The sequence below is a fragment of the Phyllobates terribilis genome, unplaced genomic scaffold (genome assembly GCF_046119375.1).
Source record: "Phyllobates terribilis strain yellow unplaced genomic scaffold, ASM4611937v1 Scaffold_5__5_contigs__length_657084704, whole genome shotgun sequence".
NCBI classification, from domain to species: domain Eukaryota; kingdom Metazoa; phylum Chordata; class Amphibia; order Anura; family Dendrobatidae; genus Phyllobates; species Phyllobates terribilis.
Window position 1 is genome coordinate 656,470,677 of NW_027362765.1, and position 288,358 is coordinate 656,759,034.

A 288,358-nucleotide genomic window follows, 5' to 3' on the forward strand; every position below is an offset into this window, starting at 1 on the left:
GAGTTCCAAATGTGTGTGGGTAGAATATATATCCCACGGGGGTAAAATTGAAAAAAGCTGAAAAAAATGTTTTTTGGACTTAGTCATTTTTACATCATTTTTCAGACTTTCGGAGAGGGGAAAATGTCAGTGAGTATTCCGATTTCAGTTCCAGAGCGATTCGCCCGATGAGTCCTTGATATTTAGTCGTTTTCAGCCAATTTTCTGACTTTTTGAAAACTACACTTTTTGGTGAAAATATCCATTAAATGAGGAAATAATATGTGTGAGGGTACCCCAGGAGAGTTCCAAATGTGTGTGGGTAGAATATATATCCCATGGGGGTAAAATTGAAAAAAGTTTAAAAAAAATTTTTTTGGACTTACTCATTTTTCCATCATTTTTCAGACTTTCGAAGAGGGAAAAATGTCAGTGAGCATTCCGATTTCAGTTCCAGAGCGATTCGCCCGATGAGTCCTTGATATAAAGACGTTTTCAGCCAATTTTGACTTTTTGAAAACTTCACTTTTTGGTGAATATATCCATTAAATGAGGGAATAATATGTGTGAGGGTACCCCAGGAGAGTTCCAAATGTGTGTGGGTAGAATATATATCCCATGGGGGTAAAATTGAAAAAAGTTTAAAACATTTTTTTAGGGACTTAGTCATTTTTCCATCATTTTTCAGACTTTTGGAGAGGGGAAAATGTCACTGAGCATTCCGATTTCAGTTCCAGAGTATTTCGCACGATGTGTCCTTGATATTAAGTCGTTTTCAGCCAATTTTCTGACTTTTTGAAAACTTCACTTTTTGGTGAAAATATCCATTAAATGAGGGAATAATATGTGCGAGGGTACCCCAGGAGAGTTCCAAATGTGTGTGGGTAGAATATATATCCCACGGGTGTAAAATTGAAAAAAGCTGAAAAAAATGTTTTTTGGACTTAGTCATTTTTCCATCATTTTTCTGACTTTGGAGAGGGGAATATGTCAGTGAGCATTCCGATTTCAGTTCCAGAGTGATTCGCACGATGAGTCCTTGATATTAAGTCGTTTTCAGCTAATTTTCTGACTTTTTGAAAACTTCACTTTTTGGTGAAAATATCCATTAAATGAGGGAATAATATATGCGAGGGTACCCCAGGACAGTTCCAAATGTGTGTGGGTAGAATATATATCCCGCGGGGGTAAAATTGAAAAAAGTTGAAAAAAAGATTTTTTTGGACTTAGTCATTTTTCCATCATTTTTCAGACTTTCGGAGAGGGGAAAATGTCACTGAGTATTCCGATTTCAGTTCCAGAGCGATTCGTCCGATGAGTCCTTGATATTTAGTCGTTTTCAGCCAATTTTCTGACTTTTTGAAAACTTCACTTTTTGGTGAAAATATCCATTAAATGAGGGAATAATATGTGTGAGGGTACCCCAGGAGAGTTCCAAATGTGTGTGGGTAGAATATATATCCCATGGGGGTAAAATTGAAAAAAGTTTAAAAAAAATTTTTTTGGAATAACTCATTTTTCCATCATTTTTCAGACTTTCGAAGAGGGAAAAATGTCAGTGAGCATTCTGATTTCAGTTCCAGAGCGATTCGCCCGATGAGTCCTTGATATTAAGTCGTTTATAGCCAATTTTGACTTTTTGAAAACTTCACTTTTTGGTGAAAATATCCATTAAATGAGGGAATAATATGTGTGAGGGTACCCCAGGAGAGTTCCAAATGTGTGTGGGTAGAATATATATCCCATGGGGGTAAAATTGAAAAAAGTTTAAAAACAATTTTTTGGACTTAGTCATTTTTCCATCATTTTTCAGACTTTTGGAGAGGGGAAAATGTCACTGAGCATTCCGATTTCAGTTCCAGAGTATTTCGCACGATGTGTCCTTGATAATAAGTCGTTTTCAGCCAATTTTCTGACTTTTTGAAAACTTCACTTTTTGGTGAAAATATCCATTAAATGAGTGAATAATATGTGCGAGGGTACCCCAGGAGAGTTCCAAATGTGTGTGGGTAGAATATATATCCCACGGGGGTAAAATTGAAAAAAGTTGAAAAAAATGTTTTTTGGACTTAGTCATTTTTCCATCATTTTTCAGACTTTCGGAGAGGGGAAAATGTCAGTGAGCATTCCGATTTCAGTTCCAGAGCGATTCGCCCGATGAGTCCTTGATATTAAGTCGTTTTCAGCCAATTTTCTGACTTTTTGAAAACTTCACTTTTTGGTGAAAATATCCATTAAATGAGGGAATAATATGTGTGCGGGTACCCCAGGAGAGTTCCAAATGTGTGTGGGTAGAATATATATCCCATGGGGGTAAAATTGAAAAAAGTTTAAAAAATTTTTTTAGGGACTTAGTCATTTTTCCATCATTTTTCAGACTTTTGGAGAGGGGAAAATGTCACTGAGCATTCCGATTTCAGTTCCAGAGTATTTCGCACGATGTGTCCTTGATATTAAGTCGTTTTCAGCCAATTTTCTGACTTTTTGAAAACTTCACTTTTTGGTGAAAATATCCATTAAATGAGGGAATAATATGTGCGAGGGTACCCCAGGAGAGTTCCAAATGTGTGTGGGTAGAATATATATCCCACGGGTGTAAAATTGAAAAAAGCTGAAAAAAATGTTTTTTGGACTTAGTCATTTTTCCATCATTTTTCTGACTTTGGAGAGGGGAATTTGTCAGTGAGCATTCCGATTTCAGTTCCAGAGTGATTCGCCCGATGAGTCCTTGATATTAAGTCGTTTTCAGCTAATTTTCTGACTTTTTGAAAACTTCACTTTTTGGTGAAATAGTCCATTAAGTGAGGGAATAATATATGCGAGGGTACCCCAGGACAGTTCCAAATGTGTGTGGGTAGAATATATATCCCGCGGGGGTAAAATTGAAAAAAGTTGAAAAAAAGATTTTTTTGGACTTAGTCATTTTTCCATCATTTTTCAGACTTTCGGAGAGAGGAAAATGTCACTGAGTATTCCGATTTCAGTTCCAGAGCGATTCGTCCGATGAGTCCTTGATATTTAGTCATTTTCAGCCAATTTTCTGACTTTTTGAAAACTTCACTTTTTGGTGAAAATATCCATTAAATGAGGGAATAATATGTGCGAGGGTACCCCAGGAGAGTTCCAAATGTGTGTGGGTAGAATATATATCCCACGGGGGTAAAATTGAAAAAAGCTGAAAAAAATGTTTTTTGGACTTAGTCATTTTTCCATCATTTTTCAGACTTTCGGAGAGGAGAAAATGTCAGTGAGCATTCAGATTTCAGTTCCAGAGCGATTCGCCCGATGAGTCCTTGATATTAAGTCGTTTATAGCCAATTTTGACTTTTTGAAAACTTCACTTTTTGGTGAAAATATCCATTAAATGAGGGAATAATATGTGTGAGGGTACCCCAGGAGAGTTCCAAATGTGTGTGGGTAGAATATATATCCCATGGGGGTAAAATTGAAAAAAGTTTAAAAAAATTTTTTTGGGACTTAGTCATTTTTCCATCATTTTTCAGACTTTTGGAGAGGGGAAAATGTCACTGAGCATTCCGATTTCAGTTCCAGAGTATTTCGCACGATGTGTACTTGATATTAAGTCGTTTTCAGCCAATTTTCTGACTTTTTGAAAACTTCACTTTTTGGTGAAAATATCCATTAAATGAGGGAATAATATATGCGAGGGTACCCCAGGAGAGTTCCAAATGTGTGTGGGTAGAATATATATCCCATGGGGGTAAAATTGAAAAACGTTTAAAAAAAATTTTTTGGGACTTAGTCATTTTTCCATCATTTTTCAGACTTTCGAAGAGGGAAAGATGTCAGTGAGCATTCCGATTTCAGTTCCAGAGCGATTCGCCCGATGAGTCCTTTGATATTAAGGCTGTGTGCCCACGTAGCGTTTTTTAAGCGTATATGCTGTGGAATTTCCGCAGCGTAAACACTTGAAAAACGCATGTATATTCGCACCCCATGGTCCCCAATGGCATTCCGCAATGTCAATGCCCATGCTGCGGATTTTTCCGCAGCGTATATGCTGCGGTCAAAAATCCACAGCATGTTCATTAATTTTGCGGAAGCGCAGCGGAATCAATGTGCGGATGGTACCCAAGTCTGGAGGAGAGGAGACTCTCCTCCAGACTTGGGTACCAAAGAACCTGTAAAAAAAAGAAAAAATAAAGTTTATACTTATCTTCTGATGTTTTTCCTCCGTCGCGCTGTTGTCTGAAGGACCTGCCACGTCATTGAGTCATGTGACCCACCACATGACTCAATGACGTCACCGCAGGTCCTGCACACAACAGCGTGAGCCGCTCAAGCCTCCGGACGGGGCAGAGAATGCATCAGAAGGTGAGTATAAAGTTTATTTTTTTATTTTTTACCATTCTGAACGAGTTGTCAAGCACTTTTCCAAGTGATGCTTGGAGAAGTGCTTGATAACCAGCATGCGGAAATGCATGCAAAGACGCCTCACAAACGCTTCTACCTGACGGGAAAACCGCATGTAATATCCGCATGCGATTTTCCCGCCAGGGAGAAGCGTAAAATATATGCTTCAGGTACGCAACGTGGGCACATAGCCTAAGTCGTTTTCAGCCAATTTTCTAACTTTGTGAAAACTTCATTTTTTGGTGAAAATATCCATTAAATGAGGGAATAATATGTGTGAGGGTAACCCAGGAGAGTTCCAAATGTGTGTGGGTAGAATATATATCCCATGGGGGATAAATTGAAAAAAGTTCAAAAAAATGTTTTTTGGACTTAGTCATTTTTCCATCATTTTTCAGACTTTCGGAGAGGGGAAAATGTCAGTGAGTATTCCGATTTCAGTTCCAGAGTGATTCACCCGATGAGTCCTTGATATTAAGTCGTTTTCAGCCAATTTTCTGACTTTTTGAAAACTTCACTTTTTGGTGAAAATATCCATTAAATGAGGGAATAATATGTGTGAGAGTACCCCAGGAGAGTTCCAAATGTGTGTGGGTAGAATATGTATCACACGGGGGTAAAATTGAAAAAAGTTGAAAAAAATGTTTTCTGGACTTAGTCATTTTTCCATCATTTTTCAGACTTTCGGAGAGGGGAAAATGTCAGTGAGTATTCCGATTTCAGTTCCAGAATGTTTCGCCCGATGAGTCCTTGATATTAAGTCGTTTTCAGCCAATTTTCTGACTTTTTGAAAACTTCACTTTTTGGTGAAAATATCCATTAAATGAGGGAATAATATGTGCGAGGGTACCCCAGGAGAGTTCCAAATGTGTGTGGGTAGAATATATATCCCACGGGGTAAAATTGAAAAAAGTTGAAAAAAATGTTTTTTGGACTTAGTCATTTTTCCATCATTTTTCAAACTTTCGGAGAGGGGAAAATGTCAGTGAGCATTCCGATTTCAGTTCCAGAGCGATTCGCCCGATGAGTCCTTGATATTAGGTCGTTTATAGCCAATTTTGACTTTTTGAAAACTTCACTTTTTGGTGAAAATATCCATTAAATGAGGGAATAATATGTGTGAGGGTACCACAGGAGAGTTCCAAATGTGTGTGGGTAGAATATATATCCCGCGGGGGTAAAATTGAAAAAAGTTGAAAAAAATGTTTTTTGGACTTAGTCATTTTTCCATCATTTTTCAGACTTTCGGAGAGGGGAAAATGTCAGTGAGTATTCCAATTTCAGTTCCAGAGTGATTCGCCCGATGAGTCCTTCATATTAAGTCGTTTTCAGCCAATTTTCTGACTTTTTGAAAACTTCACTTTTGGTGAAAATATCCATTAAATGAGGGAATAATATGTGTGAGGGTACCCCAGGAGAGAACCAAATGTGTGTGGGTAGAATGTATATCCCACAGGGGTAAAATTGAAAAAAGTAAAAAAAAAAAATTTTTGGGACTTAGTCATTTTTACATCATTTTTCAGACTTTCGGAGAGGGGAAAATGTCAGTGAGTATTCCGATTTCAGTTCCAGAGTGATTCGCCCGATGAGACCTTGATGTTAAGTCGCTTTCAGCCAATTTTCTGACTTTTTGAAAACTTCACTTTTTGGTGAAAATATCCATTAAATGAGGGAATAATATGTGTGAGGGTACCCCAGGAGAGATCCAAATGTGTGTGGGTAGAAAATATATCCCATGGGGGTAAAATTGAAAAAAGTTTAAAAAAAATTTTTTTGGACTTAGTCATTTTTCCATCATTTTTCAGACTTTCGGAGAGGGAAAAATGTCAGTGAGCATTCAGATTTCAGTTCCAGAACGATTCGCCCGATGAGTCCTTGATATTAAGTCGTTTTCAGCCAATTTTCTGACTTTTTGAAAACTTCACTTTTTGGTGAAAATATCCATTAAATGAGGGAATAATATGTGTGAGGGTACCACAGGAGAGTTCCAAATGTGTGTGGGTAGAATATATATCCCACGGGGGTAAAATTGAAAAAAGTTGAAAAAAATGTTTTTTGGACTTAGTCATTTTTCCATAATTTTTCAGACTTTCGGAGAGGGGAAAATGTCAGTGAGCATTCCGATTTCAGTTCCAGAGCGATTCACCCGATGAGTCCTTGATGTTAAGTCGCTTTCAGCCAATTTTCTGACTTTTTGAAAACTTCACTTTTTGGTGAAAATATCCATTAAATGAGGGAATAATATGTGTGAGGGTACCCCAGGAGAGTTCCAAATGTGTGTGGGTAGAATGTATATCCCACAGGGGTAAAATTGAAAAAAGTTTCAAAAAAATATTTTTGGACTTAGTCATTTTTCCATCATTTTTCAGTCTTTCGGAGAGGGGAAAATGTCAGTGAGTATTCCAATTTCAGTTCCAGAGTGATTCGCCCGATGAGTCCTTGATATTAAGTCGTTTTCAGCCAATTTTCTGACTTTTTGAAAACTTCACTTTTGGTGAAAATATCCATTAAATGAGGGAATAATATGTGTGAGGGTACCCCAGGAGAGAACCAAATGTGTGTGGGTAGAATGTATATCCCACAGGGGTAAAATTGAAAAAAGTAAAAAAAAAAATTTTGGGGACTTAGTCATTTTTCCATCATTTTTCAGACTTTCGAAGGGGGGAAAATGTCAGTGAGCATTCCGATTTCAGTTCCAGAGAGATTCACCCGATGAGTCCTTGATGTTGAGTCGCTTTCAGCCAATTTTCTGACTTTTTGAAAACTTCACTTTTTGGTGAAAATATCCATTAAATGAGGGAATAATATGTTTGAGGGTACCCCAGGAGAGTTCCAAATGTGTGTGGGTAGAATGTATATCCCACGGGGGTAAAATTGAAAAAAGTTGAAAAAAAATTTTTTTGGACTTAGTCATTTTTCCATCATTTTTCAGACTTTCGGAGAGGGGAAAATGTCAGTGAGTATTCCGATTTCAGTTCCAGAGTGATTCGCCCGATGAGTCCTTGATATTAAGTCGTTTTCAGCCAATTTTATGACTTTTTGAAAACTTCACTTTTTGGTGAAAATATCCATTAAATGAGGGAATAATATGTGTGAGGGTACCCCAGGAGAGTTCCAAATGTGTGTGGGTAGAATATATATCCCATGGGGGTAAAATTGAAAAAACTTGAAAAAAAATTTTTTTGGACTGACTCATTTTTCCATCATTTTTCAGAATTTCGAAGAGGGGAAAATGTCAGTGAGTATTACGATTTCAGTTTCAGAGTGATTCGCCCGATGAGTCCTTGATATTAAGTCATTTTCAGCCAATTTTCTGACTTTTTGAAAACTTCACTTTTTGGTGAAAATATCCATTAAATGAGAGCATAATATATGCGAGGGTACCCCAGGAGAGTTCCAAATGTGTGTCGGTAGAATATATATCCCACGGGGGTAAAATTGAAAAAAGTTGAAAAAAATGTTTTTTGGACTTAGTCATTTTTCCATCATTTTTCAGACTTTCGGAGAGGGGAAAATGTCAGTGAGTATTCCCATTTCAGTTCCAGAGTGATTCGCCCGATGAGTCCCTGATATTAAGTCGTTTTCAGCCAATTTTCTGACTTTTTGAAAACTTCACTTTTTGGTGAAAATATCCATTAAATGAGGGAATAATATGTGTGAGGGTACCCCAGGAGAGTTCCAAATGTGTGTGGGTAGAATATATATCCCATGGGGGTAAAATTGAAAAAAGTTTAAAAAAATTTTTTTTGGACTTAGTCATTTTTGCATCATTTTTCAGACTTTTGGAGAGGGGAAAATGTCAGTGAGCATTCCGATTTCAGTTCCAGAGTGATTCGCCCGATGAGTCCTTGATGTTAAGTCGTTTTCAGCCAATTTTCTGACTTTTTGAAAACTTCACTTTTTGGTGAAAATATCAATTAAATGAGGGAATAATATGTGCGAGGGTACCCCAGGAGAGTTCCAAATGTGTGTGGGTAGAATACATATCCCACGGGGGTAAAATTGAAAAAACTTAAAAAAAATTTTTTTTGGGGCTTACTCATTTTTCCATCATTTTTCCGACTTTCGAAGAGGGGAAAATGTCAGTGAGTATTCCGATTTCAGTTCCAGAGTGATTCGCCCAATGAGTCCTTGATATTAATTCGTTTTCAGCTAATTTTCTGACTTTTTGAAAACTTCACTTTTTGGTGAAAATATCCATTAAATGAGGGAATAATATGTGCGTGGGTACCACAGGAGAGTTCCAAATGTGTGTGGGTAGAATATATATCACACGGGGGTAAAATTGAAAAAAGTTGAAAAAAATGTTCTTTGGACTTAGTCATTTTTCCATCATTTTTCAGACTTTCGGAGAGGGAAAAATGTCAGTGAGCATTCCGATTTCAGTTACAGAGCGATTCGCCCGATGAGTCCTTGATATTAGGTCTTTTATAGCCAATTTTGACTTTTTGAAAACTTCATTTTTTGGTGAAAATATCCATTAAATGAGGGAATAATATGTGTGAGGGTACCCCAGGAGAGTTCCAAATGTGTGTGGGTAGAATATATATCCCACGGGGGTAAAATTGAAAAAAGTTTTCAAAAATTTTTTTGGACTTAGTCATTTTTCCATCATTTTTCAGACTTTCGGAGAGGGAAAAATGTCAGTGAGCATTCCGATTTCAGTTCCAGAGCGATTCGCCCGATGAGTCCTTGATATTAAGTCGTTTTCAGCCAATTTTCTAACTTTTTGAAAACTTCACTTTTTGGTGAAAATATCCATTAAATGAGGGAATAATATGTGTGAGGGTACCCCAGGAGAGTTCCAAATGTGTGTGGGTAGAATATATATCCCATGGGGGTAAAATTGAAAAAACTTGAAAAAAATTTTTTTTGGACTGACTCATTTTTCCATCATTTTTCAGACTTTCGAAGAGGGAAAAATGTCAGTGAGCATTCTGATTTCAGTTCCAGAGCGATTCGCCCGATGAGTCCTTGATATTAAGTCGTTTATAGCCAATTTTGACTTTTTGAAAACTTCACTTTTTGGTGAAAATATCCATTAAATGAGGGAATAATATGTGTGAGGGTACCCCAGGAGAGTTCCAAATGTGTGTGGGTAGAATATATATCCCATGGGGGTAAAATTGAAAAAAGTTTAAAAACAATTTTTTGGACTTAGTCATTTTTCCATCATTTTTCAGACTTTTGGAGAGGGGAAAATGTCACTGAGCATTCCGATTTCAGTTCCAGAGTATTTCGCACGATGTGTCCTTGATAATAAGTCGTTTTCAGCCAATTTTCTGACTTTTTGAAAACTTCACTTTTTGGTGAAAATATCCATTAAATGAGTGAATAATATGTGCGAGGGTACACCAGGAGAGGTCCAAATGTGTGTGGGTAGAATATATATCCCACGGGGGTAAAATTGAAAAAAGTTGAAAAAAATGTTTTTTGGACTTAGTCATTTTTCCATCATTTTTCAGACTTTCGGAGAGGGGAAAATGTCAGTGAGCATTCCGATTTCAGTTCCAGAGCGATTCGCCCGATGAGTCCTTGATATTAAGTCGTTTTCAGCCAATTTTCTGACTTTTTGAAAACTTCACTTTTTGGTGAAAATATCCATTAAATGAGGGAATAATATGTGTGCGGGTACCCCAGGAGAGTTCCAAATGTGTGTGGGTAGAATATATATCCCATGGGGGTAAAATTGAAAAAAGTTTAAAAAATTTTTTTAGGGACTTAGTCATTTTTCCATCATTTTTCAGACTTTTGGAGAGGGGAAAATGTCACTGAGCATTCCGATTTCAGTTCCAGAGTATTTCGCACGATGTGTCCTTGATATTAAGTCGTTTTCAGCCAATTTTCTGACTTTTTGAAAACTTCACTTTTTGGTGAAAATATCCATTAAATGAGGGAATAATATGTGCGAGGGTACCCCAGGAGAGTTCCAAATGTGTGTGGGTAGAATATATATCCCACGGGTGTAAAATTGAAAAAAGCTGAAAAAAATGTTTTTTGGACTTAGTCATTTTTCCATCATTTTTCTGACTTTGGAGAGGGGAATTTGTCAGTGAGCATTCCGATTTCAGTTCCAGAGTGATTCGCCCGATGAGTCCTTGATATTAAGTCGTTTTCAGCTAATTTTCTGACTTTTTGAAAACTTCACTTTTTGGTGAAATAGTCCATTAAGTGAGGGAATAATATATGCGAGGGTACCCCAGGACAGTTCCAAATGTGTGTGGGTAGAATATATATCCCGCGGGGGTAAAATTGAAAAAAGTTGAAAAAAAGATTTTTTTGGACTTAGTCATTTTTCCATCATTTTTCAGACTTTCGGAGAGAGGAAAATGTCACTGAGTATTCCGATTTCAGTTCCAGAGCGATTCGTCCGATGAGTCCTTGATATTTAGTCATTTTCAGCCAATTTTCTGACTTTTTGAAAACTTCACTTTTTGGTGAAAATATCCATTAAATGAGGGAATAATATGTGCGAGGGTACCCCAGGAGAGTTCCAAATGTGTGTGGGTAGAATATATATCCCACGGGGGTAAAATTGAAAAAAGCTGAAAAAAATGTTTTTTGGACTTAGTCATTTTTCCATCATTTTTCAGACTTTCGGAGAGGAGAAAATGTCAGTGAGCATTCAGATTTCAGTTCCAGAGCGATTCGCCCGATGAGTCCTTGATATTAAGTCGTTTATAGCCAATTTTGACTTTTTGAAAACTTCACTTTTTGGTGAAAATATCCATTAAATGAGGGAATAATATGTGTGAGGGTACCCCAGGAGAGTTCCAAATGTGTGTGGGTAGAATATATATCCCATGGGGGTAAAATTGAAAAAAGTTTAAAAAAATTTTTTTGGGACTTAGTCATTTTTCCATCATTTTTCAGACTTTTGGAGAGGGGAAAATGTCACTGAGCATTCCGATTTCAGTTCCAGAGTATTTCGCACGATGTGTACTTGATATTAAGTCGTTTTCAGCCAATTTTCTGACTTTTTGAAAACTTCACTTTTTGGTGAAAATATCCATTAAATGAGGGAATAATATATGCGAGGGTACCCCAGGAGAGTTCCAAATGTGTGTGGGTAGAATATATATCCCATGGGGGTAAAATTGAAAAACGTTTAAAAAAAATTTTTTGGGACTTAGTCATTTTTCCATCATTTTTCAGACTTTCGAAGAGGGAAAGATGTCAGTGAGCATTCCGATTTCAGTTCCAGAGCGATTCGCCCGATGAGTCCTTTGATATTAAGGCTGTGTGCCCACGTAGCGTTTTTTAAGCGTATATGCTGTGGAATTTCCGCAGCGTAAACACTTGAAAAACGCATGTATATTCGCACCCCATGGTCCCCAATGGCATTCCGCAATGTCAATGCCCATGCTGCGGATTTTTCCGCAGCGTATATGCTGCGGTCAAAAATCCACAGCATGTTCATTAATTTTGCGGAAGCGCAGCGGAATCAATGTGCGGATGGTACCCAAGTCTGGAGGAGAGGAGACTCTCCTCCAGACTTGGGTACCAAAGAACCTGTAAAAAAAAGAAAAAATAAAGTTTATACTTATCTTCTGATGTTTTTCCTCCGTCGCGCTGTTGTCTGAAGGACCTGCCACGTCATTGAGTCATGTGACCCACCACATGACTCAATGACGTCACCGCAGGTCCTGCACACAACAGCGTGAGCCGCTCAAGCCTCCGGACGGGGCAGAGAATGCATCAGAAGGTGAGTATAAAGTTTATTTTTTTATTTTTTACCATTCTGAACGAGTTGTCAAGCACTTTTCCAAGTGATGCTTGGAGAAGTGCTTGATAACCAGCATGCGGAAATGCATGCAAAGACGCCTCACAAACGCTTCTACCTGACGGGAAAACCGCATGTAATATCCGCATGCGATTTTCCCGCCAGGGAGAAGCGTAAAATATATGCTTCAGGTACGCAACGTGGGCACATAGCCTAAGTCGTTTTCAGCCAATTTTCTAACTTTGTGAAAACTTCATTTTTTGGTGAAAATATCCATTAAATGAGGGAATAATATGTGTGAGGGTAACCCAGGAGAGTTCCAAATGTGTGTGGGTAGAATATATATCCCATGGGGGATAAATTGAAAAAAGTTCAAAAAAATGTTTTTTGGACTTAGTCATTTTTCCATCATTTTTCAGACTTTCGGAGAGGGGAAAATGTCAGTGAGTATTCCGATTTCAGTTCCAGAGTGATTCACCCGATGAGTCCTTGATATTAAGTCGTTTTCAGCCAATTTTCTGACTTTTTGAAAACTTCACTTTTTGGTGAAAATATCCATTAAATGAGGGAATAATATGTGTGAGAGTACCCCAGGAGAGTTCCAAATGTGTGTGGGTAGAATATGTATCACACGGGGGTAAAATTGAAAAAAGTTGAAAAAAATGTTTTCTGGACTTAGTCATTTTTCCATCATTTTTCAGACTTTCGGAGAGGGGAAAATGTCAGTGAGTATTCCGATTTCAGTTCCAGAATGTTTCGCCCGATGAGTCCTTGATATTAAGTCGTTTTCAGCCAATTTTCTGACTTTTTGAAAACTTCACTTTTTGGTGAAAATATCCATTAAATGAGGGAATAATATGTGCGAGGGTACCCCAGGAGAGTTCCAAATGTGTGTGGGTAGAATATATATCCCACGGGGTAAAATTGAAAAAAGTTGAAAAAAATGTTTTTTGGACTTAGTCATTTTTCCATCATTTTTCAGACTTTCGGAGAGGGGAAAATGTCAGTGAGCATTCCGATTTCAGTTCCAGAGCGATTCGCCCGATGAGTCCTTGATATTAGGTCGTTTATAGCCAATTTTGACTTTTTGAAAACTTCACTTTTTGGTGAAAATATCCATTAAATGAGGGAATAATATGTGTGAGGGTACCACAGGAGAGTTCCAAATGTGTGTGGGTAGAATATATATCCCGCGGGGGTAAAATTGAAAAAAGTTGAAAAAAATGTTTTTTGGACTTAGTCATTTTTCCATCATTTTTCAGACTTTCGGAGAGGGGAAAATGTCAGTGAGTATTCCAATTTCAGTTCCAGAGTGATTCGCCCGATGAGTCCTTCATATTAAGTCGTTTTCAGCCAATTTTCTGACTTTTTGAAAACTTCACTTTTGGTGAAAATATCCATTAAATGAGGGAATAATATGTGTGAGGGTACCCCAGGAGAGAACCAAATGTGTGTGGGTAGAATGTATATCCCACAGGGGTAAAATTGAAAAAAGTAAAAAAAAAAAATTTTTGGGACTTAGTCATTTTTACATCATTTTTCAGACTTTCGGAGAGGGGAAAATGTCAGTGAGTATTCCGATTTCAGTTCCAGAGTGATTCGCCCGATGAGACCTTGATGTTAAGTCGCTTTCAGCCAATTTTCTGACTTTTTGAAAACTTCACTTTTTGGTGAAAATATCCATTAAATGAGGGAATAATATGTGTGAGGGTACCCCAGGAGAGATCCAAATGTGTGTGGGTAGAAAATATATCCCATGGGGGTAAAATTGAAAAAAGTTTAAAAAAAATTTTTTTGGACTTAGTCATTTTTCCATCATTTTTCAGACTTTCGGAGAGGGAAAAATGTCAGTGAGCATTCAGATTTCAGTTCCAGAACGATTCGCCCGATGAGTCCTTGATATTAAGTCGTTTTCAGCCAATTTTCTGACTTTTTGAAAACTTCACTTTTTGGTGAAAATATCCATTAAATGAGGGAATAATATGTGTGAGGGTACCACAGGAGAGTTCCAAATGTGTGTGGGTAGAATATATATCCCACGGGGGTAAAATTGAAAAAAGTTGAAAAAAATGTTTTTTGGACTTAGTCATTTTTCCATAATTTTTCAGACTTTCGGAGAGGGGAAAATGTCAGTGAGCATTCCGATTTCAGTTCCAGAGCGATTCACCCGATGAGTCCTTGATGTTAAGTCGCTTTCAGCCAATTTTCTGACTTTTTGAAAACTTCACTTTTTGGTGAAAATATCCATTAAATGAGGGAATAATATGTGTGAGGGTACCCCAGGAGAGTTCCAAATGTGTGTGGGTAGAATGTATATCCCACAGGGGTAAAATTGAAAAAAGTTTCAAAAAAATATTTTTGGACTTAGTCATTTTTCCATCATTTTTCAGTCTTTCGGAGAGGGGAAAATGTCAGTGAGTATTCCAATTTCAGTTCCAGAGTGATTCGCCCGATGAGTCCTTGATATTAAGTCGTTTTCAGCCAATTTTCTGACTTTTTGAAAACTTCACTTTTGGTGAAAATATCCATTAAATGAGGGAATAATATGTGTGAGGGTACCCCAGGAGAGAACCAAATGTGTGTGGGTAGAATGTATATCCCACAGGGGTAAAATTGAAAAAAGTAAAAAAAAAAATTTTGGGGACTTAGTCATTTTTCCATCATTTTTCAGACTTTCGAAGGGGGGAAAATGTCAGTGAGCATTCCGATTTCAGTTCCAGAGAGATTCACCCGATGAGTCCTTGATGTTGAGTCGCTTTCAGCCAATTTTCTGACTTTTTGAAAACTTCACTTTTTGGTGAAAATATCCATTAAATGAGGGAATAATATGTTTGAGGGTACCCCAGGAGAGTTCCAAATGTGTGTGGGTAGAATGTATATCCCACGGGGGTAAAATTGAAAAAAGTTGAAAAAAAATTTTTTTGGACTTAGTCATTTTTCCATCATTTTTCAGACTTTCGGAGAGGGGAAAATGTCAGTGAGTATTCCGATTTCAGTTCCAGAGTGATTCGCCCGATGAGTCCTTGATATTAAGTCGTTTTCAGCCAATTTTATGACTTTTTGAAAACTTCACTTTTTGGTGAAAATATCCATTAAATGAGGGAATAATATGTGTGAGGGTACCCCAGGAGAGTTCCAAATGTGTGTGGGTAGAATATATATCCCATGGGGGTAAAATTGAAAAAACTTGAAAAAAAATTTTTTTGGACTGACTCATTTTTCCATCATTTTTCAGAATTTCGAAGAGGGGAAAATGTCAGTGAGTATTACGATTTCAGTTTCAGAGTGATTCGCCCGATGAGTCCTTGATATTAAGTCATTTTCAGCCAATTTTCTGACTTTTTGAAAACTTCACTTTTTGGTGAAAATATCCATTAAATGAGAGCATAATATATGCGAGGGTACCCCAGGAGAGTTCCAAATGTGTGTCGGTAGAATATATATCCCACGGGGGTAAAATTGAAAAAAGTTGAAAAAAATGTTTTTTGGACTTAGTCATTTTTCCATCATTTTTCAGACTTTCGGAGAGGGGAAAATGTCAGTGAGTATTCCCATTTCAGTTCCAGAGTGATTCGCCCGATGAGTCCCTGATATTAAGTCGTTTTCAGCCAATTTTCTGACTTTTTGAAAACTTCACTTTTTGGTGAAAATATCCATTAAATGAGGGAATAATATGTGTGAGGGTACCCCAGGAGAGTTCCAAATGTGTGTGGGTAGAATATATATCCCATGGGGGTAAAATTGAAAAAAGTTTAAAAAAATTTTTTTTGGACTTAGTCATTTTTGCATCATTTTTCAGACTTTTGGAGAGGGGAAAATGTCAGTGAGCATTCCGATTTCAGTTCCAGAGTGATTCGCCCGATGAGTCCTTGATGTTAAGTCGTTTTCAGCCAATTTTCTGACTTTTTGAAAACTTCACTTTTTGGTGAAAATATCAATTAAATGAGGGAATAATATGTGCGAGGGTACCCCAGGAGAGTTCCAAATGTGTGTGGGTAGAATACATATCCCACGGGGGTAAAATTGAAAAAACTTAAAAAAAATTTTTTTTGGGGCTTACTCATTTTTCCATCATTTTTCCGACTTTCGAAGAGGGGAAAATGTCAGTGAGTATTCCGATTTCAGTTCCAGAGTGATTCGCCCAATGAGTCCTTGATATTAATTCGTTTTCAGCTAATTTTCTGACTTTTTGAAAACTTCACTTTTTGGTGAAAATATCCATTAAATGAGGGAATAATATGTGCGTGGGTACCACAGGAGAGTTCCAAATGTGTGTGGGTAGAATATATATCACACGGGGGTAAAATTGAAAAAAGTTGAAAAAAATGTTCTTTGGACTTAGTCATTTTTCCATCATTTTTCAGACTTTCGGAGAGGGAAAAATGTCAGTGAGCATTCCGATTTCAGTTACAGAGCGATTCGCCCGATGAGTCCTTGATATTAGGTCTTTTATAGCCAATTTTGACTTTTTGAAAACTTCATTTTTTGGTGAAAATATCCATTAAATGAGGGAATAATATGTGTGAGGGTACCCCAGGAGAGTTCCAAATGTGTGTGGGTAGAATATATATCCCACGGGGGTAAAATTGAAAAAAGTTTTCAAAAATTTTTTTGGACTTAGTCATTTTTCCATCATTTTTCAGACTTTCGGAGAGGGAAAAATGTCAGTGAGCATTCCGATTTCAGTTCCAGAGCGATTCGCCCGATGAGTCCTTGATATTAAGTCGTTTTCAGCCAATTTTCTAACTTTTTGAAAACTTCACTTTTTGGTGAAAATATCCATTAAATGAGGGAATAATATGTGTGAGGGTACCCCAGGAGAGTTCCAAATGTGTGTGGGTAGAATATATATCCCATGGGGGTAAAATTGAAAAAACTTGAAAAAAATTTTTTTTGGACTGACTCATTTTTCCATCATTTTTCAGACTTTCGGAGAGGGGAAAATGTCAGTGAGTATTCCGATTTCAGTTCCAGAGTGATTCGCCCGATGAGTCCTTGATATTAAGTCATTTTCAGCCAATTTTCAGACTTTTTGAAAACTTCACTTTTTGGTGAAAATATCCATTAAATGAGGGCATAATATATGCGAGGGTACCCCAGGAGAGTTCCAAATGTGTGTGGGTAGAATATATATCCCACGGGGGTAAAATTGAAAAAAGTTGAAAAAAATGTTTTTTGGACTTAGTCATTTTTCCATCATTTTTCAGACTTTCGGAGAGGGGAAAATGTCAGTGAGTATTCCGATTTCAGTTCCAGAGTGATTCGCCCGATGAGTCCTAGATATTAAGTCGTTTTCAGCCAATTTTCTGACTTTTTGAAAACTTCACTTTTTGGTGAAAATATCCATTAAATGAGGGAATAATATGTGTGAGGTTACCCCAGGAGAGTTCCAAATGTGTGTGGGTAGAATATATATCCCACGGGGGTAAAATTGAAAAAAGTTTTAAAAATTTTTTTTTGGACTTAGTCATTTTTCCATCATTTTTCAGACTTTCGGAGAGGGAAAAATGTCAGTGAGCATTCCGATTTCAGTTCCAGAGCCATTCGCCCGATGAGTCCTAGATATTAAGTCGTTTTCAGCCAATTTTCTGACTTTTTGAAAACTTCACTTTTTGGTGAAAATATCCATTAAATGAGGGAATAATATGTGTGAGGGTACCCCAGGAGAGTTCCAAATGTGTGTGGGTAGAATATATATCCCATGGGGGTAAAATTGAAAAAACTTGAAAAAAATTTTTTTGGGGCTTACTCATTTTTCCATCATTTTTCCGACTTTCGAAGAGGGGAAAATGTCAGTGAGTATTCCGATTTCAGTTCCAGAGTGATTCGCCCAATGAGTCCTTGATATTAGGTCTTTTATAGCCAATTTTGACTTTTTGAAAACTTCATTTTTTGGTGAAAATATCCATTAAATGAGGGAATAATATGTGTGAGGGTACCCCAGGAGAGTTCCAAATGTGTGTGGGTAGAATATATATCCCATGGGGGTAAAATTGAAAAAAGTTTAAAAAAAATTTTTTTGGACTTAGACATTTTTCCAGCATTTTTCAGACTTTCGGAGAGGGAAAAATGTCAGTGAGCATTCCGATTTCAGTTCCAGAGCGATTCGCCCGATGGGTCCTTGATATTAAGTCGTTTATAGCCAATTTTGACTTTTTGAAAACTTCACTTTTTGGTGAAAATGACCATTAAATGAGGGAATAATATGTGTGAGGGTACCCCAGGAGAGTTTCAAATGTGTGTGGGTAGAATATATATCCCATTGGGGTAAAATTGAAAAAAGTTAAAGAAAATTTTTTTTGGACTTAGTCATTTTTCCATCATTTTTCAGACTTTCGGAGAGGGGAAAATGTCAGTGAGCATTCCGATTTCAGTTCCAGAGCGATTCAACCGATGAGTCCTTGATATTAAGTGGTTTTCAGCCAATTTTCTGACTTTTTGAAAACTTCACTTTTTGGTGAAAATATCCATTAAATGAGGGAATAATATGTGCGTGGGTACCACAGGAGAGTTCCAAATGTGTGTGGGTAGAACATATATCCCACAGGGGTAAAATTGAAAAAAGTTGAAAAAAATTTTTTTTGGACTTAGTCATTTTTCCATCATTTTTCAGACTTTTGGAGAGGGGAAAATGTCAGTGAGCATTCCGATTTCAGTTCCAGAGTGATTCGCCCGATGAGTCCTTGATATTAAGTCGTTTTCAGTTAATTTTCTGACTTTTTGAAAACTTCACTTTTTGGTGAAAATATCCATTAAATGAGGGAATAATATGTGCGTGGGTACCACAGGAGAGTTCCAAATGTGTGTGGGTAGAACATATATCCCACAGGGGTAAAATTGAAAAAAGTTGAAAAAAATTTTTTTTGGACTTAGTCATTTTTCCATCATTTTTCAGACTTTCGGAGAGGGAAAATTGTCAGTGAGCATTCCGATTTCAGTTACAGAGCGATTCGCCCGATGAGTCCTTGATATTAGGTCGTTTATAGCCAATTTAAACTTTTTGAAAACTTCACTTTTTGGTGAAAATATCCATTAAATGAGGGAATAATATGTGTGAGGGTACCCCAGGAGAGTTCCAAATGTGTGTGGGTAGAATATATATCACACGGGGGTAAAATTGGAAAAAGTTGAAAAAAATGTTCTTTGGACTAAGTCATTTTTCCATCATTTTTCAGACTTTCGGAGAGGGGAAAATATCAGTGAGTATTCCGATTTCAGTTCCAGAGTGTTTTGCCCGATGAGTCCTTGATATTAAGTCGTTTTCAGCCGATTTTCTGACTTTTTGAAAACTTCACTTTTTGGTGAAAATATCCATTAAATGAGGGAATAATATCTGTGAGGGTACCCCAGGAGAGATCCAAATGTGTGTGGGTAGAATGTATATCCCACAAGGGTAAAATTGAAAAAAGTAAAAAAAAAATTTTTTTGGACTTAGTCATTTTTCCATCATTTTTCAGACTTTCGGAGAGGGAAAAATGTCAGTGAGCATTCCGATTTCAGTTCCAGAGCGATTCGCCCGATGAGTCCTTGATATTAAGTCGTTTTCAGCCAATTTTCTGACTTTTTGAAAACTTCACTTTTTGGTGAAAATATCCATTAAATGAGGGAATAATATGTGTGAGGGCACCCCAGTAGAGATAAAAATGTGTGTGGGTAGAATGTATATCCCACAGGGGTAAAATTGAAAAAAGTTAAATAAAAAATTTTTTGGACTTAGTCATTTTTCCATCATTTTTCAGACTTTCGGAGAGGGGAAAATGTCAGTGAGCATTCCGATTTCAGTTCCAGAGCGATTCGCCCGATGAGTCCTTGATATTAAGTCGTTTTCAGCCAATTTTCTGACTTTTTGAAAACTTCACTTTTTGGTGAAAATATCCATTAAATGAGGGAATAATATGTGTGAGGGTACCCCAGGAGAGTTCCAAATGTGTGTGGGTAGAATATATATCCCATGGGGGTAAAATTGAAAAAAGTTGAAAAAAAATTTTTTTGGACTTAGTCATTTTTCCAGCATTTTTCAGACTTTCGGAGAGGGAAAAATGTCAGTGAGCATTCCGATTTCAGTTCCAGAGCGATTCGCCCGATGAGTCCTTGATATTAAGTCGTTTTCAGCCAATTTTCTGACTTTTTGAAAACTTCACTTTTTGGTGAAAATATCCATTAAATGAGGGAATAATATGTGTGAGGGTACCCCAGGAGAGATCCAAATGTGTGTGGGTAGAATGTATATCCCACAAGGGTAAAATTGAAAAAAGTAAAAAAAAAATTTTTTTGGACTTAGTCATTTTTCCATCATTTTTCAGACTTTCGGAGAGGGAAAAATGTCAGTGAGCATTCCGATTTCAGTTCCAGAGCGATTCGCCCGATGAGTCCTTGATATTAAGTCGTTTTCAGCCAATTTTCTGACTTTTTGAAAACTTCACTTTTTGGTGAAAATATCCATTAAATGAGGGAATAATATGTGTGAGGGCACCCCAGTAGAGATAAAAATGTGTGTGGGTAGAATGTATATCCCACAGGGGTAAAATTGAAAAAAGTTAAATAAAAAATTTTTTGGACTTAGTCATTTTTCCAGCATTTTTCAGACTTTCGGAGAGGGAAAAATGTCAGTGAGCATTCCGATTTCAGTTCCAGAGCGATTCGCCCGATGAGTCCTTGATATTAAGTCGTTTTCAGCCAATTTTCTGACTTTTTGAAAACTTCACTTTTTGGTGAAAATATCCATTAAATGAGGGAATAATATGTGTGAGGGTTCCCCAGGAGAGTTCCAAATGTGTGTGGGTAGAATATATATCCCATGGGGGTAAAATTGGAAATAGTTTAAAAAAAATTTTTTTGGACTTAGTCATTTTTCCATCATTTTTCAGACTTTCGGAGAGGGAAAAATGTCAGTGAGCATTCCGATTTCAGTTCCAGAGCGATTCGCCCGATGAGTCCTTGATATTAAGTCGTTTTCAGCCAATTTTCTGACTTTTTGAAAACTTCACTTTTTGGTGAAAATATCCATTAAATGAGGGAATAATATGTGTGGGGTGCCCCAGGAGAGATCAAAATGTGTGTGGGTAGAATATATATCCCATGGGGGTAAAATTGAAAAAAGTTGAAAAAAATTTTTTTGTACTTAGTCATTTTTCCATCATTTTTCAGACTTTCGGAGAGGGGAAAATGTCAGTGAGCATTCCGATTTCAGTTCCAGAGCGATTCGCCCGATGAGTCCTTGATATTAAGTCGTTTTCAGCCAATTTTCTGACTTTTTGAAAACTTCACTTTTTGGTGAAAATATCCATTAAATGAGGGAATAATATGTGTGAGGGTACCCCAGGAGAGTTCCAAATGTGTGTGGGTAGAATATATATCCCATGGGGGTAAAATTGAAAAAAGTTGAAAAAAAATTTTTTTGGACTTAGTCATTTTTCCAGCATTTTTCAGACTTTCGGAGAGGGAAAAATGTCAGTGAGCATTCCGATTTCAGTTATAGAGCGATTCGCCCGATGAGTCCTTGATATTAGGTCGTTTATAGCCAATTTTGACTTTTTGAAAACTTCATTTTTTGGTGAAAATATCCATTAAATGAGGGAATAATATGTGTGAGGGTACCCCAGGAGAGTTCCAAATGTTTGTGGGTAGAATATATATCACACGGGGGTAAAATTGAAAAAAGTTGAAAAAAATGTTTTTTGGACTTAGTCATTTTTCCATCATTTTTCAGACTTTCGGAGAGGGGAAAATGTCAGTGAGTATTCCGATTTCAGTTCCAGAGTGTTTCGCCCGATGAGTCCTTGATATTAAGTCGTTTTCAGCCAATTTTCTGACTTTTTGAAAACTTCACTTTTTGGTGAAAATATCCATTAAATGAGGGAATAATATGTGCGTGGGTACCACAGGAGAGTTCCAAATGTGTGTGGGTAGAACATATATCCCACAGGGGTAAAATTGAAAAAAGTTGAAAAAAATTTTTTTTGGACTTAGTCATTTTTCCATCATTTTTCAGACTTTCGGAGAGGGGAAAATATCAGTGAGTATTCCGATTTCAGTTCCAGAGTGTTTCGCCCGATGAGTCCTTGATATTAAGTCGTTTTCAGGCAATTTTCTGACTTTTTGAAAACTTCACTTTTTGGTGAAAATATCCATTAAATGAGGGAATAATATGTGTGAGGGTACCCCAGGAGAGTTCCAAATGTGTGTGGGTAGAATATATATCCCATGGGGGTAAAATTGAAAAAAGTTTAAAAAAAATTTTTTTGGACTTAGTCATTTTTCCAGCATTTTTCAGACTTTCGGAGAGGGAAAAATGTCAGTGAGCATTCCGATTTCAGTTACAGAGCGATTCGCCCGATGAGTCCTTGATATTAGTTCGTTTATAGCCAATTTTGACTTTTTGAAAACTTCATTTTTTGGTGAAAATATCCATTAAATGAGGGAATAATATGTGTGAGGGTACCCCAGGAGAGTTCCAAATGTGTGTGGGTAGAATATATATCACACGGGGGTAAAATTGAAAAAAGTTGAAAAAAATGTTTTTTGGACTTAGTCATTTTTCCATCATTTTTCAGACTTTCGGAGAGGGGAAAATGTCAGTGAGTATTCCGATTTCAGTTCCAGAGTGTTTCGCCCGATGAGTCCTTGATATTAAGTCGTTTTCAGCCAATTTTCTGACTTTTTGAAAACTTCACTTTTTGGTGAAAATATCCATTAAATGAGGGAATAATATGTGTGACGGTACCCCAGGAGAGATCCAAATGTGTGTGGGTAGAACATATATCCCATGGGGGTAAAATTAAAAAAAGTTAAAAAAAAAATTTTTTGGACTTAGTCATTTTTCCATCATTTTTCAGACCTTCGGAGAGGGGAAAATGTCAGTGAGTATTCCGATTTCAGTTCCAGAGTGATTCACCCGATGAGTCCTTGATATTAAGTCGTTTTCAGCCAATTTTCTGACTTTTTGAAAACTTCACTTTTTGGTGAAAATATCCATTAAATGAGGGAATAATATGTGTGAGGGTACCCCAGGAGAGTTCCAAATGTGTGGGGGTAGAATATGTATCCCATGGGGGTAAAATTGAAAAAAGTTAAAAAAAAACTTTTTTTTGGACTTAGTCATTTTTCCATCATTTTTCAGACTTTTGGAGAGGGAAAAATGTCAGTGAGCATTCCGATTTCAGTTCCAGAGCGATTCGAACGATGAGTCCTTGATATTAAGTCGTTTTCAGCCAATTTTCTGACTTTTTGAAAACTTCACTTTTTGGTGAAAATATCCATTAAATGAGGGAATAATATGTGTGAGGGTACCCCAGGAGAGTTCCAAATGTGTGTGGGTAGAATATATATCCCATGGGGGTAAAATTGAAAAAAGTTTAAAAAAAATTTTTTTGGACTTAGTCATTTTTCCAGCATTTTTCAGACTTTCGGAGAGGGAAAAATGTCAGTGAGCATTCCGATTTCAGTTCCAGAGCGATTCGCCCGATGGGTCCTTGATATTAAGTCGTTTATAGCCAATTTTGACTTTTTGAAAACTTCACTTTTTGGTGAAAATGACCATTAAATGAGGGAATAATGTGTGTGAGGGTACCCCAGGAGAGTTCCAAATGTGTGTGGGTAGAATATATATCCCATGGAGGTAAAATTGAAAAAAGTTGAAAAAAATGTTTTTTGGACTTAGTCATTTTTCCATCATTTTTCAGACTTTCGGAGAGGGAAAAATGTCAGGGAGCATTCCGATTTCAGTTCCAGAGCGATTCGCCCGATGAGTCCTTGATATTTAGTCGTTTTCAGCCAATTTTCTGACTTTTTGAAAACTTCACTTTTTGGTGAAAATATCCATTAAATGAGGGAATAATATGTGTGACGGTACCCCAGGAGAGATCCAAATGTGTGTGGGTAGAACATATATCCCATGGAGGTAAAATTGAAAAAAGTTGAAAAAAAAGTTTTTTTGGACTTAGTCATTTTTCCATCATTTTTCAGTCTTTCGGAGAGGGGAAAATGTCACTGAGCATTCTGATTTCAGTTCCAGAGTGATTCGCACAATGAGTCCTTGATATTAAGTCGTTTTCAGCCAGTTTTCTGACTTTTTGAAAACTTCACTTTTTGGTGAAAATATCCATTAAATGAGGGAATAATATGTGTGAGGGTACCCCAGGAGAGTTCCAAATGTGTGTGGGTAGAATATATATCCCATGGGGGTAAAATTGAAAAAAGTTTAAAAAAATTTTTTTTGGACTTAGTCATTTTTCCATCATTTTTCAGACTTTTGGAGAGGGAAAAATGTCAGTGAGCATTCCGATTTCAGTTCCAGAGCGATTCGCACAATGAGTCCTTGATATTAAGTAGTTTTCAGCCAATTTTCTGACTTTTTGAAAACTTCACTTTTTGGTGAAAATATCCATTAAATGAGGGAATAATATGTGTGAGGGTACCCCAGGAGAGTTCCAAATGTGGGTGGGTAGAATATATATCCCATGGGGGTAAAATTGAAAAAAGTTAAAAAAAAAATTTTTTGGACTTAGTCATTTTTCCATCATTTTTCAGACTTTCGGAGAGGGGAAAATGTCAGTGAGTATTCCGATTTCAGTTCCAGAGTGATTCACCCGATGAGTCCTTGATATTAAGTCGTTTTCAGCCAATTTTCTGACTTTTTGAAAACTTCACTTTTTGGTGAAAATATCCATTAAATGAGGGAATAATATGTGTGAGGGTACCCCAGGAGAGTTCCAAATGTGTGTGGGTAGAATATATATCCCATGGGGGTAAAATTGAAAAAAGTTTAAAAAAAATTTTTTTGGACTTAGTCATTTTTCCAGCATTTTTCAGACTTTCGGAGAGGGAAAAATGTCAGTGAGCATTCCGATTTCAGTTCCAGAGCGATTCGCCCGATGGGTCGTTGATATTAAGTCGTTTATAGCCAATTTTGACTTTTTGAAAACTTCACTTTTTGGTGAAAATGACCATTAAATGAGGGAATAATGTGTGTGAGGGTACCCCAGGAGAGTTCCAAATGTGTGTGGGTAGAATATATATCCCATGGAGGTAAAATTGAAAAAAGTTGAAAAAAATGTTTTTTGGACTTAGTCATTTTTCCATCATTTTTCAGACTTTCGGAGAGGGGAAAATGTCAGTGAGCGTTCCGATTTCAGTTCCAGAGCGATTCGCCCGATGAGTCCTTGATATTAAGTCATTTTCAGCCAATTTTCTGACTTTTTGAAAACTTCACTTTTTGGTGAAAATATCCATTAAATGAGGGAATAATATGTGTGACGGTACCCCAGGAGAGATCCAAATGTGTGTGGGTAGAACATATATCCCACGGGGGTAAAATTGAAAAAAGTTGAAAAAAATTTTTTTTGGACTTAGTCATTTTTCCATCATTTTTCAGACTTTCGGAGAGGGCAAAATGTCAGTGAGCGTTCCGATTTCAGTTCCAGAGCGATTCGCCCGATGAGTCCTTGATATTAAGTCATTTTCAGCCAATTTTCTGACTTTTTGAAAACTTCACTCTTTGGTGAAAATATCCATTAAATGAGGGAATAATATGTGTGAGGGTACCCCAGGAGAGATCCAAATGTGTGTGGGTAGAAAGTATATCCCACAGGGGCAAAACTGAAAAAAGTTAAATAAAAATTTTTTTGGACTTAGTCATTTTTCCATCATTTTTCAGACTTTCGGAGAGGGGAAAATGTCAGTGAGCATTCCGATTTCAGTTCCAGAGCGATTCACCCGATGAGTCCTTGATATTAAGTCGTTTTCAGCCAATTTTCTGACTTTTTGAAAACTTCACTTTTTGGTGAAAATATCCATTAAATGAGGGAATGATATGTGTGAGGGTACCCCAGGAGAGTTCCAAATGTGTGTGGGTAGAATATATATCCCATGGGGGTAAAGTTGAAAAAAGTTTAAAAAAAATTTTTTTGGACTTAGTCATTTTTCCTGCATTTTTCAGACTTTTGGAGAGGGGAAAATGTCACTGAGCATTCTGACTTCAGTTCCAGAGTGATTCGCACGATGAGTCCTTGATATTAAGTCGTTTTCAGCCAATTTTCTGACTTTTTGAAAACTTCACTTTTTGGTGAAAATATCCATTAAATGAGGGAATAATATGTGCGAGGGTACCCCAGGAGAGTTCCAAAAGTGTGTGGGTAGAATATATATCCCACGGGGGTAAAATTGGAAAAATTTGAAGAAAATGTTTTTTGGACTTAGTCATTTTTCCATCATTTTTCAGACTTTCGGAGAGGGGAAAATGTCAGTGAGCATTCCGATTTCAGTTTCAGAGCGATTCGCCCGATGAGTCCTTGATATTAAGTCGTTTTCAGCCAATTTTCTGACTTTTTGAAAACTTCACTTTTTGGTGAAAATGACCATTAAATGAGGGAATAATATGTGTGAGGGTACCACAGGAGAGTTCCAAATGTGTGTGGGTAGAATATATATCCCATGGGGGTAAAATTGAAAAAAGTTTAAAAAAAATTTTTTTGGACTTAGTCATTTTTCCATCATTTTTCAGACTTTCGGAGAGGGGAAAATGTCAGTGAGTATTCCGATGTCAGTTCCAGAGTGATTCGCCCGATGAGTCCTTGATATTAAGTCGTTTTCAGCCAATTTTCTGACTTTTTGAAAATTTCACTTTTTGGTGAAAATATCCATTAAATGAGGGAATAATATGTGCGAGGGTACCCCAGGAGAGATCCAAATGTGTGTGGGTAGAAAGTATATCCCAAAGGGGCAAAACTGAAAAAAGTTAAATAAAAATTTTTTTGGACTTAGTCATTTTTCCATCATTTTTCAGACTTTCGGAGAGGGGAAAATGTCAGTGAGCATTCCGATTTCAGTTCCAGAGTGATTCGCCCGATGAGTCCTTAATATTAAGTCGTTGATAGCCAATTTTGACTTTTTGAAAACTTCACTTTTTGGTGAAAATATCCATTAAATGAGGGAATAATATGTGTGAGGGTACTCCAGGACAGTTTCAAATGTGTGTGGGTAGAATATATATCCCATGGAGGTAAAATTGAAAAAAGTTGAAAAAAAATTTTTTTGGACTTAGTCATTTTTCCATCATTTTTCAGACTTTCGGAGAGGGAAAAATGTCAGTGAGCGTTCCGATTTCAGTTCCAGAGCGATTCGCCCGATGAGTCCTTGATATTAAGTCATTTTCAGCCAATTTTCTGACTTTTTGAAAACTTCACTTTTTGGTGAAAATATCCATTAAATGAGGGAATAATATGTGTGAGGGTACCCCAGGAGAGATCCAAATGTGTGTGGGTAGAAAGTATATCCCACAGGGGCAAAACTGAAAAAAGTTAAATAAAAATTTTTTTAGACTTAGTCATTTTTCCATCATTTTTCAGACTTTCGGAGAGGGGAAAATGTCAGTGAGCATTCCGATTTCAGTTCCAGAGCGATTCACCCGATGAGTCCTTGATATTAAGTCGTTTTCAGCCAATTTTCTGACTTTTTGAAAACTTCACTTTTTGGTGAAAATATCCATTAAATGAGGGAATAATATGTGTGAGGGTACCCCAGGAGAGTTCCAAATGTGTGTGGGTAGAATATATATCCCATGGGGGTAAAATTGAAAAAAGTTGAAAAAAATGTTTTTTGGACATAGTCATTTTTCCATCATTTTTCAGACTTTCGGAGAGGGGAAAATGTCAGTGAGTATTCCGATGTCAGTTCCAGAGTGATTCGCCCGATGAGTCCTTGATATTTAGTCGTTTTCAGCCAATTTTCTGACTTTTTGAAAATTTCACTTTTTGGTGAAAATATCCATTAAATGAGGGAATAATATGTGCGAGGGTACCCCAGGAGAGTTCCAAATGTGTGTGGGTAGAATATATATCCCACGGGGGTAAAATTGGAAAAAGTTGAAGAAAATGTTTTTTGGACTTAGTCATTTTTCCATCATTTTTCAGACTTTCGGAGAGGGGAAAATGTCAGTGAGCGTTCCGATTTCATTTCCAGAGCGATTCGCCCGATGAGTCCTTGATATTAAGTCATTTTCAGCCAATTTTCTGACTTTTTGAAAACTTCACTTTTTGGTGAAAATATCCATTAAATGAGGGAATAATATGTGTGAGGGTACTCCAGGACAGTTTCAAATGTGTGTGGGTAGAATATATATCCCATGGAGGTAAAATTGAAAAAAGTTGAAAAAAAATTTTTTTGGACTTAGTCATTTTTCCATCATTTTTCAGACTTTCGGAGAGGGAAAAATGTCAGTGAGCGTTCCGATTTCAGTTCCAGAGCGATTCGCCCGATGAGTCCTTGATATTAAGTCATTTTCAGCCAATTTTCTGACTTTTTGAAAACTTCACTTTTTGGTGAAAATATCCATTAAATGAGGGAATAATATGTGTGAGGGTACCCCAGGAGAGATCCAAATGTGTGTGGGTAGAAAGTATATCCCACAGGGGCAAAACTGAAAAAAGTTAAATAAAAATTTTTTTAGACTTAGTCATTTTTCCATCATTTTTCAGACTTTCGGAAAGGGGAAAATGTCAGTGAGCATTCCGATTTCAGTTCCAGAGCGATTCACCCGATGAGTCCTTGATATTAAGTCGTTTTCAGCCAATTTTCTGACTTTTTGAAAACTTCACTTTTTGGTGAAAATATCCACTAAATGAGGGAATAATATGTGTGAGGGTACCCCAGGAGAGTTCCAAATGTGTGTGGGTAGAATATATATCCCATGGGGGTAAAGTTGAAAAAAGTTTAAAAAAAATTTTTTTGGACTTAGTCATTTTTCCTGCATTTTTCAGACTTTTGGAGAGGGGAAAATGTCACTGAGCATTCTGATTTCAGTTCCAGAGTGATTCGCATGATGAGTCCTTGATATTATGTCATTTTCAGCCAATTTTCTGACTTTTTGAAAACTTCACTTTTTGGTGAAAATATCCATTAAATGAGGGAATAATATGTGCGAGGGTACCCCAGGAAAGTTCCAAATGTGTGTGGGTAGAATATATATCCCACGGGGGTAAAATTGGAAAAAGTTGAAGAAAATGTTTATTGGACTTAGTCATTTTTCCATCATTTTTCAGACTTTCGGAGAGGGGAAAATGTCAGTGAGCATTCCGATTTCAGTTCCAGAGCGATTCGCCCGATGAGTCCTTGATATTAAGTCGTTTTCAGCCAATTTTCTGACTTTTTGAAAACTTCACTTTTTGGTGAAAATATCCATTAAATGAGGGAATAATATGTGTGAGGGTACTCCAGGACAGTTCCAAATGTGTGTGGGTAGAATATATATCCCATGGAGGTAAAATTGAAAAAAGTTGAAAAAAAATTTTTTTGGACTTAGTCATTTTTCCATCATTTTTCAGACTTTCGGAGAGGGAAAAATGTCAGTGAGCATTCCGATTTCAGTTCCAGAGCGATTCGCCCGATGAGTCCTTGATATTAAGTCGTTTTCAGCCAATTTTCTGACTTTTTGAAAACTTCACTTTTTGGTGAAAATATCCATTAAATGAGGGAATAATATGGGTGACGGTACCCCAGGAGAGATCCAAATGTGTGTGGGTAGAACATATATCCCACGGGGGTAAAATTGAAAAAAGTTGAAAAAAATTTTTTTTGGACTTAGTCATTTTTCCATCATTTTTCAGACTTTCGGAGAGGGAAAAATGTCAGTGAGCGTTCCGATTTCAGTTCCAGAGCGATTCGCCCGATGAGTCCTTGATATTAAGTCATTTTCAGCCAATTTTCTGACTTTTTGAAAACTTCACTTTTTGGTGAAAATATCCATTAAATGAGGGAATAATATGTGTGAGGGTACCCCAGGAGAGATCCAAATGTGTGTGGGTAGAAAGTATATCCCACAGGGGCAAAACTGAAAAAAGTTAAATAAAAATTTTTTTAGACTTAGTCATTTTTCCATCATTTTTCAGACTTTCGGAGAGGGGAAAATGTCAGTGAGCATTCCGATTTCAGTTCCAGAGCGATTCACCCGATGAGTCCTTGATATTAAGTCGTTTTCAGCCAATTTTCTGACTTTTTGAAAACTTCACTTTTTGGTGAAAATATCCATTAAATGAGGGAATAATATGTGTGAGGGTACCCCAGGAGAGTTCCAAATGTGTGTGGGTAGAATATATATCCCATGGGGGTAAAATTGAAAAAAGTTGAAAAAAATGTTTTTTGGACATAGTCATTTTTCCATCATTTTTCAGACTTTCGGAGAGGGGAAAATGTCAGTGAGTATTCCGATGTCAGTTCCAGAGTGATTCGCCCGATGAGTCCTTGATATTAAGTCGTTTTCAGCCAATTTTCTGACTTTTTGAAAACTTCACTTTTTGGTGAAAATATCCATTAAATGAGGGAATAATATGTGTGAGGGTACTCCAGGACAGTTCCAAATGTGTGTGGGTAGAATATATATCCCATGGAGGTAAAATTGAAAAAAGTTGAAAAAAATTTTTTTGGACTTAGTCATTTTTCCATCATTTTTCAGACTTTCGGAGATTGAAAAATGTCAGGGAGCATTCCGATTTCAGTTCCAGAGTGATTCGCCCGATGAGTCCTTGATATTAAGTCGTTGATAGCCAATTTTGACTTTTTGAAAACTTCACTTTTTGGTGAAAATATCCATTAAATGAGGGAATAATATGTGTGAGGGTACTCCAGGACAGTTTCAAATGTGTGTGGGTAGAATATATATCCCATGGAGGTAAAATTGAAAAAAGTTGAAAAAAAATTTTTTTGGACTTAGTCATTTTTCCATCATTTTTCAGACTTTCGGAGAGGGAAAAATGTCAGTGAGCGTTCCGATTTCAGTTCCAGAGCGATTCGCCCGATGAGTCCTTGATATTAAGTCATTTTCAGCCAATTTTCTGACTTTTTGAAAACTTCACTTTTTGGTGAAAATATCCATTAAATGAGGGAATAATATGTGTGAGGGTACCCCAGGAGAGATCCAAATGTGTGTGGGTAGAAAGTATATCCCACAGGGGCAAAACTGAAAAAAGTTAAATAAAAATTTTTTTAGACTTAGTCATTTTTCCATCATTTTTCAGACTTTCGGAAAGGGGAAAATGTCAGTGAGCATTCCGATTTCAGTTCCAGAGCGATTCACCCGATGAGTCCTTGATATTAAGTCGTTTTCAGCCAATTTTCTGACTTTTTGAAAACTTCACTTTTTGGTGAAAATATCCACTAAATGAGGGAATAATATGTGTGAGGGTACCCCAGGAGAGTTCCAAATGTGTGTGGGTAGAATATATATCCCATGGGGGTAAAGTTGAAAAAAGTTTAAAAAAAATTTTTTTGGACTTAGTCATTTTTCCTGCATTTTTCAGACTTTTGGAGAGGGGAAAATGTCACTGAGCATTCTGATTTCAGTTCCAGAGTGATTCGCACGATGAGTCCTTGATATTATGTCATTTTCAGCCAATTTTCTGACTTTTTGAAAACTTCACTTTTTGGTGAAAATATCCATTAAATGAGGGAATAATATGTGCGAGGGTACCCCAGGAAAGTTCCAAATGTGTGTGGGTAGAATATATATCCCACGGGGGTAAAATTGGAAAAAGTTGAAGAAAATGTTTATTGGACTTAGTCATTTTTCCATCATTTTTCAGACTTTCGGAGAGGGGAAAATGTCAGTGAGCATTCCGATTTCAGTTCCAGAGCGATTCGCCCGATGAGTCCTTGATATTAAGTCGTTTTCAGCCAATTTTCTGACTTTTTGAAAACTTCACTTTTTGGTGAAAATATCCATTAAATGAGGGAATAATATGTGTGAGGGTACTCCAGGACAGTTCCAAATGTGTGTGGGTAGAATATATATCCCATGGAGGTAAAATTGAAAAAAGTTGAAAAAAAATTTTTTTGGACTTAGTCATTTTTCCATCATTTTTCAGACTTTCGGAGAGGGAAAAATGTCAGTGAGCATTCCGATTTCAGTTCCAGAGCGATTCGCCCGATGAGTCCTTGATATTAAGTCGTTTTCAGCCAATTTTCTGACTTTTTGAAAACTTCACTTTTTGGTGAAAATATCCATTAAATGAGGGAATAATATGGGTGACGGTACCCCAGGAGAGATCCAAATGTGTGTGGGTAGAACATATATCCCACGGGGGTAAAATTGAAAAAAGTTGAAAAAAATTTTTTTTGGACTTAGTCATTTTTCCATCATTTTTCAGACTTTCGGAGAGGGAAAAATGTCAGTGAGCATTCCGATTTCAGTTCCAGAGCGATTCGCCCGATGAGTCCTTGATATTAAGTCATTTTCAGCCAATTTTCTGACTTTTTGAAAACTTCACTTTTTGGTGAAAATATCCATTAAATGAGGGAATAATATGTGTGAGGGTACCCCAGGAGAGATCCAAATGTGTGTGGGTAGAAAGTATATCCCACAGGGGCAAAACTGAAAAAAGTTAAATAAAAATTTTTTTAGACTTAGTCATTTTTCCATCATTTTTCAGACTTTCGGAAAGGGGAAAATGTCAGTGAGCATTCCGATTTCAGTTCCAGAGCGATTCACCCGATGAGTCCTTGATATTAAGTCGTTTTCAGCCAATTTTCTGACTTTTTGAAAACTTCACTTTTTGGTGAAAATATCCATTAAATGAGGGAATAATATGTGCGAGGGTACCCCAGGAGAGTTCCAAATGTGTGTGGGTAGAATATATATCCCACGGGGGTAAAATTGGAAAAAGTTGAAAAAAATGTTTTTTGGACTTAGTCATTTTTCCATCATTTTTCAGACTTTCGGAGAGGGGAAAATGTCAGTGAGCATTCCGATTTCAGTTCCAGAGCGATTCGCGCGATGAGTCCTTGATATTAAGTCGTTTTCAGCCAATTTTCTGACTTTTTGAAAACTTCACTTTTTGGTGAAAATATCCATTAAATGAGGGAATAATATGTGTGAGGGTACTCCAGGACAGTTCCAAATGTGTGTGGGTAGAATATATATCCCATGGAGGTAAAATTGAAAAAAGTTGAAAAAAAATTTTTTTGGACTTAGTCATTTTTCCATCATTTTTCAGACTTTCGGAGAGGGAAAAATGTCAGTGAGCATTCCGATTTCAGTTCCAGAGCGATTCGCCCGATGAGTCCTTGATATTAAGTCGTTTTCAGCCAATTTTCTGACTTTTTGAAAACTTCACTTTTTGGTGAAAATATCCATTAAATGAGGGAATAATATGTGTGAGGGTACCCCAGGAGAGATCCAAATGTGTGTGGGTAGAAAGTATATCCCACAGGGGCAAAACTGAAAAAAGTTAAATAAAAATTTTTTTGGACTTAGTCATTTTTCCATCATTTTTCAGACTTTCGGAGAGGGGAAAATGTCAGTGAGCATTCCGATTTCAGATCCAGAGCGATTCACCCGATGAGTCCTTGATATTAAGTCGTTTTCAGCCAATTTTCTGACTTTTTGAAAACTTCACTTTTTGGTGAAAATATCCATTAAATGAGGGAATAATATGTGTGAGGGTACCCCAGGAGAGTTCCAAATGTGTGTGGGTAGATTATATATCCCATGGAGGTAAAATTGAAAAAAGTTGAAAAAAAATTTTTTTGGACTTAGTCATTTTTCCATCATTTTTCAGACTTTCGGAGAGGGAAAAATGTCAGGGAGCATTCTGATTTCAGTTCCAGAGTGATTCGCACGATGAGTCCTTGATATTATGTCGTTTTCAGCCAATTTTCTGACTTTTTGAAAACTTCACTTTTTGGTGAAAATATCCATTAAACGAGGGAATAATATGTGCGAGGGTACCCCAGGAGAGTTCCAAATGTGTGTGGGTAGAATATATATCCCATGGAGGTAAAATTGAAAAAAGTTGAAAAAAAATTTTTTTGGACTTAGTCATTTTTCCATCATTTTTCAGACTTTCGGAGAGGGGAAAATGTCAGTGAGTATTCCGATTTCAGTTTCAGAGTGATTCGCCCGATGAGTCCTTGATGTTAAGTCGCTTTCAGCCAATTTTCTGACTTTTTGAAAACTTCACTTTTTAGTGAAAATATACATTAAATGAGGGAATAATATGTGTGAGGGTGCCCCAGGAGAGTTCCAAATGTGTGTGGGTAGAATGTATATCCCACAGGGGTAAAATTGAAAAAAGTTTTAAAAAAAATTTTTTTGGACTTAGTCATTTTTCCATCATTTTTCAGACTTTCGGAGAGGGAAAAATGTCAGTGAGCATTCCGATTTCAGTTCCAGAGCGATTCGCCCGATGAGACCTTGATATTAGGTCGTTTATAGCCAATTTTGACATTTTGAAAACTTCACTTTTTGGTGAAAATATCCATTAAATGAGGGCATAATATATGCGAGGGTACCCCAGGAGAGATCCAAATGTGTGTGGGTAGAATATATAATCCACGGGGGTAAAATTGAAAAAAGTTGAAAAAATGTTTTTTGGACTTAGTCATTTTTCCATCATTTTTCAGACTTTCGGAGAGGGGAAAATGTCAGTGAGCATTCCGATTTCAGATCCAGAGCGATTCGCCCGATGAGTTCTTGATATTAAGTCGTTTTCAGCCAATTTTCTGACTTTTTGAAAACTTCATTTTTTGGTGAAAATATCCATTAAATGAGGGAATAATATGTGTGAGGGTACCCCATGAGAGTTCCAAATGTGTGTGGGTAGAATATTTATCCCATGGGGGTAAAATTGAAAAAAGTTTCAAAAAATTTTTTTATGGACTTAGTCATTTTTCCATCATTTTTCAGACTTTCGGAGAGGGAAAAATGTCAGTGAGCATTCCGATTTCAGTTCCAGAGCGATTCGCCCGATGAGTCCTTGATATTAAGTCGTTTTCAGCCAATTTTCTGACTTTTTGAAAACTTCACTTTTTGGTGAAAATATCCATTAAATGAGGGAATAATATGTGTGAGGGTACCCCAGGAGAGTTCCAAATGTGTGTGGGTAGAATATATATCCCATGAGGGTAAAATTGAAAAAAGTTAAAAAAATTTTTTTTGGACTTAGTCATTTTTCCATCATTTTTCAGACTTTTGGAGAGGGAAAAATGTCAGTGAGCATTCCGATTTCAGTTCCAGAGCGATTCGCCCGATGAGTCCTTGATGTTAAGTCGCTTTCAGCCAATTTTCTGACTTTTTGAAAACTTCACTTTTTGGTGAAAATATCCATTAAATGAGGGAATAATATGTGTGAGGGTACCCCAGGAGAGTTCCAAATGTGTGTGGGTAGAATGTATATCCCACAGGGGTAAAATTGAAAAAAGTTTTAAAAAAATTTTTTTTGGACTTAGTCATTTTTCCAGCATTTTTCAGACTTTCGGAGAGGGAAAAATGTCAGTGAGCATTCCGATTTCAGTTCCAGAGCGATTCGCCCGAGGAGTCCTTGATATTAGGTCGTTTATAGCCAATTTTGACATTTTGAAAACTTCACTTTTTGGTGAAAATATCCATTAAATGAGGGCATAATATATGCGAGGGTACCCCAGGAGAGTTCCAAATGTGTGTGGGTAGAATACATATCCCACGGGGGTAAAATTGAAAAAAGTTGAAAAAAATGTTTTTTGGACTTAGTCATTTTTCCATCATTTTTCAGACTTTCGGAGAGGGGAAAATGTCAGTGAGTATTCCGATTTCAGTTTCAGAGTGATTCGCCCGATGAGTCCTTGATGTTAAGTCGCTTTCAGCCAATTTTCTGACTTTTTGAAAACTTCACTTTTTAGTGAAAATATACATTAAATGAGGGAATAATATGTGTGAGGGTACCCCAGGAGAGTTCCAAATGTGTGTGGGTAGAATGTATATCCCACAGGGGTAAAATTGAAAAAAGTTTTAAAAAAAATTTTTTTGGACTTAGTCATTTTTCCATCATTTTTCAGACTTTCGGAGAGGGAAAAATGTCAGTGAGCATTCCGATTTCAGTTCCAGAGCGATTCGCCCGATGAGTCCTTGATATTAGGTCGTTTATAGCCAATTTTGACATTTTGAAAACTTCACTTTTCAGTGAAAATATCCATTAAATGAGGGCATAATATATGCGAGGGTACCCCAGGAGAGTTCCAAATGTGTGTGGGTTGAATATATATCCCATGGGGGTAAAATTGAAAAAAGTTTTAAAAAAATTTTTTTTGGACTTAGTCATTTTTCCATCATTTTTCAGACTTTCGGAGAGGGGAAAATGTCAGTGAGCATTCCGATTTAAGTTCCAGAGCGATTCACCCGATGAGTCCTTGATATTAAGTCATTTTCAGCCAATTTTCTGACTTTTTGAAACTTCACTTTTTGGTGAAAATATCCATTAAATGAGGGAATAATATGTGTGAGGGTACCCCAGGAGAGTTCCAAATGTGTGTGGGTAGAATATATATCCCATAGGGGTAAAATTGAAAAAAGTTTAAAAAAAATTTTTTTGGACTTAGTCATTTTTCCATCATTTTTCAGACTTTCGGAGAGGGAAAAATGTCAGTGAGCATTCCGATTTCAGTTCCAGAGCGATTCGCCCGAGGAGTCCTTGATATTAGGTCGTTTATAGCCAATTTTGACATTTTGAAAACTTCACTTTTTGGTGAAAATATCCATTAAATGAGGGAATAATATGTGCGAGGGTACCCCAGGAGAGTTCCAAATGTGTGTGGGTAGAAAATATATCCTACTGGGGTAAAATTGAAAAAAGTTGAAAAAAATGTATTTTGGACTTAGTCATTTTTCCATCATTTTTCAGACTTTCGGAGAGGGGAAAATGTCAGTGAGTATTCCGATTTCAGTTCCAGAGTGATTCGCCCGATGAGTCCTTGATATTAAGTCGTTTTCAGCCAATTTTCTGACTATTTGAAAACTTCACTTTTTGGTGAAAATATCCATTAAATGAGGAAATAATATGTGTGAGGGTACCCCAGGAGAGATCCAAATGTGTGTTGGTAGAATATATAATCCACGGGGGTAAAATTGAAAAAAGTTGAAAAAAATGTTTTTTGGACTTAGTCATTTTTCCATCATTTTTCAGACTTTCGGAGAGGGAAAAATGTCAGTGAGCATTCCGATTTCAGTTCCAGAGCGATTCGCCCGATGAGTCCTTGATATTAGGTCGTTTATAGCCAATTTTGACATTTTGAAAACTTCACTTTTTGGTGAAAATATCCATTAAATGAGGGCATAATATATGCGAGGATACCCCAGGAGAGTTCCAAATGTGTGTGGGTTGAATATATATCCCATGGGGGTAAAATTGAAAAAAGTTTTAAAAAAATTTTTTTTGGACTTAGTCATTTTTCCATCATTTTTCAGACTTTTGGAGAGGGAAAAATGTCAGTGAGCATTCCGATTTCAGTTCCAGAGCGATTCGCCCGATCAGTCCTTGATATTAAGTCGTTTTCAGCCAATTTTCTGACTTTTTGAAAACTTCACTTTTTGGTGAAAATATCCATTAAATGAGGGAATAATATGTGCGAGGGTACCCCAGGAGAGTTCCAAATGTGTGTGGGTAGAATATATATCCCACGGGGGTAAAATTGAAAAAAGTTGAAAAAAATGTTTTTTGGACTTAGTCATTTTTCCATCATTTTTCAGACTTTCGGAGAGGGGAAAATGTCAGTGAGCATTCCGATTTCAGTTCCAGAGCGATTCACCCGATGAGTCCTTGATATTAAGTCGTTTTCAGCCAATTTTCTGACTTTTTGAAAACTTCACTTTTTGGTGAAAATATCCAATAAATGAGGGAATAATATGTGTGAGGGTACCCCAGGAGAGTTCCAAATGTGTGTGGGTAGAATATATATCCCATGGGGGTAAAATTGAAAAAAGTTGAAAAAAATGTTTTTTGGACATAGTCATTTTTCCATCATTTTTCAGACTTTCGGAGAGGGGAAAATGTCAGTGAGTATTCCGATGTCAGTTCCAGAGTGATTCGCCCGATGAGTCCTTGATATTAAGTCGTTTTCAGCCAATTTTCTGACTTTTTGAAAATTTCACTTTTTGGTGAAAATATCCATTAAATGAGGGAATAATATGTGCGAGGGTACCCCAGGAGAGTTCCAAATGTGTGTGGGTAGAATATATATCCCACGGGGGTAAAATTGGAAAAAGTTGAAGAAAATGTTTTTTGGACTTAGTCATTTTTCCATCATTTTTCAGACTTTCGGAGAGGGGAAAATGTCAGTGAGCGTTCCGATTTCAGTTCCAGAGCGATTCGCCCGATGAGTCCTTGATATTAAGTCATTTTCAGCCAATTTTCTGACTTTTTGAAAACTTCACTTTTTGGTGAAAATATCCATTAAATGAGGGAATAATATGTGTGAGGGTACCCCAGGAGAGTTCCAAATGTGTGTGGGTAGAATATATATCCCATGGGGGTAAAGTTGAAAAAAGTTTAAAAAAAATTTTTTTGGACTTAGTCATTTTTCCTGCATTTTTCAGACTTTTGGAGAGGGGAAAATGTCACTGAGCATTCTGACTTCAGTTCCAGAGTGATTCGCACGATGAGTCCTTGATATTAAGTCGTTTTCAGCCAATTTTCTGACTTTTTGAAAACTTCACTTTTTGGTGAAAATATCCATTAAATGAGGGAATAATATGTGCGAGGGTACCCCAGGAGAGTTCCAAAAGTGTGTGGGTAGAATATATATCCCACGGGGGTAAAATTGGAAAAAGTTGAAGAAAATGTTTTTTGGACTTAGTCATTTTTCCATCATTTTTCAGACTTTCGGAGAGGGGAAAATGTCAGTGAGCATTCCGATTTCAGTTTCAGAGCGATTCGCCCGATGAGTCCTTGATATTAAGTCGTTTTCAGCCAATTTTCTGACTTTTTGAAAACTTCACTTTTTGGTGAAAATATCCATTAAATGAGGGAATAATATGTGTGAGGGTACTCCAGGACAGTTCCAAATGTGTGTGGGTAGAATATATATCCCATGGAGGTAAAATTGAAAAAAGTTGAAAAAAAATTTTTTTGGACTTAGTCATTTTTCCATCATTTTTCAGACTTTCGGAGAGGGGAAAATGTCAGTGAGCATTCCGATTTCAGTTCCAGAGCGATTCACCCGATGAGTCCTTGATATTAAGTCGTTTTCAGCCAATTTTCTGACTTTTTGAAAACTTCACTTTTTGGTGAAAATATCCATTAAATGAGGGAATAATATGTGTGAGGGTACCCCAGGAGAGTTCCAAATGTGTGTGGGTAGAATATATATCCCATGGAGGTAAAATTGAAAAAAGTTGAAAAAAAATTTTTTTGGACTTAGTCATTTTTCCATCATTTTTCAGACTTTCGGAGAGGGAAAAATGTCAGGGAGCATTCCGATTTCAGTTCCAGAGTGATTCGCCCGATGAGTCCTTGATATTAAGTCGTTGATAGCCAATTTTGACATTTTGAAAACTTCACTTTTTGGTGAAAATGACCATTAAATGAGGGAATAATATGTGTGAGGGTACCACAGGAGAGTTCCAAATGTGTGTGGGTAGAATATATATCCCATGGGGGTAAAATTGAAAAAAGTTGAAAAAAATTTTTTTTGGACTTAGTCATTTTTCCATCATTTTTCAGACTTTCGGAGAGGGCAAAATGTCAGTGAGCGTTCCGATTTCAGTTCCAGAGCGATTCGCCCGATGAGTCCTTGATATTAAGTCATTTTCAGCCAATTTTCTGACTTTTTGAAAACTTCACTTTTTGGTGAAAATATCCATTAAATGAGGGAATAATATGTGTGAGGGTACCCCAGGAGAGATCCAAATGTGTGTGGGTAGAAAGTATATCCCACAGGGGCAAAACTGAAAAAAGTTAAATAAAAATTTTTTTGGACTTAGTCATTTTTCCATCATTTTTCAGACTTTCGGAGAGGGGAGAATGTCAGTGAGCATTCCGATTTCAGTTCCAGAGCGATTCACCCGATGAGTCCTTGATATTAAGTCGTTTTCAGCCAATTTTCTGACTTTTTGAAAACTTCACTTTTTGGTGAAAATATCCATTAAATGAGGGAATAATATGTGTGAGGGTACCCCAGGAGAGTTCCAAATGTGTGTGGGTAGAATATATATCCCATGGAGGTAAAATTGAAAAAAGTTGAAAAAAAATTTTTTTAGACTTAGTCATTTTTCCATCATTTTTCAGACTTTCGGAGAGGGGAAAATGTCAGTGAGTATTCCGATGTCAGTTCCAGAGTGATTCGCCCGATGAGTCCTTGATATTAAGTCGTTTTCAGCCAATTTTCTGACTTTTTGAAAATTTCACTTTTTGGTGAAAATATCCATTAAATGAGGGAATAATATGTGCGAGGGTACCCCAGGAGAGTTCCAAATGTGTGTGGGTAGAATATATATCCCACGGGGGTAAAATTGGAAAAAGTTGAAGAAAATGTTTTTTGGACTTAGTCATTTTTCCATCATTTTTCAGACTTTCGGAGAGGGGAAAATGTCAGTGAGCATTCCGATTTCAGTTCCAGAGCGATTCACCCGATGAGTCCTTGATATTAAGTCGTTTTCAGCCAATTTTCTGACTTTTTGAAAACTTCACTTTTTGGTGAAAATATCCATTAAATGAGGGAATAATATGTGTGAGGGTACCCCAGGAGAGTTCCAAATGTGTGTGGGTAGAATATATATCCCATGGGGGTAAAGTTGAAAAAAGTTTAAAAAAAATTTTTTTGGACTTAGTCATTTTTCCTGCATTTTTCAGACTTTTGGAGAGGGGAAAATGTCACTGAGCATTCTGATTTCAGTTCCAGAGTGATTCGCACGATGAGTCCTTGATATTAAGTCGTTTTCAGCCAATTTTCTGACTTTTTGAAAACTTCACTTTTTGGTGAAAATATCCATTAAATGAGGGAATAATATGTGCGAGGGTACCCCAGGAGAGTTCCAAAAGTGTGTGGGTAGAATATATATCCCACGGGGGTAAAATTGGAAAAAGTTGAAGAAAATGTTTTTTGGACTTAGTCATTTTTCCATCATTTTTCAGACTTTCGGAGAGGGGAAAATGTCAGTGAGCATTCCGATTTCAGTTTCAGAGCGATTCGCCCGATGAGTCCTTGATATTAAGTCGTTTTCAGCCAATTTTCTGACTTTTTGAAAACTTCACTTTTTGGTGAAAATATCCATTAAATGAGGGAATAATATGTGTGAGGGTACTCCAGTACAGTTCCAAATGTGTGTGGGTAGAATATATATCCCATGGAGGTAAAATTGAAAAAAGTTGAAAAAAAATTTTTTTGGACTTAGTCATTTTTCCATCATTTTTCAGACTTTCGGAGAGGGAAAAATGTCAGGGAGCATTCCGATTTCAGTTCCAGAGTGATTCGCCCGATGAGTCCTTGATATTAAGTCGTTGATAGCCAATTTTGACTTTTTGAAAACTTAACTTTTTGGTGAAAATATCCATTAGATGAGGGAATAATATGTGTGAGGGTACTCCAGGACAGTTTCAAATGTGTGTGGGTAGAATATATATCCCATGGAGGTAAAATTGAAAAAAGTTGAAAAAAAATTTTTTTGGACTTAGTCATTTTTCCATCATTTTTCAGACTTTCGGAGAGGGAAAAATGTCAGTGAGCGTTCCGATTTCAGTTCCAGAGCGATTCGCCCGATGAGTCCTTGATATTAAGTCATTTTCAGCCAATTTTCTGACTTTTTGAAAACTTCACTTTTTGGTGAAAATATCCATTAAATGAGGGAATAATATGTGTGAGGGTACCCCAGGAGAGATCCAAATGTGTGTGGGTAGAAAGTATATCCCACAGGGGCAAAACTGAAAAAAGTTAAATAAAAATTTTTTTAGACTTAGTCATTTTTCCATCATTTTTCAGACTTTCGGAGAGGGGAAAATGTCAGTGAGCATTCCGATTTCAGTTCCAGAGCGATTCACCCGATGAGTCCTTGATATTAAGTCGTTTTCAGCCAATTTTCTGACTTTTTGAAAACTTCACTTTTTGGTGAAAATATCCATTAAATGAGGGAATAATATGTGTGAGGGTACTCTAGGACAGTTCCAAATGTGTGTGGGTAGAATATATATCCCATGGAGGTAAAATTGAAAAAAGTTGAAAAAAAATTTTTTTGGACTTAGTCATTTTTCCATCATTTTTCAGACTTTCGGAGAGGGCAAAATGTCAGTGAGCGTTCCGATTTCAGTTCCAGAGCGATTCGCCCGATGAGTCCTTGATATTAAGTCATTTTCAGCCAATTTTCTGACTTTTTGAAAACTTCACTTTTTGGTGAAAATATCCATTAAATGAGGGAATAATATGTGTGAGGGTACCCCAGGAGAGATCCAAATGTGTGTGGGTAGAAAGTATATCCCACAGGGGCAAAACTGAAAAAAGTTAAAAAAAAATTTTTTTGGACTTAGTCATTTTTCCATCATTTTTCAGACTTTCGGAGAGGGGAAAATGTCAGTGAGCATACCGATTTCAGTTCCAGAGCGATTCGCCCGATGAGTTCTTGATATTAAGACGTTTTCAGCCAATTTTCTGACTTTTTGAAAACTTCACATTTTGGTGAAAATATCCATTAAATGAGGGAATAATATGTGTGAGGGTACCCCAGGAGAGTTCCAAATGTGTGTGGGTAGAATATATATCCCATGGGGGTAAAATTGAAAAAAGTTGAAAAAAATTTTTTTGGACTTAGTCATTTTTCCATCATTTTTCAGACTTTCGGAGAGGGAAAAATGTCAGTGAGCATTCCGATTTCAGTTCCAGAGCGATTTGCCCGATGAGTCCTTGATATTAAGTCGTTTTCAGCCAATTTTCTGACTTTTTGAAAACTTCACTTTTTGGTGAAAATATCCATTAAATGAGGGAATAATATGGGTGACGGTACCCCAGGAGAGATCCAAATGTGTGTGGGTAGAACATATATCCCACGGGGGTAAAATTAAAAAAAGTTGAAAAAAATTTTTTTTGGACTTAGTCATTTTTCCATCATTTTTCAGACTTTCGGAGAGGGCAAAATGTCAGTGAGCATTCCGATTTCAGTTCCAGAGCGATTCGCCCGATGAGTCCTTGATATTAAGTCGTTTTCAGCCAATTTTCTGACTTTTTGAAAACTTCACGTTTTGGTGAAAATATCCATTAAATGAGGGAATAATATGTGTGAGGGTACTCCAGGACAGTTTCAAATGTGTGTGGGTAGAATATATATCCCATGGAGGTAAAATTGAAAAAAGTTGAAAAAAAATTTTTTGGGACTTAGTCATTTTTCCATCATTTTTCAGACTTTCGGAGAGAGAAAAATGTCAGTGAGCGTTCCGATTTCAGTTCCAGAGCGATTCGCCCGATGAGTCCTTGATATTAAGTCATTTTCAGCCAATTTTCTGACTTTTTGAAAACTTCACTTTTTGGTGAAAATATCCATTAAATGAGGGAATAATATGTGTGAGGGTACCCCAGGAGAGATCCAAATGTGTGTGGGTAGAAAGTATATCCCACAGGGGCAAAACTGAAAAAAGTTAAATAAAAATTTTTTTAGACTTAGTCATTTTTCCATCATTTTTCAGACTTTCGGAGAGGGCAAAATGTCAGTGAGCGTTCCGATTTCAGTTCCAGAGTGATTCGCCCGATGAGTCCTTGATATTAAGTCATTTTCAGCCAATTTTCTGACTTTTTGAAAACTTCACTTTTTGGTGAAAATATCCATTAAATGAGGGAATAATATGTGTGAGGGTACCCCAGGAGAGATCCAAATGTGTGTGGGTAGAAAGTATATCCCACAGGGGCAAAACTGAAAAAAGTTAAATAAAAATTTTTTTGGACTTAGTCATTTTTCCATCATTTTTCAGACTTTCGGAGAGGGGAAAATGTCAGTGAGCATTCTGATTTCAGTTCCAGAGCGATTCACCCGATGAGTCCTTGATATTAAGTCGTTTTCAGCCAATTTTCTGACTTTTTGAAAACTTCACTTTTTGGTGAAAATATCCATTAAATGAGGGAATAATATGTGTGAGGGTACCCCAGGAGAGTTCCAAATGTGTGTGGGTTGAATATATATCCCATGGGGGTAAAATTGAAAAAAGTTTTAAAAAAATTTTTTTTGGATTTAGTAATTTTTCCATCATTTTTCAGACTTTTGGAGAGGGGAAAATGTCAGTGAGCATTCCGATTTCAGTTCCAGAGCGATTCGTCCGATGAGTTCTTGACATTAAGTCGTTTTCAGCCAATTTTCTGACTTTTTGAAAACTTCACTTTTTGGTGAAAATATCCATTAAATGAGGGAATACAATGTGTGAGGGTACCCCAGGAGAGTTCCAAATGTGTGTGGGTAGAATATATATCCCATGGGGGTAAAATTGAAAAAAGTTGAAAAAAATGTTTTTTTGACTTAGTCATTTTTCCATCATTTTTCAGACTTTCGGAGAGGGGAAAATGTCAGTGAGCATTGCTATTTCAGTTCCAGAGCGATTCACCCGATGAGTCCTTGATATTAAGTCGTTTTCAGCCAATTTTCTGACATTTTGAAAACTTCACTTTTTGGTGAAAATATCCATTAAATGAGGGAATAATATGTGTGAGGGTACCCCAGGAGAGTTCCAAATGTGTGTGGGTAGAATATATATCCCATGGGGGTAAAATTGGAAATAGTTTAAAAAAATTTTTTATGGACTTAGTCATTTTTCCATCATTTTTCAGACTTTCGGAGAGGGAAAAATGTCAGTGAGTATTCCGATTTCAGTTCCAGAGCGATTTGCCCGATGAGTCCTTGATATTAAGTCGTTCTCAGCCAATTTTCTGACTTTTTGAGAAACTTCACTTTTTGGTGAAAATATCCATTAAATGAGGGAATAATATGTGCGAGGGTACCCCAGGAGAGATCCAAATGTGTGTGGGTAGAATATATAATCCACGGGGGTAAAATTGAAAAAAGTTGAAAAAATGTTTTTTGGACTTAGTCATTTTTCCATCATTTTTCAGACTTTCGGAGAGGGGAAAATGTCAGTGAGCATTCCGATTTCAGATCCAGAGCGATTCGCCCGATGAGTTCTTGATATTAAGTCGTTTTCAGCCAATTTTCTGACTTTTTGAAAACTTCACTTTTTGGTGAAAATATCCATTAAATGAGGGAATAATATGTGTGAGGGTACCCCAGGACAGATCCAAATGTGTGTGGGTAGAATATATATCCCACAGGGGTAAAATTGAAAAAAGTTAAAAAAAAATTTTTTTTGGACTTAGTCATTTTTCCATCATTTTTCAGACTTTCGGAGAGGGGAAAATGCCAGTGAGTATTCCGATTTCAGTTCCAGAGTGATTCGCCCGATGAGTCCTTGATGTTAAGTCGCTTTCAGCCAATTTTCTGACTTTTTGAAAACTTCACTTTTTGGTGAAAATATACATTAAATGAGGGAATAATATGTGTTAGAGTACCCCAGGAGAGTTCCAAATGTGTGTGGGTAGAATGTATATCCCACAGGGGTAAAATTGAAAAAAGTTTTAAAAAAATTTTTTTTGGACTTAGTCATTTTTCCATCATTTTTCAGACTTTCGGAGAGGGAAAAATGTCAGTGAGCATTCCGATTTCAGTTCCAGAGCGATTCGCCCGAGGAGTCCTTGATATTAGGTCGTTTATAGCCAATTTTGACATTTTGAAAACTTCACTTTTTGGTGAAAATATCCATTAAATGAGGGCATAATATATGCGAGGGTACCCCAGGAGAGTTCCAAATGTGTGTGGGTAGAATACATATCCCACGGGGGTAAAATTGAAAAAAGTTGAAAAAAATGTTTTTTGGACTTAGTCATTTTTCCATCATTTTTCAGACTTTCGGAGAGGGGAAAATGTCAGTGAGTATTCCAATTTCAGTTTCAGAGTGATTCGACCGATGAGTCCTTGATGTTAAGTCGCTTTCAGCCAATTTTCTGACTTTTTGAAAACTTCACTTTTTAGTGAAAATATACATTAAATGAGGGAATAATATGTGTGAGGGTACCCCAGGAGAGTTCCAAATGTGTGTGGGTAGAATGTATATCCCACAGGGGTAAAATTGAAAAAAGTTTTAAAAAAAATTTTTTTGGACTTAGTCATTTTTCCATCATTTTTCAGACTTTCGGAGAGGGAAAAATGTCAGTGAGCATTCCGATTTCAGTTCCAGAGCGATTCGCCCGATGAGTCCTTGATATTAGGTCGTTTATAGCCAATTTTGACATTTTGAAAACTTCACTTTTTAGTGAAAATATCCATTAAATGAGGGCATAATATATGCGAGGGTACCCCAGGAGAGTTCCAAATGTGTGTGGGTTGAATATATATCCCATGGGGGTAAAATTGAAAAAAGTTTTAAAAAAATTTTTTTTGGACTTAGTCATTTTTCCATCATTTTTCAGACTTTCGGAGAGGGGAAAATGTCAGTGAGCATTCCGATTTAAGTTCCAGAGTGATTCACCCGATGAGGCCTTGATATTAAGTCATTTTCAGCCAATTTTCTGACTTTTTGAAACTTCACTTTTTGGTGAAAATATCCATTAAATGAGGGAATAATATGTGTGAGGGTACCCCAGGAGAGTTCCAAATGTGTGTGGGTAGAATATATATCCCATAGGGGTAAAATTGAAAAAAGTTTAAAAAAAATTTTTTTGGACTTAGTCATTTTTCCATCATTTTTCAGACTTTCGGAGAGGGAAAAATGTCAGTGAGCATTCCGATTTCAGTTCCAGAGTGATTCGCCCGATGAGTCCTTGATATTAAGTCGTTTTCAGCCAATTTTCTGACTTTTTGAAAACTTCACTTTTTGGTGAAAATATCCATTAAATGAGGGAATAATATGTGCGAGGGTACCCCAGGAGAGTTCCAAATGTGTGTGGGTAGAAAATATATCCTACGGGGGTAAAATTGAAAAAAGTTGAAAAAAATGTTTTTTGGACTTAGTCATTTTTCCATCATTTTTCAGACTTTCGGAGAGGGGAAAATGTCAGTGAGTATTCCGATTTCAGTTCCAGAGTGATTCGCCCGATGAGTCCTTGATATTAAGTCGTTTTCAGCCAATTTTCTGACTATTTGAAAACTTCACTTTTTGGTGAAAATATCCATTAAATGAGGAAATAATATGTGTGAGGGTACCCCAGGAGAGATCCAAATGTGTGTGGGTAGAATGTATATCCCACAGGGGTAAAATTGAAAAAAGTTGAAAAAAATTTTTTTTTGACTTAGTCATTTTTCCAGCATTTTTCAGACTTTCGGAGAGGGGAAAATGTCAGTGAGCATTCCGATTTCAGTTCCAGAGCGATTTGCCCCGATGAGTCCTTGATATTAAGTCGTTTTCAACTAATTTTCTGACTTTTTGAAAACTTCACTTTTTGGTGAAAATATTCATTAAATGAGGGAATAATATGTGCGAGGGTACGCCAGGAGATTTCCAAATGTGTGTGGGTAGAATATATAATACACGGGGGTAAAATTGAAAAAAGTTGAAAAAAATGTTTTTTGGACTTAGTCATTTTTCCATCATTTTTCAGACTTTCGGAGAGGGAAAAATGTCAGTGAGCATTCCGATTTCAGTTCCAGAGCGATTCGCCCGATCAGTCCTTGATATTAAGTCGTTTTCAGCCAATTTTCTGACTTTTTGAAAACTTCACTTTTTGGTGAAAATATCCATTAAATGAGGGAATAATATGTGTGAGGTACCCCAGGAGAGATCCAAATGTGTGTGGGTAGAATATATATCCCACAGGGGCAAAATTGAAAAAAGTTAAAAAAAAAATTTTTTGGACTTAGTCATTTTTCCATCATTTTTCAGACTTTCGGAGAGGGGAAAATGTCAGTGAGCATTCCGATTTCAGTTCCAGAGCGATTTGCCCCGATGAGTCCTTGATATTAAGTCGTTTTCAGCCAATTTTCTGACTTTTTGAAAACTTCACTTTTTGGTGAAAATATCCATTAAATGAGGGAATAATATGTGCGAGGGTACCCCAGGAGAGTTCCAAATGTGTGTGGGTAGAATGTATATCCCACAGGGGCAAAATTGAAAAAAGTTAAAAAAAAATTTTTTTGGACTTAGTCATTTTTCCATCATTTTTCAGACTTTCGGAGAGGGGAAAATGTCTGTGAGCATTCCGATTTCAGTTCCAGAGCGATTTGCCCCGCTGAGTCCTTGATATTAAGTCGTTTTCAACTAATTTTCTGACTTTGAAAACTTCACTTTTTGGTGAAAATATTCATTAAATGAGGGAATAATATGTGCGAGGGTACGCCAGGAGATTTCCAAATGTGTGTGGGTAGAATATATAATACACGGGGGTAAAATTGAAAAAAGTTGAAAAAAATGTTTTTTGGACTTAGTCATTTTTCCATCATTTTTCAGACTTTCGGAGAGGGAAAAATGTCAGTGAGCATTCCGATTTCAGTTCCAGAGCGATTCGCCCGATCAGTCCTTGATATTAAGTCGTTTTCAGCCAATTTTCTGACTTTTTGAAAACTTCACTTTTTGGTGAAAATATCCATTAAATGAGGGAATAATATGTGTGAGGGTACCCCAGGAGAGTTCCAAATGTGTGTGGGTAGAATATATATCCCACGGGGGAAAAATTGAAAAAAGTTGAAAAAAATGTTTTTTGCACTTAGTCATTTTTCCATCATTTTTCAGACTTTCGGAGAGGGGAAAATGTCAGTGAGTATTCCGTTTTCAGTTCCAGAGTGATTCGCCCGATGAGTACTTGATATTAAGTCGTTTTCAGCCAATTTTCTGACTTTTTGAAAACTTCACTTTTTGGTGAAAATATCCATTAAATGAGGGAATAATATGTGTGAGGGTACCCCAGGAGAGATCCAAATGTGTGTGGGTAGAATGTATATCCCACAGGTGTAAAATTGAAAAAAGGTAAAAAAAAAATTTTTTCTACTTAGTCATCTTTCCATCATTTTTCAGACTTTCGGAGAGGGGAAAATGTCAGTGAGCATACCGATTTCAGTTCCAGAGCGATTCGCCCGATGAGTTCTTGATATTAAGACTTTTTCAGCCAATTTTCTGACTTTTTGAAAACTTCACTTTTTAGTGAAAATATACATTAAATGAGGGAATAATATGTGTGAGGGTACCCCAGGAGAGTTCCAAATGTGTGTGGGTAGAATGTATATCCCACAGGGGTAAAATTGAAAAAAGTTTTAAAAAAAATTTTTTTGGACTTAGTCATTTTTCCATCATTTTTCAGACTTTCGGAGAGGGAAAAATGTCAGTGAGCATTCCGATTTCAGTTCCAGAGCGATTCGCCCGATGAGTCCTTGATATTAGGTCGTTTATAGCCAATTTTGACATTTTGAAAACTTCACTTTTTGGTGAAAATATCCATTAAATGAGGGCATAATATATGCGAGGATACCCCAGGAGAGTTCCAAATGTGTGTGGGTTGAATATATATCCCATGGGGGTAAAATTGAAAAAAGTTTTAAAAAAATTTTTTTTGGACTTAGTCATTTTTCCATCATTTTTCAGACTTTTGGAGAGGGAAAAATGTCAGTGAGCATTCCGATTTCAGTTCCAGAGCGATTCGCCCGATCAGTCCTTGATATTAAGTCGTTTTCAGCCAATTTTCTGACTTTTTGAAAACTTCACTTTTTGGTGAAAATATCCATTAAATGAGGGAATAATATGTGTGAGGTACCCCAGGAGAGATCCAAATGTGTGTGGGTAGAATATATATCCCACAGGGGCAAAATTGAAAAAAGTTAAAAAAAATTTTTTTGGACTTAGTCATTTTTCCATCATTTTTCAGACTTTCGGAGAGGGGAATATGTCAGTGAGCATTCCGATTTCAGTTCCAGAGCGATTTGCCCCGATGAGTCCTTGATATTAAGTCGTTTTCAACTAATTTTCTGACTTTTTGAAAACTTCACTTTTTGGTGAAAATGACCATTAAATGAGGGAATAATATGTGTGAGGGTACCACAGGAGAGTTCCAAATGTGTGTGGGTAGAATATATATCCCATGGGGGTAAAATTGAAAAAAGTTGAAAAAAATTTTTTTTGGACTTAGTCATTTTTCCATCATTTTTCAGACTTTCGGAGAGGGCAAAATGTCAGTGAGCGTTCCGATTTCAGTTCCAGAGCGATTCGCCCGATGAGTCCTTGATATTAAGTCATTTTCAGCCAATTTTCTGACTTTTTGAAAACTTCACTTTTTGGTGAAAATATCCATTAAATGAGGGAATAATATGTGTGAGGGTACCCCAGGAGAGATCCAAATGTGTGTGGGTAGAAAGTATATCCCACAGGGGCAAAACTGAAAAAAGTTAAAAAAAAATTTTTTTGGACTTAGTCATTTTTCCATCATTTTTCAGACTTTCGGAGAGGGGAAAATGTCAGTGAGCATACCGATTTCAGTTCCAGAGCGATTCGCCCGATGAGTTCTTGATATTAAGACGTTTTCAGCCAATTTTCTGACTTTTTGAAAACTTCACATTTTGGTGAAAATATCCATTAAATGAGGGAATAATATGTGTGAGGGTACCCCAGGAGAGTTCCAAATGTGTGTGGGTAGAATATATATCCCATGGGGGTAAAATTGAAAAAAGTTGAAAAAAATTTTTTTGGACTTAGTCATTTTTCCATCATTTTTCAGACTTTCGGAGAGGGAAAAATGTCAGTGAGCATTCCGATTTCAGTTCCAGAGCGATTCGCCCGATGAGTCCTTGATATTAAGTCGTTTTCAGCCAATTTTCTGACTTTTTGAAAACTTCACTTTTTGGTGAAAATATCCATTAAATGAGGGAATAATATGGGTGACGGTACCCCAGGAGAGATCCAAATGTGAGTGGGTAGAACATATATCCCACGGGGGTAAAATTAAAAAAAGTTGAAAAAAATTTTTTTTGGACTTAGTCATTTTTCCATCATTTTTCAGACTTTCGGAGAGGGCAAAATGTCAGTGAGCGTTCCGATTTCAGTTCCAGAGCGATTCGCCCGATGAGTCCTTGATATTAAGTCATTTTCAGCCAATTTTCTGACTTTTTGAAAACTTCACTTTTTGGTGAAAATATCCATTAAATGAGGGAATAATATGTGTGAGGGTACCCCAGGAGAGATCCAAATGTGTGTGGGTAGAAAGTATATCCCACAGGGGCAAAACTGAAAAAAGTTAAAAAAAAATTTTTTTGGACTTAGTCATTTTTCCATCATTTTTCAGACTTTCGGAGAGGGGAAAATGTCAGTGAGCATTCCGATTTCAGTTCCAGAGCGATTCACCCGATGAGTCCTTGATATTAAGTCGTTTTCAGCCAATTTTCTGACTTTTTGAAAACTTCACTTTTTGGTGAAAATATCCATTAAATGAGGGAATAATATGTGTGAGGGTACTCCAGGACAGTTTCAAATGTGTGTGGGTAGAATATATATCCCATGGGGGTAAAGTTGAAAAAAGTTTAAAAAAAATTTTTTTGGACTTAGTCATTTTTCCTGCATTTTTCAGACTTTTGGAGAGGGGAAAATGTCACTGAGCATTCTGATTTCAGTTCCAGAGTGATTCGCACGATGAGTCCTTGATATTATGTCGTTTTCAGCCAATTTTCTGACTTTTTGAAAACTTCACTTTTTGGTGAAAATATCCATTAAATGAGGGAATAATATGTGCGAGGGTACCCCAGGAGATTTCCAAATGTGTGTGGGTAGAATATATATCCCACGGGGGTAAAATTGGAAAAAGTTGAAGAAAATGTTTTTTGGACTTAGTCATTTTTCCATCATTTTTCAGACTTTCGGAGAGGGGAAAATGTCAGTGAGCATTCCGATTTCAGTTCCAGAGCGATTCGCCCGATGAGTCCTTGATATTAAGTCGTTTTCAGCCAATTTTCTGACTTTTTGAAAACTTCACGTTTTGGTGAAAATATCCATTAAATGAGGGAATAATATGTGTGAGGGTACTCCAGGACAGTTTCAAATGTGTGTAGGTAGAATATATATCCCATGGAGGTAAAATTGAAAAAAGTTGAAAAAAAATTTTTTGGGACTTAGTCATTTTTCCATCATTTTTCAGACTTTCGGAGAGAGAAAAATGTCAGTGAGCGTTCCGATTTCAGTTCCAGAGCGATTCGCCCGATGAGTCCTTGATATTAAGTCATTTTCAGCCAATTTTCTGACTTTTTGAAAACTTCACTTTTTGGTGAAAATATCCATTAAATGAGGGAATAATATGTGTGAGGGTACCCCAGGAGAGATCCAAATGTGTGTGGGTAGAAAGTATATCCCACAGGGGCAAAACTGAAAAAAGTTAAATAAAAATTTTTTTAGACTTAGTCATTTTTCCATCATTTTTCAGACTTTCGGAGAGGGCAAAATGTCAGTGAGCGTTCCGATTTCAGTTCCAGAGTGATTCGCCCGATGAGTCCTTGATATTAAGTCATTTTCAGCCAATTTTCTGACTTTTTGAAAACTTCACTTTTTGGTGAAAATATCCATTAAATGAGGGAATAATATGTGTGAGGGTACCCCAGGAGAGATCCAAATGTGTGTGGGTAGAAAGTATATCCCACAGGGGCAAAACTGAAAAAAGTTAAATAAAAATTTTTTTGGACTTAGTCATTTTTCCATCATTTTTCAGACTTTCGGAGAGGGGAAAATGTCAGTGAGCATTCTGACTTCAGTTCCAGAGCGATTCACCCGATGAGTCCTTGATATTAAGTCGTTTTCAGCCAATTTTCTGACTTTTTGAAAACTTCACTTTTTGGTGAAAATATCCATTAAATGAGGGAATAATATGTGTGAGGGTACCCCAGGAGAGTTCCAAATGTGTGTGGGTTGAATATATATCCCATGGGGGTAAAATTGAAAAAAGTTTTAAAAAAATTTTTTTTGGATTTAGTAATTTTTCCATCATTTTTCAGACTTTTGGAGAGGGGAAAATGTCAGTGAGCATTCCGATTTCAGTTCCAGAGCGATTCACCCGATGAGTCCTTGATATTAAGTCGTTTTCAGCCAATTTTCTGACATTTTGAAAACTTCACTTTTTGGTGAAAATATCCATTAAATGAGGGAATAATATGTGTGAGGGTACCCCAGGAGAGTTCCAAATGTGTGTGGGTAGAATATATATCCCATGGGGGTAAAATTGGAAATAGTTTAAAAAAAATTTTTATGGACTTAGTCATTTTTCCATCATTTTTCAGACTTTCGGAGAGGGAAAAATGTCAGTGAGTATTCCGATTTCAGTTCCAGAGCGATTTGCCCGATGAGTCCTTGATATTAAGTCGTTCTCAGCCAATTTTCTGACTTTTTGAGAAACTTCACTTTTTGGTGAAAATATCCATTAAATGAGGGAATAATATGTGCGAGGGTACCCCAGGAGAGATCCAAATGTGTGTGGGTAGAATATATAATCCACGGGGGTAAAATTGAAAAAAGTTGAAAAAATGTTTTTTGGACTTAGTCATTTTTCCATCATTTTTCAGACTTTCGGAGAGGGAAAAATGTCAGTGAGCATTCCGATTTCAGTTCCAGAGCGATTCGCCCGATGAGTCCTTGATATTAGGTCGTTTATAGCCAATTTTGACATTTTGAAAACTTCACTTTTTGGTGAAAATATCCATTAAATGAGGGCATAATATATGCGAGGATACCCCAGGAGAGTTCCAAATGTGTGTGGGTTGAATATATATCCCATGGGGGTAAAATTGAAAAAAGTTTTAAAAAAATTTTTTTTGGACTTAGTCATTTTTCCATCATTTTTCAGACTTTTGGAGAGGGAAAAATGTCAGTGAGCATTCCGATTTCAGTTCCAGAGCGATTCGCCCGATCAGTCCTTGATATTAAGTCGTTTTCAGCCAATTTTCTGACTTTTTGAAAACTTCACTTTTTGGTGAAAATATCCATTAAATGAGGGAATAATATGTGTGAGGTACCCCAGGAGAGATCCAAATGTGTGTGGGTAGAATATATATCCCACAGGGGCAAAATTGAAAAAAGTTAAAAAAAATTTTTTTGGACTTAGTCATTTTTCCATCATTTTTCAGACTTTCGGAGAGGGGAATATGTCAGTGAGCATTCCGATTTCAGTTCCAGAGCGATTTGCCCCGATGAGTCCTTGATATTAAGTCGTTTTCAACTAATTTTCTGACTTTTTGAAAACTTCACTTTTTGGTGAAAATGACCATTAAATGAGGGAATAATATGTGTGAGGGTACCACAGGAGAGTTCCAAATGTGTGTGGGTAGAATATATATCCCATGGGGGTAAAATTGAAAAAAGTTGAAAAAAATTTTTTTTGGACTTAGTCATTTTTCCATCATTTTTCAGACTTTCGGAGAGGGCAAAATGTCAGTGAGCGTTCCGATTTCAGTTCCAGAGCGATTCGCCCGATGAGTCCTTGATATTAAGTCATTTTCAGCCAATTTTCTGACTTTTTGAAAACTTCACTTTTTGGTGAAAATATCCATTAAATGAGGGAATAATATGTGTGAGGGTACCCCAGGAGAGATCCAAATGTGTGTGGGTAGAAAGTATATCCCACAGGGGCAAAACTGAAAAAAGTTAAAAAAAAATTTTTTTGGACTTAGTCATTTTTCCATCATTTTTCAGACTTTCGGAGAGGGGAAAATGTCAGTGAGCATACCGATTTCAGTTCCAGAGCGATTCGCCCGATGAGTTCTTGATATTAAGACGTTTTCAGCCAATTTTCTGACTTTTTGAAAACTTCACATTTTGGTGAAAATATCCATTAAATGAGGGAATAATATGTGTGAGGGTACCCCAGGAGAGTTCCAAATGTGTGTGGGTAGAATATATATCCCATGGGGGTAAAATTGAAAAAAGTTGAAAAAAATTTTTTTGGACTTAGTCATTTTTCCATCATTTTTCAGACTTTCGGAGAGGGAAAAATGTCAGTGAGCATTCCGATTTCAGTTCCAGAGCGATTCGCCCGATGAGTCCTTGATATTAAGTCGTTTTCAGCCAATTTTCTGACTTTTTGAAAACTTCACTTTTTGGTGAAAATATCCATTAAATGAGGGAATAATATGGGTGACGGTACCCCAGGAGAGATCCAAATGTGAGTGGGTAGAACATATATCCCACGGGGGTAAAATTAAAAAAAGTTGAAAAAAATTTTTTTTGGACTTAGTCATTTTTCCATCATTTTTCAGACTTTCGGAGAGGGCAAAATGTCAGTGAGCGTTCCGATTTCAGTTCCAGAGCGATTCGCCCGATGAGTCCTTGATATTAAGTCATTTTCAGCCAATTTTCTGACTTTTTGAAAACTTCACTTTTTGGTGAAAATATCCATTAAATGAGGGAATAATATGTGTGAGGGTACCCCAGGAGAGATCCAAATGTGTGTGGGTAGAAAGTATATCCCACAGGGGCAAAACTGAAAAAAGTTAAAAAAAAATTTTTTTGGACTTAGTCATTTTTCCATCATTTTTCAGACTTTCGGAGAGGGGAAAATGTCAGTGAGCATTCCGATTTCAGTTCCAGAGCGATTCACCCGATGAGTCCTTGATATTAAGTCGTTTTCAGCCAATTTTCTGACTTTTTGAAAACTTCACTTTTTGGTGAAAATATCCATTAAATGAGGGAATAATATGTGTGAGGGTACTCCAGGACAGTTTCAAATGTGTGTGGGTAGAATATATATCCCATGGGGGTAAAGTTGAAAAAAGTTTAAAAAAAATTTTTTTGGACTTAGTCATTTTTCCTGCATTTTTCAGACTTTTGGAGAGGGGAAAATGTCACTGAGCATTCTGATTTCAGTTCCAGAGTGATTCGCACGATGAGTCCTTGATATTATGTCGTTTTCAGCCAATTTTCTGACTTTTTGAAAACTTCACTTTTTGGTGAAAATATCCATTAAATGAGGGAATAATATGTGCGAGGGTACCCCAGGAGATTTCCAAATGTGTGTGGGTAGAATATATATCCCACGGGGGTAAAATTGGAAAAAGTTGAAGAAAATGTTTTTTGGACTTAGTCATTTTTCCATCATTTTTCAGACTTTCGGAGAGGGGAAAATGTCAGTGAGCATTCCGATTTCAGTTCCAGAGCGATTCGCCCGATGAGTCCTTGATATTAAGTCGTTTTCAGCCAATTTTCTGACTTTTTGAAAACTTCACGTTTTGGTGAAAATATCCATTAAATGAGGGAATAATATGTGTGAGGGTACTCCAGGACAGTTTCAAATGTGTGTGGGTAGAATATATATCCCATGGAGGTAAAATTGAAAAAAGTTGAAAAAAAATTTTTTGGGACTTAGTCATTTTTCCATCATTTTTCAGACTTTCGGAGAGAGAAAAATGTCAGTGAGCGTTCCGATTTCAGTTCCAGAGCGATTCGCCCGATGAGTCCTTGATATTAAGTCATTTTCAGCCAATTTTCTGACTTTTTGAAAACTTCACTTTTTGGTGAAAATATCCATTAAATGAGGGAATAATATGTGTGAGGGTACCCCAGGAGAGATCCAAATGTGTGTGGGTAGAAAGTATATCCCACAGGGGCAAAACTGAAAAAAGTTAAATAAAAATTTTTTTAGACTTAGTCATTTTTCCATCATTTTTCAGACTTTCGGAGAGGGCAAAATGTCAGTGAGCGTTCCGATTTCAGTTCCAGAGTGATTCGCCCGATGAGTCCTTGATATTAAGTCATTTTCAGCCAATTTTCTGACTTTTTGAAAACTTCACTTTTTGGTGAAAATATCCATTAAATGAGGGAATAATATGTGTGAGGGTACCCCAGGAGAGATCCAAATGTGTGTGGGTAGAAAGTATATCCCACAGGGGCAAAACTGAAAAAAGTTAAATAAAAATTTTTTTGGACTTAGTCATTTTTCCATCATTTTTCAGACTTTCGGAGAGGGGAAAATGTCAGTGAGCATTCTGACTTCAGTTCCAGAGCGATTCACCCGATGAGTCCTTGATATTAAGTCGTTTTCAGCCAATTTTCTGACTTTTTGAAAACTTCACTTTTTGGTGAAAATATCCATTAAATGAGGGAATAATATGTGTGAGGGTACCCCAGGAGAGTTCCAAATGTGTGTGGGTTGAATATATATCCCATGGGGGTAAAATTGAAAAAAGTTTTAAAAAAATTTTTTTTGGATTTAGTAATTTTTCCATCATTTTTCAGACTTTTGGAGAGGGGAAAATGTCAGTGAGTATTCCGATTTCAGTTCCAGAGCGATTTGCCCGATGAGTCCTTGATATTAAGTCGTTCTCAGCCAATTTTCTGACTTTTTGAGAAACTTCACTTTTTGGTGAAAATATCCATTAAATGAGGGAATAATATGTGCGAGGGTACCCCAGGAGAGATCCAAATGTGTGTGGGTAGAATATATAATCCACGGGGGTAAAATTGAAAAAAGTTGAAAAAATGTTTTTTGGACTTAGTCATTTTTCCATCATTTTTCAGACTTTCGGAGAGGGGAAAATGTCAGTGAGCATTCCGATTTCAGATCCAGAGCGATTCGCCCGATGAGTTCTTGATATTAAGTCGTTTTCAGCCAATTTTCTGACTTTTTGAAAACTTCACTTTTTGGTGAAAATATCCATTAAATGAGGGAATAATATGTGTGAGGGTACCCCAGGACAGATCCAAATGTGTGTGGGTAGAATATATATCCCACAGGGGTAAAATTGAAAAAAGTTAAAAAAAAATTTTTTTTGGACTTAGTCATTTTTCCATCATTTTTCAGACTTTCGGAGAGGGGAAAATGCCAGTGAGTATTCCGATTTCAGTTCCAGAGTGATTCGCCCGATGAGTCCTTGATGTTAAGTCGCTTTCAGCCAATTTTCTGACTTTTTGAAAACTTCACTTTTTGGTGAAAATATACATTAAATGAGGGAATAATATGTGTTAGAGTACCCCAGGAGAGTTCCAAATGTGTGTGGGTAGAATGTATATCCCACAGGGGTAAAATTGAAAAAAGTTTAAAAAAAATTTTTTTTGGACTTAGTCATTTTTCCATCATTTTTCAGACTTTCGGAGAGGGAAAAATGTCAGTGAGCATTCCGATTTCAGTTCCAGAGCGATTCGCCCGAGGAGTCCTTGATATTAGGTCGTTTATAGCCAATTTTGACATTTTGAAAACTTCACTTTTTAGTGAAAATATCCATTAAATGAGGGCATAATATATGCGAGGGTACCCCAGGAGAGTTCCAAATGTGTGTGGGTTGAATATATATCCCATGGGGGTAAAATTGAAAAAAGTTTTAAAAAATTTTTTTTTGGACTTAGTCATTTTTCCATCATTTTTCAGACTTTCGGAGAGGGGAAAATGTCAGTGAGCATTCCGATTTAAGTTCCAGAGCGATTCACCCGATGAGGCCTTGATATTAAGTCATTTTCAGCCAATTTTCTGACTTTTTGAAACTTCACTTTTTGGTGAAAATATCCATTAAATGAGGGAATAATATGTGTGAGGGTACCCCAGGAGAGTTCCAAATGTGTGTGGGTAGAAAATATATCCTACGGGGGTAAAATTGAAAAAAGTTGAAAAAAATGTTTTTTGGACTTAGTCATTTTTCCATCATTTTTCAGACTTTCGGAGAGGGGAAAATGTCAGTGATTATTCCGATTTCAGTTCCAGAGTGATTCGCCCGATCAGTCCTTGATATTAAGTCGTTTTCAGCCAATTTTCTGACTTTTTGAAAACTTCACTTTTTGGTGAAAATATCCATTAAATGAGGGAATAATATGTGTGAGGTACCCCAGGAGAGATCCAAATGTGTGTGGGTAGAATATATATCCCACAGGGGCAAAATTGAAAAAAGTTAAAAAAAAAATTTTTTGGACTTAGTCATTTTTCCATCATTTTTCAGACTTTCGGAGAGGGGAAAATGTCTGTGAGCATTCCGATTTCAGTTCCAGAGCGATTTGCCCCGCTGAGTCCTTGATATTAAGTCGTTTTCAACTAATTTTCTGACTTTGAAAACTTCACTTTTTGGTGAAAATATTCATTAAATGAGGGAATAATATGTGCGAGGGTACGCCAGGAGATTTCCAAATGTGTGTGGGTAGAATATATAATACACGGGGGTAAAATTGAAAAAAGTTGAAAAAAATGTTTTTTGGACTTAGTCATTTTTCCATCATTTTTCAGACTTTCGGAGAGGGAAAAATGTCAGTGAGCATTCCGATTTCAGTTCCAGAGCGATTCGCCCGATCAGTCCTTGATATTAAGTCGTTTTCAGCCAATTTTCTGACTTTTTGAAAACTTCACTTTTTGGTGAAAATATCCATTAAATGAGGGAATAATATGTGTGAGGGTACCCCAGGAGAGTTCCAAATGTGTGTGGGTAGAATATATATCCCACGGGGGTAAAATTGAAAAAAGTTGAAAAAAATGTTTTTTGCACTTAGTCATTTTTCCATCATTTTTCAGACTTTCGGAGAGGGGAAAATGTCAGTGAGTATTCCGATTTCAGTTCCAGAGTGATTCGCCCGATGAGTACTTGATATTAAGTCGTTTTCAGCCAATTTTCTGACTTTTTGAAAACTTCACTTTTTGGTGAAAATATCCATTAAATGAGGGAATAATATGTGTGAGGGTACCCCAGGAGAGATCCAAATGTGTGTGGGTAGAATGTATATCCCACAGGTGTAAAATTGAAAAAAGGTAAAAAAAAAATTTTTTCTACTTAGTCATCTTTCCATCATTTTTCAGACTTTCGGAGAGGGGAAAATGTCAGTGAGCATACCGATTTCAGTTCCAGAGCGATTCGCCCGATGAGTTCTTGATATTAAGACTTTTTCAGCCAATTTTCTGACTTTTTGAAAACTTCACTTTTTAGTGAAAATATACATTAAATGAGGGAATAATATGTGTGAGGGTACCCCAGGAGAGTTCCAAATGTGTGTGGGTAGAATGTATATCCCACAGGGGTAAAATTGAAAAAAGTTTTAAAAAAAATTTTTTTGGACTTAGTCATTTTTCCATCATTTTTCAGACTTTCGGAGAGGGAAAAATGTCAGTGAGCATTCCGATTTCAGTTCCAGAGCGATTCGCCCGATGAGTCCTTGATATTAGGTCGTTTATAGCCAATTTTGACATTTTGAAAACTTCACTTTTTGGTGAAAATATCCATTAAATGAGGGCATAATATATGCGAGGATACCCCAGGAGAGTTCCAAATGTGTGTGGGTTGAATATATATCCCATGGGGGTAAAATTGAAAAAAGTTTTAAAAAAATTTTTTTTGGACTTAGTCATTTTTCCATCATTTTTCAGACTTTTGGAGAGGGAAAAATGTCAGTGAGCATTCCGATTTCAGTTCCAGAGCGATTCGCCCGATCAGTCCTTGATATTAAGTCGTTTTCAGCCAATTTTCTGACTTTTTGAAAACTTCACTTTTTGGTGAAAATATCCATTAAATGAGGGAATAATATGTGTGAGGTACCCCAGGAGAGATCCAAATGTGTGTGGGTAGAATATATATCCCACAGGGGCAAAATTGAAAAAAGTTAAAAAAAATTTTTTTGGACTTAGTCATTTTTCCATCATTTTTCAGACTTTCGGAGAGGGGAAAATGTCAGTGAGCATTCCGATTTCAGTTCCAGAGCGATTTGCCCCGATGAGTCCTTGATATTAAGTCGTTTTCAACTAATTTTCTGACTTTTTGAAAACTTCACTTTTTGGTGAAAATATCCATTAAATGAGGGCATAATGTATGTGAGGGTACCCCAGGAGAGTTCCAAATGTGTGTGGGTAGAATATATATCCCACGGGGGTAAAATTGAAAAAAGTTGAAAAAAATGTTTTTTGGACTTAGTCATTTTTCCATCATTTTTCAGACTTTCGGAGAGGGGAAAATGTCAGTGAGTATTCCGATTTCAGTTCCAGAGTGATTCGCCCGATGAGTCCTTGATATTAAGTCGTTTTCAGCCAATTTTCTGACTTTTTGAAACCTTCACTTTTTGGTGAAAATATCCATTAAATGAGGAAATAATATGTGTGAGGGTACCCCAGGAGAGATCCAAATGTGTGTGGGTAGAATGTATATCCCACAGGGGTAAAATTGAAAAAAGTTGAAAAAAATTTTTTTTGGACTTAGTCATTTTTCCAGCATTTTTCAGACTTTCGGAGAGGTGAAAATGTCAGTGAGTATTCCGATTTCAGTTCCAGAGTGATTCGCCCGATGAGTCCTTGATATTAAGTCGTTTTCAGCCAATTTTCTGACTTTTTGAAAACTTCACTTTTTGGTGATAATATCCATTAAATGAGGGAATAATATGTGTGAGGGTACCCCAGGAGAGATCCAAATGTGTGTGGGTAGAATGTATATCCCACAGGGGCAAAATTGAAAAAAGTTAAAAAAAAATTTTTTTGGACTTAGTCATTTTTCCATCATTTTTCAGACTTTCGGAGAGGGGAAAATGTCAGTGAGCATTCCGATTTCAGTTCCAGAGCGATTCGCCCGATGAGTCCTTGATATTAAGTCGTTTTCAGCCAATTTTCGGACTTTTTGAAATCTTCACTTTTTGGTGAAAATATCCATTAAATGAGGGAATAATATGTGTGAGGGTACCCCAGGACAGATCCAAATGTGTGTGGGTAGAATATATATCCCACAGGGGTAAAATTGAAAAAAGTTAAAAAAAAAATTTTTTTGGACTTAGTCATTTTTCCATCATTTTTCAGACTTTCGGAGAGGGGAAAATGTCAGTGAGTATTCCGATTTCAGTTCCAGAGTGATTCGCCCGATGAGTCCTTGATATTAAGTCGTTTTCAGCCAATTTTCTGACTTTTTGAAAACTTCACTTTTTGGTGAAAATATCCATTAAATGAGGGAATAATATGTGTGAGGGTACCCCAGGAGAGATCCAAATGTGTGTGGGTAGAATGTATATCCCACAGGGGCAAAATTGAAAAAAGTAAAAAAAAAATGTTTTTTGGACTTAGTCATTTTTCCATCATTTTTCAGACTTTCGGAGAGGGGAAAATGTCAGTGAGTATTCCGATTTCAGTTCCAGAGTGATTCGCCCGATGAGTCCTTGATGTTAAGTCGCTTTCAGCCAATTTTATGACTTTTTGAAAACTTCACTTTTTAGTGAAAATATACATTAAATGAGGGAATAATATGTGTGAGGGTACCCCAGGAGAGTTCCAAATGTGTGTGGGTAGAATGTATATCCCACAGGGGTAAAATTGAAAAAAGTTTTAAAAAAAATTTTTTTGGACTTAGTCATTTTTCCATCATTTTTCAGACTTTCGGAGAGGGGAAAATGTCAGTGAGCATTCCGATTTCAGTTCCAGAGCGATTTGCCCCGATGAGTCCTTGATATTAAGTCGTTTTCAACTAATTTTCTGACTTTTTGAAAACTTCACTTTTTGGTGAAAATATTCATTAAATGAGGGAATAATATGTGTGAGGGTACCCCAGGAGAGATCCAAATGTGTGTGGGTAGAATGTATATCCCACGGGGGTAAAATTGAAAAAAGTTGAAAAAAATGTTTTTTGGACTTAGTCATTTTTCCATCATTTTTCAGACTTTCGGAGAGGGGAAAATGTCAGTGAGCATTCCGATTTCAGTTCCAGAGTGATTCGCCCGATGAGTCCTTGATATTAAGTCGTTTTCAGCCAATTTTCTGACTTTTTGAAAATTTCACTTTTTGGTGAAAATATCCATTAAATGAGGGAATAATATGTGTGAGGGTACCCCAGGAGAAATCCAAATGTGTGTGGGTAGAATGTATATCCCACAGGTGTAAAATTGAAAAAAGTTAAAAAAAAATTTTTTTGGACTTAGTCATTTTTCCATCGTTTTTCAGACTTTCGGAGAGGGGAAAATGTCAGTGAGCATACCGATTTCAGTTCCAGAGCGATTCGCCCGATGAGTTCTTGATATTAAGATGTTTTCAGCCAATTTTCTGACTTTTTGAAAACTTCACATTTTGGTGAAAATATCCATTAAATGAGGGAATAATATGTGTGAGGGTACCCCAGGAGAGTTCCAAATGTGTGTGGGTAGAATATATATCCCATGGGGGTAAAATTGAAAAAAGTTGAAAAAAATTTTTTTGGACTTTGTCATTTTTCCATCATTTTTCAGACTTTCGGAGAGGGGAAAATGTCAGTGAGCATTCCGATTTCAGTTCCAGAGCGATTCACCCGATTAGTCCTTGATATTAAGTCGTTTTCAGCCAATTTTCTGACTTTTTGAAAACTTCACTTTTTGGTGAAAATATCCATTAAATGAGGGAATAATATGTGTGAGGGTACTCCAGGACAGTTTCAAATGTGTGTCGGTAGAATATATATCCCATGGGGGTAAAGTTGAAAAAAGTTTAAAAAAAATTTTTTTGGACTTAGTCATTTTTCCTGCATTTTTCAGACTTTTGGAGAGGGGAAAATGTCACTGAGCATTCTGATTTCAGTTCCAGAGTGATTCGCCCGATGAGTCCTTGATATTAAGTCGTTTTCAGCAAATTTTCTGACTTTTTGAAAACTTCACTTTTTGGTGAAAATATCCATTAAATGAGGGAATAATATGTGTGAGGGTACCCCAGGAGAGATCCAAATGTGTGTGGGTAGAAAGTATATCCCACAGGGGCAAAACTGAAAAAAGTTAAATAAAAATTTTTTTGGACTTAGTCATTTTTCCATCATTTTTCAGACTTTCGGAGAGGGAAAAATGTCAGTGAGCATTCCGATTTCAGTTCCAGAGCGATTCGCCCGATGAGTCCTTGATATTAGGTCGTTTATAGCCAATTTTGACATTTTGAAAACTTCACTTTTTGGTGAAAATATCCATTAAATGAGGGCATAATATATGCGAGGGTACCCCAGGAGAGTTCCAAATGTGTGTGGGTTGAATATATATCCCATGGGGGTAAAATTGAAAAAAGTGTTAAAAAAATTTTTTTTGGATTTAGTAATTTTTCCATTATTTTTCAGACTTTTGGAGAGGGGAAAATGTCAGTGAGCATTCCGATTTCAGTTCCAGAGCGATTCGCCCGATGAGTTCTTGACATTAAGTCGTTTTCAGCCAATTTTCTGACTTTTTGAAAACTTCACTTTTTGGTGAATATATCCATTAAATGAGGGAATACAATGTGTGAGGGTACCCCAGGAGAGTTCCAAATGTGTGTGGGTAGAATATATATCCCATGGGGGTAAAATTGAAAAAAGTTGAAAAAAATGTTTTTTTGACTTAGTCATTTTTCCATCATTTTTCAGACTTTCGGAGAGGGGAAAATGTCAGTGAGCATTGCTATTTCAGTTCCAGAGCGATTCACCCGATGAGTCCTTGATATTAAGTCGTTTTCAGCCAATTTTCTGACATTTTGAAAACTTCACTTTTTGGTGAAAATATCCATTAAATGAGGGAATAATATGTGTGAGGGTACCCCAGGAGAGTTCCAAATGTGTGTGGGTAGAATATATATCCCATGGGGGTAAAATTGGAAATAGTTTAAAAAAAATTTTTATGGACTTAGTCATTTTTCCATCATTTTTCAGACTTTCGGAGAGGGAAAAATGTCAGTGAGCATTCCGATTTCAGTTCCAGAGCGATTTGCCCGATGAGTCCTTGATATTAAGTCGTTCTCAGCCAATTTTCTGACTTTTTGAGAAACTTCACTTTTTGGTGAAAATATCCATTAAATGAGGGAATAATATGTGCGAGGGTACCCCAGGAGAGATCCAAATGTGTGTGGGTAGAATATATAATCCACGGGGGTAAAATTGAAAAAAGTTGAAAAAATGTTTTTTGGACTTAGTCATTTTTCCATCATTTTTCAGACTTTCGGAGAGGGGAAAATGTCAGTGAGCATTCCGATTTCAGATCCAGAGCGATTCGCCCGATGAGTTCTTGATATTAAGTCGTTTTCAGCCAATTTTCTGACTTTTTGAAAACTTCATTTTTTGGTGAAAATATCCATTAAATGAGGGAATAATATGTGTGAGGGTACCCCAGGAGAGATCCAAATGTGTATGGGTAGAATGTATATCCCACAGGGGCAAAATTGAAAAAAGTAAAAAAAAAATGTTTTTTGGACTTAGTCATTTTTCCATCATTTTTCAGACTTTCGGAGAGGGGAAAATGTCAGTGAGTATTCCGATTTCAGTTCCAGAGTGATTCGCCCGATGAGTCCTTGATGTTAAGTCGCTTTCAGCCAATTTTATGACTTTTTGAAAACTTCACTTTTTAGTGAAAATATACATTAAATGAGGGAATAATATGTGTGAGGGTACCCCAGGAGAGTTCCAAATGTGTGTGGGTAGAATGTATATCCCACAGGGGTAAAATTGAAAAAAGTTTTAAAAAAAATTTTTTTGGACTTAGTCATTTTTCCATCATTTTTCAGACTTTCGGAGAGGGGAAAATGTCAGTGAGCATTCCGATTTCAGTTCCAGAGCGATTTGCCCCGATGAGTCCTTGATATTAAGTCGTTTTCAACTAATTTTCTGACTTTTTGAAAACTTCACTTTTTGGTGAAAATATTCATTAAATGAGGGAATAATATGTGCGAGGGTACGCCAGGAGATTTCCAAATGTGTGTGGGTAGAATATATAATACACGGGGGTAAAATTGAAAAAAGTTGAAAAAAATATTTTTTGGAATTAGTCATTTTTCCATCATTTTTCAGACTTTCGGAGAGGGAAAAATGTCAGTGAGCATTCCGATTTCAGTTCCAGAGCGATTCGCCCGATCAGTCCTTGATATTAAGTCGTTTTCAGCCAATTTTCTGACTTTTTGAAAACTTCACTTTTTGGTGAAAATATCCATTAAATGAGGGAATAATATGTGTGAGGGTACCCCAGGAGAGATCCAAATGTGTGTGGGTAGAATGTATATCCCACGGGGGTAAAATTGAAAAAAGTTGAAAAAAATGTTTTTTGGACTTAGTCATTTTTCCATCATTTTTCAGACTTTCGGAGAGGGGAAAATGTCAGTGAGCATTCCGATTTCAGTTCCAGAGTGATTCGCCCGATGAGTCCTTGATATTAAGTCGTTTTCAGCCAATTTTCTGACTTTTTGAAAATTTCACTTTTTGGTGAAAATATCCATTAAATGAGGGAATAATATGTGTGAGGGTACCCCAGAAGAAATCCAAATGTGTGTGGGTAGAATGTATATCCCACAGGTGTAAAATTGAAAAAAGTTAAAAAAAAATTTTTTTGGACTTAGTCATTTTTCCATCGTTTTTCAGACTTTCGGAGAGGGGAAAATGTCAGTGAGCATAATGATTTCAGTTCCAGAGCGATTCGCCCGATGAGTTCTTGATATTAAGACGTTTTCAGCCAATTTTCTGACTTTTTGAAAACTTCACATTTTGGTGAAAATATCCATTAAATGAGGGAATAATATGTGTGAGGGTACCCCAGGAGAGTTCCAAATGTGTGTGGGTAGAATATATATCCCATGGGGGTAAAATTGAAAAAAGTTGAAAAAAATTTTTTTGGACTTAGTCATTTTTCCATCATTTTTCAGACTTTCGGAGAGAGAAAAATGTCAGTGAGCGTTCCGATTTCAGTTCCAGAGCGATTCGCCCGATGAGTCCTTGATATTAAGTCATTTTCAGCCAATTTTCTGACTTTTTGAAAACTTCACTTTTTGGTGAAAATATCCATTAAATGAGGGAATAATATGTGTGAGGGTACCCCAGGAGAGATCCAAATGTGTGTGGGTAGAAAGTATATCCCACAGGGGCAAAACTGAAAAAAGTTAAATAAAAATTTTTTTAGACTTAGTCATTTTTCCATCATTTTTCAGACTTTTGGAGAGGGCAAAATGTCAGTGAGCGTTCCGATTTCAGTTCCAGAGTGATTCGCCCGATGAGTCCTTGATATTAAGTCATTTTCAGCCAATTTTCTGACTTTTTGAAAACTTCACTTTTTGGTGAAAATATCCATTAAATGAGGGAATAATATGTGTGAGGGTACCCCAGGAGAGATCCAAATGTGTGTGGGTAGAAAGTATATCCCACAGGGGCAAAACTGAAAAAAGTTAAATAAAAATTTTTTTGGACTTAGTCATTTTTCCATCATTTTTCAGACTTTCGGAGAGGGAAAAATGTCAGTGAGCATTCCGATTTCAGTTCCAGAGCGATTCGCCCGATGAGTCCTTGATATTAGGTCGTTTATAGCCAGTTTTGACATTTTGAAAACTTCACTTTTTGGTGAAAATATCCATTAAATGAGGGCATAATATATGCGAGGGTACCCCAGGAGAGTTCCAAATGTGTGTGGGTTGAATATATATCCCATGGGGGTAAAATTGAAAAAAGTGTTAAAAAAATTTTTTTTGGATTTAGTAATTTTTCCATTATTTTTCAGACTTTTGGAGAGGGGAAAATGTCAGTGAGCATTCCGATTTCAGTTCCAGAGCGATTCGCCCGATGAGTTCTTGACATTAAGTCGTTTTCAGCCAATTTTCTGACTTTTTGAAAACTTCACTTTTTGGTGAATATATCCATTAAATGAGGGAATACAATGTGTGAGGGTACCCCAGGAGAGTTCCAAATGTGTGTGGGTAGAATATATATCCCATGGGGGTAAAATTGAAAAAAGTTGAAAAAAATGTTTTTTTGACTTAGTCATTTTTCCATCATTTTTCAGACTTTCGGAGAGGGGAAAATGTCAGTGAGCATTGCTATTTCAGTTCCAGAGCGATTCACCCGATGAGTCCTTGATATTAAGTCGTTTTCAGCCAATTTTCTGACATTTTGAAAACTTCACTTTTTGGTGAAAATATCCATTAAATGAGGGAATAATATGTGTGAGGGTACCCCAGGAGAGTTCCAAATGTGTGTGGGTAGAATATATATCCCATGGGGGTAAAATTGGAAATAGTTTAAAAAAAATTTTTATGGACTTAGTCATTTTTCCATCATTTTTCAGACTTTCGGAGAGGGAAAAATGTCAGTGAGCATTCCGATTTCAGATCCAGAGCGATTTGCCCGATGAGTCCTTGATATTAAGTCGTTCTCAGCCAATTTTCTGACTTTTTGAGAAACTTCACTTTTTGGTGAAAATATCCATTAAATGAGGGAATAATATGTGCGAGGGTACCCCAGGAGAGATCCAAATGTGTGTGGGTAGAATATATAATCCACGGGGGTAAAATTGAAAAAAGTTGAAAAAATGTTTTTTGGACTTAGTCATTTTTCCATCATTTTTCAGACTTTCGGAGAGGGGAAAATGTCAGTGAGCATACCGATTTCAGTTCCAGAGCGATTCGCCCGATGAGTTCTTGATATTAAGTCATTTTCAGCCAATTTTTTGACTTTTTGAAAACTTCACTTTTTGGTGAAAATATCTATTAAATGAGGGAATAATATGTGTGAGGGTACCCCAGGAGGGTTCCAAATGTGTGTGGGTAGAATATATATCCCATGGGGGTAAAATTGAAAAAAGTAAAAAAAAATTTTTTTGGACTTAGTCATTTTTCCATCATTTTTCAGACTTTCGGAGAGGGGAAAATGTCAGTGAGTATTCCGATTTCAGTTCCAGAGTGATTCGCCCGATGAGTACTTGATATTAAGTCGTTTTCAGCCAATTTTCTGACTTTTTGAAAACTTCACTTTTTGGTGAAAATATCCATTAAATGAGGGAATAATATGTGTGAGGGTACCCCAGGAGAGATCCAAATGTGTGTGGGTAGAATGTATATCCCACAGGTGTAAAATTGAAAAAAGGTAAAAAAAAAATTTTTTCTACTTAGTCATCTTTCCATCATTTTTCAGACTTTCGGAGAGGGGAAAATGTCAGTGAGCATACCGATTTCAGTTCCAGAGCGATTCGCCCGATGAGTTCTTGATATTAAGACTTTTTCAGCCAATTTTCTGACTTTTTGAAAACTTCACTTTCTGGTGAAAATATCCATTAAATGAGGGAATAATGTGTGAGGGTACCCCAGGACAGATCCAAATGTGTGTGGGTAGAATGTATATCCCACAGGGGCAAAATTGAAAAAAGTAAAAAAAAAATGTTTTTTGGACTTAGTCATTTTTCCATCATTTTTCAGACTTTCGGAGAGGGGAAAATGTCAGTGAGTATTCCGATTTCAGTTCCAGAGTGATTCGCCCGATGAGTCCTTGATGTTAAGTCGCTTTCAGGCAATTTTATGACTTTTTGAAAACTTCACTTTTTAGTGAAAATATACATTAAATGAGGGAATAATATGTGTGAGGGTACCCCAGGAGAGTTCCAAATGTGTGTGGGTAGAATGTATATCCCACAGGGGTAAAATTGAAAAAAGTTTTAAAAAAAATTTTTTTGGACTTAGTCATTTTTCCATCATTTTTCAGACTTTCGGAGAGGGAAAAATGTGAGTGAGCATTCCGATTTCAGTTCCAGAGCGATTCACCCGATGAGTCCTTGATATTAGGTCGTTTATAGCCAATTTTGACATTTTGAAAACTTCACTTTTTGGTGAAAATATCCATTAAATGAGGGCATAATATATGCGAGGATACCCCAGGAGAGTTCCAAATGTGTGTGGGTTGAATATATATCCCATGGGGGTAAAATTGAAAAAAGTTTTAAAAAAATTTTTTTTGGACTTAGTCATTTTTCCATCATTTTTCAGACTTTTGGAGAGGGGAAAATGTCAGTGAGCATTCCGATTTCAGTTCCAGAGTGATTCGCGCGATGAGTCCTTGATATTAAGTCGTTTTCAGCCAATTTTCTGACTTTTTGAAAACTTCACTTTTTGGTGAAAATATCCATTAAATGAGGGAATAATATGTGCGAGGGTACCCCAGGAGAGTTCCAAATGTGTGTGGGTAGAATATATATCCCACGGGGGTAAAATTAAAAAAAGTTGAAAAAAATGTTTTTTGGACTTAGTCATTTTTCCATCATTTTTCAGACTTTCGGAGAGGGTAAAATGTCAGTGAGCATTCCGATTTCAGTTCCAGAGTGATTCGCCAGATGAGTCCTTGATATTAAGTCGTTTTCAGCCAATTTTCTGACTTTTTGAAAACTTCACTTTTTGGTGAAAATATCCATTAAATGAGGGAATAATATGTGTGAGGGTACCCCAGGAGAGATCCAAATGTGTGTGCGTAGAATGTATATCCCACAGGGGCAAAATTGAAAAAAGTTAAAAAAAAATTTTTTTGGACTTAGTCATTTTTCCATCATTTTTCAGACTTTCGGAGAGGGGAAAATGTCAGTGAGCATTCCGATTTCAGTTCCAGAGCGATTTGCCCCGATGAGTCCTTGATATTAAGTCGTTTTCAGCCAATTTTCTGACTTTTTGAAAACTTCACTTTTTGGTGAAAATATCCATTAAATGAGGGAATAATATGTGCGAGGGTACCCCAGGAGAGTTCCAAATGTGTGTGGGTAGAATATATATCTCACGGGGGTAAAATTGAAAAAAGTTGAAAAAAATGTTTTTTGGACTTAGTCATTTTTCCATCATTTTTCAGACTTTCGGAGAGGGGAAAATGTCAGTGAGCATTCCGATTTCAGTTCCAGAGCGATTTGCCCCGATGAGTCCTTGATATTAAGTCGTTTTCAACTAATTTTCTGACTTTTTGAAAACTTCACTTTTTGGTGAAAATATCCATTAAATGAGGGCATAATATATGTGAGGGTACCCCAGGAGAGTTCCAAATGTGTGTGGGTAGAATTTATATCCCACGGGGGTAAAATTGAAAAAAGTTGAAAAAAATGTTTTTTGGACTTAGTCATTTTTCCATCATTTTTCAGACTTTCGGAGAGGTGAAAATGTCAGTGAGTATTCCGATTTCAGTTCCAGAGTGATTCGCCCGATGAGTCCTTGATATTAAGTCGTTTTCAGCCAATTTTCTGACTTTTTGAAAACTTCACTTTTTGGTGAAAATATCCATTAAATGAGGGAATAATATGTGTGAGGGTACCCCAGGAGAGATCCAAATGTGTGTGGGTAGAATGTATATCCCACAGGGGCAAAATTGAAAAAAGTTAAAAAAAAATTTTTTTGGACTTAGTCATTTTTCCATCATTTTTCAGACTTTCGGAGAGGGGAAAATGTCAGTGAGCATTCCGATTTCAGTTCCAGAGCGATTTGCCCCGATGAGTCCATAATATTAAGTCGTTTTCAACTAATTTTCTGACTTTTTGAAACCTTCACTTTTTGGTGAAAATATCCATTAAATGAGGGAATAATATGTGCGAGGGTACGCCAGGAGATTTCCAAATGTGTGTGGGTAGAATATATAATACACGGGGGTAAAATTGAAAAAAGTTGAAAAAAATGTTTTTTGGACTTAGTCATTTTTCCATCATTTTTCAGACTTTCGGAGAGGGAAAAATGTCAGTGAGCATTCCGATTTGAGTTCCAGAGCGATTCGCCCGATCAGTCCTTGATATTAAGTTGTTTTCAGCCAATTTTCTGACTTTTTGAAAACTTCACTTTTTGGTGAAAATAACCATTAAATGAGGGAATAATATGTGTGAGGGTACCCCAGGAGAGATCCAAATGTGTGTGGGTAGAATGTATATCCCACAGGGGCAAAATTGAAAAAAGTTAAAAAAAAATTTTTTTGCACTTAGTCATTTTTCCATCATTTTTCAGACTTTCGGAGAGGGGAAAATGTCAGTGAGCATTCCGATTTCAGTTCCAGAGCGATTTGCCCCGATGAGTCCTTGATATTAAGTCGTTTTCAGCCAATTTTCTGACTTTTTGAAAACTTCACTTTTTGGTGAAAATATCCATTAAATGAGGGAATAATATGTGCGAGGGTACCCCAGGAGAGTTCCAAATGTGTGTGGGTAGAATATATATCCCACGGGGGTAAAATTGAAAAAAGTTGAAAAAAATGTTTTTTGGACTTAGTCATTTTTCCATCATTTTTCAGACTTTCGGAGAGGGGAAAATGTCAGTGAGCATTCCGATTTCAGTTCCAGAGCGATTCGCCCGATGAGTCCTTGATATTAAGTCGTTTTCAGCCAATTTTCGGACTTTTTGAAAACTTCACTTTTTGGTGAAAATATCCATTAAATGAGGGAATAATATGTGTGAGGGTACCCCAGGACAGATCCAAATGTGTGTGGGTAGAATATATATCCCACAGGGGTAAAATTGAAAAAAGTTAAAAAAAAATTTTTTTTGGACTTAGTCATTTTTCCATCATTTTTCAGACTTTCGGAGAGGGGAAAATGTCAGTGAGTATTCCGATTTCAGTTCCAGAGTGATTCGCCCGATGAGTCCTTGATGTTAAGTCGCTTTCAGCCAATTTTATGACTTTTTGAAAACTTCACTTTTTAGTGAAAATATACATTAAATGAGGGAATAATATGTGTGAGGGTACCCCAGGAGAGTTCCAAATGTGTGTGGGTAGAATGTATATCCCACAGGGGTAAAATTGAAAAAAGTTTTAAAAAAAATTTTTTTGGACTTAGTCATTTTTCCATCATTTTTCAGACTTTCGGAGAGGGAAAAATGTCAGTGAGCATTCCGATTTCAGTTCCAGAGCGATTCGCCCGATGAGTCCTTGATATTAGGTCGTTTATAGCCAATTTTGACATTTTGAAAACTTCACTCTTTGGTGAAAATATCCATTAAATGAGGGAATAATATATGCGAGGATACCCCAGGAGAGTTCCAAATGTGTGTGGGTTGAATATATATCCCATGGGGGTAAAATTGAAAAAAGTTTTAAAAAAATTTTTTTTGGACTTAGTCATTTTTCCATCATTTTTCAGACTTTTGGAGAGGGGAAAATGTCAGTGAGCATTCCGATTTCAGTTCCAGAGTGATTCGCGCGATGAGTCCTTGATATTAAGTCGTTTTCAGCCAATTTTCTGACTTTTTGAAAACTTCACTTTTTGGTGAAAATATCCATTAAATGAGGGAATAATATGTGCGAGGGTACCCCAGGAGAGTTCCAAATGTGTGTGGGTAGAATATATATCCCACGGGGGTAAAATTAAAAAAAGTTGAAAAAAATGTTTTTTGGACTTAGTCATTTTTCCATCATTTTTCAGACTTTCGGAGAGGGTAAAATGTCAGTGAGCATTCCGATTTCAGTTCCAGAGTGATTCGCCAGATGAGTCCTTGATATTAAGTCGTTTTCAGCCAATTTTCTGACTTTTTGAAAACTTCACTTTTTGGTGAAAATATCCATTAAATGAGGGAATAATATGTGTGAGGGTACCCCAGGAGAGATCCAAATGTGTGTGGGTAGAATGTATATCCCACAGGGGCAAAATTGAAAAAAGTTAAAAAAAAATTTTTTTGGACTTAGTCATTTTTCCATCATTTTTCAGACTTTCGGAGAGGGGAAAATGTCAGTGAGCATTCCGATTTCAGTTCCAGAGCGATTTGCCCCGATGAGTCCATAATATTAAGTCGTTTTCAACTAATTTTCTGACTTTTTGAAACCTTCACTTTTTGGTGAAAATATCCATTAAATGAGGGAATAATATGTGCGAGGGTTCGCCAGGAGATTTCCAAATGTGTGTGGGTAGAATATATAATACACGGGGGTAAAATTGAAAAAAGTTGAAAAAAATGTTTTTTGGACTTAGTCATTTTTCCATCATTTTTCAGACTTTCGGAGAGGGAAAAATGTCAGTGAGCATTCCGATTTGAGTTCCAGAGCGATTCGCCCGATCAGTCCTTGATATTAAGTTGTTTTCAGCCAATTTTCTGACTTTTTGAAAACTTCACTTTTTGGTGAAAATATCCATTAAATGAGGGAATAATATGTGTGAGGGTACCCCAGGAGAGATCCAAATGTGTGTGGGTAGAATGTATATCCCACAGGGGCAAAATTGAAAAAAGTTAAAAAAAAATTTTTTTGCACTTAGTCATTTTTCCATCATTTTTCAGACTTTCGGAGAGGGGAAAATGTCAGTGAGCATTCCGATTTCAGTTCCAGAGCGATTTGCCCCGATGAGTCCTTGATATTAAGTCGTTTTCAGCCAATTTTCTGACTTTTTGAAAACTTCACTTTTTGGTGAAAATATCCATTAAATGAGGGAATAATATGTGTGAGGGTACCCCAGGAGAGTTCCAAATGTGTGTGGGTAGAATATATATCCCACGGGGGTAAAATTGAAAAAAGTTGAAAAAAATGTTTTTTGGACTTAGTCATTTTTCCATCATTTTTCAGACTTTCGGAGAGGGGAAAATGTCAGTGAGCATTCCGATTTAAGTTCCAGAGCGATTCACCCGATGAGTCCTTGATATTAAGTCGTTTTCAGCCAATTTTCTGACTTTTTGAAACTTCACTTTTTGGTGAAAATATCCATTAAATGAGGGAATAATATGTGTGAGGGTACCCCAGGAGAGTTCCAAATGTGTGTGGGTAGAATATATATCCCACGGGGGTAAAATTGAAAAAAGTTGAAAAAAATGTTTTTTGGACTTAGTCATTTTTCCATCATTTTTCAGACTTTCGGAGAGGGGAAAATGTCAGTGAGTATTCCGATTTCAGTTCCAGAGTGATTCGCCCGATGAGTCCTTGATATTAAGTCGTTTTCAGCCAATTTTCTGACTTTTTGAAAACTTCACTTTTTGGTGAAAATATCCATTAAATGAGGAAATAATATGTGTGAGGGTACCCCAGGAGAGATCCAAATGTGTGTGGGTAGAATGTATATCCCACAGGGGTAAAATTGAAAAAAGTTGAAAAAAATTTTTTTTGGACTTAGTCATTTTTCCAGCATTTTTCAGACTTTCGGAGAGGTGAAAATGTCAGTGAGTATTCTGATTTCAGTTCCAGAGTGATTCGCCAGATGAGTCCTTGATATTAAGTCGTTTTCAGCCAATTTTCTGACTTTTTGAAAACTTCACTTTTTGGTGAAAATATCCATTAAATGAGGGAATAATATGTGTGAGGGTACCCCAGGAGAGATCCAAATGTGTGTGCGTAGAATGTATATCCCACAGGGGCAAAATTGAAAAAAGTTAAAAAAAAATTTTTTTTGGACTTAGTCATTTTTCCATCATTTTTCAGACTTTCGGAGAGGGGAAAATGTCAGTGAGCATTCCGATTTCAGTTCCAGAGCGATTTGCCCCGATGAGTCCTTAATATTAAGTCGTTTTCAACTAATTTTCTGACTTTTTGAAACCTTCACTTTTTGGTGAAAATATCCATTAAATGAGGGAATAATATGTGCGAGGGTACGCCAGGAGATTTCCAAATGTGTGTGGGTAGAATATATAATACACGGGGGTAAAATTGAAAAAAGTTGAAAAAAATGTTTTTTGGACTTAGTCATTTTTCCATCATTTTTCAGACTTTCGGAGAGGGAAAAATGTCAGTGAGCATTCCGATTTCAGTTCCAGAGCGATTCGCCCGATCAGTCCTTGATATTAAGTTGTTTTCAGCCAATTTTCTGACTTTTTGAAAACTTCACTTTTTGGTGAAAATATCCATTAAATGAGGGAATAATATGTGTGAGGGTACCCCAGGAGAGATCCAAATGTGTGTGGGTAGAATGTATATCCCACAGGGGCAAAATTGAAAAAAGTTAAAAAAAAATTTTTTTCCACTTAGTCATTTTTCCATCATTTTTCAGACTTTCGGAGAGGGGAAAATGTCAGTGAGCATTCCGATTTCAGTTCCAGAGCGATTTGCCCCGATGAGTCCTTGATATTAAGTCGTTTTCAGCCAATTTTCTGACTTTTTGAAACTTCACTTTTTGGTGAAAATATCCATTAAATGAGGGAATAATATGTGTGAGGGTACCCCAGGAGAGTTCCAAATGTGTGTGGGTAGAATATATATCCCATGGGGGTAAAATTGAAAAAAGTTTAAAAAAAATTTTTTTGGACTTAGTCATTTTTCCATCATTTTTCAGACTTTCGGAGAGGGAAAAATGTCAGTGAGCATAACGATTTCAGTTCCAGAGTGATTCGCCCGATGAGTCCTTGATATTAAGTCGTTTTCAGCCAATTTTCTGACTTTTTGAAAACTTCACTTTTTGGTGAAAATATCCATTAAATGAGGAAATAATATGTGTGAGGGTACCCCAGGAGAGATCCAAATGTGTGTGGGTAGAATGTATATCCCACAGGGGTAAAATTGAAAAAAGTTTAAAAAATTTTTTTTTGGACTTAGTCATTTTTCCAGCATTTTTCAGACTTTCGGAGAGGTGAAAATGTCAGTGAGTATTCCGATTTCAGTTCCAGAGTGATTCGCCAGATGAGTCCTTGATATTAAGTCGTTTTCAGCCAATTTTCTGACTTTTTGAAAACTTCACTTTTTGGTGAAAATATCCATTAAATGAGGGAATAATATGTGTGAGGGTACCCCAGGAGAGATCCAAATGTGTGTGGGTAGAATGTATATCCCACAGGGGTAAAATTGAAAAAAGTTGGAAAAAATGTTTTTTGGACTTAGTCATTTTTCCATCATTTTTCAGACTTTCGGAGAGGGGAAAATGTCAGTGAGTATTCCGATTTCAGTTCCAGAGTGATTCGCCCGATGAGTCCTTGATATTAAGTCGTTTTCAGCCAATTTTCTGACTTTTTGAAAACTTCACTTTTTGGTGAAAATATCCATTAAATGAGGGAATAATATGTGCGAGGGTACCCCAGGAGAGTTCCAAATGTGTGTGGGTAGAATATATATCCCACGGGGGTAAAATTGAAAAAAGTTGAAAAAAATGTTTTTTGGACTTAGTCATTTTTCCATCATTTTTCAGACTTTCGGAGAGGGGAAAATGTCAGTGAGTATTCCGATTTCAGTTCCAGAGTGATTCGCCCGATGAGTCCTTGATATTAAGTCGTTTTCAGCCAATTTTCTGACTTTTTGAAAACTTCACTTTTTGGTGAAAATATCCATTAAATGAGGGAATAATATGTGCAAGGGTACCCCAGGAGAGATCCAAATGTGTGTGGGTAGAATGTATATCCCACAGGGGTAAAATTGAAAAAAGTAAAAAAAAAATTTTTTTGGACTTAGTCATTTTTCCATCATTTTTCAGACTTTCGGAGAGGGGAAAATGTCAGTGAGTATTCCGATTTCAGTTGCAGAGTGATTCGCCCGATGAGTTCTTGATATTAAGTCGTTTTCAGCCAATTTTCTGACTTTTTGAAAACTTAACTTTTTGGTGAAAATATCCATTAAATGAGGGAATAATATGTGTGAGGGTACCCCAGGAGAGATCCAAATGTGTGTGGGTAGAATGTATATCCCACAGGGGCAAAATTGAAAAAAGTAAAAAAAAAATTTTTTTGGACTTAGTCATTTTTCCATCATTTTTCAGACTTTCGGAGAGGGGAAAATCTCAGTGAGCATTCCGATTGCAGTTCCAGAGTGATTTGCCCCGATGAGTCCTTGATATTAAGTCGTTTTCAACTAATTTTCTGACTTTTTGAAAACTTCACTTTTTGGTGAAAATATCCATTAAATGAGGGAATAATATGTGCGAGGGTACGCCAGGAGATTTCCAAATGTGTGTGGGTAGAATATATAATACACGGGGGTAAAATTGAAAAAAGTTGAAAAAAATGTTTTTTGGACTTAGTCATTTTTCCATCATTTTTCAGACTTTTGGAGAGGGAAAAATGTCAGTGAGCATTCCGATTTCAGTTCCAGAGCGATTCGCCCGATCAGTCCTTGATATTAAGTCGTTTTCAGCCAATTTTCTGACTTTTTGAAAACTTCACTTTTTGGTGAAAATATCCATTAAATGAGGGAATAATATGTGTGAGGGTACCCCAGGAGAGATCCAAATGTGTGTGGGTAGAATATATATCCCACGGGGGTAAAATTGAAAAAAGTTGAAAAAAATGTTTTTTGGACTTAGTCATTTTTCCATCCTTTTTCAGACTTTCGGAGAGGGGAAAATATCAGTGAGTATTCCGATTTCAGTTCCAGAGTGTTTCGCCCGATGAGTCCTTGATATTAAGTCGTTTTCAGCCAATTTTCTGACTTTTTGAAAACTTCACTTTTTGGTGAAAATATCCATTAAATGAGGAAATAATATGTGTGAGGGTACCCCAGGAGAGATCCAAATGTGTGTGGGTAGAATGTATATCCCACAGGGGTAAAATTGAAAAAAGTAAAAAAAAAATTTTTTCGGACTTAGTCATTTTTCCATCATTTTTCAGACTTTCGGAGAGGGGAAAATGTCAGTGAGTATTCTGATTTCAGTTCCAGAGTGATTCGCCCGATGAGTCCTTGATATTAAGTCGTTTTCAGCCAATTTTCTGACTTTTTGAAAACTTCACTTTTTGGTGAAAATATCCATTAAATGAGGAAATAATATGTGTGAGGGTACCCCAGGAGAGATCCAAATGTGTGTGGGTAGAATGTATATCCCACAGGGGTAAAATTGAAAAAAGTTGAAAAAATTTTTTTTTGGACTTAGTCATTTTTCCAGCATTTTTCAGACTTTCGGAGAGGTGAAAATGTCAGTGAGTATTCCGATTTCAGTTCCAGAGTGATTCGCCAGATGAGTCCTTGATATTAAGTCGTTTTCAGCCAATTTTCTGACTTTTTGAAAACTTCACTTTTTGGTGAAAATATCCATTAAATGAGGGAATAATATGTGTGAGGGTACCCCAGGAGAGATGCAAATGTGTGTGGGTAGAATGTATATCCCACAGGGGTAAAATTGAAAAAAGTTGAAAAAAATGTTTTTTGGACTTAGTCATTTTTCCATCATTTTTCAGACTTTCGGAGAGGGGAAAATGTCAGTGAGTATTCCGATTTCAGTTCCAGAGTGATTCGCCCGATGAGTCCTTGATATTAAGTCGTTTTCAGCCAATTTTCTGACTTTTTGAAAACTTCACTTTTTGGTGAAAATATCCATTAAATGAGGAAATAATATGTGTGAGGGTACCCCAGGAGAGATCCAAATGTGTGTGGGTAGAATGTATATCCCACAGGGGTAAAATTGAAAAAAGTAAAAAAAAAATTTTTTTGGACTTAGTCATTTTTCCATCATTTTTCAGACTTTTTGAGAGGGGAAAATGTCAGTGAGCATTCCGATTTCAGTTCCAGAGTGATTCGCGCGATGAGTCCTTGATATTAAGTCGTTTTCAGCCAATTTTCTGACTTTTTGAAAACTTCACTTTTTGGTGAAAATATCCATTAAATGAGGGAATAATATGTGCAAGGGTACCCCAGGAGAGTTCCAAATGTGTGTGGGTAGAATATATATCCCGCGGGGGAAAAATTGAAAAAAGTTGAAAAAAAATGTTTTTTGGACTTAGTCATTTTTCCATCATTTTTCAGACTTTCGGAGAGGGGAAAATGTCAGTGAGTATTCCGATTTCAGTTCCAGAGTGATTCGCCCGATGAGTTCTTGATATTAAGTCGTTTTCAGCCAATTTTCTGACTTTTTGAAAACTTCACTTTTTGGTGAAAATATCCATTAAATGAGGGAATAATATGTGTGAGGGTACCCCAGGAGAGATCCAAATGTGTGTGGGTAGAATGTATATCCCACAGGGGCAAAATTGAAAAAAGTAAAAAAAAAATTTTTTTGGACTTAGTCATTTTTCCATCATTTTTCAGACTTTCGGAGAGGGGAAAATCTCAGTGAGCATTCCGATTGCAGTTCCAGAGTGATTTGCCCCGATGAGTCCTTGATATTAAGTCGTTTTCAACTAATTTTCTGACTTTTTGAAAACTTCACTTTTTGGTGAAAATATCCATTAAATGAGGGAATAATATGTGCGAGGGTACACCAGGAGATTTCCAAATGTGTGTGTGTAGAATATATAATACACGGGGGTAAAATTGAAAAAAGTTGAAAAAAATGTTTTTTGGACTTAGTCATTTTTCCATCATTTTTCAGACTTTCGGAGAGGGAAAAATGTCAGTGAGCATTCCGATTTCAGTTCCAGAGCGATTCGCCCGATCAGTCCTTGATATTAAGTCGTTTTCAGCCAATTTTCTGACTTTTTGAAAACTTCACTTTTTGGTGAAAATATCCATTAAATGAGGGAATAATATGTGTGAGGGTACCCCAGGAGAGATCCAAATGTGTGTGGATAGAATGTATATCCCACAGGGGCAAAATTGAAAAAAGTTAAAAAAAAATTTTTTTGGACTTAGTCATTTTTCCATCATTTTTCAGACTTTCGGAGAGGGGAAAATGTCAGTGAGCATTCCGATTTCAGTTCCAGAGCGATTTGCCCCGATGAGTCCTTGATATTAAGTTGTTTTCAGCCAATTTTCTGACTTTTTGAAAACTTCACTTTTTGGTGAAAATATCCATTAAATGAGGGAATAATATGTGCGAGGGTACCCCAGGAGAGTTCCAAATGTGTGTGGGTAGAATATATATCCCACGGGGGTAAAATTGAAAAAAGTTGAAAAAAATGTTTTTTGGACTTAGTCATTTTTCCATCCTTTTTCAGACTTTCGGAGAGGGGAAAATATCAGTGAGTATTCCGATTTCAGTTCCAGAGTGTTTCGCCCGATGAGTCCTTGATATTAAGTCGTTTTCAGCCAATTTTCTGACTTTTTGAAAACTTCACTTTTTGGTGAAAATATCCATTAAATGAGGAAATAATATGTGTGAGGGTACCCCAGGAGAGTTCCAAATGTGTGTGGGTAGAATATATATCCCGCGGGGGAAAAATTGAAAAAAGTTGAAAAAAAATGTTTTTTGGACTTAGTCATTTTTCCATCATTTTTCAGACTTTCGGAGAGGGGAAAATGTCAGTGAGTATTCCGATTTCAGTTCCAGAGTGATTCGCCCGATGAGTTCTTGATATTAAGTCGTTTTCAGCCAATTTTCTGACTTTTTGAAAACTTCACTTTTTGGTGAAAATATCCATTAAATGAGGGAATAATATGTGTGAGGGTACCCCAGGAGAGATCCAAATGTGTGTGGGTAGAATGTATATCCCACAGGGGCAAAATTGAAAAAAGTTAAAAAAAAATTTTTTTTGGACTTAGTGATTTTTCCATCATTTTTCAGACTTTTGGAGAGGGAAAAATGTCAGTGAGCATTCCGATTTCAGTTCCAGAGCGATTCGCACCGATGAGTCCTTGATATTAGGTCGTTTATAGCATATTTTGACTTTTTGAAAACTTCACTTTTTGGTGAAAATATCCATTAAATTAGGGCATAATATATGCGAGGGTACCCCAGGAGAGTTCCAAACGTGTGTGGGTAGAATATATATCCCACGGGGGTAAAATGGAAAAAAATGTTTTTTGGACTTAGTCATTTTTTCATCATTTTTCAGACTTTCGGAGAGGGGAAAATATCAGTGAGTATTCCGATTTCAGTTCCAGAGTGTTTCGCCCGATGAGTCCTTGATATTAAGTCGTTTTCAGCCAATTTTCTGACTTTTTGAAAACTTCACTTTCTGGTGAAAATATCCATTAAATGAGGGAATAATATGTGCGAGGGTACCCCAGGAGAGTTCCAAATGTGTGTTGTTAGAATATATATCCCACGGGGGTAAAATTGAAAAAAGTAAAAAAAAAATTTTTTTGGACTTAGTCATTTTTCCATCATTTTTCAGACTTTCGAGAGGGGAAAATGTCAGTGAGCATTCCGATTTCAGTTCCAGAGCGATTTGCCCCGATGAGTCCTTGATATTAAGTCGTTTTCAACTAATTTTCTGACTTTTTGAAAACTTCACTTTTTGGTGAAAATATCCATTAAATGAGGGAATAATATGTGAGAGGGTACGCCAGGAGATTTCCAAATGTGTGTGGGTAGAATATATAATTTAAGGGGGTAAAATTGAAAAAAGTTGAAAAAAATGTTTTTTGGACTTAGTCATTTTTCCATCATTTTTCAGACTTTCGGAGAGGGGAAAATGTCAGTGAGCATTCCGATTTCAGTTCCAGAGCGTTTTGCCCCGATGAGTCCTTGATATTAAGTCGTTTTCAACTAATTTTCTGACTTTTTGAAAACTTCACTTTTTGGTGAAAATATCCATTAAATGAGGGAATAATATGTGCGAGGGTACGCCAGGAGATTTCCAAATGTGTGTGAGTAGAATATATAATCCACGGGGGTAAAATTGAAAAAAGTTGAAAAAAAATTTTTTGGACTTAGTCATTTTTCCATCATTTTTCAGACTTTCGGAGAGGGAAAAATGTTGGTGAGCATTCCGATTTCAGTTCCAGAGCGATTCGCCCGATCAGTCCTTGATATTAAGTCGTTTTCAGCCAATTTTCTGACTTTTTGAAAACTTCACTTTTTGGTGAAAATATCCATTAAATGAGGGAATAATATGTGTGAGTGTACCCCAGGAGAGTTCCAAATGTGTGTGGGTAGAATATATATCCCACGGGGGTAAAATTGAAATAAGTTGAAAAAAATGTTTTTTGGACTTAGGCATTTTTCCATCATTTTTCAGACTTTCGGAGAGGGGAAAATGTCAGTGAGTATTCCGATTTCAGTTCCAGAGTGATTCTCCCGATGAGTCCTTGATGTTAAGTCGCTTTCAGCCAATTTTCTGACTTTTTGAAAACTTCACTTTTTGGTGAAAATATACATTAAATGAGGGAATAATATGTGTGAGGGTACCCCAGGAGAGTTCATAATGTGTGTGGGTAGAATGTATATCCCACGGGGGTAAAATTGAAAAAAGTTGAAAAAAATGTTTTTTGGACTTAGTCATTTTTCCATCATTTTTCAGACTTTCAGAGAGGGGAAAATGTCAGTGAGCATTCCGATTTCAGTTCCAGAGCGATTTGCCCCTATGAGTCCTTGATATTAAGTCGTTTTCAACTAATTTTCTGACTTTTTGAAAACTTCACTTTTTGGTGAAAATATCCATTAAATGAGGGAATAATATGTGCGAGGGTATGCCAGGAGATTTCCAAATTTGTGTGGGTAGAATATATAATCCACGGGGGTAAAATTGCAAAAAGTTGAAAAAAATGTTTTTTGGACTTAGTCATTTTTCCATCATTTTTCAGACTTTCGGAGAGGGAAAAATGTCAGTGAGTATTCCGATTTCAGTTCCAGAGTGATTCTCCCGATGAGTCCTTGATGTTAAGTCGCTTTCAGCCAATTTTCTGACTTTTTGAAAACTTCACTTTTTGGTGAAAATATACATTAAATGAGGGAATAATATGTGTGAGGGTACCCCAGGAGAGTTCATAATGTGTGTGGGTAGAATGTATATCCCACGGGGGTAAAATTGAAAAAAGTTTTAAAAAAATTTTTTTTGGACTTAGTGATTTTTCCATCATTTTTCAGACTTTTGGAGAGGGAAAAATGTCAGTGAGCATTCCGATTTCAGTTCCAGAGCGATTCGCCCCGATGAGTCCTTGATATTAGGTCGTTTATAGCATATTTTGACTTTTTGAAAACTTCACTTTTTGGTGAAAATATCCATTAAATTAGGGCATAATATATGCGAGGGTACCCCAGGAGAGTTCCAAACGTGTGTGGGTAGAATATATATCCCACGGGGGTAAAATTGAAAAAAATGTTTTTTGGACTTAGTCATTTTTCCATCATTTTTCAGACTTTCGGAGAGGGGAAAATATCAGTGAGTATTCCGATTTCAGTTCCAGAGTGTTTCGCCCGATGAGTCCTTGATATTAAGTCGTTTTCAGCCAATTTTCTGACTTTTTGAAAACTTCACTTTCTGGTGAAAATATCCATTAAATGAGGAAATAATATGTGTGAGGGTACCCCAGGAGAGATCCAAATGTGTGTGGGTAGAATATATATCCCATGGGGGTAAAATTGAAAAAAGTTTAAAAAATTTTTTTTGGACTTAGTCATTTTTCCATCATTTTTCAGACTTTCGGAGAGGGGAAAATGTCAGTGAGCATTCCGATTTCAGTTCCAGAGCGATTTGCCCCGATGAGTCCTTGATATTAAGTCGTTTTCAACTAATTTTCTGACTTTTTGAAAACTTCACTTTTTGGTGAAAATATCCATTAAATGAGGGAATAATATGTGTGAGGGTACCCCAGGAGAGATCCAAATGTGTGTGGGTAGAATGTATATCCCACAGGGGCAAAATTGAAAAAAGTTAAAAAAAAATTTTTTTGGACTTAGTCATTTTTCCATCATTTTTCAGACTTTCGAGAGGGGAAAATGTCAGTGAGCATTCCGATTTCAGTTCCAGAGCGATTTGCCCCGATGAGTCCTTGATATTAAGTCGTTTTCAACTAATTTTCTGACTTTTTGAAAACTTCACTTTTTGGTGAAAATATCCATTAAATGAGGGAATAATATGTGAGAGGGTACGCCAGGAGATTTCCAAATGTGTGTGGGTAGAATATATAATTTAAGGGGGTAAAATTGAAAAAAGTTGAAAAAAATGTTTTTTGGACTTAGTCATTTTTCCATCATTTTTCAGACTTTCGGAGAGGGGAAAATGTCAGTGAGCATTCCGATTTCAGTTCCAGAGCGTTTTGCCCCGATGAGTCCTTGATATTAAGTCGTTTTCAACTAATTTTCTGACTTTTTGAAAACTTCACTTTTTGGTGAAAATATCCATTAAATGAGGGAATAATATGTGCGAGGGTACGCCAGGAGATTTCCAAATGTGTGTGAGTAGAATATATAATCCACGGGGGTAAAATTGAAAAAAGTTGAAAAAAAATTTTTTGGACTTAGTCATTTTTCCATCATTTTTCAGACTTTCGGAGAGGGAAAAATGTCGGTGAGCATTCCGATTTCAGTTCCAGAGCGATTCGCCCGATCAGTCCTTGATATTAAGTCGTTTTCAGCCAATTTTCTGACTTTTTGAAAACTTCACTTTTTGGTGAAAATATCCATTAAATGAGGGAATAATATGTGTGAGTGTACCCCAGGAGAGTTCCAAATGTGTGTGGGTAGAATATATATCCCACGGGGGTAAAATTGAAATAAGTTGAAAAAAATGTTTTTTGGACTTAGGCATTTTTCCATCATTTTTCAGACTTTCGGAGAGGGGAAAATGTCAGTGAGTATTCCGATTTCAGTTCCAGAGTGATTCTCCCGATTAGTCCTTGATGTTAAGTCGCTTTCAGCCAATTTTCTGACTTTTTGAAAACTTCACTTTTTGGTGAAAATATACATTAAATGAGGGAATAATATGTGTGAGGGTACCCAAGGAGAGATCCAAATGTGTGTGGGTAGAATGTATATCCCACAGGGGTAAAATTGAAAAAAGTAAAAAAAAAATTTTTTTGGACTTAGTCATTTTTCCATCATTTTTCAGACTTTCGGAGAGGGGAAAATGTCAGTGAGCATTCCGATTTCAGTTCCAGAGCGATTCACCCGATGAGTCCTTGATATTAAGTCGTTTTCAGCCAATTTTCTGACTTTTTGAAACTTCACTTTTTGGTGAAAATATCCATTAAATGAGGGTATAATATGTGTGAGGGTACCCCAGGAGAGTTCCAAATGTGTGTGGGTAGAATATATATCCCATGGGGGTAAAATTGAAAAAAGTTTTAAAAATTTTTTTTGGACAAAGTCATTTTTCCATCATTTTTCAGACTTTTGGAGAGGGGAAAATGTCAGTGAGCATTCCGATTTCAGTTACAGAGTGATTCGCCCGATGAGTCCTTGATATTAAGTCGTTTTTAGCCAATTTTCTGACTTTTTGAAAACTTCACTTTTTGGTGAAAATATCCATTAAATGAGGGAATAATATGTGCGAGGGTACCCCAGGAGAGTTCCAAATGTGTGTGGGTAGAATATATATCCCACGGGGGTAAAATTGAAAAAAGTTGAAAAAAATTTTTTTTGGACTTAGTCATTTTTCCATCATTTTTCAGACTTTCGGAGAGGGAAAAATGTCAGTGAGCATTCCGATTTCAGTTCCAGAGCGATTTGCCCGATCAGTCCATGATATTAAGTCGTTTTCAGCCAATTTTCTGACTTTTTGAAAACTTCACTTTTTGGTGAAAATATCCATTAAATGAGGGAATAATATGTGTGAGGGTACCCCAGGAGAGATCCAAATGTGTGTGGGTAGAATGTATATCCCACAGGGGCAAAATTGAAAAAAGTTAAAAAAAAATTTTTTTGGACTTAGTCATTTTTCCATCATTTTTCAGACTTTCGGAGAGGGGAAAATGTCAGTGAGCATTCCGATTTCAGTTCCAGAGTGATTCTCCCTATGAGTCCTTGATGTTAAGTCGCTTTCAGCCAATTTTCTGACTTTTTGAAAACTTCACTTTTTGGTGAAAATATACATTAAATGAGGGAATAATATGTGTGAGGGTACCCCAGGAGAGTTCATAATGTGTGTGGGTAGAATGTATATCCCACGGGGGTAAAATTGAAAAAAGTTTTAAAAAATTTTTTTTGGACTTAGTCATTTTTCCATCATTTTTCAGACTTTCGGAGAGGGTAAAATGTCAGAGAGTATTCTGATTTCAGTTCCAGAGTGTTTCGCCCGATGAGTCCTTGATATTAAGTCGTTTTCAGCCAATTTTCTGACTTTTTGAAAACTTCACTTTTTGGTGAAAATATCCATTAAATGAGGGAATAATATGTGCGAGGGTACCCCAGGAGATTTCCAAATGTGTGTGGGTAGAATATATAATTCAAGGGGGTAAAATTGAAAAAAGTTGAAAAAAATGTTTTTTGGACTTAGTCATTTTTCCATCATTTTTCAGACTTTCGGAGAGGGAAAAATGTCAGTGAACATTCCGATTTCAGTTCCAGAGCGATTCACCCGATCAGTCCTTGATATTAAATCGTTTTCAGCCAATTTTCTGACTTTTTGAAAACTTCACTTTTTGGTGAAAATATCCATTAAATGAGGGAATAATATGTGTGAGGGTACCCCAGGAGAGATCCAAATGTGTGTGGGTAGAATATATATCCCATGGGGGTAAAATTGAAAAAAGTTTAAAAAAATGTTTTTTGGACTTAGTCATTTTTCCATCATTTTTCAGACTTTCGGAGAGGGGAAAATGCCAGTGAGTATTCCGATTTCAGTTCCAGAGTGATTCGCCCGATGAGTCCTTGATATTGTCGTTTTCAGCCAATTTTCTGACTTTTTGAAAACTTCACTTTTTGGTGAAAATATCCATTAAATGAGGGAATAATATGTGTGAGGGTACCCCAGGAGAGTTCCAAATATGTGTGGGTAGAATATATATCCCATGGGGGTAAAATTGAAAAAAGTTGAAAAAAATGTTTTTTGGTCTTAGTCATTTTTCCAACATTTTTCAGACTTTCGGAGAGGGGAAAATGTCAGTGAGTATTCCGATTTCAGTTCCAGAGTGATTCGCTCGATGAGTCCTTGATATTAAGTCGTTTTCAGCCAATTTTCTGACTTTTTGAAAACTTCACTTTTTGGTGAAAATATCCATTAAATGAGGGAATAATATGTGTGAGGGTACCCCAGGAGAGATCCAAATGTGTGTGGGTAGAATATATATCCCATGGGGGTAAAATTGAAAAAAGTTTAAAAAAATGTTTTTTGGACTTAGTCATTTTTCCATCATTTTTCAGACTTTCGGAGAGGGGAAAATGTCAGTGAGTATTCCGATTTCAGTTCCAGAGTGATTCGCCCGATGAGTCCTTGATATTAAGTCGTTTTCAGCCAATTTTCTGACTTTTTGAAAACTTCACTTTTTGGTGAAAATATCCATTAAATGAGGGAATAATATGTGTGAGGGTACCCCAGGAGAGATCCAAATGTGTGTGGGTAGAATGTATATCCCACAGGGGTAAAATTGAAAAAAGTTAAAAAAAAAATTTTTTGAACTTAGTCATTTTTCCAGCATTTTTCAGACTTTCAGAGAGGGGAAAATGTCAGTGAGCATTCCGATTTCAGTTCCAGAGCGATTCGCCCGATGAGTCCTTGATATTAAGTCGTTTTCAGCCAATTTTCTGACTTTTTGAAAACTTCACTTTTTGGTGAAAATATCCATTAAATGAGGGAATAATATGTGTGAGGGTACCCCAGGAGAGTTCCAAATGTGTGCGGGTAGAATATATATCCCATGGGGGAAAAATTGAAAAAAGTTTAAAAAAAAATTTTTTGGACTTAGTCATTTTTCCATTATTTTTCAGACTTTCGGAGAGGGAAAAATGTGAGTGAGCATTCCGATTTCAGTTCCAGAGCGATTCGCCCGATGAGTCCTTGATATTAAGTCGTTTTCAGCCAATTTTCTGATTTTTTGAAAACTTCATTTTTTTGGTGAAAATATCCATTAAATGAGTGAATAATATGTGTGAGGGTACCCCAGGAGAGTTCCAAATGTGTGTGGGTAGAATATATATCCCATGGGGGAAAAATTGAAAAAAGTTTAAAAAAAATTTTTTTGGACTTAGTCATTTTTCCATCATTTTTCAGACTTTCGGAGAGGGGAAAATGTCAGTGAGCATTCCGATTTCAGTTCCAGAGTGATTCGCTCGATGAGTCCTTGATGCTAAGTCGTTTTCAGCCAATTTTCTGACTTTTTGAAAACTTCACTTTTTGGTGAAAATATCCATTAAATGAGGGCATAATATGTGTGAGGGTACCCCAGGAGAGATCCAAATGTGTGTGGGAAGAATGTATATCCCACAGGGGTAAAATTGAAATAAGTTAAAAAAAAATTTTTTTGGACTTAGTCATTTTTCCAGCATTTTTCAGACTTTCAGAGAGGGGAAAATGTCAGTGAGCATTCCGATTTCAGTTCCAGAGTGGTTCGCATGATGAGTCCTTGATATTAAGTCGTTTTCAGCCAATTTTCTGACGTTTTGAAAACTTCACTTTTTGGTGAAAATAACCATTAAATGAGGGAATAATATGTGTGAGGGTACCCCAGGAGAGTTCCAAATGTGTGTGGGTAGAATATATATCCCATGGGGGAAAAATTGAAAAAAGTTTAAAAAAAATTTTTTTGGACTTAGTCATTTTTCCATCATTTTTCAGACTTTCGGAGAGGGGAAAATGTCAGTGAGCATTCCGATTTCAGTTCCAGAGCGATTCGCACGATGAGTCCTTGATATTAAGTCGTTTTCAGCCAATTTTCTGACTTTTTGAAACTTCACTTTTTGGTGAAAATATCCATTAAATGAGGGCATAATATGTGTGAGGGTACCCCAGGAGAGATCCAAATGTGTGTGGGAAGAATGTATATATCCCACAGGGGTAAAATTGAAATAAGTTAAAAAAAAATTTTTTTGGACTTAGTCATTTTTCCAGCATTTTTCAGACTTTCAGAGAGGGGAAAATGTCAGTGAGCATTCCGATTTCAGTTCCAGAGTGATTCGCACGATGAGTCCTTGATATTAAGTCGTTTTCAGCCAATTTTCTGACTTTTTGAAAACTTCACTTTTTGGTGAAAATATCCATTAAATGAGGGAATAATATGTGTGAGGGTACCCCAGGAGAGTTCCAAATGTGTGTGGGTAGAATGTATATCCCACAGGGGTAAAATTGAAAAAAGTTTAAAAAAAATTTTTTTGGACTTAGTCATTTTTCCATCATTTTTCAGACTTTCGGAGAGGGGAAAATGTCAGTGAGCATTCCGATTTCAGTTCCAGAGTGATTCGCACGATGAGTCCTTGATATTAAGTCGTTTTCAGCCAATTTTCTGACTTTTTGAAAACTTCACTTTTTGGTGAAAATAACCATTAAATGAGGGAATAATATGTGTGAGGGTACCCCAGGAGAGTTCCAAATGTGTGTGGGTAGAATATATATCCCATGGGGGTAAAATTGAAAAAAGTTGAAAAAAATGTTTTTTGGACTTAGTCATTTTTCCATCATTTTTCAGACTTTCGGAGAGGGGAAACTGTCAGTGAGCATTCAGATTTCAGTTCCAGAGCGATTCGCCCGATGAGTCCTTGATATTAAGTCGTTTTCAGCCAATTTTCTGACTTTTTGAAAACTTCACTTTTTGGTGAAAATATCCATTAAATGAGGGAATAATATGTGTGAGGGTACCCCAGGAGAGTTCCAAATGTGTGTGGGTAGAATGTATATCCCACAGGGGTAAAATTGAAAAAAGTTTAAAAAAAATTTTTTTGGACTTAGTCATTTTTCCATCATTTTTCAGACTTTCGGAGAGGGGAAAATGTCAGTGAGCATTCCGATTTCAGTTCCAGAGTGATTCGCACGATGAGTCCTTGATGTTAAGTCGTTTTCAGCCAATTTTCTGACTTTTTGAAAACTTCACTTTTTGGTGAAAATAACCATTAAATGAGGGAATAATATGTGTGAGGGTACCCCAGGAGAGTTCCAAATGTGTGTGGGTATAATATATATCCCATGGGGGTAAAATTGAAAAAAGTTGAAAAAAATGTTTTTTGACTTAGTCATTTTTCCATTATTTTTCAGACTTTCGGAGAGGGAAAAATGTCAGTGAGCATTCCGATTTCAGTTCCAGAGCGATTCGCCCGATGAGTCCTTGATATTAAGTCGTTTTCAGCCAATTTTCTGACTTTTTGAAAACTTCATTTTTTGGTGAAAATATCCATTAAATGAGGGAATAATATGTGTGAGGGTACCCCAGGAGAGTTCCAAATGTGTGTGGGTAGAATATATATCCCACAGGGGTAAAATTGAAAAAAGTTAAAAAAAAATTTTTTGGGACTTAGTCATTTTTCCAGCATTTTTCAGACTTTCAGAGAGGGGAAAATGTCAGTGAGCATTCCGATTTCAGTTCCAGAGTGATTCGCACGATGAGTCCTTGATATTAAGTCGTTTTCAGCCAATTTTCTGACTTTTTGAAAACTTCACTTTTTGGTGAAAATATCCATTAAATGAGTGAATAATATGTGTGAGGGTACCCCAGGAGAGTTCCAAATGTGTGTGGGTAGAATATATATCCCATGGGGGAAAAATTGAAAAAAGTTTAAAAAAAATTTTTTTGGACTTAGTCATTTTTCCATCATTTTTCAGACTTTCGGAGAGGGGAAAATGTCAGTGAGCATTCCGATTTCAGTTCCAGAGTGATTCGCTCGATGAGTCCTTGATGCTAAGTCGTTTTCAGCCAATTTTCTGACTTTTTGAAAACTTCACTTTTTGGTGAAAATATCCATTAAATGAGGGCATAATATGTGTGAGGGTACCCCAGGAGAGATCCAAATGTGTGTGGGAAGAATGTATATCCCACAGGGGTAAAATTGAAATAAGTTAAAAAAAAATTTTTTTGGACTTAGTCATTTTTCCAGCATTTTTCAGACTTTCAGAGAGGGGAAAATGTCAGTGAGCATTCCGATTTCAGTTCCAGAGTGATTCGCATGATGAGTCCTTGATATTAAGTCGTTTTCAGCCAATTTTCTGACGTTTTGAAAACTTCACTTTTTGGTGAAAATAACCATTAAATGAGGGAATAATATGTGTGAGGGTACCCCAGGAGAGTTCCAAATGTGTGTGGGTAGAATATATATCCCATGGGGGAAAAATTGAAAAAAGTTTAAAAAAAATTTTTTTGGACTTAGTCATTTTTCCATCATTTTTCAGACTTTCGGAGAGGGGAAAATGTCAGTGAGCATTCCGATTTCAGTTCCAGAGCGATTCGCACGATGAGTCCTTGATATTAAGTCGTTTTCAGCCAATTTTCTGACTTTTTGAAAACTTCACTTTTTGGTGAAAATATCCATTAAATGAGGGAATAATATGTGTGAGGGTACCCCAGGAGAGTTCCAAATGTGTGTGGGTAGAATGTATATCCCACAGGGGTAAAATTGAAAAAAGTTTAAAAAAAATTTTTTTGGACTTAGTCATTTTTCCATCATTTTTCAGACTTTCGGAGAGGGGAAAATGTCAGTGAGCATTCCGATTTCAGTTCCAGAGTGATTCGCACGATGAGTCCTTGATATTAAGTCGTTTTCAGCCAATTTTCTGACTTTTTGAAAACTTCACTTTTTGGTGAAAATAACCATTAAATGAGGGAATAATATGTGTGAGGGTACCCCAGGAGAGTTCCAAATGTGTGTGGGTAGAATATATATCCCATGGGGGTAAAATTGAAAAAAGTTGAAAAAAATGTTTTTTGGACTTAGTCATTTTTCCATCATTTTTCAGACTTTCGGAGAGGGGAAACTGTCAGTGAGCATTCAGATTTCAGTTCCAGAGCGATTCGCCCGATGAGTCCTTGATATTAAGTCGTTTTCAGCCAATTTTCTGACTTTTTGAAAACTTCATTTTTTGGTGAAAATATCCATTAAATGAGGGAATAATATGTGTGAGGGTACCCCAGGAGAGTTCCAAATGTGTGTGGGTAGAATATATATCCCACAGGGGTAAAATTGAAAAAAGTTAAAAAAAAATTTTTTGGGACTTAGTCATTTTTCCAGCATTTTTCAGACTTTCAGAGAGGGGAAAATGTCAGTGAGCATTCCGATTTCAGTTCCAGAGCGATTCGCCCGATGAGTCCTTGATATTAAGTCGTTTTCAGCCAATTTTCTGACTTTTTGAAAACTTCACTTTTTGGTGAAAATAACCATTAAATGAGGGAATAATATGTGTGAGGGTACCCCAGGAGAGTTCCAAATGTGTGTGGGTAGAATATATATCCCATGGGGGTAAAATTGAAAAAAGTTGAAAAAAATGTTTTTTGGTCTTAGTCATTTTTCCATCATTTTTCAGACTTTCGGAGAGGGGAAAATGTCAGTGAGTATTCCGATTTCAGTTCCAGAGTGATTCGCCCGATGAGTCCTTGATATTAAGTCGTTTTCAGCCAATTTTCTGACTTTTTGAAAACTTCACTTTTTGTTGAAAATATCCATTAAATGAGGGCATAATATGTGTGAGGGTACCCCAGGAGAGATCCAAATGTGTGTGGGAAGAATGTATATCCCACAGGGGTAAAATTGAAATAAGTTTAAAAAAAATTTTTTTGGACTTAGTCATTTTTCCAGCATTTTTCAGACTTTCAGAGAGGGGAAAATGTCAGTGAGCATTCCGATTTCAGTTCCAGAGTGATTCGCACGATGAGTCCTTGATATTAAGTCGTTTTCAGCCAATTTTCTGACTTTTTGAAAACTTCACTTTTTGGTGAAAATATCCATTAAATGAGGGAATAATATGTGTGAGGGTACCCCAGGAGAGTTCCAAATGTGTGTGGGTAGAATGTATATCCCACAGGGGTAAAATTGAAAAAAGTTTAAAAAAAATTTTTTTGGACTTAGTCATTTTTCCAGCATTTTTCAGACTTTCAGAGAGGGGAAAATGTCAGTGAGCATTCCGATTTCAGTTCCAGAGTGATGAGCACGATGAGTCCTTGATATTAAGTCGTTTTCAGCCAATTTTCTGACTTTTTGAAAACTTCACTTTTTGGTGAAAATATCCATTAAATGAGGGAATAATATGTGTGAGGGTACCCCAGGAGAGTTCCAAATGTGTGTGGGTAGAATGTATATCCCACAGGGGTAAAATTGAAAAAAGTTTAAAAAAAATTTTTTTGGACTTAGTCATTTTTCCATCATTTTTCAGACTTTCGGAGAGGGGAAAATGTCAGTGAGCATTCCGATTTCAGTTCCAGAGTGATTCGCACGATGAGTCCTTGATGTTAAGTCGTTTTCAGCCAATTTTCTGACTTTTTGAAAACTTCACTTTTTGGTGAAAATATCCATTAAATGAGGGAATAATATGTGTGAGGGTACCCCAGGAGAGATCCAAATGTGTTTGGGTAGATTGTATATCCCACAGGGGTAAAATTGAAAAAAGTAAAAAAAAAAATTTTTTTGGACTTAGTCATTTTTCCATCATTTTTCAGACTTTCAGAGAGGGGAAAATGTCAGTGACTATTCCGATTTCAGTTCCAGAGTGATTCGCCCGATGAGTCCTTGATATTAGGTCGTTTATAGCCAATTTTGACTTTTTGAAAACTTCACTTTTTGGTGAAAATATCCATTAAATTAGGGCATAATATATGCGAGGGTACCCCAGGAGAGTTCCAAATGTGTATGGGTAGAATATATATCCCACGGGGGTAAAATTTAAAAAAATGTTTTTTGGACTTAGTCATTTTTCCATCATTTTTCAGACTTTTGGAGAGGGGAAAATGTCAGTGAGCATTCCGATTTCAGTTCCAGAGCGATTCGCCCGATGAGTCCTTGATATTAAGTCGTTTTCAGCCAATTTTCTGACTTTTTGAAAACTTCATTTTTTGGTGAAAATATCCATTAAATGAGGGAATAATATGTGTGAGGGTACCCCAGGAGAGTTCCAAATGTGTGTGGGTAGAATATATATCCCACAGGGGTAAAATTGAAAAAAGTAAAAAAAAAAAATTTTTGGGACTTAGTCATTTTTCCATCATTTTTCAGACTTTCAGAGAGGGGAAAATGTCAGTGAGCATTCCGATTTCAGTTCCAGAGCGATTCGCCCGATGAGTCCTTGATATTAAGTCGTTTTCAGCCAATTTTCTGACTTTTTGAAAACTTCACTTTTTGGTGAAAATATCAATTAAATGAGGGAATTATATGTGTGAGGGTACCCCAGGAGAGATCCAAATGTGTTTGGGTAGATTGTATATCCCACAGGGGTAAAATTGAAAAAAGTAAAAAAAAAAATTTTTTTGGACTTAGTCATGTTTCCATCATTTTTCAGACTTTCGGAGAGGGGAAAATGTCAGTGACTATTCCGATTTCAGTTCCAGAGTGATTCGCCCGATGAGACCTTGATATTAAGTCGTTTTCAGCCAATTTTCTGACTTTTTGAAAACTTCACTTTTTGGTGAAAATATCCATTAAATGAGGGAATAATATGTGCAAGGGTACCCCAGGAGAGATCCAAATGTGTGTGGGTAGAATGTATATCCCACAGGGGTAAAATTGAAAAAAGTAAAAAAAAAATTTTTTTGGACTTAGTCATTTTTCCATCATTTTTCAGACTTTCAGAGAGGGGAAAATGTCAGTGAGCATTCCGATTTCAGTTCCAGAGCGATTCGCCCGATGAGTCCTTGATATTAAGTCGTTTTCAGCCAATTTTCTGACTTTTTGAAAACTTCACTTTTTGGTGAAAATATCCATTAAATGAGGGAATAATATGTGTGAGGGTACCCCAGAAGAGATCCAAATGTGTGTGGGTAGAATGTATATCCCACAGGGGTAAAATTGAAAAAAGTAAAAAAAAAATTTTTTTGGACTTAGTCATTTTTCCATCATTTTTCAGACTTTCAGAGAGGGGAAAATGTCAGTGAGTATTCCGATTTCAGTTCCAGAGTGATTCTCCCGATGAGTCCTTGATGTTAAGTCGCTTTCAGCCAATTTTTTGACTTTTTGAAAACTTCACTTTTTGGTGAAAATATCCATTAAATGAGGGAATAATATGTGTGAGGGTACCCCAGGAGAGTTCATAATGTGTGTGGGTAGAATGTATATCCCACGGGGGTAAAATTGAAAAAAGTTTTAAAAAAATTTTTTTTGGACTTAGTCATTTTTCCATCATTTTTCAGACTTTCGGAGAGGGAAAAATGTCAGTGAGCATTCCGATTTCAGTTCCAGAGCGATTCGCCCGATGAGTCCTTGATATTAGGTCGTTTATAGCCAATTTTGACTTTTTGAAAACTTCACTTTTTGGTGAAAATATCCATTAAATTAGGGCATAATATATGCGAGGGTACCCCAGGAGAGTTCCAAATGTGTGTGGGTAGAATATATATCCCATGGGGGAAAAATTGAAAAAAGTTTAAAAAAAATTTTTTGGGACTTAGTCATTTTTCCATTATTTTTCAGACTTTCGGAGAGGTAAAAATGTCAGTGAGCATTCCGATTTCAGTTCCAGAGCGATTCGCTCGATGAGTCCTTGATATTAAGTCGTTTTCAGCCAATTTTCTGACTTTTTGAAAACTTCATTTTTTGGTGAAAATATCCATTAAATGAGGGAATAATATGTGTGAGGGTACCCCAGGAGAGTTCCAAATGTGTGTGGGTAGAATATATATCCCATGGGGGAAAAATTGAAAAAAGTTTAAAAAAAATTTTTTTGGACTGTCATTTTTTCATCATTTTTCAGACTTTCGGAGAGGGGAAAATGTCAGTGAGCATTCCGATTTCAGTTCCAGAGCGATTCGCCCGATGAGTCCTTGATATTAAGTCGTTTTCAGCCAATTTTCTGACTTTTTGAAAACTTCACTTTTTGGTGAAAATATCCATTAAATGAGGGAATAATATGTGTGAGGGTACCCCAGGAGAGTTCCAAATGTGTGTGGGTAGAATATATATCCCATGGGGGTAAAATTGAAAAAAGTTTAAAAAAAATTTTTTTGGACTTAGTCATTTTTCCATCATTTTTCAGACTTTCGGAGAGGGGAAAATGTCAGTGAGCATTCCGATTTCAGTTCCAGAGCGATTCGCCCGATGAGTCCTTGATATAAAGTCGTTTTCAGCCAATTTTCTGACTTTTTGAAAACTTCACTTTTTGGTGAAAATATCCATTAAATGAGGGAATAATATGTGTGAGGGTACCCCAGGAGAGTTCCAAATATGTGTGGGTAGAATATATATCCCATGGGGGTAAAATTGAAAAAAGTTGAAAAAAATGTTTTTTGGACTTAGTCATTTTTCCATCATTTTTTAGACTTTCGGAGAGGGGAAAATGTCAGTGAGTATTCCGATTTCAGTTCCAGAGTGATTCGCCCGATGAGTCCTTGATATTAAGTCGTTTTAAGCCAATTTTCTGACTTTTTGAAAACTTCACTTTTTGGTGAAAATATCCATTAAATGAGGGAATAATATGTGTGAGGTTACCCCAGGAGAGATCCAAATGTGTGTGGGTAGAATGTATATCCCACAGGGGTAAAATTGAAAAAAGTTAAAAAAAAATTTTTTTGGACTTAGTCATTTTTCCATCATTTTTCAGACTTTCGGAGAGGGGAAAATGTCAGTGAGCATTCCGATTTCAGTTCCAGAGTGATTCGCCCGATGAGTCCTTGATATTAAGTCGTTTTAAGCCAATTTTCTGACTTTTTGAAAACTTCACTGTTTGGTGAAAATATCCATTAAATGAGGGAATAATATGTGTGAGGGTACCCCAGGAGAGATCCAAATGTGTGTGGGTAGAATGTATATCCCACAGGGGTAAAATTGAAAAAAGTTAAAAAAAAATTTTTTTGAACTTAGTCATTTTTCCAGCATTTTTCAGACTTTCAGAGAGGGGAAAATGTCAGTGAGCATTCCGATTTCAGTTCCAGAGCGATTCGCCCGATGAGTCCTTGACATTGTCGTTTTCAGCCAATTTTCTGACTTTTTGAAAACTTCACTTTTTGGTGAAAATATCCATTAAATGAGGGAATAATATGTGTGAGGGTACCCCAGGAGAGTTCCAAATGTGTGTGGGTAGAATATATATCCCATGGGGGTAAAATTGAAAAAAGTTTAAAAAAAATTTTTTTGGACTGTCATTTTTCCATCATTTTTCAGACTTTCGGAGAGGGGAAAATGTCAGTGAGCATTCCGATTTCAGTTCCAGAGCGATTCGCCCGATGAGTCCTTGATATTAAGTCGTTTTCAGCCAATTTTCTGACGTTTTGAAAACTTCACTTTTTGGTGAAAATATCCATTAAATGAGGGAATAATATGTGTGAGGGTACCCCAGGAGAGTTCCAAATGTGTGTGGGTAGAATATATATCCCATGGGGGTAAAATTGAAAAAAGTTTAAAAAAAATTTTTTTGGACTTAGTCATTTTTCCATCATTTTTCAGACTTTCGGAGAGGGGAAAATGTCAGTGAGCATTCCAATTTCAGTTCCAGAGTGATTCGCACGATGAGTCCTTGATATTAAGTCGTTTTCAGCCAATTTTCTGACTTTTTGAAAACTTCACTTTTTGGTGAAAATATCCAAAAATATCCATTAAATGAGGGAATAATATGTGTGAGGGTACCCCAGGAGAGATCCAAATGTGTGTGGGTAAAATGTATATCCCACAGGGGTAAAATTGAAAAAAGTTAAAAAAAAATTTTTTTGGACTTAGTCATTTTTCCATCATTTTTCAGACTTTCAGAGAGGGGAAAATGTCAGTGAGCATTCCGATTTCAGTTCCAGAGCGATTCGCCCGATGAGTCCTTGATATTAAGTCGTTTTCAGCCAATTTTCTGATTTTTTGAAAACTTCATTTTTTGGTGAAAATATCCATTAAATGAGAGAATAATATGTGTGAGGGTACCCCAGGAGAGTTCCAAATGTGTGTGGGTAGAATATATATCCCATGGGGGTAAAATTGAAAAAAGTTGAAAAAAATGTTTTTTGGTCTTAGTCATTTTTCCATCATTTTTCAGACTTTCAGAGAGGGGAAAATGTCATTGAGTATTCCGATTTCAGTTCCAGAGTGATTCGCCCGATGAGTCCTTGATATTAAGTCGTTTTCAGCCAATTTTCTGACTTTTTGAAAACTTCACTTTTTGGTGAAAATATCCATTAAATGAGGGAATAATATGTGTGACGGTACCCCAGGAGAGATCCAAATGTGTGTGGGTAGAATGTATATCCCACAGGGGTAAAATTGAAAAAAGTTAAAAAAAAATTTTTTTGAACTTAGTCATTTTTCCAGCATTTTTCAGACTTTCAGAGAGGGGAAAATGTCAGTGAGCATTCCGATTTCAGTTCCAGAGCGATTCGCCCGATGAGTCTTTGATATTAAGTCGTTTTCAGCCAATTTTCTGACTTTTTGAAAACTTCACTTTTTGGTGAAAATTTCCATTAAATGAGGGAATAATATGTGTGAGGGTACCCCAGGAGAGTTCCAAATGTGTGTGGGTAGAATATATATCCCATGGGGGTAAAATTGAAAAAAGTTGAAAAAAAATTTTTTTGGACTTAGTCATTTTTCCATTATTTTTCAGACTTTCGGAGAGGTAAAAATGTCAGTGAGCATTCCGATTTCAGTTCCAGAGCGATTCACCCGATGAGTCCTTGATATTAAGTCGTTTTCAGCCAATTTTCTGACTTTTTGAAAACTTCATTTTTTGGTGAAAATATCCATTAAATGAGGGAATAATATGTGTGAGGGTACCCCAGGAGAGTTCCAAATGTGTGTGGGTAGAATATATATCCCATGGGGGAAAAATTGAAAAAAGTTTAAAAAAAATATTTTTGGACTGACATTTTTTCATCATTTTTCAGACTTTCGGAGAGGGGAAAATGTCAGTGAGCATTCCGATTTCAGTTCCAGAGTGATTCGCACGATGAGTCCTTGATATTAAGTCGTTTTCAGCCAATTTTCTGACTTTTTGAAAACTTCACTTTTTGGTGAAAATAACCATTAAATGAGGGAATAATATGTGTGAGGGTACCCCAGGAGAGTTCCAAATGTGTGTGGGTAGAATATATATCCCATGGGGGTAAAATTGAAAAAAGTTGAAAAAAATGTTTTTTGGACTTAGTCAATTTTCCATCATTTTTCAGCCTTTTGAAGGAGGGAAAATGTCAGTGAGCATTCCGATTTCAGTTCCAGAGCGATTCGCCCGATGAGTCCTTGATATTAAGTCGTTTTCAGCCAATTTTCTGACTTTTTGAAAACTTCACTTTTTGGTGAAAATATCCATTAAATGAGGGAATAATATGTGTGAGGTTACCCCAGGAGAGTTCCAAATGTGTGTGGGTAGAATATATATCCCACGGGGGTAAAATTGAAAAAAGTTTTAAAAATTTTTTTTTGGACTTAGTCAATTTTCCATCATTTTTCAGACTTTTGAAGGAGGGAAAATGTCAGTGAGCATTCCGATTTCAGTTCCAGAGCGATTCGCCCGATGAGTCCTTGATATTAAGTCGTTTTCAGCCAATTTTCTGACTTTTTGTAAACTTCACTTTTTGGTGAAAATATCCATTAAATGAGGCAATAATATGTGTGAGGGTACCCCAGGAGAGTTCCAAATGTGTGTGGGTAGAATATATATCCCACGGGGGTAAAATTGAAAAAAGTTTTAAAAATTTTTTTTTGGACTTAGTCAATTTTCCATCATTATTCAGACTTTTGAAGGAGGGAAAATGTCAGTGAGCATTCCGATTTTAGTTCCAGAGTGAATCGCCCGTTGAGTCCTTGATATGAATTCGTTTTCAGCCAATTTTCTGACTTTTTGAAAACTTCACTTTTTGGTGAACATATCCATTAAATGAGGGAATAATATGTGTGAGGGTACCCAAGGAGAGTTCCAAATGTGTGTGGGTAGAATCTATATCCCACGGGGGTAAAATTGAAAAAAGTTCTAAAAATTTTTTTTTGGACTTAGTCATTTTTCCATCATTTTTCAGACTTTCGAAGGGGGGAAAATGTCAGTGAGCATTCCGATTTCAGTTCCAGAGCGATTCGCCCGATGAGTCCTTGATATTAAGTCGTTTTCAGCCAATTTTCTGACTTTTTGAAAACTTCACTTTTTGGTGAAAATATCCATTAAATGAGGGAATAATATGTGTGAGGTTACCCCAGGAGAGTTCCAAATGTGTGTGGGTAGAATATATATCCCACGGGGATAAAATTGAAAAAAGTTGTAAAAATTTTTTTTTGGACTTATTCAATTTTCCATCATTTTTCAGACTTTTGAAGGAGAGAAAATGTCAGTGAGCATTCCGATTTCAGTTCCAGAGCGATTCGCCCGATGATTCCTTGATATTAATTTGTTTTCAGCCAATTTTCTGACTTTTTGAAAACTTCACTTTTTGGTGAAAATATCCATTAAATGAGGGAATAATATGTGTGACGGTACCCCAGGAGAGATCCAAATGTGTGTGGGTAGAATGTATATCCCACAGGGGTAAAATTGAAAAAAGTTAAAAAAAAATTTTTTTGAACTTAGTCATTTTTCCAGCATTTTTCAGACTTTCAGAGAGGGGAAAATGTCAGTGAGCATTCCGATTTCAGTTCCAGAGCGATTCGCCCGATGAGTCCTTGATATTAAGTCGTTTTCAGCCAATTTTCTGACTTTTTGAAAACTTCACTTTTTGGTGAAAATTTCCATTAAATGAGGGAATAATATGTGTGAGGGTACCCCAGGAGAGTTCCAAATGTGTGTGGGTAGAATATATATCCCATGGGGGTAAAATTGAAAAAAGTTGAAAAAAAATTTTTTTGGACTTAGTCATTTTTCCATTATTTTTCAGACTTTCGGAGAGGTAAAAATGTCAGTGAGCATTCCGATTTCAGTTCCAGAGCGATTCACCCGATGAGTCCTTGATATTAAGTCGTTTTCAGCCAATTTTCTGACATTTTGAAAACTTCATTTTTTGGTGAAAATATCCATTAAATGAGGGAATAATATGTGTGAGGGTACCCCAGGAGAGTTCCAAATGTGTGTGGGTAGAATATATATCCCAAGGGGGAAAAATTGAAAAAAGTTTAAAAAAAATATTTTTGGACTGACATTTTTTCATCATTTTTCAGACTTTCGGAGAGGGGAAAATGTCAGTGAGCATTCCGATTTCAGTTCCAGAGTGATTCGCACGATGAGTCCTTGATATTAAGTCGTTTTCAGCCAATTTTCTGACTTTTTGAAAACTTCACTTTTTGGTGAAAATAACCATTAAATGAGGGAATAATATGTGTGAGGGTACCCCAGGAGAGTTCCAAATGTGTGTGGGTAGAATATATATCCCATGGGGGTAAAATTGAAAAAAGTTGAAAAAAATGTTTTTTGGACTTAGTCAATTTTCCATCATTTTTCAGCCTTTTGAAGGAGGGAAAATGTCAGTGAGCATTCCGATTTCAGTTCCAGAGCGATTCGCCCGATGAGTCCTTGATATTAAGTCGTTTTCAGCCAATTTTCTGACTTTTTGAAAACTTCACTTTTTGGTGAAAATATCCATTAAATGAGGGAATAATATGTGTGAGGTTACCCCAGGAGAGTTCCAAATGTGTGTGGGTAGAATATATATCCCACGGGGGTAAAATTGAAAAAAGTTTTAAAAATTTTTTTTTGGACTTAGTCAATTTTCCATCATTTTTCAGACTTTTGAAGGAGGGAAAATGTCAGTGAGCATTCCGATTTCAGTTCCAGAGCGATTCGCCCGATGAGTCCTTGATATTAAGTCGTTTTCAGCCAATTTTCTGACTTTTTGTAAACTTCACTTTTTGGTGAAAATATCCATTAAATGAGGGAATAATATGTGTGAGGGTACCCCAGGAGAGTTCCAAATGTGTGTGGGTAGAATATATATCCCATGGGGGTAAAATTGAAAAAAGTTTAAAAAAAATTTTTTTGGACTGTCATTTTTCCATCATTTTTCAGACTTTCGGAGAGGGGAAAATGTCAGTGAGCATTCCGATTTCAGTTCCAGAGCGATTCGCCCGATGAGTCCTTGATATTAAGTCGTTTTCAGCCAATTTTCTGACGTTTTGAAAACTTCACTTTTTGGTGAAAATATCCATTAAATGAGGGAATAATATGTGTGAGGGTACCCCAGGAGAGTTCCAAATGTGTGTGGGTAGAATATATATCCCATGGGGGTAAAATTGAAAAAAGTTTAAAAAAAATTTTTTTGGACTTAGTCATTTTTCCATCATTTTTCAGACTTTCGGAGAGGGGAAAATGTCAGTGAGCATTCCAATTTCAGTTCCAGAGTGATTCGCACGATGAGTCCTTGATATTAAGTCGTTTTCAGCCAATTTTCTGACTTTTTGAAAACTTCACTTTTTGGTGAAAATATCCAAAAATATCCATTAAATGAGGGAATAATATGTGTGAGGGTACCCCAGGAGAGATCCAAATGTGTGTGGGTAAAATGTATATCCCACAGGGGTAAAATTGAAAAAAGTTAAAAAAAAATTTTTTTGGACTTAGTCATTTTTCCATCATTTTTCAGACTTTCAGAGAGGGGAAAATGTCAGTGAGCATTCCGATTTCAGTTCCAGAGCGATTCGCCCGATGAGTCCTTGATATTAAGTCGTTTTCAGCCAATTTTCTGATTTTTTGAAAACTTCATTTTTTGGTGAAAATATCCATTAAATGAGAGAATAATATGTGTGAGGGTACCCCAGGAGAGTTCCAAATGTGTGTGGGTAGAATATATATCCCATGGGGGTAAAATTGAAAAAAGTTGAAAAAAATGTTTTTTGGTCTTAGTCATTTTTCCATCATTTTTCAGACTTTCAGAGAGGGGAAAATGTCATTGAGTATTCCGATTTCAGTTCCAGAGTGATTCGCCCGATGAGTCCTTGATATTAAGTCGTTTTCAGCCAATTTTCTGACTTTTTGAAAACTTCACTTTTTGGTGAAAATATCCATTAAATGAGGGAATAATATGTGTGACGGTACCCCAGGAGAGATCCAAATGTGTGTGGGTAGAATGTATATCCCACAGGGGTAAAATTGAAAAAAGTTAAAAAAAAATTTTTTTGAACTTAGTCATTTTTCCAGCATTTTTCAGACTTTCAGAGAGGGGAAAATGTCAGTGAGCATTCCGATTTCAGTTCCAGAGCGATTCGCCCGATGAGTCCTTGATATTAAGTCGTTTTCAGCCAATTTTCTGACTTTTTGAAAACTTCACTTTTTGGTGAAAATTTCCATTAAATGAGGGAATAATATGTGTGAGGGTACCCCAGGAGAGTTCCAAATGTGTGTGGGTAGAATATATATCCCATGGGGGTAAAATTGAAAAAAGTTGAAAAAAAATTTTTTTGGACTTAGTCATTTTTCCATTATTTTTCAGACTTTCGGAGAGGTAAAAATGTCAGTGAGCATTCCGATTTCAGTTCCAGAGCGATTCACCCGATGAGTCCTTGATATTAAGTCGTTTTCAGCCAATTTTCTGACATTTTGAAAACTTCATTTTTTGGTGAAAATATCCATTAAATGAGGGAATAATATGTGTGAGGGTACCCCAGGAGAGTTCCAAATGTGTGTGGGTAGAATATATATCCCAAGGGGGAAAAATTGAAAAAAGTTTAAAAAAAATATTTTTGGACTGACATTTTTTCATCATTTTTCAGACTTTCGGAGAGGGGAAAATGTCAGTGAGCATTCCGATTTCAGTTCCAGAGTGATTCGCACGATGAGTCCTTGATATTAAGTCGTTTTCAGCCAATTTTCTGACTTTTTGAAAACTTCACTTTTTGGTGAAAATAACCATTAAATGAGGGAATAATATGTGTGAGGGTACCCCAGGAGAGTTCCAAATGTGTGTGGGTAGAATATATATCCCATGGGGGTAAAATTGAAAAAAGTTGAAAAAAATGTTTTTTGGACTTAGTCAATTTTCCATCATTTTTCAGCCTTTTGAAGGAGGGAAAATGTCAGTGAGCATTCCGATTTCAGTTCCAGAGCGATTCGCCCGATGAGTCCTTGATATTAAGTCGTTTTCAGCCAATTTTCTGACTTTTTGAAAACTTCACTTTTTGGTGAAAATATCCATTAAATGAGGGAATAATATGTGTGAGGTTACCCCAGGAGAGTTCCAAATGTGTGTGGGTAGAATATATATCCCACGGGGGTAAAATTGAAAAAAGTTTTAAAAATTTTTTTTTGGACTTAGTCAATTTTCCATCATTTTTCAGACTTTTGAAGGAGGGAAAATGTCAGTGAGCATTCCGATTTCAGTTCCAGAGCGATTCGCCCGATGAGTCCTTGATATTAAGTCGTTTTCAGCCAATTTTCTGACTTTTTGTAAACTTCACTTTTTGGTGAAAATATCCATTAAATGAGGCAATAATATGTGTGACGGTACCCCAGGAGAGTTCCAAATGTGTGTGGGTAGAATATATATCCCACGGGGGTAAAATTGAAAAAAGTTTTAAAAATTTTTTTTTGGACTTAGTCAATTTTCCATCATTATTCAGACTTTTGAAGGAGGGAAAATGTCAGTGAGCATTCCGATTTTAGTTCCAGAGTGAATCGCCCGTTGAGTCCTTGATATGAATTCGTTTTCAGCCAATTTTCTGACTTTTTGAAAACTTCACTTTTTGGTGAACATATCCATTAAATGAGGGAATAATATGTGTGAGGGTACCCAAGGAGAGTTCCAAATGTGTGTGGGTAGAATCTATATCCCACGGGGGTAAAATTGAAAAAAGTTCTAAAAATTTTTTTTTGGACTTAGTCATTTTTCCATCATTTTTCAGACTTTCGAAGGGGGGAAAATGTCAGTGAGCATTCCGATTTCAGTTCCAGAGCGATTCGCCCGATGAGTCCTTGATATTAAGTCGTTTTCAGCCAATTTTCTGACTTTTTGAAAACTTCACTTTTTGGTGAAAATATCCATTAAATGAGGGAATAATATGTGTGAGGTTACCCCAGGAGAGTTCCAAATGTGTGTGGGTAGAATATATATCCCACGGGGATAAAATTGAAAAAAGTTGTAAAAATTTTTTTTTGGACTTATTCAATTTTCCATCATTTTTCAGACTTTTGAAGGAGAGAAAATGTCAGTGAGCATTCCGATTTCAGTTCCAGAGCGATTCGCCCGATGAGTCCTTGATATTAAGTCGCTTTCAGCCAATTTTCTGACTTTTTGAAAACTTCACTTTTTGGTGAAAATATACATTAAATGAGGGAATAATATGTGTGAGGGTACCCCAGGAGAGTTCCAAATGTGTGTGGGTAGAATGTATATCCCATAGGGGTAAAATTGAAAAAAGTTTAAAAAAATTTTTTTGGACTTAATCATTTTTCCATCATTTTTCAGACTTTCGGAGAGGGGAAAATGTCAGTGAGCATTCCGATTTCAGTTCCAGAGCGATTCGGCCGATGAGTCCTTGATATTAAGTCACTTTCAGCCAATTTTCTGACTTTTTGAAAACTTCATTTTTTGGTGAAAATATCCATTAAATGAGGGAATAATATGTGCGAGGGTACCCCAGGAGAGTTCCAAATGTGTGTGGGTAGAATATATATCCCACGGGGGTAAAATTGAAAAAAGTTGAAAAAATTTTTTTTTGGACTAAGGCATTTTTCCATCATTTTTCAGACTTTCGGAGAGGGGAAAATGTCAGTGAGTATTCCGATTTCAGTTCCAGAGTGATTCGCCCGATGAGTCTTTGATATTAAGTCGTTTTCAGCCAATTTTCTGACTTTTTGAAAACTTCATTTTTTGGTGAAAATATCCATTAAATGAGGGAATAATATGTGCGAGGGTACCCCAAGAGAGTTCCAAATGTGTGTGGGTAGAATATATATCCCACGGGGGTAAAATTGAAAAAAGTTTAAAAAAAATTTTTTTGGACTTAGTCATTTTTCCATCATTTTTCAGACTTTCAGAGAGGGGAAAATGTCATTGAGTATTCCGATTTCAGTTCCAGAGTGATTCGCCCGATGAGTCCTTGATATTAAGTCGTTTTCAGCCAATTTTCTGACTTTTTGAAAACTTCACTTTTTGGTGAAAATATCCATTAAATGAGGGAATAATATGTGTGACGGTACCCCAGGAGAGATCCAAATGTGTGTGGGTAGAATGTATATCCCACAGGGGTAAAATTGAAAAAAGTTAAAAAAAAATTTTTTTGAACTTAGTCATTTTTCCAGCATTTTTCAGACTTTCAGAGAGGGGAAAATGTCAGTGAGCATTCCGATTTCAGTTCCAGAGCGATTCGCCCGATGAGTCTTTGATATTAAGTCGTTTTCAGCCAATTTTCTGACTTTTTGAAAACTTCACTTTTTGGTGAAAATTTCCATTAAATGAGGGAATAATATGTGTGAGGGTACCCCAGGAGAGTTCCAAATGTGTGTGGGTAGAATATATATCCCATGGGGGTAAAATTGAAAAAAGTTGAAAAAAAATTTTTTTGGACTTAGTCATTTTTCCATTATTTTTCAGACTTTCGGAGAGGTAAAAATGTCAGTGAGCATTCCGATTTCAGTTCCAGAGCGATTCACCCGATGAGTCCTTGATATTAAGTCGTTTTCAGCCAATTTTCTGACTTTTTGAAAACTTCATTTTTTGGTGAAAATATCCATTAAATGAGGGAATAATATGTGTGAGGGTACCCCAGGAGAGTTCCAAATGTGTGTGGGTAGAATATATATCCCATGGGGGAAAAATTGAAAAAAGTTTAAAAAAAATATTTTTGGACTGACATTTTTTCATCATTTTTCAGACTTTCGGAGAGGGGAAAATGTCAGTGAGCATTCCGATTTCAGTTCCAGAGTGATTCGCACGATGAGTCCTTGATATTAAGTCGTTTTCAGCCAATTTTCTGACTTTTTGAAAACTTCACTTTTTGGTGAAAATAACCATTAAATGAGGGAATAATATGTGTGAGGGTACCCCAGGAGAGTTCCAAATGTGTGTGGGTAGAATATATATCCCATGGGGGTAAAATTGAAAAAAGTTGAAAAAAATGTTTTTTGGACTTAGTCAATTTTCCATCATTTTTCAGCCTTTTGAAGGAGGGAAAATGTCAGTGAGCATTCCGATTTCAGTTCCAGAGCGATTCGCCCGATGAGTCCTTGATATTAAGTCGTTTTCAGCCAATTTTCTGACTTTTTGAAAACTTCACTTTTTGGTGAAAATATCCATTAAATGAGGGAATAATATGTGTGAGGTTACCCCAGGAGAGTTCCAAATGTGTGTGGGTAGAATATATATCCCACGGGGGTAAAATTGAAAAAAGTTTTAAAAATTTTTTTTTGGACTTAGTCAATTTTCCATCATTTTTCAGACTTTTGAAGGAGGGAAAATGTCAGTGAGCATTCCGATTTCAGTTCCAGAGCGATTCGCCCGATGAGTCCTTGATATTAAGTCGTTTTCAGCCAATTTTCTGACTTTTTGTAAACTTCACTTTTTGGTGAAAATATCCATTAAATGAGGCAATAATATGTGTGAGGGTACCCCAGGAGAGTTCCAAATGTGTGTGGGTAGAATATATATCCCACGGGGGTAAAATTGAAAAAAGTTTTAAAAATTTTTTTTTGGACTTAGTCAATTTTCCATCATTATTCAGACTTTTGAAGGAGGGAAAATGTCAGTGAGCATTCCGATTTTAGTTCCAGAGTGAATCGCCCGTTGAGTCCTTGATATGAATTCGTTTTCAGCCAATTTTCTGACTTTTTGAAAACTTCACTTTTTGGTGAACATATCCATTAAATGAGGGAATAATATGTGTGAGGGTACCCAAGGAGAGTTCCAAATGTGTGTGGGTAGAATCTATATCCCACGGGGGTAAAATTGAAAAAAGTTCTAAAAATTTTTTTTTGGACTTAGTCATTTTTCCATCATTTTTCAGACTTTCGAAGGGGGGAAAATGTCAGTGAGCATTCCGATTTCAGTTCCAGAGCGATTCGCCCGATGAGTCCTTGATATTAAGTCGTTTTCAGCCAATTTTCTGACTTTTTGAAAACTTCACTTTTTGGTGAAAATATCCATTAAATGAGGGAATAATATGTGTGAGGTTACCCCAGGAGAGTTCCAAATGTGTGTGGGTAGAATATATATCCCACGGGGATAAAATTGAAAAAAGTTGTAAAAATTTTTTTTTGGACTTATTCAATTTTCCATCATTTTTCAGACTTTTGAAGGAGAGAAAATGTCAGTGAGCATTCCGATTTCAGTTCCAGAGCGATTCGCCCGATGATTCCTTGATATTAAGTTGTTTTCAGCCAATTTTCTGACTTTTTGAAAACTTCACTTTTTGGTGAAAATATCCATTAAATGAGGGAATAATATGTGTGACGGTACCCCAGGAGAGATCCAAATGTGTGTGGGTAGAATGTATATCCCACAGGGGTAAAATTGAAAAAAGTTAAAAAAAAATTTTTTTGAACTTAGTCATTTTTCCAGCATTTTTCAGACTTTCAGAGAGGGGAAAATGTCAGTGAGCATTCCGATTTCAGTTCCAGAGCGATTCGCCCGATGAGTCCTTGATATTAAGTCGTTTTCAGCCAATTTTCTGACTTTTTGAAAACTTCACTTTTTGGTGAAAATTTCCATTAAATGAGGGAATAATATGTGTGAGGGTACCCCAGGAGAGTTCCAAATGTGTGTGGGTAGAATATATATCCCATGGGGGTAAAATTGAAAAAAGTTGAAAAAAAATTTTTTTGGACTTAGTCATTTTTCCATTATTTTTCAGACTTTCGGAGAGGTAAAAATGTCAGTGAGCATTCCGATTTCAGTTCCAGAGCGATTCACCCGATGAGTCCTTGATATTAAGTCGTTTTCAGCCAATTTTCTGACATTTTGAAAACTTCATTTTTTGGTGAAAATATCCATTAAATGAGGGAATAATATGTGTGAGGGTACCCCAGGAGAGTTCCAAATGTGTGTGGGTAGAATATATATCCCAAGGGGGAAAAATTGAAAAAAGTTTAAAAAAAATATTTTTGGACTGACATTTTTTCATCATTTTTCAGACTTTCGGAGAGGGGAAAATGTCAGTGAGCATTCCGATTTCAGTTCCAGAGTGATTCGCACGATGAGTCCTTGATATTAAGTCGTTTTCAGCCAATTTTCTGACTTTTTGAAAACTTCACTTTTTGGTGAAAATAACCATTAAATGAGGGAATAATATGTGTGAGGGTACCCCAGGAGAGTTCCAAATGTGTGTGGGTAGAATATATATCCCATGGGGGTAAAATTGAAAAAAGTTGAAAAAAATGTTTTTTGGACTTAGTCAATTTTCCATCATTTTTCAGCCTTTTGAAGGAGGGAAAATGTCAGTGAGCATTCCGATTTCAGTTCCAGAGCGATTCGCCCGATGAGTCCTTGATATTAAGTCGTTTTCAGCCAATTTTCTGACTTTTTGAAAACTTCACTTTTTGGTGAAAATATCCATTAAATGAGGGAATAATATGTGTGAGGTTACCCCAGGAGAGTTCCAAATGTGTGTGGGTAGAATATATATCCCACGGGGGTAAAATTGAAAAAAGTTTTAAAAATTTTTTTTTGGACTTAGTCAATTTTCCATCATTTTTCAGACTTTTGAAGGAGGGAAAATGTCAGTGAGCATTCCGATTTCAGTTCCAGAGCGATTCGCCCGATGAGTCCTTGATATTAAGTCGTTTTCAGCCAATTTTCTGACTTTTTGTAAACTTCACTTTTTGGTGAAAATATCCATTAAATGAGGCAATAATATGTGTGACGGTACCCCAGGAGAGTTCCAAATGTGTGTGGGTAGAATATATATCCCACGGGGGTAAAATTGAAAAAAGTTTTAAAAATTTTTTTTTGGACTTAGTCAATTTTCCATCATTATTCAGACTTTTGAAGGAGGGAAAATGTCAGTGAGCATTCCGATTTTAGTTCCAGAGTGAATCGCCCGTTGAGTCCTTGATATGAATTCGTTTTCAGCCAATTTTCTGACTTTTTGAAAACTTCACTTTTTGGTGAACATATCCATTAAATGAGGGAATAATATGTGTGAGGGTACCCAAGGAGAGTTCCAAATGTGTGTGGGTAGAATCTATATCCCACGGGGGTAAAATTGAAAAAAGTTCTAAAAATTTTTTTTTGGACTTAGTCATTTTTCCATCATTTTTCAGACTTTCGAAGGGGGGAAAATGTCAGTGAGCATTCCGATTTCAGTTCCAGAGCGATTCGCCCGATGAGTCCTTGATATTAAGTCGTTTTCAGCCAATTTTCTGACTTTTTGAAAACTTCACTTTTTGGTGAAAATATCCATTAAATGAGGGAATAATATGTGTGAGGTTACCACAGGAGAGTTCCAAATGTGTGTGGGTAGAATATATATCCCACGGGGATAAAATTGAAAAAAGTTTTAAAAATTTTTTTTTGGACTTATTCAATTTTCCATCATTTTTCAGACTTTTGAAGGAGAGAAAATGTCAGTGAGCATTCCGATTTCAGTTCCAGAGCGATTCGCCCGATGAGTCCTTGATATTAAGTCGCTTTCAGCCAATTTTCTGACTTTTTGAAAACTTCACTTTTTGGTGAAAATATACATTAAATGAGGGAATAATATGTGTGAGGGTACCCCAGGAGAGTTCCAAATGTGTGTGGGTAGAATGTATATCCCATAGGGGTAAAATTGAAAAAAGTTTAAAAAAATTTTTTTGGACTTAATCATTTTTCCATCATTTTTCAGACTTTCGGAGAGGGGAAAATGTCAGTGAGCATTCCGATTTCAGTTCCAGAGCGATTCGGCCGATGAGTCCTTGATATTAAGTCACTTTCAGCCAATTTTCTGACTTTTTGAAAACTTCATTTTTTGGTGAAAATATCCATTAAATGAGGGAATAATATGTGCGAGGGTACCCCAGGAGAGTTCCAAATGTGTGTGGGTAGAATATATATCCCACGGGGGTAAAATTGAAAAAAGTTGAAAAAATTTTTTTTTGGACTAAGGCATTTTTCCATCATTTTTCAGACTTTCGGAGAGGGGAAAATGTCAGTGAGTATTCCGATTTCAGTTCCAGAGTGATTCGCCCGATGAGTCTTTGATATTAAGTCGTTTTCAGCCAATTTTCTGACTTTTTGAAAACTTCATTTTTTGGTGAAAATATCCATTAAATGAGGGAATAATATGTGCGAGGGTACCCCAAGAGAGTTCCAAATGTGTGTGGGTAGAATATATATCCCACGGGGGTAAAATTGAAAAAAGTTTAAAAAAAATTTTTTTGGACTTAGTCATTTTTCCATCATTTTTCAGACTTTCGGAGAGGGGAAAATGTCAGTGAGTATTCCGATTTCAGTTCCAGAGTGATTCGCCCGATGAGTCTTTGATATTAAGTCGTTTTCAGCCAATTTTCTGACTTTTTGAAAACTTCACTTTTTGGTGAAAATATCCATTAAATGAGGGAATAATATGTGCGAGGGTACCCCAGTAGAGTTCCAAATGTGTGTGGGTAGAATATATATCCCACGGGGGTAAAATTGAAAAAAGTTTAAAAAAAATTTTTTTGGACTTAGTCATTTTTCCATCATTTTTCAGACTTTCGGAGAGGGGAAAATGTCAGTGAGCATTCCGATTTCAGTTCCAGAGCGTTTCGCCCGATGAGTCCTTGATATTAAGTCGCTTTCAGCCAATTTTCTGACTTTTTGAAAACTTCAGTTTTTGGTGAAAATATACATTAAATGAGGGAATAATATGTGTGAGGGTACCCCAGGAGAGTTCCAAATGTGTGTGGGTAGAATGTATATCCCACAGTGGTAAAATTGAAAAAAGTTGAAAAAATTTTTTTTGGACTTAGTCATTTTTCCATCATTTTTCAGACTTTCGAAGGAGGGAAAATGTCAGTGAGCATTCCGATTTCAGTTCCAGAGCGATTCGCCCGATGAGTCCTTGATATTAAGTCGTTTTCAGCCAATTTTCTGACTTTTTGAAAACTTCACTTTTTGGTGAAAATATCCATTAAATGAGGGAATAATATGTGCGAGGGTACCCCAGTAGAGTTCCAAATGTGTGTGGGTAGAATATATATCCCACGGGGTAAAATTGAAAAAAATTTTTTTTGGACTTCGTCATTTTTCCATCATTTTTCAGACTTTCGAAGGAGGGAAAATGTCAGTGAGCATTCCGATTTCAGTTCCAGAGCGATTCGCCCGATGAGTCCTTGATATTAAGTCGTTTTCAGCCAATTTTCTGACTTTTTGAAAACTTCACTTTTTGGTGAAAATATCCATTAAATGAGGGAATAATATGTGCGAGGGTACCCCAGGAGAGTTCCAAATGTGTGTGGGTAGAATATATATCCCACGGGGGTAAAATTGAAAAAAGTTGAAAAAATTTTTTTTTGGACTTAGTCATTTTTCCATCATTTTTCAGACTTTCGGAGAGGGGAAAATGTCAGTGAGTATTCCGATTTCAGTTCCAGAGTGATTCGCCCGATGAGTCTTTGATATTAAGTCGTTTTCAGCCAAGTTTCTAACTTTTTGAAAACTTCATTTTTTGGTGAAAATATCCATTAAATGAGGGAATAATATGTGCGAGGGTACCCCAAGAGAGTTCCAAATGTGTGTGGGTAGAATATATATCCCACAGGGGTAAAATTGAAAAAAGTTTAAAAAAATTTTTTTGGACTAAGGCATTTTTCCATCATTTTTTAGACTTTCGGAGAGGGGAAAATGTCAGAGAGTATTCTGATTTCAGTTCCAGAGTGATTCGCCCGATGAGTCCTTGATATTAAGTCGTTTTCAGCCAATTTTCTGACTTTTTGAAAACTTCACTTTTTTTTGAAAATATCCATTAAATGAGGGAATAATATGTGTGAGGGTACCCCAGGAGAGTTCCAAATGTGTGTGGGTAGAATATATATCCCACGGGGGTAAAATAGAAAAAAGTTTTAAAAAATTTTTTTTTGGACTTAGTCATTTTTCCATCATTTTTCAGACTTTCGAAGGAGGGAAAATGTCAGTGAGCATTCCGATTTCAGTTCCAGAGCGATTCGCCCGATGAGTCCTTGATATTAAGTCGCTTTCAGCCAATTTTCTGACTTTTTGAAAACTTCATTTTTTGGTGAAAATATCCATTAAATGAGGGAATAATATGTGCGAGGGTACCCCAGGAGATTTCCAAATGTGTGTGGGTAGAATATATATCCCACGGGGGTAAAATTGAAAAAAGTTGAAAAAATTTTTTTGGGACTTACTCATTTTTCCATCATTTTTCAGACTTTCGGAGAGGGGAAAATGTCAGTGAGCATTCCGATTTCAGTTACAGAGCGATTCGCCCGATGAGTCCTTGATATTAAGTCGCTTTCAGCCAATTTTCTGACTTTTTGAAAACTTCATTTTTTGGTGAAAATATCCATTAAATGAGGGAATAATATGTGCGAGGGTACCCCAGGAGAGTTCCAAATGTGTGTGGGTAGAATATATATCCCACGGGGGTAAAATTGAAAAAAGTTGAAAAAATTTTTTTTTGGACTAAGGCATTTTTCCATCATTTTTCAGACTTTCGGAGAGGGGAAAATGTCAGTGAGTATTCGGATTTCAGTTCCAGAGTGATTCGCCCGATGAGTCCTTGATATTAAGTCGTTTTCAGCCAATTTTCTGACTTTTTGAAAACTTCACTTTTTTTTGAAAATATCCATTAAATGAGGGAATAATATGTGTGAGGGTACCCCAGGAGAGTTCCAAATGTGTGTGGGTAGAATATATATCCCACGGGGGTAAAATAGAAAAAAGTTTTAAAACATTTTTTTTTGGACTTAGTCATTTTTCCATCATTTTTCAGACTTTCGAAGGAGGGAAAATGTCAGTGAGCATTCCGATTTCAGTTCCAGAGCGATTCGCCCGATGAGTCCTTGATATTAAGTCGCATTCAGCCAATTTTCTGACTTTTTGAAAACTTCATTTTTTGGTGAAAATATCCATTAAATGAGGGAATAATATGTGCGAGGGTACCCCAGGAGATTTCCAAATGTGTGTGGGTAGAATATATATCCCACGGGGGTAAAATTGAAAAAAGTTGAAAAAATTTTTTTGGGACTTACTCATTTTTCCATCATTTTTCAGACTTTCGGAGAGGGGAAAATGTCAGTGAGCATTCCGATTTCAGTTACAGAGCGATTCGCCCGATGAGTCCTTGATATTAAGTCGCTTTCAGCCAATTTTCTGACTTTTTGAAAACTTCATTTTTTGGTGAAAATATCCATTAAATGAGGGAATAATATGTGCGAGGGTACCCCAGGAGAGTTCCAAATGTGTGTGGGTAGAATATATATCCCACGGGGGTAAAATTGAAAAAGTTGAAAAAATTTTTTTTTGGACTAAGGCATTTTTCCATCATTTTTCAGACTTTCGGAGAGGGGAAAATGTCAGTGAGTATTCGGATTTCAGTTCCAGAGTGATTCGCCCGATGAGTCCTTGATATTAAGTAGTTTTCAGCCAATTTTGACTGTTTGAAAACTTCAGTTTTTGGTGAAAATATCCATTAAATGAGGGAATAATATGTGTGAGGGTACCCCAGGAGAGTTCCAAATGTGTGTGGGTAGAATATATATCCCATGGGGGTAAAATTGAAAAAAGTTTAAAAAAATTTTTTTGTACTTAGTCATTTTTCCATCATTTTTCAGACTTTCGGAGAGGGGAAAATGTCAGTGAGTATTCCAATTTCAGTTCCAGAGTGATTCGCCCGATGAGTCCTTGATATTAAGTCGCTTTCAGCCAATTTTCTGACTTTTTGAAAACTTCACTTTTTGGTGAAAATATACATTAAATGAGGGAATAATATGTGTGAGGGTACCCCAGGAGAGTTCCAAATGTGTGTGGGTAGAATGTATATCCCATAGGGGTAAAATTGAAAAAAGTTTAAAAAAATGTTTTTGGACTTAGTCATTTTTCCATCATTTTTCAGACTTTCGGAGAGGGGAAAATGTCAGTGAGTATTCCGATTTCAGTTCCAGAGTGATTCGCCCGATGAGTCTTTGATATTAAGTCGTTTTCAGCCAATTTTCTAACTTTTTGAAAACTTCATTTTTTGGTGAAAATATCCATTAAATGAGGGAATAATATGTGCGAGGGTACCCCAGGAGAGTTCCAAATGTGTGTGGGTAGAATATATATCCCACGGGGGTAAAATTGTTATGTTCTGCTACCAAAGCTAAGGAAAGAGAGGAGATCTGTCCCTACTATAAGACTCAGCTGAATCCCTACGATGTAACAGGGAACCTGATCCTGCGATCAGACCTGCTAAAGTCCTAATCTAGTCTGTACGGAGACCTATAGATTTGGGGAGGGAATCCCTACAAGTACTAAGGACTGGGAGGAATATGGGACACCTCCTAACAGAAATAGTAGCAGACAGACGAACAAACAAAATAGATAGAACATAGAGGTCCGTAGACCAAGCAAACTAACAGAGTTAGATACAGAGCACAGGCTAGCTAGAAAGTAGATATACAATGAAGTCCAGCAAAGCCAGAAGGGCGGAGCAGGATTAAATAGGCCAACAAGGTCATGTGACCAGCAAAGGAAAAAAAACCTAACAGCAAGGTTCTAACAGTACCCCCCTTCTAAGAGGATCCTCCGGATCCCCTAGGACCAGGCTTATCAGGAAATCTCCTGTGAAACGCTCTGATAAGTCTGGACGCGGAAACATCATCTGACCTCACCCAAGAGTTATCCTCGGGTCCGAAACCTTTCCAGGCCACAAGATACTGCAAACTACCTCTATACCGTCTAGAGTCAAGGATGCGAGAAATTTCATATTCCCCGTCCTCCACCACCGGAGGAACAGAGGCAGAGGCGTCACCATCCGACACAACAGCTTTTTTTAACAGAGAGACATGAAAGACCGGATTAATTCTCCAGGAGGTAGGAACCTCCAACCTAACAGCAGATTGGTTGACAACCTGAAGCACCTTAAAGGGCCCTACAAACTTGGGACCCAATTTCTTAGAAGGAATCCTCAACCGCAGATTCCTAGAGGACAACCAAACCATGTCACCAACAGCGAACAAAACCTCCTGTCGTTTCCTATCAAAGTAGTCTTTAGATTTTCTGTTGGCCTCCTGAAGATTACCACGCACATCCGTCCAAACTCTTTCCAAATCACCGGAAAAATTCTCCTCCTCAGGCACGGCAGATCCCAACTTGGAGAACGACCCAAACGACGGATGTCTCCCAGAACAACAAAAAAAAGGCGAACAACCAGCAGAAGAAGATGTATGATTGTTCAGAGCAAATTCGGCAAGTGGCAGAAACTCAGACCACCCCTCTTGATTGTCTGCCACAAAACAACGCAAGAACTGCTCAACATCCTGGTTTTTCCTTTCTGTCTGGCCATTAGATTCAGGATGATATCCGGACGAAAACGACAAATGAATTCCCAACCTGTCACAAAAGGCACGCCAAAAACGAGCCACGAACTGAGGACCCCTATCAGAAACAATGTCAGTAGGAACACCATGAAGTCTGACAATTTCCTTGACAAAGGCCTTAGCGAGAGTTTTAGCGCAGGGCAGTTTGACGAAGGGAACCAAGTGACACATCTTGCTAAAACGGTCCACGACCACCCAGATGACAGTAAAACCCTCAGAGGGGGGAAGGTCAGTTATAAAGTCCATAGCCAAATGTGTCCAAGGAGCACTGGGGACCTCCAAAGGACAAAGCAACCCCGCAGCAGGAGTATGTGAGGACTTAGATCTAGCACATATAGTACATTGGCGCACCCACTTAATGACTTCCTTCTGCCATCCAGGCCACCAAAAACTGCGACCCACCAGTCTCTTGGTCTCAGAGATTCCGGGATGACCTGCCAACCGAGATTCGTGACACTCAACAAACAAATCTCTCCTAAAGGTCCCAGGCACAAACAACCTCCCATGAGGAGTGTTAGATGGGGCATTCTCCTGAGCTTTAAGAATCTCATCTTCCAAAACGAAGTCTAAAGCAGCTATCACAACACCTTTTTGTAAAATGTTTTCCTCTTTCTCAGCACCGACTATGGGAGAAAAACTGCGAGACAAGGCATCCGCCTTAACATTCTTAGTACCAGGGATGTAAGTAACGGAGAAATTAAACCGCGAGAAAAACAGTGCCCACCTAGCCTGACGGGCATTCAGGCGCTTGGCAGCGTCAAGATATATCAGATTTTTATGATCCGTAAGAACCTGAACGGGAAATTCCGCACCTTCCAAGAAGTGGCGCCAGTGTTCAAATGCGAGTTTAATAGCCAATAATTCCCGATTACCAATATCGTAATTCAATTCAGTCTCCGAAAATTTTTTTGAAAAAAATGCACAGGGATGTAATCCATCCCCGTTATCCTGAGACAATACTGCGCCAACCCCCACAGAGGAAGCATCAACCTCAACCAAAAACGGCCTAGTAACATCAGGCTGCATAAGGATGGGAGCAGAGGTGAACCTCTCCTTGAGATACACAAAAGCTTCAATGGCCTCAGAAGACCACTGAACCGCATCAGCACCTTTCCTGGTGAGATCAGTCAGAGGTTTGACAATACTAGAAAAATTTTTTATGAATTTTCTATAGTAATTGGCGAAACCCAAAAACCTCTGTATCGATTTCAAACCAATAGGCCTAGGCCATTCCTGCACAGCCTGAACCTTAACCGGATCCATCTCAAAACCTTTGCTGGAGATAATGTAGCCCAAAAAACTAATTCTCTGTACAGCGAACTCACATTTCTCCAGCTTAGCAAAAAGCGAATTGTCCATTAATAACTGTAATACCTCACGCACGCTCCGCCAATGAGACTCCAGATCTGGCGAATAAATCAAAATGTCATCCAAATACACAACCACATTTTTACCGATCAAAGGTCTAAGGATGTCATTAATCAGATTCTGAAAAAATGCAGGAGCATTAGTAAGACCAAAAGGCATAACCAGATTCTCAAAATGACCCACAGGAGTGTTAAAAGCAGTCTTCCATTCATCACCCTCCTTCATGCGCAACAGATTGTATGCCCCCTTAAGGTCAATTTTAGAGAACCACTTGGCCCCCAATAACTGGTTAAACAGATCAGGAATCAATGGCAGTGGGTAAGGATTGCGTACCGTAATTTTGTTAATCTCACGAAAATCCAGACAAGGACGTAAACCGCCGTCCTTTTTTTTTACAAAAAAAAATCCAACCGCCACAGGAGACTTAGAGGGCCTAATGTGACCGGCGGCCAAACTTGTCTGTATGTATTCCTCCAAAGCCTTCCTCTCAGGAATAGTAAGGTTAAATAAACGACTTTTAGGAAGAGTCGCTCCAGGGACAAATTCAATAGAACAATCATAGTCTCTATGGGGAGGCAAAACCTGCGATTCTTTCTCAGAAAAAACTCTCCAAAAATCCTGAATAGGAACAGGTAATTCTCCCCTATCCAAAGCTGCAATACGCCCGTTACAACACTTGTCATAACATTTATGGCTCCAGGATTTAATTTCACTGGTAGACCAATCCAGTACAGGATTGTGAAATTTTAACCAGGGCAATCCCAATATTACTGGAGAAGGCAAGTTATTCAACACTACCAAATCCAATTTCTCATGGTGAACACCATTAATAGTGAGAGGAAATTCACTGACCTTGAGAGTAATATTCTTCAAAGGGGAGCCATCCACAGAAACCACAGCAATGGGGGATGATAAAGGTTCAGGTTTTAAATTGAGTTTTTCCACGAATCCCCCATCAATAACATTCAGTGTAGACCCGCAATCAACAAACACCCGAAATTCCATTAATTTTTCCTGAGCAATCGTGGAAGCAGCTAAAAATACACCCTTGGAATTTAAACAGGCAATACGGGCGTGACTGACCATTTTTTTTTTCTTTCTTCATACGAAGCTCACAGCCTTTAATCAAATGACCAGATTTCCCGCAATAGAAACACAAGCCTTCTGAAAAACGACGGTGTTTTTCTTGAGAGCGAGGTGCCACCGATCCAATCTCCATCGGTTCACCACTGTTAGTACACACATTATCATAACCAGAAACTGACATAGCAGAGGATTTGCTCTCATTAACCCTAGCACGCAGTCTTCTATCCACCCGTATAGCTAATTGCATAGCCTGTTGCAAATCCTCAGGTGTAGGATAAGCAATTAGCAGGTCTTTAACCTTTTCACTGAGCCCAGCAAGAAATAGACTTTTCAGAGCAGAATCGTTCCACCCTGTTTGAGTGGACCAACGACGAAAATGTGTACAATATTTTTCCATATTACCTGATCCTTGTTTTAAACGTCTCAACTCAGTCTCAGCTGATGCCACACGGTCAGGATCATCATATAATAGTCCTAAAGCAGAAAAAAAACTATCCACTGATCTGAAGCATGTATCACTAGGTTGCAAAGAAAAGGCCCACTCCTGAGGCTCTTTGCGCAAAAGTGACATTATGAACCCTACGCGCTGGGATTCATCCCCAGAGGACTTGGGTCTCAAACGAAAATACAATAAGCAAGCATTTTTAAATGAAAAAAATTCTCGATGTTCACCAAAAAATAAATCCGGCAAACATACCTTAGGCTCCAAGAAATATGCTCCAGGACAGTTACTCACGTGCTGACGGAGCTCGGCCACTTCCAGAGAGAGTCCCTGCAGGTGTTTAGCCAAATCCTGAACCGACACCATGATGGAACAAAAAAAAATCTTTCCTTAGAGAATTTACAGGCTGGACTTACTGTTATGTTCTGCTACCAAAGCTAAGGAAAGAGAGGAGATCTGTCCCTACTATAAGACTCAGCTGAATCCCTACGATGTAACAGGGAACCTGATCCTGCGATCAGACCTGCTAAAGTCCTAATCTAGTCTGTACGGAGACCTATAGATTTGGGGAGGGAATCCCTACAAGTACTAAGGACTGGGAGGAATATGGGACACCTCCTAACAGAAATAGTAGCAGACAGACGAACAAACAAAATAGATAGAACATAGAGGTCCGTAGACCAAGCAAACTAACAGAGTTAGATACAGAGCACAGGCTAGCTAGAAAGTAGATATACAATGAAGTCCAGCAAAGCCAGAAGGGCGGAGCAGGATTAAATAGGCCAACAAGGTCATGTGACCAGCAAAGGAAAAAAAACCTAACAGCAAGGTTCTAACAAAAATAGAAAAAAGTTTTAAAAAATTTTTTTTTGGACTTAGTCATTTTTCCATCATTTTTCAGACTTTCGAAGGAGGGAAAATGTCAGTGAGCATTCCGATTTCAGTTCCAGAGCGATTCGCCCGATGAGTCCTTGATATTAAGTCGTTTTCAGCCAATTTTCTGACTTTTTGAAAACTTCACTTTTTGGTGAAAATATACATTAAATGAGGGAATAATATGTGTGAGGGTACCCCAGGAGAGTTCCAAATGTGTGTGGGTAGAATGTATATCCCATAGGGGTAAAATAGAAAAAAGTTTTAAAAAATTTTTTTTTGGACTTAGTCATTTTTCCATCATTTTTCAGACTTTCGAAGGAGGGAAAATGTCAGTGAGCATTCCGATTTCAGTTCCAGAGCGATTCGCCCGATGAGTCGTTGATATTAAGTCGCTTTCAGCCAATTTTCTGACTTTTTGAAAACTTCATTTTTTGGTGAAAATATCCATTAAATGAGGGAATAATATGTGCGAGGGTACCCCAGGAGATTTCCAAATGTGTGTGGGTAGAATATATATCCCACGGGGGTAAAATTGAAAAAAGTTGAAAAAATTTTTTTGGGACTTACTCATTTTTCCATCATTTTTCAGACTTTCGGAGAGGGGAAAATGTCAGTGAGCATTCCGATTTCAGTTACAGAGCGATTCGCCCGATGAATCCTTGATATTAAGTCGCTTTCAGCCAATTTTCTGACTTTTTGAAAACTTCATTTTTTTGTGAAAATATCCATTAAATGAGGGAATAATATGTGCGAGGGTACCCCAGGAGAGTTCCTAATGTGTGTGGGTAGAATATATATCCCACGGGGGTAAAATTGAAAAAAGTTGAAAAAATTTTTTTTTGGACTAAGGCATTTTTCCATCATTTTTCAGACTTTCGGAGAGGGGAAAATGTCAGTGAGTATTCGGATTTCAGTTCCAGAGTGATTCGCCCGATGAGTCTTTGATATTAAGTCGTTTTCAGCCAATTTTCTGACTTTTTGAAAACTTCATTTTTTGGTGAAAATATCCATTAAATGAGGGAATAATATGTGCGAGGGTACCCCAAGAGAGTTCCAAATGTGTGTGGGTAGAATATATATCCCACAGGGGTAAAATTGAAAAAAGTTTAAAAAAATTTTTTTTGGACTAAGGCATTTTTCCATCATTTTTCAGACTTTCGGAGAGGGGAAAATGTCAGAGAGTATTCTGATTTCAGTTCCAGAGTGATTCGCCCGATGAGTCCTTGATATTAAGTCGTTTTCAGCCAATTTTCTGACTTTTTGAAAACTTCACTTTTTGGTGAAAATATCCATTAAATGAGGGAATAATATGTGTGAGGGTACCCCAGGAGAGTTCCAAATGTGTGTGGGTAGAATATATATCCCACGGGGGTAAAATAGAAAAAAGTTTTAAAAAATTTTTTTTTGGACTTAGTCATTTTTCCATCATTTTTCAGACTTTCGAAGGAGGGAAAATGTCAGTGAGCATTCCGATTTCAGTTCCAGAGCGATTCGCCCGATGAGTCCTTGATATTAAGTCGTTTTCAGCCAATTTTCTGACTTTTTGAAAACTTCACTTTTTGGTGAAAATATCCGTTAAATGAGGGAATAATATGTGCGAGGGTACCCCAGGAGAGTTCCAAATGTGTGTGGGTAGAATGTATATCCCACAGTGGTAAAATTGAAAAAAGATAAAAAAAATTTTTTTGGACTTAGTCATTTTTCCATCATTTTTCAGACTTTCGGAGAGGGGAAAATGTCAGTGAGTATTCCGATTTCAGTTCCAGAGTGATTCGCCCGATGAGTCTTTGATATTAAGTCGTTTTCAGCCAATTTTCTGACTTTTTGAAAACTTCATTTTTTGGTGAAAATATCCATTAAATGAGGGAATAATATGTGCGAGGGTACCCCAAGAGAGTTACAAATGTGTGTGGGTAGAATATATATCCCACAGGGGTAAAATTGAAAAAAGTTTAAAAAAATTTTTTTTGGACTAAGGCATTTTTCCATCATTTTTCAGACTTTCGGAGAGGGGAAAATGTCAAAGAGTATTCTGATTTCAGTTCCAGAGTGATTCGCCCGATGAGTCCTTGATATTTAGTCGTTTTCAGCCAATTTTCTGACTTTTTGAAAACTTCACTTTTTTTTGAAAATATCCATTAAATGAGGGAATAATATGTGTGAGGGTACCCCAGGAGAGTTCCAAATGTGTGTGGGTAGAATATATATCCCACGGGGGTAAAATAGAAAAAAGTTTTAAAAAATTTTTTTTTGGACTTACTCATTTTTCCATCATTTTTCAGACTTTCGGAGAGGGGAAAATGTCAGTGAGCATTCCGATTTCAGTTACAGAGCGATTCGCCCGATGAGTGGTTGATATTAAGTCGCTTTCAGCCAATTTTCTGACTTTTTGAAAACTTCATTTTTTGGTGAAAATATCCATTAAATGAGGGAATAATATGTGCGAGGGTACCCCAGGAGAGTTCCAAATGTGTGTGGGTAGAATATATATCCCACGGGGGTAAAATTGAAAAAAGTTGAAAAAATTTTTTTTTGGACTAAGGCATTTTTCCATCATTTTTCAGACTTTCGGAGAGGGGAAAATGTCAGTGAGTATTCGGATTTCAGTTCCAGAGTGATTCGCCCGATGAGTCTTTGATATTAAGTCGTTTTCAGCCAATTTTCTGACTTTTTGAAAACTTCATTTTTTGGTGAAAATATCCATTAAATGAGGGAATAATATGTGCGAGGGTACCCCAAGAGAGTTCCAAATGTGTGTGGGTAGAATATATATCCCACAGGGGTAAAATTGAAAAAAGTTTAAAAAAATTTTTTTTGGACTAAGGCATTTTTCCATCATTTTTCAGACTTTCGGAGAGGGGAAAATGTCAGAGAGTATTCCGATTTCAGTTACAGAGCGATTCGCCTGATGAGTCCGTGATATTAAGTCGCTTTCAGCCAATTTTCTGACTTTTTGAAAACTTCATTTTTTGGTGAAAATATCCATTAAATGAGGGAATAATATGTGCGAGGGTACCCCAAGAGAGTTCCAAATGTGTGTGGGTAGAATATATATCCCACAGGGGTAAAATAGAAAAAAGTTTTAAAAAATTTTTTTTTGGACTTAGTCATTTTTCCATCATTTTTCAGACTTTCGAAGGAGGGAAAATGTCAGTGAGCATTCCGATTTCAGTTCCAGAGCGATTCGCCCGATGAGTCCTTGATATTAAGTCGCTTTCAGCCAATTTTCTGACTTTTTGAAAACTTCATTTTTTGGTGAAAATATCCATTAAATGAGGGAATAATATGTGCGAGGGTACCCCAGGAGATTTCCAAATGTGTGTGGGTAGAATATATATCCCACGGGGGTAAAATTGAAAAAAGTTGAAAAAATTTTTTTGGGACTTACTCATTTTTCCATCATTTTTCAGACTTTCGGAGAGGGGAAAATGTCAGTGAGCATTCCGATTTCAGTTACAGAGCGATTCGCCCGATGAATCCTTGATATTAAGTCGCTTTCAGCCAATTTTCTGACTTTTTGAAAACTTCATTTTTTGGTGAAAATATCCATTAAATGAGGGAATAATATGTGCGAGGGTACCCCAGGAGAGTTCCTAATGTGTGTGGGTAGAATATATATCCCACGGGGGTAAAATTGAAAAAAGTTGAAAAAATTTTTTTTTGGACTAAGGCATTTTTCCATCATTTTTCAGACTTTCGGAGAGGGGAAAATGTCAGTGAGCATTCCGATTTCAGTTACAGAGCGATTCGCCCGATGAGTGGTTGATATTAAGTCGCTTTCAGCCAATTTTCTGACTTTTTGAAAACTTCATTTTTTGGTGAAAATATCCATTAAATGAGGGAATAATATGTGCGAGGGTACCCCAGGAGAGTTCCAAATGTGTGTGGGTAGAATATATATCCCACGGGGGTAAAATTGAAAAAAGTTGAAAAAATTTTTTTTTGGACTAAGGCATTTTTCCATCATTTTTCAGACTTTCGGAGAGGGGAAAATGTCAGTGAGTATTCGGATTTCAGTTCCAGAGTGATTCGCCCGATGAGTCTTTGATATTAAGTCGTTTTCAGCCAATTTTCTGACTTTTTGAAAACTTCATTTTTTGGTGAAAATATCCATTAAATGAGGGAATAATATGTGCGAGGGTACCCCAAGAGAGTTCCAAATGTGTGTGGGTAGAATATATATCCCACAGGGGTAAAATTGAAAAAAGTTTAAAAAAATTTTTTTTGGACTAAGGCATTTTTCCATCATTTTTCAGACTTTCGGAGAGGGGAAAATGTCAGAGAGTATTCTGATTTCAGTTCCAGAGTGATTCGCCCGATGAGTCCTTGATATTAAGTCGTTTTCAGCCAATTTTCTGACTTTTTGAAAACTTCACTTTTTGGTGAAAATATCCGTTAAATGAGGGAATAATATGTGCGAGGGTACCCCAGTAGAGTTCCAAATGTGTGTGGGTAGAATATATATCCCACGGGGGTAAAATTGAAAAAAAATTTTTTTGGACTTAGTCATTTTTCCATCATTTTTCAGACTTTCGGAGAGGGGAAAATGTCAGTGAGTATTCCGATTTCAGTTCCAGAGTGATTCGCACGATGAGTCTTTGATATTAAGTCGTTTTCAGCCAATTTTCTGACTTTTTGAAAACTTCACTTTTTGGTGAAAATATCCATTAAATGAGGGAATAATATGTGTGAGGGTACCCCAGGAGAGTTCCAAATATGTGTGGGTAGAATATATATCCCACGGGGGTAAAATAGAAAAAAGTTTAAAAAAATTTTTTTTTGGACTTAGTCATTTTTCCATCATTTTTCAGACTTTCGAAGGAGGGAAAATGTCAGTGAGCATTCCGATTTCAGTTCCAGAGCGATTCGCCCGATGAGTCCTTGATATTAAGTCGTTTTCAGCCAATTTTCTGACTTTTTGAAAACTTCACTTTTTGGTGAAAATATCCATTAAATGAGGGAATAATATGTGCGAGGGTACCCCAGTAGAGTTCCAAATGTGTGTGGGTAGAATATATATCCCACGGGGGTAAAATTGAAAAAAATTTTTTTTGGACTTAGTCATTTTTCCATAATTTTTCAGACTTTCGGAGAGGGAAAAATGTCAGTGAGCATTCCGATTTCAGTTCCAGAGCGATTCGCCCGATGAGTCCTTGATATTAAGTCGTTTTCAGCCAATTTTGACTGTTTGAAAACTTCAGTTTTTGGTGAAAATATCTATTAAATGAGGGAATAATATGTGTGAGGGTACCCCAGGAGAGTTCCAAATGTGTGTGGGTAGAATGTATATCCCACAGTGGTAAAATTGAAAAAAGTTTAAAAAAAATTTTTTTGGACTAAGGCATTTTTCCATCATTTTTCAGACTTTCGGAGAGGGGAAAATGTCAGAGAGTATTCCGATTTCAGTTACAGAGCGATTCGCCTGATGAGTCCGTGATATTAAGTCGCTTTCAGCCAATTTTCTGACTTTTTGAAAACTTCATTTTTTGGTGAAAATATCCATTAAATGAGGGAATAATATGTGCGAGGGTACCCCAAGAGAGTTCCAAATGTGTGTGGGTAGAATATATATCCCACAGGGGTAAAATAGAAAAAAGTTTTAAAAAATTTTTTTTTGGACTTAGTCATTTTTCCATCATTTTTCAGACTTTCGAAGGAGGGAAAATGTCAGTGAGCATTCCGATTTCAGTTCCAGAGCGATTCGCCCGATGAGTCCTTGATATTAAGTCGCTTTCAGCCAATTTTCTGACTTTTTGAAAACTTCATTTTTTGGTGAAAATATCCATTAAATGAGGGAATAATATGTGCGAGGGTACCCCAGGAGATTTCCAAATGTGTGTGGGTAGAATATATATCCCACGGGGGTAAAATTGAAAAAAGTTGAAAAAATTTTTTTGGGACTTACTCATTTTTCCATCATTTTTCAGACTTTCGGAGAGGGGAAAATGTCAGTGAGCATTCCGATTTCAGTTACAGAGCGATTCGCCCGATGAATCCTTGATATTAAGTCGCTTTCAGCCAATTTTCTGACTTTTTGAAAACTTCATTTTTTGGTGAAAATATCCATTAAATGAGGGAATAATATGTGCGAGGGTACCCCAGGAGAGTTCCTAATGTGTGTGGGTAGAATATATATCCCACGGGGGTAAAATTGAAAAAAGTTGAAAAAATTTTTTTTTGGACTAAGGCATTTTTCCATCATTTTTCAGACTTTCGGAGAGGGGAAAATGTCAGTGAGTATTCCGATTTCAGTTCCAGAGTGATTCGCCCGATGAGTCTTTGATATTAAGTCGTTTTCAGCCAATTTTCTGACTTTTTGAAAACTTCATTTTTTGGTGAAAATATCCATTAAATGAGGGAATAATATGTGCGAGGGTACCCCAAGAGAGTTACAAATGTGTGTGGGTAGAATATATATCCCACAGGGGTAAAATTGAAAAAAGTTTAAAAAAATTTTTTTTGGACTAAGGCATTTTTCCATCATTTTTCAGACTTTCGGAGAGGGGAAAATGTCAGAGAGTATTCTGATTTCAGTTCCAGAGTGATTCGCCCGATGAGTCCTTGATATTTAGTCGTTTTCAGCCAATTTTCTGACTTTTTGAAAACTTCACTTTTTTTTGAAAATATCCATTAAATGAGGGAATAATATGTGTGAGGGTACCCCAGGAGAGTTCCAAATGTGTGTGGGTAGAATATATATCCCACGGGGGTAAAATAGAAAAAAGTTTTAAAAAATTTTTTTTTGGACTTAGTCATTTTTCCATCATTTTTCAGACTTTCGAAGGAGGGAAAATGTCAGTGAGCATTCCGATTTCAGTTCCAGAGCGATTCGCCCGATGAGTCCTTGATATTAAGTCGCTTTCAGCCAATTTTCTGACTTTTTGAAAACTTCATTTTTTGGTGAAAATATCCATTAAATGAGGGAATAATATGTGCGAGGGTACCCCAGGAGATTTCCAAATGTGTGTGGGTAGAATATATATCCCACGGGGGTAAAATTGAAAAAAGTTGAAAAAATTTTTTTTGGACTTACTCATTTTTCCATCATTTTTCAGACTTTCGGAGAGGGGAAAATGTCAGTGAGCATTCCGATTTCAGTTACAGAGCGATTCGCCCGATGAGTGGTTGATATTAAGTCGCTTTCAGCCAATTTTCTGACTTTTTGAAAACTTCATTTTTTGGTGAAAATATCCATTAAATGAGGGAATAATATGTGCGAGGGTACCCCAGGAGAGTTCCAAATGTGTGTGGGTAGAATATATATCCCACGGGGGTAAAATTGAAAAAAGTTGAAAAAATTTTTTTTTGGACTAAGGCATTTTTCCATCATTTTTCAGACTTTCGGAGAGGGGAAAATGTCAGTGAGTATTCGGATTTCAGTTCCAGAGTGATTCGCCCGATGAGTCTTTGATATTAAGTCGTTTTCAGCCAATTTTCTGACTTTTTGAAAACTTCATTTTTTGGTGAAAATATCCATTAAATGAGGGAATAATATGTGCGAGGGTACCCCAAGAGAGTTCCAAATGTGTGTGGGTAGAATATATATCCCACGGGGGTAAAATAGAAAAAAGTTTAAAAAAATTTTTTTTTGGACTTAGTCATTTTTCCATCATTTTTCAGACTTTCGAAGGAGGGAAAATGTCAGTGAGCATTCCGATTTCAGTTCCAGAGCGATTCGCCCGATGAGTCCTTGATATTAAGTCGTTTTCAGCCAATTTTCTGACTTTTTGAAAACTTCACTTTTTGGTGAAAATATCCATTAAATGAGGGAATAATATGTGCGAGGGTACCCCAGTAGAGTTCCAAATGTGTGTGGGTAGAATATATATCCCACGGGGGTAAAATTGAAAAAAATTTTTTTTGGACTTAGTCATTTTTCCATAATTTTTCAGACTTTCGGAGAGGGAAAAATGTCAGTGAGCATTCCGATTTCAGTTCCAGAGCGATTCGCCCGATGAGTCCTTGATATTAAGTCGTTTTCAGCCAATTTTGACTGTTTGAAAACTTCAGTTTTTGGTGAAAATATCTATTAAATGAGGGAATAATATGTGTGAGGGTACCCCAGGAGAGTTCCAAATGTGTGTGGGTAGAATGTATATCCCACAGTGGTAAAATTGAAAAAAGTTTAAAAAAAATTTTTTTGGACTTAGTCATTTTTCCATCATTTTTCAGACTTTCGGAGAGGGGAAAATGTCAGTGAGCATTCCGATTTCAGTTCCAGAGCGTTTCGCCCGATGAGTCCTTGATATTAAGTCGCTTTCAGCCAATTTTCTGACTTTTTGAAAACTTCAGTTTTTGGTGAAAATATACATTAAATGAGGGAATAATATGTGTGAGGGTACCCCAGGAGAGTTCCAAATGTGTGTGGGTAGAAAGTATATCCCACAGTGGTAAAATTGAAAAAAGTAAAAAAAAAATTTTTTTGGACTTAGTCATTTTTCCATCATTTTTCAGACTTTCGGAGAGGGGAAAATGTCAGTGAGTATTCCGATTTCAGTTCCAGAGTGATTCGACCGATGAGTCCTTGATATTAAGTTGCTTTCAGCCAATTTTCTGACTTTTTGAAAACTTCATCTTTTGGTGAAAATATCCATTAAATGAGGGAATAATATGTGCGAGGGTACCCCAGGAGAGTTCCAAATGTGTGTGGGTAGAATATATATCCCACGGGGGTAAAATTGAAAAAAGTTGAAAAAATTTTTTTTTGGACTAAGGCATTTTTCCATCATTTTTCAGACTTTCGGAGAGGGGAAAATGTCAGTGAGTATTCGGATTTCAGTTCCAGAGTGATTCGCCCGATGAGTCTTTGATATTAAGTCGTTTTCAGCCAATTTTCTGACTTTTTGAAAACTTCATTTTTTGGTGAAAATATCCATTAAATGAGGGAATAATATGTGCGAGGGTACCCCAAGAGAGTTCCAAATGTGTGTGGGTAGAATATATATCCCACAGGGGTAAAATTGAAAAAAGTTTAAAAAAATTTTTTTTGGACTAAGGCATTTTTCCATCATTTTTCAGACTTTCGGAGAGGGGAAAATGTCAGAGAGTATTCCGATTTCAGTTACAGAGCGATTCGCCTGATGAGTCCGTGATATTAAGTCGCTTTCAGCCAATTTTCTGACTTTTTGAAAACTTCATTTTTTGGTGAAAATATCCATTAAATGAGGGAATAATATGTGCGAGGGTACCCCAAGAGAGTTCCAAATGTGTGTGGGTAGAATATATATCCCACAGGGGTAAAATAGAAAAAAGTTTTAAAAAATTTTTTTTTGGACTTAGTCATTTTTCCATCATTTTTCAGACTTTCGAAGGAGGGAAAATGTCAGTGAGCATTCCGATTTCAGTTCCAGAGCGATTCGCCCGATGAGTCCTTGATATTAAGTCGCTTTCAGCCAATTTTCTGACTTTTTGAAAACTTCATTTTTTGGTGAAAATATCCATTAAATGAGGGAATAATATGTGCGAGGGTACCCCAGGAGATTTCCAAATGTGTGTGGGTAGAATATATATCCCACGGGGGTAAAATTGAAAAAAGTTGAAAAAATTTTTTTGGGACTTACTCATTTTTCCATCATTTTTCAGACTTTCGGAGAGGGGAAAATGTCAGTGAGCATTCCGATTTCAGTTACAGAGCGATTCGCCCGATGAATCCTTGATATTAAGTCGCTTTCAGCCAATTTTCTGACTTTTTGAAAACTTCATTTTTTGGTGAAAATATCCATTAAATGAGGGAATAATATGTGCGAGGGTACCCCAGGAGAGTTCCTAATGTGTGTGGGTAGAATATATATCCCACGGGGGTAAAATTGAAAAAAGTTGAAAAAATTTTTTTTTGGACTAAGGCATTTTTCCATCATTTTTCAGACTTTCGGAGAGGGGAAAATGTCAGTGAGCATTCCGATTTCAGTTACAGAGCGATTCGCCCGATGAGTGGTTGATATTAAGTCGCTTTCAGCCAATTTTCTGACTTTTTGAAAACTTCATTTTTTGGTGAAAATATCCATTAAATGAGGGAATAATATGTGCGAGGGTACCCCAGGAGAGTTCCAAATGTGTGTGGGTAGAATATATATCCCACGGGGGTAAAATTGAAAAAAGTTGAAAAAATTTTTTTTTGGACTAAGGCATTTTTCCATCATTTTTCAGACTTTCGGAGAGGGGAAAATGTCAGTGAGTATTCGGATTTCAGTTCCAGAGTGATTCGCCCGATGAGTCTTTGATATTAAGTCGTTTTCAGCCAATTTTCTGACTTTTTGAAAACTTCATTTTTTGGTGAAAATATCCATTAAATGAGGGAATAATATGTGCGAGGGTACCCCAAGAGAGTTCCAAATGTGTGTGGGTAGAATATATATCCCACAGGGGTAAAATTGAAAAAAGTTTAAAAAAATTTTTTTTGGACTAAGGCATTTTTCCATCATTTTTCAGACTTTCGGAGAGGGGAAAATGTCAGAGAGTATTCTGATTTCAGTTCCAGAGTGATTCGCCCGATGAGTCCTTGATATTAAGTCGTTTTCAGCCAATTTTCTGACTTTTTGAAAACTTCACTTTTTGGTGAAAATATCCGTTAAATGAGGGAATAATATGTGCGAGGGTACCCCAGTAGAGTTCCAAATGTGTGTGGGTAGAATATATATCCCACGGGGGTAAAATTGAAAAAAAATTTTTTTGGACTTAGTCATTTTTCCATCATTTTTCAGACTTTCGGAGAGGGGAAAATGTCAGTGAGTATTCCGATTTCAGTTCCAGAGTGATTCGCACGATGAGTCTTTGATATTAAGTCGTTTTCAGCCAATTTTCTGACTTTTTGAAAACTTCACTTTTTGGTGAAAATATCCATTAAATGAGGGAATAATATGTGTGAGGGTACCCCAGGAGAGTTCCAAATATGTGTGGGTAGAATATATATCCCACGGGGGTAAAATAGAAAAAAGTTTAAAAAAATTTTTTTTTGGACTTAGTCATTTTTCCATCATTTTTCAGACTTTCGAAGGAGGGAAAATGTCAGTGAGCATTCCGATTTCAGTTCCAGAGCGATTCGCCCGATGAGTCCTTGATATTAAGTCGTTTTCAGCCAATTTTCTGACTTTTTGAAAACTTCACTTTTTGGTGAAAATATCCATTAAATGAGGGAATAATATGTGCGAGGGTACCCCAGTAGAGTTCCAAATGTGTGTGGGTAGAATATATATCCCACGGGGGTAAAATTGAAAAAAATTTTTTTTGGACTTAGTCATTTTTCCATAATTTTTCAGACTTTCGGAGAGGGAAAAATGTCAGTGAGCATTCCGATTTCAGTTCCAGAGCGATTCGCCCGATGAGTCCTTGATATTAAGTCGTTTTCAGCCAATTTTGACTGTTTGAAAACTTCAGTTTTTGGTGAAAATATCTATTAAATGAGGGAATAATATGTGTGAGGGTACCCCAGGAGAGTTCCAAATGTGTGTGGGTAGAATGTATATCCCACAGTGGTAAAATTGAAAAAAGTTTAAAAAAAATTTTTTTGGACTAAGGCATTTTTCCATCATTTTTCAGACTTTCGGAGAGGGGAAAATGTCAGAGAGTATTCCGATTTCAGTTACAGAGCGATTCGCCTGATGAGTCCGTGATATTAAGTCGCTTTCAGCCAATTTTCTGACTTTTTGAAAACTTCATTTTTTGGTGAAAATATCCATTAAATGAGGGAATAATATGTGCGAGGGTACCCCAAGAGAGTTCCAAATGTGTGTGGGTAGAATATATATCCCACAGGGGTAAAATAGAAAAAAGTTTTAAAAAATTTTTTTTTGGACTTAGTCATTTTTCCATCATTTTTCAGACTTTCGAAGGAGGGAAAATGTCAGTGAGCATTCCGATTTCAGTTCCAGAGCGATTCGCCCGATGAGTCCTTGATATTAAGTCGCTTTCAGCCAATTTTCTGACTTTTTGAAAACTTCATTTTTTGGTGAAAATATCCATTAAATGAGGGAATAATATGTGCGAGGGTACCCCAGGAGATTTCCAAATGTGTGTGGGTAGAATATATATCCCACGGGGGTAAAATTGAAAAAAGTTGAAAAAATTTTTTTGGGACTTACTCATTTTTCCATCATTTTTCAGACTTTCGGAGAGGGGAAAATGTCAGTGAGCATTCCGATTTCAGTTACAGAGCGATTCGCCCGATGAATCCTTGATATTAAGTCGCTTTCAGCCAATTTTCTGACTTTTTGAAAACTTCATTTTTTGGTGAAAATATCCATTAAATGAGGGAATAATATGTGCGAGGGTACCCCAGGAGAGTTCCTAATGTGTGTGGGTAGAATATATATCCCACGGGGGTAAAATTGAAAAAAGTTGAAAAAATTTTTTTTTGGACTAAGGCATTTTTCCATCATTTTTCAGACTTTCGGAGAGGGGAAAATGTCAGTGAGTATTCCGATTTCAGTTCCAGAGTGATTCGCCCGATGAGTCTTTGATATTAAGTCGTTTTCAGCCAATTTTCTGACTTTTTGAAAACTTCATTTTTTGGTGAAAATATCCATTAAATGAGGGAATAATATGTGCGAGGGTACCCCAAGAGAGTTACAAATGTGTGTGGGTAGAATATATATCCCACAGGGGTAAAATTGAAAAAAGTTTAAAAAAATTTTTTTTGGACTAAGGCATTTTTCCATCATTTTTCAGACTTTCGGAGAGGGGAAAATGTCAGAGAGTATTCTGATTTCAGTTCCAGAGTGATTCGCCCGATGAGTCCTTGATATTTAGTCGTTTTCAGCCAATTTTCTGACTTTTTGAAAACTTCACTTTTTTTTGAAAATATCCATTAAATGAGGGAATAATATGTGTGAGGGTACCCCAGGAGAGTTCCAAATGTGTGTGGGTAGAATATATATCCCACGGGGGTAAAATAGAAAAAAGTTTTAAAAAATTTTTTTTTGGACTTAGTCATTTTTCCATCATTTTTCAGACTTTCGAAGGAGGGAAAATGTCAGTGAGCATTCCGATTTCAGTTCCAGAGCGATTCGCCCGATGAGTCCTTGATATTAAGTCGCTTTCAGCCAATTTTCTGACTTTTTGAAAACTTCATTTTTTGGTGAAAATATCCATTAAATGAGGGAATAATATGTGCGAGGGTACCCCAGGAGATTTCCAAATGTGTGTGGGTAGAATATATATCCCACGGGGGTAAAATTGAAAAAAGTTGAAAAAATTTTTTTTGGACTTACTCATTTTTCCATCATTTTTCAGACTTTCGGAGAGGGGAAAATGTCAGTGAGCATTCCGATTTCAGTTACAGAGCGATTCGCCCGATGAGTGGTTGATATTAAGTCGCTTTCAGCCAATTTTCTGACTTTTTGAAAACTTCATTTTTTGGTGAAAATATCCATTAAATGAGGGAATAATATGTGCGAGGGTACCCCAGGAGAGTTCCAAATGTGTGTGGGTAGAATATATATCCCACGGGGGTAAAATTGAAAAAAGTTGAAAAAATTTTTTTTTGGACTAAGGCATTTTTCCATCATTTTTCAGACTTTCGGAGAGGGGAAAATGTCAGTGAGTATTCGGATTTCAGTTCCAGAGTGATTCGCCCGATGAGTCTTTGATATTAAGTCGTTTTCAGCCAATTTTCTGACTTTTTGAAAACTTCATTTTTTGGTGAAAATATCCATTAAATGAGGGAATAATATGTGCGAGGGTACCCCAAGAGAGTTCCAAATGTGTGTGGGTAGAATATATATCCCACGGGGGTAAAATAGAAAAAAGTTTAAAAAAATTTTTTTTTGGACTTAGTCATTTTTCCATCATTTTTCAGACTTTCGAAGGAGGGAAAATGTCAGTGAGCATTCCGATTTCAGTTCCAGAGCGATTCGCCCGATGAGTCCTTGATATTAAGTCGTTTTCAGCCAATTTTCTGACTTTTTGAAAACTTCACTTTTTGGTGAAAATATCCATTAAATGAGGGAATAATATGTGCGAGGGTACCCCAGTAGAGTTCCAAATGTGTGTGGGTAGAATATATATCCCACGGGGGTAAAATTGAAAAAAATTTTTTTTGGACTTAGTCATTTTTCCATAATTTTTCAGACTTTCGGAGAGGGAAAAATGTCAGTGAGCATTCCGATTTCAGTTCCAGAGCGATTCGCCCGATGAGTCCTTGATATTAAGTCGTTTTCAGCCAATTTTGACTGTTTGAAAACTTCAGTTTTTGGTGAAAATATCTATTAAATGAGGGAATAATATGTGTGAGGGTACCCCAGGAGAGTTCCAAATGTGTGTGGGTAGAATGTATATCCCACAGTGGTAAAATTGAAAAAAGTTTAAAAAAAATTTTTTTGGACTTAGTCATTTTTCCATCATTTTTCAGACTTTCGGAGAGGGGAAAATGTCAGTGAGCATTCCGATTTCAGTTCCAGAGCGTTTCGCCCGATGAGTCCTTGATATTAAGTCGCTTTCAGCCAATTTTCTGACTTTTTGAAAACTTCAGTTTTTGGTGAAAATATACATTAAATGAGGGAATAATATGTGTGAGGGTACCCCAGGAGAGTTCCAAATGTGTGTGGGTAGAAAGTATATCCCACAGTGGTAAAATTGAAAAAAGTAAAAAAAAAATTTTTTTGGACTTAGTCATTTTTCCATCATTTTTCAGACTTTCGGAGAGGGGAAAATGTCAGTGAGTATTCCGATTTCAGTTCCAGAGTGATTCGACCGATGAGTCCTTGATATTAAGTTGCTTTCAGCCAATTTTCTGACTTTTTGAAAACTTCATCTTTTGGTGAAAATATCCATTAAATGAGGGAATAATATGTGCGAGGGTACCCCAGGAGAGTTCCAAATGTGTGTGGGTAGAATATATATCCCACGGGGGTAAAATTGAAAAAAGTTTAAAAAAATTTTTTTTGGACTAAGGCATTTTTCCATCATTTTTCAGACTTTCGGAGAGGGGAAAATATCAGAGAGTATTCTGATTTCAGTTCCAGAGTGATTCGCCCGATGAGTCCTTGATATTAAGTCATTTTCAGCCAATTTTCTGACTTTTTGAAAACTTCACTTTTTGGTGAAAATATCCATTAAATGAGGGAATAATATGTGCGAGGGTACCCCAGGAGAGTTCCAAATGTGTGTGGGTAGAAAATATATCCCACGGGTGTAAAATTGAAAAAAGTTTAAAAAAAATTTTTTTGGACTAAGGCATTTTTCCATCATTTTTCAGACTTTCGGAGAGGGGAAAATATCAGAGAGTATTCTGATTTCAGTTCCAGAGTGATTCGCCCGATGAGTCCTTGATATTAAGTCATTTTCAGCCAATTTTCTGACTTTTTGAAAACTTCACTTTTTGGTGAAAATATCCGTTAAATGAGGGAATAATATGTGCTAGGGTACCCCAGTAGAGTTCCAAATGTGTGTGGGTAGAATATATATCCCACGGGGGTAAAATTGAAAAAAAATTTTTTTGGACTTAGTCATTTTTCCATCATTTTTCAGACTTTCGGAGAGGGGAAAATGTCAGTGAGCATTCCGATTTCAGTTCCAGAGCGATTCGCCCGATGAGTCCTTGATATTAAGTCGTTTTCAGCCAATTTTCTGACTTTTTGAAAACTTCATTTTTTGGTGAAAATATCCATTAAATGAGGGAATAATATGTGCGAGGGTACCCCAGGAGATTTCCAAATGTGTGTGGGTAGAATATATATCCCACGGGGGTAAAATTGAAAAAAGTTGAAAAAATTTTTTTGGGACTTACTCATTTTTCCATCATTTTTCAGACTTTCGGAGAGGGGAAAATGTCAGTGAGCATTCCGATTTCAGTTACAGAGCGATTCGCCCGATGAGTCCTTGATATTAAGTCGCTTTCAGCCAATTTTCTGACTTTTTGAAAACTTCATTTTTTGGTGAAAATATCCATTAAATGAGGGAATAATATGTGCGAGGGTACCCCAGGAGAGTTCCAAATGTGTGTGGGTAGAATATATATCCCACGGGGGTAAAATTGAAAAAAGTTGAAAAAATTTTTTTTTGGACTAAGGCATTTTTCCATCATTTTTCAGACTTTCGGAGAGGGGAAAATGTCAGTGAGTATTCGGATTTCAGTTCCAGAGTGATTCGCCCGATGAGTCTTTGATATTAAGTCGTTTTCAGCCAATTTTCTGACTTTTTGAAAACTTCACTTTTTGGTGAAAATATCCATTAAATGAGGGAATAATATGTGTGAGGGTACCCCAGGAGAGTTCCAAATGTGTGTGGGTAGAATATATATCCCACGGGGGTAAAATAGAAAAAAGTTTAAAAAAATTTTTTTTTGGACTTAGTCATTTTTCCATCATTTTTCAGACTTTCGAAGGAGGGAAAATGTCAGTGAGCATTCCGATTTCAGTTCCAGAGCGATTCGCCCGATGAGTCCTTGATATTAAGTCGTTTTCAGCCAATTTTCTGACTTTTTGAAAACTTCACTTTTTGGTGAAAATATCCATTAAATGAGGGAATAATATGTGCGAGGGTACCCCAGTAGAGTTCCAAATGTGTGTGGGTAGAATATATATCCCACGGGGGTAAAATTGAAAAAAATTTTTTTTGGACTTAGTCATTTTTCCATAATTTTTCAGACTTTCGGAGAGGGAAAAATGTCAGTGAGCATTCCGATTTCAGTTCCAGAGCGATTCGCCCGATGAGTCCTTGATATTAAGACGTTTTCAGGCAATTTTGACTGTTTGAAAACTTCAGTTTTTGGTGAAAATATCCATTAAATGAGGGAATAATATGTGTGAGGGTAAGCCAGGAGAGTTCCAAATGTGTGTGGGTAGAATATATATCCCATGGGGGTAAAATTGAAAAAAGTTTAAAAAAATTCTTTTTGGACTTATTCATTTTTCCATCATTTTTCAGACTTTCGGAGAGGGGAAAATGTCAGTCAGCATTCCGATTTCAGTTCCAGAGCGTTTCGCCCGATGAGTCCTTGATATTAAGTCGCTTTCAGCCAATTTTCTGACTTTTTGAAAACTTCAATTTTTGGTGAAAATATACATTAAATGAGGGAATAATATGTGTGAGGGTACCCCAGGAGAGTTCCAAATGTGTGTGGGTAGAATGTATATCCCACAGGGGTAAAATTGAAAAAAGTTTAAACAATTTTTTTTGGACTTAGTCATTTTTCCATCATTTTTCAGATTTTCGGAGAGGGGAAAATGTCAGTGAGCATTCCGATTTCAGTTCCAGAGCGATTCGCCCGATGATTCCTTGATATTAAGTCGTTTTCAGCCAATTTTCTGACTTTTTGAAAACTTCATTTTTTGGTGAAAATATCCATTAAATGAGGGAATAATATGTGCGAGGGTACCCCAAGAGAGTTCCAAATGTGTGTGGGTAGAATATATATCCCACGGGGGTAAAATTGAAAAAAGTTTAAAAAAATTTTTTTTGGACTAAGGCATTTTTCCATCATTTTTCAGACTTTCGGAGAGGGGAAAATGTCAGAGAGTATTCTGATTTCAGTTCCAGAGTGATTCGCCCGATGAGTCCTTGATATTAAGTCGTTTTCAGCCAATTTTCGGACTTTTTGAAAACTTCAGTTTTTGGTGAAAATATCCATTAAATGAGGGAATAATATGTGCGAGGGTACCCCAGGAGAGTTCCAAATCTGTGTGGGTAGAAAATATATCCCACGGGTGTAAAATTGAAAAAAGTTTAAAAAAAATTTTTTTGGACTTAGTCATTTTTCCATAATTTTTCAGACTTTCGGAGAGGGAAAAATGTCAGTGGGCATTCCGATTTCAGTTCCAGAGCGATTCGCCCGATGAGTCCTTGATATTAAGTCGTTTTCAGCCAATTTTCTGACTTTTTGAAAACTTCAATTTTTGGTGAAAATATCCATTAAATGAGGGAATAATATGTGCGAGGGTACCCCAGGAGAGTTCCAAATCTGTGTGGGTAGAAAATATATCCCACGGGTGTAAAATTGAAAAAAGTTTAAAAAAAATTTTTTTGGACTTAGTCATTTTTCCATAATTTTTCAGACTTTCGGAGAGGGAAAAATGTCAGTGGGCATTCCGATTTCAGTTCCAGAGCGATTCGCCCGATGAGTCCTTGATATTAAGTCGTTTTCAGCCAATTTTCTGACTTTTTGAAAACTTCAATTTTTGGTGAAAATATCCATTAAATGAGGGAATAATATGTGTGAGGGTACCCCAGGAGAGTTCCAAATGTGTGTGGGTAGAATATATTTCCCACGGGAGTAAAATTGAAGAAAAATTTTTGGGACTTAGTCATTTTTCCATCATTTTTCAGACATTCAGAGAGGGGAAAATGCCAGTGAGCATTCCGATTTCAATTCCAGAGTGATTCGCCCGATGAGTCCTTGATATTAAGTCGTTTTCAGACAATTTTCTGACTTTTTGAAAACTTCACGATTCGTGAAAATATCCATTAAATGATGAATAATATGTGTGAGGGTAACCCAGGAGAGTTCCAAATGTGTGTGGGTAGAATATATATCCCACAGGGGTAAAATTGAAAAAAGTTGAAAAAAATTTTTTTTTGACTTATTCATTTTTCCATCATTTTTCAGAGTTTTGGAGAGAGGAAAATGTCAGTGAGCATTCCGAGTTCAGTTCCAGACCGATTCACCCGATGAGTCCTTGATATTAAGTCGTTTTCAGCCAATTTTCTGACTTTTTGAAAACTTCACTTTTTGGTGAAAATATTCATCAAATGAGGGAATAATATGTGTGAGGGTACCCCAGGAGAGTTCCAAATGTGTGTGGGTAGAATATATATCCCACATGGGTTAAATTGAAAAAAGTTGAAAAAATAATTTTTTTGGACTTAGTCATTTTTCCATCATTTTTCAGACTTTCGGAGACGGGAAAATGTCAGTGAGCATTCCGATTTCAGTTCCAGAGTGATTCACCCAATGAGTCCTTGATATTAAGTCATTTTCCGCCAATTTTCTGACTTTTTGAAAACTTCACTTTTTGGTGAAAATATCCATTAAATGAGGAAATATGTGTGAGGGTACCCCAGGAGAGTTCCAAATGCGTGTGGGTAGAATGTCTATCCCACAGGGGTAAAATTGAAAAAAGTTTAAAAAAAATTTTTTTGGACTTAGTTATTTTTCCATCATTTTTCAGACTTTCGGAGAGGGGAAAATGTCAGTGAGCATTCCAATTTCAGTTCCAGAGCGATTCGCCCGATGAGTCCTTGATATTAAGTTGTTTTCAGCCAATTTTCTAACATTTTGAAAACTTCACTTTTTGGTGAAAATATCCATTAAATGAGGGAATAATATGTGTGAGGGTACCCCAGGAGAGATTCAAATATGTGTGGGTAGAATATATATCCCACATGGGTAAAATTGAAAAAAGTTGAAAAAATAATTTTTTTGGACTTAGTCATTTTTCCATCATTTTTCAGACTTTCGAAGAGGGGAAAATGTCAGTGAGCATTCCGATTTCAGTTCCAGAGCGATTTGCCCGATGAGTCCTTGATATTAAGTCGTTTTCAGCCAATTTTCTGACTTTTTGAAAACTTCTCTTTTTGGTGAAAATATTCATTAAATGAGGGAATAATATGCGTGAGGGTACCCCAGGAGAGTTCCAAATGTGTGTGGGTATAATATATATCCCACGGGGTAAAATTGAAAAAGTTGCAAAAAAATTTTTTGGGACTTAGTCATTCTTCCATCATTTTTCAGACTTTCGGAGAGGGGAAAATGTCAGTGAGCATTCCGATTTCAGTTCCAGAGCGATTCGCCCGATGAGTCCTTGATATTAAGTCGTTCGTTTTCAGCCAATTTTCTGACTTTTTGAAAACTTCACTTTTTGGTGAAAATATCCATTAAATGAGGGAATAATAAATGTGAGGGTACCCCAGGAGAGTTTCAAATATGTTTGGGTAGAATATATATCCCACTGGTAGTGTTTAGCGATACCTTCCGATATCAGGAAATATCGTATCGGATTGGATCGGGCCGATACCCAAAAAGTATCGGATATCGCCGATTCCGATACCGGAAACCAATGCAAGTCAATGGGACACAAATATCGGAATGAAAATAAACCCTTTCTTTCCTTGTAGGTTAATTCTACATGAAGTAAAACAACTAAGAATAATGTAGAATGACATGAAAAGCCGGCAATTCATCAGCGGCATACACCGTTACCCGACAATTTACAACAGAAAGAATAGAGCTTCACACATAGATTAGATAGATAGAAACATGTCAGTCACATATATATGAAGTACAGTGACAGTGTTGCTTACTGTACTTGTCATTTAGTGTAAAGGATTTATTAAAAAAAATAATAGTGTTTTCGTGCACCGTCTCTTTAAAAAAGCCGGCCGGCAATTCAGCAGCGGTACCCGACAATTTATAACAGACAGAATAGAGCTTCACACATAGATTAGATAGATAGAAACATGTCAGTCACATATATAATAAGTACAGTGATAGTGTTGGTTACTGTACTTGTCATTTAGTGTAAAGGATTTATTTAAAAAAATAATAGTGTTTTCATGCACCGTCTCTTTAAGAAAGCCGGCCGTCAATTCAGCATCTGTACCCGACAATTTAGAATAGAAAGAATAGAGAATCACACATAGATTAGATAGATAGAAACATGTCAGTCACATATATATGAAGTACAGTGACAGTGTTGCTTACTGTACTTGTCATTTAGTGTTAAAATAAAGGATTTATTTAAAAAAAAATTGGCGTGGGATCCCCTATAATTTTAGTCTCTAGCGGAGGTTAAGCAGACGGCTGGGGCAGATGTTTGAAGCCTGGGAAGGGGGTAATACCCACGGAGCTTCCCAGGCTACTAATATCAGCCCCCAGCTGAATACCTAGCCTTTACTAGCTATTAAAATGGGGGAACCCCCCCAAAAAAATGACGTGGGGTCCCCCCTAATTTAATAGCTAGCAAAGGCTAGGCAGACAGCTGGGGGCTAATATTAAAAGCCCAGGAAGGGAGCCATGAATATTGGCCCCCTCCCAGGCTAGAAACACCAGCCGTCAGCCGCCCCAGAAATGGCGCATCCATAGGATGCGCCAATTCTGGCACTTAGCCTCGCTCTTCCACGCTGCCCTGGTGCGGTGGCAGGGGGTAATAGGGTTGGGGTTGATGTCAGCTTATAATGCCAGCTGACATCAAGCCCAGGTTAGTAATGGAGAGGCGTCTATAAGACACCCTCATTAATAACCCCATAGTCAAAGTTAAAAGAAAACACAAACACCCAGAATAAAGTCCTTTAATTGAAATAAAGACACAATTCTTTATTGTTCTAAATTAAACCATACTTACCATCACGCCCATTCCAGCTGAAGCCAACGATCTCCTGCAATAAAAGAAAAATAATAAAGCAACCTCATCCTTACCTTTCCATGGCTCCCACGACGGCTCCAGCTCTGCTACATCGAGATGACAGGCTGGACCGCAGCAGAACGCTGCCATCTAGCCTGTCATCCCGCAGACACTGAGAAGCGCAGGCATACTTCCACTCCTCAGTGTCTGGCTGTGACGGCATCCAGATGAGCCGACAATGAACTCGGCTCACCTCATGTACGTCACTGACAGCGTGGGAGAATTCTCCTGCACTCAGCGCTTCAGCGTGAGAATTTTCCCACGCTGTCAGTGACGTGCATGAGGTGAGGTCATGTCCAATGAACTCGGCGCACCTCATGCACGTCACTGACAGCGTGGGAAAATTCTCACGCTGAAGCGCTGAGTGCAGGAGAATTTTCCCACGCTGTCAGTGACGTGCATGAGGTGAGCTGAGTTCATTGGACATGACCTCGGCTCATCTGGATGCCGTCACAGCGAGACACTGAGGAGCGCAAGCATGCCTGCGCTTCTCAGTGTCTGCGGGATGACAGGCTGGATGGCAGCGTTCTGCTGCGGTCCAGCCTGTCATCTCTATGTAGCAGAGCTGAAGCTGTCCTGGGAACCAAGGAAAGGTAAGGATGAGGTTGCTTTATTAATTTACTTTTATTGCAGGAGATCGTTGGCTTCAGCTGGAATGGGCGTGACTGTAAGTATGGTTTAATTTAGAACAATAAAGAATTGTGTCTTTATTTCAATTAAAGGACTTTTTTCTGGGTGTTTGTGTTTTTTTTAAATACTTTACTAGAAATTCATGGTGGTCATGTCTAATATTGGCGTGACCCCATGAATTTCGGGCTTAGGGCCAGCTGATAATGCCAAGCTGGCCTTAACCCCTTTATTACCCAGTGAGCCACCGCACCAGGGCCCTGGATGAGTTGGGTACAGCGCCAGAAGATGGCGCTTCTATGAACGCGCCATTTTCCGGGGCGGCTGCGGACTGCAATTTGCAGCGGGTGGGGCCCAGAAAGCTTGGGCCTCCCTGCGCTGCGGATACCAGCCCCCAGCTGCCTTGTTGTACCTGGCTGGACACAAAAATAGGGCGAAGCCCCACGTATTTTTTTTTTTAATTATTTCATGAAATTCATGGAATAATTAAGAAAAAAAGGGCTTCCCTATATTGTTGTGTCCGGCTAGGTACAAATAGGCAGCTGGTGGTTGGGGGCAGCCCGTTCCTGCCTGCTGTACCTGACTGGACACAAATATAGGGCGAAGCCCCACATAATTTTTTTTTAATTATTTCATGAATTTCCTTAAATAATTAAAAAAAAATTGACGTGGGGCTTTGCACTATATTTGGGTCCAGCCAGGTACAGCAGGCAGGAACGGGCTGCCCCCAACCACCAGCTGCCTATTTGTACCTGGTTGGACACAACAATATAGGGAAGCCCTTTTTTTCTTAATTATTCCATGAATTTCATGAAATAATTAAAAAAAAAAAAACGTGGAGCTTCTCCCTATTTTTGTGTCCAGCCAGGTACAACTACGCAGCTGGGGGATGGAATCTGCAGCGCAGGGAGGCCCAAGCTTTCTGCCCCCCGCTGAAAATTGCAGTCCGCAGCCGCCCCGGAAAATGGCGCGTTCATAGAAGCTGGATGCTGTACCTGGCTGGCATACAAAAATATGGCGAAGCCCACGTCAAAAGTTTTGGGAAAAATTAATTAAAAAATAAATAATAATTTAGGGACTGCATCTTTATTAACTCCTCAAATGTAATTTAGTGTTAAAATAATGGATTTATTTAAAAAAAAAATAGCGTGGGATCTCCCATAATTTTAGTCTCTAGCGGAGGTTAAGCAGACGGCTGGGGCAGATGTTTGAAGCCTGGGAAGGGGGTAAAACCCACGGAGCTTCCCAGGCTACTAACATCAGCCCCCAGCTGAATACCTAGCCTTTACTAGCTATTAAAATGGGGGACCCACCCAAAAAAAATGACGTGGGGTCCCCCCTATTTTAATAGCTAGAAAAGGCTAGGCAGACAGCTGGGGGCTGATATTAATAGCCCAGGAAGGGTGCCATGAATATTGGCCCCCTCCCAGGCTAGAAACACCAGTCGTCAGCCGCCCCAGAAATGGCGCATCCATAGGATGCGACAACTCTGGCACTTAGCCTCGCTCTTCCACGCTGCCCTGGTGCGGTGGCAGGGGGTAATAGTGGTGGGGTTCATGTCAGCGCCAGCTGCCATGAAGCCCAGGTTAGTAATGATGGGCATCTATAAGACACCCCCATTACTAACCTACAAAGTGTTAAAAAGAAAAAACACACTACACCCAGAAAAAAATAATTTATTTGAAATAAAACACACAATTTTATTTAATTCTTAGTTTACTAAAAATAATAGTTACCTGTCCACGTTCCTGCGCTGATCTCCCATGCACAGCTGTCACATCTGGAGATGGTGACAGCTGTGCATGGCTGCTGTAAGCTCACGCTGCCGGGAACACGTCCGCTCCCGGCAGCGGGAACCACTGACTGAGGTCACCGGAGTGCATTCAGGCAGCGCAGCTCCGGAGACCTCCTTTACGGCACTGCTGTACCGTGGGAATTTCTCACGATACAGCAGGGCCGTAAAGGAGCTAACCGGAGCAGCGCTGCCTGAACTCCGGTGAACCCTTACGGCCCCGTCATTCTAGCGGCGGCAGCGGTTCAGAGCGGTCACATTCTATGTGGCTGCTCTGAACTGGAGATCTTCGTGGGACACTCGTGGACTGCTACGGAGGGGTAAGGATAAGGTTGTGGTTTATTATTTTATATTTTATTACAGGAGATCGATGGCTTCGGGGAATTAGGTGTCTTGGTGAGTATAGGTGTAGTTTTTTATTTTTTACTTTATTTTAGGTGGCGATCGGCGGGGACAGGTAATGTATGAACTAATTTCTTTTAGGTAACCACTGGCCACCAATGACATGTATTTAACATTTATTGGGGACACAGTAGGGCAATTTAAATAGCAGGATCAGTCTGATGGGAACTACTGCTCCCATCGAGCTGATCCTGCTGGCAGGAGTGGACGGGGGACAGACATAGGCCGATGGGAGTAGTAGTGTCACATCGGCCTATGTCTGCCTGCACGCACACACACCGCACACACCCGCACACATCGCACAGACACCGCGCACACCCGCAGACATCGCACAGACACGCGCACACCCGCACAAACATCGCGCACACACCCCGCACACACACCCCGCACACACACTAATCATGACGGGCTGATGGTCTGGGAGGTGAGGCTGACCTGTGCGGCCGTGGGAAAGTTCATGTGAGTTCATGCAGTCAAGCATGAACTCACATGAACCCTCTGAGGGCAACGCGGCGACTTCAAATGAACAGCTGATCGGCATCAGCTGATACCTCAGCTGTTCATTTGAAATAACCGGCGGGAAAGCGCATCACAGAACGGGAAAGCCGGCGGTGAAGTCTTTTCACTGCCGGCTTCCCCGCCCGGGTCCTTCACTCCCCGCTCCTTGGAGCTGCGCTCCCCGCCCGGTCCTAACTTACGATCAGGATGGGAGGTGGCGAGGGGAGCGGAGGATCGGGGTGGGAGGCTGCGGGGAAGCAGTATGGGGCTGTGTGATTGTTTAAAAGCCGGCGGCTTTATACCGCCCGCCGGCTTTTAAACAATCAGGAGAATTCTCCCCCGCTGGGATGGCATTCTGATGACAGGCTGGATCGCGCTGCCATCCAACTTGTCATCCTTCACAGACACTGGAGAGCGCAGGCATTATGGGAACTTCCGATTCCGGTATCCGATATTGTAAAAGTATCGGAATTAAGTATCGGAATTCCGATACCGCGAATATCGGCCGATACCCGATATTACAGTATCGGAATGCTCAACACTACCCACGGGGGTAAAATTGAAAAAAGTTGAAAAAAAATTCTTTTGGACATAGTAATTTTTCCATCATTTTTCAGACTTTCGGAGAGTAGAAAATGTCATTGAGCATTCCGATTTCAGTTCCAGAGCGATTCACCCGATGAGTCCTTGATATTAAGTCGTTTTCCGACAATTTTCTGACTTTTTGAAAACTTCACTTTTTGGTGAAAATATCCATTAAATGAGGGAATAATATGTGTGAGGGTACCCCAGGAGAGTTCCAAATGTGTGTGGGTAGAATATATATCCCACATGGGTAAAATTGAAAAAAGTTGAAAAAATTTTTTTGGACTTAGTCATTTTTCCATCATTTTTCAGACTTTTGGAGAGGGGAAAATGTCAGTGAGCATTCCGATTTCAATTCTAGAGTGATTGGCCCGATGAGTCCTTGAAATTAAGTCGTTTTCAACCAATTTTCTGACTTTTTGAAAACTTCACGATTCGTGAAAATATAAATTAAATGAGGGAATAATATGTGTGAGGGTACCCCAGGAGAGTTCCAAATGTGTGTGGGTAGAATATATATCCCACATGGGTAAAATTGAAAAAAGTTGAAAAAAATTTTTTGGACTTAGTCATTTTTCCATCATTTTTCAGACTTTTGGAGAGGGGAAAATGTCAGTGAGCATTCCGATTTCAATTCTAGAGTGATTGGCCCGATGAGTCCTTGAAATTAAGTCGTTTTCAACCAATTTTCTGACTTTTTGAAAACTTCACGATTCGTGAAAATATCCATTAAATGAGGGAATAATATGTGTGAGGGTACCCCAGGAGAGTTCCAAATGTGTGTGGGTAGAATATATATCCCACATGGGTAAAATTGAAAAAAGTTGAAAAAAATTTTTTTTGGACTTAGTCATTTTTCCATCATTTTTCAGAGTTTTGGAGAGAGGAAAATGTCAGTGAGCATTCCGATTTCAGTTCCAGAGCGATTCGCCCGATGATTCCTTGATAATAAGTCATTTTCAGCCAATTTTCTGACTTTTTGAAAACTTCACTTTTTGGTGAAAATATTCATCAAATGAGGGAATAATATGTGTGAGGGTACCCCAGGAGAGTTCCAAATATGTGTGGGAAGAATATATATCCCACGGGGGTAAAATTGAAAACAGTTGAAAAAAATTTTTTTTTGGACTTGTTAATTTTTCCATCATTTTTCAGACTTTCGGAGAGGAGAAAATGTCAGTGATCATTCCGATTTCAGTTCCAGAGCGATTCGCCCGATGAGTCCTTGATATTAAGTCGTTTTCAGCCAATTTTCTGACTTTTTGAAAACTTCACTTTTTGGTGAAAATATTCATCAAATGAGGGAATTATATGTGTGAGGGTACCCCAGGAGAGTTCCAAATGTGTGTGGGTAGAATATATATCCCACGGGGGTAAAATTTAAAAAAGTTGAAAAAAAATTTTTTTGGACTTAGTCATTTTTCCATCATTTTTCAGAGTTTTGGAGATGGGAAAATGTCAGTGAGCATTCCGATTTCAGTTCCAGAGCGATTCGCCCGATGAGTCCTTGATAATAAGTCGTTTTCAGCCAATTTTCTTACTTTTTGAAAACTTCACTTTTTGGTGAAAATCTCCATTAAATGAGGGAATAATATGTGTGAGGGTACCCCAGGAGAGTTCCAAATGTGTGTGGGTAGAATATATATCCCACGGGGGTAAAATTAAAAAAAGTTTTAAATTTTTTTTTCGGAATTAGTCATTTTTCCATCATTTTTCAGACTTTCGGAGAAGGGAAAATGTCAGAGAGCATTCCGATTTCAGTTCCAGAGCGATTCGCCCGATGAGTCCTTGATAATAAGTCGTTTTCAGCCAATTTTCTGACTTTTTGAAACTTCATTTTTTGGTGAAAATATCAATTAAATGAGGGAATAATATGTGTGAGGGTACCCCAGTAGCGTTCCAAATGTGTGTGGGTTGAATATATATCCCACGGGGGTAAAATTGAAAAGTGTTTTAAAAAAATTTTTTTGGACTTAGTCATTTTTCCATCATTTTTCAGAGTTTTGGAGATGGAAAAATGTCAGTGAGCACTCCGATTTCAGTTCCAGAGCGATTCGCCCGATGAGTCCTTGATATAAAGTAGTTTTCAGCCAATTTTCTGACTTTTTGAAAACTTCACTTTTTGGTGAAAATATCCATTAAATGAGGGAATAATATGTGTGAGGGTACCCCAGGAGAGTTCCAAATGTGTGTGGGTAGAATATATATCCCACGGGGGTAAAATTGAAAAAAGTTAAAAAAAATTTTTTGGACTTAGTCATTTTTCCATCATTTTTCAGACTTTCGGAGAGTGGAAAATGTCAGTGAGCATTCCGATTTCAGTTCCAGAGCGATTCGCCCGATGAGTCCTTGATAATAAGTCGTTTTCAGCCAATTTTCTGACTTTTTGAAAACTTCATTTTTTGGTGAAAATATCCAGTAAATGAGGGAATAATATGTGTGAGGGTACCCCAGTAGCGTTCCAAATGTGTGTGGGTAGAATATATATCCCACGGGGGTAAAATTGGAAAAAGTTTTAAAAAAATTTTTTTGGACTTAGTCATTTTTCCATCATTTTTCAGAGTTTTGGAGATGGAAAAATGTCAGTGAGCATTCCGATTTCAGTTCCAGAGCAATTCGCCCGATGAGTCCTTGATATAAAGTAGTTTTCAGCCAATTTTCTGACTTTTTGAAAACTTCACTTTTTGGTGAAAATATCCATTAAATGAGGGAATAATATGTGTGAGGGTACCCCAGGAGAGTTCCAAATGTGTGTGGGTGTAGTTCCGGCGTCCCTGCCCTCTGCTAGGCAGGGACGCTGTTCCCCTCACCTCTCTGCTCCATGCCCGGCGTCCTCCTCCCGCTCTGCTGGCAGCGCGCGCTCCTTCCCGGCCACTGTGCTTAGGGCGCGCGCGCTCTCCCTCCCTCTTAAAGGGGCCACACGCGCCGTCCTAAGGAGTCCCCGGCCAATGGCCGGAGGACTTCACCATATATAAGGCACCTCCTCCAAATTGGAGGTGCCCGAGCAATGTTGTTGCACTGTTCACTACTCTGCTTCAGCCCTCAGGTCCCGTTGCCAGATACCTGCCAGATTCCTGCCAGCTTGCTGTCTTATTCCTGCCTGATATTCTGCTACCTGCCTGCTAGCCTGAGGTCCGACGGTCTGCCTTACAACTCCTGTCAGTCTGTCTAAGGACCAGCTTGCCCGCTCACCTGGGAGCGCACATCAGCTACCTGCCTGTTTGCCTGAGGTCCGACGGTCTGCCTTCCAACTCCTGTCAGTCTGTCTATGGACCAGCTTGCCCGCTCACCTGGGAGCGCACATCTGCTACCTGCCTGCTAACCTACCTGGAGGCTCCGCTGTCACGTGCTGTGACCACCTGCCTGTCCAGTGACTCCTGCCCGCTCACCTGGGAGCGCTCATCTGCTGCCTGTCTGCTAGCCTACCTGGAGGCTCTTCCGTCACGTGCTGTGACCACCCGCCTGTCCAGAGACTTCTGCCCGCTCACCTGGGAGCGCTCATCTGCCGCCTGTCTGTTGGTCTTTCTGGAGTCTCCGCCGTCACATGCTGTGACCACCCGTTTATCCAGAGACTCTCGCCTGCTCACCTGGGAGCTCACGTCTACCTTCAGCCGCCACAGGTCGTACCAACCCTTTACCCAGAGACTGGCACGGTCACTTGCCGTGACCATCTGCCCGTTCATCCAGAGACTGCCCCGGTCACTTGCCGTGATCTCCTGCCCGTTCTTCCAGAGACTGTCCCGGTCACCTGCTGTGACTGCCTGCCTGGTCGCCACCCGCTCCCTTACAAGGACCGCCCCCTTGTATAGTAGCTCAGAGGTTCCGCCTCCCAGACCCTTTACAGTGGGTAGAATATATATCCCACGGGGGTAAAATTGAAAAAAGTTTAAAAAAATTTTTTTGGACTTAGTCATTTTTCCATCATTTTTCAGACTTTCGGAGACTGGAAAATGTCAGTGAGCATTCCGATTTCAGTTCCAGAGCGATTCGCCCGATGAGTCCTTTCAGCCAATTTTCAGATTTTTTGAAAACTTCACTTTCGGTGAAAATATCGATTAAATGAGGGAATAATATGTGTGAGGGTACCCCAGGAGAGTTCCAAATGTGTGTGGGTAGAATATATATCCCAAGGGGGTAAAATTAAAAAAAGTTTTAAATTTTTTTTTTCGGAATTAGTCATTTTTCCATCATTTTTCAGACTTTCGGAGAAGGGAAAATGTCAGTGAGCATTCCGATTTCAGTTCCAGAGCGATTCGCCCGATGAGTCCTTGATAATAAGTCATTTTCAGCCAATTTTCTGACTTTTTGAAAACTTCACTTTTTGGTGAAAATATCCATTAAATGAGGGAATAATATGTGTGAGGGTACCCCAGTAGCGTTCCACATGTGTGTGGGTAGAATATATATCCCACGGGGGTAAAATTGAAAAAAGTTTGAAAAAATTTTTTTTGGACTTAGTCATTTTTCCATCATTTTTCAGAGTTTTGGAGATGGAAAAATGTCAGTGAGCATTCCGATTTCAGTTCCAGAGCGATTCGCCCGATGACACCTTGATATTATGTATTTTTCAGCCAATTTTCTGACTTTTTGAAAACTTCACTTTTTGGTGAAAATATCCATTAAATGCGGGAATAATATGTGTGAGGGTACCCCAGGAGAGTTCCAAATGTTTGTGGGTAGAATATATATCCCACGGGGGTAAAATTGAAAAAAGTTTTAAAATTTTTTTTTGGGAATTAGTCATTTTTCCATCATTTTTCAGACTTTCGGAGAGGGTAAATGTCAGTGAGCATTCCGATTTCAGTTCCAGAGCGATTCGCCCGATGAGTCCTTCATAATAAGTCGTTTACAGCCAATTTTCTGACTTTTTGAAAACTTCATTTTTTGGGTAAAATATCCATTAAATGAGGGAATAATATGTGTGAGGGTACCCCAGTAGCGTTCCAAATGTGTGTGGGTAGAATATATATCCCACGGGGGTAAAATTGAAAAAAGTTTTAAAAAATTTTTTTTGGACTTAGTCAATTTTCCATCATTTTTCAGAGTTTTGGAGATGGAAAAATGTCAGTGAGCATTCCGATTTCAGTTCCAGAGCGATTCGCCCAATGAGTCCTTGATATAAAGTAGTTTTCAGCCAATTTTCTGACTTTTTGAAAACTTCACTTTTTGGTGAAAATATCCATTAAATGAGGGAATAATATGCGTGAGGGTACCCCAGGAGAGTTCCAAATGTGTGTGGGTAGAATATATATCCCACGGGGGTAAAATTGAAAAAAGTTTAAAAACATTTTTTTGGACTTAGTCATTTTTCCATCCTTTTTCAGACTTTCGGAGAGTGGAAAATGTCAGTGAGCATTCCGATTTCAGTTCCAGAGCGATTCGCCCGATGAGTCCTTTCAGCCAATTTTCAGATTTTTTGAAAACTTCACTTTCGGTGAAAATATCCATTAAATGAGGGAATAATATGTGTGAGGGTACCCCAGGAGAGTTCCAAATGTGTGTGGGTAGAATATATATCCCACTGGGGTAAAATTGAAAAAAAGTTTTAAAAAAATTTTTTTGGACTTAGTCATTTTTCCATCATTTTTCAGACTTTCGGAGAGTGGAAAATGTCAGTGAGCATTTCGATTTCAGTTCCAGAGCGATTCGCCCGATGAGTCCTTGATAATAAGTCGTTTTCAGCCAATTTTCAGATTTTTTGAAAACTTGAGTTTCGGTGAAAATATCCATTAAATGAGGGAATAATATGTGTGAGGGTACCCCAGGAGAGTTCCAAATGTGTGTGGGCAGAATATACAGTCATATGAAATAGTTTGGGCACCCCTATTAATCTTAAGCTTAATGTTTTATAAAAATTGGTGTTTTTGCAACAACTATTTCAGTTTGATATATGTAATAACTGTTGGACACAGTAATGTTTCTGCCTTGAAATGAGGTTTATTGTACTAACAGAAAATGTGCAATCTGCATTCAAACAAAATTTGAAAGGTGCATAAGTATGGGCACCCTTATCATTTTCTTGTTTTAAATACTCCTACCTACTTTTTACTGACTTACTAAAGCACTTTTTTTGGTTTTGTAACCTCATGGAGCTTTGAACTTTATAGCCAGGTGTATGCAATCATGAGAAAAGCTACTTAAAGTGGCCACTTGCAAGTTGTTCTCCTGTTTGAATCTCCTCTGAAGAGTGGCATCATGTGCTCCTCAAAACAACTGTCAAATGATCTGAAAACAAAGATTATTCAACATAGTTGTTCAGGGGAAGCATACAAAAAGCTGTCTCAGAGATTTAACCTGTCAGTTTCCACTGTGAGGAACATAGTAAGGAAATGGAAGAACACAGGGACAGTTCTTGTTAAGGCCAGAAGTGGCAGGCCAAGAAAAACATCAGAAAGGCAGAGAAGAAGAATGGTGAGATCAGTCAAGGACAATCCTCAGACCACCTCCAGAGAGCTGCAGCATCAACTTGCTGCAGATGGTGTCACTGTGCATCGGTCAACTATACAAGGCACTTTGCACAAGGAGAAGCTGTATGGGAGAGTGATGCGAAAGAAGCCGTTTCTGCAAGCACGCCAAAAACAGAGTTGGCTGAGGAATGCAAAAGCACATTTGGAGAAGCCAATTTCTTTTATGAAGAAGGTCCTGTGGACTGATGAAATCAAGATTGAGTTATTTGGTCATACAAAAAGGCGTTATGCATGGTGGCAAAAAAACACAGCATTCCAAGAAAAACACTTGCTACCCACAGTAAAATTTGGTGGAGGTTCCATCATGCTTTGGGGCTGTGTGGTCAATGCTGGCACTGGGAATCTTATTAAAGTTGAGGGACACATGGATTCCACTCAGTATCAGCAGATTCTTGACAATAGTGTTCAAGAATCAGTGATAAATATGAAGTTACAAAGTGGATGGATCTTTCAGCAAGACAATGATCCAAAACACCGCTCCAAATCTACTCAGGCATTCATGCAGAGGAACAACTACAATGTTCTGGAATGGCCATCCCAGTCCCCAGACCTGAATATCATTGAACATCTGTGGGATCATTTGAAGAGGGCTGTCCATGCTCGGCGACCATCAAACTTAACTGAACTGGAATTGTTTTGTAAAGAGGAATGGTCAAAAATACCTTCATCCAGGATCCAGGAACTCATTAAAAGCTACAGGAAGCGACTAGAGGCTGTTATTTTTGCAAAAGGAGGATCTACTAACTATTAATGTCACTTTTCTGGTGAGGTGCCCATACTTATGCACCTGTCAAATTTTGTTTGAATGCAGATTGCACATTTTCTGTTAGTACAATGAACCTCATTTCAAGGCAGAAACATTACTGTATCCAACAGTTATTACATATATCAAACTGAAATAGCTGTTGCAAAAACACCAATTTTTATAGAACATTAATCTTAAGATTAATAGGGGTGCCCAAACTTTTTCATATGACTGTATATCCCACAGGGGTAAAATTGAAAAAAGTTTAAAAAAATTTTTTTGGACTTAGTCATTTTTCCATCATTTTTCAGACTTTCGGAGAGGGGAAAATGTCAGTGAGCATTCCGATTTCAGTTCCAGAGCGATTCGCCCGATGAGTCCTTGATAATAAGTCGTTTTCAGCCAATTTTCAGATTTTTTGAAAACTTCACTTTTGGTGAAAATATCCATTAAATGAGGGAATAATATGTGTGAGGGTACCCCAGGAGAGTTCCAAATGTGTGTGGGTAGAATATATATCCCACGGGGGTAAAATTGAAAAAAGTTTTCAAAAAATTTTTTTGGACTTAGTCATTTTTCCAGCATTTTTCAGACTTTCGGAGAGTGGAAAATGTCAGTGAGCATTCCGATTTCAGTTCCAGAGAGATTCGCCCGATGAGTCCTTGATATTAAGTCGTTTTCAGCCAATTTTCTGACTTTTTGAAAACTTCACTTTTTGGTGAAAATATCCATTAAATGAGGGAATAATATGTGCGAGGGTTCCCCAGGAGAGTTCCAAATGTGTGTGGGTAGAATATATATCCCACGGGGGTAAAATTGAAAAAAGTTTTCAAAAAATTTTTTTGGACTTAGTCTTTTTTCCATCATTTTTCAGACTTTCGGAGAGGGGAAAATGTCAGTGAGCATTCCGATTTCAGTTCCAGAGCGATTCGCCCGATGAGTCCTTGATAATAAGTCGTTTTCAGCCAATTTTCTGACTTTTTGAAAACTTTACTTTTGGTGAAAATATCCATTAAATGAGGGAATAATATGTGTGAGGGTACCCCAGGAGAGTTCCAAATGTGTGTGGGCAGATTATATATCCCACGGGGGTAAAATTGAAAAAAAGTTTTTAAATTTTTTTTTTCGACTTAGTCATTTTTCCATCATTTTTCAGACTTTCGGAAAGTGGAAAATGTCAGTGAGCATTCCGATTTCAGTTCCAGAGCAATTCGCCCGATCAGTCCTTGATAATAAGTCGTTTTCAGCCAATTTTCTGACTTTTTGAAAACTTCACTTTTTGGTGAAAATATCCATTAAATGAGGGAATAATATGTGTGAGGGTACCCCAGGAGAGTTCCAAATGTGTGTGGGTAGAATATATATCCCACGGGGGTAAAATTGAAAAAAGTTTTAAAAAAATTATTTTGGACTTAGTCATTTTTCCATCATTTTTCAGAGTTTTGGAGATGGGAAAATGTCAGTGAGCATTCCGATTTCAGTTCCAGAGCGATTCGCCCGATGAGTCCTTGATATTAAGTAGTTTTCAGCCAATTTTCTGACTATTTGAAAACTTCACTTTTTGGTGAAAATATCCATTAAATGAGGGAATAATATGTGTGAGGGTACCCCAGGAAAGTTCCAAATGTGTGTGGGTAGAATATATATCCCACGGGGGTAAAATTGTTTTTTTGGACTTAGTAATTTTTCCATCATTTTTCAGACTTTCGGAGAGGGGAAAATGTCAGTGAGCATTCCGATTTCAGTTCCAGAGCGATTCGCCCGATCAGTCCTTGATATTAAGTCGTTTTCAGCCAATTTTCTGACTTTTTGAAAACTTTACTTTTTGGTGAAAATATCCATTAAATGAGGGAATAATATGTGTGAGGGTACCCCAGGAGAGTTCCAAATGTGTGTGGGTAGAATATATATCCCACGGGGGTAAAATTGAAAAAAGTTTTCAAAAAATTTTTTTGGACTTAGTCATTTTTCCAGCATTTTTCAGACTTTCGGAGAGGGGAAAATGTCAGTGAGCATTCCGATTTCAGTTCCAGAGCGATTCGCCCGATGAGTCCTTGATATTAAGTCGTTTTCAGCCAATTTTCTGACTTTTTGAAAACTTCACTTTTTGGTGAAAATATCCATTAAATGAGGGAATAATATGTGTGAGGGTACCCCAGGAGAGTTCCAAATGTGTGTGGGTAGAATATATATCCCACGGGGGTAAAATTGAAAAAAGTTTTAAAAAAATTTTTTGGACTTAGTAATTTTTCCATCATTTTTCAGACTTTCAGAGAGGGGAAAATGTCAGTGAGCATTCCGATTTCAGTTCCAGAGCGATTCGCCCGATCTGTCCTTGATATTAAGTCGTTTTCAGACAATTTTTTGACTTTTTGAAAACTTCACTTTTTGGTGAAAATATCCATTAAATGAGGGAATAATATGTGCGAGGGTTCCCCAGGAGAGTTCCAAATGTGTGTGGGTAGAATATATATCCCACGGGGGTAAAATTGAAAAAAGTTTTCAAAAAATTTTTTTGGACTTAGTCTTTTTTCCATCATTTTTCAGACTTTCGGAGAGGGGAAAATGTCAGTGAGCATTCCGATTTCAGTTCCAGAGCGATTCGCCCGATGAGTCCTTGATAATAAGTCGTTTTCAGCCAATTTTCTGACTTTTTGAAAACTTTACTTTTGGTGAAAATATCCATTAAATGAGGGAATAATATGTGTGAGGGTACCCCAGGAGAGTTCCAAATGTGTGTGGGCAGATTATATATCCCACGGGGGTAAAATTGAAAAAAAGTTTTTAAATTTTTTTTTTCGACTTAGTCATTTTTCCATCATTTTTCAGACTTTCGGAAAGTGGAAAATGTCAGTGAGCATTCCGATTTCAGTTCCAGAGCAATTCGCCCGATCAGTCCTTGATAATAAGTCGTTTTCAGCCAATTTTCTGACTTTTTGAAAACTTCACTTTTTGGTGAAAATATCCATTAAATGAGGGAATAATATGTGTGAGGGTACCCCAGGAGAGTTCCAAATGTGTGTGGGTAGAATATATATCCCACGGGGGTAAAATTGAAAAAAGTTTTAAAAAAATTATTTTGGACTTAGTCATTTTTCCATCATTTTTCAGAGTTTTGGAGATGGGAAAATGTCAGTGAGCATTCCGATTTCAGTTCCAGAGCGATTCGCCCGATGAGTCCTTGATATTAAGTAGTTTTCAGCCAATTTTCTGACTATTTGAAAACTTCACTTTTTGGTGAAAATATCCATTAAATGAGGGAATAATATGTGTGAGGGTACCCCAGGAAAGTTCCAAATGTGTGTGGGTAGAATATATATCCCACGGGGGTAAAATTGTTTTTTTGGACTTAGTAATTTTTCCATCATTTTTCAGACTTTCGGAGAGGGGAAAATGTCAGTGAGCATTCCGATTTCAGTTCCAGAGCGATTCGCCCGATCAGTCCTTGATATTAAGTCGTTTTCAGCCAATTTTCTGACTTTTTGAAAACTTTACTTTTTGGTGAAAATATCCATTAAATGAGGGAATAATATGTGTGAGGGTACCCCAGGAGAGTTCCAAATGTGTGTGGGTAGAATATATATCCCACGGGGGTAAAATTGAAAAAAGTTTTCAAAAAATTTTTTTGGACTTAGTCATTTTTCCAGCATTTTTCAGACTTTCGGAGAGGGGAAAATGTCAGTGAGCATTCCGATTTCAGTTCCAGAGCGATTCGCCCGATGAGTCCTTGATATTAAGTCGTTTTCAGCCAATTTTCTGACTTTTTGAAAACTTCACTTTTTGGTGAAAATATCCATTAAATGAGGGAATAATATGTGTGAGGGTACCCCAGGAGAGTTCCAAATGTGTGTGGGTAGAATATATATCCCACGGGGGTAAAATTGAAAAAAAGTTTTTAAATTTTTTTTTTCGACTTAGTCATTTTTCCATCATTTTTCAGACTTTCGGAAAGTGGAAAATGTCAGTGAGCATTCCGATTTCAGTTCCAGAGCGATTCGCCCGATGAGTCCTTGATAATAAGTCGTTTTCAGCCAATTTTCTGACTTTTTGAAAACTTCACTTTTTGTTGAAAACATCCATTAAATGAGGGAATAATATGTGTGAGGGTACCCCAGGAGAGTTCCAAATGTGTGTGGGTAGAATATATATCCCACGGGGGTAAAATTGAAAAAAGTTTAAAAAAATTTTTTTGGACTTAGTCATTTTTCCAGCATTTTTCAGACTTTCGGAGAGTGGAAAATGTCAGTGAGCATTCCGATTTCAGTTCCAGAGCGATTCGCCCGATGAGTCCTTGATATTAAATCGTTTTCAGCCAATTTTCTGACTTTTTGAAAACTTCACTTTTTGGTGAAAACATCCATTAAATGAGGGAATAATATGTGTGAGGGTACCCCAGGAGAGTTCCAAATGTGTGTGGGTAGAATATATATCCCACGGGGGTAAAATTGAAAAAAGTTTAAAAAAAATTTTTTGGACTTAGTCATTTTTCCATCATTTTTCAGACTTTCGGAGAGGGGAAAATGTCAGTGAGCATTCCGATTTCAGTTCCAGAGCGATTCGCCCGATGAGTCCTTGATAATAAGTCGTTTTCAGCCAATTTTCTGACTTTTTGAAAACTTCACTTTAGGTGAAAATATCCATTAAATGAGGGAATAATATGTGTGAGGGTACCCCAGGAAAGTTCCAAATGTGTGTGGGCAGAATATATATCCCACGGGGGTAAAATTGAAAAAAAGTTTTTAAATTTTTTTTTTCGACTTAGTCATTTTTCCATCATTTTTCAGAGTTTTGGAGATGGGAAAATGTCAGTGAGCATTCCGATTTCAGTTCCAGAGCGATTCGCCCGATGAGTCCTTGATAATAATTCGTTTTCAGCCAATTTTCAGATTTTTTGAAAACTTTACTTTTGGTGAAAATATCCATTAAATGAGGGAATAATATGTGTGCGGGTACCCCAGGAGAGTTCCAAATGTGTGTGGGTAGAATATATATCCCACGGGGGTAAAATTGAAAAAAGTTTAAAAAAAATTTTTTTGGCCTTAGTTATTTTTCCATCATTTTTCAGACTTTCGGAGAGGGGAAAATGTCAGTGAGCATTCTGATTTCAGTTCCAGAGCAATTCGCCCGATGAGTCCTTGATAATAAGTTGTTTTCAGCCAATTTTCAGATTTTTTGAAAACTTCACTTTTGGTGAAAATATCCATTAAATGAGGGAATAATATGTGTGAGGGTACCCCAGGAGAGTTCCAAATGTGTGTGGGTAGAATATATATCCCACAGGGGTAAAATTGAAAAAAGTTTAAAAAAAATTTTTTTGGACTTAGTAATTTTTCCATCATTTTTCAGACTTTCGGAGAGGGGAAAATGTCAGTGAGCATTCCGATTTCAGTTCCAGAGTGATTCGCCCGATGAGTCCTTGATATTAAGTAGTTTTCAGCCAATTTTCTGACTATTTGAAAACTTCACTTTTTGGTGAAAATATCCATTAAATGAGGGAATAATATGTGTGAGGGTACCCCAGGAAAGTTCCAAATGTGTGTGGGTAGAATATATATCCCACGGGGGTAAAATTGTTTTTTTGGACTTAGTAATTTTTCCATCATTTTTCAGACTTTCGGAGAGGGGAAAATGTCAGTGAGCATTCCGATTTCAGTTCCAGAGCGATTCGCCCGATCAGTCCTTGATATTAAGTCGTTTTCAGCCAATTTTCTGACTTTTTGAAAACTTTACTTTTTGGTGAAAATATCCATTAAATGAGGGAATAATATGTGTGAGGGTACCCCAGGAGAGTTCCAAATGTGTGTGGGTAGAATATATATCCCACGGGGGTAAAATTGAAAAAAGTTTTCAAAAAATTTTTTTGGACTTAGTCATTTTTCCAGCATTTTTCAGACTTTCGGAGAGGGGAAAATGTCAGTGAGCATTCCGATTTCAGTTCCAGAGCGATTCGCCCGATGAGTCCTTGATATTAAGTCGTTTTCAGCCAATTTTCTGACTTTTTGAAAACTTCACTTTTTGGTGAAAATATCCATTAAATGAGGGAATAATATGTGTGAGGGTACCCCAGGAGAGTTCCAAATGTGTGTGGGTAGAATATATATCCCACGGGGGTAAAATTGAAAAAAAGTTTTTAAATTTTTTTTTTCGACTTAGTCATTTTTCCATCATTTTTCAGACTTTCGGAAAGTGGAAAATGTCAGTGAGCATTCCGATTTCAGTTCCAGAGCGATTCGCCCGATGAGTCCTTGATAATAAGTCGTTTTCAGCCAATTTTCAGATTTTTTGAAAACGTTACTTTTGGTGAAAATATCCATTAAATGAGGGAATAATATGTGTGAGGGTACCCCAGGAGAGTTCCAAATGTGTGTGGGTAGAATATATATCCCACGGGGGTAAAATTGAAAAAAGTTTAAAAAAAATTTTTTTGGACTTAGTAATTTTTCCATAATTTTTCAGACTTTCGGAGAGGGGAAAATGTCAGTGAGCATTCCGATTTCAGTTCCAGAGCGATTCGCCCGATCAGTCCTTGATATTAAGTCGTTTTCAGCCAATTTTCTGACTTTTTGAAAACTTCACTTTTTGGTGAAAATATCCATTAAATGAGGGAATAATATGTGTGAGGGTACCCCAGGAGAGTTCCAAATGTGTGTGGGTAGAATATATATCCCACGGGGGTAAAATTGAAAAAAAGTTTTTAAATTTTTTTTTTCGACTTAGTCATTTTTCCATCATTTTTCAGACTTTCGGAAAGTGGAAAATGTCAGTGAGCATTCCGATTTCAGTTCCAGAGCGATTCGCCCGATGAGTCCTTGATAATAAGTCGTTTTCAGCCAATTTTCAGATTTTTTGAAAACGTTACTTTTGGTGAAAATATCCATTAAATGAGGGAATAATATGTGTGAGGGTACCCCAGGAGAGTTCCAAATGTGTGTGGGTAGAATATATATCCCACGGGGGTAAAATTGAAAAAAGTTTAAAAAAAATTTTTTTGGACTTAGTAATTTTTCCATAATTTTTCAGACTTTCGGAGAGGGGAAAATGTCAGTGAGCATTCCGATTTCAGTTCCAGAGCGATTCGCCCGATCAGTCCTTGATATTAAGTCGTTTTCAGCCAATTTTCTGACTTTTTGAAAACTTCACTTTTTGGTGAAAATATCCATTAAATGAGGGAATAATATGTGTGAGGGTACCCCAGGAGAGTTCCAAATGTGTGTGGGTAGAATATATATCCCACGGGGGTAAAATTGAAAAAAGTTTTAAAAAAATTATTTTGGACTTAGTCATTTTTCCATCATTTTTCAGAGTTTTGGAGATGGGAAAATGTCAGTGAGCATTCCGATTTCAGTTCCAGAGCGATTCGCCCGATGAGTCCTTGATATTAAGTAGTTTTCAGCCAATTTTCTGACTATTTGAAAACTTCACTTTTTGGTGAAAATATCCATTAAATGAGGGAATAATATGTGTGAGGGTACCCCAGGAAAGTTCCAAATGTGTGTGGGTAGAATATATATCCCACGGGGGAAAAATTGAAAAAAGTTTTAAAAAAATTTTTTTGGACTTAGTAATTTTTCCATCATTTTTCAGACTTTCGGAGAGGGGAAAATGTCACTGAGCATTCCGATTTCAGTTCCAGAGCGATTCACCCGATGAGTCCTTGATATTAAGTCGTTTTCAGCCAATTTTCTGACTTTTTGAAAACTTTACTTTTTGGTGAAAATATCCATTAAATGAGGGAATAATGTGTGAGGGTACCCCAGGAGAGTTCCAAATGTGTGTGGGTAGAATATATATCCCACGGGGGTAAAATTGAAAAAAGTTTTCAAAAAATTTTTTTGGACTTAGTCTTTTTTCCATCATTTTTCAGACTTTCGGAGAGGGGAAAATGTCAGTGAGCATTCCGATTTCAGTTCCAGAGCGATTCGCCCGATGAGTCCTTGATAATAAGTCGTTTTCAGCCAATTTTCTGACTTTTTGAAAACTTCACTTTTGGTGAAAATATCCATTAAATGAGGGAATAATATGTGTGAGGGTACCCCAGGAGAGTTCCAAATGTGTGTGGGCAGAATATATATCCCACGGGGGTAAAATTGTTTTTTTTGGACTTAGTAATTTTTCCATAATTTTTCAGACTTTCGGAGAGGGGAAAATGTCAGTGAGCATTCCGATTTCAGTTCCAGAGCGATTCGCCCGATCAGTACTTGATATTAAGTCGTTTTCAGCCAATTTTCTGACTTTTTGAAAACTTCACTTTTTGGTGAAAATATCCATTAAATGAGGGAATAATATGTGTGAGGTTACCCCAGGAGAGTTCCAAATGTGTGTGGGTAGAATATATATCCCACGGGGGTAAAATTGAAAAAAGTTTTAAAAAAATTATTTTGGACTTAGTCATTTTTCCATCATTTTTCAGAGTTTTGGAGATGGGAAAATGTCAGTGAGCATTCCGATTTCAGTTCCAGAGCGATTTGCCCGATGAGTCCTTGATATTAAGTAGTTTTCAGCCAATTTTCTGACTATTTGAAAACTTCACTTTTTGGTGAAAATATCCATTAAATGAGGGAATAATATGTGTGAGGGTACCCCAGGAAAGTTCCAAATGTGTGTGGGTAGAATATATATCCCACGGGGGTAAAATTGAAAAAAGTTTTAAAAAAATTTTTTTGGACTTAGTAATTTTTCCATCATTTTTCAGACTTTCGGAGAGGGGAAAATGTCAGTGAGCATTCCGATTTCAGTTCCAGAGCGATTCGCCCGATGAGTCCTTGATATTAAGTCGTTTTCAGCCAATTTTCTGACTTTTTGAAAACTTCACTTTTTGGTGAAAACATCCATTAAATGAGGGAATAATATGTGTGAGGGTACCCCAGGAGAGTTCCAAATGTGTGTGGGTAGAATATATATCCCACGGGGGTAAAATTGAAAAAAAGTTTTTAAATTTTTTTTTTCGACTTAGTCATTTTTCCATCATTTTTCAGACTTTCGGAAAGTGGAAAATGTCAGTGAGCATTCCGATTTCAGTTCCAGAGCGATTCGCCCGATGAGTCCTTGATATTAAGTAGCTTTCAGCCAATTTTCTGACTATTTGAAAACTTCACTTTTTGGTGAAAATATCCATTAAATGAGGGAATAATATGTGTGAGGGTACCCCAGGAAAGTTCCAAATGTGTGTGGGTAGAATATATATCCCACGGGGGTAAAATTGAAAAAAGTTTAAAAAAAATTTTTTTGGACTTAGTAATTTTTCCATAATTTTTCAGACTTTCGGAGAGGGGAAAATGTCAGTGAGCATTCCGATTTCAGTTCCAGAGCGATTCGCCCGATCAGTCCTTGATATTAAGTCGTTTTCAGCCAATTTTCTGACTTTTTGAAAACTTCACTTTTTGGTGAAAATATCCATTAAATGAGGGAATAATATGTGTGAGGGTACCCCAGGAGAGTTCCAAATGTGTGTGGGTAGAATATATATCCCACGGGGGTAAAATTGAAAAAAAGTTTTTAAATTTTTTTTTTCGACTTAGTCATTTTTCCATCATTTTTCAGACTTTCGGAAAGTGGAAAATGTCAGTGAGCATTCCGATTTCAGTTCCAGAGCGATTCGCCCGATGAGTCCTTGATATTAAGTAGCTTTCAGCCAATTTTCTGACTATTTGAAAACTTCACTTTTTGGTGAAAATATCCATTAAATGAGGGAATAATATGTGTGAGGGTACCCCAGGAAAGTTCCAAATGTGTGTGGGTAGAATATATATCCCACGGGGGTAAAATTGAAAAAAGTTTTAAAAAAATTTTTTTGGACTTAGTAATTTTTCCATCATTTTTCAGACTTTCGGAGAGGGGAAAATGTCAGTGAGCATTCCGATTTCAGTTCCAGAGCGATTCGCCCGATCAGTCCTTGATATTAAGTCGTTTTCAGCCAATTTTCTGACTTTTTGAAAACTTCACTTTTTGGTGAAAACATCCATTAAATGAGGGAATAATATGTGTGAGGGTACCCCAGGAGAGTTCCAAATGTGTGTGGGTAGAATATATATCCCACGGGGGTAAAATTGAAAAAAAGTTTTTAAATTTTTTTTTTCGACTTAGTCATTTTTCCATCATTTTTCAGACTTTCGGAAAGTGGAAAATGTCAGTGAGCATTCCGATTTCAGTTCCAGAGCGATTCGCCCGATGAGTCCTTGATAATAAGTCGTTTTCAGCCAATTTTCAGATTTTTTGAAAACGTTACTTTTGGTGAAAATATCCATTAAATGAGGGAATAATATGTGTGAGGGTACCCCAGGAGAGTTCCAAATGTGTGTGGGTAGAATATATATCCCACGGGGGTAAAATTGAAAAAAGTTTAAAAAAAATTTTTTTGGACTTAGTAATTTTTCCATAATTTTTCAGACTTTCGGAGAGGGGAAAATGTCAGTGAGCATTCCGATTTCAGTTCCAGAGCGATTCACCCGATGAGTCCTTGATATTAAGTCGTTTTCAGCCAATTTTCTGACTTTTTGAAAACTTTACTTTTTGGTGAAAATATCCATTAAATGAGGGAATAATGTGTGAGGGTACCCCAGGAGAGTTCCAAATGTGTGTGGGTAGAATATATATCCCACGGGGGTAAAATTGAAAAAAGTTTTCAAAAAATTTTTTTGGACTTAGTCTTTTTTCCATCATTTTTCAGACTTTCGGAGAGGGGAAAATGTCAGTGAGCATTCCGATTTCAGTTCCAGAGCGATTCGCCCGATGAGTCCTTGATAATAAGTCGTTTTCAGCCAATTTTCTGACTTTTTGAAAACTTCACTTTTGGTGAAAATATCCATTAAATGAGGGAATAATATGTGTGAGGGTACCCCAGGAGAGTTCCAAATGTGTGTGGGCAGAATATATATCCCACGGGGGTAAAATTGTTTTTTTTGGACTTAGTAATTTTTCCATAATTTTTCAGACTTTCGGAGAGGGGAAAATGTCAGTGAGCATTCCGATTTCAGTTCCAGAGCGATTCGCCCGATCAGTACTTGATATTAAGTCGTTTTCAGCCAATTTTCTGACTTTTTGAAAACTTCACTTTTTGGTGAAAATATCCATTAAATGAGGGAATAGTATGTGTGAGGTTACCCCAGGAGAGTTCCAAATGTGTGTGGGTAGAATATATATCCCACGGGGGTAAAATTGAAAAAAGTTTTAAAAAAATTATTTTGGACTTAGTCATTTTTCCATCATTTTTCAGAGTTTTGGAGATGGGAAAATGTCAGTGAGCATTCCGATTTCAGTTCCAGAGCGATTTGCCCGATGAGTCCTTGATATTAAGTAGTTTTCAGCCAATTTTCTGACTATTTGAAAACTTCACTTTTTGGTGAAAATATCCATTAAATGAGGGAATAATATGTGTGAGGGTACCCCAGGAAAGTTCCAAATGTGTGTGGGTAGAATATATATCCCACGGGGGTAAAATTGAAAAAAGTTTTAATAAAATTTTTTTGGACTTAGTAATTTTTCCATCATTTTTCAGACTTTCGGAGAGGGGAAAATGTCAGTGAGCAATCCGATTTCAGTTCCAGAGCGATTCGCCCGATGAGTCCTTGATATTAAGTCGTTTTCAGCCAATTTTCTGACTTTTTGAAAACTTCACTTTTTGGTGAAAACATCCATTAAATGAGGGAATAATATGTGTGAGGGTACCCCAGGAGAGTTCCAAATGTGTGTGGGTAGAATATATATCCCACGGGGGTAAAATTGAAAAAAAGTTTTTAAATTTTTTTTTTCGACTTAGTCATTTTTCCATCATTTTTCAGACTTTCGGAAAGTGGAAAATGTCAGTGAGCATTCCGATTTCAGTTCCAGAGCGATTCGCCCGATGAGTCCTTGATATTAAGTAGCTTTCAGCCAATTTTCTGACTATTTGAAAACTTCACTTTTTGGTGAAAATATCCATTAAATGAGGGAATAATATGTGTGAGGGTACCCCAGGAAAGTTCCAAATGTGTGTGGGTAGAATATATATCCCACGGGGGTAAAATTGAAAAAAGTTTTAAAAAAATTTTTTTGGACTTAGTAATTTTTTCATCATTTTTCAGACTTTCGGAGAGGGGAAAATGTCAGTGAGCATTCCGATTTCAGTTCCAGAGCGATTCGCCCGATCAGTCCTTGATATTAAGTCGTTTTCAGCCAATTTTCTGACTTTTTGAAAACTTCACTTTTTGGTGAAAACATCCATTAAATGAGGGAATAATATGTGTGAGGGTACCCCAGGAGAGTTCCAAATGTGTGTGGGTAGAATATATATCCCACGGGGGTAAAATTGAAAAAAGTTTAAAAAAATTTTTTTGGACTTAGTCATTTTTCCATCATTTTTCAGAGTTTTGGAGATGGGAAAATGTCAGTGAGCATTCCGATTTCAGTTCCAGAGCGATTCGCCCGATGAGTCCTTGATATTAAGTAGTTTTCAGCCAATTTTCTGACTATTTGAAAACTTCACTTTTTGGTGAAAATATCCATTAAATGAGGGAATAATATGTGTGAGGGTACCCCAGGAAAGTTCCAAATGTGTGTGGGTAGAATATATATCCCACGGGGGTAAAATTGAAAAAAGTTTTAAAAAAAATTTTTTTGGACTTAGTAATTTTTCCATCATTTTTCAGACTTTCGGAGAGGGGAAAATGTCAGTGAGCATTCCGAATTCAGTTCCAGAGCGATTCACCCGATGAGTCCTTGATATTAAGTCGTTTTCAGCCAATTTTCTGACTTTTTGAAAACTTTACTTTTTGGTGAAAATATCCATTAAATGAGGGAATAATGTGTGAGGGTACCCCAGGAGAGTTCCAAATGTGTGTGGGTAGAATATATATCCCACGGGGGTAAAATTGAAAAAAGTTTTCAAAAAATTTTTTTGGACTTAGTCTTTTTTCCATCATTTTTCAGACTTTCGGAGAGGGGAAAATGTCAGTGAGCATTCCGATTTCAGTTCCAGAGCGATTCGCCCGATGAGTCCTTGATAATAAGTCGTTTTCAGCCAATTTTCTGACTTTTTGAAAACTTCCCTTTTGGTGAAAATATCCATTAAATGAGGGAATAATATGTGTGAGGGTACCCCAGGAGAGTTCCAAATGTGTGTGGGCAGAATATATATCCCACGGGGGTAAAATTGTTTTTTTTGGACTTAGTAATTTTTCCATAATTTTTCAGACTTTCGGAGAGGGGAAAATGTCAGTGAGCATTCCGATTTCAGTTCCAGAGCGATTCGCCCGATCAGTACTTGATATTAAGTCGTTTTCAGCCAATTTTCTGACTTTTTGAAAACTTCACTTTTTGGTGAAAATATCCATTAAATGAGGGAATAATATGTGTGAGGTTACCCCAGGAGAGTTCCAAATGTGTGTGGGTAGAATATATATCCCACGGGGGTAAAATTGAAAAAAGTTTTAAAAAAATTATTTTGGACTTAGTCATTTTTCCATCATTTTTCAGAGTTTTGGAGATGGGAAAATGTCAGTGAGCATTCCGATTTCAGTTCCAGAGCGATTTGCCCGATGAGTCCTTGATATTAAGTAGTTTTCAGCCAATTTTCTGACTATTTGAAAACTTCACTTTTTGGTGAAAATATCCATTAAATGAGGGAATAATATGTGTGAGGGTACCCCAGGAAAGTTCCAAATGTGTGTGGGTAGAATATATATCCCACGGGGGTAAAATTGAAAAAAGTTTTAAAAAAATTTTTTTGGACTTAGTAATTTTTCCATAATTTTTCAGACTTTCGGAGAGGGGAAAATGTCAGTGAGCATTCCGATTTCAGTTCCAGAGCGATTCGCCCGATGAGTCCTTGATATTAAGTCGTTTTCAGCCAATTTTCTGACTTTTTGAAAACTTCACTTTTTGGTGAAAACATCCATTAAATGAGGGAATAATATGTGTGAGGGTACCCCAGGAGAGTTCCAAATGTGTGTGGGTAGAATATATATCCCACGGGGGTAAAATTGAAAAAAAGTTTTTAAATTTTTTTTTTCGACTTAGTCATTTTTCCATCATTTTTCAGACTTTCGGAAAGTGGAAAATGTCAGTGAGCATTCCGATTTCAGTTCCAGAGCGATTCGCCCGATGAGTCCTTGATATTAAGTCGTTTTCAGCCAATTTTCTGACTTTTTGCAAACTTCACTTTTTGGTGAAAACATCCATTAAATGAGGGAATAATATGTGTGAGGGTACCCCAGGAGAGTTCCAAATGTGTGTGGGTAGAATATATATCCCACGGGGGTAAAATTGAAAAAAGTTTTAAAAAAATTTTTTTGGACTTAGTAATTTTTCCATCATTTTTCAGACTTTCGGAGAGGGGAAAATGTCAGTGAGCATTCCGATTTCAGTTCCAGAGCGATTCGCCCGATCAGTCCTTGATATTAAGTCGTTTTCAGCCAATTTTCTGACTTTTTGAAAACATTACTTTTTGGTGAAAATATCCATTAAATGAGGGAATAATATGTGTGAGGGTACCCCAGGAGAGTTCCAAATGTGTGTGGGTAGAATATATATCCCACGGGGGTAAAATTGAAAAAAGTTTTCAAAAAAATTTTTTGGACTTAGTCATTTTTCCAGCATTTTTCAGACTTTCGGAGAGTGGAAAATGTCAGTGAGCATTCCGATTTCAGTTCCAGAGCGATTCGCCCGATGAGTCCTTGATATTAAGTCGTTTTCAGCCAATTTTCGGACTTTTTGAAAACTTCACTTTTTGGTGAATACATCCATTAAATGAGGGAATAATATGTGTGAGGGTACCCCAGGAGAGTTCCAAATGTGTGTGGGTAGAATATATATCCCACGGGGGTAAAATTGAAAAAAGTTTAAAAAAATTTTTTTGGACTTAGTCATTTTTCCATCATTTTTCAGAGTTTTGGAGATGGGAAAATGTCAGTGAGCATTCCGATTTCAGTTCCAGAGCGATTCGCCCGATGAGTCCTTGATATTAAGTAGTTTTCAGCCAATTTTCTGACTATTTGAAAACTTCACCTTTTGGTGAAAATATCCATTAAATGAGGGAATCATATGTGTGAGGGTACCCCAGGAAAGTTCCAAATGTGTGTGGGTAGAATATATATCCCACGGGGGTAAAATTGAAAAAAGTTTTAAAAAATTTTTTTTGGGTAATTTTTCCATCATTTTTCAGACTTTCGGAGAGGGGAAAATGTCAGTGAGCATTCCGATTTCAGTTCCAGAGCGATTAGCCCGATGAATCCTTGATATTAAGTCGTTTTCAGCCAATTTTCTGACTTTTTGAAAACTTCACTTTTTGGTGAAAACATCCATTAAATGAGGGAATAATATGTGTGAGGGTACCCCAGGAGAGTTCCAAATGTGTGTGGGTAGAATATATATCCCACGGGGGTAAAATTGAAAAAAGTTTAAAAAAATTTTTTTGGACTTAGTCATTTTTCCATCATTTTTCAGAGTTTTGGAGATGGGAAAATGTCAGTGAGCATTCCGATTTCAGTTCCAGAGCGATTCGCCCGATGAGTCCTTGATATTAAGTAGTTTTCAGCCAATTTTCTGACTTTTTGAAAACTTTACTTTTTGGTGAAAATATCCATTCAATGAGGGAATAATATGTGTGAGGGTACCCCAGGAGAGTTCCAAATGTGTGTGGGTAGAATATATATCCCACGGGGGTAAAATTGAAAAAAGTTTTCAAAAAATTTTTTGGACTTAGTCATTTTTTCAGCATTTTTCAGACTTTCGGAGAGTGGAAAATGTCAGTGAGCATTCCGATTTCAGTTCCAGAGCGATTCGCCCGATGAGTCCTTGATATTAAGTCGTTTTCAGCCAATTTTCTGACTTTTTGAAAACTTCACTTTTTGGTGAAAACATCCATTAAATGAGGGAATAATATGTGTGAGGGTACCCCAGGAGAGTTCCAAATGTGTGTGGGTAGAATATATATCCCACGGGGGTAAAATTGAAAAAAGTTTTCAAAAAATTTTTTGGGGTAATTTTTCCATCATTTTTCAGACTTTCGGAGATGGGAAAATGTCAGTGAGCATTCCGATTTCAGTTCCAGAGCGATTCGCCCGATCAGTCCTTGATATTAAGTCGTTTTCAGCCAATTTTCTGACTTTTTGAAAACTTTACTTTTTGGTGAAAATATCCATTAAATGAGGGAATAATATGTGTGAGGGTACCCCAGGAGAGTTCCAAATGTGTGTGGGTAGAATATATATCCCACGGGGGTAAAATTGAAAAAAGTTTTCAAAAATTTTTTTGGACTTAGTCATTTTTCCATCATTTTTCAGACTTTCGGAGAGGGGAAAATGTCAGTGAGCATTCCGATTTCAGTTCCAGAGCGATTCGCCCGATGAGTCCTTGATAATAAATCGTTTTCAGCCAATTTTCTGACTTTTTGAAAACTTCACGTTTGGTGAAAATATCCATTAAATGAGGGAATAATATGTGTGAGGGTACCCCAGGAGAGTTCCAAATGTGTGTGGGCAGAATATATATCCCACGGGGGTAAAATTGAAAAAAAGTTTTTAAAATTTTTTTTTCGACTTAGTCATTTTTCCATCATTTTTCAGACTTTCGGAGAGAGGAAAATGTCAGTGAGCATTCTGATTTCAGTTCCAGAGCGATTCGCCCGATGAGTCCTTGATATTAAGTCGTTTTCAGCCAATTTTCTGACTTTTTGAAAACTTCACTTTTTGGTGAAAATATCCATTAAATGAGGGAATAATATGTGTGAGGGTACCCCAGGAGAGTTCCAAATGTGTGTGGGTAGAATATATATCCCACGGGGGTAAAATTGAAAAAAGTTTAAAAAAATTTTTTTGGACTTAGTCATTTTTCCATTATTTTTCAGAGTTTTGGAGATGGGAAAATGTCAGTGAGCATTCCGATTTCAGTTCCAGAACGATTCGCCCGATGAGTCCTTGATATTAAGTAGTTTTCAGCCAATTTTCTGACTATTTGAAAACTTCACTTTTTGGTGAAAATATCCATTAAATGAGGGAATAATATGTGTGAGGGTACCCCAGGAAAGTTCCAAATGTGTGTGGGTAGAATATATATCCCACGGGGGTAAAATTGAAAAAAGTTTTAAAAAAATTTTTTTGGACTTAGTAATTTTTCCATCATTTTTCAGACTTTCGGAGAGGGGAAAATGTCAGTGAGCATTCCGATTTCAGATCCAGAGCGATTCGCCCGATGAGTCCTTGATAATAAGTCGTTTTCAGCCAATTTTCAGATTTTTTAAAACTTCACTTTTGGTGAAAATATCCATTAAATGAGGGAATAATATGTGTGAGGGTACCCCAGGAGAGTTCCAAATGTGTGTGGGCAGAATATATATCCCACGGGGGTAAAATTGAAGAAAGTTCTTAAAATTTTTTTTTCGACTTAGTCATCATTTTTCCATCATTTTTCAGAGTTTTGGAGAGGGGAAAATGTCTGAGCATTCCGATTTCAGTTTCAGAGCGATTAGCCCGATGAGTCCTTGATAATAAGTCGTTTTCAGCCAATTTTCTGACTTTTTGAAAACTTCACTTTTTGGTGAAAATATCCATTAAATGAGGGAATAATATGTGTGAGGGTACCCCAGTAGAGTTCCAAATGTGTGTGGGTAGAATATATATCCCACGGGGGTAAAATTGAAAAAAGTTTAAAAAAATTTTTTTTGGACTGAGTCATTTTTCAGACTTTCGGACAGGGGAAAATGTCAGTGAGCATTCCGATTTCAGTTCCAGAGCGATTCGCCCGATGAATCCTTGATAATAAGTCATTTTCAGCCAATTTTCAGATTTTTTAAAACTTCACTTTTGGTGAAAATATCCATTAAATGAGGGAATAATATGTGTGAGGGTACCCCAGTAGAGTTCCAAATGTGTGTGTGTAGAGTACATATCCCACGGGGGTAAAATTGAAAAAACTTAAAAATTTTTTTTTTTCGACTTAGTCATTTTTCCATCATTTTTCAGACTTACGGAGAGGGGAAAATGTTAGTGAGTATTCCGATTTCAGTTCCAGAGTGATTCGTCAGATGAGTCCTTGATATTAAGTCGTTTTCAGCCAATTTTCTGACTTTTTGAAAACTTCACTTTTTGGTGAAAATATCCATTAAATGAGGGAATAATATGTGTGAGGGTACCCCAGGAGACTTCCAAATGTGTGTGGGTAGAATATATATCCCACTGGGGTAAAATTGAAAAAAGTTTTAAAAATTTTTTTTTTGACTTAGTCATTTTCCATCATTTTTCAGGCTTTCGAAGGGTGGAAAATGTCAGTGAGCATTCCGATTTCAGTTCCAGAGCGATTCACCCGATGAGTCCTTGATATTAAGTCGTTTTCAGCCAATTTTCTGACTTTTTGAAAACTTCACTTTTTGGTGAAAATATCCATTAAATGAGGGAATAATATGTGTGAGGGTACCCCAGGAGAGTTCCAAATGTGTTTGGGTAGAATATATATCCCACGGGGGTAAAATTGAAAAAAGTTCTTAAAATTTTTTTTTCAACTTAGTCATTTTTCCATCATTTTTCAGACTTTCGGAGAGGGGAAAATGTCAGTGAGCATTTCGATTTCAGTTCCAGAGCGATTCGCCTGATGAATCCTTGATAATAAGTCGTTTTCAGCCAATTTTCAGATTTTTTAAATCTTCACTTTTGGTGAAAATATCCAATAAATGAGGGAATAATATGTGTGAGGGTACCCCAGGAGAGTTCCAAATGTGTTTGGGCAGAATATATATCCCAGTGGGGTAAAATTGAAAAAAGTTCTTAAAATTTTTTTTTCAACTTAGTCATTTTTCCATCATTTTTCAGACTTTCGGAGAGGGGAAAATGTTAGTGAGTATTCCGATTTCAGTTCCAGAGTGATTCGTCAGATGAGTCCTTGATATTAAGTCGTTTTCAGCCAATTTTCTGACTTTTTGAAAACTTCACTTTTTGGTGAAAATATCCATTAAATGAGGGAATAATATGTGTGAGGGTACCCCAGGAGAGTTCCAAATGTGTGTGGGTAGAATATATATCCCACGGGGGTAAAATTGGAAAAAGTTTAAAAATTTTTTTTGGACTTAGTCATTTTTCCATCATTTTTCAGACTTTCGGAGAGGGGAAAATGTCAGTGAGCATTCCGATTTCAGTTCCAGAGCGATTCGCCCGATGAGTCCTTGATAATACGTCGTTTTCAGCCAATTTTCAGGTTTTTTAAAACTTCACTTTTGGTGAAAATATCCATTAAATGAGGGAATAATATGTGTGAGGGTACACCAGGAGAGTTCCAAATGTGTGTGGGCAGAATATATATCCCACGGGTGTAAAATTGAAAAAAGTTTAACATTTTTTTTTTTCGACTTAATCATTTTTCCATCATTTTTCAGAGTTTTGGAGAGGGGAAAATGTCAGTGAGCATTCCGATTTCAGTTCCAGAGCGATTCGCCCGATGAGTCCTTGATGTTAAGTCGTTTTCAGCCAATTTTCTGACTTTTTGAAAACTTCACTTTTTGGTGAAAATATCCATTAAATGAGGGAATAATATGTGTGAGGGTACCCCAGTAGAGTTCCAAATGTGTGTGGGTAGAATATATATCCCACGGGGTAAAATTGAAAAAAGTTTTAAAACAATTTTTTTGGACTTAGTCATTTTTCCATCCTTTTTCAGACTTTCGGAGAGGTGAAAATGTAAGTGAGCATTCCGATTTCAGTTCCAGAGCGATTCGCCCGATGAGTCCTTGATATTATGTCGTTTTCAGCCAATTTTCAGATTTTTTGAAAACTTCACTTTTGGTGAAAATATCCATTAAATGAGGGAATAATATGTGTGAGGGTACCCCAGGAGAGTTCCAAATGTGTGTGGGCAGAATATATATCCCACGGGGGTAAAATTGAAAAAAGTTTTTAAATTTTTTTTTTCGACTTAGTCATTTTTCCATCATTTTTCAGACTTTCGGAGAGGGGAAAATGTCAGTAGGCATTCCGATTTCAGTTACAGAGTGATTCGCCCGATGAGTCCTTGATAATAAGTCGTTTTCAGCCAATTTTCTGACTTTTTGAAAACTTCACTTTTTGGTGAAAATATCCATTAAATGAGGGAATAATATGTGTGAGGGTACCCCAGTAGAGTTCCAAATGTGTGTGGGTAGAATATATATCCCACGGGGGTAAAATTGAAAAAAGTTTAAAAAAAATTTTTTTGGACCTGCTCATTTTTCCATCATTTTTCCAACTTTCGAAGGGGGTAAAATGTCATTGAGCATTCCGATTTCAGTTCCAGAGCGATTCGCCCGATGAGTCCTTGATATTAAGTCGTTTTCAGCCAATTTTCGGACTTTTTGAAAACTTCACTTTTTGGTGAAAATATACATTAAATGAGGGAATAATATGTGTGAGGGTACCCCAGTAGAGTTCCAAATGTGTGTGGGTAGAATATATATCCCACGGGGGTAAAATTGAAAAAAGTTTAAAATTTTATTTTTTCGACTTAATCATTTTTCCATCATTTTTCAGAGTTTTGGAGAGGGGAAAATGTCAGTGAGCATTCCGATTTCAGTTCCAGAGCGATTCGCCCGATGAGTCCTTGATATTATGTCGTTTTCAGCCAATTTTCAGATTTTTTGAAAACTTCACTTTTGGTGAAAATATCCATTAAATGAGGGAATAATATGCGTGAGGGTACCCCAGGAGAGTTCCAAATGTGTGTGGGCAGAATATATATCCCACGGGGGTAAAATTGAAAAAAGCTTTTAAATTTTTTTTTTCGACCTAGTCATTTTTCCATCATTTTTCAGACTTTCGGAGAGGGGAAAATGTCAGTAGGCATTCTGATTTCAGTTACAGAGTGATTCGCCCGATGAGTCCTTGATATTTAGTAGTTTTCAGCCAATTTTCAGAATTTTTGAAAACTGCACTTTTTGGTGAAAATATACATTAAATGAGGGAATAAGATGTGTGAGGGTACCCCAGGAGAGTTCCAAATGTGTGTGGGTAGAATATATATTCCACGGGGGTAAAATTGAAAAAAGTTTTAAAAAATTTTTTTTGGACCTACTCATTTTTCCATCATTTTTCCGACTTTCGAAGGGGGTAAAATGTCATTGAGCATTCCGATATCAGTTCCAGAGCGATTCGCCCGATGAGTCCTTGATATTAAGTCGTTTTCAGCCAATTTTCGGACTTTTTGAAAACTTCACTATTTGGTGAAAATATACATTAAATGAGGGAATAAGATGTGTGAGGGTACCCCAGGAGAGTTCCAAATGTGTGTGGGCAGAATATATATCCCACGCGGGTAAAATTGAAAAAAGTTTTTAAATTTTTTTTTTCGACTTAGTCATTTTTCCATCATTTTTCAGACTTTCGGAGAGGGGAAAATGTCAGTAGGCATTCCGATTTCAGTTACAGAGTGATTCGCTCGATGAGTCCTTGATATTACGTAGTTTTCAGCCAATTTTCAGAATTTTTGAAAACTTCACTTTTTGGTGAAAATATACATTAAATGAGGGAATAATATGTGTGAGGGTACCCCAGGAGAGTTCCAAATGTGTGTGGGTAGAACGTATATCCCACGGGGGTAAAATTGAAAAAAGTTTAAAAATTTTTTTTCTCGACTTAGTCATTTTTCCATCATTTTTCAGACTTTCGGAGAGGGGAAAATGTCATTGAGTATTCCGATTTCAGTTCCAGAGTGATTCGTCAGATGAGTCCTTGATATTAAGTCGTTTTCAGCCAATTTTCTGACTTTTTGAAAACTTCACTTTTTGGTGAAAATATCCATTAAATGAGGGAATAAAATGTGCGACGGTACCCCAGGAGAGTTCCAAATGTGTGGGTAGAATATATATCCCACGGGGGTAAAATTGAAAAAAGTTTTAAAAAATTTTTTTTGGACTTACTCATTTTTCCATCATTTTTCCGACTTTCGAAGGGGGGAAAATGTCATTGAGCATTCCGATTTCAGTTCCAGAGCGATTCGCCCGATGAGTCCTTGATATTAAGTCGTTTTCAGCCAATTTTCTGACTTTTTGAAAACTTCACTTTTTGGTGAAAATATACATTAAATGAGGGAATAATATGTGTGAGGGTACCCCAGGAGAGTTCCAAATGTGTGGGTAGAATATATATCCCACGGGGGTAAAATTGAAAAAAGTTTTAAAAAATTTTTTTTGGACTTACTCATTTTTCCATCATTTTTCCGACTTTCGAAGGGGGGAAAATGTCATTCAGCATTCCGATTTCAGTTCCAGAGCGATTTGCCCGATGAGTCCTTGATATTAAGTCGTTTTCAGCCAATTTTCGGACTTTTTGAAAACTTCACTTTTTGGTGAAAATATACATTAAATGAGGGAATAATATGTGTGAGGGTACGCCAGGAAAGTTCCAAATGTGTGTGGGTAGAATGTATATCCCACGGGGGTAAAATTGAAAAAAGTTTAAAATTTTTTTTTTTCGACTTAGTCATTTTTCCATCATTTTTCAGACTTTCGGAGAGGGGAAAATGTCAGTGAGCATTCCGATTTCAGTTCCAGAGCGATTCGCCCGATGAGTCCTTGATAATAAGTCGTTTTCAGCCAATTTTCAGATTTTTTAAAACTTCACTTTTGATGAAAATATCCATTAAATGAGGGAATAATATGTGTGAGGGTACCCCAGGAGAGTTCCAAATGTGTGTGGGTAGAATGTATATCCCACGGGGGTAAAATTGAAAAAAGTTTTAAAATTTTTTTTTTCGACTTAGTCATTTTTCCATCATTTTTCATTCTTTCGGAGAGGGGAAAATGTTAGTGAGTATTCCGATTTCAGTTCCAGAGTGATTCGTCAGATGAGTCCTTGATATTAAGTCGTTTTCAGCCAATTTTCTGACTTTTTGAAAACTTCACTTTTTGGTGAAAATATCCATTAAATGAGGGAATAATATGTGTGAGGGTACCCCAGGAGAGTTCCAAATGTGTGTGGGTAGAATATATATCCCACGGGGGTAAAATTGAAAAAAGTTTTAAAAAATTTTTTTTGGACTTAGTCATTTTTTCATCATTTTTCAGACTTTCGGAGAGGGGAAAATGTCAGTGAGCATTCCGATTTCAGTTCCAGAGCGATTCGCCCGATGAGTCCTTGATAATAAGTCGTTTTCAGCCAATTTTCAGATTTTTTAAAACTTCACTTTTGGTGAAAATATCCATTAAATGAGGGAATAATATGTGTGAGGGTACCCCAGGAGAGTGCCAAATGTGTGTGGGTAGAATATATATCCCACGGGGGTAAAATTGAAAAAAGTTTAAAAAAAATTTTTTTGGACTTAGTCATTTTTCCATCATTTTTCAGAGTTTTGGAGAGGGGAAAATGTCTGAGCATTCCGATTTCAGTTCCAGAGCGATTTGCCCGATGAGTCCTTGATAATAAGTCATTTTCAGCCAATTTTCTGACTTTTTGAAAACTTCACTTTTTGGTGAAAATATCCATTAAATGAGGGAATAATATGTGTGAGGGTAACCCAGGAGAGTTCCAAATGTGTGTGGGTAGAATGTATATCCCACGGGGGTAAAATTGAAAAAAGTTTTAAAAAATTTTTTTGGACTTAGTCATTTTTCCATCATTTTTCAGACTTTCGGAGAGGGGAAAATGTCAGTAGGCATTCCGATTTCAGTTACAGAGTGATTCGCCCGATGAGTCCTTGATATTAAGTAGTTTTCAGCCAATTTTCAGAATTTTTGAAAACTTCACTTTTGGGTGAAAATATACATTAAATGAGGGAATAATATGTGTGAGGGTACCTCAGGAGAGTTCCAAATGTGTGTGGGTAGAACGTATATCCCACAGGGGTAAAATTGAAAAAAGTTTAAATTTTTTTTTTTTCGACTTAGTCATTTTTCCATCATTTTTCAGACTTTCGGAGAGGGGAAAATGTCAGTAGGCATTCCGATTTCAGTTACAGAGTGATTCGCCCGATGAGTCCTTGATATTAAGTCGTTTTCAGCCAATTTTCTGACTTTTTGAAAACTTCACTTTTTGGTGAAAATATCCATTAAATGAGGGAATAATATGTGTGAGGGTACCCCAGGAGAGTTCCAAATGTGTGTGGGTAGAATAAATATCCCACGGGGGTAAAATTGAAAAAAGTTTTTAAAATTTTTTTTTGGACTTAGTCATTTTTCCATCATTTTTCAGACTTTCGAAGGGTGGAAAATGTCAGTGAGCATTCCGATTTCAATTCCAGAGCGATTCGACCGATCAGTCCTTGATATTAAGTCGTTTTCAGCCAATTTTTTGACTTTTTGAAAACTTCACTTTTTGGTGAAAATATCCATTAAATGAGGGAAAAATATGTGTGAGAGTACACCAGGAGAATTCCAAATGTGTGTGGGTTGAATATATATCCCATGGGGGTAAAATTGGAAAAAGTAAAAAAAAAATTTTTTGGACTTAGTCATTTTTCCATCATTTTTCAGACTTTCGGAGAGGGGAAAATGTCAGTGAGCATTCCGATTTCAGTTCCAGAGCGATTCGCCCGATGAGTCCTTGATATTAAGTCATTTTCAGCCAATTTACTGACTTTTTGAAAACTTCACTTTTTGGTGAAAATATCCATTAAATGAGGGAATAATATGTGTGAGGGTACCCCAGGAGAGTTCCAAATGTGTTTGGGTAGAATATATATCCTACAGGGGGTAAAATTGAAAAAAGTTTTAAAAAATTTTTTTTGGACTTAGTCATTTTTCTATCATTTTTCAGACTTTCGAAGGAGGGAAAATGTCAGTGAGCATTCGATTTCAGTTCCAGAGCGATTCGCCCGATGAGTCCTTGATATTAAATCGTTTTCAGACAATTTTCTGACTTTTTGAAAACTTCACTTTTTGGTGAAAATATCCATTAAATGAGGGAATAATATGTGTGAGAGTACACCAGGAGCATTCCAAATGTGTGTGGGTTGAATATATATCCCATGGGGGTAAAATTGAAAAAAGTAAAAAAAAAAATTTTTTGGACTTAGTCATTTTTCCATCATTTTTCAGACTTTCTGAGAGGGGAAAATGTCAGTGAGCATTCCGATTTCAGTTCCAGAGCGAATCGCCCGATGAGTCCTTGATATTAAGTAATTTTCAGCCAATTTTCTGAACTTTTGAAAACTTCACTTTTTGGTGAAAATATCCATTAAATGAGGGAATAATATGTGTGAGGGTAACCCAGGAGAGTTCCAAATGTGTGTGGGTTGAATATATATCCCACGGGGGTAAAATTGAAAAAAGTTGAAAAAAAATTTTTTTGGACTTAGTCATTTTTCCATCATTTTTCAGACTTTTGGAGAGGGGAAAATGTCAGTGAGCATTCCGTTTTCAGTTCCAGAGTGGTTCGCTCGATGAGACCTTGATATTTAGTCGTTTTCAGCCAATTTTCTGACTTTTTGAAAACTTCACTTTTTGGTGAAAATATCCATTAAATGAGGGAATAATATGTGTGAGAGTACACCAGGAGAATACCAAATGTGTGTGGGTTGAATTATATCTCACGGGGGTAAAATTGACAAAAGGTGAAAAAAAATTTTTTTGGACTTAGTCATTTTTCCATCATTTTTCAGACTTTCAGAGAGGGGAAAATGTCAGCGAGCATTGCAATTTCAGTTCCAGAGTGGTTCGCCCGATGAGTCCTTGATATTAAGTCATTTTCAGCCAATTTTCTGACTTTTTGAAAACTTCACTTTTTGGTGAAAATATCCATTCAATGAGGAAATAATATGTGTGAGGGTACCCCAGGAGAGTTCCAAATGTGTGTGGGTAGAATATATATTCCACGGGGGTAAAATTGAAAAAAGTTTTAAAAAATTTTTTTTCGACTTACTCATTTTTCCATCATTTTTCAGACTTTCTGAGAGGGGAAAATGTCATTGAGCATTCCGATTTCAGTTCCATAGTGATTCGCCCGATGAGTCCTTGATATTAAGTCGTTTTCAGCCAATTTTCTGACTTTTTGAAAACTTAACTTTTTGGTGAAAATATCCATTAAATGAGGGAATAATATGTGTGAGGGTACCCCAGGAGAGTTCCAAATGTGTGTGGGTAGAATGTATATCCCACAGGGGTGAAATTGAAAAAAGTTTAAAAAAATTTTTTTTGGTCTTACTCATTTTTCCATCATTTTTCAGACTTTCGGAGAGGGGAAAATGTCAGTGAGCATTCCGATTTCCGTTCCAGAGTGATTCGCCCGATGAGTCCTTGATATTAAGTCATTTTCAGCCAATTTACTGACTTTTTGAAAACTTCACTTTTTGGTGAAAATATCCATTAAATGAGGGAATAATATGTGCGAGGGTACCCCAGGAGAGTTCCAAATGTGTGTGGGTAGAATGTATATCCCACAGGGGTAAAATTGAAAAAAGTAAAAAAAAAATTTTTTGGACTTAGTCATTTTTCCATCATTTTTCAGATTTTCGGAGAGGGGAAAATGTCAGTGAGCATTCCGATTTCAGTTCCAGAGCGATTCGCCCGATGAGTCCTTGATATTAAGTCGTTTTCAGCCAATTTTCTGACTTTTTGAAAACTTCCCTTTTTGGTGAAAATATTCATTAAATGAGGGAATAATATGTGTGAGGGTACCCCAGGAGAGTTCCAAATGTGTGTGGGTAGAATATATATCCCATGGGGGTAAAATTGAAAAAAGTTTTAAAAAAATTTTTTTGGACTTAGTCATTTTTCCATCATTTTTCAGACTTTCGGAGAGGGGAAAATGTCAGTGAGCATCCGATTTCAATTCCAGAGTAATTCGCCCGATGAGTCCTTGATATTAAGTCGTTTTCAGCCAATTTTCTGACTTTTTGAAAACTTCACTTTTAGGTGATAATATACATTAAATGAGGGAATAATATGTCTGAGCGTACCCCAGGAGAGTTCCAAATGTGTGTGGGTAGAATATATATCCCATGGGGGTAAAATTTAAAAAAAATTAAAAAAATTTTTTTTGGACTTAGTCATTTTTCCATCATTTTCAGACTTTCGGAGAGGGGAAAATGTCAGTGAGCATTCCGATTTCAGTTCCAGAGTGATTCGCCCGATGAGTCCTTGATATTAAGTCGTTTTCAGACAATTTTCTAACTTTTTGAAAACTTCACTTTTTGGTGAAAATATCCATTAAATGAGGGAATAATATGTGTGAGGGTACCCCAGGAGAGTTCCAAATGTGTGTGGGTAGAATGTTTATCCCACAGGGGTAAAATTGAAAAAAGTTTTAAAAAAATTTTTTTGGACTTAGTCATTTTTCCATCATTTTTCAGACTTTCGGAGAGGGGAAAATATCATTGAGCATTCCGATTTCAGTTCCAGAGTGATTCGCCCGATGAGTCCTTGATATTAAGTCATTTTCAGCCAATTTACTGACTTTTTGAAAACTTCACTTTTTGGTGAAAATATCCATTAAATGACGGAATAATATGTGCGAGGGTACCCCAGGAAAGTTCCAATTGTGTGTGGGTAGAATATATATCCCACGGGGGTAAAATTGAAAAAAGTTGAAACAAATGTTTTTTGGACTTAGTCATTTTTCCATCATTTTTCAGAATTTCGGAGAGGGGAAAATTTCAGTGAGCATTCCGATTTCAGTTCCAGAGCGATTCGCCCGATTAGTCCTTGATATTAAGTCGTTTTCAGCCAATTTTCTGACTTTTTGAAAACTTCACTTTTTGGTAAAAATATCCATTAAATGAGGGAATAATATGTGTGAGGGTACCCCAGGAGAGTTCCAAATGTGTGTGGGTAGAATGTATATCCGAAAGGGGTAAAATTGAAAAAAGTTTTAAAAAAATTTTTTTGGACTTAGTAATTTTTCCATCATTTTTCAGACTTTAGGAGAGGGGAAAATGTCAGTGAGCATTCGGATTTCAGTTCCAGAGCGATTCGCCCGATGAGTCCTTGATATTAAGTCGTTTTCAGCCAATTTTCTGACTTTTTGAAAACTTCCCTTTTTGGTGAAAATATTCATTAAATGAGGGAATAATATGTGTGAGGGTACCCCAGGAGAGTTCCAAATGTGTGTGGGTAGAATATATATCCCATGAGGGTAAAATTGAAAAAAGTTTTAAAAAAAATTTTTTGGACTTAGTCATTTTTCCATCATTTTTCAGACTTTCGGAGAGGGGAAAATGTCAGTGAGCATCCGATTTCAATTCCAGAGTAATTCGCCCGTTGAGTCCTTGATATTAAGTCGTTTTCAGCCAATTTTCTGACTTTTTGAAAACTTCACTTTTAGGTGATAATATACATTAAATGAGGGAATAATATGTCTGAGCGTACCCCAGGAGAGTTCCAAATGTGTGTGGGTAGAATATATATCCCATGAGGGTAAAATTTAAAAAAATTTAAAAAAATTTTTTTTGGACTTAGTCATTTTTCCATCATTTTTCAGACTTTTCAAAGGGGGAAAATGTCAGTGAGCATTCCGATTTCAGTTGCAGAGCGATTCGCCCGATGAGTCCTTGATATTAAGTTGCTTTCAGCCAATTTTCTGACTTTTTGAAAACTTCACTTTTTGGTGAAAATATCCATTAAATGAGGGAATAATATGTGTGTGCGTACCCCAGGAGAGTTCCAAATGTGTGTGGGTAGAATGTATATCCCACAGGGGTAAAATTGAAAAAAGTTTAAAAATATTTTTTTTGGACTTAGTCATTTTTCCATCATTTTTCAGACTTTCGGAGAGGGGAAAATCTCAGTGAGCATTCCGATTTCCATTCCAGAGTGATTCGACCGATGAGTCCTTGATATTAAGTCATTTTCAGCCAATTCACTGACTTTTTGAAAACTTCACTTTTTGGTGAAAATATCCATTAAATGAGGGAATAATATGTGCGAGGGTACCCCAGGAGAGTTCCAAATGTGTGTGGGTAGAATGTATATCCCACAGGGGTAAAATTGAAAAAAGTAAAAAAAAAAATTTTTTTTGGACTTAGTCATTTTTCCATCATTTTTCAGACTTTCGGAGAGGGGAAAATCTCAGTGAGCATTCCGATTTCCGTTCCAGAGTGATTCGCCCGATGAGTCCTTGATATTAAGTCATTTTCAGCCAATTTACTGACTTTTTGAAAACTTCACTTTTTGGTGAAAATATCCATTAAATGAGGGAATAATATGTGTGAGGGTACCCCAGGAGAGTTCCAAATGTGTGTGGGTAGAATATATATCCCATGGGGGTAAAATTGAAAAAGTTTTAAAAAAAATTTTTTGGACTTAGTCATTTTTCCATCATTTTTCAGACTTTTGGAGAGGGGAAAATGTCAGTGAGCATCCGATTTCAATTCCAGAGTAATTCGCCCGATGAGTCCTTGATATTAAGTCGTTTTCAGCCAATTTTCTGACTTTTTGAAAACTTCACTTTTAGGTGATAATATACATTAAATGAGGGAATAATATGTCTGAGCGTACCCCAGGAGAGTTCCAAATGTGAGTGGGTAGAATATATATTCCACGGGGGTAAAATTTAAAAAAATTTGAAAAAAATTTTTTTGGACTTACTCATTTTTCCATCATTTTTCAGACATTCGGAGAGGGGAAAATGTCATTGAGCATTCCGATTTCAGTTCCATAGTGATTCGCCCGGTGAGTCCTTGATATTAAGTCATTTTCAGCCAATTTACTGACTTTTTGAAAACTTCACTTTTTGGTGAAAATATCCATTAAATGAGGGAATAATATGTGCGAGGGTACCCCAGGAGAGTTCCAAATGTGTGTGGGTAGAATGTATATCCCACAGGGGTAAAATTGAAAAAAGTAAAAAAAAAAAATTTTTTTTGGACTTAGTCATTTTTCCATCATTTTTCAGACTTTTTGAGAGGGGAAAATCTCAGTGAGCATTCCGATTTCCGTTCCAGAGTGATTCGCCCGATGAGTCCTTGATATTAAGTCATTTTCAGCCAATTTACTGACTTTTTGAAAACTTCACTTTTTGGTGAAAATATCCATTAAATGAGGGAATAATATGTGTGAGGGTACCCCAGGAGAGTTCCAAATGTGTGTGGGTAGAATATATATCCCATGGGGGTAAAATTGAAAAAGTTTTAAAAAAATTTTTTTGGACTTAGTCATTTTTCCATCATTTTTCAGACTTTCGAAAGGGGGAAAATGTCAGTGAGCATTCCGATTTCAGTTGCAGAGCGATTCGCCCGATGAGTCCTTGATATTAAGTCGCTTTCAGCCAATTTTCTGACTTTTTGAAAACTTCACTTTTTGGTGAAAATATCCATTAAATGAGGGAATAATATGTGTGAGGGTACCCCAGGAGAGTTCCAAATGTGTGTGGGTAGAATATATATCCCATGGGGGTAAAATTGAAAAAAGTTGAAAAAAATTTTTTTGGACTTACTCATTTTTCCATCATTTTTCAGACTTTCGGAGAGGGGAAAATGTCATTGAGCATTCCGATTTCAGTTCCATAGTGATTCGACCGATGAGTCCTTGATATTAAGTCGTTTTCAGCCAATTTTCTGACTTTTTGAAAACTTAACTTTTTGGTGAAAATATCCATTAAATGAGGGAATAATATGTGTGAGGGTACCCCAGGAGAGTTCCAAATGTGTGTGGGTAGAATGTATATCCCACAGGGGTAAAATTGAAAAAAGTTTTAAAAAAATTTTTTTGGACTTAGTCATTTTTCCATCATTTTTCAGACTTTCGGAGAGGGGAAAATATCATTGAGCATTCCGATTTCAGTTCCAGAGTAATTCGCCCGATGAGTCCTTGATATGAAGTCATTTTCAGCCAATTTGCTGACTTTTTCAAAACTTCACTTTTTGGTGAAAATATCCATTAAATGACGGAATAATATGTGCGAGGGTACCCCAGGAAAGTTCCAAATGTGTGTGGGTAGAATATATATCCCACGGGGGTAAAATTGAAAAAAGTTGAAAAAAATGTTTTTTGGACTTAGTCATTTTTCCATCATTTTTTCAGACTTTCGAAGAGGGGAAAATGTCAGTGAGTATTCCGATTTCAGTTTCAGAGTGATTCGCCCGATGAGTCCTTGATATTAAGTCGTTTTCAGCCAATTTTCTGACTTTTTGAAAACTTCACTTTTAGGTGAAAATATAGATTAAATGAGGGAATAATATGTGTGAGGGTACCCCAGGAGAGTTCCAAATGTGTGTGGGTAGAATATATATCCCATGGGGGTAAAATTGAAAAAAGTTTAAAAAAATTTTTTTGGACTTAGTCATTTTTCCATCATTTTTCAGACTTTCGGAGAGGGAGAAATGTCAGTGAGCATTCCGATTTCAGTTCCAGACCGATTCGCCCGATGAGTCCTTGATATTAAGTCGTTTTCAGCCAATTTTGACTTTTTGAAAACTTCACTTTTTGGTGAAAATATCCATTAAATGAGGGAATAATATGTGTGAGGGTACCCCAGTAGAGTTCCAAATGTGTGTGGGTAGAATATATATCCCATGGGGGTAAAATTGAAAAAAGTTGAAAAAAATTTTTTTGGACTTACTCATTTTTCCATCATTTTTCAGACTTTCGGAGAGGGGAAAATGTCAGTGAGCATTCCGATTTCAGTTCCAGAGTGATTCGCCCGATGAGTCCTTGATATTAAGTCGTTTTCAGCCAATTTTCTAACTTTTTGAAAACTTCACTTTTTGGTGAAAATATCCATTAAATGAGGGAATAATATGTGTGAGGGTACCCCAGGAGAGTTCCAAATGTGTGTGGGTAGAATGTATATCCCACAGGGGTAAAATTGAAAAAAGTTTTAAAAAAAATTTTTTGTACTTAGTCATTTTTCCATCATTTTTCAGACTTTCGGAGAGGGGAAAATATCATTGAGCATTCCGATTTCAGTTCCAGAGCGATTCGCCCGATCAGTCCTTGATATTAAGTAGTTTTCAGCCAATTTTCTGACTTTTTGAAAACTTTGCAAAAAGTTTTAAAAAAATTTTTTTGGACTTAGTCATTTTTCCATCATTTTTCAGACTTTCGGAGAGGGGAAAATGTCAGTGAGCATCCGATTTCAATTCCAGAGTAATTCGCTCGATGAGTCCTTGATATTAAGTCGTTTTCAGCCAATTTTCTGACTTTTTGAAAACTTCACTTTTAGGTGATAATATACATTAAATGAGGGAATAATATGTCTGAGCGTACCCCAGGAGAGTTCCAAATATGTGTGGGTAGAATATATATCCCACGGGGGTAAAATTTAAAAAAATTTTTTTTGGACTTAGTCATTTTTCCATCATTTTTCAGACTTTTGAAAGGGGGAAAATGTCAGTGAGCATTCCGATTTCAGTTGCAGAGCGATTCGCCCGATGAGTCCTTGATATTAAGTTGCTTTCAGCCAATTTTCTGACTTTTTGAAAACTTCACTTTTTGGTGAAAATATCCATTAAATGAGGGAATAATATGTGTGAGCGTACCCCAGGAGAGTTCCAAATGTGTGTGGGTAGAATGTAGATCCCACAGGGGTAAAATTGAAAAAAGTTTAAAAAAATTTTTTTTGGACTTAGTCATTTTTCCATCATTTTTCAGACTTTCGGAGAGGGGAAAATCTCAGTGAGCATTCCGATTTCCGTTCCAGAGTGATTCACCGGATGAGTCCTTGATATTAAGTCATTTTCAGCCAATTTACTGACTTTTTGAAAACTTCACTTTTTGGTGAAAATATCCATTAAATGAGGGAATAATATGTGCGAGGGTACCCCAGGAGAGTTCCAAATGTGTGTGGGTAGAATGTATATCCCACAGGGGTAAAATTGAAAAAAGTAAAAAAAAAAATTTTTTTTGGACTTAGTCATTTTTCCATCATTTTCAGACTTTCGGAGAGGGGAAAATGTCAGTGAGCATTCCGATTTCAGTTCCAGAGTGATTCGCCCGATGAGTCCTTGATATTAAGTCGTTTTCAGCCAATTTTCTAACTTTTTGAAAACTTCACTTTTTGGTGAAAATATCCATTAAATGAGGGAATAATATGTGTGAGGGTACCCCAGGAGAGTTCCAAATGTGTGTGGGTAGAATGTATATCCCACAGGGGTAAAATTGAAAAAAGTTTTAAAAAAATTTTTTTGGACTTAGTCATTTTTCCATCATTTTTCAGACTTTCGGAGAGGGGAAAATATCATTGAGCATTCCGATTTCAGTTCCAGAGTGATTCGCCCGATGAGTCCTTGATATTAAGTCATTTTCAGCCAATTTACTGACTTTTTGAAAACTTCACTTTTTGGTGAAAATATCCATTAAATGACGGAATAATATGTGCGAGGGTACCCCAGGAAAGTTCCAAATGTGTGTGGGTAGAATGTATATCCCACAGGGGTAAAATTGAAAAAAGTAAAAAAAAAAATTTTTTTTGGACTTAGTCATTTTTCCATCATTTTCAGACTTTCGGAGAGGGGAAAATGTCAGTGAGCATTCCGATTTCAGTTCCAGAGTGATTCACCCGATGAGTCCTTGATATTAAGACGTTTTCAGCCAATTTTCTAACTTTTTGAAAACTTCACTTTTTGGTGAAAATATCCATTAAATGAGGGAATAATATGTGTGAGGGTACCCCAGGAGAGTTCCAAATGTGTGTGGGTAGAATGTATATCCCACAGGGGTAAAATTGAAAAAAGTTTTAAAAAAATTTTTTTGGACTTAGTCATTTTTCCATCATTTTTCAGACTTTCGGAGAGGGGAAAATGTCAGTGAGCATTCCGATTTCAGTTCCACAGCGATTCGCCCGATCAGTCCTTGATATTAAGTAGTTTTCAGCCAATTTTCTGACTTTTTGAAAACTTCCCTTTTTGGTGAAAATATTCATTAAATGAGGGAATAATATGTGTGAGGGTACCTCAGGAGAGTTCCAAATGTGTGTGGGTAGAATATATATCCCATGGGGGTAAAATTGAAAAAGTTTTAAAAAAATTTTTTTGGACTTAGTCATTTTTCCATCATTTTTCAGACTTTCGGAGAGGGGAAAATGTCAGTGAGCATTCCGATTTCAGTTCCAGAGTGATTCGCCCGATGAGTCCTTGATATTAAGTCGTTTTCAGCCAATTTTCTAACTTTTTGAAAACTTCACTTTTTGGTGAAAATATCCATTAAATGAGGGAATAATATGTGTGAGGGTACCCCAGGAGAGTTCCAAATGTGTGTGGGTAGAATGTATATCCCACAGGGGTAAAATTGAAAAAAGTTTTAAAAAAAATTTTTTGTACTTAGTCATTTTTCCATCATTTTTCAGACTTTCGGAGAGGGGAAAATATCATTGAGCATTCCGATTTCAGTTCCAGAGCGATTCGCCCGATCAGTCCTTGATATTAAGTAGTTTTCAGCCAATTTTCTGACTTTTTGAAAACTTTGCAAAAAGTTTTAAAAAAATTTTTTTGGACTTAGTCATTTTTCCATCATTTTTCAGACTTTCGGAGAGGGGAAAATGTCAGTGAGCATCCGATTTCAATTCCAGAGTAATTCGCTCGATGAGTCCTTGATATTAAGTCGTTTTCAGCCAATTTTCTGACTTTTTGAAAACTTCACTTTTAGGTGATAATATACATTAAATGAGGGAATAATATGTCTGAGCGTACCCCAGGAGAGTTCCAAATATGTGTGGGTAGAATATATATCCCACGGGGGTAAAATTTAAAAAAATTTTTTTTGGACTTAGTCATTTTTCCATCATTTTTCAGACTTTTGAAAGGGGGAAAATGTCAGTGAGCATTCCGATTTCAGTTGCAGAGCGATTCGCCCGATGAGTCCTTGATATTAAGTTGCTTTCAGCCAATTTTCTGACTTTTTGAAAACTTCACTTTTTGGTGAAAATATCCATTAAATGAGGGAATAATATGTGTGAGCGTACCCCAGGAGAGTTCCAAATGTGTGTGGGTAGAATGTAGATCCCACAGGGGTAAAATTGAAAAAAGTTTAAAAAAATTTTTTTTGGACTTAGTCATTTTTCCATCATTTTTCAGACTTTCGGAGAGGGGAAAATCTCAGTGAGCATTCCGATTTCCGTTCCAGAGTGATTCACCGGATGAGTCCTTGATATTAAGTCATTTTCAGCCAATTTACTGACTTTTTGAAAACTTCACTTTTTGGTGAAAATATCCATTAAATGAGGGAATAATATGTGCGAGGGTACCCCAGGAGAGTTCCAAATGTGTGTGGGTAGAATGTATATCCCACAGGGGTAAAATTGAAAAAAGTAAAAAAAAAAATTTTTTTTGGACTTAGTCATTTTTCCATCATTTTCAGACTTTCGGAGAGGGGAAAATGTCAGTGAGCATTCCGATTTCAGTTCCAGAGTGATTCGCCCGATGAGTCCTTGATATTAAGTCGTTTTCAGCCAATTTTCTAACTTTTTGAAAACTTCACTTTTTGGTGAAAATATCCATTAAATGAGGGAATAATATGTGTGAGGGTACCCCAGGAGAGTTCCAAATGTGTGTGGGTAGAATGTATATCCCACAGGGGTAAAATTGAAAAAAGTTTTAAAAAAATTTTTTTGGACTTAGTCATTTTTCCATCATTTTTCAGACTTTCGGAGAGGGGAAAATATCATTGAGCATTCCGATTTCAGTTCCAGAGTGATTCGCCCGATGAGTCCTTGATATTAAGTCATTTTCAGCCAATTTACTGACTTTTTGAAAACTTCACTTTTTGGTGAAAATATCCATTAAATGACGGAATAATATGTGCGAGGGTACCCCAGGAAAGTTCCAAATGTGTGTGGGTAGAATGTATATCCCACAGGGGTAAAATTGAAAAAAGTAAAAAAAAAAATTTTTTTTGGACTTAGTCATTTTTCCATCATTTTCAGACTTTCGGAGAGGGGAAAATGTCAGTGAGCATTCCGATTTCAGTTCCAGAGTGATTCACCCGATGAGTCCTTGATATTAAGACGTTTTCAGCCAATTTTCTAACTTTTTGAAAACTTCACTTTTTGGTGAAAATATCCATTAAATGAGGGAATAATATGTGTGAGGGTACCCCAGGAGAGTTCCAAATGTGTGTGGGTAGAATGTATATCCCACAGGGGTAAAATTGAAAAAAGTTTTAAAAAAATTTTTTTGGACTTAGTCATTTTTCCATCATTTTTCAGACTTTCGGAGAGGGGAAAATGTCAGTGAGCATTCCGATTTCAGTTCCACAGCGATTCGCCCGATCAGTCCTTGATATTAAGTAGTTTTCAGCCAATTTTCTGACTTTTTGAAAACTTCCCTTTTTGGTGAAAATATTCATTAAATGAGGGAATAATATGTGTGAGGGTACCTCAGGAGAGTTCCAAATGTGTGTGGGTAGAATATATATCCCATGGGGGTAAAATTGAAAAAGTTTTAAAAAAATTTTTTTGGACTTAGTCATTTTTCCATCATTTTTCAGACTTTCGGAGAGGGGAAAATGTCAGTGAGCATTCCGATTTCAGTTCCAGAGCGATTCGCACGATGTGTCCTTGATATTAAGTCGTTTTCAGCCAATTTTCTAACTTTTTGAAAACTTCACTTTTTGGTAAAAATATCCATTAAATGAGGGAATAATATGTGTGAGGGTACCCCAGGAGAGTTCGAAATGTGTGTGGGTAGAATATATATCCGACGGGGGTAAAATTTAAAAAAAATTTAAAAAATTTTTTTGGACTTAGTCATTTTTCCATCATTTTTCAGACTTTCGAAAGGGGGAAAATGTCAGTGAGCATTCCGATTTCAGTTGCAGAGCGATTCGCCCGATGAGTCCTTGATATTAAGTCGCTTTCAGCCAATTTTCTGACTTTTTAAAAACTTCACTTTTTGGTGAAAATATCCATTAAATGAGGGAATAATATGTGTGAGGGTACCCCAGTAGAGTTCCAAATGTGTGTGGGTAGAATATATATCCCATGGGGGTAAAATTGAAAAAAGTTGAAAAAAATTTTTTTGGACTTACTCATTTTTCCATCATTTTTCAGACTTTCGGAGAGGGGAAAATGTCATTGAGCATTCCGATTTCAGTTCCATAGTGATTCGACCGATGAGTCCTTGATATTAAGTCGTTTTCAGCCAATTTTCTGACTTTTTGAAAACTTAACTTTTTGGTGAAAATATCCATTAAATGAGGGAATAATATGCGTGAGGGTACCCCAGGAGAGTTCCAAATGTGTGTGGGTAGAATGTATATCCCACAGGGGTAAAATTGAAAAAAGTTTTAAAAAAATTTTTTTGTACTTAGTCATTTTTCCATCATTTTTCAGACTTTCGGAGAGGGGAAAATGTCAGTGAGTATTCCGATTTCAGTTCCAGAGTGATTCGCCCAATGAGTCCTTGATATTAAATCGTTTTCAGACAATTTTCTGACTTTTTGAAAACTTCACTTTTAGGTAAAAATATAGATTAAATGAGCGAATAATATGTGTGAGGGTACCCCAGGAGAGTTCCAAATGTGTGTGGGTAGAATATATATCCCATGGGGGTAAAATTGAAAAAAGTTTAAAAAAATTTTTTTGGACTTAGTCATTTTTCCAGCATTTTTCAGACTTTCGGAGAGGGAAAAATGTCAGTGAGCATTCCGATTTCAGTTCCAGACCGATTCGCCCGATGAGTCCTTGATATTAAGTCGTTTTCAGCCAATTTTGACTTTTTGAAAACTTCACTTTTTGGTGAAAATATCCATTAAATGAGGGAATAATATGTGTGAGGGTACCCCAGGAGAGTTCCAAATGTGTGTGGGTGGAATATATATCCCATGCGGGTAAAATTGAAAAAAGTTGAAAAAAATGTTTTTTGGACTTAGTCATTTTTCCATCATTTTTCAGACTTTCGGAGAGGGGAAAATGTCAGTGAGTATTCCGATTTCAGTTCCAGAGTGATTCGCCCGATGAGTCCTTGATATTAAGTCGTTTTCAGCCAATTTTCTGACTTTTTGAAAACTTCACTTTTTGGTGAAAATATCCATTAAATGAGGGAATAATATGTGTGAGGGTACCCCAGGAGAGTTCCAAATGTGTGTGGGTAGAATGTAAATCCCAAAGGGGTAAAATTGAAAAAAGTTTTAAAAAAATTTTTTTGGACTTAGTCATTTTTCCATCATTTTTCAGACTTTCGGAGAGGGGAAAATGTCAGTGAGCATTCCGATTTCAGTTCCAGAGCGATTCGCCAGATGAGTCCTTGATATTAAGTCGTTTTCAGCCAATTTTCTGACTTTTTGAAAGCTTCAATTTTTGGTGAAAATATCCATTAAATAAGGGAATAATATGTGCGAGGGTACCCCAGGAGAGTTCCAAATGTGTGTGGGTAGAATATATATCCCACGGGGGTAAAATTGAAAAAAGTTGAAAAAAATGTTTTTTGGACTTAGTCATTTTTCCATCATTTTTCAGACTTTCGGAGAGGGGAAAATGTAAGTGAGTATTCCGATTTCAGTTCCAGAGTGATTCGCCCGATGAGTCCTTCATATTAAGTCGTTTTCAGCCAATTTTCTGACTTTTTGAAAGCTTCACTTTTTGGTGAAAATATCCATTAAATAAGGGAATAATATGTGCGAGGGTACCCCAGGAGAGTTCCAAATGTGTGTGGGTAGAATATATATCCCACGGGGGTAAAATTGAAAAAAGTTGAAAAAAATGTTTTTTGGACTTAGTCATTTTTCCATCATTTTTCAGACTTTCGGAGAGGGGAAAATGTAAGTGAGTATTCCGATTTCAGTTCCAGAGTGATTCGCCCGATGAGTCCTTCATATTAAGTCGTTTTCAGCCAATTTTCTAACTTTTTGAAAACTTCACTTTTTGGTGAAAATATCCATTAAATGAGGGAATAATATGTGTGAGGGTACCCCAGGAGAGTTCCAAATATGTGTGGGTAGAATGTATATCCCACAGGGGTAAAATTGAAAAAAGTTTAAAAAAAATTTTTTTGGACTTAGCCATTTTTCCATCATTTTTCAGACTTTCGGAGAGGGGAAAATGTCAGTGAGCATTCCGATTTCAGTTCCAGAGTGATTCGCCCGATGAGTCCTTGATATTAAGTCATTTTCAGCCAATTTACTGACTTTTTGAAAACTTCACTTTTTGGTGAAAATATCCATTAAATGAGGGAATAATATGTGTGAGGGTACCCCAGGAGAGTTCCAAATGTGTGTGGGTAGAATATATATCCCACAGGGGTAAAATTGAAAAAAGTTTTAAAATATTTTTTTTGGACATAGTCATTTTTCCATCATTTTTCAGACTTTTGAAGGGGGGAAAATGTCAGTGAGCATTCCGATTTCAGTTCCAGAGCAATTCGCCCGATGAGTCCTTGATATTAAGTCGCTTTCAGCCAATTTTCTGACTTTTTGAAAACTTCACTTTTTGGTGAAAATATCCATTAAATGAGGGAATAATATGTGCGAGGGTACCCCAGGAGAGTTCCAAATGTGTGTGGGTAGAATATATATCCCACGGAGGTAAAATTGAAAAAAGTTGAAAAAAATATTTTTTGGACTTAGTCATTTTTCCATCATTTTTCAGACTTTCGGAGAGGGGAAAATGTCAGTGAGTATTCCGATTTCAGTTCCAGAGTGATTCGCCCGATGAGTCCTTCATATTAAGTCGTTTTCAGCCAATTTTCTAACTTTTTGAAAACTTCACTTTTTGGTGAAAATATCCATTAAATGAGGGAATAATATGTGTGAGGGTACCCCAGGAGAGTTCGAAATGTGTGTGGGTAGAATGTATATCCCACAGGGGTAAAATTGAAAAAAGTTTAAAAAAATTTTTTTAGGACTTAGTCATTTTTCCATCATTTTTCAGACTTTCGGAGAGGGAAAAATGTCAGTGAGCATTCCGAAGTCAGTTCCAGAGCGATTCGCCCGATGAGTCCTTGATATTAAGTCATTTTCAGCCAATTTTAACTTTGAAAACTTCACTTTTTGGTGAAAATATCCATTAAATGAGGGAATAATATGTGTGAGGGTACCCCAGGAGAGCTCCAAATGTGTGTGGGTAGAATATATATCCCACGCGGGTAAAATTGAAAAAAGTTGAAAAAAATGTTTTTTGGACTTAGTCATTTTTCCATCATTTTTCAGACTTTCGGAGAGCGAAAAATGTCAGTGAGCATTCCGATTTCAATTCCAGAGTGATTCGCCAGATAAGTCCTTGATATTAAGTCGTTTTCAGCTAATTTTCTGACTTTTTGAAATCTTCACGATTGGTGAAAATATCCATTAAATGAGGGAATTCGTGTGAGGGTACCCCAGGAGAGTTCCAAATGTGTGTGGGTAGAATATATATCCCACGGGGGTAATAATCAAAAAAGTTGAAAAAAATTTTTTTTGTACTTATTTATTTTTCCATCATTTTTCAGACTTTCGGAGAGGGGAAAATGTCAGTGAGCATTCCGATTTCAGTTCCAGAGCGATTCGCCCGATGAGTCCTTGATATTAAGTCATTTTCCGCCAATTTTCTGACTTTTTGAAAACTTCACTTTTTGGTGAAAATATCCATTAAATGAGGGAATAATATGTGTGAGGGTACCCCAGGAGAGTTCCAAATGTGTGTGGGTAGAATATATATCCCACGGGGGTAAAATTGAAAAAAGTTGAAAAAAAAATTTTTTTGGACTTAGTCATTTTTCCATCATTTTTCAGACTTTCGGAAAGGGGAAAATGTCAGTGAGCATTCCGATTTCAGTTCCAGAGCGATTCACCCGATGAGTCCTTGATATTAAGTCGTTTTCCGCCAATTTTCTGACTTTTTGAAAACTTCACTTTTTGGTGAAAATATCCATTAAATGAGGGAATAATATGTGTGAGGGTACCCCAGGAGAGTTCCAAATGTGTGTGGGTAGAATATATATCCCACGGGGGTAAAATTGCAAAAAGTTGAAAAAAATTTTTTTTACACTAAGTCATTTTTCCATCATTTTTCAGACTTTGGGAGAGTGGCAAATGTCAGTGAGCGTTCCGATTTCCATTCCAGAGCGATGCGCCCAATGAGTCCTTGATAATAAGTCGTTTTCAGCCAATTTTTTGACTTTTTGAAAACTTCACTTTTTGGTGAAAATATCCATTAAATGAGGGAATAATATGTGTGAGGGTTCCCCAGGAGAGTTCCAAATGTGTGTGGGTAGAATATATATCCCACGGGGGTAAAATTGAAAAAAGTTGAAAAAAATTTTTTGGACTTAGTAATTTTTCCATCATTTTTCAGACTTTTGGAGAGGGGAAAATGTCAGTGAGCATTCCGATTTCAATTCCAGAGTGATTCGCCCGATGAGTCCTTGATATTAAGTCATTTTCAGCCAATTTTCTGACTTTTTGAAAACTTCACTTTTTGGTGAAAATATCCATTAAATGAGGGAATAATATGTGTGAGGGTACCCCAGGAGAGTTCCAAATGTGTGTGGGTAGAATATATATCCCACGGGGGTAAAATTGAAAAAAGTTGAAAAAAAAATTTTTTTGGACTGTCATTTTCCATCATTTTTCAGACTTTCGGAAAGGGGAAAATGTCAGTGAGCATTCCGATTTCAGTTCCAGAGCGATTCACCCGATGAGTCCTTGATATTAAGTCGTTTTCCGTCAATTTTCTGACTTTTTGAAAACTTCACTTTTTGGTGAAAATATCCATTAAATGAGGGAATAATATGTGTGAGGGTACCCCAGGAGAGTTCCAAATGTGTGTGGCTAGAATATATATTCCACGGGGGTAAAATTGCAAAAAGTTTAAAAAAAATTTTTTTGGACTAAGTCATTTTTCCATCATTTTTCAGACTTTCGGAGAGTGGAAAATGTCAATGAGCGTTCCGATTTCCATTCCAGAGCGATGCGCCCAATGAGTCCTTGATAATAAGTCGTTTTCACCGAATTTTCTGACTTTTTGAAAACTTCACTTTTTCTTGAAAATATCCATTAAATGAGGGAATAATATGTGTGAGGGTACCCCAGGAGAGTTCCAAATGTGTGTGGGTAGAATATATATCCCACGGGGGTAAAATTGAAAAAAGTTGAAAAAAAAATTTTTTTGGACTGTCATTTTCCATCATTTTTCAGACTTTCGGAAAGGGGAAAATGTCAGTGAGCATTCCGATTTCAGTTCCAGAGCGATTCACCAGATGAGTCCTTGATATTAAGTCGTTTTCCGTCAATTTTCTGACTTTTTGAAAACTTCACTTTTTGGTGAAAATATCCATTAAATGAGGGAATAATATGTGTGAGGGTACCCCAGGAGAGTTCCAAATGTGTGTGGCTAGAATATATATGCCACGGGGGTAAAATTGCAAAAAGTTTAAAAAAAATTTTTTTGGACTAAGTCATTTTTCCATCATTTTTCAGACTTTCGGAGAGTGGAAAATGTCAATGAGCGTTCCGATTTCCATTCCAGAGCGATGCGCCCAATGAGTCCTTGATAATAAGTCGTTTTCACCGAATTTTCTGACTTTTTGAAAACTTCACTTTTTCTTGAAAATATCCATTAAATGAGGGAATAATATGTGTGAGGGTACCCCAGGAGAGTTCCAAATGTGTGTGGCTAGAATATATATCCCACGGGGGTAAAATTGAAAAAAGGTGAAAAAAAATTTTTTGGGACTTAGTCATTTTTCCATTATTTTTCAGACTTTAGGAGAGGGGAAAATGTCAGTGAGCATTCCGATTTCAGTTCCAGAGTGATTCGCCCGATGAGTCCTTGATATTAAGTCGTTTTCAGCCAATTTTCTGACTTTTTGAAAACTTCACTTTTTGGTGAAAATATCCATTAAATGAGGGAATAATATGTGTGAGGGTACCCCAGGAGAGTTCCAAATGTGTGTGGGTAGAATATATATCCCACGGGGGTAAAATTGAAAAAAGTTGAAAAAAAAATTTTTTTCGACTGTCATTTTCCATCATTTTTCAGACTTTCGGAAAGGGGAAAATGTCAGTGAGCATTCCGATTTCAGTTCCAGAGCGATTCACCAGATGAGTCCTTGATATTAAGTCGTTTTCCGTCAATTTTCTGACTTTTTGAAAACTTCACTTTTTGGTGAAAATATCCATTAATTGAGGGAATAATATGTGTGAGGGTACCCCAGGAGAGTTCCAAATGTGTGTGGCTAGAATATATATGCCACGGGGGTAAAATTGCAAAAAGTTTAAAAAAAATTTTTTTGGACTAAGTCATTTTTCCATCATTTTTCAGACTTTCGGAGAGTGGAAAATGTCAATGAGCGTTCCGATTTCCATTCCAGAGCGATGCGCCCAATGAGTCCTTGATAATAAGTCGTTTTCACCGAATTTTCTGACTTTTTGAAAACTTCACTTTTTCTTGAAAATATCCATTAAATGAGGGAATAATATGTGTGAGGGTACCCCAGGAGAGTTCCAAATGTGTGTGGCTAGAATATATATCCCACGGGGGTAAAATTGAAAAAAGGTGAAAAAAAATTTTTTGGGACTTAGTCATTTTTCCATTATTTTTCAGACTTTAGGAGAGGGGAAAATGTCAGTGAGCATTCCGATTTCAGTTCCAGAGTGATTCGCCCGATGAGTCCTTGATATTAAGTCGTTTTCAGCCAATTTTCTGACTTTTTGAAAACTTCACTTTTTGGTAAAAATATCCATTAAATGAAGGAATAATATGTGTGAGGGTACCCCAGGAGAGTTCCAAATGTGTGTGGGTAGAATATATATCCCACGGGGGTAATAATCAAAAAAGTTGAAAAAATTTTTTTTTGGACTTAGTCATTTTTCCATCATTTTTCAGACTTTCGGAGAGGGGAAAATGTCAGTGAGCATTCCGATTTCAGTTCCAGAGCGATTCGCCCGATGAGTCCTTGATATTAAGTCATTTTCCGCCAATTTTCTGACTTTTTGAAAACTTCACTTTTTGGTGAAAATATCCATTAAATGAGGGAATAATATGTGTGAGGGTACCCCAGGAGAGTTCCAAATGTGTGTGGGTAGAATATATATCCCACGGGGGTAAAATTGAAAAAAGTTGAAAAAAAAATTTTTTTGGACTTAGTCATTTTTCCATCATTTTTCAGACTTTCGGAAAGGGGAAAATGTCAGTGAGCATTCCGATTTCAGTTCCAGAGCGATTCACCCGATGAGTCCTTGATATTAAGTCGTTTTCTGCCAATTTTCTGACTTTTTGAAAACTTCACTTTTTGGTGAGAATATCCATTAAATGAGGGAATATGTGTGAGGGTACCCCAGGAGAGTTCCAAATGCGTGTGGGTAGAATATATATCCCACGGGGGTAAAATTTAAAAAAGTAAAAAAAAAATTTTTTGGGACTTAGTAATTTTTCCATCATTTTTCAGACTTTCGGAGAGGGCAAAATGTCAGTGAGCATTCCGATTTCAGTTCCAGAGTGAGTCGCCCGATGAGTCCTTGATATTAAGTCGTTTTCAGCCAATTTTCTGACTTTTTGAAAACTTCACTTTTTGGTGAGAATATCCATTAAATGAGGGAATATGTGTGAGGGTACCCCAGGAGAGTTCCAAATGTGTGTGGGTAGAATATATATCCCACAGGGGTAAAATTGAAAAAAGTTTTAAAAAATTTTTTTTGGACATAGTCATTTTTCCATCATTTTTCAGACTTTTGAAGGGGGGAAAATGTCAGTGAGCATTCCGATTTCAGTTCCAGAGCAATTCGCCCGATGAGTCCTTGATATTAAGTCGCTTTCAACCAATTTTCTGACTTTTTGAAAACTTCACTTTTTGGTGAAAATATCCATTAAATGAGGGAATAATATGTGTGAGGGTACCCCAGGAGAGTTCGAAATGTGTGTGGGTAGAATGTATATCCCACAGGGGTAAAATTGAAAAAAGTTTAAAAAAATTTTTTTAGGACTTAGTCATTTTTCCATCATTTTTCAGACTTTCGGAGAGGGAAAAATGTCAGTGAGCATTCCGAAGTCAGTTCCAGAGCGATTCGCCCGATGAGTCCTTGATATTAAGTCATTTTCAGCCAATTTTAACCTTGAAAACTTCACTTTTTGGTGAAAATATCCATTAAATGAGGGAATAATATGTGTGAGGGTACCCCAGGAGAGCTCCAAATGTGTGTGGGTAGAATATATATCCCACGCGGGTAAAATTGAAAAAAGTTGAAAAAAATGTTTTTTGGACTTAGTCATTTTTCCATCATTTTTCAGACTTTCGGAGAGCGAAAAATGTCAGTGAGCATTCCGATTTCAATTCCAGAGTGATTCGCCAGATAAGTCCATGATATTAAGTCGTTTTCAGCTAATTTTCTGACTTTTTGAAATCTACACGATTGGTGAAAATATCCATTAAATGAGGGAATTCGTGTGAGGGTACCCCAGGAGAGTTCCAAATGTGTGTGGGTAGAATATATATCCCACGGGGGTAATAATCAAAAAAGTTGAAAAAATTTTTTTTTGGACTTAGTCATTTTTCCATCATTTTTCAGACTTTCGGAGAGGGGAAAATGTCAGTGAGCATTCCGATTTCAGTTCCAGAGCGATTCGCCCGATGAGTCCTTGATATTAAGTCATTTTCCGCCAATTTTCTGACTTTTTGAAAACTTCACTTTTTGGTGAAAATATCCATTAAATGAGGGAATAATATGTGTGAGGGTACCCCAGGAGAGTTCCAAATGTGTGTGGGTAGAATATATATCCCACGGGGGTAAAATTGAAAAAAGTTGAAAAAAAAATTTTTTTGGACTTAGTCATTTTTCCATCATTTTTCAGACTTTCGGAAAGGGGAAAATGTCAGTGAGCATTCCGATTTCAGTTCCAGAGCGATTCACCCGATGAGTCCTTGATATTAAGTCGTTTTCAGCCAATTTTCTGACTTTTTGAAAACTTCACTTTTTGGTGAGAATATCCATTAAATGAGGGAATATGTGTGAGGGTACCCCAGGAGAGTTCTAAATGTGTGTGGGTAGAATATATATCCCACGGGGGTAATATTGAAAAAAGTTGAAAAAAATTTTTTTGGGACTTAGCCATTTTTCTATCATTTTTCAGACTTTCGGAGAGGGGAAAATGTCAGTGAGCATTCCGATTTCAGTTCCAGAGCGATTCACCCGATGATTCCTTGATATTAAGTCGTTTTCCGCCAATTTTCTGACTTTTTGAAAACTTCACTTTTTGGTGAAAATATCCATTAAATGAGGGAATAATATGTGTGAGGGTACCCCAGGAGAGTTCCAAATGTGTGTGGGTAGAATATATATCCAACGGGGGTAAAATTGAAAAAAGTTGAAAAAAATTTTTTGGACTTAGTAATTTTTCCATCATTTTTCAGACTTTTGGAGAGGGGAAAATGTCAGTGAGCATTCCGATTTCAATTCCAGAGTGATTCGCCCGATGAGTCCTTGATATTAAGTCGTTTTCAGACAATTTTCTGACTTTTTGAAAACTTCACTTTTTGGTGAAAATATCCATTAAATGAGGGAATATGTGTGAGGATACCCCAGGAGAGTTCCGAATGTATGTGGGTAGAATATATATCCCACTGGGGTAATATTGAAAAAAGTTGAAAAAAAATTTTTTTGCACTTAGTCATTTTTCCATCATTTTTCAGACTTTCGGAGAGTGGAAAATGTCAGTGAGCGTTCCGATTTCCATTCCAAAGCGATGCGCCCAATGAGTCCTTGATTATAAGTCGTTTTCAGCCAATTTTCTGACTTTTTGAAAACTTCACTTTTTGGTGAAAATATCCATTAAATGAGGGAATAATATGTGTGAGGGTACCCCAGGAGAGTTCCAAATGCGTGTGGGTAGAATATATATCCCACGGGGGTAAAATTGAAAAAAGTAAAAAAAAAAATTTTTTTGGACTTAGTAATTTTTCCATCATTTTTCAGACTTTCGGAGAGGGCAAAATGTCAGTTAGCATTCCGATTTCAGTTCCAGAGTGAGTCGCCCGATGAGTCCTTGATATTAAGTCGTTTTCAGCCAATTTTCTGACTTTTTGAAAACTTCACTTTTTGGTGAAAATATCCATTAAATGAGGGAATATGTGTGAGGGTACCGCAGGAGAGTTCCAAATGTGTGTGGGTAGAATATATATCCCACGGGGGTAATATTGAAAAAAGTTGAGAAAATTTTTTTTGGGACTTAGCCATTTTTCTATCATTTTTCAGACTTTCGGAGAGGGGAAAATGTCAGTGAGCATTCCGATTTCAGTTCCAGAGCGATTCGCCCGATGAATCATTTTCAGCCAATTTTCTGACTTTTTGAAAACTTCACTTTTTGGTGAAAATATCCATTAAATGAGGGAATAATATGTGTGAGGGTACCCCAGGAGAGTTCCAAATGTGTGTGGGTAGAATATATATCCCACGGGGGTAAAATTGAAAAAAGGTGAAAAAAAATTTTTTGGTCTTTGTCATTTTGTCATTTTTCCATCATTTTTCAGACTTTTGGAAAGGGGAAAATGTCAGTGAGCATTCCTATTTCAATTCCAGAGTGCTTCGCCCGATGAGTCCTTGATATTAAGTTGTTTTCAGCCAATTTTCTGACTTTTTGAAAACTTCACGATTGGTGAAAATATCCATTAAATGAGGGAGTAATATGTGTGAGGGTACTCCAGTAGAGTTCCAAATGTGTGTGGGTAGAATATATATCAAACGGGGGTAAAATTGAAAAAAGGTGAAAAATTTTTTTTAGGGAATTAGTTATTTTTCCATTATTTTTCAGACTTTAGGAGAGGGGAAAATGACAGTGAGCATTCCGATTTCAGTTCAAGAGTGATTCGCCCGATGAGTCATTGATATTAAGTCGTTTTCAGCCAATTTTCTGACTTTTTGAAAACTTCACTTTTTGGTAAAAATATCCATTAAATGAAGGAATAATATGTGTGAGGGTACCCTAGGAGAGTTCTAAATGTGTGTGGGTAGAGTGTATATCCCACGGGGGTAAAATTGAAAAAAGTAAAAAAAAAAATTTTTTGGACTTAGTCATTTTTCCATCATTTTTCAGACTTTTGGAGAGGGGAAAATGTCAGTGAGCATTCCGATTTCAATTCCAGAGTGATTCGCCAGATGAGTCCTTGATATTAAGTCGTTTTCAGCAAATTTTCTGACTTTTTGAAATCTTCACGATTGGTGAAAATATCCATTAAATGAGGGAATACGTGTGAGGGTACCCCAGGAGAGTTCCAAATGTGTGTGGGTAGAATATATATCCCACGGGGGTAATAATGAAAAAAGTTGAAAAAAAATTTTTTTGGACTTAGTCATTTTTCCATCATTTTTCAGACTTTCGGAGAGGGGAAAATGTCAGTGAGCATTCCGATTTCAGTTCCAGAGCGATTCGCCCGATGAGTCCTTGATATTAAGTCATTTTCCGCCAATTTTCTGACTTTTTGAAAACTTCACTTTTTGGTGAAAATATCCATTAAATGAGGGAATAATATGTGTGAGGGTACCCCAGGAGAGTTACAAATGTGTGTGGGTAGAATATATATCCCACGGGGGTAAAATTGAAAAAAGGTGAAAAAAAATTTTTTGGGACTTAGTCATTTTTCCATTATTTTTCAGACTTTAGGAGAGGGGAAAATGTCAGTGAGCATTCCGATTTCAGTTCCAGAGTGATTCGCCCCATGAGTCCTTGATATTAAGTCGTTTTCAGCCAATTTTCTGACTTTTTGAAAACTTCACTTTTTTGGTGAAAATATCCATTAAATGAGGGAATAATATGTGTGAGGGTACCCCAAGAGAGTTCCAAATGTGTGTGGGTAGAATATATATCCCACGGGAGTAAAATTGAAAAAAGGTGAAAAAAAATTTTTTGGTCTTTGTCATTTTGTCATTTTTCCATCATTTTTCAGACTTTTGGAAAGGGGAAAATGTCAGTGAGCATTCCTATTTCAATTCCAGAGTGATTCGCCCGATGAGTCCTTGATATTAAGTTGTTTTCAGCCAATTTTCTGACTTTTTGAAAACTTCACGATTGGTGAAAATATCCATTAAATGAGGGAGTAATATGTGTGAGGGTACTCCAGGAGAGTTCCAAATGTGTGTGGGTAGAATATATATCAAACGGGGGTAAAATTGAAAAAAGGTGAAAAAAAATTTTTGGGGACTTAGTCATTTTTCCATTATTTTTCAGACTTTAGGAGAGGGGAAAATGACAGTGAGCATTCCGATTTCAGTTCAAGAGTGATTCGCCCGATGAGTCATTGATATTAAGTCGTTTTCAGCAAATTTTCTGACTTTTTGAAATCTTCACGATTGGTGAAAATATCCATTAAATGAGGGAGTAATATGTGTGAGGGTACCCCAGGAGAGTTACAAATGTGTGTGGTGGAATATATATCCCACGGGGGTAAAATTGAAAAAAGTTGAAAAAAAAATTTATTTGGACTTATTCATTTTTCCAGCATTTTTCAGACTTTCGGAAAGGGAAAAATGTCAGTGAGCGTTCCGATTTCCATTCCAAAGCGATGCGCCCAATGAGTCCTTGATATTAAGTCGTTTTCAGTCAATTTTCTGACTTTTTGAAAACTTCACTTTTTGGTGAAAATATCCATTAAATGAGGGAATAATATTTGTGAGGGTACCCCAGGAGAGTTCCAAATGTGTGTGGGTAGAATATATATCCCACGGGGGTAAAATTGCAAAAAGTTGAAAACAAATTTTTTTGGACTTAGTCATTTTTCCATCATTTTTCAGACTTTCGGAGAGTGGAAAATGTCAGTGAGCGTTCCGATTTCCATTCCAAAGCGATGCGCCCAATGAGTCCTTGATAATAAGTCGTTTTCAGTCAATTTTCTGACTTTTTGAAAACTTCACTTTTTGGTGAAAATATCCATTAAATGAGGGAATAATATGTGTGAGGCTACCCCAGGAGAGTTCCAAATGCGTGTGGGTAGAATATATATCCCACGGGGGTAAAATTGAAAAAAGTAAAAAAAAAATTTTTTTGGACTTAGTAATTTTTCCATCATTTTTCAGACTTTTGGAGAGGGGAAAATGTCAGTGAGCATTCCGATTTCAATTCCAGAGTGATTCGCCCGATGAGTCCTTGATATTAAGTCGTTTTCAGCCAATTTTCTGACTTTTTGAAAACTTCTCTTTTTGGTGAAAATATCCATTAAATGAGGGAATATGTGTGAGGATACCCCAGGAGAGTTCCGAATGTATGTGTGTAGAATATATATCCCACTGGGGTAATATTGAAAAAAGTTGAAAAAAAATTTTTTTGGACTTAGTCATTTTTCCATCATTTTTCAGACTTTGGGAGAGTGGAAAATGTCAGTGAGCATTCCGATTTCAGTTCCACAGCGATTCGCCCGATGAATCATTTTCAGCCAATTTTCTGACTTTTTGAAAACTTCACTTTTTGGTGAAAATATCCATTAAATGAGGGAATAATAGGTGTGAGGGTACCCCAGGAGAGTTCCAAATGTGTGTGGGTAGAATATATATCCCACGGGGGTAAAATTGCAAAAAGTTGAAAAAAAATTTTTTTGGACTTAGTCATTTTTCCATCATTTTTCAGACTTTCGGAGAGTGGAAAATGTCAGTGAGCATTCCGATTTCCATTCCAGAGCGATGCGCCCAATGAATCCTTGATAATAAGTCGTTTTCAGCCAATTTTCTGACTTTTTGAAAACTTCACTTTTTGGTGAAAATATCCATTAAATGAGGGAATATGTGTTAGGGTACCCCAGGAGAGTTCCAAATGTGTGTGGCTAGAATATATATCCCACGGGGGTAATAATGAAAAAAGTTGAAAAAAATTTTTTTTGGACTTAGTCATTTTTCCATCATATTTCAGACTTTCGGAGAGTGGAAAATGTCAATGAGCGTTCCGATTTCAGTTCCAGAGCGATTCACCCGATGAGTCCTTGATATTAAGTCGTTTTCCGCCAATTTTCTGACTTTTTGAAAACTTCACTTTTTCTTGAAAATATCCATTAAATGAGGGAATAATATGTGTGAGGGTACCCCAGGAGAGTTCCAAATGTGTGTGGGTAGAATATATATCCCACGGGGGTAAAATTGAAAAAAGGTGAAAAAAATTTTTTGGACTTAGTAATTTTTCCATCATTTTTCAGACTTTTGGAGAGGGGAAAATGTCAGTGAGCATTCCGATTTCAATTCCAGAGTGATTCGCCCGATGAGTCCTTGATATTAAGTCGTTTTCAGCCAATTTTCTGACTTTTTGAAAACTTCACTTTTTGGTGAAAATATCCATTAAATGAGGGAATGTGTGAGGATACCCCAGGAGAGTTCCGAATGTATGTGGGTAGAATATATATCCCACTGGGTTAATATTGAAAAAAGTTTAAAAAAATTTTTTTTGGACTTAGTCATTTTTCCATCATTTTTCAGACTTTGGGAGAGTGGAAAATGTCAGTGAGCATTCCGATTTCAGTTCCAGAGCGATTCGCCCGATGAATCATTTTCAGCCAATTTTCTGACTTTTTGAAAACTTCACTTTTTGGTGAAAATATCCATTAAATGAGGGAATAATATTTGTGAGGGTACCCCAGGAGAGTTCCAAATGTGTGTGGGTAGAATATATATCCCACGGGGGTAAAATTGCAAAAAGTTGAAAACAAATTTTTTTGGACTTAGTCATTTTTCCATCATTTTTCAGACTTTCGGAGAGTGGAAAATGTCAGTGAGCGTTCCGATTTCCATTCCAAAGCGATGCGCCCAATGAGTCCTTGATAATAAGTCGTTTTCAGTCAATTTTCTGACTTTTTGAAAACTTCACTTTTTGGTGAAAATATCCATTAAATGAGGGAATAATATTTGTGAGGATACCCCAGGAGAGTTCCGAATGTATGTGGGTAGAATATATATCCCACGGGGGTAAAATTGAAAAAAGTTTTAAAACATTTTTTTTGGACTTAGTCATTTTTCCATCATTTTTCAGACTTTCGAAGGGGGGAAAATGTCAGTGAGGATTGCGGGTTCAGTTCCAGAGCGATTCGCCTGATGATTCCTTGATAATAAGTCATTTTCAGCCAATTTTCTGACTTTTTGAAAACTTCACTTTTTTGGTGAAAATATACATTAAATGAGGGAATAATATGTGTGAGGGTACCCCAGGAGAGTTCCAAATGTGTGTGGGTAGAATGTATATCCCACAGGTGTAAAATTGAAAAAAGTTGAAAAAAATTTTTTTTGGACTTAGTCATTTTTCCATCATTTTTCAGACTTTTGGAGAGGGGAAAATGTCAGTGAGCATTCCGATTTCAATTCCAGAGTGATTCGCCCGATGAGTCCTTGATATTAAGTCGTTTTCAGCCAATTTTCTGACTTTTTGAAAACTTCTCTTTTTGGTGAAAATATCCATTAAATGAGGGAATATGTGTGAGGATACCCCAGGAGAGTTCCGAATGTATGTGGGTAGAATATATATCCCACTGGGGTAATATTGAAAAAAGTTGAAAAAAAATTTTTTTGGACTTAGTCATTTTTCCATCATTTTTCAGACTTTGGGAGAGTGGAAAATGTCAGTGAGCATTCCGATTTCAGTTCCACAGCGATTCGCCCGATGAATCATTTTCAGCCAATTTTCTGACTTTTTGAAAACTTCACTTTTTGGTGAAAATATCCATTAAATGAGGGAATAATAGGTGTGAGGGTACCCCAGGAGAGTTCCAAATGTGTGTGGGTAGAATATATATCCCACGGGGGTAAAATTGCAAAAAGTTGAAAAAAAATTTTTTTGGACTTAGTCATTTTTCCATCATTTTTCAGACTTTCGGAGAGTGGAAAATGTCAGTGAGCGTTCCGATTTCCATTCCAAAGCCATGCGCCCAATGAGTCCTTGATAATAAGTCGTTTTCAGCCAATTTTCTGACTTTTTGAAAACTTCACTTTTTGGTGAAAATATCCATTAAATGAGGGAACAATATGTGTGAGGGTACCCCAGGAGAGTTCCAAATGCGTGTGGGTAGAATATATATCCCACGGGGGTAAAATTGAATAAAGTAAAAAAAAAATTTTTTTGGACTTAGTCATTTTTCCATCATTTTTCAGACTTTCGGAGAGGGGAAAATGTCAGTGAGCATTCCGATTTCAGTTCCAGAGCGATTCACCCGATGAGTTCTTGATATTAAGTCGTTTTCCGCTAATTTGCTGACTTTTTGAAAACTTCACTTTTTGGTGAAAATATCCATTAAATGAGGGAATAATATGTGTGAGGGTACCCCAGGAGAGTTCCAAATGTGTGTGGGTAGAATATATATCCCACGGGGGTAAAATTGAAAAAAGTTGAAAAAAAAATTTTTTTGGACTGTCATTTTTCCATCATTTTTCAGACTTTTGGAAAGGGGAAAATGTCAGTGAGCATTCCGATTTCAGTTCCAGAGCGATTCACCCGATGAGTCCTTGATATTAAGTCGTTTTCCGTCAATTTTCTGACTTTTTGAAAACTTCACTTTTTGGTGAAAATATCCATTAAATGAGGGAATAATATGTGTGAGGGTACCCCAGGAGATTTCCAAATGTGTGTGGCTAGAATATATATCCCACGGGGGTAATAATGAAAAAAGTTTAAAAAAATTTTTTTTGGACTTAGTCATTTTTCCATCATATTTCAGACTTTCGGAGAGTGGAAAATGTCAATGAGCGTTCCGATTTCAGTTCCAGAGCGATTCACCCGATGAGTCCTTGATATTAAGTCGTTTTCCGCCAATTTTCTGACTTTTTGAAAACTTCACTTTTTCTTGAAAATATCCATTAAATGAGGGAATAATATGTGTGAGGGTACCCCAGGAGAGTTCCAAATGTGTGTGGGTAGAATATATATCCCACGGGGGTAAAATTGAAAAAAGGTGAAAAAAATTTTTTGGACTTAGTAATTTTTCCATCATTTTTCAGACTTTTGGAGAGGGGAAAATGTCAGTGAGCATTCCGATTTCAATTCCAGAGTGATTCGCCCGATGAGTCCTTGATATTAAGTCGTTTTCAGCCAATTTTCTGACTTTTTGAAAACTTCACTTTTTGGTGAAAATATCCATTAAATGAGGGAATGTGTGAGGATACCCCAGGAGAGTTCCGAATGTATGTGGGTAGAATATATATCCCACTGGGTTAATATTGAAAAAAGTTTAAAAAAATTTTTTTTGGACTTAGTCATTTTTCCATCATTTTTCAGACTTTGGGAGAGTGGAAAATGTCAGTGAGCATTCCGATTTCAGTTCCAGAGCGATTCGCCCGATGAATCATTTTCAGCCAATTTTCTGACTTTTTGAAAACTTCACTTTTTGGTGAAAATATCCATTAAATGAGGGAATAATATTTGTGAGGGTACCCCAGGAGAGTTCCAAATGTGTGTGGGTAGAATATATATCCCACGGGGGTAAAATTGCAAAAAGTTGAAAACAAATTTTTTTGGACTTAGTCATTTTTCCATCATTTTTCAGACTTTCGGAGAGTGGAAAATGTCAGTGAGCGTTCCGATTTCCATTCCAAAGCGATGCGCCCAATGAGTCCTTGATAATAAGTCGTTTTCAGTCAATTTTCTGACTTTTTGAAAACTTCACTTTTTGGTGAAAATATCCATTAAATGAGGGAATAATATTTGTGAGGATACCCCAGGAGAGTTCCGAATGTATGTGGGTAGAATATATATCCCACGGGGGTAAAATTGAAAAAAGTTTTAAAACATTTTTTTTGGACTTAGTCATTTTTCCATCATTTTTCAGACTTTCGAAGGGGGGAAAATGTCAGTGAGGATTGCGGGTTCAGTTCCAGAGCGATTCGCCTGATGATTCCTTGATAATAAGTCATTTTCAGCCAATTTTCTGACTTTTTGAAAACTTCACTTTTTTGGTGAAAATATACATTAAATGAGGGAATAATATGTGTGAGGGTACCCCAGGAGAGTTCCAAATGTGTGTGGGTAGAATGTATATCCCACAGGTGTAAAATTGAAAAAAGTTGAAAAAAATTTTTTTTGGACTTAGTCATTTTTCCATCATTTTTCAGACTTTTGGAGAGGGGAAAATGTCAGTGAGCATTCCGATTTCAATTCCAGAGTGATTCGCCCGATGAGTCCTTGATATTAAGTCGTTTTCAGCCAATTTTCTGACTTTTTGAAAACTTCTCTTTTTGGTGAAAATATCCATTAAATGAGGGAATATGTGTGAGGATACCCCAGGAGAGTTCCGAATGTATGTGGGTAGAATATATATCCCACTGGGGTAATATTGAAAAAAGTTGAAAAAAAATTTTTTTGGACTTAGTCATTTTTCCATCATTTTTCAGACTTTGGGAGAGTGGAAAATGTCAGTGAGCATTCCGATTTCAGTTCCACAGCGATTCGCCCGATGAATCATTTTCAGCCAATTTTCTGACTTTTTGAAAACTTCACTTTTTGGTGAAAATATCCATTAAATGAGGGAATAATAGGTGTGAGGGTACCCCAGGAGAGTTCCAAATGTGTGTGGGTAGAATATATATCCCACGGGGGTAAAATTGAATAAAGTAAAAAAAAAATTTTTTTGGACTTAGTCATTTTTCCATCATTTTTCAGACTTTCGGAGAGGGGAAAATGTCAGTGAGCATTCCGATTTCAGTTCCAGAGCGATTCACCCGATGAGTTCTTGATATTAAGTCGTTTTCCGCTAATTTGCTGACTTTTTGAAAACTTCACTTTTTGGTGAAAATATCCATTAAATGAGGGAATAATATGTGTGAGGGTACCCCAGGAGAGTTCCAAATGTGTGTGGGTAGAATATATATCCCACGGGGGTAAAATTGAAAAAAGTTGAAAAAAAAATTTTTTTGGACTGTCATTTTTCCATCATTTTTCAGACTTTTGGAAAGGGGAAAATGTCAGTGAGCATTCCGATTTCAGTTCCAGAGCGATTCACCCGATGAGTCCTTGATATTAAGTCGTTTTCCGTCAATTTTCTGACTTTTTGAAAACTTCACTTTTTGGTGAAAATATCCATTAAATGAGGGAATAATATGTGTGAGGGTACCCCAGGAGATTTCCAAATGTGTGTGGCTAGAATATATATCCCACGGGGGTAATAATGAAAAAAGTTTAAAAAAATTTTTTTTGGACTTAGTCATTTTTCCATCATATTTCAGACTTTCGGAGAGTGGAAAATGTCAATGAGCGTTCCGATTTCAGTTCCAGAGCGATTCACCCGATGAGTCCTTGATATTAAGTCGTTTTCCGCCAATTTTCTGACTTTTTGAAAACTTCACTTTTTCTTTTAAATATCCATTAAATGAGGGAATAATATGTGTGAGGGTACCCCAGGAGAGTTCCAAATGTGTGTGGGTAGAATATATATCCCACGGGGGTAAAATTGAAAAAAGTTGAAAAAAATTTTTTGGACTTAGTAATTTTTCCATCATTTTTCAGACTTTTGGAGAGGGGAAAATGTCAGTGAGCATTCCGATTTCAATTCCAGAGTGATTCGCCCGATGAGTCCTTGATATTAAGTCGTTTTCAGCCAATTTTCTGACTTTTTGAAAACTTCACTTTTTGGTGAAAATATCCATTAAATGAGGGAATGTGTGAGGATACCCCAGGAGAGTTCCGAATGTATGTGGGTAGAATAGATATCCCACTGGGGTAATATTGAAAAAAGTTGAAAAAAATTTTTTTTGGACTTAGTCATTTTTCCATCATTTTTCAGACTTTGGGAGAGTGGAAAATGTCAGTGAGCATTCCGATTTCAGTTCCAGAGCGATTCGCCCGATGAATCATTTTCAGCCAATTTTCTGACTTTTTGAAAACTTCACTTTTTGGTGAAAATATCCATTAAATGAGGGAATAATATTTGTGAGGGTACCCCAGGAGAGTTCCAAATGTGTGTGGGTAGAATATATATCCCACGGGGGTAAAATTGCAAAAAGTTGAAAACAAATTTTTTTGGACTTAGTCATTTTTCCATCATTTTTCAGACTTTCGGAGAGTGGAAAATGTCAGTGAGCGTTCCGATTTCCATTCCAAAGCGATGCGCCCAATGAGTCCTTGATAATAAGTCGCTTTCCGTCAATTTTCTGACTTTTTGAAAACTTCACTTTTTGGTGAAAATATCCATTAAATGAGGGAATAATATTTGTGAGGGTACCCCAGGAGAGTTCCAAATGTGTGTGGGTAGAATATATATCCCACGGGGGTAAAATTGCAAAAAGTTGAAAATAAATTTTTTTGGACTTAGTCATTTTTCCATCATTTTTCAGACTTTCGGAGAGTGGAAAATGTCAGTGAGCGTTCCGATTTCCATTCCAAAGCGATGCGCCCAATGAGTCCTTGATAATAAGTCGTTTTCAGTCAATTTTCTGACTTTTTGAAAACTTCACTTTTTGGTGAAAATATCCATTAAATGAGGGAATAATATGTGTGAGGCTACCCCAGGAGAGTTCCAAATGCGTGTGGGTAGAATATATATCCCACGGGGGTAAAATTGAAAAAAGTAAAAAAAAAATTTTTTTGGACTTAGTTATTTTTCCATCATTTTTCAGACTTTTGGAGAGGGGAAAATGTCAGTGAGCATTTCGATTTCAATTCCAGAGTGATTCGTCCGATGAGTCCTTGATATTAAGTCGTTTTCAGCCAATTTTCTGACTTTTTGAAAACTTCACTTTTTGGTGAAAATATCCATTAAATGAGGGAATAATATGTGTGAGGGTACCCCAGGAGAGTTCCAAATGTGTGTGGGTAGAATATATATCCCACGGGGGTAAAATTTAAAAAAGTTTTAAAACATTTTTTTTGGACTTATTCATTTTTCCATCATTTTTCAGGCTTTCGAAGGAGGGAAAATGTCAGTGAGCATTCCGATTTCAGTTCCAGAGCGATTCGCCCGATGATTCCTCGATATTTTTTGGTTTTCAGCCAATTTTCGGACTTTTTGAAAACTTCACTTTTTGGTGAAAATATCAATTAAATGAGGGAATAATATGTGTGAGATTACCCCAGGAGAGTTCCAAATGTGTTTGCGTAGAATATATATCCCACGGGGGTAAAGTTGAAAAAAGTTTTAAAAAATTTTTTTTGGACTTAGTCATTTTTCCATCATTTTTCAGACTTTTAGAGAGGGGAAAATATCAGTGAGCATTCCGATTTCAGTTCCAGAGCGATTCGCCCGATGAGTCCTTGATATTAAGTCGTTTTCAGCCAATTTTTGGACTTTTTGAAAACTTCACTTTTTTGGTGAAAATATACATTAAATGAGGGAATAATATGTGTGAGGGTGCCCCAGGAGAGTTCCAAACGTGTGTGGGTAGAATATATATCCCACGGGGGTAAAATTGAAAAAAGTTTAAAAAAATTTTTTTTGGACTTAGTTATTTTTCCATCATTTTTCAGACTTTCGAAGGAGCGAAAATGTCAGTGAGCATTCCGATTTCAGTTCCAGAGCGATTTGCCCGATGAGTCCTTGATATCAAGTCGTTTTCAGCCAATTTTCTGACTTTTTGAAAACTTCACTTTTTGGTGAAAATATCCATTAAATGAGGGAATAATATGTGTGAGGGTACCCCAGGAGAGTTCCAAATGTGTGTGCGTAGAATATATATCCCACGGGGGTAAAATTGAAAAAAGCTTTAAAAAAATTTTTTTGGATTTAGTTATTTTTCCATCATTTTTCAGACTTTTGGAGAGGGGAAAATATCAGTGAGCATTCCGATTTCAGTTCCAGAGCGATTCGCCCGATGAGTCCTTGATATTAAGTCGTTTTCAGCCAATTTTCTGACTTTTTGAAAACTTCACTTTTTGGTGAAAATATCCATTAAATGAGGGAATAATATGTGTGAGGGTACCCCAGGAGAGTTCCAAATGTGTGTGGGTAGAATATATATCCCACGGGGGTAAAATTGAAAAAAGTTTTAAAACATTTTTTTTGGACTTAGTCATTTTTCCATCATTTTTCAGACTTTCGAAGGGGGGAAAATGTCAGTGAGCATTCCGATTTCAGTTCCAGAGCGATTTGCCTGATGAGTCCTTGATATTATGTCGTTTTCAGCCAATTTTCTGACTTTTTGAAAACTTCACTTTTTGGTGAAAATATTCATTAAATGAGGGAATAATATGTGTGAGGGTACCCCAGGAGAGTTCCAAATGTGTGTGGGTAGAATATATATCCCACGGGGGTAAAATTGAAAAAAGTTTTAAAACATTTTTTTTGGATTTAGTCACTTTTCTATCATTTTTCAGACTTTCGAAGGGGGGAAAATGTCAGTGAGCATTCCGATTTCAGTTCCAGAGCGATTCACCCGATGAGTCCTTGCTATTAAGTCGTTTTCAGCCAATTTTCTGACTTTTTGAAAACTTCACTTTTTGGTAAAAATATCCATTAAATGAAGGAATAATATGTGTGAGGGTACCCCAGGAGAGTTCCAAATGTGTGTGGGTAGAATATATATCCCACGGGGGTAAAATTGAAAAAAGTAAAAAAAAAAATTTTTTGGACTTAGTCATTTTTCCATCATTTTTCAGACTTTCAGAGAGGGGAAAATGTCAGTGAGCATTCCGATTTCAATTCCAGAGTGATTCGCCAGATGAGTCCTTGATATTAAGTCGTTTTCAGCAAATTTTCTGACTTTTTGAAATCTTCACAATTGGTGAAAATATCCATTAAATGAGGGAATACGTGTGAGGGTACCCCAGGAGAGTTCCAAATGTGTGTGGGTAGAATATATATCCCACGGGGGTAATAATGAAAAAAGTTGAAAAAAATTTTTTTTGGACTAAGTCATTTTTCCATCATTTTTCAGACTTTCGGAGAGGGGAAAATGTCAGTGAGCATTCCGATTTCAGTTCCAGAGCGATTCACCCGATGAGTCCTTGATATTAAGTCGTTTTCAGCCAATTTTTTGACTTTTTGAAAACTTCACTTTTTGGTGAAAATATCCATTAAATGAGGGAATAATATGTGTGAGGGTTCCCCAGGAGAGTTCCAAATGTGTGTGGGTAGAATATATATCCCACGGGGGTCAAATTTAAAAAAGTTGAAAAAAAATTTTTTTGGGACTTAGCCATTTTTCTATCATTTTTCAGACTTTCGGAGAGGGGAAAATGTCAGTGAGCATTCCGATTTCAGTTCCAGAGCGATTCACCCGATGATTCCTTGATATTAAGTCGTTTTCCGCCAATTTTCTGACTTTTTGAAAACTTCACTTTTTGGTGAAAATATCCATTAAATGAGGGAATAATATTTGTGAGGGTACCCCAGGAGAGTTCCAAATGTGTGTGGGTAGAATATATATCCCACGGGGGTAAAATTGCAAAAAGTTGAAAACAAATTTTTTTGGACTTAGTCATTTTTCCATCATTTTTCAGACTTTCGGAGAGTGGAAAATGTCAGTGAGCGTTCCGATTTCCATTCCAAAGCGATGCGCCCAATGAGTCCTTGATAATAAGTCGTTTTCATCCAATTTTCTGACTTTTTGAAAACTTCACTTTTTGGTGAAAATATCCATTAAATGAGGGAATAATATGTGTGAGGCTACCCCAGGAGAGTTCCAAATGCGTGTGGGTAGAATATATATCCCACGGGGGTAAAATTGAAAAAAGTAAAAAAAAAATTTTTTTGGACTTAGTAATTTTTCCATCATTTTTCAGACTTTGGGAGAGTGGAAAATGTCAGTGAGCATTCCGATTTCAGTTCCACAGCGATTCGCCCGATGAATCATTTTCAGCCAATTTTCTGACTTTTTGAAAACTTCACTTTTTGGTGAAAATATCCATTAAATGAGGGAATAATATGTGTGAGGGTACCCCAGGAGAGTTCCAAATGTGTGTGGGTAGAATATATATCCCACGGGGGTAAAATTGAAAAAAGTTTAAAAAAAAATTTTTTTGGACTTAGTCATTTTTCCAGCATTTTTCAGACTTTCGGAAAGGGTGAAATGTCAGTGAGCATTCCGATTTCAGTTCCAGAGCGATTCACCCGATGAGTCCTTGATATTAAGTCGTTTTCAGCCAATTTTCTGACTTTTTGAAAACTTCACTTTTTGGTAAAAATATCCATTAAATGAGGGAATAATATGTGTGAGGGTACCCCAGGAGAGTTCCAAATGTGTGTGGCTAGAATATATATCCCATGGGGGTAAAATTGCAAAAAGTTTAAAAAAAATTTTTTTGGACTAAGTCATTTTTCCATCATTTTTCAGACTTTCGGAAAGTGGAAAATGTCAATGAGCGTTCCGATTTCCATTCCAGAGCGATGCGCCCAATGAGTCCTTGATAATAAGTCGTTTTCAGCCAATTTTCTGACTTTTTGAAAACTTCACTTTTTCTTGAAAATATCCATTAAATGAGGGAATAATATGTGTGAGGGTACCCCAGGAGAGTTCCAAATGTGTGTGGGTAGAATATATATCCCACGGGGGTAAAATTGCAAAAAGTTGAAAAAAAATTTTTTTGGACTAAGTCATTTTTCCATCATTTTTCAGACTTTGGGAGAGTGGAAAATGTCAGTGAGCGTTCCGATTTCCATTCCAGAGCGATGCGCCCAATGAGTCCTTGATAATAAGTCGTTTTCAGCCAATTTTTTGACTTTTTGAAAACTTCACTTTTTGGTGAAAATATCCATTAAATGAGGGAATAATATGTGTGAGGGTTCCCCAGGAGAGTTCTAAATGTGTGTGGGTAGAATATATATCCCACGGGGGTAAAATTTAAAAAAGTTGAAAAAAAATTTATTTGGACTTATTAATTTTTCCATTATTTTTCAGACTTTCGGAGAGGGCAATATGTCAGTGAGCATTCCGATTTCAGTTCCAGAGTGAGTCGCCCGATGAGTCCTTGATATTATGTAGTTTTCAGCCAATTTTCTGACTTTTTGAAAACTTCACTTTTTGGTGAAAATATTCATTAAATGAGGGAATAATATCTGTGAGGGTACCCCAGGAGAGTTCCAAATGTGTGTGGGTAGAATATATATCCCACGGGGGTAAAATTGAAAAAAGTTTTAAAACATTTTTTTTGGACTTAGTCATTTTTCCATCATTTTTCAGACTTTCGAAGGGGGGAAAATGTCAGTGAGCATTCCGATTTCAGTTCCATAGTGATTTGCCCGATGAGTCCTTGATATTATGTAGTTTTCAGCCAATTTTCTGACTTTTTGAAAACTTCACTTTTTGGTGAAAATATTCATTAAATGAGGGAATAATATGTGTGAGGGTACCCCAGGAGAGTTCCAAATGTGTGTGGGTAGAATGTATATCCCACAGGTGTAAAATTGAAAAAAGTTGAAAAAAATTTTTTTTGGACTTAGTCATTTTTCCATCATTTTTCAGACTTTCGGAGAGGGGAAAATGTCAGTGAGTATTCCGATTTCAGTTCCAGAGTGATTCGCCCGATGAGTCCTTGATATTAAGTCGTTTTCAGCCAATTTTCGGACTTTTTGAAAACTTCACTTTTTGGTGAAAATATCCATTAAATGAGGGAATAATATGTGTGAGGCTACCCCAGGAGAGTTCCAAATGCGTGTGGGTAGAATATATATCCCACGGGGGTAAAATTGAAAAAAGTAAAAAAAAAATTTTTTTGGACTTAGTAATTTTTCCATCATTTTTCAGACTTTTGGAGAGGGAAAAATGTCAGTGAGCATTCCGATTTCAGTTCCAGAGTGATTCGCCCGATGAGTCCTTGATATTAAGTCGTTTTCAGCCAATTTTCTGACTTTTTGAAAACTTCTCTTTTTGGTGAAAATATCCATTAAATGAGGGAATATGTGTGAGGATACCCCAGGAGAGTTCCGAATGTATGTGGGTAGAATATATATCCCACTGGGGTAATATTGAAAAAAGTTGAAAAAAAATTTTTTTGGACTTAGTCATTTTTCCATCATTTTTCAGACTTTGGGAGAGTGGAAAATGTCAGTGAGCATTCCGATTTCAGTTCCACAGCGATTCGCCCGATGAATCATTTTCAGCCAATTTTCTGACTTTTTGAAAATTTCACTTTTTGGTGAAAATATCCATTAAATGAGGGAATAATATGTGTGAGGGTACCCCAGGAGAGTTCCAAATGTGTGTGGGTAGAATATATATCCCACGGGGGTAAAATTGAAAAAAGTTTAAAAAAAAATTTTTTTGGACTTAGTCATTTTTCCAGCATTTTTCAGACTTTCGGAAAGGGTGAAATGTCAGTGAGCATTCCGATTTCAGTTCCAGAGCGATTCACCCGATGAGTCCTTGATATTAAGTCGTTTTCAGCCAATTTTCTGACTTTTTGAAAACTTCACTTTTTGGTAAAAATATCCATTAAATGAGGGAATAATATGTGTGAGGGTACCCCAGGAGAGTTCCAAATGTGTGTGGCTAGAATATATATCCCATGGGGGTAAAATTGCAAAAAGTTTAAAAAAAATTTTTTTGGACTAAGTCATTTTTCCATCATTTTTCAGACTTTCGGAAAGTGGAAAATGTCAGTGAGCGTTCCGATTTCCATTCCAGAGCGATGCGCCCAATGAGTCCTTGATAATAAGTCGTTTTCAGCCAATTTTCTGACTTTTTGAAAACTTCACTTTTTCTTGAAAATATCCATTAAATGAGGGAATAATATGTGTGAGGGTACCCCAGGAGAGTTCTAAATGTGTGTGGGTAGAATATATATCCCACGGGGGTAAAATTTAAAAAAGTTGAAAAAAAATTTATTTGGACTTATTAATTTTTCCATTATTTTTCAGACTTTCGGAGAGGGCAATATGTCAGTGAGCATTCCGATTTCAGTTCCAGAGTGAGTCACCCGATGAGTCCTTGATATTATGTAGTTTTCAGCCAATTTTCTGACTTTTTGAAAACTTCACTTTTTGGTGAAAATATTCATTAAATGAGGGAATAATATGTGTGAGGGTACCCCAGGAGAGTTCCAAATGTGTGTGGGTAGAATATATATCCCACGGGGGTAAAATTGAAAAAAGTTTTAAAACATTTTTTTTGGACTTAGTCATTTTTCCATCATTTTTCAGACTTTCGAAGGGGGGAAAATGTCAGTGAGCATTCCGATTTCAGTTCCATAGTGATTTGCCCGATGAGTCCTTGATATTATGTAGTTTTCAGCCAATTTTCTGACTTTTTGAAAACTTCACTTTTTGGTGAAAATATTCATTAAATGAGGGAATAATATGTGTGAGGGTACCCCAGGAGAGTTCCAAATGTGTGTGGGTAGAATATATATGGCACGGGGGTAAAATTGAAAAAAGTTAAAAAAAATTTTTTTTGGACTTAGTCATTTTTCCATCATTTTTCAGACTTTCGGAGAGTGGAAAATGTCAGTGAGCATTGCGGGTTCAGTTCCAGAGCGATTCGCCTGATGATTCCTTGATAATAAGTCGTTTTCAGCCAATTTTCTGACTTTTTGAAAACTTCACTTTTTGGTAAAAATATCCATTAAATGAGGGAATAATATGTGTGAGGGTACCCCAGGAGAGTTCCAAATGTGTGTGGCTAGAATATATATCCCATGGGGGTAAAATTGCAAAAAGTTTAAAAAAAATTTTTTTGGACTAAGTCATTTTTCCATCATTTTTCAGACTTTCGGAAAGTGGAAAATGTCAATGAGCGTTCCGATTTCCATTCCAGAGCGATGCGCCCAATGAGTCCTTGATAATAAGTCGTTTTCAGCCAATTTTCTGACTTTTTGAAAACTTCACTTTTTCTTGAAAATATCCATTAAATGAGGGAATAATATGTGTGAGGGTACCCCAGGAGAGTTCCAAATGTGTGTGGGTAGAATATATATCCCACGGGGGTAAAATTGCAAAAAGTTGAAAAAAAATTTTTTTGGACTAAGTCATTTTTCCATCATTTTTCAGACTTTGGGAGAGTGGAAAATGTCAGTGAGCGTTCCGATTTCCATTCCAGAGCGATGCGCCCAATGAGTCCTTGATAATAAGTCGTTTTCAGCCAATTTTTTGACTTTTTGAAAACTTCACTTTTTGGTGAAAATATCCATTAAATGAGGGAATAATATGTGTGAGGGTTCCCCAGGAGAGTTCTAAATGTGTGTGGGTAGAATATATATCCCACGGGGGTAAAATTTAAAAAAGTTGAAAAAAAATTTATTTGGACTTATTAATTTTTCCATTATTTTTCAGACTTTCGGAGAGGGCAATATGTCAGTGAGCATTCCGATTTCAGTTCCAGAGTGAGTCGCCCGATGAGTCCTTGATATTATGTAGTTTTCAGCCAATTTTCTGACTTTTTGAAAACTTCACTTTTTGGTGAAAATATTCATTAAATGAGGGAATAATATGTGTGAGGGTACCCCAGGAGAGTTCCAAATGTGTGTGGGTAGAATATATATCCCACGGGGGTAAAATTGAAAAAAGTTTTAAAACATTTTTTTTGGACTTAGTCATTTTTCCATCATTTTTCAGACTTTCGAAGGGGGGAAAATGTCAGTGAGCATTCCGATTTCAGTTCCATAGTGATTTGCCCGATGAGTCCTTGATATTATGTAGTTTTCAGCCAATTTTCTGACTTTTTGAAAACTTCACTTTTTGGTGAAAATATTCATTAAATGAGGGAATAATATGTGTGAGGGTACCCCAGGAGAGTTCCAAATGTGTGTGGGTAGAATATATATGGCACGGGGGTAAAATTGAAAAAAGTTTAAAAAAATTTTTTTTGGACTTAGTCATTTTTCCATCATTTTTCAGACTTTCGGAGAGTGGAAAATGTCAGTGAGCATTGCGGGTTCAGTTCCAGAGCGATTCGCCTGATGATTCCTTGATAATAAGTCATTTTCAGCCAATTTTCTGACTTTTTGAAAACTTCACTTTTTTGGTGAAAATATACATTAAATGAGGGAATAATATGTGTGAGGGTACCCCAGGAGAGTTCCAAATGTGTGTGGGTAGAATGTATATCCCACAGGTGTAAAATTGAAAAAAGTTGAAAAAAATTTTTTTTGGACTTAGTCATTTTTCCATCATTTTTCAGACTTTCGGAGAGGGGAAAATGTCAGTGAGTATTCCGATTTCAGTTCCAGAGTGATTCGCCCGATGAGTCCTTGATATTAAGTCGTTTTCAGCCAATTTTCGGACTTTTTGAAAACTTCACTTTTTGGTGAAAATATCCATTAAATGAGGGAATAATATGTGTGAGGCTACCCCAGGAGAGTTCCAAATGCGTGTGGGTAGAATATATATCCCACGGGGGTAAAATTGAAAAAAGTAAAAAAAAAATTTTTTTGGACTTAGTAATTTTTCCATCATTTTTCAGACTTTTGGAGAGGGGAAAATGTCAGTGAGCATTCCGATTTCAATTCCAGAGTGATTCGCCCGATGAGTCCTTGATATTAAGTCGTTTTCAGCCAATTTTCTGACTTTTTGAAAACTTCTCTTTTTGGTGAAAATATCCATTAAATGAGGGAATATGTGTGAGGATACCCCAGGAGAGTTCCGAATGTATGTGGGTAGAATATATATCCCACTGGGGTAATATTGAAAAAAGTTGAAAAAAAATTTTTTTGGACTTAGTCATTTTTCCATCATTTTTCAGACTTTGGGAGAGTGGAAAATGTCAGTGAGCATTCCGATTTCAGTTCCACAGCGATTCGCCCGATGAATCATTTTCAGCCAATTTTCTGACTTTTTGAAAATTTCACTTTTTGGTGAAAATATCCATTAAATGAGGGAATAATATGTGTGAGGGTACCCCAGGAGAGTTCCAAATGTGTGTGGGTAGAATATATATCCCACGGGGGTAAAATTGAAAAAAGTTTAAAAAAAAATTTTTTTGGACTTAGTCATTTTTCCATCATTTTTCAGACTTTCGGAAAGGGTGAAATGTCAGTGAGCATTCCGATTTCAGTTCCAGAGCGATTCACCCGATGAGTCCTTGATATTAAGTCGTTTTCAGCCAATTTTCTGACTTTTTGAAAACTTCACTTTTTGGTAAAAATATCCATTAAATGAGGGAATAATATGTGTGAGGGTACCCCAGGAGAGTTCCAAATGTGTGTGGCTAGAATATATATCCCATGGGGGTAAAATTGCAAAAAGTTTAAAAAAAATTTTTTTGGACTAAGTCATTTTTCCATCATTTTTCAGACTTTCGGAAAGTGGAAAATGTCAGTGAGCGTTCCGATTTCCATTCCAGAGCGATGCGCCCAATGAGTCCTTGATAATAAGTCGTTTTCAGCCAATTTTCTGACTTTTTGAAAACTTCACTTTTTCTTGAAAATATCCATTAAATGAGGGAATAATATGTGTGAGGGTACCCCAGGAGAGTTCTAAATGTGTGTGGGTAGAATATATATCCCACGGGGGTAAAATTTAAAAAAGTTGAAAAAAAATTTATTTGGACTTATTAATTTTTCCATTATTTTTCAGACTTTCGGAGAGGGCAATATGTCAGTGAGCATTCCGATTTCAGTTCCAGAGTGAGTCACCCGATGAGTCCTTGATATTATGTAGTTTTCAGCCAATTTTCTGACTTTTTGAAAACTTCACTTTTTGGTGAAAATATTCATTAAATGAGGGAATAATATGTGTGAGGGTACCCCAGGAGAGTTCCAAATGTGTGTGGGTAGAATATATATCCCACGGGGGTAAAATTGAAAAAAGTTTTAAAACATTTTTTTTGGACTTAGTCATTTTTCCATCATTTTTCAGACTTTCGAAGGGGGGAAAATGTCAGTGAGCATTCCGATTTCAGTTCCATAGTGATTTGCCCGATGAGTCCTTGATATTATGTAGTTTTCAGCCAATTTTCTGACTTTTTGAAAACTTCACTTTTTGGTGAAAATATTCATTAAATGAGGGAATAATATGTGTGAGGGTACCCCAGGAGAGTTCCAAATGTGTGTGGGTAGAATATATATGGCACGGGGGTAAAATTGAAAAAAGTTAAAAAAAATTTTTTTTGGACTTAGTCATTTTTCCATCATTTTTCAGACTTTCGGAGAGTGGAAAATGTCAGTGAGCATTGCGGGTTCAGTTCCAGAGCGATTCGCCTGATGATTCCTTGATAATAAGTCGTTTTCAGCCAATTTTCTGACTTTTTGAAAACTTCACTTTTTGGTAAAAATATCCATTAAATGAGGGAATAATATGTGTGAGGGTACCCCAGGAGAGTTCAAAATGTGTGTGGCTAGAATATATATCCCATGGGGGTAAAATTGCAAAAAGTTTAAAAAAAATTTTTTTGGACTAAGTCATTTTTCCATCATTTTTCAGACTTTCGGAAAGTGGAAAATGTCAATGAGCGTTCCGATTTCCATTCCAGAGCGATGCGCCCAATGAGTCCTTGATAATAAGTCGTTTTCAGCCAATTTTCTGACTTTTTGAAAACTTCACTTTTTCTTGAAAATATCCATTAAATGAGGGAATAATATGTGTGAGGGTACCCCAGGAGAGTTCCAAATGTGTGTGGGTAGAATATATATCCCACGGGGGTAAAATTGCAAAAAGTTGAAAAAAAATTTTTTTGGACTAAGTCATTTTTCCATCATTTTTCAGACTTTGGGAGAGTGGAAAATGTCAGTGAGCGTTCCGATTTCCATTCCAGAGCGATGCGCCCAATGAGTCCTTGATAATAAGTCGTTTTCAGCCAATTTTTTGACTTTTTGAAAACTTCACTTTTTGGTGAAAATATCCATTAAATGAGGGAATAATATGTGTGAGGGTTCCCCAGGAGAGTTCTAAATGTGTGTGGGTAGAATATATATCCCACGGGGGTAAAATTTAAAAAAGTTGAAAAAAAATTTATTTGGACTTATTAATTTTTCCATTATTTTTCAGACTTTCGGAGAGGGCAATATGTCAGTGAGCATTCCGATTTCAGTTCCAGAGTGAGTCGCCCGATGAGTCCTTGATATTATGTAGTTTTCAGCCAATTTTCTGACTTTTTGAAAACTTCACTTTTTGGTGAAAATATTCATTAAATGAGGGAATAATATGTGTGAGGGTACCCCAGGAGAGTTCCAAATGTGTGTGGGTAGAATATATATCCCACGGGGGTAAAATTGAAAAAAGTTTTAAAACATTTTTTTTGGACTTAGTCATTTTTCCATCATTTTTCAGACTTTCGAAGGGGGGAAAATGTCAGTGAGCATTCCGATTTCAGTTCCATAGTGATTTGCCCGATGAGTCCTTGATATTATGTAGTTTTCAGCCAATTTTCTGACTTTTTGAAAACTTCACTTTTTGGTGAAAATATTCATTAAATGAGGGAATAATATGTGTGAGGGTACCCCAGGAGAGTTCCAAATGTGTGTGGGTAGAATATATATGGCACGGGGGTAAAATTGAAAAAAGTTTAAAAAAATTTTTTTTGGACTTAGTCATTTTTCCATCATTTTTCAGACTTTCGGAGAGTGGAAAATGTCAGTGAGCATTGCGGGTTCAGTTCCAGAGCGATTCGCCTGATGATTCCTTGATAATAAGTCATTTTCAGCCAATTTTCTGACTTTTTGAAAACTTCACTTTTTTGGTGAAAATATACATTAAATGAGGGAATAATATGTGTGAGGGTACCCCAGGAGAGTTCCAAATGTGTGTGGGTAGAATGTATATCCCACAGGTGTAAAATTGAAAAAAGTTGAAAAAAATTTTTTTTGGACTTAGTCATTTTTCCATCATTTTTCAGACTTTCGGAGAGGGGAAAATGTCAGTGAGTATTCCGATTTCAGTTCCAGAGTGATTCGCCCGATGAGTCCTTGATATTAAGTCGTTTTCAGCCAATTTTCGGACTTTTTGAAAACTTCACTTTTTGGTGAAAATATCCATTAAATGAGGGAATAATATGTGTGAGGCTACCCCAGGAGAGTTCCAAATGCGTGTGGGTAGAATATATATCCCACGGGGGTAAAATTGAAAAAAGTAAAAAAAAAATTTTTTTGGACTTAGTAATTTTTCCATCATTTTTCAGACTTTTGGAGAGGGGAAAATGTCAGTGAGCATTCCGATTTCAATTCCAGAGTGATTCGCCCGATGAGTCCTTGATATTAAGTCGTTTTCAGCCAATTTTCTGACTTTTTGAAAACTTCTCTTTTTGGTGAAAATATCCATTAAATGAGGGAATATGTGTGAGGATACCCCAGGAGAGTTCCGAATGTATGTGGGTAGAATATATATCCCACTGGGGTAATATTGAAAAAAGTTGAAAAAAAATTTTTTTGGACTTAGTCATTTTTCCATCATTTTTCAGACTTTGGGAGAGTGGAAAATGTCAGTGAGCATTCCGATTTCAGTTCCACAGCGATTCGCCCGATGAATCATTTTCAGCCAATTTTCTGACTTTTTGAAAATTTCACTTTTTGGTGAAAATATCCATTAAATGAGGGAATAATATGTGTGAGGGTACCCCAGGAGAGTTCCAAATGTGTGTGGGTAGAATATATATGGCACGGGGGTAAAATTGAAAAAAGTTTAAAAAAATTTTTTTTGGACTTAGTCATTTTTCCATCATTTTTCAGACTTTCGAAGAGTGGAAAATATCAGTGAGCATTGCGGGTTCAGTTCCAGAGCGATTCGCCTGATGATTCCTTGATAATAAGTCATTTTCAGCCAATTTTCTGACTTTTTGAAAACTTCACTTTTTTGGTGAAAATATACATTAAATGAGGGAATAATATGTGTGAGGGTACCCCAGGAGAGTTCCAAATGTGTGTGGCTAGAATATATATCCCATGGGGGTAAAATTGCAAAAAGTTTAAAAAAAATTTTTTTGGACTAAGTCATTTTTCCATCATTTTTCAGACTTTCGGAAAGTGGAAAATGTCAATGAGCGTTCCGATTTCCATTCCAGAGCCATGCGCCCAATGAGTCCTTGATAATAAGTCGTTTTCAGCCAATTTTCTGACTTTTTGAAAACTTCACTTTTTCTTGAAAATATCCATTAAATGAGGGAATAATATGTGTGAGGGTACCCCAGGAGAGTTCCAAATGTGTGTGGGTAGAATATATATCCCACGGGGGTAAAATTGAAAAAAGTTGAAAAAAAATTTTTTTGGACTAAGTCATTTTTCCATCATTTTTCAGACTTTGGGAGAGTGGAAAATGTCAGTGAGCGTTCCGATTTCCATTCCAGAGCGATGCGCCCAATGAGTCCTTGATAATAAGTCGTTTTCAGCCAATTTTTTGACTTTTTGAAAACTTCACTTTTTGGTGAAAATATCCATTAAATGAGGGAATAATATGTGTGAGGGTTCCCCAGGAGAGTTCTAAATGTGTGTGGGTAGAATATATATCCCACGGGGGTAAAATTTAAAAAAGTTGAAAAAAAATTTATTTGGACTTATTAATTTTTCCATTATTTTTCAGACTTTCGGAGAGGGCAATATGTCAGTGAGCATTCCGATTTCAGTTCCAGAGTGAGTCGCCCGATGAGTCCTTGATATTATGTAGTTTTCAGCCAATTTTCTGACTTTTTGAAAACTTCACTTTTTGGTGAAAATATTCATTAAATGAGGGAATAATATGTGTGAGGGTACCCCAGGAGAGTTCCAAATGTGTGTGGGTAGAATATATATCCCACGGGGGTAAAATTGAAAAAAGTTTTAAAACATTTTTTTTGGACTTAGTCATTTTTCCATCATTTTTCAGACTTTCGAAGGGGGGAAAATGTCAGTGAGCATTCCGATTTCAGTTCCATAGTGATTTGCCCGATGAGTCCTTGATATTATGTAGTTTTCAGCCAATTTTCTGACTTTTTGAAAACTTCACTTTTTGGTGAAAATATTCATTAAATGAGGGAATAATATGTGTGAGGGTACCCCAGGAGAGTTCCAAATGTGTGTGGGTAGAATATATATGGCACGGGGGTAAAATTGAAAAAAGTTTAAAAAAATTTTTTTTGGACTTAGTCATTTTTCCATCATTTTTCAGACTTTCGAAGAGTGGAAAATATCAGTGAGCATTGCGGGTTCAGTTCCAGAGCGATTCGCCTGATGATTCCTTGATAATAAGTCATTTTCAGCCAATTTTCTGACTTTTTGAAAACTTCACTTTTTTGGTGAAAATATACATTAAATGAGGGAATAATATGTGTGAGGGTACCCCAGGAGAGTTCCAAATGTGTGTGGCTAGAATATATATCCCATGGGGGTAAAATTGCAAAAAGTTTAAAAAAAATTTTTTTGGACTAAGTCATTTTTCCATCATTTTTCAGACTTTCGGAAAGTGGAAAATGTCAATGAGCGTTCCGATTTCCATTCCAGAGCCATGCGCCCAATGAGTCCTTGATAATAAGTCGTTTTCAGCCAATTTTCTGACTTTTTGAAAACTTCACTTTTTCTTGAAAATATCCATTAAATGAGGGAATAATATGTGTGAGGGTACCCCAGGAGAGTTCCAAATGTGTGTGGGTAGAATATATATCCCACGGGGGTAAAATTGCAAAAAGTTGAAAAAAAATTTTTTTGGACTAAGTCATTTTTCCATCATTTTTCAGACTTTGGGAGAGTGGAAAATGTCAGTGAGCGTTCCGATTTCCATTCCAGAGCGATGCGCCCAATGAGTCCTTGATAATAAGTCGTTTTCAGCCAATTTTTTGACTTTTTGAAAACTTCACTTTTTGGTGAAAATATCCATTAAATGAGGGAATAATATGTGTGAGGGTTCCCCAGGAGAGTTCTAAATGTGTGTGGGTAGAATATATATCCCACGGGGGTAAAATTTAAAAAAGTTGAAAAAAAATTTATTTGGACTTATTAATTTTTCCATTATTTTTCAGACTTTCGGAGAGGGCAATATGTCAGTGAGCATTCCGATTTCAGTTCCAGAGTGAGCCGCCCGATGAGTCCTTGATATTATGTAGTTTTCAGCCAATTTTCTGACTTTTTGAAAACTTCACTTTTTGGTGAAAATATTCATTAAATGAGGGAATAATATGTGTGAGGGTACCCCAGGAGAGTTCCAAATGTGTGTGGGTAGAATATATATCCCACGGGGGTAAAATTGAAAAAAGTTTTAAAACATTTTTTTTGGACTTAGTCATTTTTCCATCATTTTTCAGACTTTCGAAGGGGGGAAAATGTCAGTGAGCATTCCGATTTCAGTTCCAGAGTGAGTCGCCCGATGAGTCCTTGATATTATGTAGTTTTCAGCCAATTTTCTGACTTTTTGAAAACTTCACTTTTTGGTGAAAATATTCATTAAATGAGGGAATAATATGTGTGAGGGTACCCCAGGAGAGTTCCAAATGTGTGTGGGTAGAATATATATCCCACGGGGGTAAAATTGCAAAAAGTTGAAAAAAAATTTTTTTGGACTTATTAATTTTTCCATTATTTTTCAGACTTTCGGAGAGGGCAATATGTCAGTGAGCATTCCGATTTCAGTTCCAGAGTGAGTCGCCCGATGAGTCCTTGATATTATGTAGTTTTCAGCCAATTTTCTGACTTTTTGAAAACTTCACTTTTTGGTGAAAATATTCATTAAATGAGGGAATAATATGTGTGAGGGTACCCCAGGAGAGTTCCAAATGTGTGTGGGTAGAATATATATCCCACGGGGGTAAAATTGCAAAAAGTTGAAAAAAAATTTTTTTGGACTTATTAATTTTTCCATTATTTTTCAGACTTTCGGAGAGGGCAATATGTCAGTGAGCATTCCGATTTCAGTTCCAGAGTGAGTCGCCCGATGAGTCCTTGATATTAAGTCGTTTTCAGCCAATTTTCTGACTTTTTGAAAAGTTCACTTTTTGGTGAAAATATCCATTAAATGAGGGAATATGTGTGAGGGTACCCCAGGAGAGTTCCAAATGTGTGTGGGTAGAATATATATCCCACGGGGGTAAAATTGAAAAAAGTTTTAAAACATTTTTTTTGGACTTAGTCATTTTTCCATCATTTTTCAGACTTTCGAAGGGGGGAAAATGTCAGTGAGCATTCCGATTTCAGTTCCAGAGCGATTTGCCCGATGAGTCCTTGATATTATGTAGTTTTCAGCCAATTTTCTGACTTTTTGAAAACTTCACTTTTTGGTGAAAATATTCATTAAATGAGGGAATATTATGTGTGAGGGTACCCAGGAGAGTTCCAAATGTGTGTGGGTAGAATATATATGGCACGGGGGTAAAATTGAAAAAAGTTTAAAAAAATTTTTTTTGGACTTAGTCATTTTTCCATCATTTTTCAGGCTTTCGAAGGAGGGAAAATGTCAGTGAGCATTCCGATTTCAGTTCCAGAGCGATTCGCCCGATTAGTCCTTGATATTAAGTCGTTTTCAGCCAATTTTCGGACTTTTTGAAAACTTCACTTTTTCTTGAAAATATCCATTAAATGAGGGAATAATATGTGTGAGGGTACCCCAGGAGAGTTCCAAATGTGTGTGGGTAGAATATATATCCCACGGGGGTAAAATTGCAAAAAGTTGAAAAAAAATTTATTTGGACTTATTAATTTTTCCATTATTTTTCAGACTTTCGGAGAGGGCAATATGTCAGTGAGCATTCCGATTTCAGTTCCAGAGTGAGCCGCCCGATGAGTCCTTGATATTATGTAGTTTTCAGCCAATTTTCTGACTTTTTGAAAACTTCACTTTTTGGTGAAAATATTCATTAAATGAGGGAATAATATGTGTGAGGGTACCCCAGGAGAGTTCCAAATGTGTGTGGGTAGAATATATATCCCACGGGGGTAAAATTGCAAAAAGTTGAAAAAAAATTTTTTTGGACTTATTAATTTTTCCATTATTTTTCAGACTTTCGGAGAGGGCAATATGTCAGTGAGCATTCCGATTTCAGTTCCAGAGTGAGTCGCCCGATGAGTCCTTGATATTATGTAGTTTTCAGCCAATTTTCTGACTTTTTGAAAACTTCACTTTTTGGTGAAAATATTCATTAAATGAGGGAATAATATGTGTGAGGGTACCCCAGGAGAGTTCCAAATGTGTGTGGGTAGAATATATATCCCACGGGGGTAAAATTGCAAAAAGTTGAAAAAAAATTTTTTTGGACTTATTAATTTTTCCATTATTTTTCAGACTTTCGGAGAGGGCAATATGTCAGTGAGCATTCCGATTTCAGTTCCAGAGTGAGTCGCCCGATGAGTCCTTGATATTAAGTCGTTTTCAGCCAATTTTCTGACTTTTTGAAAAGTTCACTTTTTGGTGAAAATATCCATTAAATGAGGGAATATGTGTGAGGGTACCCCAGGAGAGTTCCAAATGTGTGTGGGTAGAATATATATCCCACGGGGGTAAAATTGAAAAAAGTTTTAAAACATTTTTTTTGGACTTAGTCATTTTTCCATCATTTTTCAGACTTTCGAAGGGGGGAAAATGTCAGTGAGCATTCCGATTTCAGTTCCAGAGCGATTTGCCCGATGAGTCCTTGATATTATGTAGTTTTCAGCCAATTTTCTGACTTTTTGAAAACTTCACTTTTTGGTGAAAATATTCATTAAATGAGGGAATATTATGTGTGAGGGTACCCAGGAGAGTTCCAAATGTGTGTGGGTAGAATATATATGGCACGGGGGTAAAATTGAAAAAAGTTTAAAAAAATTTTTTTTGGACTTAGTCATTTTTCCATCATTTTTCAGGCTTTCGAAGGAGGGAAAATGTCAGTGAGCATTCCGATTTCAGTTCCAGAGCGATTCGCCCGATTAGTCCTTGATATTAAGTCGTTTTCAGCCAATTTTCGGACTTTTTGAAAACTTCACTTTTATGGTGAAAATATACATTAAATGAGGGAATAATATGTGTGAGGGTACCCCAGGAGAGTTCCAAATGTGTGTGGGTAGAATATATATCCCACGGGGGTAAAATTGAAAAAAGTTTTAAAAAAATGTTTTTGGACTGTCATTTTTCCATCATTTTTCAGACTTTCGGAGAGGGGAAAATGTCAGTGAGTATTCCGATTTCAGTTCCAGAGTGATTCGCCCGATGAGTCCTTGATATTAAGTCGTTTTCAGACAATTTTCTGACTTTTTGAAAACTTCACTTTTTGGTGAAAATATTCATTAAATGAGGGAATAATATGTGTGAGGGTACCCCAGGAGAGTTCCAAATGTGTGTGGGTAGAATATATATCCCACGGGGGTAAAATTTAAAAAAGTTTTAAAACATTTTTTTTGGACTTATTCATTTTTCCATCATTTTTCAGGCTTTCGAAGGAGGGAAAATGTCAGTGAGCATTCCGATTTCAGTTCCAGAGCGATTCGCCCGATGATTCCTCGATATTTTTTGGTTTTCAGCCAATTTTCGGACTTTTTGAAAACTTCACTTTTTTGGTGAAAATATACATTAAATGAGGGAATAATATGTGTGAGGGTACCCCAGGAGAGTTCCAAATGTGTGTGGGTAGAATGTATATTCCACAGGGGTAAAATTGAAAAAAGTTTAAAAAAATTTTTTTTGGACTTAGTCATTTTTCCATCATTTTTCAGACTTTCGGAGAGGGGAAAAAGTCAGTGAGTATTCCGATTTCAGTTCCAGAGTGTTACGCCCGATGAGTCCTTGATATTAAGTCGTTTTCAGCCAATTTTCTGACTTTTTGAAAACTTCACTTTTTGGTGAAAATATCCATTAAATGAGGGAATAATATGTGTGAGGGTACCCCAGGAGAGTTCCAAATGTGTGTGGGTAGAATATATATCCCACGGGGGTAAAATTGAAAAAAGTTGAAAAAAAATGTTTTTGGACTGTCATTTTTCCATCATTTTTCAGACTTTCGGAGAGTGGAAAATGTCAGTGAGCATTGCGGGTTCAGTTCCAGAGCGATTCGCCTGATGATTCCTTGATAATAAGTCATTTTCAGCCAATTTTCTGACTTTTTGAAAACTTCACTTTTTGGTGAAAATATCCATTAAATGAGGGAATAATATGTGTGAGGGTACCCCAGGAGAGTTCCAAATGTGTTTGCGTAGAATATATATCCCACGGGGGTAAAGTTGAAAAAAGTTTTAAAAAATTTTTTTTGGACTTAGTCATTTTTCCATAATTTTTCAGACTTTTAGAGAGGGGAAAATATCAGTGAGCATTCCGATTTCAGTTCCAGAGCGATTCGCCCGATGAGTCCTTGATATTAAGTCGTTTTCAGCCTATTTTCGGACTTTTTGAAAACTTCACTTTTTGGTGAAAATATTCATTAAATGAGGGAATAATATGAGTGAGGGTACCCCAGGAGAGTTCCAAAGGTGTGTGGGTAGAATATATATGCCACGGGGGTAAAATTGAAAAAAGTTTAAAAAATTTTTTTTTGAACTTAGTCATTTTTCCATCCGTTTTCAGGCTTTCGAAGGATTGAAAATGTCAGTGAGCATTCCGATTTCAGTTCCAGAGCGATTCGCCCGATGAGTCCTTGATATTAAGTCGTTTTCAGCCAATTTTCGGACTTTTTGAAAACTTCACTTTTATGGTGAAAATATACATTAAATGAGGGAATAATATGTGTGAGGGTACCCCAGGAGAGTTCCAAATGTGTGTGGGTAGAATGTATATACCACAGGGGTAAAATTGAAAAAAGTTGAAAAAAATTTTTTTTGGACTTAGTCATTTTTCCTTCATTTTTCAGACTTTCGGAGAGGGGAAAATGTCAGTGAGTATTCCGATTTCAGTTCCAGAGTGATTCGCCCGATGAGTCCTTGATATTAGGTCGTTTTCAGCCAATTTTCTGACTTTTTGAAAACTTCACTTTTTGGTGAAAATATCCATTAAATGAGGGAATAATATGTGTGAGGGTACCCCAGGAGAGTTCCAAATGTGTGTGGGTAGAATATATATCCCACGGTGGTAAAATTGAAAAAAGTTGAAAAAAAATGTTTTTGGACTGTCATTTTTCCATCATTTTTCAGACTTTCGGAGAGTGGAAAATGTCAGTGAGCATTGCGGTTCAGTTCCACAGCGATTCGCCTGATGATTCCTTGATAATAAGTCATTTTCAGCCAATTTTCTGACTTTTTGAAAACTTCACTTTTTGGTGAAGATATCCATTAAATGAGGGAATAATATGTGTGAGGGTACCCCAGGAGAGTTCCAAATGTGTGTGGGTAGAATATAAATCCCACGGGGGTAAAATTGAAAAAAGTTTTAAAACATTTTTTTTGGACTTAGTCATTTTTCCATCATTTTTCAGACTTTCGAAGGGGGGAAAATGTCATTGAGCATTCCGATTTCAGTTCCAGAGCGATTTGCCCGATGATTCCTTGATATTTTGTCATTTTCAGCCAATTTTCTGACTTTTTGAAAACTTCACTTTTTGGTGAAAATATCCATTAAATGAGGGAATAATATGTGTAAGGGTACCCCAGGAGAGTTCCAAATGTGTGTGGGTAGAATATATATCCCACGGGGGTAAAATTGAAAAAAGTTGAAAAAAAATGTTTTTGGACTGTCATTTTTCCATCATTTTTCAGACTTTCGGAGAGTGGAAAATGTCAGTGAGCATTGCGGGTTCAGTTCCAGAGCGATTCGCCTGATGATTCCTTGATAATAAGTCATTTTCAGCCAATTTTCTGACTTTTTGAAAACTTCACTTTTTGGTGAAAATATTCATTAAATGAGGGAATAATATGTCTGAGGGTACCCCAGGAGAGTTCCAAATGTGTGTGGGTAGAATATATATGCCACGGGGGTAAAATTGAAAAAAGTTTAAAAATTTTTTTTTTGGACTTAGTCATTTTTCCATCATTTTTCAGGCTTTCGAAGGAGGGAGCATTCCGATTTCAGTGAGCATTCCGATTTCAGTTCCAGAGCGATTCGCCGGATGAGTCCTTGATATCAAGTCGTTTTCAGCCAATTTTCGGACTTTTTGAAAACTTCACTTTTTGGTGAAAATATCCATTAAATGAGGGAATAATATGTGTGAGGGTACCCCAGGAGAGTTCCAAATGTGTGTGGGTAGAATATATATCCTACGGGGGTAAAATTGAAAAAAGTTTAAAAAAAAATTTTTTTGGACTTAGTCATTTTTCCAGCATTTTTCAGACTTTCGGAAAGGGTGAAATGTCAGTGAGCATTCCGATTTCAGTTCCAGAGCGATTCACCCGATGAGTCCTTGATATTAAGTCGTTTTCAGCCAATTTTCTGACTTTTTGAAAACTTCACTTTTTGGTAAAAATATCCATTAAATGAGGGAATAATATGTGTGAGGGTACCCCAGGAGAGTTCCAAATGGGTGTGGCTAGAATATATATCCCATGGGGGTAAAATTGCAAAAAGTTTAAAAAAAATTTTTTTGGACTAAGTCATTTTTCCATCATTTTTCAGACTTTCGGAAAGTGGAAAATGTCAATGAGCGTTCCGATTTCCATTCCAGAGCGATGCGCCCAATGAGTCCTTGATAATAAGTCGTTTTCAGCCAATTTTTCGACTTTTTGAAAACTTCACTTTTTGGTGAAAATATCCATTAAATGAGGGAATAATATGTGTGAGGGTTCCCCAGGAGAGTTCTAAATGTGTGTGGGTAGAATATATATCCCACGGGGGTAAAATTTAAAAAAGTTGAAAAAAAATTTATTTGGACTTATTAATTTTTCCATTATTTTTCAGACTTTCGGAGAGGGCAATATGTCAGTGAGCATTCCGATTTCAGTTCCAGAGTGAGTCGCCCGATGAGTCCTTGATATTATGTAGTTTTCAGCCAATTTTCTGACTTTTTGAAAACTTCACTTTTTGGTGAAAATATTCATTAAATGAGGGAATAATATGTGTGAGGGTACCCCAGGAGAGTTCCAAATGTGTGTGGGTAGAATATATATCCCACGGGGGTAAAATTGAAAAAAGTTTTAAAACATTTTTTTTGGACTTAGTCATTTTTCCATCATTTTTCAGACTTTCGAAGGGGGGAAAATGTCAGTGAGCATTCCGATTTCAGTTCCATAGTGATTTGCCCGATGAGTCCTTGATATTATGTAGTTTTCAGCCAATTTTCTGACTTTTTGAAAACTTCACTTTTTGGTGAAAATATTCATTAAATGAGGGAATAATATGTGTGAGGGTACCCCAGGAGAGTTCCAAATGTGTGTGGGTAGAATATATATGGCACGGGGGTAAAATTGAAAAAAGTTTAAAAAATTTTTTTTTGGACTTAGTCATTTTTCCATCATTTTTCAGACTTTCGGAGAGTGGAAAATGTCAGTGAGCATTGCGGGTTCAGTTCCAGAGCGATTCGCCTGATGATTCCTTGATAATAAGTCATTTTCAGCCAATTTTCTGACTTTTTGAAAACTTCACTTTTTTGGTGAAAATATACATTAAATGAGGGAATAATATGTGTGAGGGTACCCCAGGAGAGTTCCAAATGTGTGTGGGTAGAATGTATATCCCACAGGTGTAAAATTGAAAAAAGTTGAAAAAAATTTTTTTTGGACTTAGTCATTTTTCCATCATTTTTCAGACTTTCGGAGAGGGGAAAATGTCAGTGAGTATTCCGATTTCAGTTCCAGAGTGATTCGCCCGATGAGTCCTTGATATTAAGTCGTTTTCAGCCAATTTTCGGACTTTTTGAAAACTTCACTTTTTGGTGAAAATATCCATTAAATGAGGGAATAATATGTGTGAGGGTACCCCAGGAGAGTTCCAAATGTGTGTGGCTAGAATATATATCCCATGGGGGTAAAATTGCAAAAAGTTTAAAAAAAATTTTTTTGGACTAAGTCATTTTTCCATCATTTTTCAGACTTTCGGAAAGTGGAAAATGTCAATGAGCGTTCCGATTTCCATTCCAGAGCGATGCGCCCAATGAGTCCTTGATAATAAGTCGTTTTCAGTCAATTTTCTGACTTTTTGAAAACTTCACTTTTTCTTGAAAATATCCATTAAATGAGGGAATAATATGTGTGAGGGTACCCCAGGAGAGTTCCAAATGTGTGTGGGTAGAATATATATCCCACGGGGGTAAAATTGCAAAAAGTTGAAAAAAAATTTTTTTGGACTAAGTCATTTTTCCATCATTTTTCAGACTTTGGGAGAGTGGAAAATGTCAGTGAGCGTTCTGATTTCCATTCCAGAGCGATGCGCCCAATGAGTCCTTGATAATAAGTCGTTTTCAGCCAATTTTTTGACTTTTTGAAAACTTCACTTTTTGGTGAAAATATCCATTAAATGAGGGAATAATATGTGTGAGGGTTCCCCAGGAGAGTTCTAAATGTGTGTGGGTAGAATATATATCCCACGGGGGTAAAATTTAAAAAAGTTGAAAAAAAATTTTTTTGGACTTATTAATTTTTCCATTATTTTTCAGACTTTCGGAGAGGGCAATATGTCAGTGAGCATTCCGATTTCAGTTCCAGAGTGAGTCGCCCGATGAGTCCTTGATATTAAGTCGTTTTCAGCCAATTTTCTGACTTTTTGAAAAGTTCACTTTTTGGTGAAAATATCCATTAAATGAGGGAATATGTGTGAGGGTACCCCAGGAGAGTACCAAATGTGTGTGGGTAGAATATATATCCCACGGGGGTAAAATTGAAAAAAGTTTTAAAACATTTTTTTTGGACTTAGTCATTTTTCCATCATTTTTCAGGCTTTCGAAGGAGGGAAAATGTCAGTGAGCATTCCGATTTCAGTTCCAGAGCGATTCGCCCGATTAGTCCTTGATATTAAGTCGTTTTCAGTCAATTTTCGGACTTTTTGAAAACTTCACTTTTATGGTGAAAATATACATTAAATGAGGGAATAATATGTGTGAGGGTACCCCAGGAGAGTTCCAAATGTGTGTGGGTAGAATATATATCCCACGGGGGTAAAATTGAAAAAAGTTTTAAAAAAATGTTTTTGGACTGTCATTTTTCCATCATTTTTCAGACTTTCGGAGAGGGGAAAATGTCAGTGAGTATTCCGATTTCAGTTCCAGAGTGATTCGCCCGATGAGTCCTTGATATTAAGTCGTTTTCAGACAATTTTCTGACTTTTTGAAAACTTCACTTTTTGGTGAAAATATTCATTAAATGAGGGAATAATATGTGTGAGAGTACCCCAGGAGAGTTCCAAATGTGTGTGGGTAGAATATATATCCCACGGGGGTAAAATTTAAAAAAGTTTTAAAACATTTTTTTTGGACTTATTCATTTTTCCATCATTTTTCAGGCTTTCGAAGGAGGGAAAATGTCAGTGAGCATTCCGATTTCAGTTCCAGAGCGATTCGCCCGATGATTCCTCGATATTTTTTGGTTTTCAGCCAATTTTCGGACTTTTTGAAAACTTCACTTTTTTGGTGAAAATATACATTAAATGAGGGAATAATATGTGTGAGGGTACCCCAGGAGAGTTCCAAATGTGTGTGGGTAGAATATATATCCCACGGGGGTAAAATTGAAAAAAGTTGAAAAAAAATGTTTTTGGACTGTCATTTTTCCATCATTTTTCAGACTTTCGGAGAGTGGAAAATGTCAGTGAGCATTGCGGGTTCAGTTCCAGAGCGATTCGCCTGATGATTCCTTGATAATAAGTCATTTTCAGCCAATTTTCTGACTTTTTGAAAACTTCACTTTTTGGTGAAAATATCCATTAAATGAGGGAATAATATGTGTGAGGGTACCCCAGGAGAGTTCCAAATGTGTTTGCGTAGAATATATATCCCACGGGGGTAAAGTTGAAAAAAGTTTTAAAAAATTTTTTTTGGACTTAGTCATTTTTCCATAATTTTTCAGACTTTTAGAGAGGGGAAAATATCAGTGAGCATTCCGATTTCAGTTCCAGAGCGATTCGCCCGATGAGTCCTTGATATTAAGTCGTTTTCAGCCTATTTTCGGACTTTTTGAAAACTTCACTTTTTGGTGAAAATATTCATTAAATGAGGGAATAATATGTGTGAGGGTACCCCAGGAGAGTTCCAAAGGTGTGTGGGTAGAATATATATGCCACGGGGATAAAATTGAAAAAAGTTTAAAAAATTTTTTTTTGAACTTAGTCATTTTTCCATCCGTTTTCAGGCTTTCGAAGGAGGGAAAATGTCAGTGAGCATTCCGATTTCAGTTCCAGAGCGATTCGCCCGATGAGTCCTTGATATTAAGTCGTTTTCAGCCAATTTTCGGACTTTTTGAAAACTTCACTTTTATGGTGAAAATATACATTAAATGAGGGAATAATATGTGTGAGGGTACCCCAGGAGAGTTCCAAATGTGTGTGGGTAGAATGTATATACCACAGGGGTAAAATTGAAAAAAGTTGAAAAAAATTTTTTTTGGACTTAGTCATTTTTCCTTCATTTTTCAGACTTTCGGAGAGGGGAAAATGTCAGTGAGTATTCCGATTTCAGTTCCAGAGTGATTCGCCCGATGAGTCCTTGATATTAGGTCGTTTTCAGCCAATTTTCTGACTTTTTGAAAACTTCACTTTTTGGTGAAAATATCCATTAAATGAGGGAATAATATGTGTGAGGGTACCCCAGGAGAGTTCCAAATGTGTGTGGGTAGAATATATATCCCACGGTGGTAAAATTGAAAAAAGTTGAAAAAAAATGTTTTTGGACTGTCATTTTTCCATCATTTTTCAGACTTTCGGAGAGTGGAAAATGTCAGTGAGCATTGCGGTTCAGTTCCAGAGCGATTCGCCTGATGATTCCTTGATAATAAGTCATTTTCAGCCAATTTTCTGACTTTTTGAAAACTTCACTTTTTGGTGAAGATATCCATTAAATGAGGGAATAATATGTGTGAGGGTACCCCAGGAGAGTTCCAAATGTGTGTGGGTAGAATATAAATCCCACGGGGGTAAAATTGAAAAAAGTTTTAAAACATTTTTTTTGGACTTAGTCATTTTTCCATCATTTTTCAGACTTTCGAAGGGGGGAAAATGTCATTGAGCATTCCGATTTCAGTTCCAGAGCGATTTGCCCGATGATTCCTTGATATTTTGTCATTTTCAGCCAATTTTCTGACTTTTTGAAAACTTCACTTTTTGGTGAAAATATCCATTAAATGAGGGAATAATATGTGTGAGGGTACCCCAGGAGAGTTCCAAACGTGTGTGGGTAGAATATATATCCCACGGGGGTAAAATTGAAAAAAGTTTAAAAAAAATTTTTTTGGACTTAGTTATTTTTCCATCATTTTTCAGACTTTCGAAGGAGCGAAAATGTCAGTGAGCATTCCGATTTCAGTTCCAGAGCGATTTGCCCGATGATTCCTTGATATCAAGTCGTTTTCAGCCAATTTTCGGACTTTTTGAAAACTTCACTTTTTGGTGAAAATATCCATTAAATGAGGGAATAATATGTGTGATGGTACCCCAGGAGAGTTCCAAATGTGTGTGGGTAGAATATGTATCCCACGGGGGTAAAATTGAAAAAAGTTAAAAAAAAATGTTTTTGGACTGTCATTTTTCCATCATTTTTCAGGCTTTCGAAGGAGGGAAAATGTCAGTGAGCATTGCGGGTTCAGTTCCAGAGCGATTCGCCTGATGATTCCTTGATAATAAGTCATTTTCAGCCAATTTTCTGACTTTTTGAAAACTTCACTTTTTGGTGAAAATATCCATTAAATGAGGGAATAATATGTGTGAGGGTACCCCAGGAGAGTTCCAAACGTGTGTGGGTAGAATATATATCCCACGGGGGTAAAATTGAAAAAAGTTTAAAAAAAATTTTTTTGGACTTAGTTATTTTTCCATCATTTTTCAGACTTTCGAAGGAGCGAAAATGTCAGTGAGCATTCCGATTTCAGTTCCAGAGCGATTTGCCCGATGATTCCTTGATATTATGTCATTTTCAGCCAATTTTCTGACTTTTTGAAAACTTCACTTTTTGGTGCAAATATTCATTAAATGAGGGAATAATATGTGTGAGGGTACCCCAGGAGAGTTCCAAATGTGTGTGGGTAGAATATATATCCCACGGGCGTAAAATTGAAAAAAGTTTAAAAAAAATTTTTTTGGACTTAGTCATTTTTCCATAATTTTTCAGACTTTCGAAGGAGGAAAAATGTCAGTAAGCATTCCGATTTCAGTTCCAGAGTGATTCGCCCGATGAGTCCTTGATATCAAGTCGTTTTCAGCCAATTATCTGACTTTTTGAAAACTTCACTTTTTGGTGAAAATATCCATTAAATGAGGGAATAATATGTGTGAGGGTACCCCAGGAGAGTTCCAAATGTGTGTGCGTAGAATATATATCCCACGGGGGTAAAATTGAAAAAAGCTTTAAAAAAATTTTTTTGGATTTAGTCATTTTTCCATCATTTTTCAGACTTTTGGAGAGGGGAAAATATCAGTGAGCATTCCGATTTCAGTTCCAGAGCGATTCGCCCGATGAGTCCTTGATATTAAGTCGTTTTCAGCCAATTTTCTGACTTTTTGAAAACTTCACTTTTTGGTGAAAATATTCATTAAATGAGGGAATAATATGTGTGAGGGTACCCCAGGAGAGTTCCAAATGTGTGTGGGTAGAATATATATCCCACGGTGGTAAAATTGAAAAAAGTTGAAAAAAAATGTTTTTGGACTGTCATTTTTCCATCATTTTTCAGACTTTCGGAGAGTGGAAAATGTCAGTGAGCATTGCGGGTTCAGTTCCAGAGCGATTCGCCTGATGATTCCTTGATAATAAGTCATTTTCAGCCAATTTTCTGACTTTTTGAAAACTTCACTTTTTGGTGAAAATATTCATTAAATGAGGGAATAATATGTCTGAGGGTACCCCAGGAGAGTTCCAAATGTGTGTGGGTAGAATATATATGCCACGGGGGTAAAATTGAAAAAAGTTTAAACATTTTTTTTTTGGACTTAGTCATTTTTCCATCATTTTTCAGGCTTTCGAAGGAGGGAGCATTCCGATTTCAGTGAGCATTCCGATTTCAGTTCCAGAGCGATTCGCCGGATGAGTCCTTGATATCAAGTCGTTTTCAGCCAATTTTCGGACTTTTTGAAAACTTCACTTTTTGGTGAAAATATCCATTAAATGAGGGAATAATATGTGTGAGGGTACCCCAGGAGAGTTCCAAATGTGTGTGGGTAGAATATATATCCCACGGGGGTAAAATTGAAAAAAGTAAAAAAAAAATGTTTTTGGACTGTCATTTTTCCATCATTTTTCAGGCTTTCGAAGGAGGGAAAATGTCAGTGAGCATTGCGGGTTCAGTTCCAGAGCGATTCGCCTGATGATTCCTTGATAATAAGTCATTTTCAGCCAATTTTCTGACTTTTTGAAAACTTCACTTTTTGGTGAAAATATCCATTAAATGAGGGAATAATATGTGTGAGGGTACCCCAGGAGAGTTCCAAACGTGTGTGGGTAGAATATATATCCCACGGGGGTAAAATTGAAAAAAGTTTAAAAAAAATTTTTTTGGACTTAGTTATTTTTCCATCATTTTTCAGACTTTCGAAGGAGCGAAAATGTCAGTGAGCATTCCGATTTCAGTTCCAGAGCGATTTGCCCGATGATTCCTTGATATTATGTCATTTTCAGCCAATTTTCTGACTTTTTGAAAACTTCACTTTTTGGTGCAAATATTCATTAAATGAGGGAATAATATGTGTGAGGGTACCCCAGGAGAGTTCCAAATGTGTGTGGGTAGAATATATATCCCACGGGCGTAAAATTGAAAAAAGTTTAAAAAAAATTTTTTTGGACTTAGTCATTTTTCCATAATTTTTCAGACTTTCGAAGGAGGAAAAATGTCAGTAAGCATTCCGATTTCAGTTCCAGAGTGATTCGCCCGATGAGTCCTTGATATCAAGTCGTTTTCAGCCAATTTTCTGACTTTTTGAAAACTTCACTTTTTGGTGAAAATATCCATTAAATGAGGGAATAATATGTGTGAGGGTACCCCAGGAGAGTTCCAAATGTGTGTGCGTAGAATATATATCCCACGGGGGTAAAATTGAAAAAAGCTTTAAAAAAATTTTTTTGGATTTAGTCATTTTTCCATCATTTTTCAGACTTTTGGAGAGGGGAAAATATCAGTGAGCATTCCGATTTCAGTTCCAGAGCGATTCGCCCGATGAGTCCTTGATATTAAGTCGTTTTCAGCCAATTTTCTGACTTTTTGAAAACTTCACTTTTTGGTGAAAATATTCATTAAATGAGGGAATAATATGTGTGAGGGTACCCCAGGAGAGTTCCAAATGTGTGTGGGTAGAATATATATCCCACGGTGGTAAAATTGAAAAAAGTTGAAAAAAAATGTTTTTGGACTGTCATTTTTCCATCATTTTTCAGACTTTCGGAGAGTGGAAAATGTCAGTGAGCATTGCGGTTCAGTTCCAGAGCGATTCGCCTGATGATTCCTTGATAATAAGTCATTTTCAGCCAATTTTCTGACTTTTTGAAAACTTCACTTTTTGGTGAAGATATCCATTAAATGAGGGAATAATATGTGTGAGGGTACCCCAGGAGAGTTCCAAATGTGTGTGGGTAGAATATAAATCCCACGGGGGTAAAATTGAAAAAAGTTTTAAAACATTTTTTTTGGACTTAGTCATTTTTCCATCATTTTTCAGACTTTCGAAGGGGGGAAAATGTCATTGAGCATTCCGATTTCAGTTCCAGAGCGATTTGCCCGATGATTCCTTGATATTTTGTCATTTTCAGCCAAATTTCTGACTTTTTGAAAACTTCACTTTTTGGTGAAAATATCCATTAAATGAGGGAATAATATGTGTAAGGGTACCCCAGGAGAGTTCCAAATGTGTGTGGGTAGAATATATATCCCACGGGGGTAAAATTGAAAAAAGTTGAAAAAAAATGTTTTTGGACTGTCATTTTTCCATCATTTTTCAGACTTTCGGAGAGTGGAAAATGTCAGTGAGCATTGCGGGTTCAGTTCCAGAGAGATTTGCCCGATGAGTCCTTGATATTATCTAGTTTTCAGCCAATTTTCGGACTTTTTGAAAACTTCACTTTTTGGTGAAAATATTCATTAAATGAGGGAATAATATGTGTGAGAGTACCCCAGGAGAGTTCCAAATGTGTGTGGGTAGAATGTAAATCCCACAGGTGTAAAATTGAAAAAAGTTGAAAAAAATTTTTTTTGGACTTAGTCATTTTTCCATCATTTTTCAGACTTTCGGAGAGGGGAAAATGTCAGTGAGTATTCCGATTTCAGTTCCAGAGTGATTCGCCCGATGAGTCCTTGATATTAAGTCGTTTTCAGCCAATTTTCTGACTTTTTGAAAACTTCACTTTTTGGTGAAAATATCCATTAAATGAGGGAATAATATGTGTGAGGGTACCCCAGGAGAGTTCCAAATGTGTGTGGGTAGAATATATATCCCACGGGGGTAAAATTGAAAAAAGTTAAAAAAAAATGTTTTTGGACTGTCATTTTTCCATCATTTTTCAGACTTTCGGAGAGTGGAAAATGTCAGTGAGCATTGCGGGTTCTGTTCCAGAGCGATTGGCCTGATGATACCTTGATAATAAGTCATTTTCAGCCAATTTTCTGACTTTTTGAAAACTTCACTTTTTGGTGAAAATATCCATTAAATGAGGGAATAATATGTGTGAGGGTACCCCAGGAGAGTTCCAAACGTGTGTGGGTAGAATATATATCCCACGGGGGTAAAATTGAAAAAAGTTTAAAAAAAATTTTTTTGGACTTAGTTATTTTTCCATCATTTTTCAGACTTTCGAAGGAGCGAAAATGTCACTGAGCATTCCCATTTCAGTTCCAGAGCGATTTGCCCGATGATTCCTTGATATTATGTCATTTTCAGCCAATTTTCTGACTTTTTGAAAACTTCACTTTTTGGTGCAAATATTGATTAAATGAGGGAATAATATGTGTGAGGGTACCCCAGGAGAGTTCCAAATGTGTGTGGGTAGAATATATATCCCACGGGCGTAAAATTGAAAAAAAGTTTAAAAAAAATTTTTTTGGACTTAGTCATTTTTCCATAATTTTTCAGACTTTCGAAGGAGGAAAAATGTCAGTAAGCATTCCGATTTCAGTTCCAGAGTGATTCGCCCGATGAGTCCTTGATATCAAGTCGTTTTCAGCCAATTTTCTGACTTTTTGAAAACTTCACTTTTTGGTGAAAATATCCATTAAATGAGGGAATAATATGTGTGAGGGTACCCCAGGAGAGTTCCAAATGTGTGTGCGTAGAATATATATCCCACGGGGGTAAAATTGAAAAAAGCTTTAAAAAAATTTTTTTGGATTTAGTCATTTTTCCATCATTTTTCAGACTTTTGGAGAGGGGAAAATATCAGTGAGCATTCCGATTTCAGTTCCAGAGCGATTCGCCCGATGAGTCCTTGATATTAAGTCGTTTTCAGCCAATTTTCTGACTTTTTGAAAACTTCACTTTTTGGTGAAAATATCCATTAAATGAGGGAATAATATGTGTGAGGGTACCCCAGGAGAGTTCCAAATGTGTGTGGGTAGAATATATATCCCACGGGGGTAAAATTGAAGAAAGTTTTAAAACATTTTTTTTGGACTTAGTCACTTTTCCATCATTTTTCAGACTTTCGAAAGGGGGAAAATGTCAGTGAGCATTCCGATTTCAGTTCCAGAGCGATTCGCCCGATGAGTCCTTGATATTAAGTCGTTTTCAGACAATTTTCGGACTTTTTGAAAACTTCACTTTTTGGTGAAAATATCCATTAAATGAGGGAATAATATGTGTGAGGGTACCCCAGGAGAGTTCCAAATGTGTGTGGGTAGAATATATATCCCACGGGGGTAAAATTGAAAAAAGTTTTAAAACATTTTTTTTGGACTTAGTCACTTTTCCATCATTTTTCAGACTTTCGAAGGAGGGAAAATGTCAGTGAGCATTCCGATTTCAGTTCCAGAGCGATTCGCCCGATGAGTCCTTGATATTAAGTCGTTTTCAGCCAATTTTCGGACTTTTTGAAAACTTCACTTTTTGGTGAAAATATCCATTAAATGAGGGAATAATATGTGTGAGGGTACCCCAGGAGAGTTCCAAATGTTTGTGGGTAGAATATATATCCCACGGGGGTAAAATTGAAAAAAGTTGAAAAAAATGTTTTTGGACTGTCATTTTTCCATCATTTTTCAGACTTTCGAAGGAGCGAAAATGTCAGTGAGTATTCCGATTTCAGTTCCAGAGCCATTCGCCCGATGAGTCCTTGATATTGAGTCGTTTTCAGCCAATTTTCTGACTTTTTAAAAACTTCACTTTTTGGTGAAAATATTCATTAAATGAGGGAATAATATGTGTGAGGGTACACCAGGAGAGTTCCAAATGTGTGTGGGTAGAATATATATCCCACGGGGGTAAAACTGAAAAAAGTTTAAAAAAATTTTTTTTATACTTAGTCATTTTTCCATCATTTTTCAGACTTTCGAAGGAGGAAAAATGTCAGTGAGCATTCCGATTTCAGTTCCAGAGCGATTCGCCCGATGAGTCCTTGATATTAAGTCGTTTTCAGCCAATTTTCGGACTTTTTGAAAACTTCACTTTTTTGGTGAAAATATACATTAAATGAGGGAATAATATGTGTGAGGGTACCCCAGGAGAGTTCCAAATGTGTGTGGGTAGAATTTATATCCCACAGGTGTAAAATTGAAAAAAGTTGAAAAAAATTTTTTTTGGACTTAGTCATTTTTCCATCTTTTTCAGACTTTCAGAGAGGGGAAAATGTCAGTGAGTATTCCGATTTCAGTTACAGAGTGATTCGACCGATGAGTCCTTGATATTAAGTCGTTTTCAGCCAACTTTCCGACTTTTTGAAAACTTCACTTTTTGGTGAAAATATCCATTAAATGAGGGAATAATATGTGTGAGGGTACCCCAGGAGAGTTCCAAATGTGTGTGGGTAGAATTTATATCCCACGGGGGTAAAATTGAAAAAAGTTGAAAAAAAATTTTTTGGGACTGTCATTTTTCCATCATTTTTCAGACTTTCGGAGAGTGGAAAATGTCAGTGAGCATTGCGCGTTCAGTTCCAGAGCGATTCGCCTGATGATTCCTTGATAATAAGTCATTTTCAGCCAATTTTCTGACTTTTTGAAAACTTCACTTTTTGGTGAAAATATCCATTAAATGAGGGAATAATATGTGTGAGGGTACCCCAGGAGAGTTCCAAATGTGTGTGCGTAGAATATATATCCCACGGGGGTAAAATTGAAAAAAGTTTTAAAAAAATTTTTTTAGACTTAGTCATTTTTCCATCATTTTTCAGACTTTCGGAGAGGGAAAAATGTCCGTGAGCATTCCGATTTCAGTTCCAGAGCCATTCGCCCGATGAGTCCTTGATATTAAGCCGTTTTGAGCCAATTTTCTGACTTTTTGAAAACTTCACTTTTTGGTGAAAATATCCATTAAATGAGGGATTAATATGTGCGAGGGTACCCCAGGAGAGTTCCAAATGTGTGTGGGTAGAATATATATCCCACGGGGGTAAAATTGAAAAAAGTTTTAAAACATTTTTTTTGGACTTAGTCACTTTTCCATCATTTTTCAGACTTTCGAAAGGGGGAAAATGTCAGTGAGCATTCCGATTTCAGTTCCAGAGCGATTCGCCCGATGAGTCCTTGATATTAAGTCGTTTTCAGACAATTTTCGGACTTTTTGAAAACTTCACTTTTTGGTGAAAATATCCATTAAATGAGGGAATAATATGTGTGAGGGTACCCCAGGAGAGTTCCAAATGTGTGTGGGTAGAATATATATCCCACGGGGGTAAAATTGAAAAAAGTTTTAAAACATTTTTTTTGGACTTAGTCACTTTTCCATCATTTTTCAGACTTTCGAAGGAGGGAAAATGTCAGTGAGCATTCCGATTTCAGTTCCAGAGCGATTCGCCCGATGAGTCCTTGATATTAAGTCGTTTTCAGCCAATTTTCGGACTTTTTGAAAACTTCACTTTTTGGTGAAAATATCCATTAAATGAGGGAATAATATGTGTGAGGGTACCCCAGGAGAGTTCCAAATGTTTGTGGGTAGAATATATATCCCACGGGGGTAAAATTGAAAAAAGTTGAAAAAAATGTTTTTGGACTGTCATTTTTCCATCATTTTTCAGACTTTCGAAGGAGCGAAAATGTCAGTGAGTATTCCGATTTCAGTTCCAGAGCCATTCGCCCGATGAGTCCTTGATATTGAGTCGTTTTCAGCCAATTTTCTGACTTTTTAAAAACTTCACTTTTTGGTGAAAATATTCATTAAATGAGGGAATAATATGTGTGAGGGTACACCAGGAGAGTTCCAAATGTGTGTGGGTAGAATATATATCCCACGGGGGTAAAACTGAAAAAAGTTTAAAAAAATTTTTTTTATACTTAGTCATTTTTCCATCATTTTTCAGACTTTCGAAGGAGGAAAAATGTCAGTGAGCATTCCGATTTCAGTTCCAGAGCGATTCGCCCGATGAGTCCTTGATATTAAGTCGTTTTCAGCCAATTTTCGGACTTTTTGAAAACTTCACTTTTTTGGTGAAAATATACATTAAATGAGGGAATAATATGTGTGAGGGTACCCCAGGAGAGTTCCAAATGTGTGTGGGTAGAATTTATATCCCACAGGTGTAAAATTGAAAAAAGTTGAAAAAAATTTTTTTTGGACTTAGTCATTTTTCCATCTTTTTCAGACTTTCAGAGAGGGGAAAATGTCAGTGAGTATTCCGATTTCAGTTACAGAGTGATTCGACCGATGAGTCCTTGATATTAAGTCGTTTTCAGCCAACTTTCCGACTTTTTGAAAACTTCACTTTTTGGTGAAAATATCCATTAAATGAGGGAATAATATGTGTGAGGGTACCCCAGGAGAGTTCCAAATGTGTGTGGGTAGAATTTATATCCCACGGGGGTAAAATTGAAAAAAGTTGAAAAAAAATTTTTTGGGACTGTCATTTTTCCATCATTTTTCAGACTTTCGGAGAGTGGAAAATGTCAGTGAGCATTGCGGGTTCAGTTCCAGAGCGATTCGCCTGATGATTCCTTGATAATAAGTCATTTTCAGCCAATTTTCTGACTTTTTGAAAACTTCACTTTTTGGTGAAAATATCCATTAAATGAGGGAATAATATGTGTGAGGGTACCCCAGGAGAGTTCCAAATGTGTGTGCGTAGAATATATATCCCACGGGGGTAAAATTGAAAAAAGTTTTAAAAAAATTTTTTTAGACTTAGTCATTTTTCCATCATTTTTCAGACTTTCGGAGAGGGAAAAATGTCCGTGAGCATTCCGATTTCAGTTCCAGAGCCATTCGCCCGATGAGTCCTTGATATTAAGCCGTTTTGAGCCAATTTTCTGACTTTTTGAAAACTTCACTTTTTGGTGAAAATATCCATTAAATGAGGGATTAATATGTGCGAGGGTACCCCAGGAGAGTTCCAAATGTGTGTGGGTAGAATATACATCCCACGGGGGGAAAATTGAAAAGAGTTGAAAAAAATTTTTTTTGGACTTAGTCATTTTTCCATCATTTTTCAGACTTTCGGAGAGGCGAAAATGTCAGTGAGTATTCCGATTTCAGTTCCAGAGCGATTCGCCCGATGAGTCCTTGATATTAAGTCGTTTTCAGACAATTTTCTGACTTATTGAAAACTTCACTTTTTGGTGAAAATATCCATTAAATGAGGGAATAATATGTGTGAGGGTACCCCAGGAGAGTTCCAAATGTGTGTGGGTAGAATGTATATCCCACAGGGGTAAAATTTAAAAAAGTTTAAAAAATTTTTTTTTATACTTAGTCATTTTTCCATCATTTTTCAGACTTTCGGAGAGGGGAAAATGTCAGTGAGCATTCCGATTTCAGTTCCAGAGCGATTCGCCCGATGAGTCCTTGATATTAAGTCGTTTTCAGCCAATTTTCTGACTTTTTGAAAACTTCATTTTTTGGTGAAAGTATCCATTAAATGAGGGAATAATATGTGTGAGGGTACCCCAGGAGAGTTCCAAATGTGTGTGGGTAGAATATATATTCCACAGGGGTAAAATTTAAAAAAGTTAAAAAATTTTTTTTTTTATACTTAGTCATTTTTCCATCATTTTTCAGACTTTCGGAGAGGGGAAAATGTCAGTGAGCATTCCGATTTCAGTTCCAGAGTGATTCGCCCAATGAGTCCTTGATATTAAGTCGTTTTCAGCCAATTTTCTGACTTTTTGAAAGCTTCACTTTTTGGTGAAAATATCCATTAAATGAGGGAATAATATGTGTGAGGGTACCCCAGGAGAGTTCCAAATGTGTGTGGGTAGAAAATATATCCCAAGGGGTAAAATTGAAAACATTTTTAAAAATTTTTTTTGGACTTAGTCATTTTTCCATCATTTTTCAGACTTTCGGAGAGGCGAAAATGTCAGTGAGTATTCCGATTTCAGTTCCAGAGTGATTCGCCCAATGAGTCCTTGATATTAAGTCGTTTTCAGCCAATTTTCTGACTTATTGAAAATTTCACTTTTGGTGAAAATATCCATTAAATGAGGGAATAATATGTGCGAGGGTACCCCAGGAGAGTTCCAAATGTGTGTGGGTAGAATGTATATCCCACGGGGGTAAAATTGAAAAAAGTTGAAAAAAAATTTTTTTGGACTTAGTCATTTTTCCATCATTTTTCAGACTTTCGGAGAGGGAAAAATGTCAGTGAGCATTCCGATATCAGTTCCAGAGCGATTCGCCCGATGAGTCCTTGATATTAAGTCGTTTTCAGACAATTTTCTGACTTATTGAAAACTTCACTTTTTGGTGAAAATATACATTAAATGAGGGAATAATATGTGCGAGGGTACCCCAGGAGAGTTCCAAATGTGTGTGGGTAAAATATATATCCCACGGGGTTAAAATTGAAAAAAGTTGAAAAAAATTTTTTTTGGACTTAGTCATTTTTCCATCATTTTTCAAACTTTCGGAGAGGGGAAAATGTCAGTGAGTATTCCGATTTCAGTTCCAGAGCGATTCGCCCGATGAGTCCTTGATATTAAGTCGCTTTCAGCCAAATTTCTGACTTTTTGAAAACTTCACTTTTTGGTGAAAATATCCATTAAATGAGGGAATAATATGTGTGAGGGTACCCCAAGAGAGTTCCAAATGTGTGTGGGTAGAATGTATATCCCACAGGGGTAAAATTGAAAAAAGTTGAAAAAAAATTTTTTTAGACTTAGTCATTTTTCCATCATTTTTCAGACTTTCGGAGAGGGAAAAATGTCAGTGAGCATTCCGATTTCAGTTCCAGAGTGATTCGCCCGATGAGTCCTTGATATTAAGTCGTTTTCAGCCAATTTTCTGACTTTTTGAAAACTTCACTTTTTGGTGAAAATATACATTAAATGAGGGAATAATATGTGTGAGGGTACCCCAGGAGATTTCCAAATGTGTGTGGGTAGAATGTATATCCCACAGGGGTAAAATTGAAAAAAGTTGAAAAAAAATTTTTTTAGACTTAGTCATTTTTCCATCATTTTTCAGACTTTCGGAGAGGGAAAAATGTCAGTGAGCATTCCGATTTCAGTTCCAGAGTGATTCGGCTGATGAGTCCTTGATATTAAGTCGCTTTCGGCCAATTTTCTGACTTTTTTAAAACTTCACTTTTTGGTGAAAATATACATTAAAAGAGGGAATAATATGTGTGAGGGTACCCCAGGAGAGTTCCAAATGTGTGTGGGAAGAATGTATATCCCACAGGGGTAAAATTGAAAAAAGATAAAAAAAATTTTTTTTGGACTTACTAATTTTTCCATCATTTTTCAGACTTTCGGAGAGGGAAAAATGTCAGTGAGCATTCCGATTTCAGTTCCAGAGCGATTCGCCCGATGAGTCCTTGATATTAAGTCGTTTTCAGCCAATTTTCTGACTTTTTGAAAACTTCACTTTTTGGTGAAAATATCCATTAAATGAGGGAATAATATGTGTGAGGGTACCCCAGGAGAGTTCCAAATGTGTGTGGGTAGAATATATATCCCATGGGGGTAAAATTGAAAAAAGTTTTAAAAAAATTTTTTTGGACTTACTAATTTTTCCATCATTTTTCAGACTTTCGGAGAGGGAAAAATGTCCGTGAGCATTCCGATTTCAGTTCCAGAGCGATTCGCCCGATGAGTCCTTGATATTAAGTCGTTTTCAGCCAATTTTCTGACTTTTTGAAAACTTCACTTTTTGGTGAAAATATCCATTAAATGAGGGATTAATATGTGCGAGGGTACCCCAGGAGAGTTCCAAATGTGTGTGGGTTGAATATATATCCCACGGGGGTAAAATTGAAAAAAGTTTAAAAAATTTTTTTTTGGACTTAGTCATTTTTCCATCATTTTTCAGACTTTCGGAGAGGGGAAAATGTCAGTGAGCATTCCGATTTCAGTTCCAGAGCGATTCGCCCGATGAGTCCTTGATATTAAGTCGTTTTCAGCCAATTTTCTGACTTTTTGAAAACTTCACTTTTTGGTGAAAATATCCATTAAATGAGGGAATAATATGTGTGAGGGTACCCCAGGAGAGTTCCAAATGTGTGTGGGTAGAATGTATATCCCACAGGGGTAAAATTGAAAAAAAAATTTAAATTTTTTTTTCTGTACTTAGTCATTTTTCCATCATTTTTCAGACTTTCGGAGAGGGGAAAATGTCAGTGAGTATTCCGATTTCAGTTCCAGAGTGATTCGCCCGATGAGTCCTTGATATTAAGTCGTTTTCAGCCAATTTTCTGACTTTTTGAAAACTTCATTTTTTGGTGAAAATATCCATTAAATGAGGGAATAATATGTGTGAGGGTACCCCAGGAGAGTTCCAAATGTGTGTAGGTAGAATGTATATCCCACAGGGGTAAAATTGAAAAAAGTTTAAAAAAAATTTTTTTAGACTTAGTCATTTTTCCATCATTTTTCAGACTTTCGGAGAGGGAAAAATGTCAGTGAGCATTCCGATTTCAGTTCCAGAGCGATTCGCCCGATGAGTCCTTGATATTAAGTCGTTTTCAGCCAATTTTCTGACTTTTTGAAAACTTCACTTTTTGGTGAAAATATACATTAAATGAGGGAATAATATGTGTGAGGGTACCCCAGGAGATTTCCAAATGTGTGTGGGTAGAATATATATCCCACACGGGTAAAATTGAAAAAAGTTGAAAAAAATTTTTTTTGGACTTAGTCATTTTTCCATCATTTTTCAGACTTTCAAAGGGGGGAAAATGTCAGTGAGCATTCCGATTTCAGTTCCAGAGTGATTCACCCTGTGAGTCCATGATATTAAGTCGTTTTCAGACAATTTTTGGACTTTTTGAAAACTTCACTTTTTGGTGAAAATATCCATTAAATGAGGGAATAATGTGTGAGAGGATACCCCAGGAGATTTCCAAATGTGTGTGGGTAGAATGTATATCCCACAGGGGTAAAATTGAAAAAAGTTGAAAAAAAATTTTTTTAGACTTAGTCATTTTTCCATCATTTTTCAGACTTTCGGAGAGGGAAAAATGTCAGTGACCATTCCGATTTCAGTTCCAGAGTGATTCGCCCGATGAGTCCTTGATATTAAGTCGTTTTCAGCCAATTTTCTGACTTTTTGAAAACTTCACTTTTTTGTGAAAATATCCATTAAATGAGGGAATAATATGTGTGAGGGTACCCCAGGAGAGTTCCAAATGTGTGTGGGTAGAATATATATCCCACAGGGGTAAAAGTGAAAAAGTTGAAAAATTTTTTTTTTGGACTTAGTCATTTTTCCATCATTTTTCAGACTTTCGGAGAGGCGAAAATGTCAGTGAGTATTCCGATTTCAGTTCCAGATTGATTCGCCCAATGAGTCTTTGATATTAAGTCGTTTTCAGCCAATTTTCTGACTTTTTGAAAACTTCACTTTTTGGTGAAAATATCCATTAAATGAGGGAATAATATGTGTGAGGGTAACCCAGGAGAGTTCCAAATGTGTGTGGGTAGAATATATATCCCATGGGGGTAAAATTGAAAAAAGTTGAAAAAAAATTTTTTTGGACTGTCATTTTTCCATCATTTTTCAGACTTTCGGAGAGGGGAAAATGTCAGTGAGCATTCCGATTTCAGTTCCAGAGCGATTCGCCCGATGAGTCCTTGATATTAAGTCGTTTTCAGACAATTTTCTGACTTATTGAAAACTTCACTTTTTGGTGAAAATATCCATTAAATGAGGGAATAATGTGTGAGAGGATACCCCAGGAGAGTTCCAAATGTGTGTGGGTAGAATATATATCCCACACGGGTAAAATTGAAAAAAGTTGAAAAAAATTTTTTTTGGACTTAGTCATTTTTCCATCATTTTTCAGACTTTCGAAGGGGGGAAAATGTCAGTGAGCATTCCGATTTCAGTTCCAGAGTGATTCACCCTATGAGTCCATGATATTAAGTCGTTTTCAGACAATTTTTGGACTTTTTGAAAACTTCACTTTTTGGTGAAAATATCCATTAAATGAGGGAATAATGTGTGAGAGGATACCCCAGGAGAGTTCCAAATGTGTGTGGGTAGAATATATATCCCACAGGGGTAAAATTGAAAAAAGTTGAAAAAAATTTTTTTTGGACTTAGTCATTTTTCCATCATTTTTCAGACTTTCGAAGGGAGGAAAATGTCAGTGAGCATTCCGATTTCAGTTCCAGAGCGATTCGCCCGATGAGCCCTTGATATTAAGTCATTTTCAGCCAATTTTCTTACTTTTTGAAAACTTCACTTTTTGGTGAAAATATCCATTAAATGAGGGAATAATATGTGCGAGGGTACCCCAGGAGAGTTCCAAATGTGTGTGGGTAGAATGTATATCCCAAAGGGGTAAAATTGAAAAAAGTATAAAAAAATTTTTTTGGACTTAGTCATTTTTCCATCATTTTTCAGACTTTCGGAGAGGGGAAAATGTCAGTGAGCATTCCGATTTCAGTTCCAGAGCGATTCGCCCGATGAGTCCTTGATATTAAGTCGTTTTCAGCCAATTTTCTGACTTTTTGAAAACTTCACTTTTTGGTGAAAATATCCATTAAATGAGGGAATAATATGTGTGAGGGTACCCCAGGAGAGTTCCAAATGTGTGTGGGTAGAATATATATCCCATGGGGGTAAAATTGAAAAAAGTTTTAAAAAAATTTTTTTGGACTTACTAATTTTTCCATCATTTTTCAGACTTTCGGAGAGGGAAAAATGTCCGTGAGCATTCCGATTTCAGTTCCAGAGCGATTCGCCCGATGAGTCCTTGATATTAAGTCGTTTTCAGCCAATTTTCTGACTTTTTGAAAACTTCACTTTTTGGTGAAAATATCCATTAAATGAGGGATTAATATGTGCGAGGGTACCCCAGGAGAGTTCCAAATGTGTGTGGGTTGAATATATATCCCACGGGGGTAAAATTGAAAAAAGTTTAAAAAATTTTTTTTTGGACTTAGTCATTTTTCCATCATTTTTCAGACTTTCGGAGAGGGGAAAATGTCAGTGAGCATTCCGATTTCAGTTCCAGAGCGATTCGCCCGATGAGTCCTTGATATTAAGTCGTTTTCAGCCAATTTTCTGACTTTTTGAAAACTTCACTTTTTGGTGAAAATATCCATTAAATGAGGGAATAATATGTGTGAGGGTACCCCAGGAGAGTTCCAAATGTGTGTGGGTAGAATGTATATCCCACAGGGGTAAAATTGAAAAAAAAATTTAAATTTTTTTTTCTGTACTTAGTCATTTTTCCATCATTTTTCAGACTTTCGGAGAGGGGAAAATGTCAGTGAGTATTCCGATTTCAGTTCCAGAGTGATTCGCCCGATGAGTCCTTGATATTAAGTCGTTTTCAGCCAATTTTCTGACTTTTTGAAAACTTCATTTTTTGGTGAAAATATCCATTAAATGAGGGAATAATATGTGTGAGGGTACCCCAGGAGAGTTCCAAATGTGTGTAGGTAGAATGTATATCCCACAGGGGTAAAATTGAAAAAAGTTTAAAAAAAATTTTTTTAGACTTAGTCATTTTTCCATCATTTTTCAGACTTTCGGAGAGGGAAAAATGTCAGTGAGCATTCCGATTTCAGTTCCAGAGCGATTCGCCCGATGAGTCCTTGATATTAAGTCGTTTTCAGCCAATTTTCTGACTTTTTGAAAACTTCACTTTTTGGTGAAAATATACATTAAATGAGGGAATAATATGTGTGAGGGTACCCCAGGAGATTTCCAAATGTGTGTGGGTAGAATATATATCCCACACGGGTAAAATTGAAAAAAGTTGAAAAAAATTTTTTTTGGACTTAGTCATTTTTCCATCATTTTTCAGACTTTCAAAGGGGGGAAAATGTCAGTGAGCATTCCGATTTCAGTTCCAGAGTGATTCACCCTGTGAGTCCATGATATTAAGTCGTTTTCAGACAATTTTTGGACTTTTTGAAAACTTCACTTTTTGGTGAAAATATCCATTAAATGAGGGAATAATGTGTGAGAGGATACCCCAGGAGATTTCCAAATGTGTGTGGGTAGAATGTATATCCCACAGGGGTAAAATTGAAAAAAGTTGAAAAAAAATTTTTTTAGACTTAGTCATTTTTCCATCATTTTTCAGACTTTCGGAGAGGGAAAAATGTCAGTGACCATTCCGATTTCAGTTCCAGAGTGATTCGCCCGATGAGTCCTTGATATTAAGTCGTTTTCAGCCAATTTTCTGACTTTTTGAAAACTTCACTTTTTTGTGAAAATATCCATTAAATGAGGGAATAATATGTGTGAGGGTACCCCAGGAGAGTTCCAAATGTGTGTGGGTAGAATATATATCCCACAGGGGTAAAAGTGAAAAAGTTGAAAAATTTTTTTTTTGGACTTAGTCATTTTTCCATCATTTTTCAGACTTTCGGAGAGGCGAAAATGTCAGTGAGTATTCCGATTTCAGTTCCAGATTGATTCGCCCAATGAGTCTTTGATATTAAGTCGTTTTCAGCCAATTTTCTGACTTTTTGAAAACTTCACTTTTTGGTGAAAATATCCATTAAATGAGGGAATAATATGTGTGAGGGTAACCCAGGAGAGTTCCAAATGTGTGTGGGTAGAATATATATCCCATGGGGGTAAAATTGAAAAAAGTTGAAAAAAAATTTTTTTGGACTGTCATTTTTCCATCATTTTTCAGACTTTCGGAGAGGGGAAAATGTCAGTGAGCATTCCGATTTCAGTTCCAGAGCGATTCGCCCGATGAGTCCTTGATATTAAGTCGTTTTCAGCCAATTTTCTGACTTTTTGAAAACTTCACTTTTTGGTGAAAATATCCATTAAATGAGGGAATAATGTGTGAGAGGATACCCCAGGAGAGTTCCAAATGTGTGTGGGTAGAATATATATCCCACAGGGGTAAAATTGAAAAAAGTTGAAAAAAATTTTTTTTGGACTTAGTCATTTTTCCATCATTTTTCAGACTTTCGAAGGGGGGAAAATGTCAGTGAGCATTCCGATTTCAGTTCCAGAGCGATTCGCCCGATGAGCCCTTGATATTAAGTCATTTTCAGCCAATTTTCTTACTTTTTGAAAACTTCACTTTTTGGTGAAAATATCCATTAAATGAGGGAATAATATGTGCGAGGGTACCCCAGGAGAGTTCCAAATGTGTGTGGGTAGAATGTATATCCCAAAGGGGTAAAATTGAAAAAAGTATAAAAAAATTTTTTTGGACTTAGTCATTTTTCCATCATTTTTCAGACTTTCGGAGAGGGGAAAATGTCAGTGAGCATTCCGATTTCAGTTCCAGAGCGATTCGCCCGATGAGTCCTTGATATTAAGTCGTTTTCAGCCAATTTTCTGACTTTTTGAAAACTTCACTTTTTGGTGAAAATATCCATTAAATGAGGGAATAATATGTGTGAGGGTACCCCAGGAGAGTTCCAAATGTGTGTGGGTAGAATATATATCCCATGGGGGTAAAATTGAAAAAAGTTTTAAAAAAATTTTTTTGGACTTACTAATTTTTCCATCATTTTTCAGACTTTCGGAGAGGGAAAAATGTCCGTGAGCATTCCGATTTCAGTTCCAGAGCGATTCGCCCGATGAGTCCTTGATATTAAGTCGCTTTCAGCCAATTTTCTGACTTTTTGAAAACTTCACTTTTTGGTGAAAATATACATTAAATGAGGGAATAATATGTGTGAGGGTACCCCAGGAGAGTTCCAAATGTGTGTGGGTAGAATGTATATCCCACAGGGGTAAAATTGAAAAAAAAATTTAAAATTTTTTTTCTGTACTTAGTCATTTTTCCATCATTTTTCAGACTTTCGGAGAGGGGAAAATGTCAGTGAGTATACCGATTTCAGTTCCAGAGTGATTCGCCCGATGAGTCCTTGATATTAAGTCGTTTTCAGCCAATTTTCTGACTTTTTGAAAACTTCATTTTTTGGTGAAAATATCCATTAAATGAGGGAATAATATGTGTGAGGGTACCCCAGGAGAGTTCCAAATGTGTGTAGGTAGAATGTATATCCCACAGGGGTAAAATTGAAAAAAGTTTAAAAAAAATTTTTTTAGACTTAGTCATTTTTCCATCATTTTTCAGACTTTCGGAGAGGGAAAAATGTCAGTGAGCATTCCGATTTCAGTTCCAGAGCGATTCGCCCGATGAGTCCTTGATATTAAGTCGTTTTCAGCCAATTTTCTGACTTTTTGAAAACTTCACTTTTTGGTGAAAATATACATTAAATGAGGGAATAATATGTGTGAGGGTACCCCAGGAGATTTCCAAATGTGTGTGGGTAGAATGTATATCCCACAGGGGTAAAATTGAAAAAAGTTGAAAAAAAATTTTTTTAGACTTAGTCATTTTTCCATCATTTTTCAGACTTTCGGGGAGAGAAAAATGTCAGTGACCATTCCGATTTCAGTTCCAGAGTGATTCGCCCGATGAGTCCTTGATATTAAGTCGTTTTCAGCCAATTTTCTGACTTTTTGAAAACTTCACTTTTTTGTGAAAATATCCATTAAATGAGGGAATAATATGTGTGAGGGTACCCCAGGAGAGTTCCAAATGTGTGTGGGTAGAATATATATCCCACAGGGGTAAAAGTGAAAAAGTTGAAAAATTTTTTTTTTGGACTTAGTCATTTTTCCATCATTTTTCAGACTTTCGGAGAGGCGAAAATGTCAGTGAGTATTCCGATTTCAGTTCCAGATTGATTCGCCCAATGAGTCTTTGATATTAAGTCGTTTTCAGCCAATTTTCTGACTTTTTGAAAACTTCACTTTTTGGTGAAAATATCCATTAAATGAGGGAATAATATGTGTGAGGGTAACCCAGGAGAGTTCCAAATGTGTGTGGGTAGAATATATATCCCATGGGGGTAAAATTGAAAAAAGTTGAAAAAAAATTTTTTTGGACTGTCATTTTTCCATCATTTTTCAGACTTTCGGAGAGGGGAAAATGTCAGTGAGCATTCCGATTTCAGTTCCAGAGCGATTCGCCCGATGAGTCCTTGATATTAAGTCGTTTTCAGACAATTTTCTGACTTATTGAAAACTTCACTTTTTGGTGAAAATATACATTAAATGAGGGAGTAATATGTGCGAGGGTACCCCAGGAGAGTTCCAAATGTTTGTGGGTAAAATATATATCCCACGGGGGTAAAATTGAAAAAAGTTGAAAAAAATTTTTTTTAGACTTAGTCATTTTTCCATCATTTTTCAAACTTTCGGAGAGGGGAAAATATCAGTGAGTATTCCGATTTCAGTTCCAGAGCGATTCGCCCGATGAGTCCTTGATATTAAGTCGCTTTCAGCCAAATTTCTGACTATTGGAAAACTTCACTTTTTGGTGAAAATATACATTAAACGAGGGAATAATATGTGTAAGGGTACCCCAGGAGAGTTCCAAATGTGTGTGGGTAGAATGTATATTCCACGGGGGTAAAATTGAAAAAAGTTGAAAAAAATTTTTTTTGGACTTAGTCATTTTTCCATCATTTTTCAGACTTTCGTAGAGGGGAAAATGTCAGTGAGTATTCCGATTTCAGTTCCACAGTGATTCACCCGATGAGTCCATGATATTAAGTCGTTTTCAGACAATTTTTGGACTTTTTGAAAACTTCACTTTTTGGTGAAAATATCCATTAAATGAGGGAATAATATGTGTGAGGATACCCCAGGAGAGTTCCAAATGTGTGTGGGTAGAATATATATCCCATGGGGGTAAAATTGAAAAAAGTTGAAAAAAAATTTTTTTGGATTGTCATTTTTCCATCATTTTTCAGACTTTCGGAGAGGGGAAAATGTCAGTGAGCATTCCGATTTCAGTTCCAGAGCGATTCGCCCGATGAGTCCTTGATATTAAGTCGTTTTCAGACAATTTTCTGACTTATTGAAAACTTCACTTTTTGGTGAAAATATACATTAAATGAGGGAGTAATATGTGCGAGGGTACCCCAGGAGAGTTCCAAATGTTTGTGGGTAAAATATATATCCCACGGGGGTAAAATTGAAAAAAGTTGAAAAAAATTTTTTTTAGACTTAGTCATTTTTCCATCATTTTTCAAACTTTCGGAGAGGGGAAAATATCAGTGAGTATTCCGATTTCAGTTCCAGAGCGATTCGCCCGATGAGTCCTTGATATTAAGTCGCTTTCAGCCAAATTTCTGACTATTGGAAAACTTCACTTTTTGGTGAAAATATACATTAAACGAGGGAATAATATGTGCGAATGTACCCCAGGAGAGTTCCAAATGTGTGTGGGTAGAATGTATATCCCAAAGGGGTAAAATTGAAAAAAGTATAAAAAAATTTTTTTTGGACTTAGTCATTTTTCCATCATTTTTCAGACTTTCGGAGAGGGGAAAATGTCAGTGAGCATTCCGATTTCAGTTCCAGAGCGATTCGCCCGATGAGTCCTTGATATTAAGTCGTTTTCAGCCAATTTTCTGACTTTTTGAAAACTTCACTTTTTGGTGAAAATATACATTAAATGAGGGAATAATATGTGTGAGGGTACCCCAGGAGAGTTCCAAATGTGTGTGGGTAGAATATATATCCCACAGGGGTAAAATTGAAAAAAGTTTAAAAAAAATTTTTTTGGACTTAGTCATTTTTCCATCATTTTTCAGACTTTCGTAGAGGGGAAAATGTCAGTGAGTATTCCGATTTCAGTTCCACAGTGATTCACCCGATGAGTCCATGATATTAAGTCGTTTTCAGACAATTTTTGGACTTTTTGAAAACTTCACTTTTTGGTGAAAATATCCATTAAATGAGGGAATAATATGTGTGAGGATACCCCAGGAGAGTTCCAAATGTGTGTGGGTAGAATATATATCCCACAGGGGTAAAATTGAAAAAAGTTTAAAAAAAAACTTTTTGGACTTAGTCATTTTTCCATCATTTTTCAGACTTTCGGAGCGGCGAAAATGTCAGTGAGTATTCCGATTTCAGTTCCAGAGTGATGCGCCCAATGAGTCTTTGATATTAAGTCGTTTTCAGCCAATTTTCTGACTTATTGAAAATTTCACTTTTTGGTGAAAATATCCATTAAATGAGGGAATAATATGTGCGAGGGTACCCCAGGAGAGTTCCAAATGTGTGTGGGTAGAATATATATCCCACACGGGTAAAATTGAAAAAAGTTGAAAAAAATTTTTTTTGGACTTAGTCATTTTTCCATCATTTTTCAGACTTTCAAAGGGGGGAAAATGTCAGTGAGCATTCCGATTTCAGTTCCAGAGTGATTCACCCTATGAGTCCATGATATTAAGTCGTTTTCAGACAATTTTTGGACTTTTTGAAAACTTCACTTTTTGGTGAAAATATCCATTAAATGAGGGAATAATGTGTGAGAGGATACCCCAGGAGAGTTCCAAATGTGTGTGGGTAGAATATATATCCCACAGGGGTAAAATTGAAAAAAGTTGAAAAAAATTTTTTTTGGACTTAGTCATTTTTCCATCATTTTTCAGACTTTCGAAGGGGGGAAAATGTCAGTGAGCATTCCGATTTCAGTTCCAGAGCGATTCGCCCGATGAGCCCTTGATATTAAGTCATTTTCAGCCAATTTTCTTACTTTTTGAAAACTTCACTTTTTGGTGAAAATATCCATTAAATGAGGGAATAATATGTGCGAGGGTACCCCAGGAGAGTTCCAAATGTGTGTGGGTAGAATGTATATCCCAAAGGGGTAAAATTGAAAAAAGTATAAAAAAATTTTTTTGGACTTAGTCATTTTTCCATCATTTTTCAGACTTTCGGAGAGGGGAAAATGTCAGTGAGCATTCCGATTTCAGTTCCAGAGCGATTCGCCCGATGAGTCCTTGATATTAAGTCGTTTTCAGCCAATTTTCTGACTTTTTGAAAACTTCACTTTTTGGTGAAAATATCCATTAAATGAGGGAATAATATGTGTGAGGGTACCCCAGGAGAGTTCCAAATGTGTGTGGGTAGAATATATATCCCATGGGGGTAAAATTGAAAAAAGTTTTAAAAAAATTTTTTTGGACTTACTAATTTTTCCATCATTTTTCAGACTTTCGGAGAGGGAAAAATGTCCGTGAGCATTCCGATTTCAGTTCCAGAGCGATTCGCCCGATGAGTCCTTGATATTAAGTCGCTTTCAGCCAATTTTCTGACTTTTTGAAAACTTCACTTTTTGGTGAAAATATACATTAAATGAGGGAATAATATGTGTGAGGGTACCCCAGGAGAGTTCCAAATGTGTGTGGGTAGAATGTATATCCCACAGGGGTAAAATTGAAAAAAAAATTTAAAATTTTTTTTCTGTACTTAGTCATTTTTCCATCATTTTTCAGACTTTCGGAGAGGGGAAAATGTCAGTGAGTATACCGATTTCAGTTCCAGAGTGATTCGCCCGATGAGTCCTTGATATTAAGTCGTTTTCAGCCAATTTTCTGACTTTTTGAAAACTTCATTTTTTGGTGAAAATATCCATTAAATGAGGGAATAATATGTGTGAGGGTACCCCAGGAGAGTTCCAAATGTGTGTAGGTAGAATGTATATCCCACAGGGGTAAAATTGAAAAAAGTTTAAAAAAAATTTTTTTAGACTTAGTCATTTTTCCATCATTTTTCAGACTTTCGGAGAGGGAAAAATGTCAGTGAGCATTCCGATTTCAGTTCCAGAGCGATTCGCCCGATGAGTCCTTGATATTAAGTCGTTTTCAGCCAATTTTCTGACTTTTTGAAAACTTCACTTTTTGGTGAAAATATACATTAAATGAGGGAATAATATGTGTGAGGGTACCCCAGGAGATTTCCAAATGTGTGTGGGTAGAATGTATATCCCACAGGGGTAAAATTGAAAAAAGTTGAAAAAAAATTTTTTTAGACTTAGTCATTTTTCCATCATTTTTCAGACTTTCGGGGAGAGAAAAATGTCAGTGACCATTCCGATTTCAGTTCCAGAGTGATTCGCCCGATGAGTCCTTGATATTAAGTCGTTTTCAGCCAATTTTCTGACTTTTTGAAAACTTCACTTTTTTGTGAAAATATCCATTAAATGAGGGAATAATATGTGTGAGGGTACCCCAGGAGAGTTCCAAATGTGTGTGGGTAGAATATATATCCCACAGGGGTAAAAGTGAAAAAGTTGAAAAATTTTTTTTTTGGACTTAGTCATTTTTCCATCATTTTTCAGACTTTCGGAGAGGCGAAAATGTCAGTGAGTATTCCGATTTCAGTTCCAGATTGATTCGCCCAATGAGTCTTTGATATTAAGTCGTTTTCAGCCAATTTTCTGACTTTTTGAAAACTTCACTTTTTGGTGAAAATATCCATTAAATGAGGGAATAATATGTGTGAGGGTAACCCAGGAGAGTTCCAAATGTGTGTGGGTAGAATATATATCCCATGGGGGTAAAATTGAAAAAAGTTGAAAAAAAATTTTTTTGGACTGTCATTTTTCCATCATTTTTCAGACTTTCGGAGAGGGGAAAATGTCAGTGAGCATTCCGATTTCAGTTCCAGAGCGATTCGCCCGATGAGTCCTTGATATTAAGTCGTTTTCAGACAATTTTCTGACTTATTGAAAACTTCACTTTTTGGTGAAAATATACATTAAATGAGGGAGTAATATGTGCGAGGGTACCCCAGGAGAGTTCCAAATGTTTGTGGGTAAAATATATATCCCACGGGGGTAAAATTGAAAAAAGTTGAAAAAAATTTTTTTTAGACTTAGTCATTTTTCCATCATTTTTCAAACTTTCGGAGAGGGGAAAATATCAGTGAGTATTCCGATTTCAGTTCCAGAGCGATTCGCCCGATGAGTCCTTGATATTAAGTCGCTTTCAGCCAAATTTCTGACTATTGGAAAACTTCACTTTTTGGTGAAAATATACATTAAACGAGGGAATAATATGTGTAAGGGTACCCCAGGAGAGTTCCAAATGTGTGTGGGTAGAATGTATATTCCACGGGGGTAAAATTGAAAAAAGTTGAAAAAAATTTTTTTTGGACTTAGTCATTTTTCCATCATTTTTCAGACTTTCGTAGAGGGGAAAATGTCAGTGAGTATTCCGATTTCAGTTCCACAGTGATTCACCCGATGAGTCCATGATATTAAGTCGTTTTCAGACAATTTTTGGACTTTTTGAAAACTTCACTTTTTGGTGAAAATATCCATTAAATGAGGGAATAATATGTGTGAGGATACCCCAGGAGAGTTCCAAATGTGTGTGGGTAGAATATATATCCCATGGGGGTAAAATTGAAAAAAGTTGAAAAAAAATTTTTTTGGATTGTCATTTTTCCATCATTTTTCAGACTTTCGGAGAGGGGAAAATGTCAGTGAGCATTCCGATTTCAGTTCCAGAGCGATTCGCCCGATGAGTCCTTGATATTAAGTCGTTTTCAGACAATTTTCTGACTTATTGAAAACTTCACTTTTTGGTGAAAATATACATTAAATGAGGGAGTAATATGTGCGAGGGTACCCCAGGAGAGTTCCAAATGTTTGTGGGTAAAATATATATCCCACGGGGGTAAAATTGAAAAAAGTTGAAAAAAATTTTTTTTAGACTTAGTCATTTTTCCATCATTTTTCAAACTTTCGGAGAGGGGAAAATATCAGTGAGTATTCCGATTTCAGTTCCAGAGCGATTCGCCCGATGAGTCCTTGATATTAAGTCGCTTTCAGCCAAATTTCTGACTATTGGAAAACTTCACTTTTTGGTGAAAATATACATTAAACGAGGGAATAATATGTGCGAATGTACCCCAGGAGAGTTCCAAATGTGTGTGGGTAGAATGTATATCCCAAAGGGGTAAAATTGAAAAAAGTATAAAAAAATTTTTTTTGGACTTAGTCATTTTTCCATCATTTTTCAGACTTTCGGAGAGGGGAAAATGTCAGTGAGCATTCCGATTTCAGTTCCAGAGCGATTCGCCCGATGAGTCCTTGATATTAAGTCGTTTTCAGCCAATTTTCTGACTTTTTGAAAACTTCACTTTTTGGTGAAAATATACATTAAATGAGGGAATAATATGTGTGAGGGTACCCCAGGAGAGTTCCAAATGTGTGTGGGTAGAATATATATCCCACAGGGGTAAAATTGAAAAAAGTTTAAAAAAAATTTTTTTGGACTTAGTCATTTTTCCATCATTTTTCAGACTTTCGTAGAGGGGAAAATGTCAGTGAGTATTCCGATTTCAGTTCCACAGTGATTCACCCGATGAGTCCATGATATTAAGTCGTTTTCAGACAATTTTTGGACTTTTTGAAAACTTCACTTTTTGGTGAAAATATCCATTAAATGAGGGAATAATATGTGTGAGGATACCCCAGGAGAGTTCCAAATGTGTGTGGGTAGAATATATATCCCACAGGGGTAAAATTGAAAAAAGTTTAAAAAAAAACTTTTTGGACTTAGTCATTTTTCCATCATTTTTCAGACTTTCGGAGCGGCGAAAATGTCAGTGAGTATTCCGATTTCAGTTCCAGAGTGATGCGCCCAATGAGTCTTTGATATTAAGTCGTTTTCAGCCAATTTTCTGACTTATTGAAAATTTCACTTTTTGGTGAAAATATCCATTAAATGAGGGAATAATATGTGCGAGGGTACCCCAGGAGAGTTCCAAATGTGTGTGGGTAGAATATATATCCCACACGGGTAAAATTGAAAAAAGTTGAAAAAAATTTTTTTTGGACTTAGTCATTTTTCCATCATTTTTCAGACTTTCAAAGGGGGGAAAATGTCAGTGAGCATTCCGATTTCAGTTCCAGAGTGATTCACCCTATGAGTCCATGATATTAAGTCGTTTTCAGACAATTTTTGGACTTTTTGAAAACTTCACTTTTTGGTGAAAATATCCATTAAATGAGGGAATAATGTGTGAGAGGATACCCCAGGAGATTTCCAAATGTGTGTGGGTAGAATGTATATCCCACAGGGGTAAAATTGAAAAAAGTTGAAAAAAAATTTTTTTAGACTTAGTCATTTTTCCATCATTTTTCAGACTTTCGGAGAGGGAAAAATGTCAGTGACCATTCCGATTTCAGTTCCAGAGTGATTCGCCCGATGAGTCCTTGATATTAAGTCGTTTTCAGCCAATTTTCTGACTTTTTGAAAACTTCACTTTTTTGTGAAAATATCCATTAAATGAGGGAATAATATGTGTGAGGGTACCCCAGGAGAGTTCCAAATGTGTGTGGGTAGAATATATATCCCACAGGGGTAAAAGTGAAAAAGTTGAAAAATTTTTTTTTTGGACTTAGTCATTTTTCCATCATTTTTCAGACTTTCGGAGAGGCGAAAATGTCAGTGAGTATTCCGATTTCAGTTCCAGATTGATTCGCCCAATGAGTCTTTGATATTAAGTCGTTTTCAGCCAATTTTCTGACTTTTTGAAAACTTCACTTTTTGGTGAAAATATCCATTAAATGAGGGAATAATATGTGTGAGGATAACCGAGGAGAGTTCCAAATGTGTGTGGGTAGAATATATATCCCATGGGGGTAAAATTGAAAAAAGTTGAAAAAAAATTTTTTTGGATTGTCATTTTTCCATCATTTTTCAGACTTTCGGAGAGGGGAAAATGTCAGTGAGCATTCCGATTTCAGTTCCAGAGCGATTCGCCCGATGAGTCCTTGATATTAAGTCGTTTTCAGACAATTTTCTGACTTATTGAAAACTTCACTTTTTGGTGAAAATATACATTAAATGAGGGAGTAATATGTGCGAGGGTACCCCAGGAGAGTTCCAAATGTTTGTGGGTAAAATATATATCCCACGGGGGTAAAATTGAAAAAAGTTGAAAAAAATTTTTTTTAGACTTAGTCATTTTTCCATCATTTTTCAAACTTTCGGAGAGGGGAAAATATCAGTGAGTATTCCGATTTCAGTTCCAGAGCGATTCGCCCGATGAGTCCTTGATATTAAGTCGCTTTCAGCCAAATTTCTGACTATTGGAAAACTTCACTTTTTGGTGAAAATATACATTAAACGAGGGAATAATATGTGCGAGGGTACCCCAGGAGAGTTCCAAATGTGTGTGGGTAGAATGTATATCCCAAAGGGGTAAAATTGAAAAAAGTATAAAAAAATTTTTTTTGGACTTAGTCATTTTTCCATCATTTTTCAGACTTTCGGAGAGGGGAAAATGTCAGTGAGCATTCCGATTTCAGTTCCAGAGCGATTCGCCCGATGAGTCCTTGATATTAAGTCGTTTTCAGCCAATTTTCTGACTTTTTGAAAACTTCACTTTTTGGTGAAAATATACATTAAATGAGGGAATAATATGTGTGAGGGTACCCCAGGAGAGTTCCAAATGTGTGTGGGTAGAATATATATCCCACAGGGGTAAAATTGAAAAAAGTTTAAAAAAAATTTTTTTGGACTTAGTCATTTTTCCATCATTTTTCAGACTTTCGAAGGGGGGAAAATGTCAGTGAGCATTCCGATTTCAGTTCCAGAGCGATTCGTCCGATGAGTCCTTGATATTAAGTCATTTTCAGCCAATTTTCTGACTTTTTGAAAACTTCACTTTTTGGTGAAAATATCCATTAAATGAGGGAATAATATGTGCGAGGGTACCCCAGGAGAGTTCCAAATGTGTGTGGGTACAATATATATCCCATGGGGGTAAAATTGAAAAAAGTTGAAAAAAATTATTTTTGGACTGTCATTTTTCCATCATTTTTCAGACTTTCGGAGAGGGGAAAATGTCAGTGAGCATTCCAAATTCAGTTCCAGAGCGATTCGCCCATTGAGTCCTTGATATTAAGTCGCTTTCAGGCAATTTTCTGACTTTTTGAAAACTTCACTTTTTGGTGAAAATACCCAATAAATGAGTGAATAATATGTGTGAGGGTACCCCAGGAGAGTTCCAAATGTGTGTGGGTAGAATGTATATCCCACAAAGGTAAAATTGAAAAAAGTTGAAAAAAAAATTTTTTTAGACTTAGTCATTTTTCCATCATTTTTCAGACTTTCGTAGAGGGGAAAATGTCAGTGAGTATTCCGATTTCAGTTACAGAGTGATTCGCCCGAGGAATCCATGATATTAAGTCGTTTTCAGACAATTTTTGGACTTTTTGAAAACTTCACTTTTTGGTGAAAATATCCATTAAATGAGGGAATAATATGTGTGAGGATACCCCAGGAGAGTTCCAAATGTGTGTGGGTAGAATGTATATCCCACAGGGGTAAAATTGAAAAAAGTTTAAAAAAAGTTTTTTGGACTTAGTCATTTTTCCATCATTTTTCAGACTTTCGGAGAGGGGAAAATGTCAGTGAGCATTCCGATTTCAGTTCCAGAGTGATTCGCCCGATGAGTCCTTGATATTAAGTCATTTTCAGCCAATTTTCTGACTTTTTGAAAACTTCACTTTTTGGTGAAAATATCCATTAAATGAGGGAATAATATGTGCGAGGGTACCCCAGGAGAGTTCCAAATGTGTGTGGGTAGAATATATATCCCAAGGGAGTAAAAGTGAAAAAAGTTGAAAAAAATTTTTTTTGGACTTAGTCATTTTTCCATCATTTTTCAAACTTTCGGAGAGGGGAAAATGTCAGTGAGCATTCCGATTTCAGTTCCAGAGCGATTCGCCCATGAGTCCTTGATATTAAGTCGTTTTCAGACAATTTTCTGACTCATTGAAAACTTCACTTTTTGGTGAAAATATACATTAAATGAGGGAATAATATGTGCGAGGGTACCCCAGGAGAGTTCCAAATGTGTGTGGGTAAAATATATATCCCACGGGGGTAAAATTGAAAAAAGTTGAAAAAATTTTTTTTTGGACTTAGTCATTTTTCCATCATTTTTCAAACTTTCGGAGAGGGGAAAATATCAGTGAGTATTCCGATTTCAGTTCCAGAGCGATTCGCCCGATGAGTCCTTGATATTAAGTCGCTTTCAGCCAAATTTCTGACTTTTTGAAAACTTCACTTTTTGGTGAAAATATCCATTAAATGAGGGAATAATATGTGTGAGGGCACCCCAGGAGAGTTCCAAATGTGTGTAGGTAGAATGTATATCCCAAAGGGGTAAAATTGAAAAAAGTTTAAAAAAATTTTTTTTGGACTTAGTCATTTTTTCATCATTTTTCAGACTTTCGGAGAGGGGAAAATGTCAGTGAGCATTCCGATTTCAGTTCCAGAGTGATTCGCCCGATGAGTCCTTGATATTAAGTCATTTTCAGCCAATTTTCTGACTTTTGGAAAACTTCACTTTTTGGTGAAAATATCCATTAAATGAGGGAATAATATGTGTGAGGATACCCCAGGAGGGTTCCAAATGTGTGTGGGTAGAATATATATCCCACAGGGGTAAAACTGAAAAAAGTTTAAAAAAAATTTTTTTGGACTTAGTCATTTTTCCATCATTTTTCAGACTTTCGGAGAGGGGAAAATGTCAGTGAGCATTCCGATTTCAGTTCCAGAGCGATTCGCCCGATGAGTCCTTGATATTAAGTCATTTTCAGCCAATTTTCTGACTTTTTGAAAACTTCACTTTTTGGTGAAAATATCCATTAAATGAGGGAATAATATGTGCGAGGGTACCCCAGGAGAGTTCCAAATGTGTGTGGGTAGAATATATATCCCATGGGGGTAAAATTGAAAAAAGTTGAAAAAAATTATTTTTGGACTGTCATTTTTCCATCATTTTTCAGACTTTCGGAGAGGGAAAAATGTCAGTGAGCATTCCGATATCAGTTCCAGAGTGATTCACCCTATGAGTCCATGATATTAAGTCGTTTTCAGACAATTTTTGGACTTTTTGAAAACTTCACTTTTTGGTGAAAATATCCATTAAATGAGGGAATAATGTGTGAGAGGATACCCCAGGAGAGTTCCAAATGTGTGTGGGTAGAATATATATCCCACAGGGGTAAAATTGAAAAAAGTTTAAAAAAATTTTTTTTGGACTTAGTCATTTTTCCATCATTTTTCAGACTTTCGAAGGGGGGAAAATGTCAGTGAGCATTCCGATTTCAGTTCCAGAGCGATTCGCCCGATGAGCCCTTGATATTAAGTCATTTTCAGCCAATTTTCTTACTTTTTGAAAACTTCACTTTTTGGTGAAAATATCCATTAAATGAGGGAATAATATGTGCGAGGGTACCCCAGGAGAGTTCCAAATGTGTGTCGGTAGAATATATATCCCATGGGGGTAAAATTGAAAAAAGTTGAAAAAAATTTTTTTTGGACTGTCATTTTTCCATCATTTTTCAAACTTTCGGAGAGGGGAAAATGTCAGTGAGCATTCCGATTTCAGTTCCAGAGCGATTCGCCCGATGAGTCCTTGATATTAAGTCGTTTTCAGACAATTTTCTGACTTATTGAAAACTTCACTTTTTGGTGAAAATATACATTAAATGAGGGAATAATATGTGCGAGGGTACCCCAGGAGAGTTCCAAATGTGTGTGGGTAAAATATATATCCCACGGGGGTAAAATTGAAAAAAGTTGAAAAAAATTTTTTTTGGACTTAGTCATTTTTCCATCATTTTTCAAACTTTCGGAGAGGGGAAAATGTCAGTGAGTATTCCGATTTCAGTTCCAGAGCGATTCGCCCGATGAGTCCTTGATATTAAGTCGTTTTCAGCCAATTTTTGGACTTTTTGAAAACTTCACTTTTTGGTGAAAATATCCATTAAATGAGGGAATAATATGTGTGAGGGTACCCCAGGAGAGTTCCAAATGTGTGTGGGTAGAATATATATCCCACAGGGGTAAAAGTGAAAAAAGTTGAAAAATTTTTTTTTTGGACTTAGTCATTTTTCCATCATTTTTCAGACTTTCGGAGAGGCGAAAATGTCAGTGAGTATTCCGATTTCAGTTCCAGAGTGATTCGCCCAATGAGTCTTTGATATTAAGTCGTTTTCAGCCAATTTTCTGACTTATTGAAAATTTCACTTTTTGGTGAAAATATCCATTAAATGAGGGAATAATATGTGCGAGGGTACCCCAGGAGAGTTCCAAATGTGTGTGGGTAGAATGTATATCCCACAGGGGTAAAATTGAAAAAAGTTGAAAAAAAATTTTTTTGGACTTAGTCATTTTTCCATCATTTTTCAGACTTTCGGAGAGGGAAAAATGTCAGTGAGCATTCCGATATCAGTTCCAGAGCGATTCGCCCGATGAGTCCTTGATATTAAGTCGTTTTCAGCCAATTTTTGGACTTTTTGAAAACTTCACTTTTTGGTGAAAATATCCATTAAATGAGGGAATAATATGTGTGAGGGTACCCCAGGAGAGTTCCAAATGTGTGTGGGTAGAATATATATCCCACAGGGGTAAAAGTGAAAAAAGTTGAAAATTTTTTTTTTTGGACTTAGTCATTTTTCCATCATTTTTCAGACTTTCGGAGAGGCGAAAATGTCAGTGAGTATTCCGATTTCAGTTCCAGAGTGATTCGCCCAATGAGTCTTTGATATTAAGTCGTTTTCAGCCAATTTTCTGACTTATTGAAAATTTCACTTTTTGGTGAAAATATCCATTAAATGAGGGAATAATATGTGCGAGGGTACCCCAGGAGAGTTCCAAATGTGTGTGGGTAGAATGTATATCCCACAGGGGTAAAATTGAAAAAAGTTGAAAAAAAATTTTTTTGGACTTAGTCATTTTTCCATCATTTTTCAGACTTTCGGAGAGGGAAAAATGTCAGTGAGCATTCCGATATCAGTTCCAGAGTGATTCACCCTATGAGTCCATGATAATAAGTCGTTTTCAGACAATTTTTGGACTTTTTGAAAACTTCACTTTTTGGTGAAAATATCCATTAAATGAGGGAATAATGTGTGAGAGGATACCCCAGGAGAGTTCCAAATGTGTGTGGGTAGAATATATATCCCACAGGGGTAAAATTCAAAAAAGTTGAAAAAAATTATTTTTGGACTTAGTCATTTTTCCATCATTTTTCAGACTTTCGGAGAGGGGAAAATGTCAGTGAGCATTCCGAATTCAGTTCCAGAGCGATTCGCCCGATGAGTCCTTGATATTAAGTCGCTTTCAGGCAATTTTCTGACTTTTTGAAAACTTCACTTTTTGGTGAAAATACCCATTAAATGAGGGAATAATATGTGTGATAGTACCCCAGGAGAGTTCCAAATGTGTGTGGGTAGAATGTATATCCCACAAAGGTAAAATTGAAAAAAGTTGAAAAAAAATTTTTTTAGACTTAGTCATTTTTCCATCATTTTTCAGACTTTCGGAGAGGGAAAAATGTCAGTGAGCATTCCGATTTCAGTTCCAGAGTGATTCGCCCGATGAGTCCTTGATATTAAGTCATTTTCAGCCAATTTTCTGACTTTTGGAAAACTTCACTTTTTGGTGAAAATATCCATTAAATGAGGGAATAATATGTGTGAGGATACCCCAGGAGGGTTCCAAATGTGTGTGGGTAGAATATATATCCCACAGGGGTAAAACTGAAAAAAGTTTAAAAAAAAATTTTTTGGACTTAGTCATTTTTCCATCATTTTTCAGACTTTCGGAGAGGGGAAAATGTCAGTGAGCATTCCGATTTCAGTTCCAGAGCGATTCGCCCGATGAGTCCTTGATATTAAGTCGTTTTCAGCCAATTTTCTGACTTTTTGAAAACTTCACTTTTTGGTGAAAATATACATTAAATGAGGGAATAATATGTGTGAGGGTACCCCAGGAGAGTTCCAAATGTGTGTGGGTAGAATATATATCCCACAGGGGTAAAATTGAAAAAAGTTTAAAAAAATTTTTTTTGGACTTAGTCATTTTTCCATCATTTTTCAGACTTTCGAAGGGGGGAAAATGTCAGTGAGCATTCCGATTTCAGTTCCAGAGCGATTCGCCCGATGAGTCCTTGATATTAAGTCATTTTCAGCCAATTTTCTGACTTTTTGAAAACTTCACTTTTTGGTGAAAATATCCATTAAATGAGGGAATAATATGTGCGAGAGTACCCCAGGAGAGTTCCAAATGTGTGTGGGTAGAATATATATCCCATGGGGGTAAAATTGAAAAAAGTTGAAAAAAATTATTTTTGGACTGTCATTTTTCCATTATTTTTCAGACTTTCGGAGAGGGGAAAATGTCAGTGAGCATTCCGAATTCAGTTCCAGAGCGATTCGCCCGATGAGTCCTTGATATTAAGTCGCTTTCAGGCAATTTTCTGACTTTTTGAAAACTTCACTTTTTGGTGAAAATACCCATTAAATGAGGGAATAATATGTGTGAGGATACCCCAGGAGAGTTCCAAATGTGTGGGTAGAATGTATATCCCACAGGGGTAAAATTGAAAAAAGTTTAAAAAAAGTTTTTTGGACTTAGTCATTTTTCCATCATTTTTCAGACTTTCGGAGAGGGGAAAATGTCAGTGAGCATTCCGATTTCAGTTTCAGAGTGATTCGCCCGATGAGTCCTTGATATTAAGTCATTTTCAGCCAATTTTCTGACTTTTTGAAAACTTTACTTTTTGGTGAAAATATCCATTAAATGAGGTAATAATATGTGCGAGGGTACCCCAGGAGAGTTCCAAATGTGTGTGGGTAGAATATATATCCCACGGGAGTAAAAGTGAAAAAAGTTGAAAAAAAATTTTTTTGGACTTAGTCATTTTTCCATCATTTTTCAAACTTTCGGAGAGGGGAAAATGTCAGTGAGCATTCCATTTTCAGTTCCAGAGTGATTCGCCCGATGAGTACATGATATTAAGTCGTTTTCAGCCAATTTTCTGACTTTTTGAAAACTTCACTTTTTGGTGAAAATATCCATTAAATGAGGGAATAATATGAGTGAGGATACCCCAGGAGAGTTCCAAATGTGTGTGGGTAGAATATATATCCCACAGGGGCAAAATTGAAAAAAGTTTAAAAAAAAATTTTTTGGACTTAGTCATTTTTCCATCATTTTTCAGACTTTCGGAGAGGGGAAAATGTCAGTGAGCATTACGATTTCAGTTCCAGAGCGATTCGCCCGATGAGTCCTTGATATTAAGTCGTTTTCAGCCAATTTTCTGACTTTTTGAAAACTTCACTTTTTGGTGAAAATATACATTAAATGAGGGAATAATATGTGTGAGGGTACCCCAGGAGAGTTCCAAATGTGTGTGGGTAGAATATATATCCCACAGGGGTAAAATTGAAAAAAGTTTAAAAAAATTTTTTTTGGACTTAGTCATTTTTCCATCATTTTTCAGACTTTCGAAGTGGGGAAAATGTCAGTGAGCATTCCGATTTCAGTTCCAGAGTGATTCGCCCGATGAGTCCTTGATATTAAGTCATTTTCAGCCAATTTTCTGACTTTTTGAAAACTTCACTTTTTGGTGAAAATATCCATTATATGAGGGAATAATATGTGTGAGGATACCCCAGGAGAGTTCCAAATGTGTGTGGGTAGAATATATATCCCACAGGGGTAAAATTGAAAAAAGTTTAAAAAAAAATTTTTTGGACTTAGTCATTTTTCCATCATTTTTCAGACTTTCGGAGAGGGGAAAATGTCAGTGAGCATTCCGATTTCAGTTCCAGAGTGATTCGCCCGATGAGTCCTTGATATTAAGTCATTTTCAGCCAATTTTCTGACTTTTTGAAAACTTCACTTTTTGGTGAAAATATCCATTAAATGAGGGAAAAATATGTGCGAGGGTACCCCAGGAGAGTACCAAATGTGTGTGGGTAGAATATATATCCCACGGGGGTAAAATTGAAAAAAGTTGAAAAAAATTTTTTTTGGACTTAGTCATTTTTCCATCATTTTTCAGACTTTCGGAGAGGGGAAAATGTCAGTGAGCATTCCGATTTCAGTTCCAGAGCGATTCGTCCGATGATTCCTTGATATTAAGTCGTTTTCAACCAATTTTCTGACTTTTTGAAAACTTCACTTTTTGGTGAAAATATACATTAAATGAGGGAATAATATGTGTGAGGATACCCCAGGAGAGTTCCAAATGTGTGTGGGTAGAATATATATCCCACAGGGGTAAAACTGAAAAAAGTTTAAAAAAAAATTTTTTGGACTTAGTCATTTTTCCATCATTTTTCAGACTTTCGGAGAGGGGAAAATGTCAGTGAGTATTCCGATTTCAGTTCCAGAGTGATTCACCCGATGAGTCCATGATATTAAGTCGTTTTCAGACAATTTTTGGACTTTTTGAAAACTTCACTTTTTGGTGAAAATATCCATTAAATGAGGGAATAATATGTGTGAGGATACCCCAGGAGAGTTCCAAATGTGTGTGGGTAGAATATATATCCCACAGGGGTAAAACTGAAAAAAGTTTAAAAAAAAATTTTTTGGATTAAGTCATTTTTCCATCATTTTTCAGACTTTCGGAGAGGGGAAAATGTCAGTGAGCATTCCGATTTCAGTTCCAGAGCGATTCGCCCGATGAGTCCTTGATATTAAGTCGTTTTCAGCCAATTTTCTGACCTTTTGAAAACTTCACTTTTTGGTGAAAATATACATTAAATGAGGGAATAATATGTGCGAGGGTACCCCAGGAGAGTTCCAAATGTGTGTGGGTAGAATATATATCCCATGGGGGTAAAATTGAAAAAAGTTGAAAAAAATTATTTTTGGACTGTCATTTTTCCATCATTTTTCAGACTTTCGGAGAGGGGAAAATGTCAGTGAGCATTCCGAATTCAGTTCCAGAGCGATTCGCCCGATGAGTCCTTGATATTAAGTCATTTTCAGCCAATTTTCTGACTTTTGGAAAACTTCACTTTTTGGTGAAAATATCCATTAAATGAGGGAATAATATGTGTGAGGATACCCCAGGAGGGTTCCAAATGTGTGTGGGTAGAATATATATCCCACAGGGGTAAAACTGAAAAAAGTTTAAAAAAAATTTTTTTGGACTTAGTCATTTTTCCATCATTTTTCAGACTTTCGGAGAGGGGAAAATGTCAGTGAGCATTCCGATTTCAGTTCCAGAGCGATTCGCCCGATGAGTCCTTGATATTAAGTCATTTTCAGCCAATTTTCTGACTTTTTGAAAACTTCACTTTTTGGTGAAAATATCCATTAAATGAGGGAATAATATGTGCGAGGGTACCCCAGGAGAGTTCCAAATGTGTGTGGGTAGAATATATATCCCATGGGGGTAAAATTGAAAAAAGTTGAAAAAAATTATTTTTGGACTGTCATTTTTCCATCATTTTTCAGACTTTCGGAGAGGGAAAAATGTCAGTGAGCATTCCGATATCAGTTCCAGAGTGATTCACCCTATGAGTCCATGATATTAAGTCGTTTTCAGACAATTTTTGGACTTTTTGAAAACTTCACTTTTTGGTGAAAATATCCATTAAATGAGGGAATAATGTGTGAGAGGATACCCCAGGAGAGTTCCAAATGTGTGTGGGTAGAATATATATCCCACAGGGGTAAAATTGAAAAAAGTTTAAAAAAATTTTTTTTGGACTTAGTCATTTTTCCATCATTTTTCAGACTTTCGAAGGGGGGAAAATGTCAGTGAGCATTCCGATTTCAGTTCCAGAGCGATTCGCCCGATGAGCCCTTGATATTAAGTCATTTTCAGCCAATTTTCTTACTTTTTGAAAACTTCACTTTTTGGTGAAAATATCCATTAAATGAGGGAATAATATGTGCGAGGGTACCCCAGGAGAGTTCCAAATGTGTGTCGGTAGAATATATATCCCATGGGGGTAAAATTGAAAAAAGTTGAAAAAAATTTTTTTTGGACTGTCATTTTTCCATCATTTTTCAAACTTTCGGAGAGGGGAAAATGTCAGTGAGCATTCCGATTTCAGTTCCAGAGCGATTCGCCCGATGAGTCCTTGATATTAAGTCGTTTTCAGACAATTTTCTGACTTATTGAAAACTTCACTTTTTGGTGAAAATATACATTAAATGAGGGAATAATATGTGCGAGGGTACCCCAGGAGAGTTCCAAATGTGTGTGGGTAAAATATATATCCCACGGGGGTAAAATTGAAAAAAGTTGAAAAAAATTTTTTTTGGACTTAGTCATTTTTCCATCATTTTTCAAACTTTCGGAGAGGGGAAAATGTCAGTGAGTATTCCGATTTCAGTTCCAGAGCGATTCGCCCGATGAGTCCTTGATATTAAGTCGTTTTCAGCCAATTTTTGGACTTTTTGAAAACTTCACTTTTTGGTGAAAATATCCATTAAATGAGGGAATAATATGTGTGAGGGTACCCCAGGAGAGTTCCAAATGTGTGTGGGTAGAATATATATCCCACAGGGGTAAAAGTGAAAAAAGTTGAAAAATTTTTTTTTTGGACTTAGTCATTTTTCCATCATTTTTCAGACTTTCGGAGAGGCGAAAATGTCAGTGAGTATTCCGATTTCAGTTCCAGAGTGATTCGCCCAATGAGTCTTTGATATTAAGTCGTTTTCAGCCAATTTTCTGACTTATTGAAAATTTCACTTTTTGGTGAAAATATCCATTAAATGAGGGAATAATATGTGCGAGGGTACCCCAGGAGAGTTCCAAATGTGTGTGGGTAGAATGTATATCCCACAGGGGTAAAATTGAAAAAAGTTGAAAAAAAATTTTTTTGGACTTAGTCATTTTTCCATCATTTTTCAGACTTTCGGAGAGGGAAAAATGTCAGTGAGCATTCCGATATCAGTTCCAGAGCGATTCGCCCGATGAGTCCTTGATATTAAGTCGTTTTCAGCCAATTTTTGGACTTTTTGAAAACTTCACTTTTTGGTGAAAATATCCATTAAATGAGGGAATAATATGTGTGAGGGTACCCCAGGAGAGTTCCAAATGTGTGTGGGTAGAATATATATCCCACAGGGGTAAAAGTGAAAAAAGTTGAAAATTTTTTTTTTTGGACTTAGTCATTTTTCCATCATTTTTCAGACTTTCGGAGAGGCGAAAATGTCAGTGAGTATTCCGATTTCAGTTCCAGAGTGATTCGCCCAATGAGTCTTTGATATTAAGTCGTTTTCAGCCAATTTTCTGACTTATTGAAAATTTCACTTTTTGGTGAAAATATCCATTAAATGAGGGAATAATATGTGCGAGGGTACCCCAGGAGAGTTCCAAATGTGTGTGGGTAGAATATATATCCCACAGGGGTAAAATTCAAAAAAGTTGAAAAAAATTATTTTTGGACTTAGTCATTTTTCCATCATTTTTCAGACTTTCGGAGAGGGGAAAATGTCAGTGAGCATTCCGAATTCAGTTCCAGAGCGATTCGCCCGATGAGTCCTTGATATTAAGTCGCTTTCAGGCAATTTTCTGACTTTTTGAAAACTTCACTTTTTGGTGAAAATACCCATTAAATGAGGGAATAATATGTGTGATAGTACCCCAGGAGAGTTCCAAATGTGTGTGGGTAGAATGTATATCCCACAAAGGTAAAATTGAAAAAAGTTGAAAAAAAATTTTTTTAGACTTAGTCATTTTTCCATCATTTTTCAGACTTTCGGAGAGGGAAAAATGTCAGTGAGCATTCCGATTTCAGTTCCAGAGTGATTCGCCCGATGAGTCCTTGATATTAAGTCATTTTCAGCCAATTTTCTGACTTTTGGAAAACTTCACTTTTTGGTGAAAATATCCATTAAATGAGGGAATAATATGTGTGAGGATACCCCAGGAGGGTTCCAAATGTGTGTGGGTAGAATATATATCCCACAGGGGTAAAACTGAAAAAAGTTTAAAAAAAAATTTTTTGGACTTAGTCATTTTTCCATCATTTTTCAGACTTTCGGAGAGGGGAAAATGTCAGTGAGCATTCCGATTTCAGTTCCAGAGCGATTCGCCCGATGAGTCCTTGATATTAAGTCGTTTTCAGCCAATTTTCTGACTTTTTGAAAACTTCACTTTTTGGTGAAAATATACATTAAATGAGGGAATAATATGTGTGAGGGTACCCCAGGAGAGTTCCAAATGTGTGTGGGTAGAATATATATCCCACAGGGGTAAAATTGAAAAAAGTTTAAAAAAATTTTTTTTGGACTTAGTCATTTTTCCATCATTTTTCAGACTTTCGAAGGGGGGAAAATGTCAGTGAGCATTCCGATTTCAGTTCCAGAGCGATTCGCCCGATGAGTCCTTGATATTAAGTCATTTTCAGCCAATTTTCTGACTTTTTGAAAACTTCACTTTTTGGTGAAAATATCCATTAAATGAGGGAATAATATGTGCGAGAGTACCCCAGGAGAGTTCCAAATGTGTGTGGGTAGAATATATATCCCATGGGGGTAAAATTGAAAAAAGTTGAAAAAAATTATTTTTGGACTGTCATTTTTCCATTATTTTTCAGACTTTCGGAGAGGGGAAAATGTCAGTGAGCATTCCGAATTCAGTTCCAGAGCGATTCGCCCGATGAGTCCTTGATATTAAGTCGCTTTCAGGCAATTTTCTGACTTTTTGAAAACTTCACTTTTTGGTGAAAATACCCATTAAATGAGGGAATAATATGTGTGAGGATACCCCAGGAGAGTTCCAAATGTGTGGGTAGAATGTATATCCCACAGGGGTAAAATTGAAAAAAGTTTAAAAAAAGTTTTTTGGACTTAGTCATTTTTCCATCATTTTTCAGACTTTCGGAGAGGGGAAAATGTCAGTGAGCATTCCGATTTCAGTTTCAGAGTGATTCGCCCGATGAGTCCTTGATATTAAGTCATTTTCAGCCAATTTTCTGACTTTTTGAAAACTTTACTTTTTGGTGAAAATATCCATTAAATGAGGTAATAATATGTGCGAGGGTACCCCAGGAGAGTTCCAAATGTGTGTGGGTAGAATATATATCCCACGGGAGTAAAAGTGAAAAAAGTTGAAAAAAAATTTTTTTGGACTTAGTCATTTTTCCATCATTTTTCAAACTTTCGGAGAGGGGAAAATGTCAGTGAGCATTCCATTTTCAGTTCCAGAGTGATTCGCCCGATGAGTACATGATATTAAGTCGTTTTCAGCCAATTTTCTGACTTTTTGAAAACTTCACTTTTTGGTGAAAATATCCATTAAATGAGGGAATAATATGAGTGAGGATACCCCAGGAGAGTTCCAAATGTGTGTGGGTAGAATATATATCCCACAGGGGCAAAATTGAAAAAAGTTTAAAAAAAAATTTTTTGGACTTAGTCATTTTTCCATCATTTTTCAGACTTTCGGAGAGGGGAAAATGTCAGTGAGCATTACGATTTCAGTTCCAGAGCGATTCGCCCGATGAGTCCTTGATATTAAGTCGTTTTCAGCCAATTTTCTGACTTTTTGAAAACTTCACTTTTTGGTGAAAATATACATTAAATGAGGGAATAATATGTGTGAGGGTACCCCAGGAGAGTTCCAAATGTGTGTGGGTAGAATATATATCCCACAGGGGTAAAATTGAAAAAAGTTTAAAAAAATTTTTTTTGGACTTAGTCATTTTTCCATCATTTTTCAGACTTTCGAAGTGGGGAAAATGTCAGTGAGCATTCCGATTTCAGTTCCAGAGTGATTCGCCCGATGAGTCCTTGATATTAAGTCATTTTCAGCCAATTTTCTGACTTTTTGAAAACTTCACTTTTTGGTGAAAATATCCATTAAATGAGGGAATAATATGTGTGAGGATACCCCAGGAGAGTTCCAAATGTGTGTGGGTAGAATATATATCCCACAGGGGTAAAATTGAAAAAAGTTTAAAAAAAAATTTTTTGGACTTAGTCATTTTTCCATCATTTTTCAGACTTTCGGAGAGGGGAAAATGTCAGTGAGCATTCCGATTTCAGTTCCAGAGTGATTCGCCCGATGAGTCCTTGATATTAAGTCATTTTCAGCCAATTTTCTGACTTTTTGAAAACTTCACTTTTTGGTGAAAATATCCATTAAATGAGGGAAAAATATGTGCGAGGGTACCCCAGGAGAGTACCAAATGTGTGTGGGTAGAATATATATCCCACGGGGGTAAAATTGAAAAAAGTTGAAAAAAATTTTTTTTGGACTTAGTCATTTTTCCATCATTTTTCAGACTTTCGGAGAGGGGAAAATGTCAGTGAGTATTCCGATTTCAGTTCCAGAGTGATTCACCCGATGAGTCCATGATATTAAGTCGTTTTCAGACAATTTTTGGACTTTTTGAAAACTTCACTTTTTGGTGAAAATATCCATTAAATGAGGGAATAATATGTGTGAGGATACCCCAGGAGAGTTCCAAATGTGTGTGGGTAGAATATATATCCCACAGGGGTAAAACTGAAAAAAGTTTAAAAAAAAATTTTTTGGATTAAGTCATTTTTCCATCATTTTTCAGACTTTCGGAGAGGGGAAAATGTCAGTGAGCATTCCGATTTCAGTTCCAGAGCGATTCGCCCGATGAGTCCTTGATATTAAGTCGTTTTCAGCCAATTTTCTGACCTTTTGAAAACTTCACTTTTTGGTGAAAATATACATTAAATGAGGGAATAATATGTGCGAGGGTACCCCAGGAGAGTTCCAAATGTGTGTGGGTAGAATATATATCCCATGGGGGTAAAATTGAAAAAAGTTGAAAAAAATTATTTTTGGACTGTCATTTTTCCATCATTTTTCAGACTTTCGGAGAGGGGAAAATGTCAGTGAGCATTCCGAATTCAGTTCCAGAGCGATTCGCCCGATGAGTCCTTGATATTAAGTCGCTTTCAGGCAATTTTCTGACTTATTGAAAACTTCACTTTTTGGTGAAAATATACATTAAATGAGGGAATAATATGTGTGAGGGTACCCCAGGAGAGTTCCAAATGTGTGTGGGTAGAATGTATATCCCACAGGGGTAAAATTGAAAAAAGTTTAAAAAAAAATTTTTTGGACTTAGTCATTTTTCCATCATTTTTCAGACTTTCGGAGAGGGGAAAATGTCAGTGAGCATTCCGATTTCAGTTCCAGAGTGATTCGCCCGATGAGTCCTTGATATTAAGTCGTTTTCAGACAATTTTCTGACTTATTGAAAACTTCACTTTTTGGTGAAAATATACATTAAATGACGGAATAATATGTGCGAGGGTACCCCAGGAGAGTTCCAAATGTGTGTGGGTAGAATGTATATCCCACGCGGGTAAAATTGAAAAAAGTTGAAAAAAATTTTTTTTGGACTTAGTCATTTTTCCATCATTTTTCAAACTTTCGGAGAGGGGAAAATGTCAGTGAGTATTCCGATTTCAGTTCCAGAGTGATTCGTCCGATGATTCCTTGATATTAAGTCGTTTTCAACCAATTTTCTGACTTTTTGAAAACTTCACTTTTTGGTGAAAATATACATTAAATGAGGGAATAATATGTGTGAGGGTACCCCAGGAGAGTTCCAAATGTGTGTGGGTAGAATATATATCCCACAGGAGTAAAATTGAAAAAAGTTTAAAAAAATTTTTTTTGGACTTAGTCATTTTTCCATCATTTTTCAGACTTTCGGAGAGGGAAAAATGTCAGTGAGCATTCCGATTTCAGCTTCAGAGCGATTCGCCCGATGAGTCCTTGATATTAAGTCGTTTTCAGCCAATTTTCTGACTTATTGAAAACTTCACTTTTTGGTGAAAATATCCATTAAATGAGGGAATAATATGTGTGAGGGTACCCCAGGAGAGTTCCAAATGTGTGTGGGTAGAATGTATATCCCACAGGGGTAAAATTGAAAAAAGTTGAAAAAAATTTTTTTTGGACTTAGTCATTTTTCCATCATTTTTCAGACTTTCGAAGGGGGGAAAATGTCAGTGAGCATTCCGATTTCAGTTCCAGAGCGATTCGCCCAATGAGTCCTTGATATTAAGTCGTTTTCAGCCAATTTTCTGACTTATTGAAAATTTCCCTTTTTTGTGAAAATATCCATTAAATGAGGGAATAATATGTGCAAGGGTACCCCAGGAGAGTTCCAAATGTGTGTGGGTAGAATGTATATCCCACAGGGGTAAAATTGAAAAAAGTTTAAAAAAAATTTTTTTGGACTTAGTCATTTTTCCATCATTTTTCAGACTTTCGGAGAGGGGAAAATGTCAGTGAGCATTCCAATTTCAGTTCCAGAGTGATTCGCCCGATGAGTACATGATATTAAGTCGTTTTCAGCCAATTTTCTGACTTTTTGAAAACTTCACTTTTTGGTGAAAATATCCATTAAATGAGGGAATAATATGTGTGAGGATACCCCAGGAGAGTTCCAAATGTGTTTGGGTAGAATATATATCCCACAGGGGTAAAATTGAAAAAAGTTTTAAAAAAAATTTTTTGGACTTAGTCATTTTTCCATCATTTTTCATACTTTCGGAGAGGGGAAAATGTCAGTGAGCATTCCGATTTCAGTTCCAGAGTGATTCGCCCGATGAGTCCTTGATATTAAGTCATTTTCAGCCAATTTTCTGACTTTTGGAAAACTTCACTTTTTGGTGAAAATTTACATTAAATGAGGGAATAATATGTGTAAGGGTACCCCAGGAGAGTTCCAAATGTGTGTGGGTAGAATGTATATCCCACAGGGGTAAAATTGAAAAAAGTTGAAAAAAATTTTTTTTGGACTTAGTCATTTTTCCATCATTTTTCAGATTTTCGGAGAGGGGAAAATGTCAGTGAGCATTCCGATTTCAGTTCCAGAGCGATTCGTCCGATGATTCCTTGATATTAAGTCGTTTTCAACCAATTTTCTGACTTTTTGAAAACTTCACTTTTTGTTGAAAATATACATTAAATGAGGGAATAATATGTGTGAGGGTACCCCAGGAGAGTTCCAAATGTGTGTGGGTAGAATATATATCCCACAGGAGTAAAATTGAAAAAAGTTTAAAAAAATTTTTTTTGGACTTAGTCATTTTTCCATCATTTTTCAGACTTTCAAAGGGGGGAAATGTCAGTGAGCATTCCCATTTCAGTTCCAGAGCGATTCGCCCGATGAGTCCTTGATATTAAGTCGTTTTCAGCCAATTTTCTGACTTATTGAAAATTTCACTTTTTTGTGAAAATATCCATTAAATGAGGGAATAATATGTGTGAGGGTACCCTAGGAGAGTTCCAAATGTGTGTGGGTAGAATGTATATCCCACAGGGGTAAAATTGAAAAAAGTTGAAAAAAATTTTTTTTGGACTTAGTCATTTTTCCATCATTTTTCAGACTTTCGAAGGGGGGAAAATGTCAGTGAGCATTCCGATTTCAGTTCCAGAGCGATTCGCCCAATGAGTCCTTGATATTAAGTCGTTTTCAGCCAATTTTCTGACTTATTGAAAATTTCACTTTTTTGTGAAAATATCCATTAAATGAGGGAATAATATGTGCGAGGGTACCCCAGGAGAGTTCCAAATGTGTGTGGGTAGAATGTATATCCCACAGGGGTAAAATTGAAAAAAGTTTAAAAAAATTTTTTTTGGACTTAGTCATTTTTCCATCATTTTTCAGACTTTCGGAGAGGGGAAAATGTCAGTGAGCATTCCGATTTCAGTTCCAGAGTGATTCGCCCGATGAGTCCTTGATATTAAGTCGTTTTAAGCCAATTTTCTGACTTTTTGATAACTTCACTTTTTGGTGAAAATATACATTAAATGAGGGAATAATATGTGTGAGGGTACCCCAGGAGAGTTCCAAATGTGTGTGGGTAGAATATATATCCCACAGGAGTAAAATTGAAAAAAGTTTAAAAAAATTTTTTTTGGACTTAGTCATTTTTCCATCATTTTTCAGACTTTCAAAGGGGGGAAATGTCAGTGAGCATTCCCATTTCAGTTCCAGAGCGATTCGCCCGATGAGTCCTTGATATTAAGTCGTTTTCAGCCAATTTTCTGACTTATTGAAAATTTCACTTTTTTGTGAAAATATCCATTAAATGAGGGAATAATATGTGTGAGGGTACCCTAGGAGAGTTCCAAATGTGTGTGGGTAGAATGTATATCCCACAGGGGTAAAATTGAAAAAAGTTGAAAAAAATTTTTTTTGGACTTAGTCATTTTTCCATCATTTTTCAGACTTTCGAAGGGGGGAAAATGTCAGTGAGCATTCCGATTTCAGTTCCAGAGCGATTCGCCCAATGAGTCCTTGATATTAAGTCGTTTTCAGCCAATTTTCTGACTTATTGAAAATTTCACTTTTTTGTGAAAATATCCATTAAATGAGGGAATAATATGTGCGAGGGTACCCCAGGAGAGTTCCAAATGTGTGTGGGTAGAATGTATATCCCACAGGGGTAAAATTGAAAAAAGTTTAAAAAAATTTTTTTTGGACTTAGTCATTTTTCCATCATTTTTCAGACTTTCGGAGAGGGGAAAATGTCAGTGAGCATTCCGATTTCAGTTCCAGAGTGATTCGCCCGATGAGTCCTTGATATTAAGTCGTTTTAAGCCAATTTTCTGACTTTTTGATAACTTCACTTTTTGGTGAAAATATACATTAAATGAGGGAATAATATGTGTGAGGGTACCCCAGGAGAGTTCCAAATGTGTGTGGGTAGAATATATATCCCACAGGGGTAAAATTGAAAAAAGTTTAAAAAATTTTTTTTTGGACTTAGTCATTTTTCCATCATTTTTCAGACTTTCGAAGGGGGGAAAATGTCAGTGAGCATTCCGATTTCAGTTCCAGAGCGATTCGCCCGATGAGCCCTTGATATTAAGTCATTTTCAGCCAATTTTCTGACTTTTTGAAAACTTCACTTTTTGGTGAAAATATCCATTAAATGAGGGAATAATATGTGCGAGGGTACCCCAGGAGAGTTCCAAATGTTTGTGGGTAGAATATATATCCCATGGGGGTAAAATTGAAAAAAGTTGAAAAAAATTATTTTTGGACTGTCATTTTTCCATCATTTTTCAGACTTTCGGAGAGGGGAAAATGTCAGTGAGCATTCCGATTTCAGTTCCAGAGCGATTCGCCCGATGAGTCCTTGATATTAAGTCGTTTTCAGACAATTTTCTGACTTATTGAAAACTTCACTTTTTGGTGAAAATATACATTAAATGAGGGAATAATATGTGTGAGGGTACCCCAGGAGAGTTCCAAATGTGTGTGGGTAGAATATATATCCCACAGGAGTAAAATTGAAAAAAGTTTAAAAAAATTTTTTTTGGACTTAGTCATTTTTCCATCATTTTTCAGACTTTCAAAGGGGGGAAATGTCAGTGAGCATTACCATTTCAGTTCCAGAGCGATTCGCCCGATGAGTCCTTGATATTAAGTCGTTTTCAGCCAATTTTCTGACTTATTGAAAATTTCACTTTTTTGTGAAAATATCCATTAAATGAGGGAATAATATGTGCGAGGGTACCCCAGGAGAGTTCCAAATGTGTATGGGTAGAATGTATATCCCACAGGGGTAAAATTGAAAAAAGTTGAAAAAAATTTTTTTTGGACTTAGTCATTTTTCCATCATTTTTCAGACTTTCGGAGAGGGAAAAATGTCAGTGAGCATTCCGATTTCAGTTCCAGAGCGATTCGCCCAATGAGTCCTTGATATTAAGTCGTTTTCAGCCAATTTTCTGACTTATTGAAAATTTCACTTTTTTGTGAAAATATCCATTAAATGAGGGAATAATATGTGCGAGGGTACCCCAGGAGAGTTCCAAATGTGTGTGGGTAGAATGTATATCCCACAGGGGTAAAATTGAAAAAAGTTGAAAAAAATTTTTTTTGGACTTAGTCATTTTTCCATCATTTTTCAGACTTTCGAAGGGGGGAAAATGTCAGTGAGCATTCCGATTTCAGTTCCAGAGCGATTCGCCCGATGAGCCCTTGATATTAAGTCATTTTCAGCCAATTTTCTGACTTTTTGAAATCTTCTTTTTGGTGAAAATATCCATTAAATGAGGGAATAATATGTGCGAGGGTACCCCAGGAGAGTTCCAAATGTGTGTGGGTAGAATATATATCCCATGGGGGTAAAATTGAAAAAAGTTGAAAAAAATTTTTTTTGGACTGTCATTTTTCCATCATTTTTCAGACTTTCGGAGAGGGGAAAATGTCAGTGAGCATTCCGATTTCAGTTCCAGAGCGATTCGCCCGATGAGTCCTTGATATTAAGTCGTTTTCAGACAATTTTCTGACTTATTGAAAACTTCACTTTTTGGTGAAAATATACATTAAATGAGGGAATAATGTGTGTGAGGGTACCCCAGGAGAGTTCCAAATGTGTGTGGGTAGAATATATATCCCACAGGAGTAAAATTGAAAAAAGTTTAAAAAAATTTTTTTTGGACTTAGTCATTTTTCCATCATTTTTCAGACTTTCAAAGCGGGGAAATGTCAGTGAGCATTCCCATTTCAGTTCCAGAGCGATTCGCCCGATGAGTCCTTGATATTAAGTCGTTTTCAGGCAATTTTCTGACTTATTGAAAATTTCACTTTTTTGTGAAAATATCCATTAAATGAGGGAATAATATGTGCGAGGGTACCCCAGGAGAGTTCCAAATGTGTGTGGGTAGAATGTATATCCCACAGGGGTAAAATTGAAAAAAGTTGAAAAAAATTTTTTTTGGACTGTCATTTTTCCATCATTTTTCAGACTTTCGGAGAGGGAAAAATGTCAGTGAGCATTCCGATTTCAGTTCCAGAGCGATTCGCCCGATGACTCCTTGATATTAAGTCGTTTTCAGCCAATTTTCTGACTTATTGAAAATTTCACTTTTTTGTGAAAATATCCATTAAATGAGGGAATAATATGTGCGAGGGTACCCCAGGAGAGTTCCAAATGTGTGTGGGTAGAATGTATATCCCACAGGGGTAAAATTGAAAAAAGTTGAAAAAAATTTTTTTTGGACTTAGTCATTTTTCCATCATTTTTCAGACTTTCGAAGGGGGGAAAATGTCAGTGAGCATTCCGATTTCAGTTCCAGAGCGATTCGCCCAATGAGTCCTTGATATTAAGTCGTTTTCAGCCAATTTTCTGACTTATTGAAAATTTCACTTTTTTGTGAAAATATCCATTAAATGAGGGAATAATATGTGCGAGGGTACCCCAGGAGAGTTCCAAATGTGTGTGGGTAGAATGTATATCCCACAGGGGTAAAATTGAAAAAAGTTTAAAAAAATTTTTTTTGGACTTAGTCATTTTTCCATCATTTTTCAGACTTTCGGAGAGGGGAAAATGTTAGTGAGCATTCTGATTTCAGTTCCAGAGCGATTCGCCCGATGAGCCCTTGATATTAAGTCATTTTCAGCCAATTTTCTGACTTTTTGAAAACTTCACTTTTTGGTGAAAATATCCATTAAATGAGGGAATAATATGTGCGAGGGTACCCCAGGAGAGTTCCAAATGTGTGTGGGTAGAATATATATCCCATGGGGGTAAAATTGAAAAAAGTTAAAAAAAAATTTTTTTTGAACTTAGTCATTTTTCCATCATTTTTCAGACTTTCGAAGGGGGGAAAATGTCAGTGAGCATTCCGATTTCAGTTCCAGAGTGATTCACCCGATGAGTCCATGATATTAAGTCGCTTTCAGCCAAATTTCTGACTTATTGAAAATTTCACTTTTTTGTGAAAATATCCATTAAATGAGGGAATAATATGTGCGAGGGTACCCCAGGAGAGTTCCAAATGTGTGTGGGTAGAATGTATATCCCACAGGGGTAAAATTGAAAAAAGTTGAAAAAAATTTTTTTTGGACTTAGTCATTTTTCCATCATTTTTCAGACTTTCGGAGAGGGAAAAATGTCAGTGAGCATTCCGATTTCAGTTCCAGAGCGATACGCCCGATGAGTCCTTGATATTAAGTCGTTTTCAGCCAATTTTCTGACTTATTGAAAATTTCACTTTTTTGTGAAAACATCCATTAAATGAGGGAATAATATGTGCGAGGGTACCCCAGGAGAGTTCCAAATGTGTGTGGGTAGAATGTATATCCCACAGGGGTAAAATTCAAAAAAGTTTAAAAAAATTTTTTTTGGACTTAGTCATTTTTCCATCATTTTTCAGACTTTCGGAGAGGGGAAAATGTCAGTGAGCATTCCGATTTCAGTTCCAGAGTGATTCGCCGGATGAGTCCTTGATATTAAGTCGTTTTAAGCCAATTTTCTGACTTTTTGAAAACTCCACTTTTTGGTGAAAATATACATTAAATGAGGGAATAATATGTGTGAGGTTACCCCAGGAGAGTTCCAAATGTGTGTGGGTAGAATATATATCCCACAGGGGTAAAATTGAAAATAGTTTAAAAAATGTTTTTTTGGACTTAGTCATTTTTCCATCATTTTTCAGACTTTCGAAGGGGGGAAAATGTCAGTGAGTATTCCGATTTCAGTTCCAGAGTGATTCACCCGATGAGTCCATGATATTAAGTCGTTTTCAGACAATTTTTGGACTTTTTGAAAACTTCACTTTTTGGTGAAAATATCCATTAAATGAGGGAAAAATATGTGTGAGGATACCCCAGGAGAGTTCCAAATGTGTGTGGGTAGAATATATATCCCACAGGGGTAAAATTGAAAAAAGTTAAAAAAAAAACTTTTTGGACTTAGTCATTTTTCCATCAATTTTCAGACTTTTGGAGAGGGGAAAATGTCAGTGAGCATTCCGATTTCAGTTCCAGAGCGATTCGCCCGATGAGTCCTTGATATTAAGTCGTTTTCAGCCAATTTTCTGACTTTTTGAAAACTTCACTTTTTGGTGAAAATATCCATTAAATGAGGGAATAATATGTGCGAGGGTACCCCAGGAGAGTTCCAAATGTGTGTGGGTAGAATATATATCCCATGGGGGTAAAATTGAAAAAAGTTGAAAAAAAATTTTTTTGGACTGTCATTTTTCCATCATTTTTCAGACTTTCGGAGAGGGGAAAATGTCAGTGAGCATTCCGATTTCAGTTCCAGAGCGATTCGCCCGATGAGTCCTTGATATTAAGTCGTTTTCAGACAATTTTCTGACTTATTGAAAACTTCACTTTTTGGTGAAAATATACATTAAATGAGGGAATAATATGTGCGAGGGTACCCCAGGAGAGTTCCAAATGTGTGTGGGTAAAATATATATCCCACGGGGGTAAAATTGAAAAAAGTTGAAAAAAATTTTTTTTGGACTTAGTCATTTTTCCATCATTTTTCAGACTTTCGGAGAGGAAAAAATGTCTGTGAGCATTCCGATATCAGTTCCAGAGTGATTCGCCCGATGAGTCCTTGATATTAAGTCATTTTCAGACAATTTTCTGACTTTTGGAAAACTTCACTTTTTGGTGAAAATTTACATTAAATGAGGGAATAATATGTGTAAGGGTACCCCAGGAGAGTTCCAAATGTGTGTGGGTAGAATGTATATCCCACAGGAGTAAAATTGAAAAAAGTTGAAAAAATTTTTTTTTGGACTTAGTCATTTTTCCATCATTTTTCAGACTTTCGGAGAGGGGAAAATGTCAGTGAGCATTCCGATTTCAGTTCCAGAGCGATTCGTCCGATGAGTCCTTGATATTAAGTCGTTTTCAGCCAATTTTCTGACTTATTGAAAATTTCACTTTTTTGTGAAAATATCCATTAAATGAGGGAATAATATGTGCGAGGGTACCCCAGGAGAGTTCCAAATGTGTATGGGTAGAATGTATATCCCACAGGGGTAAAATTGAAAAAAGTTGAAAAAAATTTTTTTTGGACTTAGTCATTTTTCCATCATTTTTCAGACTTTCGGAGAGGGAAAAATGTCAGTGAGCATTCCAATATCAGTTCCAGAGCGATTCGCCCGATGAGTCCTTGATATTAAGTCGCTTTCAGCCAAATTTCTGACTTTTTGAAAACTTCACTTTTTGGTGAAAATATCCATTAAATGAGGGAATAATATGTGTGAGGGTACCCGAGGAGAGTTCCAAATGTGTGTGGGTAGAATGTATATCCCAAAGGGGTAAAATTGAAAAAAGTTTAAAAAAATTTTTTTTGGACTTAGTCATTTTTCCATCATTTTTCAGACTTTCGAAGGGGGGAAAATGTCAGTGAGCATTCCGATTTCAGTTCCAGAGCGATTCGCCCAATGAGTCCTTGATATTAAGTCGTTTTCAGCCAATTTTCTGACTTATTGAAAATTTCACTTTTTTGTGAAAATATCCATTAAATGAGGGAATAATATGTGCGAGGGTACCCCAGGAGAGTTCCAAATGTGTGTGGGTAGAATGTATATCCCACAGGGGTAAAATTGAAAAAAGTTGAAAAAAATTTTTTTTGGACTTAGTCATTTTTCCATCATTTTTCAGACTTTCGAAGGGGGGAAAATGTCAGTGAGCATTCCGATTTCAGTTCCAGAGCGATTCGCCCGATGAGCCCTTGATATTAAGTCATTTTCAGCCAATTTTCTGACTTTTTGAAATCTTCTTTTTGGTGAAAATATCCATTAAATGAGGGAATAATATGTGCGAGGGTACCCCAGGAGAGTTCCAAATGTGTGTGGGTAGAATATATATCCCATGGGGGTAAAATTGAAAAAAGTTGAAAAAAATTTTTTTTGGACTGTCATTTTTCCATCATTTTTCAGACTTTCGGAGAGGGGAAAATGTCAGTGAGCATTCCGATTTCAGTTCCAGAGCGATTCGCCCGATGAGTCCTTGATATTAAGTCGTTTTCAGACAATTTTCTGACTTATTGAAAACTTCACTTTTTGGTGAAAATATACATTAAATGAGGGAATAATGTGTGTGAGGGTACCCCAGGAGAGTTCCAAATGTGTGTGGGTAGAATATATATCCCACAGGAGTAAAATTGAAAAAAGTTTAAAAAAATTTTTTTTGGACTTAGTCATTTTTCCATCATTTTTCAGACTTTCAAAGCGGGGAAATGTCAGTGAGCATTCCCATTTCAGTTCCAGAGCGATTCGCCCGATGAGTCCTTGATATTAAGTCGTTTTCAGCCAATTTTCTGACTTATTGAAAATTTCACTTTTTTGTGAAAATATCCATTAAATGAGGGAATAATATGTGCGAGGGTACCCCAGGAGAGTTCCAAATGTGTGTGGGTAGAATGTATATCCCACAGGGGTAAAATTGAAAAAAGTTGAAAAAAATTTTTTTTGGACTGTCATTTTTCCATCATTTTTCAGACTTTCGGAGAGGGAAAAATGTCAGTGAGCATTCCGATTTCAGTTCCAGAGCGATTCGCCCGATGACTCCTTGATATTAAGTCGTTTTCAGCCAATTTTCT